Source organism: Diadema antillarum, unplaced genomic scaffold, assembly GCF_040938485.1.
Source record: "Diadema antillarum isolate AM-2024a unplaced genomic scaffold, OU_Dant_1.0 seq00000774_RagTag, whole genome shotgun sequence".
NCBI lineage: Eukaryota > Metazoa > Echinodermata > Echinoidea > Diadematoida > Diadematidae > Diadema > Diadema antillarum.
The window spans coordinates 8,147-260,440 of NW_027271663.1; the positions used below are offsets into that span (position 1 = coordinate 8,147).

The 252,294-nt window shown below is 38.5% G+C and overlaps 3 protein-coding genes across 3 annotated transcripts in view; 2 read left to right on the forward strand and 1 right to left on the reverse strand.

The window, feature by feature from the left end:
* The window catches only part of LOC139738922 (uncharacterized protein F21D5.5-like), a 6,254-nt gene extending 3,408 nt beyond the window's left edge, over positions 1-2,846 (forward strand). Inside the window, exons 3-5 of the mRNA XM_071649546.1 lie at positions 181-519; positions 975-1,209; positions 2,235-2,846. Coding sequence (XP_071505647.1) covers positions 181-519; positions 975-1,209; positions 2,235-2,485 — 825 coding nt within the window. The 3' untranslated portion in view covers positions 2,486-2,846. The remainder of the gene's footprint in view (positions 1-180; positions 520-974; positions 1,210-2,234) is intronic.
* Positions 2,847-6,575: 3,729 nt separating this feature from the next.
* Positions 6,576-74,394, forward strand: LOC139738917 (AP-3 complex subunit delta-1-like). The gene is made up of 32 exons (XM_071649542.1): positions 6,576-6,786; positions 9,561-9,656; positions 19,597-19,758; positions 26,085-26,192; positions 29,064-29,129; positions 29,717-29,780; positions 30,850-30,989; positions 31,646-31,719; positions 32,779-32,828; positions 34,680-34,729; positions 40,147-40,195; positions 41,219-41,364; positions 42,026-42,174; positions 42,835-42,961; positions 43,941-44,123; positions 44,545-44,700; positions 47,203-47,348; positions 47,749-47,841; positions 48,757-48,977; positions 51,755-51,802; positions 60,435-60,598; positions 61,729-61,808; positions 62,670-62,850; positions 63,739-63,951; positions 65,845-65,997; positions 67,000-67,155; positions 67,376-67,423; positions 68,409-68,546; positions 69,772-69,912; positions 70,204-70,289; positions 70,783-70,990; positions 71,851-74,394. Exons 1-32 carry the CDS (start codon positions 6,685-6,687, stop codon positions 71,944-71,946), a joined length of 3,894 nt encoding a protein of 1,297 aa, XP_071505643.1. The 5' UTR covers positions 6,576-6,684; the 3' UTR covers positions 71,947-74,394.
* An 8,786-nt stretch (positions 74,395-83,180) lies between these two features.
* LOC139738923 (alpha-N-acetylglucosaminidase-like) lies at positions 83,181-122,606 on the reverse strand. The gene is made up of 20 exons (XM_071649548.1): positions 122,578-122,606; positions 109,105-109,189; positions 108,570-108,727; positions 107,320-107,507; positions 105,227-105,445; positions 104,438-104,599; positions 103,630-103,695; positions 102,610-102,673; positions 100,769-100,842; positions 99,710-99,866; positions 98,880-99,029; positions 98,170-98,312; positions 97,054-97,225; positions 95,701-95,786; positions 95,071-95,175; positions 93,894-94,014; positions 92,813-92,875; positions 91,758-91,801; positions 90,774-90,925; positions 83,181-83,796 (listed from the first exon to the last, which is right to left on the reverse strand). The coding sequence occupies exons 2-20, from the start codon at positions 109,181-109,183 to the stop codon at positions 83,657-83,659; spliced, it is 2,343 nt and encodes a 780-aa protein (XP_071505649.1). The 5' UTR covers positions 109,184-109,189; positions 122,578-122,606; the 3' UTR covers positions 83,181-83,656.
* Positions 122,607-252,294: the final 129,688 nt, after the last annotated feature.

Sequence of the window (252,294 nt, forward strand, 5' to 3'; positions counted from 1 at the left end):
CTGGTATACTATAACAAGGTAATTGTGATTTTTAGCTCCTCATTGTAATGAGGTTCAATCCCTTGTTTAGTGAAATTTGCTGCTTCCATCATTTATTGGTATTAGGTTGACATTGCAAGTAACCTGTAACTTGGCTTAAGTGTGCATTTTTAAGGGTTAATCTGCTTGTTCATTGTACAGTGCTTTGCTGCAACTGGAGAAAACCACTATCGCAAGCCAGCCACTCTCACGTGGGACTACATAGTTGAGGAGGAGAACGACGGAGTGAAACTCGACATCTCAAAGTGCATGTACGTTGGAGATGCTGCGGGCCGGCCCAAGAACTGGGCCCCGGGCAAACCGCGGGATTTCTCTTGCTCTGACCGCATGTTTGCCATCAACATTGGAGTCCAGTTCTATACACCGGAAGAGTTGTTCCTCGGCGAGAAGGCAGTCCCATTTGATTGGCATTCCTGTGATCCCAAGAAGGCACTGGAAGAAGCCAAAAATAAAAAGCCTGCAAGTGACTACCACAAGAAGGTAAGGCTGCAGAGACAATAGTGGTCGAGGGATACTGAAAGGTCAATTGCAATAATCTTGAAAATCACTTTAAATACAGCTTTGTTGAAAAATGTGAAAATAGTGCAAATAAAAAGGCAACCTCATTTGCAGGTCTTCACAGAGCTGAGAAGAGTGAAAAAGAAGGAGTCATGAAATTAGCTGGGAAGTGCTACTTTTGTAGGGCTTATGTTTATGTTGAAGCATTTTAAAACTTAAATATGATAATTTTTGAAGGAACACTTGAGCCCGTGATAGTTTTAATAGCAAACATGAATGGATTCACATGGAACATATAGAATAGTGACGATGAATATAAAGCTAAACCATATTCATCATTCTCATTTCATCAAGAACTATTTATGAATTGTTTGCGTTGGAACTTCTGAGTGAAGACATTGTCATTTTTAATATCCCTTTACTGTATATTATTGCAGAGCAAAGACCTGGTCCTGATGGTGGGACCACCCGCATCAGGAAAGAGCTTCTTTGCCAAGCGGTTCCTGGTCCCTCATGGCTACACCTGGGTGAACCGGGACACCCTGAACACGCCTGCCAAGTGTCTGAAGGCCACGGCCGATGCAATCCAGGCGGGGAAGTGTGTGGTTGTGGATAACACCAACCCGTCTAAATCTACCCGTGGAGACTACATTGACCTGGCCAAGGAAGCAGGTCAGAAACCATCACACAAAATCATTTCCTTCTGTCCCCTTTTCTCCCGTCTCCACTAAGTGCAACTTCAACTTCCAGCTCTCTGCTGCCCCTTACTTGTCACTATTTGCCTTCCTCACATTCTCCCTACACTGTATGTCGCTTCCCTCCTCAACTCTCCTGTTTCTAGGCTTTTCTTTTGTCAAGCCTCAATCCCTACAGGCTACAAGGACTATGTATACATGGTGTTATGCGCAAACCTTTCTCCCTCATTTACTTCACCATCCAAACCTTCAAGCAACACATAAAATCATTTCATATTTTTGTGCTCTTCAACTAACAAAAAACTTCCAAAGCAACAGCAATAACCGAAAGACAGTGAAGGACAAAGATGAGCAGTGATTGGCCTAAGAACAACCTTGGTGATTTACTTTCTGAGATATCGTAGATAAGATTGAGCAGAGATGCTGTTCAGGTTCATTTAATTTTACTTTGATAATACACATCAGTGAAGGCATCAGTAAAAATCACCCACACAAAGTACTTGGAACAGTCCAACATGCCTGAGGTGATAGCTGAGAGTGTTTGGACTGTTTCAAAAGTACACTGTATATACCTAGTGTGGTTAGTCATACTACAGTGATGTTTATTATATGTTTTATAACATGATGAAGCAGATCCTTGTCATCAAAAAGAATTTCAAATGTAGGCATTTTAGATTCTGCAGCAGCCAGCCATTTTCACAAGTGTATAAAATGATGAAATCTCACTTGATCACCATAGCAATGTGAAAGTGCTAATGATGGCTCAATATACTTTACTTTAATAACATCCAGTCATAAGCGAAATTATGTTTAAGGCAAAATGAATATTGCATGTTATAGATTTAAGTAAGTATTGTATGTCATAAATTCAAATAAGTGAAACTACACTGTATTTGGAAAGCAGCAGAAGCCATTTGTGCAAGTATATAAAATGAATATAAACAGAACTTGGCAAATGCAAACTATGTTTCATTAACATGTATTGTCCATTCTCACCATCAGGCTACACTGTTCGCTGCTTCATGATGCAAACTCCACTGGAGCTGGCCTTCCACATGAACATGTACCGACAGTCGCTGACAGAGGGCGACACACGACGCATCCCAGCGGTGGCCTACAACATGTACAAGAAGAATTTTGAGATGCCGAAAACCAGCGAGGGTATCGCAGAGATTCGGGAGATCTCATTCATGCCTCATTTTGAAAGTGAAGCGGACAAATCAATGTTTTTGAAATGGACAGACATGAGTTGAACAGTTATGTGCCACTGACTTGTGATCTATTCCGTAGAATATTCTTCATAGTGATGAGTGTAGGTCTGTAAAACTCTGTCTTTCAAAGCTTTAAATTTGTGGAATTTTTTTATATGTCTTTCGTATTCCTCTTGCACTTTGCAAAACCTTGCAAAAAGCCTTTTAATGTTGTGTCAAGATGAAACTACTGGAAATTATTATGTGCCTCAAAGAGTAAAATTTGTCTTTTATAGTATAGAGTGTGATACAAAGTGGTCCTTTGAGTGTGAACAGTTCTTCTGTTCGTGAAATATATGTGCCAATGGATAGATTTTTGTACCAGTTATTGATTATGCTCATTGTTAGGGAGCAGGATGTTCATTCAAAATGTTGTTTAGTTTGCAAAAAAGAAAGTATATATATATATATATATACATGTATATATATATATATATATATATATATATATATATATATGTGATACTTGTATGTGTACTCTGTATGGTGAATTTGAATTTTGTTGCTTGTAGAAAGTAAAAAAAAAAGAGAAAATAATGTATTTGACTGTGATGACTTTTTTTTTTAAATCAATGACTTACTGATTTTCTTATTTCAATATGAAGAAACACCTTCTATTAGTAGGTCTTCTTTTTTGCCAGAATATGATGATCATCTGATAATCTGGTAATAATAATGTGTAATTTGCGGGCAAAGACCTATCATAATGTAAGAGGTCATGCAAGAAACTGAAGAGATGTGTTAAGGGTGATGGAAAACTGTCGTATGGGTTGTCAAGATAACATCCAGTATGAAGGCTAGTATGTCAGCATACAGGTAATATTATACTCTCATGGTCAAAGGATTGAGCATGAAATCTCTCCAATGTCCAAATACTTGTGACTCTGCTATACATGTAGTTGTAAGAGCACTATGTTTTGAGCAAACCTTCATGTGTAAGATTAAGTCAACTTCTTCACATATAATCTAACCTCATTTTTTTTTTGTTTCTGCAGCTGTCAGGTATATACAACCTACTGTATATTTTAGTAACTTGTACTTACTGGATACAACAAATTTTGCAGGTGTGTGCAACAGGCTGCTCCTGTTTTCTGTTGTTCCAACAGATATGGCATTGCTGTCATATAATGTGTCATTTCAGTTTATCTATTCAATTGCTTGTTTTCTGGGTTTTAAAAAAAATTTTTCTTCTGGAACATGATGTATATCTTGTAATCATACATACATGTACATGTATATATATATATATATATATTATATATATACACACACACACACACACACACATATATATATATATATATATATATATATATATATATGTATGTATGTATGTGTGTGTGTGTGTGTGTGTGTGTGTGTGTGTGTGTGTTAGAAATCCAGAAAAGGATTTATTTTGATATAGCAGGGCTTCTGTGTCAGATCTATCTCAGATATGAAAGTGTAATTCTACATTTCTTTATGAAACTTAATACAACTCAGTGACAGTACTACACGGTATCATTATTGCATTTGTTTAACCTTTTTAACAAGGTCCAAGCTTGGTGCTGTGATGTGGACAAGATACCAGATAAACAATTTCAAATTGAACCACTTTTTAAAATAATACTTGAAATATCATCAAGAGTAATGTCAATAATTTCAACAATAATAATGATTGTGATAACAACAGCATGACCATCATCTATCCTCCACTAAAGATTCCAGCTGGCTTGTACGATGACATTAATCAAAATAACCACTGGGGCCGATACTTGTGAGTTACCTACACAGATTTGAGACACCATGCTTTGACGAATAGCTTGCCTGTATCTTATGATATGAAATGCACCTGTAATACTATAATATTTGGAAATGTATGTATTGTCCTGATATTTTTGTCCTTTCTTGGTGGAAGGGGATTTTAATTATCACTGAAATATGAAGATTTCTAGTTTTGTAAATGAATGTTTGGATGAAATACCTTTGTACTTTCAATATACATGTAGCGTGAATGATTATGGCAATTCGCGAGTACATCCATCCAATGTAGTTCATCAGACCACATGATTCTGATGTTTGAAATACCGTAATTTGTATGTGTAAATGAACATGATGCACATTATCCATCCATATTTTGATGCAATTGTAAAAAAATTCAGCAATAATTCACATGCATTTGTACTATGCTGAAAACTGTGTTGTAAGGGAGTGATATATGACACAAAGATTTTTTCCCACAAAATAGACATTTTTAGTTGCAGAAAGTACAGAGGAATCACGTTATGACGAGATCGTCGGTTACGGGTGATTTTTCTCGTTATATTCGGATTCTCGTTGTATCCGATCTCGTTATAACGGGATTGCCCCGTACATCCAATTGTCTATCTCTCTATCTATCTATCTGTCTATCTATCTATCTATCTATCTATCTATCTGTTAGAATGCATTGATTTTGAATGTCATAAGTTATAATGTGTCAGCAGCAATGTACTCACAAAAAAAAAATTGTGCAGTTGATTAAACTCTCAGACACTGAATTCTGATACAATATCATGTTGTTGATGTTTCTTAGTATTGAGTTGCTTATGTTGAAGATAAATGGTAGATAAAAGGGGAATGATACCCAAACATTTATGTGAATTGAATGCAGTAATATTACTATACATGTAGTAGAATGCATTAAGTTTGAGGAAAATCAGACCATCCATTCAAAAGTGCTGAGGCCATCGTTGGATGAGAAGACTACATGTACAATAGTTCATTTTTCTAGCATAATACAGCTGTATTGGAGCATTTAACTTACCTCTTTTCGGAAGCAGCCCTGGGAAATAATACTATACTACCCATAACATCATGTCAGTACTGTAACAACCCAAGCAAATTTGTATCATCATGATTATATGAATTTTTAAAGGAATTATATATTTGTGTGTTTTTTTTTACAGTGATGGCACTAAATTTTTTTAATTCATGACTGTTGAATGTATTATCAGATTTTCGCGCAAACTTCAGTGATGTATTCTACCTGTATTACTGCAATTTGCTGCATTCACACAATTGACACACCATTCCCCTTTATGCTTAGGTGTGGTATATGAACCAGCTATCATACGCCCTATTGTGGAACTTGTGTTAACAGTACAGGAAACTCTGCCCTGTGTTCTTAAGTTGAATCTCAATGAAGAGATCAAATTACTGGCAAACAAATGAGTAGCACCTAAATTAAAAGTTGAAAAGACATGAAAGTTACAGAATTTTTAACTTAAATCTGAATTGTACATCTTACTACGTATTTGAGATATGGTTAAAAATGTAATATTCATGGTATAGTCGTAACCAGTTGAGGACGAGTGTATTTTGCTATACAAGTATATAACACACATTTTTCATAGACACCTACTGGAGTATGAATATGGGGGTAGTGTTAATTAATACTCTGAATAACTTAATGAAACTCTCACTCAGTATTCTCCATGTTTATTTTTGTTTTTTGCTCCAACTATTTTTTTAAAGTTAAAGATAATGATTTTAAAGTTTTTTCTATTCTTTCTTTGCCTACAGATGGAACAACTATGAGAATACATATGTGTAGCACTCTTTACCCCACTATTCACATCTGTACATACAGTAAACTTTCATGTATACACCTGTGTTATACACATAATCATGTTTGTATACAAATATACAAACTTGAATCTAATAGTGACTTTACATGTATCACTGTCATTGAATAGAACATTAAATCATTTTGCTACATTTAAATTAATCTAAAGAATGCAAACGTTCTTCCCTTTACTTTGAGGTACCGTATATATGTATATAATGTATTCCATCATCTTATAGTAAAATCAGGGAGGTTGGACCTCTTTCTATCTCCCTGTTAAAATCTTAGATGTTTGTAGTGAATACTAACAGTACAAGTAAACTTTCTATCTCAAAAGAGCGCTGTCTAGTTGAGATTTACGGTCCATCGTGTGACGTGTCCACTGGACTTGTCACGTGACAATTAGCTATGCAAATCTAGGCGATCGATGTACAGTACATATACATACAACGTACAGCCAGCTATGCATACGCTAGCTAGCGCAGCTGGCAGCCGAGATAGCGAACCGTACATAAAAATTGCGGCAGACTGTGACAGACTTCGGGGGTGGAAACGTGTCTTTGACCCCTTACGGTAAACATTTTATCGTCACAAGGCATCTGCAAGACAAAGCAAGATGTCGGTGGCTCTAAAAAAGGTGAAGGGAAGCCTTGAGAGGGTTTTCGAGAAGAATTTGCAGGATCTTGTTCGAGGAATCCGCAGTAACAAGGATAACGAAGTGAGTATTTTCTACTCTTTTCTCTCGTTTAAATCAGTCTAATTTTATGCTAAAAATCAGTACCGATGTTCCTGTGGCTGGGTTGCATTTTCATCACTGTGTTAATATTTTGCAAGTACCGCACTTATTTTTCATCACTGAGAATGAGGGGTCGAAATATTAACTTTTGAAGGTTATTGAAATCACTGTAAAGCTAAAGGCATCGCATCTCATCGCAATCGGTACGCCTGCGCCTGCTGCTACCATCATCATGCACAGCCGTCCATGGCTATGGCTGAACCCATTTTGTACAGAGAGGCTGAGCCCTGTGAGACTGGAGGAGGGCTCTTTCATGCCTGCTGCACGAGCCTGTGCTTCGTGCACTTGCACAGCACCGGCCCGGTACTTTGGCCATCTGTCTGTAGTTGCACTATGCCATAGCCATCGGCTGGGGTGTGCTGCCAACCAGTTCTTAAGTGTCCAGGTAGCTGTCTGCCGCAAATAAGTTACGCTGCACTGACCATGGCCACTGTATATTTGGTGACTATTGCCCACAAAGAGTATCATTAAAACTGAAAAGGAAATTTCTCTGCCTGAAGAAGGTTACCCCAATTGCTCAACGCGAGAGGGGTACAGCAGAGCTACCAAGTCTCACGCATACAGGGGGTCCTCATGAGGCGGGGCAGTCCTCGTACGGGGGAGCAGTCCTCATGAGCGGGTTTCCCGGACTGTTAGGAAATGACACCTGATTGGGCCTTTTCATCAATGAATGGTTTTCAGCCCCTGCCACAAATAGGCACCCTGTACAAGGCCTGTCGCAAACCGGATTGTTACTCTAGGCCGTATGTATGATGATGTCACGCAGCCTCAGTAAACCAACGGCGCCCTCCGTCAGAGGACAAGTGATGCTAGTGCTGTGAAGTACACATCTACATCATTGTATTTATACAGGGTCAGCATTTATGTGACATCATTACCTCCGCCAAGGGAGGAGGTTATGTTTTTGTTACCGTTGGTTTGTTAGTGAGTTTAGTTTGTCCGTGTGCAAAATAACTCAAAAAGTAGTTAACGGATTTGGATGACACTTGCAGGAAAGGTTTAGAATGATACAAGTAACAGATGATTAAATTTTGGTAGTGATCCGAGAATTTTGGGGGAATTTATGAAGGATTTTTGATATTTTGGCAGGTAGGGTCATTGAACTTGGAGTTCAGGCTGCGCATATTTGAGGTTTGCATGCGTGCACTAAAGTGCGTGCTCTAGTTTCTGCTAGGGCGCGGCGCGCCGTGCAGCTGAGGGTTTATGACATAACAAATGCTTCTATATCATATTGGGAAATCGGGCGACTTTCAGCACACTCTTTGAAGTACTGTACACTGGGTGGAAAACACTGATACATGTATCTATATGGAAGAACAAGATCAGTGGTGGAAAAGAGCCGCATGCTTGGCGGAGCCTGCGCTCTCAGAGTGCTTCTGTAGTTAACTCTAATTTCAAGATCTTCCTGTTATCTGCTGAGTGTAAATGGTAAATTTGTTTACATACATGTATTGTTTACTGTTACAATTCACAGCAACAGACACAAGGATATTTTACATATCTACACACCTCTGTTGTTGAAAATGAAGATGAAAGTATGCAGAAGTTGTCCGATTGACGACGTGAAATATTGCAGGCCACTCACAAATTTAACCTCTGAATGAGATGCACTGTATTTGGGGTCACAGAATTTATGCATGCACCCACACAAGTTATCTGCAATGATCTTCAAGACTGAATATTAAAGGAGGCAGAATAAACAAGAAGATACTGAAATATTTCTCCTGTGCTGTACGTGAACAAGCATTCATATTTAAGTCTCCAGTGTACAAAATTATTAGCCCATCATGCACAAGGCTGCAGATATAATTTCCATTAAGATATTTTCAGGTATTCTATTGTGATCTGAGAAGTTATACAAAAATTGATTCTATTTCTGTGCACTTTTGATACAACAATGATGAAGTAAATGTTTGCGCTGTAATTTCAGCTTTAATATATTATACTCATAAACCAGTGCAGTGGTTATTGATATCTTCTCGACTGTGTCAGTGGCTCATGGTTAATGATGCATCCATTGAATCATTTTCTTATCAGTCCTCCTATCATAAAAGAAAAATGTGTTTTTCCTTGTTGATTCTTAAAATGTAAATTTCCATACACATACTGTAAAAGAGCCGTAATTTACATACATGTACAGATACTTTCACAAATGAGAAGGACACAGACATTTTCGCAAGATGTTTTCATTATTTGACTCCAAGGCTATTGTAAGGGCATGGCACTTTGCTGTAAATGGCAATATTAATGCGCATTGTTAAATTCGCAGCCCGATAGTGATTCGCAAGATTCCCAAAAATTGAACCCTTGCGAAAATAATAGCCTTTAGTATTGCCTGAACATTTTCTCTCGTGCAAGATGAATAAAAACAAAGTGTAAAAATCTTGCACTACATGTAAGCATTAAAAAATGCAGTCAGTTCTAGTGTGAAATAGATTAATTGGGATGTTTCTATTAAAGCCCAGTTACATTTTATATGAACATGACTGCCAATGACTTAAAATTTGTGGCTATGCATAATGCATGTGTGTTATTTTGATGTAGATTTTTTTTTTTACATGAGAGTATTTATTAACTCTTTTCTATAAGGTAGTGAAAGATTATAAGCAAATCTCTTCATTTTTTCTGTTTTTTCCAAGATGAATTCACAGGCTGTAATGTGCTTTGTTTGTTTGTTTGTTTTGTTTTTTTCACAGGCCAAATACATCTCATCATGCATGGAAGAAATCAAACAGGAACTGAGGCAGGACAACATTGCAGTCAAGGCCAATGCAGTAGCCAAGCTAATTTATGTGAGTATCACTAGCAGTAATGAAACTGAAAGAAGTCAGACAGGTCCTAAATATTACGCACATGCCAGTGGTTGTGCTCCAGAAATTTCTAAAGCATCTTATTACAGACAAACACTGCCCTACTGTAAAAGAGAAAGTGTTATTGTCGTGACATACTGTGTGCGTATACTAGTCTATCAGCATATCTCGCTGTATTTTGGAACTAGGGGTGAAATGTGGCAATTGATGGATAGGAAATTACAAAATCATCTTGGCAGCAAAGTATTCAAAACCATCAGTGTGTGAAAGCTAAAAGCAGCTATGAAATGTTGCAGGTGGAATTGCAATTGACTGAGTAAAGCAAACAATTATAGAAAAGACAGGTTGTACCAAGAAAATTGAGAGTATTGTCCACAGGTATTCGTAAAAATAATGTCATGCCATGGTCATTTTAGATGACTTCAACTAATGTATTTAAGGTTTCAAAGACAGCTCATTGTGTGGCTGCATTATTTGAAGGTTTTATAAATTCCTTTACATTTGTAAGATTTTGGGATCTGGATAATTTGTCCTATGCATTTTCTAAGTATGCTTTACTGTGCATTGTTTGCAGATTAGCACCCCAGCAGGAGTGGTTTTTTTTTTTGTTGTTGTTGCTTTGTTTGTTTGTTTGTTTGTTTGGAGTTTTTTTTTTTTTTTTTGGGGGGGGGCAAATTAGCACTGATGTCTGGAAACTAATTGTCAGTTAAAACAAATTACTGTACCTGCATTGTTGTATAAACCCCATAATCCCTATTGTGTCACCATGATCCTTCTGTTGGTCTGAGGCACATTGCTACAGTGTGTATGTATTCACCTGAGTGGGCTCACTAAGTGTACATGTACAACCATGTAGGTCAAGTTCAGGTGAATTATTGAATGCTGGTGAAAAAGTTTGGCAAGTGAAGGTAAACTGCTTTGCACGTAAAGAGTTGAATTGCAATTCAGAAGTTTCTGATGTGAAACAGTTTAGAGGATCTATCCACACATTTGGTTCTCACTGGTTGAAATTACTGAAATTTGCTTGTATTCTGGATAGTTCATTCACCGGGCAAATTTCATACAAACTTACATGAATTTGCAATGGGCTTAATAGCTCAGCTCATTCGAAGGCAGTGTAAACACACATTTATGCAGATGTACAAATAAATCATACATGTAGTTCTGATATGTATCATAACCCATTATTTGCAGAAATGTGGTTGTCCATATTAATATACTGTCTCTATGGGAAATAACATCCAAGAGACAGCGGGGTAACACAGTGGTTTGCTGTATCTGCACAGGCGCCCTGTATAAAGGCAACATCAATTTAGTGTCCGCCAGCATAGCGTGCAGTACATGCTTTGTGGCATATTTGTAAAATTAGGAAATTGATTTCGGGGCTCAGACAGAAACTGGGTTCTTCCACCATCCACTGTGTGTAATTTTTGTACATTGTAATCATGTTAATGGGCAAACCGAAAACATCTGCCTCTCAAGAACGAACCACAGAGATTTATAGCTAATGAAACCAGACAGAGAAAAGGAGAAGACATCATACATATTACTCCTACTGTAGATTATAACCTCTTGCTGGTTGGCTCTGCTACCTATGATGAAGACTCTACCCTACATTTGGGTACAGTACATGGTACGTGTACCTAAAGGTCATGACCTCTATGTTCTCCTTTCAGTAGAAGACACTTGAATACAATCATGTAATCTGTCATACCCTGATATGCAGAATACAAGTGAAGTTATACACTTCTTCTTCTTCTTTTTTTCGTAGACAAGAAGAGGGCAGACCTTTATATAGCAGAGACATTGTTCAGTGGTCAGTGTTCAAAGTTCCATGTTCCTGTTCACTAATTTCAATGTTCACCTTCAGTAGCAAAATCAATTTGTTGCCATTTCCTGTCAAATTTCCTTTCACTTTATCTGTGTTTAGAGGACAGCAATGTTGCATACAAATGGAAATGCATCCATGATGGACAAGTCAGATTGCAGGGTGCTACATAAGCACTTGCCCGATTGCCCGGGGCAAGTGAAAATCAAATTCGGGCAAGTGTTTTCGAACAGTAAGAACAAATGCTTGCCAGAATCGGGCAAGCAGAAAGTTTTGAAGCCACCTTTTTTCCCTGATTACCCCTTATAAACCCAGAAAGTCAACCATACAGAAGCCCCCCCCCCAAAAAAAAAAAATAAATAAATAAAAATGGCTGTTTAGTGATGCAACACACTTTATATTTCATTTCAGCAACTGTCCAACACATACACGAAGAAGCCCCAATACACAATGCAGCACTAGCAGCAACACTTGATAGGATAGAGTTTGTTACTAAAAGTACTCTCATGTGTTGAAGCGTGCGAATCAATGTATGGTGTTTATTCAAATGATTGTGTTTTTTTAAGCCCTTGACTTACACATGATTTTCTATATTATTTCCTTTTATTATGGACTCTCTTTTTGGGCAAGTAAAACTGATGTCCGGGCAAGTGTTTTGCAGCAAATTTGAAAATATGCTTGCCCAACCGGGCAAGTGGTAAAATAAAGTTATAGCACCCTGGATTGGTGTCTTGTTCTGCAATAAAGTGTTTCGTAATATTATTAATAGTGCTGAATTTGATGGCAAATAAAGGCTGCATCGCCGTACAAGCCACATCCAGACATTGGCACCAAAAAGAAGAAGAAAAAACAAACAAACGAAGAGGGATTTAATTCCAGTCAAGGAGTGTGTAATGTAACTTTGAAAATAATTCTATTCCTTCTTGCCATACGATGTAAAATTGTAGCTTGTTATGCAGTAGCCGAGTATTGGATTACAGCTACATGTATAGCACTATTGTGTGATGCCTGCAGGGCAGGTGTTACAATCACCACTATGGCTACACAAGCCTGCTACAACACGTTGTAATTACTATTCACAAATGAACTTGTTTGCATTGTGTTTGTTTGTAAGGCTTTCTTTAATCTGCCAAAAATTGGTATGGAAAAAACAGCGATTAGTATTAAAGTGATGAGAAAAACCAAGTTTTCACTTAATTGCAGAATGTATTTTAAACATTGTTTGTATAAAGATTGTCTAATTCATGGGATGATAGTGAGTTGCTCCTTGGCACATTGCATAGTCCCAAACATGATTATGTGTGTCAGTTATGCAGGTGATTCACTGGGTTGAAAAGACCGTGATTTGGTTTTACTGGCATAGGGGGTACACTTGTAGGCCGAACCCTGAGTTTACTTCGCATTAATTTGTGTTGAAAATAGTGTGACTTTTTGACATTGCCTGTGAATACAGTACATACATGTACTAATTGTCTTGCATGCATTTGTACCTTGTATGTCATCAGAATGCCCATATTTTTTCTTTTTCCCCGATGAAATCTAATATTTGGTGATGTTCATTTCATGGTATTGTGATGAGAAATAGCAGTTCCCTCAAACTTCTTGTTTACTTTTCTTGAACATGTGAGCCATCAGAAGAATGATTTTTTCTACCAGGGTAAACTCTACATAGTGTATGTCAGTGAATGTCCTATTTTAAGAAGGCCCTACCCCTTGCCATTATCACATGCTTTGCAAATGAAATGTACTTCTTCATGTACCACCTGAGGGTTTATAATGTAGGCCTACATGTACAAGTATTCCACCACGTGGCTGTGTGTGTGTGTGGGGGGGGGGGGGGTGTTCTGAAGTGAAATATACTTGCATGTACCAGCAACAGCAACTACTGCCTGTCTACTGAAAAAAAAAGAGAGAAAAGAGTTCAATGTTTGTAAAGCAGGAATTATAAATCCTCAACTGAATTTTGAATAAAGTAACATTTTGTTTTTGTTTTTGTTTGTTTGTTTGTTTTTCTTACCTGTACGCAGAAACGATACTGAACATTCACACTCCTTGTGAGGACGAAGAAAATGAGAGGGGGAAAAAAATGTTGCTTTGATATCAAATGAGCAAAACAAAAGCAAGAGATAAGGGAGCTGTCTCCTGATTCGCAAAATTCGTGAAAATAAAAATTTCCGAAGACATTATTGGATTTGTCAGTGCAGAATGTGACCTAGTAGGCTTACAAGTTTGATTGATGACTCATGAGGTGAACATGCCATGACGTTTGTACAACACACAGTATGCAGGGTCAGAGTGCAGCATTAGAATACGAAAGGCCAGCTTCTTTTCAACCTGTCCCAGGTATAATTCTTTGGTTTGATGTACACAGGACTTATATTCATGATGCTTATAACTTTCTTACTTTTCATAAGTTCAGATAGAATGAAGGTAATTTCCTATACATTCTTAAATATGAGCTGGAAAATTTTATTTGTATATTTGTGGCTGTCTTGAAAACCTCATCTTTCTCAAGATGAGTCAAATGATGCATCATATCATATATCAAATCATATATCATATCATATCATATCATATCATATCATATCATATCATATCATGTCATGTCATGTCATGTCATGTCATGTCATGTCATATCATATCATATCATATCATATCATATCATATCATATCATATCATATCATATCATATCATATCATATCATATCATATCATAAGTATCATACCATGTACCGTAGTCCATCTGGAGGCAGACAAAAAAGGAAAGTGAACATCAACAACAAAAATTGTTGACCGAAAGAATGCCAGACTGTGATGGAATCTGAGCTTGCGTCAGCATCAGTCCCCATTTTGTCTCAATTTTCATGCACCACAAGGTAATAACTCTGACCTTTCAGGGCTGAAATTGATATTGCTGGTGCTGAAATCTATGATGCTTGGTTTGTGCAAGTAAATTGGCTGTCCAAAAGACACCTGCTCTGTCACCATATGGTTACATGCGGTATGAGGACATGTGTTGAGGAATATGCTTTTCTCAGGGTTTGAGTTTTACAATGTACACACACTGTTGGTGTTCTTTTTTTAGGTGATCTGTGAAAGCTCCTTTTTTGTCAGTGTTAGCAGTGCATACAATATTGTATAATGTACAATACTCTATTTTGAGTGGTTAACAATGTTTAGCTGAACATTAATTTGCTGTGGGTTTCCACCCGTGTGTTTAATTCAGTATTTGTGGTGTATCTCAAATGCAATTTGAAGAAATTGTGTGTGTGTGTGTTTTTCTGTTCTTTCTGTGAACACAAACTCGAGTTGCAGAAACATATTAAACTGTATCAAAAGCTCATTTAAAGGCATTGTTGGAAATTGTATTTCAAGTTTCATGGTCATGTGTAGCATTGCTATATATTGCATTAAATTTGTAAATGTCACACATGTATAGGGACCTTTAGCAATCCATAGACCCTGAGAGTGAAATGAAATGGCAAGTGAATTCATGGCTACATGTAGTTCGTATACTACATAATGTACAATCCAGTCAAATGATTACCATTCGTTACCCAAGGGAATGGCAGTGTTAGTCTAATTTGTAAGTTTTAATCTCAAAGTTTATTGATTAACAATGTGCCAGTCTTGAAGTTTTGAGCCGAACATCGTGAGTGTGAAGAAAAAATTGGGATTCTTTTTGGGATTATTATTATTATTATCATTTTTATTTCATTTATTTTGTTTTAGTGTAGATTGAATTTACTTTTAAAAAAATAGAATTTTAGTACCATCGGCCAGGTTGCTATTATCTGTAGTAGCCTCCGATTTGAAAAATTGTTTATGAATGTTTAGCCCAGGTATTAATGTACATTATTTCCCATTGTCACACCAGAGATTATAGGCTAAAGAAAAAAAAAAGTGTGAAAAGAGAGTGCAAATAGTACCATGTGATTTAGAGTAAACAATGCTGGTCTTGCCTCCCCTGAGTAGCTGATAAGAGACCTTCTTTGTTGACACTCGTGTGTCAGGTCCTCATGATAATACAATACTATTACCAATACCACACTGTACATGTAGGCATGTGCAATCCCATACATGGCGGCCTTTATTCGGGCATGACTGCGATCAAGGAGCTTCTGCTCCTTTGCTGCGATACACATATTAGAATTTAATACGCGGGAGGAGGGGGTAGTTTGTAATAACATTTCATGCATATACAAATGTGTAGATGTATCAATATTTGGTCTTAATCCACACCAACTTGTGTCAGCCATAACTGGGGGGGGGGGGGGGCGGCTTCAAAAATGAGCAGAAAAGATGATTCGATGGGTAATGTCATGAGTCGTAGTACATGTAAGTTCAGGGCAATTCCGTATGGGAAGGGCAAAAACAGCAAAATTCAAAGTTAAGTAAATGCTCAGAAATTTCAGTTTCCCGTACAGACGGATTGTTGTATTTACGGAAACAAAAAACCCTTTACCAATAACTTTCCTCGTTTTTGTTGTACACACTTTTAAAGTTGGAAGACTATTTATTGTATTTATCTAAAATCTTACAATATTAAATGAAAATTTAAAATGAAACAACTTAAATATCTCTCTGCTTTATCCATACTTCCACATCTTTCTTCCTATGCTTCAACAATCACATTTAATGAAGCATTCAGTCACTCTCATTATGATATTTTTTGGAGAAATTTTCAAAATCTACTGACAAATTGACGTAATTCCGTTACCATAAAATTGAAAAAAGTTTTCTCCTGAACAAACTAATCACTGATTTTTTCTCCCCTTGTAAATTTTTTCTCTACATGTGACTCCCTGAAAAGTCACAAAACATTTTGTGAAATATCTCCTTCAGTTCTTCTGTAATTGTGGTAACGGAATTACATGGTAACGGAATTACATGCACATCTAATATGGAAGAGAATGACATATCCTACTTTCGTGCCAATATGTATGTGAACTGTTCATGAAATAGCTTCAGGGCATTATTATTGAGCTTAACAGTGTTAGTGATTGGCAGTAAAGGAGTGAAAGTTGAAATATATGCATGGTACAAGTTGTATGATACACTGACATGACTCAGCATACAGTGTAGCTGGATGCCTCTGACAGTGAGTCCTGACATCAGGGTACACGCTTGACAAGACTTCTTGTGCTGAAAGTCTCCTCCCTTCCTTCACCTTTTCTCATGTACAAGAACTACATGTGTACATGGAGACTGTGCTAACTGATAACTTTATAAGGTTTGCTACAGATACTCATTCTCAAATGTGAAAAACCATACTGAATTCTGAGATACCAATATATATTTTCTTGCTAAAAAGTCTCATGGTTTCATACAAAATCTAAGTATAGTGATGAGGGACTATCGAATGGGTGTGATGCAACATAAATTGAACAAAGGTTACAAAGAAGAGGAAGGACATCAAATTTCTTTAAAAGGAAAAGAGAGCACTGCTACTGACAGAGAGAAATGAACAGGATAATTTTTGTGAGGAAAGATCAAGAATTTAAGAGAAGGATCATACACAATGTGGTAGAAGTCATTACTTGACACGGGATGCCCACTGAATGTGACACCTTTGATCTTTCTGTATGCTAAAGGCTTTATTATCACCAAGTCAATAGTCTGACCTTTTATTGAACATGTCCTGTTTTCATCCTCAAGTCCTTTATCTTTAATGGTAAGTGTACGACTATGACCTTCTTTCATTTGTTTCTTAGATCTTTCCTCCACAGAGACATGTATTTTGATTTTCATGCCCATTTGATACAGAGCATCTGCTACCCTTTGAAATTTGTTCTTTAATCCTTTATTTTTAAAAGGAATATTAAAGACAAAAACACTATTTGTGATGAACATTTCCCAGTCAGTAATTGTGATACAGCTCTAAAATGTAACATTTAGGCTTATACTTTCCCATCCTAAGAAGACTTTAAATATTAAAGTCAATGGGCTTCTGCTTCTACCTTCACTCTTCATGTTACCATTTGCTGTACAATCCAGTTTCCTTTCATACAAGTGCCATTACAGTGTATTTTATAATTTGCTTTCAGGCAGTCAAAATACAACTTACTGCAAAAGAGAAGATACACACTTCTTGTGAGTAAATATATGGCAACACTCAGGATGAGAAAATAGACAAAGTCAAAGAAGAAAGACAGAGACAGGAAACTTGTAGGAAAATTATAGGCCAAGTCATGATTGTGTTTCTGAAGACGTCATTTGGAAATTTTGTGTGGTCAGAAGTAAATACTAACATTATTCACAGGTTGATTAATCTAACTCTAACACAGTGAGCTGCAGATGGATAAAAGAGGCCCTCTTACCTTTCTATGAATTAACAGAATTTGGTGGACTCACTCTAATGGTTCAAAAAAGTTGTAGTTTGTTAAAGTTATTTTGCTGTTTTCTATTTCCTTCTAGTTTAGTTCATTTTATTTTGGTGGGCTTAAGTAGGACTTACACTGTAAGGGAATTATCAAATTATGCACTACATTATATACCAGGGGGCAACTTCAGCTATTAGTAAAATAAGGTCACAAGTTTTTAGTGAGTGTATGCCACAACATATAGATAATAATGATTAAGCACTGGTGCAGTACCATAATCATGTAAGAAAATTTTCTTTTCTATTTATGATTGAATTGTAATTTGTTATATTTGTCAACAAACCACAACTGCATCTTTTCACTTAACAAATGAAAAGTTTCAAGCATCTTTAGTGTTCATCCTTAATATTAAACATTGTGTTCAATGATGGGGCTGCACACTGTGCTCTTGCACTGTAAATTGGCACTGTATGTTTTAGATTTAAATTCAGTGTCAATCCGGACAGTTTTTTATTATTTTCTTATGCATGTGCACATAATATTTATGTACAATACTTGTAAGTAATCACACATATTGTCAATTATTGGCATATTTAGGAAGAAGAAAACAGAGAAATCTGTCTTGCATGATATCAACAAAAGAAATACAAGAAAATTTGAGTATTGTTGACTGGATTTATAGAATTGTACTTGTGTAGGGCTATTCTAGCGTAATTCCGTTACCATGTGTCTTAGATGTCATTTACCTGCAGAGTGTGAAATTCTTAACTTGAAAGTAGACAAATTTTGATGGATGTGGTACTTACAAGTTACAAGATCTTGATTGACATAGTTACGACTTCAAATCACAGTCGTTAACATGAACATTTTATGTTTTTTGACAATAAAAACCTCAGTTGGCACCTATACACTTGTAGAAGTTCAAGGTCAAGGGCTAGAGAGTACTTATTTAGTGGTTATATTATAGCTAAAGGCATAAACAATCTTTATCAAGACATTTCAGAATACATGAGTACCAAGAATGTGTATTTTTTCCAGTGTATTTCAGAAGGCGTAATTCCGTTACCATTTGTGTAATTCCGTTACCACTGACTTTACAGGGAAAAAGCGTGCTGCTTGGAAAATGTGATGAAATATTTGAAAAACAATAAAATTGAATTGAAGTCGACACAATCAAAGATGAAATCAGACAACAACCTACAGTGTATGTGTTATAGATTTCAGAGAAACAACTCCCAAAGTCAGAGTTGAAGTTGTGACTAAATTCTCTGGTAATTCCGTTACCATCGCACATAGACCTCCTTTGTAACCAACCAAGTGAGAACATTTAACAAATTTGTATTTGGGGTGACAGTGTGAGTACCTCTGCATCTTTTAAATGTATCAAGAGAAGGCAAAGTAATCATTCCTGTATACAGGGTGAAAGAATATGAGCCAAAATTCTCTGATTTGTAATTCCGTTACCGCGGAATTGCCCTTCATCCAAAATTTAAAGGCTGAGATACCACAAGAGAGCATCTACTTTGTATATAACCCAGGAGCTCCCACGACCCTGATGTGGGCCCTAAGACCCCAGCCGCAAGCGGATGTTGTGGGTCCATGCACATAATGCTGTGTGTGTGTTCGTGCGATCAGAGCCTTCAGCAGACTAATTTTCCATTTGAGAGATACTTTGGGTTGGAGTCCCTGCATTTGCTTCAAAATAGAGTACTTTGTTCTTTCTCTCATTTCATGTAATCTACATCATGGGTCTTTTCATTCCATGCCACAGCTAAATATGTTGGGCTACGACATCAGCTGGGCGGCGTTCAACATCATCGAAGTGATGAGCTCGCCAAAGTTTACCTTCAAGCGGATTGGCTACCTGGCCGCTGCCCAGAGCTTCCATGAGGGGACGGACGTCCTCATGCTGACCACCAATATGATCAGAAAGGTATGTTCTCTCTCGGTCCATTGTACAAGTCAGTTTTCACACCATCATCCGGCTAATAGCTCAGAGATATCATTTCCAGAACCTTCTTTGTATGAATATTGAAAGTTTAAATTAAGGAGTACATCAAGTCTGAAATACATGTACTAGTGAGTTGTAGATAAATTTAAAATCTGTATCATGTCCTACATGATCAATCAGTATACTTTGACAATATATACTTCCCATAGTAGTAAGGAATCCATGTCATAATTGTGTTAAAATGAGTTCACCTGTTCAACAATATTTCTTGTGACCTTTGCAATTGAAGCTGCAAGAACTTTATTTTTTCTACATGTAAAGTACTATGAAATGCATAGATCATTTGCAGTCAATTTTAGATGTCAACAACTAAACGTTATTTCCATTCTATAAATATGTTTGTATTCTTACACATCTATTAAAATGTCAGGTGTATTCATGTACTTTAAAATTTACCCATGAGCACACACACACATACAATCACGCACAAAAACACTGAAGATACAAGGTTGTACACCTGTACATGAAGAAGACTTTCCTGTGTACTGTGAAAGCTGTTCACAAACAAAACACACCAAAGCAGATACCTACTGTAAAAAATGGTACTTTGTGTTTTCATTCAGATGGCAGAAGTATTTATGAATTATGGAAGACTGGCAAGTTTGGCAGCTGGACTTAATCAATTTCCACAAATTACATTTCTGGGGTTTGGTACCATATATTCTTATATATATATTTTTTTTTGTGTGCTATTTTATAGCTGATGTTTCCTGAGTTTATATACCAGTGTAAAATATTAGGCCTAATTCTAATTTGAGATTTTGGTTGTTAACGTGATATTGATTTGGTTAGAGAATTTCCAGAAACTCTGTACCCGGTAATTTCTATTCAAAAATTTGTTTGAAAAATTATTATTATAAAATTTCTGCTTACCTCCAAACTTGGCAAATTTTCATGAATCTGTTTCTGATTTTGTGCAGACTTAATGAATTCAATCAGATCTATTTAATCATTCTTTATATTAAAGATGAGCAGTGAAATTCTGAGTTGCCAGATTAATGATGCAAGGTGATGATTTCAGCAGCCAGATTGCCTCTGGAAATCCGATCCCTTCTGTTGACGTCGTTCAAACCATTACTAATTGAAGAGTACGGGCTAGATAGAATCCCAGAAGTGGACGCCGGAAAATCCACTCAAAGCAATCTGCAAGCATTTGTATGCTGTCAAAAAGAGCCCTGGTGACCAATATTACAAATACAGCAAACTGCAAGTACATTGTAGAGGAATATTGCATGAATAATGCAACTTCTTACCATTTAGACTTCCAGCACATACTACTCGGCCCAGCAAGAGAATTGTGTGGACCTCACCTCAAGTAATCATTTTTTTTTTTTTTTTTCATCCCGCCTCGGTTGGTTTGATCCAGGCCTTCTAAAGAGCAAGGTCATTATAATTGCATCTGCTTCCCTTGCTTGGCCCGTGGAGATTGGAATACAGACTGGTTATTTTGTTTTTTTTCTGGTTATTATTCTTGTGTGTTTTCATGACAGGAGAGGGGGGAAAAATGTGGCAGACATCATTTACTGTATGCTGTCTTCAGATGCACTGTATGCTTGCAGCACAATGTTCAGCTCGTTTACATCCTGTGTGTGCGCGCAGATCTATGTCAAGTAGAGTGAGAGGTGTAGATATGCCCTTCAGATATTTATGGGTAGGATACTTGAGGGAGAGATGTGCAGATGTTTTCTCCAGACTCGCTGTCTCTCTATCTTCTCTCTCTCCCTCTTTTCTCCCTGTCCTCCCTTGTTATTTTTGTGTTTTGCCCTTCTGTCTCTCCTTTCTTCTCTCTTCTCCCCTCCTCTAGCCTCCTTCCTCATGGCTACGCAGTTGAATGCTGCAATATGGAGAGGTCTAGTTCGGTTTATTCATAAATGTATTCCAATTTACATGCACATACTGTATAGTGCAACACATGTATGCATTGCTCTTTGGTCAAACCAAATGTGCTGAATTATCATAGTGCATTCCCAGTCAAAATTGAATTTACATGATTTATGAATGTTTGATCTACTCATAGTTACAGTGTAGGCTCTATACAAAATAGAAATGATATCAAACATAGTGATCACAAGAGCTTTTTCTTCAGTAGTAGGCCTACAATTTTATGTGCTTCTAGTAAAGAGGAGTACATTAAGTGCGACTTCTTTCTGTCATATCCTTTCTGATAAACCCTGTCTCTTTCCTACCCAAATACATCTATTAGAATACTGTAATCTTGAACGAAACAATTTATGCACAGTGCTGTAACTAGTAGGTGATTTCACATCATTAATACAGTCTACATAACTCTGTACATATGTATGTACAATACATTTGTATTGTGGACAAGCTGTCAGGCATGAGTAAAGTGCATCATACCAGCAAGAACAGACCAACCTGATCTCCCAGGAAGTATCGCAGAAGAGTTCCTATCCACTGTAGTTTTGATCTGTCTCATTATCCTCAGCAATTCCTGTTGCCAGAAAGGATTCTTGTTGTCATGAATGATATCAAGCCACCGTTGTCACATGTACATTATTGTATATATTTTGCCTTAAGCTGTGTGTGAGTTGATAGAGGCAATGATATTATGCATGTAACGGTAACGGTGGGCTTGTAGTATAGAGTTACTATCTACAATGTATCACCACTAATAATGAATTTCACATTTTCTTACCAATCTTTGCACTATTATTGCATTGACCTGTTCTATACATTTTGTGTAATTTTGGTTAATTTTATTGTAATATTGGATGGATTGGGTTTGAAGGATTGTACTGTTAGATGTTCATGGGTACACAGCATGTGTTGAATCATACAGGCTCTCATGCGCCGAGAGCATCAATAATGATAGATACGGCACATACTTTATTATAATTATTATACATGTAACTGGGTGTGTGCTTTTTTGCACTCATGTACAATGTACAAACCTGTATTGATATGAGGGTCATTTTTTGCCCTGTCATACATTATAAGTATTCCGCCCTTAAAGGGGAAGGCTACATGTAGTAACAGTCTTACTGATCAGTGGGAATCAGTGGAAATGCTGGGAGATGATTGTTCCAATCCTTATGGGATTCATTCAAGAGTTCATTGTATATCTATTGTTGTGTGAAAATGATTTGCTTCAGAATGGTCTCATATTCAAGTAATGTGCAGTTTAATGCTTCCAGGTTAGCGTCCCTGGTCAGTGACGGAGCATTAATCTGCACATTACTTGAATATGAGACCATTCTGAAACAAATCATTTTCACACAACAATAGATATACAATGAACTCTTGAATGAATCCCATAAGGATTGGAACAATCATCTCCCAGCATTTCCACTGATTCCCACTGATCAGTTACTAGCCTTCCCCTTTAAAGACATTATTTACCATTTGCAGATGAAAGAAAAACCCAACTTTAGTGTATCAAAATAATTATAAAATGTGAGTTAGAGATAGAAACAACCAGTGTAAAAAGGATAATCAGTGTAATCAATGTTGAGTAAATTGTTAAATATACAAGATGTGAACAATAATTATAATAAAATTATTTCTAGAATAGACCGTTCACAGTAATGGTTTATTGAGAAAAATAGTGATATCTCGCTACATTTTAGGCTTTATTGCAAAATCCTTATAGTTTGATGTTCTGTGATACAACTGACCTGCACATGTACATCGAATGTGATGACTCAAACATTTTTTAAATCACTGCTCCCAATGGTAAATAGTACCTTTAAGTGAGACGCAGTGATTAATGTCTAGTTGCCTGTATTACCACTATACACTTGTAATGCTGCGCAATGGAGAAGTGCAGTGTCATACATGTGGGTCTGTCAATATTGCGCATTGTACATGACAACATATTAACTAACACATGTAATCTGTTGTGATAATGTAAAACTGAACAGGACTTGCATAGCCAGAACCAATATGAGACGGGGGTGGCCATGACAGGATTGTCATGTATCTTGACCTCTGACCTGTCACATGATCTGGCCAATGACATCATGGCACTGGTAAGTACCCGCACAGTGATGGGGCAGGGCGGATTGCCGCTACCCCCACAGAGTTGGCCACCTCCTCTTCCTCTTCCATGGCGTAACCCCTCGTGTGGACAGTGACACTACCACCCCCCTTTCGTACAGTATTGTACATACCCCATCTGTCACTTGTGCTGGCCGTTCCATGGTACATTGTATCTCTCTGGTTCAAGTAGTACACAGGTGCTGTTGGTCGAGTAGTGGTACGCGATGTGGATCATAAATGGAATAACCAATTATGTGCTCTCACCCCCTTCGATATACTCTTTTAGAAGTGGAGTTAAACCTGACTTGGGTGTAGATGCTAAACAGCCTGCACACAGATTATGCCCACTTTGATGTTTTATTTGGGAGGCATTTGGAGTTGGCAGAGTGAGGTATGACTGCAATGTATTCTGACCAGTCGTGATCTTTTGACAGTGCTCTCAAACCTGTGTCTATGAACACAATCTTCTCATGATTTTCCACCCCCCCCCCCCCACACATACAAATTTAAGAAGTCCGTACAATTTATTAGCCTAAATCTGAGATGTGCTCTTATGAGCCGATGTCAAAGGCACAAAGTGAGTGATATTTTACATTGAATTTTGGATCATGCTAGCCACATGATCACTGGTATTAAGTTGCATTGCCAATATACACTGTAACCTCATTTGCTGGTCTGCCAAGTGTCCAATTGACCTCCTCTCATTCCTTCTGTGTACTTATTATCAATATCATGGTTGTTATTTGGTGAAAAGTGTAATTGTGTTATTTCTGTTCTTTGTTTCCCTTCTCTCCTTTCTTTACCTCCTTGCCATGGTCCCACTAATTTCTCCCCCCAAAATTGCCTGCCATCATTTGCTGTATAATTCACACAATACTAAAAATCACACCAACACCACTAAATACTTTCAAATATTTATTTGTTCATGATGCATATTACGGCCCAATATTTCATACATCCCTTTAAACTATGTAACAAACTTATACATAATTTTTTTTTTTTCAACCACCATTTGCCTGCTTGGAATTTCGCATCGTCTTGTACAACATTGCTTTTGCAATCATCACCATCACCATCATACCAATGCACTGAAATCATTTTGAATCATCATTGAAAATACATTTCCCCTGTACCATGATTACATTCTTCATTTGCTCCCATCCCACCATGTGCTGTATGATATAATTTCATACCTATCCATGCTCGTATCATGTTGAAAACATCCCATCATGCTTTGTGTTTTATTTTGATTTATTTTGTTTTTACCCTTTGTGTTTGTTTCCTTTGTGTAACCACTCACCGATCTCATCCCACATGAACAACTCCCTCAAATTCCACTTCCATGAATATATCATTTTCTACAACTCATTCTGCAAATCCCCACAAAATTGTTTTACTGGCCAAACCAATTTTTTTTTTTCTTTCACTTGCCTATTATTTTCTAATACGAAATTCAAATTTTGTCCCTTCTCAATATTTCATTTTTCTGCATTTTCCCACTTTCCTTTTTCTGGAAAATGAATTTGTCATCATAATTTATTTTTGGACTTTTTTTTTTAACCCTGGCATGATATACTGTTAAATTTACCCTTTAATGAAATCACCTCTTTTTTATTCCACTGATTGATACCATATTTCACATTCATTAAACAAATAACAATATCATCCACGCTTTCATACCCACTCCTCCACACCTTACGTTTCATACAACTGAACCATCTTACTTCACATGGCATGCTAATACTCCCTTAACCATATTATACTACATTTGACAAACCTTTTTCAACATGCCACACACCACGTATCAAATGCCTAAACCATTTTAACCCATCTTTATCTCCCTCCCCCCCCCCCCAAAAAAAAAAAAAAAAACCAAACAAACCATGTTTATCTTTGGTTCCATGCCATCCCACATCAAATTAAAATAATTTGATTCTCATGTTCACCTGTCATGATAACACTGTGCCCCATCTGCCCTGGTCTGTTGTGGATCCATTTTTACCCGCCACCTGTCCCATTTTCATTTTGTCAAATTGATATATTTGCCTTCATCTCATCCCTCACCCTTCTACGGTTCACACTGTGTGACACCCGATCATTTAACATTCCATCCATCAATTTTTCCCCCATCAATAATTTGCCACATTGCCCCACCCTGTTCCTTCATCGGATATTCACTGCCTTGCCCCTTCCCCCATCCTACCCCGCCCCACCCCCATCCCACCTCCCCCCAACTTGCACCCATGTAGGACATTAACAGTATCGGCCAGTATGATGCGGGCGTCGCCATGGCGGGACTTGCATGTTTCACCTCCCCTGACCTTGCCAGAGACCTGGCCAATGACCTCATGAGTCTGGTGAGTGGTGTGACCCCATTTGACCTTTTGACCTCTGTTCCAGGTGACCTTTCACACCCTTAATATGATGCAAACAGTCTTATGTACTTGTTATTCCCTGTAACTTCCATTTTAGTATTGTTGTTACTTGATGTTGTTGATCTACCAGTGCAGTCTATCTTTTGTCAATTAGTGGTCAATTTGTCATCAATTGTTGAAATTCAACTACAGCAGGCTACTGTTCATAGGAACCTCTAATCTTCCACCCAAATATTACCAGAAATGTGACATCCTCCTTGCCTTGCCAAATTTTTGTATTCTGAATGTTTGTCCTGTGGTGTGTTGTTGTTGTTGGGAAAATTAATTCCATGAGCAGAAAATAGTGTGAAAACTTGTCACACATTTGGACACCATTACATCCCCAACCAATTCATCAAAAGTCAGGGAGTCTAGTATTTGTTTTTTCCATTTTTTGTTGCATTGCATCAGCCATGTCAGTACTCCATAGTAATCACACCAATACCTATCATGATTGGTATTATGGTTATTTGAAAAGTATCACAAAACAAAAAGGTCTGTGTTCTTTAAATGCTTCATGAAGGTAACACAAATATCACATCAAATGCCCAACTTTAGGTACATGTAAGCCTTATTTTAAAAGTAATGATCAAATGTCACAAAGGGTACCCCAACTTTGTGAACAGTCCCAGATACCAGTCTAGCACAAATGAAAGAGGAAATTACAGAAGCCATTGCTAAGATGTGCTCTACAGATGCCATCAATTCAGAAGTCTGCATCCAAATTTTGTTTTTAACCATTTCCAACAAGTGTCTGAAGTCCCCATAGACCTAGCATGTAGCCAAACAGGTTCCTGTTGGCAATGGCTTAAAGGAAATATCCATTTTCACAGCCTCCATCCCTCCCAACACTTGATTGATACAGGCTTGTATGGTTAGAGTTTACGCTACCGTGAAAACATTATTAGTTTTATGTATGATCTGATTATTATTTTAGTAGTGTCTGCTGTTCTTTGCCTTTATTTAGAAGGCACACAGCAGATTTGGTGTTTGGTTCGAAATTGTGAATTGCAGGAAAATTGAAATTTAATGCTATAGACTGCACTTCTTGAAGAAGACTTGAGAGAGTTGCCAATGATTATGATTTAAAAAAAAAATACTATAATTTAACACACTGGTGTGTACTTACTTGTACAATGTGGTTTAAATGAACTGAAAAAGGATCTAAGTCAAACTTAAAATCAAACAAAAGTGTGGCAAACAATGTAGTACCTTTTTTCTGGTTCTCAAAGTTTTATGGGACCTAGAATTAATTTTTTATGAAATCAAAATATAGACACCCAACTGCAAAGTGTGCTTTAAAGGCATTATATACCATTTGCAGATAACAAAAACCTGGCTTTAATGCAATGTGAGTTAGGAATAGAACAACCGATGTAAAAATGTTAATCCGTACAATCAATGTTTAGTATTATTAGATATACAAAATGTGAGCAATAGTTTCATGTATGATAAAATTGTTTCTAGAATAAACCACCCACAGTTATGGTCCTTTGAGAAAAATAGTGAGATCTCCTTATATTTTAGGCTTTATGGCAACATTTTTATATGGTAGGATGTTTTGAGATATACTGACCTACACATACAGCTGTACGTATCAAATATGATAACTCAAACATCTTTTAAATCTTTGTTCCCAATAGTAAAAAGTATCTTTAGGAGTAGATGTAAGAATACTTTGATATGTAAATCCTCAGTGCATGTCATCCCCTTTCCTGTCCAAGTTTATCCCAGTGTGACAATTTTATATTGTGTATAAAAGTGATGTATTCTGTCTTGTCTGTGATCACATGTACTTTTGATTTGATGTTTCAAAGGAGAGATTGTATTTCATTCCTTATATGTGCCAACAAATGATTTTTGTCTCAAGGTGCCCTGTAAACCCTTTTATTTCCATCCCTTCCCAACTTTTCATGTTAGCGTAGATAAGAATTTTATAAGTTGATAGTATCATTAGTGTTTATGTGTGTGTTTGTCTATTGCTCTGCTGTGTACAAGTATATGTATTGTCTGCGGCACTTCTGTTTCATGGTAGATTCAGTTCCTCATATTCTTGTGCTTTATGCCTATGTGGAGATTAGATTTTAATGTTAATGTCCACACATTGGCTATTGCATTCATTGACTTGAATAGTGGAGATCCTAGCTTAAGCAAAATTATTTGCACGTTTGCGGGATCATTGTTGTATCAAACATTTTAAAAGTTGCTGCACAAATTATAGAAGTGGCTCAAGATATTCAGTGTTAGATTATTGTGTTATTGAAATATTTTTGTTGTACGAGTAACTTCAATGCATGATTCTTTTCTAAAATGGGTACAGCAAAGGTGTTGTGGCTCGGAACAATTAATACTTTACAAGAGATGTGCATTTTAAATTATCAAGTATAGAACAGCAACATGTCTTCTACTTGAATTTTTGTTTTGTTTTTGTTTTGATGTAGACAGTGTTATGCAGTGAGTCACCATGTCTACATTGTAGGTGTGTGATTTATGACTGACATGCAAAATCATCTCTCATCACTCTTCCTGCACAAAGGGATAATGTACAGCATGAATGTGCATTGATATAGAGTTCTACAAATCGGGGATCTGAAACCAGTGGCAACAAATTCAAACTTAATCATACATACACGTTGTAGAGGGGCAATGCATGAGTGACGCGCATGTGAACTTACAATGTACATTCAAGAGTAAGAGATTGACATTTTCTGCCATGTACAATTTTTATGTAAATTAATTGATGTACAATGTTAAAGTGAGAGATCACTATGCATGAAATCATATTGGTTTTTTTCTGTCTGCTGGGACTTGAAGATGGCGTCCACCAAACCGTACATCAGGAAAAAGGCTGTGCTCCTCATGTACAAGATATTCCTCAAGGTACTGTAGTTCTTAATATAATAATGTTTCTTTGTCCACTCATCAAGGTAGTCCTTATGGTACCTTCTCTTTCTGCCAGCACTGTCATTAGTGTCAATCAAATATAATCAAAATATTAATACCAGTATACAATGCATCAGAGATGCATGTCTTATGAATTTATCTTATCATTGTTTTAGCAGAATGATCCTTTTCAGAGCATGTGGTATAAAAGTGCCCAATAAACCTAATTTTTATTAACATACTTGCTCAACTCTAGATTGTACTGAAGATATTATCCACATGAGTGATATGTGACAATCAACAGGTTAACTCAACCTTCAGGCATTTAAATCAGATTTGCAGCTACTGTGTTTTGTTTTGTTTTTCTCCTCACTATCACTATGAATATGATATGTACCTCATCAGCAGTTTTGATTACACTAGCACTATACACTTTATGAAAAGAAGGACACAGACCATGTGATGAATGCTGCCATTATGAGGCCTGGCATTATATGTGGTATGATACTGTTGTATGTACATGTATACCTAGGTACATGTATGTCACAAGTTTCATTTGTGATGTTTGATGAACTCTCTTGCAGTTTCCAGATGCATTGAGGCCAGCTTTCCCTCGACTGAAAGAGAAACTGGAAGATCCAGACCCAGGTACAGTTTTATGATCTATTGATACCATGTGATAAGCACTGCAACTGATGCTGTAAGTAAGTGGTTTCTTTCGCGTACAGATACTTTTGCGGTTTCCATCAGTGCTGACTTTTTCACGTGTGTTTAAATTCGTGGTTGGCAAAATCTGTGAATTCACAGTCGGCAAAAACTGTTTTATTTTGCACATGAAAACCAAAATTATAATCAAATTATTCTTTTATTTATTAAATAGAAATTAAATCCAGTGCAGACTTACCTGAAACCCCGTCTCTCGAGTACTTTATAACATGCTTGTACCATCATTGCTTGGTATCGCTGTGTGTGTGTTGACCATCAATACACTCAATGCACGGAATCTTCGCGTGTGCATGTGCGCAATAGCGTTGTAACAAGTGGCGAGTTCAAAACATTTTCGCATGATGTTAAATTCGCGGTTCAACCTCAAAGCGCGAAAAGCGCGAAAATAAAACTACCATGAAAGAAACCACTTTTACAGTAGCTTCTCAGTAACATCAGTACACCTGAAATCAATGGACATCATACATATCACTTTCCGATATTCCATACAGTGCGAGTAAAGTTGCAATCACAATGCACTGTCGCCTACGAACGCCAACTCATTACTGAGATATTGATGTTTCAATCGGACATATCTCCTGGTGTGTACAAGGCATCAAATTTCAAGCTCATGCACGCAATGAATTTTAGATGTTTCAAGCTGTCCATGATTTTTGCTCTTTTGCATTAAAGGCATCATTTACCATTTGCAGATGATTCAAAAACCCAGCTTTAGTGCTTCAAACTAGTTCTGAAATATGAGTTTGGGATAGAAACAACCAATGTAAAAATTGTAATTGGTATTTTTTAATCACTGTTAAGTATTGTCAAATACACAAAATGTGATGAAAAGTTATGCTGAAATTGTTTCTATAATAAACCGTTTATAGTTGTAGTTTATTGAGAAATCTCAAACATTTTTTTAAATCACTGCTCACGATGGTAAACAATACCTTTAAAGTCGTACTGAATTGTCTCCCCGTGCATGCTCTTTCCTGGATTGTTACAATAGGAGTGCAGTCGGCGGCTGTGAATGTGATTTGCGAGCTGGCGAGAAAGAACCCCAAGAACTATCTCTCCCTGGCGCCCCTCTTCTTCAAACTCATGACGTCGTCCACCAACAACTGGATGCTGATTAAGATAATCAAACTGGTGAGGAGTCCCCCCTCATGGATTTTTAGTCTACCGATCTCAGAAAGTATTGGTCATGGCTCTCAGGGCTGTACACAGAAGGGGCTGTGTTGGAGAGAAAGTCGTACTATATTTTTATCAAGATATTGAATGTGTAGGTAAAAGCATTTCCTGCTTTCCTGGCCAAAATGTGAAATTGTCCCTCAAGTATGCACTCCATTATAGTTCAAAGCATGAAGAAGGTCCATGATAGGTGATGACAGTAAATACTGATTAAAGTTTACCTCATGCAGATGTGAATGTACATGTATGATTGGTATTTGATAGTGTGTATTGATTACATACAATGGATACTGATATGTCGTACAGTTTATCTGTATGTTCAATATTTAGCAGATACTGTTTGATGATTGTTTTGCGAAATCAGTGAGCAAATTTCTTGTTTTTCGAGTTGCTTGTTGTGCTAACAGGGGAAAATTCTGTCTGATTTTCTAGTTGGAAGATGATGTGACCAATTGTTGATTCTTCTTTGATTTCAAGGAAGCTGACTGCTTTCCATCTCTCCAGTACCACCAAATTTTACTATGCAACAAGAATGAAGATGCTGCCTTATCAATTTCTGTTTTTGTTTTGTTTTGTTTGTTTATGTTTTGTAATTTTTTTCCTCCTTTCCCCAGTTTGGCGCCCTGACACCGCTGGAACCAAGACTAGGGAAGAAGCTGCTGGAACCACTCACCAATCTCATCCACAGGTAGCGCCATACTAGTCTCACGACAATGCTGCTGGATTTATTGCTGTATATAGTCTCAGAAATACCTTTTGGGGGAGGGGGGGTGGGCATTTCATGAAGTGTTTTGTCCGACAAACTTGTCAGACAAATTTGCTCTCAGCCAATCAGATGCAAGGATTTTAGTAGCTTATAACAGTTTGTCAGAAAAAATATCTGACAAAATGCTTCATGAAGTGCCCCCCCCCCCCTCCCTTGCTTTCAAGACAGTTTTAGTCTGAAAGGAGAATACTCAAGTGTAGAAAAAAAATGCACTGTGAATGATTATACTGCAATTACATATTGTATGTGTTGAGGATACATACTCGGCAAAGTGCCCTGTGTTACCTGTCTTTTTTTTTTGTATGACAGCCTCTTTAAAATTGTGTAGTGACCTCTTATGTCATAGTGCTGTTGTATCACTTGGTTCAAGAGGCGGATACACAAACCTAAAGAATGCATGCACTTGTATGTATGGATCATGTGAACCTGAATCAAGAGCCATTTAGAATCCTGCTCTAGTCTAACTCAAGACTTTCAAATGTAATAATTCCGCTTCATGTTCCAGGTTGTCTTGTAGGAATACAGTAACATCAGATGAATAGGATGGTAGAGGAATTGTAAAGTCTCCCATGTTGTCACAAATCAATCAGTAATATTTGTCACAGCCACATAAAATCACTTTTTAGGGAAAAAAATGTGTCCTTTTCATCAAATAAAGCTGCAAAGCTGGCAGTTACGACTGAAAAGGGGAGAGGGGAGAGGGGTCAAAGTTGCTATTTGCACTGACCAAAAAGACATGGTTTAAATAATATTTTGATGTACAACTTAGTGGGAGAATGATGAGATGATGACATTATGGCCTTTTCCAATCCATGCATCTCTCATTAAAAAACAAACAGAAAACAAAACAAAACAGGATGCTCCCCATACATATGTCCTAGCATCAACAGCATCAACTCTGCCTACAAGCGACATCTGTAACTTAGTAAAATTGCCTTCAAGCGAAATGAAATTTATGTTTTTGCTTTCATTAATCGACAGCACTTCTGCTATGTCACTGCTTTATGAGTGTATCAACACAGTCATTTCAGGTGAGTAGGAGATATAATGTCACCTTTTCTTCCTCATTCTATGAAATGCATAATAAATGTAGAGATTTACTTCAGATTGTATATGTACAGCTGTATGAACATCTGCTCATTAAAGAATTCCTTTTAATGAAACTTATGCAAATTTTACATTTAGGAATCATGCAAGGCCATTGGTTTCATAAAGTAAAATCTTGTAGTAAAGGACTCTGTGTGAAAGATCTATTTAAATTTGAATGATTGTTGAATGTATATACTTGGCTAAGAAATCAGAACATGTGATAATTCCACATTGCTTAGTCCCATACATTTGAAATAATGCATGGCTAACAGATTGACCAACATAGTGTGATACTGCAGATTAGGCTAGGTTCAGTTGAGTTATGCATATTGGTATAATATGATCTATGAAATTTCTTTATCTTCATGAACAAAGAAGACCTAAACCATGCAATATCAGAGAATATTTCTACCTAAACCTGACAACTAGTAAAAGTGTCATTTAAAGTGTCAATGCATTATAAAAGTTTCTCTGAAATATGTTTAGCAAATTTACCTTTCAAGGCTCACAGTGTTAGCATGTAATGAATGAAGAATATGTGTGTATGAATGCTCTGGTTAAGCTATAAAGTACATCACTGATTGCATGAAAACATAATCAAGCAATAAACTATGCTCTTAACCATGCAAAGGAGGTTTAAAATCTCCCCAGATGACCATACGTTTAATATTCTACAACTGTGTTGACTCCTGATGATGTTTCTTGTTGGTTGAGGTCTTGGTGCCATTATATTATTTGTTTAGCCATTATCAGTTTCAATAGCCTTTGGTGTACTGTGTTCTACATGGGATATTCATCAGGATGCAAGTCTATGGTTGCATGCCATGCAGTGGGACTTTGGTGATCTTTCTTGATGTGTAGTCATTCATGGCTTCAGTTCTATGTTATGTGAGCAGCCTAACCTGAAAAACACTAGTCCCAAATATACTCGGGTAGGCGTCCATGGAAAATGCATGTTATAGCAAAATCAGCCCGTCCTCAATGTCAGGATTAGTATTTACACTGTAGCAGAGACATGACCAATGCCTGTGTCTGCATTAACTAGGAGTCACTGTGTGAAAATCTCTTTTTACGTTGGCTATTATAAATAAAGTGATAAAAGTTTTTTAGGTACATGACCTCAGGTAGGTACCTGCCAGTAGATGCTCACAGTGCAACAGACACATACACTACATATGTAGTAAAGTTCAGCTGATTGAGTCATTCAGTGCACAGTGTAGGATAATATTTTGACCTGCAGCTCTAAAGGAATGGTAAAACTTTTTTTTTCTTCCCCCACCACTTGCATAAATCAAAACACTGCCCTTTGTGGCAAAGGAGCTCTGTTACTTTCTTGCAAATAAAGATTAGGATGCTAGGGCTGTGTTGATTATGTATTCTGAGCTAATGGGAAATTTCATGCCTCTTTCTAAATATCACTTGAGATTAATTTTCGAAACCTATCGCACTCTTTCATTCTGTAGAGTGCAGGTGATATATGTTCTCAGATCTAATAGGAAGAGTTATTTTTTAGCTGTTTTATCAAACGAAAAAAATGTGGATGAGGGTACATCCTTCTTTATCTTCTTTGTTCTGTATCTTGGAGGAGGATGTATTGTGTGAGTGGGCCTTTAGTGTGGGGGCTTTTAAAGTGTTATTGAAGCTTCGACATTTTGTTTCATTCCCCCACTTCCATCCTTCTTTTTCTTTTCCTTCTCTGTTTCTCCACCCGTCCCTCCCTTTCTCTTCCCACTGCCCTCTCTCCTTCTCTCTCTCTTTCTCTTTTTATTGGACTATCCCTTGATAACCTGCAGTTTTGATTTCGTTGTCTTCAGGAATACCCGACCACTCTGCGTCCATTCAGGTATACCATCTCACATTATTCAGAATGAATTTGCATTTTACACATTTGTTTTCTCTCAAGGTAGTTTGAAGGCCTTTCATATTTTATAGTGTTTGTGGGTGTGTGGATGTGTGTGTGTGTGCAGTTTTCATTTGTAAATGCCTTCGAAAAGTGTGGACCACTGTCAACTTCCCACGTGTGCAACTGCAGTCCCACACCTCATATAGGTGTGTTTGGTAGCTGGATGGGTGCTAGAATTATCTATGAGTCAAGACAAATGGGTGCATGTTCATAAAGTCTGAGACGGTTTGTGCATAGAATGCACGACATCACATATAATTGTATGAGGTCCGCTTTCCCAACAGACCCTGTTCTGTGATGAGGAAAAATAAAAATGTGTGTTCCAGTTGACAGATCCATGTGAAAGGCATTTACAAGTATGCACCCACATGTGCATGTAAGCAGGTGTGTGAGTTCCTGAGGTGCCGCATGGTGTTGGTTTCTTGGAAAACAGAGATTTGTTGCTATTGGGAATCGAGGGAAGTCACTATATTCAAATGGGGATCGAATCATGGCTGTCGTATATCTCCAAGAAGGGGTAAATATCATTACCTGTCCATCATCAGAAATAAAAGAAAACAATTAAGGCTATTCATGACAAATAAGCGTTAGCCCCTGTCCAGCCCCATCTGAAAATTATGCCAAAGTCAAACTGTAGTAGATTGCTTTGTAGCAAGTATCTACTGTGGCATTAAAAACCCACATTGTCAGGACTTTTTGTCTGAATTAAATCAATTTTAGTTAGAATCTTTCTGATTTTTGTCAAATTTCCAGTGCATCCACGTATATGTGGGGCTATTGATTAGCATTTCCCTTTACACTGTAAACTGTTCTATGGCAGAAACTAGTTCAAAAACTTGGGAGATTTTTTGAACAAAATCCCACCAGAAAAGTAAAACATGAAATAATTGAATCCAGGAGACAGGCCTCAGTGGCTTACAATGTGTGTAGTCTCCAATTTCTCTTAAATGTGTGGTGCCTTAAACAAAGTTTCTTGGTTTGAGAGGTGAAATGTCCATCAACTTCATTTTCTAAAACATATACCTCTCTGGCCTGCAATCTTGAGTCTTGATATCATCCAAAAACATTCGTAAATCTTTATCAAGCAGAGTTTTAATTATTATTTGAAAGGGCTGCCAGTACACTTGATGCTTACATTTCAAAATTTCTTGTGATCGATCTCTGTTTCCAATGTAAACCTTCACCGGATGCTTGCACTTTGAAATGCGAATGCAAAATATTTTGTTGTCTTTCCCTTCAGAGAGCTCACTTCCTTTAACTCTCATGCCACCATATTTTTTTATTATTATTTTTTTTAAACATCCATGATTTGAGCATGCTACTAATCTTTTAACATGCATTTGTTCCAACTCTCACCCATAATGTGAGTTAGAGTTCAGCGAGCCCATTTTGCTAAACTTTCGCCGAGGGGCTGGGGTGTCATCTGACCCAGTGGTAAGCAGTTAAAGAATTAAAACAGGTCTTCCCAAATGAGGTTTTCCAGATTGAATGCTGCAACTTTTGCAACATGATGCCAGGGCACTTGGCATGCAGGGAGTGGCTGTGGGTAAATGCTCCTAAACAACTGTAAAACGTGTTACCTGGCGTGGGGTGGGGGAATGATCAGCTCAGAGGAAAGTTCTCTCACACTTTCATTGAATAGTAGGATTATTTATTTATTCATTTCTATTTTTTTTTTTAAAGTAGATGAACTTTGTGCAGTACCAAATTGGTAAAAATTAGTTTTGTTGCATTCACTCTGCTCACAAGAAATTGTTTTATTTTCCAACATGATGTACATCAAATTTTGCTTCTAATCAAAACCAGCATCAGTTGCTGAATAATTCTTTCATTTTGATATATTTTGATGCTTGCTAATCAAAACCAAGAGTTTGCATAGTAGAATACTACTATTTATGAGCATACATCATTCGCTTGTGCACCTGTACAGAGTCTTGCACATTTTAGTAAAATGTGGAATGTATCCATAAAAGAAAATCCCCTCCCCCAAAAAGAACTAAAAAAAGTAACAGCCTGTGGTATGCAGATTCATTACTGCAAAAGCAAAGAAAAGAATCCAAACTTTATAATACTACTAACAAACAAGCCATGTATATGCAGCTGCACGAGTCAAATTTTCTGTATGAGGTTGTTGTACACTTGACATGCCTTCAAATAATACTACACTTGTTTCAAAGATTGTACATGCTGTACCTTAAAGCACAAGCATAGCAAGCTCCTGCTTAATAGCAAGATCATTAAAGCTTATTAACAGTGCCAAAAGTTTTGATACTGTATTTGAGCTACTTTTGTACTTACAAGTTGTTTTAGCAGTTTGATAACTTGTTGGTTGAACCACCTGCTAATTCCAGTAGTTTAGGAGCTGATCTTGAAATGCATTCTGATGTGGAAATACGCATCACAAATGTATAATGAAGGTATAATATTAAATCAATTAATCTGGACTTACTGTTTTTAATTGAATCAGAACTTACACCAATTGATCACAAATGTATGTAAATTAAACCTCTGTTTGATATAATATGATCTCCAAAGAACCTGAAAAATACCAAGATCAGGATAACATTGAAAAAAAAAAAATGCTCATGCATGCAGCATCAAACAGTTTGATTATTATATGATTTTATGTCATGTGGGCAGCCTGAATCTCAAATAGGGTACCTGTAGTGGGTAAAGCACATTTTGCAAGACTGACCTGTGGTGGGCCCCAAATCTCAATCTTTCCTTGGTGGATCTACATCTGCAATACCAGACACCAAGCAAGGTCAGAGAAGGGATGTGGTCAGGGGTTAAGGTCAATGGTATCCCCACCTCCCAATTAATTTTTATTAATCTAGTGGAGTGATATATTCAATATCTGCTCTGATTAAGTGTGGAGTGAAAATTTTGAAACCAAACAGTAACCAATTACTAGAAGCCATTAAGCTGAATAGTATAAACATGACTCGTTTGTGTTCACAATTCAAGCTGACAAATCATAGCAATGTTGTAGTGAGCCAGAGTGTGTTAACACATTCACCATTACTAACTGAGGTGTGAGACATTTACCTGTCTTTTGCAGACAGTAACCTAGTGCAATATTTTTGATTTTTAATTGTTATCCATTGTTTTGTGCTCTTTTATCCATTAGAAGTATTATATTCATTGGGGGAAAGTTGCTCATTAGATCATGGCATATGTTTGCTGTTTCATAGAGATTAACTATGTAGTTACATAAGAAATCTGTTTATGTACTCAGCTGTTGACATACAATTCCTAAGAGGAGCAAAAAAGTGTGTGCAACATGAATGTTGTATATATTACAGTCACTCCTGCTTTATTTACCAACTGGCTTTATATGTCGAGGCATCTGTCCATAAAATGATACATGTATTTTACAAGATATCTTAAAGGAAAAGAGAATAATACAAAGCACTGAAAGGAGAAGATGTACACGTGCACATGTTATCTTTAACTATTAAAAAGGCAAAATAACTCATGGATGTACTCCAGAAAAAGGTAAATTGCTCAACCTGTTGATTTAGACTGGACTGAGAGAGGAAGTTGGTGAACTTTGCCTCATTTGGCAGTCCGGAACTTTGTGCATTAAAAGAATTCAGGGTATCTAGATATTACCACAAAGACAACAACTAGAAATCTTTTTAAAGCATAAGCCAATCAGCTTTTGCTGTGGTAGTGATAATAACTGCAAATCACCATGAACAGTGTATCTTTGATATGAGGAAAGATTTTTGAAACATGCATAAGCTGCGACGACTGCAGCACCAATACTACAGTCATACATCTTGGATGCATGTGACTGCATTGTTATTGCTGAAAATATTCTAGAGGGGAGTTGTAGTTACTGCAATTTTGAATCCTTTTTTTGAGGTGCTTTATGAATCAGATACCCCTGGACTCCAGTGGCATTTGCCCCCTCCCCCCCCCCCCCCCCCCAAAAAAAAAAAGAAGTAAAGAAAGGAACGTTCCATGCATGATTGACATGCACCATGGAAGAGTGGGCGGAGTCATAGTCTTGTTTCATGCCATGCATGCTGCATGACCGATACAAATGGGTCTCCATGCATGTTTAGTAAAACCTTGGGCCATGGCACAGTCACTCACTCACTCACTCTTGTTTTTTCTTTCTTTCTTTTTATCCTCAATTGGTATAGTATTTGCCAAGGTGTAGTGATCATCCATTTCAAGTATGCTGCCATTTTGTCCAATTCCACATGGTCTTCTCTACATGATGTCTAATACTTGTGCCTGGAGTATATGAGTGCATACATACCACCAGACCCAGATTTGAATCCGTATAATCCTAAACCATACTTTTAATCTGCACTCTGAATCCTAATGCTTGATCCAGATCCAGATCCTAACAAGTCATAGTCCTCAATACCCTAGACTCATACTAAACCCAGGTGTGCAAGGGATGGACAAAGTGGGAAATGGACCAAATGAGATAGACCAGGCGGGAAAGACCAAATGGGATCTAGACCTAATGGCACTATCCTAGGTTCCATCAGTTGGTCTCATTGTAATTTCCTCTCTAACTCAACCATAAGGTTTCCAGGAATGTTATGAGCTCTCCCCCAATTCTTTCTCTCCCTCCTTATATGTATGGTGTTGGTACAGATTTATACCTTATGAGCATATTGGTGATGACATGTGGACAGTAGCATGCATTCTGGGATTTTATATTCATGTACCATTATCAATTATCTACTCCAGTGGAAAAAAATAAGGAAAGTTCAAGGAAATATTAAATCTGTCTTCCCTTGTATGTGGTTGCCATCAATAAAGGCGCATGTGTAGTAGATAACTTGAAATTTTTTCAGTCAATATGTGAGCTGTAACGTCATTGCATATGGAAAATGCTGATAGCAATTAAATTCCATGTGCTTGTGAGATAAATAATAGTCATGAATATAGATGAAATTCCTGAAAAACACACACACACAAGAAGAGGGAGAGTTTTCTATTGTATATAGACAGCATCCAAGACAAAATTTAAGTATATTATCGTACAAACACTGTATGAAGATGTTTCTCATTGAGCAACCTATGTCAATAAAAAGAAGAGAAAAGAAGAGGGATCAATTTTGTTATAAACAGAAGTGATTCTTCTAAGACAATTTTACTTTTAAGTATGAAAGTATTGAATGAAGAATCATGTTCTCTGTGAGCACACTGACTATAAGTGATTTTTTGTTGTTGTGTATTTTATTTCTTTTATTACGAATGTTGAATTTGTTTGAAGAAATTTGTTAATTCTAACTCATTTGGGGAAGTGTTTGTACATTTTGACCGAGTGAGTATCGGCAGTGATATTGATGACATACGTGTTTGGTTTTTGACTGCTACTCTTGCAGCTGTGTGTCCAGAAGCTGAGGATTTTAATAGAGGACTCTGACCAGAACCGTAAGTTACCACAACTTTGTCTTTAAAAGCCTCTGGCACTATGCATGAAAGGGAAGAAGAAGAAAAGAAGAAGAAGAAAAAAAAAATTGGTCTTTTAAAATACTATTAAAAAGGCAGAAAGCATGCACACACTTCATGTGTGCACGAACAGAACCCCAACAGAGAATGATTTTAAATTGCCCTAGTGGAGCTGCCAAGTCAGGCCTGAGTCTGCAGGAGGCTTCCAGAAAACTTCAATATCTCTTCATGTCCAGATATTACGATAATAGAAAACTCTCAATTTTGGAGGGAATTATTTTTTGCCCATTGGGATTCATACATGTATATCATGCAATATCTTCTTGATTGCTCATAGGAATTTTCTTTGATTTTGATTGGTGAAATTGCCAGCCCTGCTGTAGTAACTATATTTGTATGTAAATAGCATTTGTTTTCTTACAGTGGCATACAGTCAACATCGAGAAAGCCATGTGATATATCACAGATCATGCCCAGTAAGATGGCCATGCTGTCATTACCAGTGGTGACCTTGTTTGCAATCAAAATCAATGTTAATTGTATTATAAATCAAATATAGCCAAAAGGACGCTTCTGGCGATTAGAAGCAAGCAGTAAGTTCCCATTTCAATAATGACTATGATAATAAAAGATAAAGAAAACACTGGTAGAATTTTTAGTTTTATGTTCTCTGATCAATGGATAGACATTGTATAGCACCGGGATAATGGAACCTCTCCTTTTGTTGGGAGTGTAAGTGCATGTGTGTGATGCTTGATGTGTGTGATGTTATGCGACAGTTCTCCAGTGTCTCTAAGCAAGCATGTTTGTGTATTTGCTTTTTACACCTGCTTTTAAATTGTTACATGAGCGATTATTCATGCAATGGTTACAGAGAAAATCAGACTGGCTTCCATTGAGGAAATTATAAGAAGACCCTACCCCCCCCCCCCCCCCCATGTAATGAATTTATATTAAAAAAACAAAAGCGAAAGCTTGAATGACAAACTTTCCATGTTCCTGTAGTGAAGTACCTGGGCCTGCTAGCAATGAGCAAGATCCTCAAGACCCACCCCAAGTCAGTCCAGAGCCACAAGGACCTGATCCTGGACTGCCTGGATGATAAGGATGAGTCCATCAGACTGCGGGCCCTGGACCTCCTCTATGGCATGGTAAGCGTCGTGACCCTTCAGATCGGAAATTATCATCCTGTCCACATTCATTTATTATCACTCTGAATTTTAGTGCATCTATTATATTGGGGAAAGATTGGATGAAACTGTTCACATCATTTAAACAGATAGAAATTTGCAGAATATGCTTATTTGAAGACGTCTTGCATGTGATAGATTTGAATGGTTGATGTACTAATTGTGCTGTTGTCATCTCCACTATTGTCTTGATGTCTGTACAAATAGTTTATGAGGTGTTTTTACCCAGTTCACCTTTTGATTATTACCAAGGAAAATGGACTTTAACATTTATCAGTGTGTGTGCCATTCACTCCTTTTCCTTTCCAAAGTGCATTTATGTTATGCAGATAATTTAGAGTGTACACATGCTCTATAATTACTTACGATAGGAGATCCATGCTTGCATGTACAATTGTGACAATATATTTTGATATGTCTCATTCTTCAATATGTACATTTCATTTAATCCCAAATCAAATTGTTCTGTGGACTACCGTCATCGTCATCTGTACCTGTAGAGCAAGTGTGTTTGGAAATTGGGTTTCTTGGTATCAATTGTGGAAGCAGCCTAGTAGTGATGATGGGAGTCTTGAGAGTCATGGCTGACCTGTAGACCGATTGTTTAACCCTAACCATCCAGGTTTCCAAGAAGAACCTGATGGAGATTGTGAAGAAGCTAATGATTCACGTGGACAAGGCAGAGGGGTCGGTGTACCGGGATGAGCTTCTAGCCAAGATCCTTGAGATCTGTAGCCAGAATAACTACCAGTACATCATCAACTTTGAGTGGTGAGTTGCCTTTAGTGAAAACAAAAGATAGTATCAGTTGTCTGCCTCCAGTTGGTATTTAGTGTTTGCTTATGTACTGTAGAATGTATGTATACTGAAATTTGGCATACTGATACTTTCACAAATTTCTAATTATCATAGCATTTTCACATGTTGTTCATTTTCACGGTTACAAGGGTAGTAATCATTATTTCACCTTTCACAAAATACTAATGAATACAGGTGTAAGAATGAGTAACAAGAGACAATTCTAGTATTGGATGTTTTTTTACTCCGTGATTCCCTGAACATAAACAAGTAGTTTGTTTTGCATTCAAAGTGCTGTACTAGTGTGTTATGCCTCTGACATTGCTACATCATTGCCCATGCAGCGTGCTTACTAGACCCACAGCAGTTACTAGTTGCACGTGATCCAGCACTGGCATGGCTTGACCTTTTTTAAGAAATGATATTTTTGCATGTTGTTGTTTTCGCACATTTTTAATTTTTATTTGCGAAATTTTGCAAAATGAAATCGCAGTGACAATTTCAGTTCGTATAGTATGCTGTACTTAAGTATTCTTTATATGAAAACTTAATCCCAAGCCAAGTGAATTGTTGGGGGATGATGCTTTTTGTACTCTATTCAACGTGACTTGATTAGTGCTTGTTATTTGGCAGGTACGTGAGTATCCTGGTGGAGCTGACGAGAATTGAGGGCACCAAACACGGGAACCTGATTGCAGCCCAGATGCTGGATGTGGCTATCCGTGTGAAGGCCATCAGGCCCTTTGCTGCTAGACAGATGGTAGGTTGTGGGGTTCAGGAAAAGGAGGGAGCGGAGGTCCTGCCTGATTCTCAGTGATATTTTAGGTGACGGGGAGAGATAAACTTGTGAAAGGATGGGCACTGATGGGCTCACCATTGACCTAAGTTGCAGATGTGGGCAGGTACTAGGTGTGTGCAAATGGGTTTATACCAGTTCAAAGAAATCCTGTTCTTGTTCTAGAGGATCCAGATGTAAAGTGTACTGTATCTTGCACCTTTTTCACCTGTTGGTAATTGAATTTGCAAAATGTATGTTTTGTGAAGTGAATTGTTTTCTCAGTGCAAGTTACATACATTGCTGGTCATACCCCTCCCCCATCACTTCCGAGTAATGTGTGTCCTATACTCCTTTGCGTTTTTTTTTTTTTTAATGTCACAACCTTTGACACTGGGTTATAAAAATCAGTTTGGAAATAGGATTGAAATGGGATTTCACAAAGTTTTAAAGCTGTAGGATGCCATATAAACTTGTGGAGTCCTTACTTACTGAGTGATGCATGTTAAACCCAGAATATATATTAAAGAGTGAAAGTGTAAATCAGTTGTCAAAGATTGTATAAACTGGATTTTGTATAAAATAGCATCTACTAGATCATCATTTGCATAGCTTTTTTGAGATGGCATTTGTCCAAATGAAATTATTCAATACTAAATGTGTACAGTCATACTGTACCTGCCTTACCGAACACCTACCGTGTACAGCCACTAGAAAAATTCGCCCGGAGAGAAAAGCCATGTTAAAGACACTGCCTATAGTAGCCACCTGTCTAGAGTGACCACTTTTTTCATCTCCCTTGGGTGGCTCCTTTAGACAGGTTCTGACTGTTAGTTGATGGAAGCTCATTGATGCTTGCTGTGCAATTTTATGTGAAGCATCTGTGGCAGTTATCACCAGGGATTTGAATCTCCAACCTATAATGATCCCTTCCCCTCTCCCCTGCCTTGCTGGCTTATCACAGGCCATGCTGCTGGAGAACACCCACCTATTGGTCGGCAACGCCACCCAAAGGAACGGCATCTGTGAAGTGCTCTACGCGGCTGCCTGGATCGTCGGGGAGTTCCCCGGCTACCTATCCCAACCGAATGTCACGCTGGAGTCGATGCTGAAGCACCGTGTCACCAACCTGCCCGGACACATCCAGGTGCGTGCACGATCCCCTTTTCACATGCAATTTTATGTACCCCAACAAAAAAAATTGAGTCTTTGTAGTAATGTTCTCCCTAGTACAGATGAAGCTATTTGATAATCTGAAGAGTCAGTCTATTGGGATTTACAGTTATGGCAATGATTTTAAAAATTGTGATGTTATTTTTGATGATGCTGATGATGAGAGAGATGAGGATGATGGTAGATTGATGAGGATGAAGATGCTCCTCTGCAGTGAAAGTGATTTTGCTATTAATGCAATAATAGTGGCAGACTTCCACTTATTACATTCATAGTGTTGTGCTAGTGAAACCAGGTGTTGCTGTGATTAGTACTGATGGAGATGATAAATCAAATGAAGGGCGAACTTGCCAATGGGCTTCAGGTATTCTGTCCTCACGTTGCCATGGCTACAGGGCATCTATGTGCAGAACATCTTGAAGCTATACAGCAGCATCCTGACCAAGCTGGAGGAGGACGAAGACAAGGAGGACATCCAGCGGGTCACTCAGCTCCTCATCGACAAACTGCCATCCTTTGCTGAGAGTGCTGACCTGGAGGTCCAAGAAAGGGTATGGCGGCTTGCTATATGTGTCATATATTTTGCAGGGTGTTTTGGGTGTTTTTTTGCAAATTTGTACTGTATTTCCAAATAATGTTATTACTGTGTTTTCAAACGATTTTATTACTGAATAAATGTACAATTGTATGAATTTAACAGCATGTGAAAATATTAACTCTGATCTGAACATGAATGCAACATTCACACCTATTTTCTCTATTCATTACTTTACTCCATGATTGTGAATGTAACCACTTACGAAATTGTTGGGAAGTCCTGATTTGCAAAAACTTTGACTCCCTAAATATATGGCATATGCACCAATGTAGTGTTGACTTTTTGTCCATTGATATGAAACAATGATTCATCTTCTGGTAGTAGCCTTTATCTGTATATCCACCCCTTGATATTCATTACTTTGTTGTAGTGCATGGCAATGCAATATCACTGTCAAGTCTTGCATGGGGGATTCAATGTTATGAACACACTTTATATACTGTAACAAACGGCGAATACTCTGTCATGGACTATACATGTTCTCAAAGCACTCGATTAGCCCTCGTGCAATTGTATGGCACCTCTGTCTTTGACCTTGGTGTAATAGCACAGTGCCAGTGCCGATTATGCAATCGATGTGTGTATTGATTTGAATTGCATTTTAAAGCATGAAATATTTTATGACATACCCCTTGGCTAGTGTGTTTGGTGATCATCTCAACATAAAAGAATATGACCCCAAAACATAGTATGTATTTCACACATGTTACTTAAAGGCAGCCGATCGCCATCCCTAATGGTACGTAAACTCCGAACGACCGAAGTTTGTGCGTGCAATTGCGCAATGGCAGACTCGGTGCTATATCCATAAACGTGTGGGACAATGCTACCACTGAGACAAGTGTGTGTGTGTGCGTGTGTGTGTACGCATCATACACAAACATTGTCACCGCGAGCTGCGGTGATTGGAGGAGAGAGGCCAGAAGACGCTGCGGCGTGTGTGTGTGTGTGTGTGTGTGTGTGCGTGTGTGTGTACGCATCATACACAAATATTGTCACCGCGAGCTGCGGTGATTGGAGGAGAGAGGCCAGAAGACGCGTGGCTCTTTTGGCCTCTCTTCATGCGCATGCGCACTGAGAGTGTGCGTCCATTCGGAAGCTCTCGGGACAGCCATTTTGGGTTAGGAGATAAGCACAGGGAGCTCTCTTGTAGCCTACCGTATTTTCGCTGACCCATTGATCCAGCGCTATTCTCATTCGGGGGTCACTACATTTGATACAGAATGGGGGAGGCAGCGTGTTGCGTTCGTCTCCGTGCCGCACAAACCACTCGCCACGACTGAGTGTCTTTAAGGTTGTTTGAAATGTGATAGAGATTTGTACTATAGAGGTATTGTATAATCATAACATGCACCACCTTGGAATTAGTCTGAAGTATATGGAAGGGTTTATGTTTCTGCAGACAAGTTTTGCTCCCTAAGGGTTTCCCCCGTGAGCAGTTTTCAATGGTGAGCACAGAAATCTTGACAACCTGATTTCATGTGCGGTTTCTAAAAAAAAAAAAAAAATCAACAGCATGTCCTGTTTTATGAAGATATATTTCCCTGTCTCTGAGACAGCCATGAAGTCACAGCTAAAAATAGATTATGGTAACATGATATAGCTCTTTTCAAATCACATACATCTAAGAGTATCTTTCACCATTCAGGCATTGCACAAATTAGAATTTAAGCTCCCTCTTTCCTCTTACAAATTGATTTTACAATACTCTTACAATATACAGAGTCATCAGCAGCATTTTGTAATGTTAGTTTTCATTTTGCTTGCCCAAATGATTGCATATGTCACCAGTGTGTTAGCAGCACAGTTTGAAAGGAGATGGGGTCATGATGTCTACCAAGATACAACCTCATGACAAAAGGTCTGAGCTCAAGGTACAACTTATAAGGCTCCTAAGTTTGCGGCCTTTAATACTCAGACTGCCCCTGAATCTCATTTGACTAGTGAGGAACGGAGTGAAGAGTCTTCTTGTTTATTTCCACATTGAGTTTATTTCCACATGTCACATCAAGCATTAAAACAACATCAACGTTGGTAATACACACACACACACACACACACACACACACACACACACACACACACACACAAAATGCGAAACATACAAATGATTGTGGATGATTCACACAAAAAAACACACAAAAAAGGCTTGTTCATAGTGATCCCCTAGATAAAGTAATACAGTTTTGATTTACAAACAAACATAGTCAGTAATATTCAAGTTAAAAAAAATACAAAATATGAGGGCATAGAAAAATGAAAAGAAGGAAGTATCTCATAAACTACACTGCGCTTCAAGTTTATCAAACAATTGCTTTTTATACAGTCTCTTGAATTGATTTAAAGACTTGCTATACTTGACTGAATTTGACAAATTATTCTATAGGATTGAATCATTATAAAATATAGAAAATTGTGACATTTTAATACAATTAAACTTTGTCCCATGCTCCAGGCCTGCTGTACACTCCAGCTGCTCAAGTATGTCAACAAGCTCCTTGAGAAGGACGAGACAGTGGCCGCAGAGCTGGCTGACCTCTTTGCTGGCGAGCTGAATCCCGTGGCGCCAAAGGCCCAGAAGAAGGTCCCAGTCCCCGAGGGGTGCGTAGTATAGATTTACATTTGTCATGAGTTTGGCGTTTTACTGTCCTTTGGTAAAGATAGGTATAAAGCACCAGTATCTGTCTGTGATACATATATTCTTAACATTCTCTGTTTATGTTGGTGCTCTATACTTCTCATGGCATCTCATCTATTGTAGTAGGTGATCACTGTTTGTAGGGTGAATGTGATTTTATCGACAGATGACTTGCACTGTGAATGAGAAATAAGGATATGACTGTTTTATGAAAATTGCACGTAAATTTTGTGATTGATATATGATATTGTGAACAGATGGTTAAGAATCATTGCAACGAACTATAAGTTTTTTGTTCATCGCTTTTCGCTTCCAAGTTGCATATTGGTTTTATAAGCGCGACTGCTTCTTATGTTGTTCCAGACTTGATCTAGACAAGTGGATTAACGCTCCTCCATCAGACAGCTCGGATGAGGAAGTGACCATAGACACCATGTTCATCCATGATGCTCACAGGTAAGATGCTGTCTTCTATCAACGCTTCCTTCAATTTCTTTCATATCAAAATTTAAAATTATGATTACGCATTTATTAGCTTGATCAGCATCATTTTCCTCGAATCAAAGTTATATCTATTTAATTTCTGTCTGATATTTATATCCATTACCTGATATTTGAAAGGTTGTCACATTTTGTGTTATGCTTTTGGCCTCCAGAACATTGTATTTCATGAAGTGCCCTCTAAACTGCATCTGTACTATTCCATTCAGCATGATTAGTAATAGTGTCGTAACTTAAAAATTTGAGTTTACCCTTGGCTGCCCATAGAGAAAACCACCAAGTGTGTTGTGATATCATGGCTGATATATTATTATACTTCTTCTTTTTTGTTTTTCTGCAAAATCATCCCAGTATCTAATTACCTCCGCCAAGGAAGGAGGCTATGTTTTTGTTGGCGTTGGTTTGTCTGTTTGCATAATAACTCAGAAAGTTGTGAACAGTTTTGGATGAAACTTGCAGGAAAAGTTGATATAACACACAGAATGGGTGAATGAATTTTGGTAGTGATCCAGGAATTTTTATGAATTTTTGGTCTTTTGGCACATAGGGTTAATGAACTTTGGAGTTCAAGCTGCGCTATTTTAGGATTACATTTGCGCACTCAAGCGCATGCTTTGCTCCCTCAAGCGCATGCTTTGCTCCGCTGAGGCACCACGCAGGTGGAAGCTGATGATGCAAACCAAAAGGCTTCTATATTGGGAACTTGGGCAATTTTCAGCATGCATGTATGGGTGGAAATGAGCTGCAAGGTGGAGGTCTGCGTTCTCTGAGTGCTTTTCTAGTTCATAATTGTGGCGTATTCTTTTTATGCCTCTGCCATGAAGTGGTGCCGGAGGCATTATTTAATTTTGTGGTGATTCCTCATTGTAGAGTGAACCACCAGAAGGTTGTGTACGAGGAGTTGGACGAGGACGAGCTGGAGAGGAGGCGGGAGGCGCGCCGGGTGGAGCAGGCCAACAACCCCCACTACCTCAAGGACAACCGAACCCCGCGCAAGAAGAAGCTGAAGGATCTGGCCGCGGAGAACGAGCCGCCTGTCAACAGCATCCCCGTGGCCCAGATCGACCTCAACGTGCCCCTCCATGTACCAGGTAGGCATGGGAAGAGCGTGTGGGGTACACACACTCTCTCTCTTCACTTTTTCTGCTTCCGTTCCTCTCTTGCCATCCCCCTCCCCCACTCCCAAAAAAAAGGAGAAAATGCAATGAAGTACTGTAAAAGTGGAGATTTTCATATGGTTTGTGTGACATCAAACTAGTATGAAAGTAAAAGCACACACATATTTTTGCTTCTTTTGCTTAATTTTACGTTATTTGTAGCTTTCTTCAAGTTCGCTAGTCCTGTAGTAGGAGTGAATTTGTTGTAATGCAGACCAGATACCTTATACTGCCGTAGGTGCTGCAAAATCCCTTAACCTCTGTGGCAGTTGTGAGCTGTTTTGAGTGCTCTCTCAAAATTAAAAGCACACAGCATTTGTCTTACCTGGTTGAGTGTGAAAAATCTATTGCACAAAAAGTTCAGCTTTTAGGGTAAAGCAAGTGCAATACAGTCAATTCAAGGGACACATTCTCTTGCTTCCAACCCAGTTGCCTCCCTTATCTTGGTTTTGTATGTGCAGTTCAACCTTTGCTTATGAAATAAAACATTGGAACATTGTGTGCAATTGTAAGTTTGTTTACTAGATTATCCATTGATTAGTATGATGAATCTTCCTTTTTAGACTCCCATTCAAATTCCGTACCAGTACAAAGAACTGTGTCTTATTGAATCATGGGTATGCTACATTGCTCACTCTGTTATGACTTGTCATGATTCAAATGAGGCAACAACCTTTAAAAAATGCACAATTGCTCTTTTCTCAGGTAAGTTCATAGAAGGGTAAATGATACATGCATGTCTTATTTGACTGAATGAAAGCAGAAGATGGTTATGAGGCAAAATTTTGCTTCTGCAAAAAGAATAGGGATACAGAGAAAAGGTGCCCAGCATGTATCACAGTGATTCATATGTGATTGCAAGGTGCAAAGACATAAGAAATCGTTGGGAGATGACATTGGTAGGTGATACATTGTGCTCATTCAGAAATATGTAGCCATTGAAAGGTGTGTTGATGTCTCTACCAACACTGGGCTATATGCAGTTCTTCTTTGCTGATGCTGATGCTGATGCTGATGCATGCATGCTTTATCATGAGAGCTGTTCGTTTGTTTCTGTCCCCCTTTTGTTTATTAGGGTGCCATAACACTGTTCCAAAATTGGCACAAGATGGCCATAGGGAATATGGGATTCTCAATTTTGCACGAAGTTGACCCCAAACTTGGTTGAGAGCTATAGAAGTGAAGCATATGCAATGCCTATGGAGGGTCACACAATGACACCCATCTATAGGAGGCTTCATGAAGATGTGAATCTTCAATATGAAATGCACCTTTGCAAGATCTTTGGGCTATTTTTATGCTTGCCAAAGATTTTGCCACCACTCACGAAGTTGCTGCCAAAAAACTCAATTGACAGTCATACAATTGCTTGAGATGTTCTCACAATGACAGGAACTTTATACAATCAGAGCCAAAATTTGAAAAATTCCTTTATTGGGTGTCCATCTTTGCTTACTTTGGTACAGTATGACACCTGCATTAGTATTCAAAAGTGAAGGGAAAGGTTTGAGGTAAAGTGTCCAATCTGCTCTGTATGCCTATCTGGTGAATGATTGCTCATGACATCTTATTTTAGCCTTCTACAGTATACTGCCTGAGTTTTATTTGTGGTTGTAGTGTTAGCATGGTGACCTTACCTTCAGTTTCCCACTGTCCTTTTACCATGCTTGCTCCTTTCAAATTTCTCTTTGGCAGATATCTGTACAGAGTTACTTTTCACTGACCTTGTATTCATTAGTTCACAGAACTTCTCTCCTTTTGTGCGAAGCAAGGGAATAGGTACAGGTGTAGTGTGCTAAAAATCAATTTAACCAGAAATCATGATTCCGTAGCAATATATGGCACAATTTTGGCATATCTTCAAAGTTATGTCCGCTATCTTTGCAGCATTATTTTACCAAACTGCCATCAGACTGGTGAAGGGCCCCTTTTATATGTTTGTTTCCAGTGGAATATCTTGAATAGATCTACATGTGTGGTAGTGAAAGAGAAGGCATGAGTGCCAGATACAATAAGATTCTTTTGTTGTTTTTTGTTTTTGTATACCGTAAATGCAAGATGCATAATTGATGTGCTTTATCGTGGAAGTGGCACAATTTTCACACAGCTGCGTTACAAATTTACTGCCAGTGCCAACTAAATGTGTCACCCATAGTGTATGTTGCCATGGTAAGTGAGGTTTACTGGACAATGCTGGCAGCACACCAAGCACTAATACTGTATACGCCAAATATTTCGGGAGGATTTTAATTTTTGCGAATTTTGTGAGTCTGGTACTATTCGCAAATTTAAAAAACATGCAAAAATGTTAACTCTGATATTGACATGAATATGACATGCTCGCGTACATTTATCTGTTCATTTCTGTACTCCACAATTGCAAATTTATTCATTCATGACATTGTTGGGAAGTCCATATTCACGAAAAATTAGACTCGCTAGATATATGGCGTATACAGTATGTTATCTCGTTCTCGGTGTATATTAGTATTAGTTATGTCACCTGTGCTCCATTGGATACTGTATTTTGTCCTTGTATGACTCATGGCAAAAGTGCATACGAACAGTTGTTCTTTTCAAGTTCTTTGTCTTGATTATTTGCTTTTTTTGAAAGTATCTCCTCTCACAATCCTCTGTACTTGCATCATTTCTTTGATGATTATTTTTTCCTCGAAACCCTGCCCTCACTCGGCCGGCTAACAAACATGTAGGCATGACCAAGGGTCGGCCAAGGCCCCCGGCATACGACGATATTCCAGGTGAATCAGAGACTCCACTAGCTGCACGCCGCTAGCCAAGCTTTTCCTCCATGCCTTCTTTTACGTGTCCAAGCATGCTCTGTCTCTAGGCCTTGAGTCCCCCAAACAAAAATTGACCTCTTGGAGTTAATGGGTCAAGGGTCACGAGTCAAAGGCAGACAAATTCTTTTTTGAGATGCAGTCTCGTTCAGCACATTTATCTTTTCGACACAGGTTTTATTGCAGAAATATTTAGCCTTCCAACACTGAGTTTAGTTAGTAATGATTATTCCTTTGGTGCCCAATGTTCTTTCCAAGCCACTTTACTTTGAATATTTCAAAACTTTCAACTGTGTTGTAGCCATGCTTCTGACGATATACCAAAAATATGTTATGATTTTTTACTACATTGAAAGAGGCACATATTAAGCAGCTGCATTTTCAATTATTTTTTTTGATCTGTTGAGTGATGGATTACATTAATACCTGCTCACTCTTAGCCAAAACGTATGATTAATGCAAATTCTATTTTTCCTTCTATCCTGCCTCCACATCAGAGTAATTCCCTTGAAATTCATGTGCAATGTATATCTAATGCCCATAGATAAAAAGTGCTCAATGATATAAAGAATCTTGCAAGCACACTCCCCTTGAATACAGATCTTTTACCCTTCGAGTTCTTCTTCTTATCATTTTGTTTTAGTTCCTTTTCCTCCAAATGTCTAGCCGCATAGCTGGGTACACTTGCCTGTCATGTGCGCTTTGTGTAGTTACAGTTATAAAGAAAATGCATACAATAGACCAGTTCGCAGTTAGTGATGTTTCAAATGGCCCCCAATTGTAAACCATCGAAACAAAACAATTGTTGGTGTCACTCGCTCTACAAAATCCAACCTGCTTTTCTTCTGAAAAAGCTCCCCTAGATATTAAGAGATGTTCTTTCACTGCAACATAAAGAAACCGTCCCCTCAGGAATTGTCCATGTTATTACAACTTTGTATCTCAATATGTCGTTTTTCTCAGATGATCTTTATCTGCTCATGTGCAGAATGTAACTCCGAACTGGCTTATTGCAACCGCAGAGAATAGGAGGGAAAAGGAAAAACCCAAACCCAAAACATCAAGGCCTAGATTCTTTATGTTTGATGCATTTTGCATGCACCTTCGTGTGTGTTACATATTCCAATGTAGTAGCCCTCAGTTCAGAATAGTGTTGGGCCATCAATGGTCATATTGTTGAAATAAAAGCCCAAATTCTAAAAGAAACCAAAAAACAAACAAAGCATTATCTAGGATACTGAATAACAGTGTAGAATGAAACATTCTTTTCCATGCACAAACCTCCCATGTCATGGCGTCACTAATGCCATAAAACTAGGAACAAATCCTTCAAAAAAATCCAGAACTTGGATCATTGTCTGGAGCCTCACCAAATACTAATTGTCTGCTCTCTTTACCGCAGAGGACATACCCTGAAAATTTTATAATCCAAATCTGTTCTCAGTCTTGGAGTAATAATGCTAAAGAGATGAACAAGCAACTAAATGCTGAACGCTAGCAAAGACATCATTGGCGGTGGAGGTAATGAAAGGAAAATCATGGATATCTGTCATGACATAAAAATTTTACATCCGTCTTGGAATTGACATGTGCTGTTTCCACACCAACTTGTTTGATTCGTAACTTGGACACACTCGTGCAATAAAGCTGAAAGGGCCTATTATCTGCAGACAGCAGACACAGTCACACAACTATGCATATTGTCTGTATTGACACAATCCTAAATTGTTCCAATCCAGTGTGATCTGGGCACCATTTCACAAAGCTGCTTGATTAATACTCTTTTAGTCATCCCATTGTGAATAGGGTATTATTTGATTAAGCTCTTTGATTGATACAGTCTTCACATAACTGTTCCAGTGTGATCTATGCACCATTTCATAGAGCTGATTACAACTACTGCAGTATCGTAAGGTGTAATAATTGCAGTTCAGTGGCAGCTGTTCAGCAACCAATCATATGGGAGTATTGGAGTCATTACCATGGTAACTGCAATTACGGCAACTTTCAAACATTGCAAACCCCTGTACGAAATGGCACCTGTGGGGCTACCAGCTAGTGGCAGCGATTTGTACCGTGCTGCAAGAATGAGAAGGAACCGTTTCTCAGATTGTCTGGAAGGGGTTGCATGAGGGGATGAGTGATGACATTCCAACTGCATTACACAATTATTCCAAATGTAGCTCTGTCTGAGAAAGCATGTCTGCTCTCTGATTTTCAGCTTCAAGAAAAAAAAAAAAATGCGATGTTGCCAGAATATTTGATAAAAATTAACCATACTGTTGATTGGTCAGGTCAAAAACTGTAGACGATGTTCCCAGACCCCCTCAGAAACTGAATGTGTGTGGTTATATTTTGTTTTTGTGGTCCTCGTTAATACAGAACACATCAATCTGCACTCTGCTTTTAGTTTGCTCTCGATAGCTTCCGACTACTATTGCTGCAAGCTCTGAATCGTGCATTAGTGTCACAAATTGGCAAAGACTGTTAAGAGTGAGTACATATAGATGTAGAAACAAAGGAATTATGAATAAAGGAATAGATGATAGAATACACACATATGAATAATGGCAGTAAAATAGATGAGTGAATCAGTGAGTAGATGAATACATAAGTCAGGACATATAGAGATAATAAGTAGATAAATGAATAGACAAAATGGATGGATAACTAACTAAATAGATGATTTATATTTTCTTTAACCCTGCAAAAAAGAAAAAAAAAGAAATGCAGTGAGGGCTGCTATCCATGTAATCACTCCACCTATCATTGCGCATGTGTGCAAACATTTGTTCCTGTGAACTTTGTGTCTTTGGCTATACTTTCAAGCTGTGGAAAGGAGAAGATTGATAATGCGGCTGTGGTTACATGTGTCTCGTTAAATCATCACATTTTACATTACTTTTCGCTTTCGATGTCCAGTCCACTGTAGGCTGCTGGCTGAGATACATTTGTATGTTCATGTACTATGCAGGGGAATTCCCCACAATACTGTACATCATTACCGCCTTAAACACACTTTTATCTGCTCTCCAAATGCCAGAATCTTTTCCTAGCTCATTACAGTTCTCAAGCTGCATCCATTTGTTATTGTCGTATCTTTGCTGGTATAAGAAACGTATCAGATTTCTGGAAAGCCTTGGTCATGGGCAAGATTATCTCCTTGTCTTTTTACTGGTCATTAGAAAAGCTGATTGAAAGCTGCTGCTTAGTAGTGTCCTGTTTTTAGTATGTTTAAACTTTGGCAGATTCTCTCAAAGCTATTAAATGATATATAATTTACCCCACTTTCCTTCCAAAAAGCAACCTCAAAGCAAAATCAAATACTAGTCTTCAGATAAACAGTTTCTTTATGAGAATTAGCCGTACAGTTGAGATGCATCCAAGCTTGCTATAGATTTAACATACGAATGCAATAGGTCAATACAAAACCATGATAACCCGCTTAATGAAAGAAAAAAAAATTCAAAGCACGCATAAACAAGTAAGAAATACTGATTTGAGATAGTAAACATACAAAATACATGTTTCTAAACTGATGACAGCTTTATGTTTGTTTGTTTTTTCAATATCACTACAATATATGAGTTCTCTTTGATTTTTATGTCTGCAACTTTATCGCAGTAACATGATGGTGGGTCACACTTAAGCAGACCATTTTGATACTTGCGTTGCTTTGGCTGTACTAAGCATCAAGTACAGGTGCCCATTGATTGGAAAACGAAGCAAATATATGGATAGAAATATACAGAAACCAAAAGGACAAAATGTAATAATGATAGTAGTGTGTATACATGTAGTTCCATTGGTAGGCACTTCCAGCACCTAGCAACCAGGGTTCAAGAAATTCTTCGTTCTGAAATAATTAAGATATGATATTTTCTTCTTTGTTGTGTAAGTTCTATAGACAATTTGTACATGATTAATCATGAAACAAACATTAGACTGTTTTAGAGAGTGCTTCGGTGTCATTGTTCAGACGGTGGAAACACCAGCTGCGGGAAATATTTTGACACTTTGTACTGCCCTGCGGTGTGTGAAGACAATCAGGCAACAATGTCTCTGTCATTAAGTTTCACAACATGGCCAATCCATCATTAGAAGCCTGTTGCGTTTGTACTCATGTGTAAGCCCACCATATACAGTATATTTGCCAATTAGTAGTAATGTAAAATTTGGCTGTCATCCAGTGTACAGCATTCTAATGAGACTTCTCTGATTATTCTCCGTTCAAGACTCAGAAGATGATCTAGACCACAGGAGCCCCCTCATGGATGTTGTGCCACAAAAGCGTAAACCAGCCTCAGTTTTTCCTCAATGTATGCAGCTGGAAATTATTCATTTGGAAAAGAAAAATATATATGTTTATGGGGTTGACTGGTGCAATTCAATCTGCTTTGAAAGGAAGTATGGGTCTTGAGGGCATGCATGGAAAAAGAAAGAAAGAAGAAAAGGCAGTATGTTCTTTATACCATACACATTCATTCCATTTTTTTCTTCTCGTCCTTACTTAATTGGAACAGGAGTACAACTTTTGACGTCTCTAAAATATTATCAAACCCCTTCTTTCTGTTATTCTGTTGATATCATTCTTGTACAGCCGATATTTAGTTCCACTTTCATATTGCCTAAAAAGGAAGTCTTTGCCTTTTGTATCGGATTTTGTGTCACTCTCTTGGTGTATTGGGCTCCTTCTTTATCAATCTCAAGTTGTTAGTTTGCTCTTTGCTCACCTTGAAAAAAAAGAGAAGATTTCTCTGCAACAAAACTCTGTCAGGACTCAATCTGTGAGGCATGTACATTGTGGAAAAGTCTTCAAGAGGAATAAGATTAAGCAACAAAGAAAGAAAGAAAACAAAACAAAGAATAGATTTTAGGGTGATGGTCAAAAGTCACTTGACTTCCTGTTTTAACTTCACTCGAAATATCCAAAGCTGATATATTATAGTAGAAAGGGAATGTGAATACACAGAATAATATCAAATCAAATGGTGAGGGTGAAGAATCAGAGGTTCCTCAGAGACTCCAACTCTCCCACTTTCGACAGGAGATCTCCCGCCGAAAGCCCATTTTTGCAAAATCTCCCGTTCTCCCGCTTGAGATTAAAATTTTCTCCCCCCCCCCCCCCCCCCCCCCCTCCACTGGCTCTGTGTCTCCAGCTTGAAATGATTTCTTACTAAGTGTCATCGTATGTTGAAAAATAAGCCTTAGATAGCACGAGAGAGCACCTAGAACCCTAGAGCTTCCAGGACCCTTAAGAGGGTCCTGGACCCCGGCCGTAAGGAACTTCGAGCTTCCCGCTCGTGATGTGCGCTTTGCGCATTAAGTTGGAGTCTCCCGTTTGCTAGGGGTTTTAGATGGGAGAATCTCCAGATCAGAAGGTGCTTGGGGTTGGAGTCTCTGGTTCCTAGCTTTAGCTAAGATGTCATTGTGCAGCCATAATTTCATCTACAGAAAATCCAATGAGAATGTCATTCAGTGAGAGGTACAGAAAGGAAGCTGTATAGAGGAATGAAAGGTCATATCTCAAGGTCAAAGGTCATGATCAATAGACTTCACTACATTTACAGTACTGTAGTAATGGGCCAGACTCTATAGTGTAATATGGCAATCACAGAAAGAAGATGGAGACGTCGCATTCAAGTGCATGTGGCAGTCCGGTTGCTCTCATTCTTAAAAAAAAAAAAAAAAAAAAACACCATAGGCTTTGTTATACAATGTTTTTGTTACATATTAGAGTTTACCATTTAAATCATTACATGGTACAGTTTGATGCCTCATGGCATATTTAAAGCTATTAAAGGGAAACATCTCTCATTTTGTTGTTTACACTCATTTCTTCTGTCATTTATAATGTCCCAGATTGTATCCAGTCATGTCAACACCATTCTTTAAAAAGTTATAATGTGGGCTTTTGTTTTGATCAGATGAAAGTATGTTGAAAAAAAAAACCAACCCCACAAAATGAATGTTTGGTAGTGCTCCCTCTCAAAGATTAGGTGCAATGTCTTTTGTTCTGCTGTACGATCTGCCACTTGTAAAGTGTTGTTGCACACCTTGTGCCACGTTGCCATTCAAAAGCATGCATGCCAAATATTTCAACGTTGTGAGAAAAAGCTAAGTGTGTGTCTTGTGTTACTGTAGAACTCCTGTGTCTCCATGTCATGCAGTAGAGTATGTGATGTTGTCATTCAACTGTATCAAAGTGTAATAATATACTGTAAAACGAGGAATGTTCGCGTGCATTTTAATTTCGCGAACGTCAAGATTTGCGAAATTAAAATGCATGCGAAAGTTCTTGTCTACACTATATGCATTGAATGCCAGTGGCAATTCGTGAAAATTTCATGCGGCAAAAAAGGCTGCGGGCTCCAAATCGTGAAAATTTCATGCGCTGATATATTATGTTTTACAGTACTCCGCTTTATGGACTTTTTTTTTTCTCCCCCCACCGCTATTATACATGTGTTAATGTGTATGCACATATATTTGTCAGTGTAAATTTTGCAGTTTGGGGAATGCAAAACCAGCGATAATACTAGATATAGATCTACAATAAAACTGTTTTTATCTATGTATGTTATGAATATTTCTCTCTGTGATAGTGACCATTCTCTTTAATATTGCTGGTGGAGGGTTCAGTGCTTAGCTTCCCCAGCCCATGAGTATGCTCTTCTTGCTGGCAGCATAACATACACTCACTTTGCATTGTTACTGTGAGCTTCATGTCAAAGCTAATTTTTATTTCACCTAAACTCGCCAGTACAGTATCATGATATGGATTTGGAAGAAGCAAGTAAATCTGATTCATACAGATCTTTCCAGTTGCCATAATATCAACAGTGATGTGGTCACAGTACCTTATCACACATGATATTTGTAGACAAGATGCTACAATGTAGTTTTTATACAGTTGTCTGTGGATAGCATACTTTACTGAATTTATTTTGTTTTTGTTTTGTTTTATTTTGTATGACAATGGTTCTCAAAAAGTGGCTGACTCTTGATATGAGTGCTTGAGTCATAGGATTCCTCAATTTTCATTTGACCTAAAAAAAAGGTTGTTGAAATGCACTTGGAATTTATAATAGATTTCTTCAAATGTTTGTGAGAATTTGGGATGTAAGTCTTCATTTCTTTCATGTAAGTCCAGATTAGTTTCTCTTTGGGGAAAGTATGCCCTCTATCTGCTCCCCTACAGTATCTCTCTGCTTTGTGGAAAAATTAGCAGAAAATGAAATGAAATGGAAATAGATGAAGAAAAGAAAAGATTTCCTTGAAATCCCCCGAGTTTCAATTCTCTGAGCTACCACCCTTGATAATCCAGCTATGACTGCATACCACATATTCCCTGTGTAGCTTGAATGTAAACTCCCAAGTACATACACCGAGTGGGATTCGGATGATGTCAGTCCATTCTTGGTGAAAAACAATAACAAAAACAAAATGAAGCTTGGGTGATTTTTGGTACCGTTTTGGGTGCCAGTGGCCAGTGCTGAGCTTCCATTGGGCATCATGAGCTGTTGAATATGGTGTATTTTGGTTGTGCATTATTCGTATAGGAACTGTTTTGGGCCTACTAAGTCTGTTCTGGATGTAGTGGGCCAAAATGAGCCTACATGTATATTTGGCGTTTACAGGCGTGATATTCTGTAGATTTAAATCTGATTTCAGATTTTTTTTTTCTCTCAAGTCTATACACATTTTGCTTTTTCCATGTATCAAAATCACCTGAAAACTTTGATTTCCGATTTTTTCAACAAACCTCAATATCATCCCTGCCTTTAGAAGCAGTGTCATATTAACCAAGTTTTTTGTGTCTACTATAAATAGATTTAAAGAAGGTAAATGAGAGCCCTATTTCACATTCTTGTTTCATGAAGAGTTTGGAATTGTAGCAAACTACAGTGATTGTTGTCACCGTAGCAAAACAACAATCTCCTGCTCTAACCATTGCAAGTATTTCAGATTGTATAGGGAAGCAGTGTCTTATAAATGATTACAGATAGATGTTACACAAAGGAAAGAAAAAGTCAGAAATGATGTCCATTCTGTTGCATCAGCAAAGTGGCGTGGAGTTTCTCCCTTTGCTGTTGTATATCATTTGGTGCCTGCTACGTATCAGCTGGCGATTTGAGTTTGAAATGCTTTGCCATTTATGTACAATGCACAATATGTTGTGTTGTGCTATCATCCCATGGAGATATTTGCCTCTCAGAAGATATGCCTCCTACTAGAGCGTATTTTGAAGTCTGCCATGGCAACATAGGGGACAGAGTTTGCATTCTGTTGATTTGTTTTTAGAATGGTTGTCTTAGATTAAGTGGGTGTCTGTAGGTTCTTTTTTAACCTGTTGAAGACGAGTCCCGACTATACTCGGGCAAGCGTCTATGGGAAATGCGTTTTGTAGCAAAATCAGCCCATCCTCAATGGGTTAAAATCCATCAGGATGCCAGGTGTAATTCAGACAATGGTCTGTTTGATGGTTCTCAGAAAGAAGAAGGCCAGTGAGGGTGGTGACTGAACTTTCTGCTCTATTTTTAATTCTCTTGTCCGTTTTCCCTTCCTCTTCTGTGTTCACATTTTGCCCCAGGGGTCAACGTGACCGATCAGTACATGCAGCATACCAAGGGCTCCTCTGGCAAGAAGAAGCACAGAAAGCACAAGAAGGGCAAGCGAGGGCGCCACACCTCCGTTTCCAGCGACGACATTCCCGTGGCGCACCGCGTCGACATTGTGGGAGAAGAGATGCCAGAGGTTTGGGCCAAAAGTTTCAATCTGATTATCCCAGCTCCACTTTTTCATGGATGGGTTCTATGAATAATATGCCATGTTTATTCTGTATTCCACTGTGTTAAATAAGGCATATACTGTATACGCCATTTCGCGAGTCTTAATTTTCGCGACTCGGGAATTCCCGACAATTTCGCGAGTGGTAAAATTCGCGATCGTGGAGTCCTGTACTGAACGGAGAAGTGTACACGCGTATGTCACATTCACATCGGGATCAGAGTCAATATTTTCGCATGTCTTTAATTTCGCGAATAGCACCTGACTCGCGAAATTCACGAAAATAAAAACCTCACGAAATATTCGGCGTATACAGTATGTCTTGACTAAATGTAGTATACAACAACAACAACAACAACAACGAAGCAACATTACAGATTCTACCATGAGTTTTCTCAGTTTTAAGGTTTGGCAGGCTGAGCTGAGCTGCAGCATTGAAAATTTAGCTTCTCTTCATGCAATGACACTAATATGAAATTTTCTCAAAGTAAATCATTGGTACTATGTTACCACACAACTTTTATAATAGGCATTACATTGTCCTGACAGTTACATGATATCATTCAGATTAACCATAGAGATTAACAAAAAGTATTTTAGAAAAAAATTTGGACCAAAGATGATAGGTATTGTTTTATTGCACATGCATTTTCATATTCAAAAGGGACTTTTTGCAAAAGGAGGGTTTTTCTATTAAGATTTTTCGATACAGATGCTCACAATTCATTTAATCTGTTGATCCCGTTTTGAAAAGAAATTAACGAGAAACAAATCTATAATCACTTCATTCCCCTCAAAAAACAGATAAGCTGGGAGAAAAGAATATCTAGTGTACGATTTCTGCCTACCACATGTCTGTCGCCCAAGTTACAAGTCCAAAAATAAGCTTATTGGTAAATGTTAGCATGTCCAAAAGTCAGATGGCTTGCATTATTACCAGACTTGTCTGAGATAGGGTAATGATGCTGAATGTATGCTTCTACTAGCAATACTCTGTTTGTGTGGTAAGATATAAAATTCAGATTTAAAATTAAAATAAGTTTTGAAATTTGCATGTTGCTGAGGAAAGTGTCCACCATCTTCTTGTTTGGTTACAGGGGGCCGTACTCTCAGACCACGAGGAGGACAATCGTCCAATGGACGATCCCCACCGAGCACTGGACATTGACTTAGAAAGGTAAAGTTAGGCCTCTTTGTTTGCTCTTTGCTCCTTGCAGGATGTCCAACGTGGCTGAAGCCAGTTGGTGAAACTATGGTAATGGTTTTGTATCTACAGTGAGGCTTATCATCATATCAATGCTGATAGGACACTTATTATTTGTGACATATATGATGGCTTTTTTTTTGTAGAGGTTGTGGCAGTGGTGGTAGTGTTGAATGTAATTGTCGTTATCATCATCATCTCCGTCGTTATCATCATCATTATTGTCATCTGTGGCATTATTGCCATTTATAGTAATTATCAGTACTATTGTAGTTGAATTCATAAAAATTCTAATTTTATTTCCACCCTTGCCTTCTGTGGGGTACGTCATTGCCATACTGTGAAAGTGGATATTTTCGCATGACTAATTTGTCGCGCTCGGCTGGGTAAGAATAGTTTCGCATGTTTTTAATTCAACGGAATCAAGACATAACGCACGGGAACATATGGCATGCAAAAATATTTGCGTGCTTTTATTTTCGCGGTAGTTTCTGGTTGTGAGAAATGCGCGAAAATTACAACACCGTGAAGATTTCCACTTTTACAGTAGTTGATGAAGAATCGTTGATTTGAGATATTTGCAGCTAAAGCTGCTGTAAAGAAAACAATGAAAATAATCAAGAATATGGAATATCTTCAATCATAGTTACAAGAATATTCCTTGTTATATTCCAAGTGAGGTATCACATCTGTCAAGGTTATATTTTGCTCCACTAGTATTTGATGATGGACTGACTTAAAGATATTTAGATATAATAGCATTTAACCCGTTATAGTACTCTTGTGATTGTACTCTTCATTATGTTGACTGTATTGACGTTGATGCCTTGTTAGGCCGCTGGACGACTCGGACCGCCTGCCTGTGAGGAGGCATCGCAACGTGGGCGGGGAGCTGAAGACCACCCATGAGGAGGCGGAGGTAGGCAAGGCAGAGGAGCGGCCGAAGAAGAAGAGGAGCAAGGACAAGGGGGCGGAGAAGGAGCGGGGCAGAAAGTCGGAGAAGGATAAGAAGAAGGTGGGTCCATGCCACGCAAAATGGACAATCACTTCCCCAGGAATGACGCCCTTTAGACAATTGCTGCAAAAGGGGAAATTTTCGTACTTTATGTCAAGATGAAGCTATTTTGCTTGTGAAAGATAATAATCTATTTCTTCTTTTTTTTTTTACCTGGAATGATTGTCTGGTTACCAGTTTGTTGTGATTGTAATCATAAATGCCATGTTATAATAAAAAAAGAGTAGAGGTGGGGGATATAGGTGCAGGCTAGGTATAAGAGTGAGAAATGCACTTTGATTTATACTGATTTTGAGTCAAAACAGGTCAGTTGTCATTATTCTTCCTAAACCACAGATTCATAATCCTCTTACAAAGAAGGCCATGCCATGGTCTTTGCATTTTGGAAATATGGACAAGAGACTCTTATGTGTATGCGTCTGACTCTTGACTGTAAATGTAATAGAGTTTGTGTATATCCATACACAAGAGAATTAGTGCGAATTCAGTTCGTAAAGTTCAAGGGAAAGGCATTAATTGGAAAAATAAGTGCTCCATACACCAGGGCGTCATCAATCCTTCAATTTATAAATGTAAACAATTTGAATGAATTGCCATCTAGAGATTACATACTTGTAATTAGAATATGTTGTATTCTTCAAAGATGCAGTATAGCAATCAGAATTGAGTTCTTCTCTTACAGCCTACCCAGTCCCCTCCCTTCTTATTCCCCAAGATTCCAGTTGCTGGTGTTCTGTTGTTGTTTTTTTCCCATACGAGTATTCCAGTCATTCCTCTCTACAGTACCTACAATAGTGTGATGCCTCGTTAATGTGGATTCAGAAACTTTCAAAACAAAGCAGAAATTTTCTCAAACTGACAAAGTGGAATAAAAATGTCTTCTTGCAGAAGAAAAAGTCCAAGGCAGCCAAGGAAGAGGTAGAAGAGGCGGCCGAACCAGACCTCATGGGAGCAGAAGAAGAAGAGAGCAAGGACACCCCCGCTGAACCCGTTGCCAATGGCAACGATGCTGCGGCCGCTGCAGAAGCCGAGGTCGAGGCAGCAGCCGTCCCCGAAGAGGAGGCCACACCAGCACCTGCTGGTCCTGCGGAGGTACCGGCGGTAAGTTAGCGACATTTTGTGTGCATTGTCCAAAGCTGGAAGAGTCAAAAAGTGCATGGTTTTAATGTTGCGAATGAATTTGTGATTTTTTCTTTCTTTTTTTGTTACCTTTCTCCTTCGCATTCCATAAACTGATGTTGATATCAAGGCAATAACCTTCATTTAGTAAAAAAACAAAAAAAAACCCCAAAACAAAACAAAACAAAATAAAAGAAAGAAGCACATACAACTGTATGGCAAATCATCTTATGGATTTTCATTGGAATTATTCATGGGTCCATGTTTATGGTTGTAGCTCAATGTAAATTGAAATTATACCATGGATTGAAGATACAATTGTAACTCTGACAAATTATCCGGAAAATTTTAGAAAGTTTTCAGTTTCATGTGCCATGCCAGATGGCTGTTTGATACAAACATTTGATGCTTATGACTTGCAGGACTAAATCCTGTTGATATATCGGGAGTAATTGCAAAAGGGGACTTCTACCTCTCAAGTTTTCCCAAACAATAGATTCCTTTCACTTCCAGCACTCCACCCTTACCCTTTCCTTTGTCATTGCACTGCCCAGATCAAAGCTGAAAGCCATGCATAGAATATTTACCCTTGTACCTGGTTTTGTGATTACGGTTTACGCAGTTTTGCATAGTAATGTATTTTTGTGGTAGTAAATACTAGTATTAGAAGTATATTCATAATACTTGTAGTGTAGATTAGCAAAGGTGTCAGTGTTATCACTCTTTGTATTTTTTTTTCCAGTGAATATTTGAAATGACTGAACTGTGGCACCATTGAACAATAAGATGTTTTAGTTTATTTATTCATTTTGTTTATTCATTTTGTTTATTTTTATTTTTTTACAAAAGTAGTAGTATGATATCAAAATGTTTAGATTTTATACGGGCACAACATGAATGATGTGAAATTTGGTGAAATGTTAGTGCGCTGGCAACAAGTCTGGGCATGGTTTTTCCTCTCCCCTCTTGCCCAAGCGTTGAAACAGTTGCTCCTTCGATAAGATCCTAAAGAAACACTTCTGAATTCAGGTGATATACAATGCAGGCATCACTCATTAAGTTCCTTGTTTGAGGATGGACTTTACCGCCAGCATGATTTAGTGTTGCAGCCGCAGATGTAAACTAGTTTGGTGTATAGAGTTGCCACCCATTACTTTTTTTTGCACTAAATTGCAGTATTTTATAGTGCTTTTTGTTCTGCCAAAAAAACACCGTAGGAATACTGTTACTGTAAAATGTAGAGAAAAGTGTGCTGTAAATGTGGAATATTTTATGGTGTGGCAGTTTTCACGACTATAATGCTGTGCTAAAGTAATGCCAAAATAAGAATATGGAAATGCTCTTTGAGAGATATAAATATATTGATATGAAAAAAATGCTTTCATATAAAAAATTACAAGCAAGTAAATCTTACTGAAATTGACCTTATGGAAGAAGTTCATGTTATCAAAGTTTCTGCTCTGACAGAAATTTTCCACTTTTCCACTGCCACAGATCATGTCTTTGAATAAATAGTTCATCAGGTGTAAATTCCCTTCCCCACTTCCCCTCCCCCGGCAGTCATCATTGCTACATTATCACAACTCTGCAACAGTTTATTAATGTACTAGATTCGACTCATCATTTCAATTTTGCTTAGAGCAGGCAGAAACTTCAGCAAAAATTTTGATGAAACTGGTAGCATTCTATTAGTGTAATTTCACACCTTATATTTGAGTCATTATGTGAATGTGAACGATGGCTTTTGACATGAATCTGGTGAGAGTTTTGTGAGATCCTGGTTGTATAGCATGTTGATAGCACGTTGCGCATGTCTGGCATGTCCTCTCCCACTGTCTGTACGTATCCCTTCCCCTGTGATCCCATGACCTACAGGTGGATGATTTGAGCTTCTGGCTGTCCCAAGACACAACCACCACTACTACCACCACCACCACCACCACCTCCAAACCCTCCCCCGCCCAAACCCCCACTCCCGCCCCGGCCACAAACGGGCAGAGGGCCCAGGAGGAGTCCTCGCCGGAAGAGGTACGTCTCACAGCGGCAACAAATCCTATCGCCATCCAGATTCAAAAGATTATTGGCTTGCATTTTTTACCACTGTAACATACCATAGCTTTCCAACAAGCTGTGAGCGTTGACTGCAAACGTACACTTCACAAAATACAAATGTAGCCGCTCTCATCTGAGTTACTTTCAACTCTCTCATCAAATCATTTACTGCATTTGCAAAATTTACATGCATAGTGCGTGAAAGTTTTCAAGAACAAACTGTTAAATGCTGTCTGACAAAATGCAACATACTGTGACCCTGAGTGCTTCAAATGAAATTTGTCAGTGGTAAGTATTTAATTGTACATCAGGGAGACTGTGATGCTTTCATGTAGTGTTCACTGCTTGCATCCAAGAACACCTGCTTTGTGTAGTTTCTGGTACGATGCTTGCTTCTGTCGCATTCCAAGTGATGTGAGTTTCTTTAAATGTGACTTTTTGTTCTTGTGACAGTGAGTCATTTGTAATATCATTATCTCAAGATTTCAAAGAATACTTAGCTGCAAATTTGTCTTTGTTATCAAAAAAAAAAAAATATGCATGGTTATATATCTAGTCAGACATGTAGCTTAGCAATCTTTTGTCCATATTTTGTACTTCTCTTTGTCCTCATTGAATTTTGCATCCTAATAGTAATTTTCCTTGTGAATGAAAAATGTTCTACATTTCATAAATACCAGGGTATTCAAACAAACAAGAAAGCCAGACATGGATATGGTTGTGTAGTATCAACAAATGTTATCAGGTGTGGTTCAAAGCAAAGCAAAAGGTATCTCAAAATTACAAAATATGTCTTTGTACATTATGTGTAAGATTAACCCTGCCAGTACAAATCTGCATTGAAGTCTGATGAAGAAGACCCACACCAAAAATTGACATTCATAGGTATGACAACACGGTGAAGGTCTGGGAACTCAAGACTAATGTTGAGTTGTACACAAGTCAATAAATCCCACATTATATGACTACAATTCACAGAAATCCAAGAAGCATCGGAAGGAGAAAAAGACGAAGAAAGAGAAGGAGAAGGAAAAGAAGGAGAAAAGGAAAAAGAAGTCGGCGAGCAAGGAGAACTATGAAGCAGTGGAGGAGGTGGAGGCATCACCCGAACCTACTCCAGAAGTTGTCATTCCAGTAAGTCACCTGAACGATGCAGTGATGAAAAGTTGTCCATGTGGAGTAACAAAAAATGACTGAGGAGCTTTGAGGTCAAAAGTCTTGAAAGATTAGGGTGATGGGAGATATACTTTTGAAGCACAACATCTTGTGAAATTTGTTAATTGTGAATTATGACGAGTGCCAATTGTGTTATGCTATGATGAAAATGATACTGATTTTGATTTTGTTACTACAGGCGATGTCCAGCTACAGACTGTTGGCAGAAAATGAGTCCATCAAGATGGTGAGTAGGGTCCTAGGCCCTGTTTGCCAGTGCATTGAACTATTTGACTTTGCATTTCATTTTTCATGTTCTCACTTGATGTGTAAAGAGGATGTTAAGATAGCCCTTTGCACAGAGGGGATTAACAAAAAGGAATGAAAAGAAGGGAAGAGAATTTCCACCCTGTGAGGCATTTCAGTTCCTAGTTCTAGATTTTGAAGTTTTAGGTACATAACTACTGAATGGAATGCAAAGTGTTAAGTTTGTTGTATACCAAGGCACAAGGTGGTGTTAGTACCCTTACCATTATTTTTCAGTGTTATTCTCTCCTGGTTTCAACAAGTTATGGTGTGCAAAAGAGTTGTGTTTGGAGAGATTTTTTTTTTTTTTTTTTTTTGCCAGATTACAAATGGATTTTGCATAGAATTAGCATAGAATATTGCTGATGAGGATTGCATTTAGGAAGATGTTATGTAAACAGTTTTCCAACCATTAGCCCCCCCCCCCCCCCCCCCCCCCCATCTGCAGATTGACGTTTTGCAGGTTGCAAAGAATGTCAACGTGCACTTTAAGAATTCCGGACAGGAGATTTTCTGGGTGGCTTACACATTCGGCTGCCACCATAAGGAGCACCTGGACAAGTAGTTTCGCTACAAGTTGCATTATGCAATGAAGCATATTTGAATATTATACTGTAAAAGTGGTTTCTTTCGCAGTGGCTTTATTTTCGCGCTTTTCGTGCTTTGAGGTTGAACCGCGAATTTAACACCACGCGAAAATGTTTTGAACTCGTCGCTTGTACAACGCTATCATTACTGACCGCGAATTTAAACACATGCGAAAAAGTCCGCGCCGATGGAAACCGCGAAAGTTTCTGTACGCGAAAGAAACCACTTTTACAGTACACTGTTGCAATGAGAACATGACTCATTGCAACACAGTCAAGTTATCCTCTTCTATGGGTGTGTCACTGCCCCCTTTCTGTCTTCTGTCCCTTCTCTCCCAGACGTACGAGACGAGAGTGGACCCCAAGCAGAACTCTCAAGTGGTCATCTCGGTCATTTTCACCAACCTCACCTCGTCCCACCTCAAGGCTCTGGAGTTCAACGTCCTCGACTCCCTCAACACCAAGCTTATACGCGAGGTCAGTCGGTCATACATTTTGTAGTCACCTTTATTGTGATGTAATGTGAATTTAAACTTCTAGTTGTTTGTTTCTTTGTTTTGCACTGTTACTGCCTATCATGCCTTTTATCAGTATTCTGAAATGTTGCTATTATGACAATTTACATATTTTCACCTTGTGTAAATGTTCAGTGTATAATTCCTGAATCAGTGATGAGAAACTGGGGAGATATTTGTCTGCAGACATTTGTGTTAGAGGAGGCAGTATTTTCACGAGTTGTTACTCTGGCAATTATCAGTTGACTCACGAATTAATGAACATAAACTCAATTCAGAATATGCAACATATGCAGTACTTCTATTTTGGGGTATGTGAAGTTCATACAAAATCAATATTGTACTAGGTTTGGATATTTACTCTCGGTGTATCAAAATATCCATTGAGAGATGTTACTGTTCAGCTCTAGACGGCCAACCTCATCTCAAATGATGTGTGATATTGCTGTAGCTGTTGCATCAGTTTATTTGCCATAGACCAAGAAGCCGTCTTCAGATTTTGAATAACATTCCCCATGTGCTTGAACTTGAACTTTATTCTGTTTCATTTAAAAAACATATTATTTGTACAATGACAAACTGAGGACAGGAAACGAGTACATGAACATGCATACGTAACATATAATAACTATAAATGAAACATGGAAACTACAAAAGACCGGAGTCTTGTCAGGGTAGTTCCCAACAGAAAGAATAATAGGAAACAATATTGCTTTACGATCAAGACATAGGACAGGTGAAAATATTACAAAAAACAGACAAACATACACAAAAAATACATTTTCATTATAAAATTAAGTAATAGTGTTTAGTCATGTCAACCCCTAGAAAACAAAAACCATAAAATTATCTATAATCATAGTGTATTTCATAATGACAACTCTAACTTTCTAACAAATGTCTCTTCAGATTTTTCTTTAAAATATTTGTAGTTGGAGAATTCGTAACTGTATCTGATAAAGAATTCCAGAATGAGGGTCCAGTGTGTCTGAGTGTGTGCATTACATACATCTTATCTACCTTAAATAAATGATATTTATTACTAATTTGAGTATTATAACTATGAATTTGATCATTAGATTTAAACATACCAGAAATCATCTCAGGTAACAAGTTCATTTTATGCTTGAACATATACATAGGAATATTAAACTTATTCAATTGATATGTGGTCACTTTTCTTCCAGGCGGGAGCGTCACAGCACGACGGAGTGAAGGTCCCATTCCAGCTGCCACCTGAGGCCTCCAACGAGGGCCAGTTTGCCTTCAGCATCCACGCCATCACCATGCCACAGAAGCTGAAGGGAACACTCACATACATGGTCAAGGTGAGGTGCTTGTTGGGTATTTATTAACCCCCACCCCCCCCCCCCCCCAAAAAAAAAAAATGTGATGGTTTTGTCTGTCCATGTTGTGTGTGTTGCATACTACGTCTAGAAATGGTGTAAGTCACAGTGTTCAACAGAATTTTAGAGCTGTTATTATCTTTTCTAATCAATATTAGATGGTGATTATGTGTACAGTTTTTCTCTTTCTCATTCTTTTTTTTTTTTTTTTGGTGGCACTTGATAAGAAATCTATTCTGTGTAAAACCTTTAAACACGTTCTTCCTTCCATAGGATGATACAGGAGCAACGAGTGAAAAGATTGACTTCAAAGTGCTTCTACCGGTCTCTTCCTATATGCTGGCCACGCCCTGCAGCCGGTAAGATGTATTCCTCGTAGGAAGCTCATTCTTTAAAGATATTTGATATGGCGATGGAACAGTTTTATTTCAAGTGTTTTATATGTCAGTATAGTCCTGCAGATTCATGCTGCATTGAATGTTGAGAAGTACAGACACATGTGTGCATTGCAATGATGACAATCTGATGTTTTCCGCTCTTGAAAATGCTGCGTTCTGGTGAAATCAAGTTTTCTGTGCTGAGAATGTTGTGGGGGCCATTTTTCTGTTCTATATGATGTTATCCAGAAAGGATTTGCAAATAGAGCATCTTTCATGTTCTGTGAGTTCTTTGTTCAGTCCTGATATGTATCCATCAGTGGTACCAGTATATCCATGGTGAAAACTGCATTAATCCTCCTTTCCTCTTTTTGATGCACAAATCTGACTATTAAAGTCGTCATTCATTTTGTACAAGATACACAATTAATGATTATACATGTACACTGTGAGTATGACCCTCTCCCAATTGCAGAGACCAGTACGCCGAGCTGCTGAGTCAGGGGGACCTGTCGGCCAAGAACTCCTTCACCACGCCCCCGGGCGGGGCCGACTTTGGCCTGGTGCTCGCCCGCGTCTGCTTCTTCTGCCACATGGTGGTGGTGGAGCGGGTGGAGCGCACCGCCTCCCTCTTCAGCCGCTCCATGAAGGGCCACCAGGCCTGTGTTCTACTCAAGGCCACGGTGAGATTTCCTGATGGGGGAAAGACAGGACCTTCCCTTTCTCTCTCTATTTATTTTGTTCTTTCTCATCAAGTGCACAGTGTAATGCAGAAATGAAATGTCATATTAAAGGAAACAGTCTACTGTAGTTATGGGTGAACTTGGCCCCTAGCGCCCTCATTACAAGTGGCCGAGTTTACCTGTGAGGCCGAGTTAACCCAAAACTATGATACATTTGATCGTGTGAATTGTCATTAAGTTTTCAAGGTTTATTTTTGAGTTTATTCAATTGTTAGATTTTATCTTTCTTTCTTTTCTTTTTTTGCCCGAGATAAAATTGTTGTCTTATTTTTCACCTGGACTGATTGGAATTTTCTGATTTGATGAGTAATTCTATTGCGACATGGAAATCAAAACAGTGTTCCATTGTATGTTGTCCATGTATAGATTAAATGTAAAATACTATGTTTCAAAAGTCAGGGATCAGATATGGCTCAGTATTATTTAGTTTCTGATTACAATAACCTGTCTAGTAAACCTAGAAGGGGGTAACAACAGCTGCAGCATTTAAAACTCTTGACAGTTTTTGGTGATGCAACAGTTTTCTAATAGCCATTGTCACCAGATTTTGATCTGAAACATTAGTGATGAATATTCCTTGTGAAGTTGGACATTGTGTTCTTTATTAACTAATTTGTGTACCCACATCCTCCTTGTGCCAATCCCTCTATTCCCCTGCTACTCAGCAAAGCAGGCAAGAATTTTTGCATTTGACATAGAAGTAAAAACTAAACACTCTTCTTGGATTATACATTGTATGTCAGACAATATAGAGTCAAGGTCCTCATGTATGCTTCTGTTTTTCATGCACATTCTAACAGCCTGGCGGAGGCCTGTCCGTGGACGGTAAATCCAACGATTCCAGCCTCCTGTCAAACTACATGGATGAGATCAAAGCCATCATCCTGGAATCATAGATGACCCCAGTGCACCCTGCTTGACCCCCGAGTCACCAACAGACGTAACAAGCAGCATCCATACAGTCTCCTACAATGGTTATCCCTTCAGACAGTTTTCTCATCGCAGCTCCAGTTCCTTATGAATGTTTCTATTTTTGTTTGTTATGCTTGTCTATACAATGCTTTTTTTCTAGCCGGCACAAAAAAGAAAAAATAAAGAAAAGAAGAATGATGTGAGTCTCTTGCTATATACAGAAGCTGTAGGTGCAATCAAATGATGCGACCATGTGCGTTTGTAACCATGGTTACCAGTTCCAAAATATTTGTCGCAGGCACGAAAAGTTTGTGTGGCAGATGTGGAGATATCAGGTGTGTATTAAGACCACACTTTCAGCGTGACGTGTCATCATCACATTCATATAACATGAATGAGGTTGTGTTCTAATAGTGTCACAACCATTTCTGGAATAAGGGCAGAAACTCCTGTTAAACTCACTGACCCTCTGCAGCCGATGTTGTCGTTTGCAGGCTCCCATTTTGCGAAACAGAATGCTGCAGTTAGGTTCCTTGTTGCAGAGACGTGAAGCAGCGCACAACATGTCATGCTCTGTGTGCACTTGGGTTGATGCTGTCAAGATGTAAGCCAGTGCTTTGTTGGATTTAATCCCTGGCCACAGAAACAGTATTTTACCCTGCAAGATTAGCATTTAAGTTGTAGTTTAATCATGCGTTAAGTACTGTAAGAGTATTAACAAAATGGACTTTGGTTTTATAGAGTGTGACTTGAAGCACCAGCATGGCAAATTACAGTAAGAAGGATTTAATGTGTAATCCTTTCAGCGTTGTACCCATTTCCAACGGGAACCCTGTAGCCTGTGCAAAATGTATGAGGATTTCAAATTGGTGGGGGAAAGATTTAAAGAAGAAAAATCTTGTGTCTTATATCTGTAAAAATTCCCAAATTATGGCATTCTGTAGTTGCTCTGTTTTATACTAGAGATCTCTGTCGCGCCATAGCCGTACTTATGAAATGCCTGCTTAAAGCGTCTGTCTTTGATGATCATCGCTTTACTAAAAGCTATAAAGATATGCAGCAATCAGATTATTCTTTTTCATTTATTACCTCTCAATGCTCAATGCCCACTGCCATGTACTTTATTTGAAGTGGTGAAAAGTATTCAGACGGGTCAGCTCAAGTCCTGCTCAAGTTTTGAAATTGGTTCTCTTGAGTTTCTCTATAACTCGTGGGTTGACATCAGTATAAAGTACATATGCGTAAGTGGAAATAATGCCTTCCTATATCTGATCTGCACTTCTCATTGGACTTTTAACATACAGAATTAATCATATATGGTTGGAGATAATTAGTCTTTAATAACCAATTTTGCAGCTGCTATTGCATGTAATGATGGACAAAGAATAGTTTTCAGGTATCTATTGTACCTGTGTGGTATTGATGTGATCAGTATTTGTAAGCATCTCAGACACATTGTTGTATTTGAGCACTGTTCAGTAAAAAGGCCAATGGAGGCATTTCAGTATGGTTGTTATTGTGCAAGTTCCCTGCAAGCCCTTGAGCTACAGATGTAAGAGCCAACACTTGCTTGCTGTAGTGGGATTTTGCCATTATTCTGTAATTAGCCCATTTCTTGTAGACATTAATCCCCTCCATTGGTGGCATTGTGCATACATTTTGGAAGAGTATGTTTTCTTACCAAGGCAGTCAAGAAGTCATACAGTCTAATTTTATGATTTTTAGGCATTGTTTTATACCACGGCTATATCCCAGTACTAGTAGGTAGTGATTCTCAGTGTTAAAAGCTCATACAAGTTCCGCCACTCTCATTTTCTGTTGTTTTTTATCCTGAAGATGCCATGTGGTATTGAAATGATATGCCTAATTATGGTGTTGATATTCTTCTCATACTAATAGTGGCCTCATTGTGAGAAGCGAAAGCATTTTACTGATTCCTTCATAATTTCAGATAGTCCTGAAGGTGTCTTCCAATGATTCCTCAAAAACCACAACTAGTTTGTTTCCGTATGAGACCGACCACTAATCACATCCAGTCATATTTACCATTCCTTCGTTGGTGTTTGTCATTTGAACAGTCTGTACCTGGAGAAATTTTTCCATGATGATACAGTTTATGTGTGCATTAACAAGGACAGAAAGATCAGGCAGATGACGCAAGTATGAATGTGATTTGAAAAGTTCTCATAGGAACTGTTATAGTAATCCTGCCACTTTTCTCCCACACCACAATTTATTAATGTGAAAACCCACGGCAGACCCACTGGGCCACGATCATCTCAGTTGTGTGCATATTTGAGCTGGTTGAGACCTGTTGAAACTGAATGCTAATCTTATTTTGCCAGTCAGCCATCAGCTTGAGTTTGCTGCTCATAAATTTCTCCGTGCAATGCAATGAGGCAAGCGGCTGCTCCCACACAGATTATATAACTGCTTCATTGATGCTTGCAGTGCAACGTTAGTGTTGCCATATCTGCCGGACTCAAGGCAATCAACATGTCTTATCAGGGGAACTCTTGTTTGAGGGAATCAGAAAAGTAACGTGGTGATATTACCCTTTATACACTGGCATTAAGGTGTTTGTAGGTTGTGTTTGTAAGAGTAACACATTCAATCGTAAGATGTTCTGAATATTTTGAGTGAAGATCGGGCCACCTGTGCATGTGTGTTATGCATATGATGTAATCAGCTTGATGTTTTAAAGTGCAATAAATGATGAGTTGCACGTAAGATCTGATAGGTACAATCTTTTATGTGTATGTGTGTCACACAAAAATTGAGTTGTGTTTTTCATTTTGTATGGACTTTGCATTCTACTTTGTGTAGAAATTGGTTTTCTGTGTACATGAGAGAACAGCACCAGGAGAAATTGTCATTACAGGTGTACAGTTTAGGTTCATTGGTACACAAACTGCTGCTGCATGCCAGCTGTGGGTACAGTAGTTTCTGTATTAAACTTTGTTTATGTTTGTGCATGTATATTTACTATATTAACTTTATGGTGTATGCGTATGCATTCTCTATACTCCTGGACTCTTCAAAATGGATGGGCATAATCTCGGGGTTGGTTTGTGGAAACTCACTGGGTGTTGGAACATTCATGACAGCAAGAAGGTAGCATGTGACATCAAAGTTCTTTCATGCGCAGTTGTCTGTGATGGGATCAAATGTCGGTTGGGAGAGCATTATGTAGAATATGTGGTATACATTGTATGATAATTTTTGCACCATAACAAAGTTGGAACATACTTAACAGCATAAGGTCTAAACTGGAAGCAACTGTTGATTTTTATTATGATAGGTTTCTAATGTCATGGCTCAATTTTAACACAATTTTATTTCTTTGTATCGTCAGTTCAAATATGTTTTCAGAAACTGGGTGGTGAACCTCGAAACAGCATATATTCATAGAACAAGGCGGCTGCATTGACCTGTCATGCGATTTTGTCCGTTGACATACATTCTCAACAAGGCCTCCATGAGTCAAACCATTTTTATACTCAATGTGAGTTGGAGAATATGCAGTAAAACACCGAAGTACAACTGTAGAACACTGCATATGGTCATTCTCAGAACGAGGTGGGATATTTGGAATATATGAATTGTGACAATGACTTATGTTTTTCTTCTTAATTCTGTAAAATAGCCGTGATGCACTGAAATTGTGTGTTTATTGGCGTAAAGGTTATAAATACTAACTGTAGTTTTGATTGATGCGAGGCAGAACTTACAATTACAGATGACTTTCGCACCTGGGACCAAATTACACTATTAAGAATATTAATGTAAATTCATGAATTTCCACCATTGCTTCCATAAAAACGTCTATATACCCATACTAGGAATAAATTGTTTTATCTCAAGACCTCATTTGAGCATAGAAATAACTTTTTTTGGCAAGAATTGTTGATTCCACTGGGGAAAAAAAAAGAAAAAGATGATTTTTTAACAGTACGGTGGACTGGGGAAGTTTTCCTATGACGAGGTAATGCCACTTTGTGCTTGGTCAGTTGGTCAGTCAGGTCAGGGGTCAGTGATAGCGATTAAGGTTGGTTTAGACAGAAACTAGGTGGGAAAAACAGAAAATATGGAAATAAGCATTGGAATTTCTGCTTCTTCAGAAAGTCAATTTATCTAGAGCAGTTTTGTAATTTCTGTGAGACCTAACAAGGAAACTTTTGTGCCCGGGAGTTGAACTAGCTTGGAACGCCATGTACTTGTGCTTGATCGTTAGGATCTGATGTCAAAACAAAGCCGGCTTATTACAATATGAGGTTTTTATGATACATTGTATGTCCAGCCTTGTTTAATTTCTGATAGAGTCTGTAATGGCACTTAGTAGCTATCTGCAGCTATCTGCCTGTGTCGTCATGAAGAAAAAAGAGAAATATTCTACATTCCTTTGTTGATCTAATCTATCATTTACTTACATTATAAGATTTGCTATTGACAGGACGTTGTCAACACCGTAGACCATAAACTGAGAAAAGATATAGTACTGCTACTGAGTATAGAATATATAAGAATATATTATGTATGTATACAAATAAACATTGAAGATGTTATTTTGTTGTTCTTGTTCTTTGCATTGATCCAAAGGTTTTATCAGAGCAATATTGTGCTAAAGAGTGGTATGTGTATGTTACTATTAAGTGTTATCGTGATAAAGTACTAAAATTGAGGAGGAATTAAAAATTCAGCATTATGTGCCATGACAAAATCGCGCTGTAGCATTTTCTTTTCCCCTGCCGCTGTACACTGTCTCTTGCCCAGGTGATCACAATGCTTCTGGTCTACTGTATACGCCATATATTTCGTGAGTCTAAATTTTCGCGAATTGTGAATTCCCGACGATTTCGTGAGTGGTTAAATTCGTGATCGTGGAGTCCTCTACTGAACGGAGAAATGTACATGCGTATGTCACATCCACATCAGGATCAGAGTCAATATTTTCGCATGTCATGAATTTCCCTAATAGCATCTGACTCGCGAAATTTGCGAAAATAAAAACCTCACGAAATATTCGGCATAAACAGTCTATGACTCGGCCTCATTAAAGCTTGAAATGATATCCAAAGAATTCTGCAAGTAGTTTTATTATGATATAACCTATCCTCCAACTCTACTGTTGAAATTCCAGTGCCCAATATGAATGTTTGGTACAAGGGGTGCTTCACTTGGCATGTATTTAATACCTTGTATCCCACTTCGCTCTCCTTTTTCTTTTTTCTTCTTCTTCTTCTTTTTTTAGGTGAATAAATTGTCATTTTAGGTCATTTTTTCTTTTCACTTCTCTTTCCAGCCATACTGATTTTTTTGCGAATGAAATACAACGTAGTGGCATGAAAAAGTGTAGAACGCAGTACAAGGGTACTGTATACCTGAACAAAGCCTACTGTGTATGCAGCAAAGATTATGTAATAGTCGCAATGGGTTGGAGAAACTCACTGTGCATGTTTTGGCAGCAGAATGATGAAAGCCTATTAAAAAGTACTATTAGCAGTGCTAGATGTTCCATCATATTGAGCTGGAAGAAAAAAGAAGACAAATTTGAAAAAATATATATAAACATGTATATTGTGCCGTCCCTAGCATGCATACAGTAGCCACCTGTATATGGCAGGGAAAAAAAAAGAGAAAACAGACAAACAAACCAACCTCCCCTGTTTATTTAAAGCAGTGGGAGTTTTGTACAAATGTCTTGACACATACGAGGTCCTGATGATCTACCTAAAGTTGCAATGGCCAAGGGTTGTAGCTCTGTAGACGAATGCTTAGAATGCACTTAATATTTTGAGTACAGGCTCTAAAGGTATGCGTAATAGAGCCAGCTTTTTGATGTGTCGGGCCAACAACTGGAAAAAAAAATGGCCACAAATTATGATGTAGCCGAGAATGACTTTACTGCACTATACTGTGTACTATAGGCCTACTGCTTCTCTGCAGACCTCTGTAAATGTGCAGTATGCATCAATGTCGTATATCTGCACATGTACAATTTGTAGCTCCAAGGAGTTACAATAGATTGATCACTCCATGATGATACAAATGTGATGATGTTGCTGGTATGAGCACCAAATATTCCAAACCAATTCCATCTCCTGTGTTATGTGTTCTAGCGATGTGCTTGTACTTCATGCATTGAATTGTATTAACTTGAATCTAGACTTGGTCATGATGTGTTTACCAGTCAGTCTTGTGTCTGAATGATTCTGATGCAGGAAATGCTGTCCAGTCGTCATGGAAACTTTGATATATCCATCATGCAGAGATTGAAATGAGAACATGAAATAATTGTGAAATAAAAGTTACATGTTAAACAAATGCTGTTACAAAATCGTGTCTTGCATCTGGGGATAAGAGCGTATGTCTAGCGGTGTTGTGTGTGAGTGTTTAATGCTAGTAATTAGGGAGTTTTATAGTGTATGTAAATTCATCAGGTCATTGTCTTTTTCAGGTAATGGACATTGTACACAATTCGAAATTCCTTGACCCTGTTGTAGCTTTTGATGAAGACTGCATCTGATCCAGTTTGCATCCATAAGTTGTACAACTCTAGTTGCTACTGTATGTAGGAAGAGGTGGGACCAACTTTGTAGAATGGAGCAGAATCTAGGACAGAAAGATTTACCGACAACCTGTTAATCACACTGGCTCCAGTACCCCTTGGAATCTGTTCCATTGCCACCTTTTCAGGCTTGTGACCACAAGGGAGTTCTGAATTGTCCAACTGGTATCTAATTCAACAGAAATCTCCTTGTTCGCATCAGTGGCTAGGTGTAAAAATGCCAAAAAATTAGTGCTGTGTAGTACGTGTATACATGTATTACATATATTTGTGTGTCTGTGTCTGTGTCTGCTTGTGGAGCCTTCAATTCCTTTTCTGTTCTAATCACTGACTCTACAGTGATAGCAAGAGTACAGAACCGACACATATTCTCCACATCCAGTATAAAAACATTTCAAATTTATTGCCATTCATACATTACAGCAGGTTAAAACACAAGAATATGCATATACCATACCCAACAAGGATTTAAGCACACATTACTTCAAAAGAAAGCCAAATTAAAATGGAAGGATATGTAGCATAATACTGACAATACATAATTGTGTTTTTCAAACACGAAAAATAAATTAGCGTACAATTGTAAGTCCATTTTTCTTTTCGTTCTCTCTTTCATCACTAACATGAAAGCATAATTAAAGGGGACAACTAGTAACTGATCAGTGGGAATCAGTTAACGATTGCCCCGTCACTGTACAGGCATGCTAACCTGGAAACATTAAAATTGCACATTACTTGAATATGCGACCATTCTGAAGCAGATAATTTTCACACAGCAATAGATATATAATGTACTCTTAAATGAATCCCACAAGGATTGGAACAATCATCTTCCAGCATTCCCACTGATTCCCACTGATCAGTTACTAGCCATCCCCTTTAAGTCTTTATGTGCCACGTTCGCACATTCCACTCGGTCGACGGCGTGCCAACTTCGCATATTCTGCTCAACAAACAAAGCCACTTAAACTGATCGATAAATCGCTACTCCTGTGGTACAATGAAAGCGTTTCTCGCGCTTTTTTTCTTCTCTCATACTGCTTACATTCTATGTGGTGATTGACTATCAAGTGGTGTTCCCAACTAGAATTGCGTGTACATTCTAAGTTTCTGTCACGGTTTTATGTGCAAAAGTCATGCCTTTACAGTAATGTAGCAACTGGTCATTCAAAAGAAAAATTGAAAATAAATTTGTCATACAATTTATATCAAAGCAATGTTTGGCATTACTCTTTAACTTTGCTCACTATTATGTCCACCTGAACAGGAATTTGTAGAAGTTATACAAACGGGAAACACCGAATTCTTTCTCGAAGCACGACTACCTTCTTGTCTCAGAATAACGTGGCACACAGGGGGTTTCCACCATGGCACATAAAGAGTTAAAGGACAAGTTCACCTTTATAAACATAAGGATTGAGAGAATGTAGCAATATTAGTAGAACACATCATTGAAAGTTTGAGGAAAATCAGACAATCCGTTCAAAAGTTATGAATTTTTAAAATTTTTGTGCAGCAACCGCTGGATGAGAAGACTACTGCAGTGTATGAATAACTTGCGTACAACAATATAAGGAAAATATAAAGAGAATTTCACAAAATTCCATCTTTTGAAAAAAGTACACATTCCCCTGACTCGTTACCGACAAATGTTATGGGCAATATTATTCCCCCTGCCTTTAGAAAGAGGCAAGTCAAGAGCTCTTTTATTATGCGAAAAAAGTGAAAATATGTTGAATTTTCTTTTACATTTTCTTTATACTGTTGTACGCATATGACTCACAAGCTGTAGTAGTCTCCTCATCCAGCGGTTCCAACACAAAAATTTTAAAAATTCATAACTTTTGCATCGATTGTCCAATTTTCCTCAAACTTTCACTGATGTGTTCTATTAATATTGTTGCATTCTCTCAATCCTTATGTTTATGAAGGTGAACTTGTCCTTTAAGTAGTTAAATTACACCAGACTGAATTTGATGAAAATCAGACTTTACAGCAATCATAACAAATCATAATTTTTTTCATGTTTGCAGCAAATAGCAATATTGTTTGCAAATGAATATACATGCAATATCTACGAGGTTCTGTCATTCACTCACAATGCTTCAGTCAATTTATGCACAAAGATATCATCCAAAAATTAATGTATATGTTTTTGGTCCATAATTCAGCTCCTGTAACCATCCCCTAGTAATAGTGACACATGAATAGTCATAACTGCGGATTTTTGCACTGCAACACTAATTTGAAGGAAATACAAATTGCATACAAGTAGTTATAATAATCATTTCATTGATTAAAGGTCATGACAGAAAATTTTGAGAGAATCAGTATTTAGACCAATGGGGAACTGAGGAGGCCATGACATCACCGCATCTAATTTGCATACATAATTACGACTAATGCCATCTGGAAAGTTTAAAATTCAACTTCTTTCTGGCAACTTGTATTTAAGGTCCAATTTTGATGGAATGGAGCACACTGGAATTACATTTGAAATACAGACCGTGAATCTCTGATTAACGATAAACCCTCCTAAAATATGAATGGCTGCCATATGATGATCCTTTAAACTTTTAACACATTTCACATCACAAATGTTTCCATTACCTGGAAGAAGTGAGCTTTTCTCCATAAATTCCTGACTTCCCGATAACTCTCCTACACCAATATCTTTAAAAAAAGTTATTACAAGGCCAGTGAAAATCTTGCTTAACTAGAGGGCAGCACTTCATACAAGTGGAAAGCAGTTTGAAATAATGGACCAAAGCCTGATCTTGAGTGACTCTTATACATGTGACCCAACAGCACAATAGTCATTAGTCATTACACATTAGTCCTTAGGCATTACACATTTATAGTCATTAGTCATTACACATTGACTATGGAGAAAACTGCATGACAAGGTAACTTGGCTGAAAAAAAAAAACAACAAACCTAAAATGATGTGTATCTACAGATCAGACATCACGATAAATTAATAAAGTTACGTCTGCACGGCAGAGTCTAAGGATTTCTTGGAATTAGAAGCTTTGAAGGGTTTTACAATGCAGATCACAATCACCCAGATGTTTTGAGCTGGTCTATAATATCTGGATGCACAATATCATGTCTGCCTGACTGCATACATTGTATATGTACTTCACAGCTAATTTCCCATAAACTGCTCATGTCTGGTGACTGGCTTTCTCAATGTTTCTCTAGCACTTTTCAAGCAAGTACAATCATATATTAAGAGTGGACCAAATCATGTACCACTGGAAAGACTATGTACATGTACATGGCATCCAAAGAATTTTTTGAAATATGTCTCAATCAAGGCAATCAATGTTCAGTGACCTCATCAGACCGTCATGACGTCCGGTAACCAATCATTCGGGCTGGGTGCCTTTTATCACTGGTGCACCCGTAAACCAGTCTTGAAATGCAGAAAACTAAAGGAAAATATCTTAAGTGTCAAACCACTAACTACATCCAGACATATTGTTTTTTTGCAGTCTATTTCAGAAAAAAACAAAACAAAACAAAAAATAAACAAACAAAATAAAATCATATGTTGACTAGATTTTAATGATGTTGATTAGAATTATTCATAAACTGAGAGTTGACTATATTCATTGATAATCTGACACTTTAGAAACTGCTCTACAAACTGCTTGACTACATGAAGACAAATGCACATGAAATTCCACATCTTTGCAGATTCCATCAATATTCATAGCATGCCTAAACATTGATGATAAGCAAAAAAAAAAAAAATGCCTTGAGATACAATTATAACCATCAAATATTGCATTAAAATGTATAAACAATTTTCTGACCTTCGTACAAGACTATATATAAATGTGTCATAAGCCAAAGAAAAGGCTGTCCAATAGGGCACTGGCATTTTCATGTGTTATTGAAGCAACATAATATGTACATTGTACATGTGCAACATGTACCTTAGCTCTCTATCTTTCCATACAAAATATCACTCAATAGTGGTAATAAAGCTACAGACTGCATGATCTCAATTGCTTCAAATAGGATTTAATCGATAGATTGCACAAATGTGACTAATTCTGGATAGGCAATGCATGTTGAAATCATCAGAACATTTTTAAAGACATTAAGAGACATGATTCCGTGTTAAAAGCAGGATGGATTGAGGATGGCATAATTGGAGGTATAGGACTGCCTATCAAGACAGCAACAACAACGACAAATATATGAAAGTCTTGTCATGCTCTTGATTATGTTTGGAGTTGAAGAGTATAATGAAGGCTAACACATTGTGGTGGTATAGAAATACAGTATGGGAAAATGAATGGCATGGATATAGAAAACTTTCGTCGGTTGGGAATGATATAACACAAGGCTATGGCTTCTACCAACCTTCAGCAAATTGTGGGTGAGCTCTGAATCACTCCTGCAGACTAGAAGCTATGATCTCCAGTAATACACGTGTATAATGAATGGTATAGTCTGCAGATGGCTGCAAACTTTTAAAGTGGCTTGTTCAAGACCAAGGGACAGACTCCACAAGATCTTCAAAAAGCCACTTACATTCGCATGGAAGAAGTACTGTATGCGCCATAATTTTCGCGTACAGATATTTTTGCGAATGACGAGGTCATAGACATTTTTGCGAGGTGTTGTTTTCGCGAATTGGTGCCAACGCTTACGTTAATGCTCTATCAACAAAGCGCATGGAGACAATTTCACATGTTGTTAAATTCATGATCCAACTGCAATTTGCGAAATTTGCGAAAATTAAACCCTCGCGAAAATAACGGTGTATACAGTACATTGGGCCTCTCCCAGGGTGACACCACAGACTGGGCAGCTCGGAGAAAGGATGGACAGGATGGACGTGTACTGCATGATGACGATGATCATGGTGGCGATATTTAAATGCTGATGTTGATGTTGCTGAGGATAATGGTGATAATGATAATGATGTACATGTAGATGATGGTGATGATGATGTCAACAGTGACGATGATGACGATGATGATGATGTAATAATTGGTGATGATGACGACAACACTGATGGTAATGGCATAGATATAGGCAATGTTGAGAATCAAGATTTATTTCATAGTGTGGCATTCAGAACACATGTCGCACTGCCACATCTGCATTCATTCATGAGAGTAAGCAATACTTTCTTTATGTGGCCTCCTCACTGCCATTCGCCTGGCTGCTGCCCCTGACTCCCTGGCCTCTCTGATGTACGGCTGGTATTTGGTGTAGAGCACCTGAGATATTTCATAGGTGTTCCCTGTATTAAAGGAAACAGGTGATTGTATTAACCTCTAAACAAAAAACTCCACTCTGATATGTTCGGTCAACTCTACTGAATAGGACACAGGCAAACACACAAAACAGTGAAAGTCTGATCATGATTAGACATCCTAGAAGAAAATTATGATATTTACATATCTAATGAACATTTATGAAACTACAGCATACATCAATATGACACATGCAAATCACAAGGCAAGTGCCAAATTGTGTCTTGCCCATTCGCGTACAAGGAATTAATTTTTTTTTTTAACTCCCAGAAGTTAATTGACCTGCTTATGACCTTTGACCTTGTTGTGACCTTCAACACCCCAAGGAACATTTACCATCCAAGTTTGGTCACAAACGGACAGAGGGATCAAAAGTAATGAGCCATAATTGAAACGCACCATACAAACTTAACATTGGGCCCTAAAAATTTGTTGACCCCTTTCTGAGACCTTTTACCTTGTGATGACCATTAACTCCCCAAAGGACATCTGCCGTCCAAGTTTGGTCACAAATGGACATAGGGATCAAAAGTTACGAGCCACAATCAAAACGCGCCCTAAAAACATAACGCCAGTGTGTTATACTGCCCTCTTACGGGCAGTGTTTGAGATTTATGTTATATTGTCGTTGTACAACCTTCGCCCCTTTCGGCCGGCAGTTTGTGTTGCGTGAGCATAATAAAGTTTGCTTAAACCTTAACTATTGTGACTGGTTATCCATCCCCGAACAATGTTCTCTTAATGGCGTGGTGGCAGCTACATGGGATAAAGTACCCTGCTCTTCCCTCATTACCGATGGATTTTATGCATGATATGGCAGCCAGTTGGTCGGCAAAAACGTGTCGTGATAGGTAGTTATGGTTTGCTCGCATCTGCTGTAGTCCCATACGTAGCCCTTGAATGGCTGTTCCCTGTCCCCTTTTGAGGCAACGACCTCGCACCCAGGCTCGAGAGAGAGGCCGCCCCTACCAGTATTGTAACCAGAAGTACAATGTACCAGGTACCTTACCGTGTTTATGATTCTGAGCCAATTCAAATCAAAAGAAATGAAAGCAGAAATGAATGGATGACTGAAGATGATTATGTCGGTCTTGATTATGATGATTTCTGTGACGATTATGATGGTGAAAGTTATGACAGTTGTGATGAGCCCTTCGGGGACCCAAACCAACCTCGTCCCCATGATGATAGAGTATTGCATGCTACTCGGTATGATGCAGTCAGTCCCAGTACATGTAGCAGTACTGGTCATCCTGTCCCTATGTGTATGAGTAGTCTTAGTGTTAGTGAGTCCAGTCGTTCTAATGTTAGACATAAAGTTCACAGTTGCCCAATATGTCTCGTGGCCAATCGCCCGAACCAGCATCACATCAGTGATTGCTCATTCCTACCAGAGCATGAAAGAGGTATCGTTACATGTGCTCGCCAAGCGGCGTCCATCCTCGGCTACTCTGATTCCTTGTGTCCATATGACAATTACATGTATGTGGATGATTATGATGAGCTAGAGTCAGAATGTGATTTTTCAGAAGTTGATGAATGTTTTGATGATCTTCATGACAGTGCTTTGGCTACAGATATTGTCTGCTTGTCTGCTAGGGTATGTGTTGCTGATTCAGACAGTACCAGTCGTGGAGATGCAAAGGATATGTCAGATTCAGACAGGTCAATAGGGTTTCAAGACAATTCTTACTGCTATGATCGTGGCTCATCACATTTGGATGATTTCCACTTTCAAGTTGATCAGTCACCACAGTCTCCTGTAGCTAGTCCCTCGGTGTTGCCTGAAAAGGCCTGTATGTCTCCCTACATTGATCTTGACCATGGTCAAAAGAGTGTCCGGGTTACTCTTGTCAGCGGTTCTCCACAGAACTTCATTGGCTATTCAGTGTTTAAGAGTCTTGATGGTGTTTTAACGGACTCTTCCGAGGCTTATCCAGTTGACCGTTCTTCACCGTATGCAATCATTGGAGGGACGTGCCTTACACTCACAAGAGATGGAAAGGCATTTCTCTTTGAAGGGTTAGTTGTTGACTGTCCGGATGTTATGGTTGAGGCAGGCATTCCGTTCATAGTGTTACACGACATTACCATCCGTCCCGCGAAGCGCCGCATCACAATTGGTGATGGACCTTCGTACACCTATGGTCCTGCTCCTACACCAGAGGCAGATATTCGGCTGTCCCATACGCCTCCATTGTCTCTCAGCCTTCCCCGTTACAACCCACCTTCATCCATCCCTGATGATGTGACCGAACCTCCACCAGCCAGCAACGGTCACCACCAAGGCATAGGCCTACGCCCCCATTCCAAGGATGCTGAGGCTGCACGTCAGTGTCTAGCTCAGTCGGAGCTAGCCATCATTCGCACCCCTGCGATGAATGGCACCATCCCTGATGTCACTGATGATGATTCCTGTGATGCCCTAGCCGCACCTCATCATCTCTGTGGCTGGCCAGCATGTCAGCCATCTTCGGATGTCAACCAGTGTTCCTTGGACACCTCACCCCCTGATGACCTCCCTGTGGATGTTCTAAACATCAGTGTTGGTAGTACTACCACTCCTCATCGACACGGTGGCCCCCCAGACCATCCTCGCATTATCGAGATCAACGACCCTCCTGGGCGTCCCCCAGATGCCTCCAGTGGACCCCGTGCCTTCACCAATGCTTCCACTCCTAGAGGTACTTCTCGCTTTCCACGGTGCGAGAAGATTCCTGCACGTCGGCTTCATCTTAGCACACCTGTGATGTCTCCAATTTCAGACATTGCTCCCACTTCTCAACCAGGTCACTACACATGCTTGCATGTAGGACCCCCTCCTGGCCGTCCTCCGGACATTGACTGTTTATCCAGAAGCTAATAACCTCCATTTATGACCTCGGCTACCGGATGTTTCTTTACTCTGATTTGTGACTTGCATTGTGTGCTACTTACTACTTCACTTTTATAAGTTTTGTTAAATTCATATTTGTGTATGTAATAGGATAAACGGACTGTTTTAATTGAAACAACAAAGGATAAGTTTATGGGATTTTTTTATCACAATGTACGATGTACGTGTAATTAGTGCTTGGAAGTGAGAAACGAACTTGCGATGTAAAAGTTTGTGATTTATTATGTTTCATGCCCAAGGTGATATTGTAAAGTTTAGTTGATAATTATGTTAGGTACATTGGATTTTTTCTGACAACGAGTGAAGTTTGTGTGAATTGTGTAGTTCTGCAACTCTTGATATTTTCGGCACTCTCAGATTTAAAACTCGTGTTCATTTTTTGTTTGTTTGTTTTTGTGATTGTATGGAATGAATCTGTGCGTGTATTTTTTTTTTTACTTTGTAAGGATATTATAAACCTGATAATATTCTTGTTATGATTTCAAGTGTTTTGCATTGATTATGATTCAATGTAATGTACAGAAACAGTACATGTACATGTATATTGTTATTGGATGCAAGTACATGTAGTATACATCATGTAAGCAGCCAGTTGACTTGCACATAGCAAGTTGTGCAAATCTGAATAACATGTTTACCATTTTATGTGTGTAGCATACACATGATGGTTTTGACAGCAACTCAAGTATAAGTCAGCATTTTTATGTTTGTGTTTTTGCCTTTCAGTTTGCCCAGTGTGTATGATTCTTTGAGTCATTTCCTATGTCTTATGTCAAATACATATTGCACACATCTACAGGTGTAGGAGAGGTGAGATTTTTCCATACGTATGTATGATGCTCGTTTGATTTTTTTGTTGTTGTTGCACATGCAAGGGTAGAATATCAGTACCAGGTTTATTGCTAAAGAAAAGATAAATGTACGTATGATGATAATTTGTCATTATATGAAGTTTATATGATATGTATGGTAACACATTGTACATGGCATATACAATGTAGTTTTGATGGACCTCATGTAGCTCATTCTTCCCCTTTTTGATATGTAAGAATTATGTGTCAGGTCATATTGTATGGAGTGACGTCAATGTCGGAGTTCGTTTTTGATACACTTGAAGGACAAAATATGTTTCGGAAGTTTGAGTACGTTTTTAAAAGTATAATACACCGTACAGGTGTATTTGATCTCTGCGTTTTTCTGATAAAAATGTATATTGTAATTTGTTTTTATATACAGTACATCTTTTACTGGATGTATCGTTGTCAGTTGTTTCGTTTGGTATATGCCAAAGGGTTGTAGTAATAACTCACATGATAAGTTAATGATGACATTAAGGTTTTAATATTGCTACATCAGATGGGTGGCTATTCTCAGCGGCTTTCATTCACATGCGTGTCTTACTCATACCGATTTGAATACATGTATCAGGCGTTATTATGAACACACCACATTGTTGTTTTCAATGCCATGTTGGTTTCATTTGATTTATCTAGGGATTTTTGTCTCTGCGCTTTTAGAGCCTATGTTGATGTCTATTTGGTTCTAATGTGACAACATTGTGTGTGGTGTGTATGTACGTTAAGACTGTAGAGGAAAGACAACTATAGTGTAGTGTTTATGTACACTCGTCCCAAATCCCAGCATATGTAGAAGAAAAGAGATTACAGCTGTATGTGCTGAGTTTAACAGTGTTGTAACAAAAGAGTGAATGCGAGTGGGGAGACCATGGTACTTACGTAGGCCTACAGTAGTAGTGTTTCATATTGTGAGAAAAGGTAGAAAGTGAGGTAGCTACATGTGTTTGTATGATACAGTTTGTATTTGATAGTTGACATTGTGAAATATTTTCTGTCTCATTTACATCATAAAGTAGTTTGTTTTATTAAGTGTTGTTTTATGATTGGTAGAAGACGTTGTACAGGGTATGTATGAGGTTATACATGTATAGCATAGGTTAGTGGTATTTTTGATGAGCATGATTCTGATTGTTGATCCAGTGAGTAAGTACTGTATATGTATAGCAGTGCTTATCATAGTGTAATGTTGGTGTTTCATATTAGTCGGTTGTCAGTCAGTCCATACAAGTTTCTAGAGACTGTGTCTATATGGGGATAATGTTTGTATTAATGTTATCAAATCATTGAGTGTTCGTAATGTGGTCTAGCTATCCACATCATTAGTCAGAAGTTTGATTGGTTTAATTCCACACACATTCTTGGCATATTGAATGTGCATGATTATTCCATAGCCAAGGGTTTTCCATTGTGTCGTGTAGAAGAAGACAGAAAGAAGAAAGTGATCACGCCAGTGTGTTATACTGCCCTCTTACGGGCAGTGTTTGAGATTTATGTTATATTGTCGTTGTACAACCTTCGCCCCTTTCGGCCGGCAGTTTGTGTTGCGTGAGCATAATAAAGTTTGCTTAAACCTTAACTATTGTGACTGGTTATCCATCCCCGAACAATGTTCTCTTAATGGCGTAACATTGGGCCCTAAAAGTTTGTTAACCCCTGTCTGTGACCTTTGACCTTGTGACGACCTTCACCTCCCCAAGGGACATCTTCCATCCAAGTCTGGTCACAAACGGACAAAGGGATCAAAAGTTATGAGCCATAAACGAAATGCGCCCTAAAAACTGAACATTGGGACCTTCAACTTCCCAAGAGACATCTACCATTACCCGAGTTTGATTGCCATTGTAGCAACATGTGCTGAGTTACGTGTGATAAGAGAGTCTTGCAAGTAAACTTTAACGTATGACCTCAAATGACCTTTGACCTTAACATGTGACCTCTTACGGCACCATAACATGAAGGTACCCCCAGTGCATCCATCACCCAAGTTTGATTGCCATTGTAGCAACATGTGTCGAGTTACGTGTGATAAGAGAGTCTTGCAAGTAAACTTTAACGTATGACCTCAAATGACCTTTGACCTTATCCTGTGACCTCCAATGGCACCATAACATGAAGGTACCCCCATTGCATCTATGACCCAAGTTAGGTTGTAATCCAAGCAACTTATGTGAAGTTATTTGTCAAAAGAGAGTCTTGCAGGTAAACTTTAACATAGAAAAGAGAGTCTTGCACATACTCTTTAATATATGACCTCAAATGACCTTTGACATCATCACATGACCTCCGACAACACCATAACATGAAGATACCCCTAGTGCTTCTATCACCCAAGTGTGGCTGCCATTGCTGTAACAGTTGCCAAGTTATGCATCATAAGAGAGTCTTGCAGGTAAACTTTAACATTTATGACGGACGACGGACGGACGACGGGCGGACGCCATTTGGATCCTTTAGTCTCGCCTTCACCTCCGGTGGGCGAGACAAAAAGAAATATATATCAACCCATATTTGTCTCATTTTAATGAAACTTAATAATTCTATTTGTCCCATATTACTTTGTCTAACAAGTGCAAAAAGAACACCAGTTTTACAGATTTTCTCTTTGATAAACCAAAAGCAAGATGAAGAGTATCTAGGACCTGATTACATAGGAATTTCCTGCACGTAGATGGGTGTAAGCATTAATCAAGACAAGCTGGAAGTAGGCTAATTCCAAAATGCTATTTTCTGGTGCTATGTCAACTTTCAAGCAAGATATGGCATGTGACTGACTGATAATCACTGGTGTTGAGATTTTTTAAAGTGTTCATTTTTGCCATGGTGAACATGTACGTCTACTAAATAATATCACTCATATTGATGTGTTCCTTCAAATTTTCTACATTCTTGCCAGTTATTGTATGTGTGTATGTGTGGGTGGGGGGGGGGGGGGGAGGGGGATATCCCCAAAGACTTCAATGTACATGTATAATACATTAAATGATGAATCAACATGAAATTAATAGCTTTCTAATTCCAAGACATCCAAATTTGTCAGTAAATTTGCAGTAAGTGGTGATTGTGGCACATGAATATAAGCTTCTCAAAACATTCAGAAGAAAATTCTCAGACCTCTAGTTTGAATAGACAGGTAAAAAAGTCAATACTAATTGGAAGCCTGTAGTAGCCACAAAAAGCAGACCATCATCTATTTCTGGCCAATTTGACATACCCACTGCATCGACAGGGAATTCTGCCTGGCTGACAGTCCAAGCGCTCTCAAAGTTGAACGATCGCACATCAAACACGTTCTGGTTGTAAGGCGAGCCTGCGAGGCACTCCAGCAAATAAGCGACGTACAGCTCCCACCGGCCGTGATAATACCTGGGTTTTTGAATAGCGAAACAAGCATTCAAATATCTATTTTGTGATCCTCTGACCTCGATCAAGTAATTTTCAATAATGTATGTAGTTCTCAGTAATGAACAATTTTCCACTCTTGTCAGTAAAATGCCTTCCTTATTTTAATTGATAATGATATCAATCTTCCTCTTCGTATTTTTTTTCTTTTTTGAGTTACTCTGTTGTGTAAAAAATTCTTTCTATGCAGATTATGGTAGTACATGAGACAAAACATAGAGCAAGAAAAAGAAATGGTCTGAAGAGAGTAGAATTAACAATGCCAACCGATGTATGTTACAATCAAGTAAACTGTACACTGACACCTCTGAATCAATTGACAGTAACTTGTTACTACCATTGTCAGATTTTGTCTTTTATGTCATTTCACTGAAATACAGTGCAATAACTTAGACTGTTTATCATGTGTAGCTCATCCTTTGTGCCAACAACAACAAAAAAAAAAACCTAAAACGAAACAAACACCTTAGATAAAGAAATACAACTACATATTACCAACAAATCCTGTTCTGTCCATTGTGAGAGTTTTTCAAATGTTCTTACATTGCCTGCAATGTATGGATAGAGAGAAATCATACTCTTATGTGTGTATTATGGAGACATCCAAACTATCTAATCAAATCATGCACATCAGTTCTTTAAAATCATTTCTTGACATTTGCTTTGGCCACATTAAAATGTCTTTTGATATGCCACTTGAAACTACATTTAATTGAAATCTAAATAAACTGTTTGCAAAGAACATGAAGGCTACCTTGAGAAGAAATGTTTGAACATCAAAAACTGTTTTACTTACGTCCTGAGTAGGCCTCCCCACTGTTTATTTGCATAGTCCAAAACCTACAGAGAGGAGATCATTTAAGATAAATGATTGGTTTTGAATGCTGACAAATCTTAAATGGCTCAATACACCACATTCTTGGATATCTGAATAAATATTAAAAAAGAGAACCTCCACAAGAGAAACAGATCCTTTAAATATAGGAATCAATAGGCTTGTTGTCATTTTCTAATATCTAAAATGCCTTTTTCAAGGTCAGGTTAATTTCAGCATGGGTTCCAATTCAAGTGAATGTGTGTACCTTGTATACATACAATCCCTGCAGGCAACACTTTAATACAACACTTGAGGGAAATTACAAAGCAGATCTCTTATTTTCTCTTTTTTCCTGTGGGATACACATACACAAATGGATATTCAGACAGGGAGAAGGGAAAAAGACCTGGAAAATGTTGCTATGATAAATAATGCCTGTCATTGATCACACTGAACTCAACTTGTAAGAGGGTCTGAAACATTATTATGAGCACTGTTGCGATGCCAATTCATTGTGTAATCCCACATATTGCACCCATGTACCACACAGCAAATGTCTGGACTGTGCCATTTGTGATATTTCAAGCCGGGATACCTCCGATGATGGCCATAACAGCCTGAAAGATGAAATCTCTGTGATCATCTGCTTCGATTTAGTAATTATCTGGAGACATTGATGAGCGGCAGTGGGAGTATTTCAGCCCAACTATGTCCTGATTACGCGACCGATGTGACACACACAACGACTTGTTGAATAGAACTTTAGTCCACTTGAGCAGGGTTTCTGCTTGAGTGTTTCGTAATCATTGATTGGATACTGCATTTCATGAATTTATCAACTTGGAACACAAAAGCTGCACTGCACTTTAAATATGTGCGAGATGAACACAGAATTTTCACCAGCATTACCCTGAATAAAAAAAGAAATAACAATTTTTCCTCCATTGGTATCACTACATGTTCCTCTGACATAGAGATAACATTCCTATGTTCAGTGGCATGGCAAAGTATATCAAGCTTTTCTTGCACCCTACCTCTCCGTTAGGTCCCCATAACGTCAGCTGGTTCTTGGCATTGTACTCATAGAGCTGTCTTTCCTGCACAGGGGTGAGATAAATATTGTTAGGCAGATTAGATAATGACTTAAGAATTGCTGGATTGATGGATGGATTAATGAATTAATAGATTTTAAAAAAATATGGAAAAATAGGTGAAAATAGGCAAAAAATCAAAAACAAATCGATATGAAATACATACAGACTACCCACACATACACTCATTCATATACGTGTACAAAGTATACTGTAAAGCAAGATATTTTCGCAGCATTGATTTTTTTGTGAATTGAAGCTGACGGCCTTTTTCATGGTATGACAATTTTTGCAAATTGTCACTGGCATTCAATGCACATAGTGCAGACAAGAACTTTCACAAGTCATGCATTTCATTTTTGCAAATCTTGGCTCTCGCAAAATTTGTGAAATTAAAATGCCACAAACATTCCTGGTTTTACAGCAGACAGACAATTAGAATAAGAGGCACACAAATATAAGACAGACAGGTAGATAACCTATAAATAAGACCCCAAAAAAAATATCACAAAGCTTGACAACTAAATTGAGATTATTTACAGAAGCAATTTTATCATGAAGAACCACGCATCTTGTACATTGACCATCGACACATTATAAATATCCGTAAATTGGTCCGGCGCACCATACACCTCAGATAACAGGCAAATGCAGAGACTCCAACTCTCCCGTTTTCGACGGGAGATCTCCCGCCAAAAACCCGTTTTTGCAAAATCTCCCGTTCTCCCGTTTGAGATTTAATTTCTCTTGCCCTGGATCAATGTCTCCCGTTTGAAAGGATTTCTTACTTATTGCTATCGTATGTTGCAAAAATAAGCCTTTAGATAGCACCAGAGAGCATCTATAACCCTAGGAACTTCGCGCTTCGCACACATAAACTTGGGTCTCCCATTTGCTAGGGGTTTCAGGCGGGAGAATCTCCAGATCAGAAGGTGCTTGGGGTTGGAGTCTCTGCAAATGCCATTCACAATTTGCATTGGTCTTGACCGTCACGGAGCCAGACAAAAATGAATGATAATCTCACCTCTTCATTCGTTGCTAGGGACTTTGCATCTTCCAGCCAAGTCCCTAGCAACCAACCTTGGTGAGATGATGTGATGTTGTCCATGTCCAGAATCAGATCACACAGAAGCTTTCCATTAGCCCTGCTCAGATGACACAAGACAAACATTGTAAAGTAAAAAAGTTAAACTTTCACTGAATATCATGGGTGGCTGTCTGCTCCATTCATCATTTTTTGCTTGTACATATTCCATGCCGTAAATCTTTTCTCTTTTTTTTTGCAGAAAATAAAAAACACACAAGTAATTAAAACACTTTCCTGTGCCCCAAGATACCAAAGATTAGTCATGGATGACATTGTACCTCTTTTTATGGGAACACTACAGTAAGTATACTTTAAGCAGTCCCAGGGCAAACACTGTGAAGAAATAGCAGTGTGATTTACAAATTGAAAGAGGCAACTCTTTGTCTTCTTTGCATAAAACACATTTCTATGAAATTATCAAAACACTTACAAACAAGCATACCAATTATGTTAATGAATCAATGACCCTTCATATAACTCAACAAGCCAAAGAAACTACATTTCTGTTATCGAGTGTTCTATTTTTTAATCATACTTTTGTAATTGCTCATGACATGTATGTTTCATACAGTACAATAAAAACTTCCAGCAGAATTCTGTACCTTTCACTCAAGCCCTTTCTTGATCATATACCAGTGCTTTAACAGTTCTGTACAGTTGCAGATTTATCAAAAGCCTCTAAATCACTGAATTCATAGCAGATACCTAACTTGGCAACACATAACAGGAGAATAGAGTTTTCTGACTGTGTGCAAATTTACTGAATGTAACCAATTCCATCTAAATCTCTTTCCAATGTAGGATAGGTGCCTGTGAAGTAAAATTCAGAGTTGCCAATGTAATGAGAGAAAAAAAAATGATCATTTCTGCACCAATTAATTTCCCCATGATTTGATATGGGTCTTCAGTGATAACACTAAAAGACTTCCACGGGCATGAGAAGACTGCAAGAGTTTGAATACTTGCACTATAAGCAACTTTGTTGATTCACAGCACTACAAACACATACAGTACATGTGCGATATATGTCAGCTGTCATCATAGGCAACATTTCCTCCCCATGCTAAACAGCAACAAAACGTCATCAGAGGAGGACATCCTCAGTCAAACTCACTTGACACCCTTCTCATCTTCTTGGTGGAACGCTGCCATCATCTTTGTGTAAAAGTCAAATGCCAAATCCTGCAGAACATTACGTGTGACATCCACCAGGTCATATCTGAAAGGGCGAGTTACAAATGTAAATGCAACAGTAATGTTGGAGTCATCCATTGCTATGGTGACAATGATAATTACAGGTGGGCCTACTACTGTAATGATGTATTAAAATCCAATGCAACCACGCATGCCATCAAGTCCAGTACAGAGGTACAGCCTGGCCCAATGACTATACAAGCAAGGATTTCGAAGGACTTACTTTTTGATTTCATGTTTAGAAGAGGTAACTTATTAATTGAAAAATTTTGTGTAAGTTAGGTAGATTTGTGAGGCCATGAAATAATTATGTCATCTTTTTAGCATATGTTATCACAATTCCATAAAAATATGCAAAACTTTGAAATTCTATATAACATTGCAATTCTATGTTTGATTTTGATTGACAACAACTTCAATTACTTCTATTCACATGTTGATTATCTAATACAGCCAGCTTAATCATGGAGGGGATTTGCATGTTATATTAAAGTGAACTAGAAGAGAGGTATTGCACTTTTTATGACCGCAGGCCTGGCGCCCACTTTACCTGAAGAGGGTGTGGTTGCCATAGTCACTGACCGCTCCGAGGAGGAGATTCCAGGCAAGAGCCACTCTGGTGTAATCATACCACAGCTACAGGGGTGTGGAAAGCAGCATCACAATAATCTTTACCCTCCACTTGCACACGTTTCTTGCTCTGAATATTTCAGTTTCCTTATGACAATGGATATATTCCAGGAGGGAAAAATCTTCCTGTGAGGTATCCATCTGCAACAAAGAGTGTGACTGTGCACATGGGTACGTACTTCTTTGTAGGCATACATCTTGTTGTTCAGTTTAGCACATGTCGACTTTATCCCCTAATGACACGGGATCGAATAATATATCTCTTCCTGAGACTTAAATGCAATAAAAGAACAGCTCGATGCACGAATTTCATTAATTTGAACAAATCGGCTTACTACAGGAGTATGGTAACTCTGCAATACCTAAGTGCATGTTTCTACTAGACACCTTGTACCTAGTATTTCCTTGCATCACCATGAATTTTTGCCAACTGCAACACTTCGGATTTAACTGCTACCCAAACTGTTTCTACTGACCACTGAAATATGTGGCATCATTGCAAGGGACCTTGCAAAATGCCATGAACCAGAAAGTCACATATTATGAGGTCATAGGGTGCATTCAAGCACTCTCCTATAGCGGACTGCACCGTACCGTACCCACGCCAGAGGAGCTACCGTACCGTACCTACGGCAGAGGAGCGCTCGTATGCTCCTAAAGTGTACCGTACCGTACTGTACCGAGCCCAAAGTGGACCACTTCCCAATGTGCTCCAAAAGGGTGCCAAAAGCCTACCAAAAGTTCGCATGTGAGAATGCGTGTATCATGTGCCTACGTCATAATGCAAAGACATCATTCTCTTTGTTCGGGACATCATCTGTAAGTAGTTCAAGAGCGCCAGGTGAACGACCCTTTTGCTACAAAATGTGTGACCTCTTCTGAAAATAACTCATGAGGTATGCTTTCTCAGCAGAGCACTCAAATGCTCCAGAACTGGCACAGTACGGTACAGTATGCTTTAGTTCAGTTCGCTTTGGTTCACTTTAGAGCCCTCGAATGCACCCATAACCAAGTTGCGCAAACACTGCCTTACGATCAACTGAATGGTGCAAGGAATGTCTCAATGAGAATTCAAGACTTCTGGAACACTGCAAATTTCATAACCCGCTCTGTTTCTAGTGAAAACTGTACCTTGCATCACCTCATATCGACAACCTAGAAAAAAGAACCCATGTGTTTCTACTGAGGAAAAAATTAATGTGTTACCCACATCACCTCAAATTGTTACCAATCGGTAGAAAAATGCTCTTTACACGAGAAGAGAGTGCAGTACCTGAGATGTCATCTTGTTGCTGGGTCTCCTAACCGGTATGGCGTGTTGGTGGTCCTTCTCCCCGTCCCTGTTGTCGTAAACCGTCTCCCCGAGGATGCTCCATGCCTGGACGGCAGGAAGACTCCATTGGCCATCATAGGAGGAGTAGCGTCTGGTGTTGTAATACACAATCCTGACCATGGACAAAGTGAGGCAAAATCCATAGCTTTTAAAGGGGCATTCCAGACGATTTTCATAATTTCACATCATTTAGTACATAAATCGACAGTTCCATGTATAGATTTGTGGAATTCATTGTGGTCCTTGAGCAGAGAAACCCATAAAATGAAAATCTTAAACAAATTACACTGAACAGTGTTGATGACATCAGAGCCTCACATATTTCAGAAATGTAGCAGTGTGATTCCATTACAATACCGCTTGCTCAACAAGTTCACCTGTGAATAATCTATGCATGCCTTCTTCTTTTGTTCTGCTTCCTTGAGCCCTAACTCATGCATTCTTATGGTGAGGCTGCCATGTCATCATCCTTGTTCATTGCAATTTGTTATAAATTTTGAAAACATTCTTATTCCTCATCCCAATCACTATAGATTCTAAAACTCTGTACTCAGTTTAACTGATTTATAGTTTTTCAAATGTAAAAGTCTGAAAATCATCCGGAGGTCCCCTTTAACAGACTGCAATAAGCTCCATTACACATTCACCTACTGCACATATGTACACACATAGTGTCCACTCATTGATATACTTGAATATTCATCACTGGTTTCTTGAATCACACCAAACAATGAGTATCACATTCTTTGTGTTTGTAATGTTTCTCTTCAAGCTCAGGTTGCAAAATACAACACAAGTACACTCTTGTGAAGTTTGAAATATAACGACATCTCGCGAAAATGTCTGTGACCGCCTCATCTGCCAAAATATCTGCACATGAAAATAACAGTTTATACAGTGACTGAAAGCACACCTTATATATATCCACACAGTCATTTTGAGATGAATTCACAGAAGTCATTGCTTAGTGGAGAAAAAAGTACAGAATTTAAGTCCTATTGCTATCAAGGATTCACCCCATTCAGTGCCACATGGACAGTGTTCCCTGATGCTCACCACTCTTCAACATCAGTGCCCTCTGACCTCCAGGTCAGGTCATTCAGGAAGTAGTACATGACGTAGTTCTGCTCGATGCCCTCTGGAGTCAGTCCCATGCCAATCATGGTGGAGTTAGGAAATGTCCTGGCATCAAAAGGAGCCTACCAGAGGATGGTTGTGAAAATAATTAAGGAATGAGGACCACAGAATTACTTTACTTTCACAGCATTAATATATAAAATTTATTCAGAAGTTTTTGGTTCCATGATGATAGGCTTTGTGAACAGTGGCAAGAATCAAAATACAGTTTACAGTCACACCTGTCCACAAGAAATGCTCAAGGGAAACATGAAATGTGGATAATAGATAGGGTTCTATGCAGTAGCCATCGTGGTAGATATCTTCAGTGCCCCATGTGATTACTTATACACCACAACACTACTACGGTTTTGTATATAATACGACATAATCATGTGTTTATATGTATGTATACTTTTAGCGATACACATTCATATTCATAGAATGTTAAATAGTGGTACTAAATACAATAATTTTTGTTTGGTAACTGCTCTCCCCCTTAATACAACTACTGATTGTCTTTATTAGCATAGAGAAGTTTCATGGGCATTTGTCCGATGCAACGGCCAACAGGGCAGGTAGTTGTTATAGACAGGTAGTCACTACAGCAGGTTCGACTGTAGTATCAAGGCCTACGTCTTGCTAAATACCTGATTTACTACTTCCAGCTTGCCATAGAGACCAGTGTTGCCACCAAAGTTGTGCAGCATACACCAGATAAAGGGCTGGCCGTAGAAGGACGAGGTGCTATTGTAGAAAGGTCGTGCCTCTGCGAATAGATCCAGCACTATCATACGACCCTTGACGAAAGAATTAAAACACACACACACACAAAGAAAACAACCTTAGTGGTTTTACTCTGCAAATGCAAATTCAGTGTCTCATCACTTAGATAAAGAAAATTTTCATCATCTGTTAGCCATGATCTAAAGTAGGGAAACTGAGTAATTTACAGCATGTCAATGTAGGCCTACAGCTTTCACAAATTTGACCAATAAACAGTACATTGTAGTTCTAATTTTGCTTCTGCAAACCTCGCTTCTGCAAAATGAGAAAATTGGAACATGAGATCAACAGATGGCTTCATCAGCAGCACTTGCAAAGTTGTGGAACAATGCAATTCCGCCCTGTCAAAGACAAACTTTACTGTGTATTTTATATTTCTATCTCGAGAAGTTTTATAAAAGCATAAGCCAAAAGAAATTTCTAGTGCAAAAACTGCCTAAGAGACCTACCTATTGTAATAATCAAAACTTGTCAAAACTAGTGAGTCTCAAAATGAAACAGAGAAACCAAACAAACATACAAAAAATAACAAACAGCACAGCCAAATCCACCAGGAAAAATAAAAAGAAATACATTCACACAATCAAAAGAAATTACAAAAAAAGAACAATAAAAGATAAAAAACAAGGAAAAGAACAAAATAAATCATGGGACCAGATGCAAGCAAAGGAAAATGCCACAAACTCGAACTTACAATAGGAACTGCTTGAAGTAGGGCCTTAATCTGGGCGGGACCCCAGAATTCAGTATTCTGGAACAGCCACCCCTGCATGAGCCACACCCCTTTTGGATCCCCATTAATGATACCCTCGTACACTCCACGGCTGGCATCCGCGAGGTAGGCTGGGTCACTGCAGGATAAAAGACATGTTGCAAACATGTTCTTTAAAACAGAGTGGGTCAGTGGATATCAATTCTGAACAATCTCTCCTCAGACTTCATATTTACTGAGGAAAATGTTTATTTCCCTATCCCTCTCTTCCACAAGCATCATATTGGATCTCCTTGTTTTATTATATTGATGATTATGCATCATCAGTAATAACAAACAGGCAAGCTTTTTGCTTATTCTTTGCAAGCATTCCACATTTAGGCCTATACGAAAGTTCATATGTGATGCATGTACACATACTTAAGATGTATGTCTAATGATAACTGTTGCTATTGTTGTTGAAAAGGGCAAGCATTAAAACTAGACAATGTAGACATCCATTTCAGTGGTTACCTGTCTTTAATGGCCACATACTCAATAATGGCCAAAGAACACCTCCCCCCGCCCCCCCCCCCAAAAAAAAATGTGACCCGCTACAACAATAGGATCCTAAAGTCGCTGACAGGTAAGCCGAGCATGGCCCAGAAAAATGCTATTTTCAGGCCTTTCCTTTGATCTTTTAGCTTTGAAATTTGGACAGATGATAGAAGATAAATTAGACTACAAAATTGTGTTAAAACAGAAATCTGAACGTTTTGACAGATTCTGACGATCTGACTTCAAAGTCGATTTTCTCGGCTCACCCGTCAGCAACTTTAGGATCCTTTTGTTGTAGCCGGTCACAAATAAACAACAAACAAACAAACAAATAAAGAGAACTTTACAACATTCATGTAAATGGAGGGAAATACAAAACCAATCAGAGTAAATATTACTGAGCTTCATGCCGATGAATCACTGTCTTCTGCAGACAATCACACGAAATAAACTTCTCATCAAAATTATCTGGACACATTCTACTCTTCAACCTGGCTACTGTACCTGGACTTGGGTTGGTTCTCGTTGAAACTGTCTGCACTGTACACATGATCGGTGCCATTATATTCCTCAGTCATCTGAAAAAAAACCCCAACAAATTGAGGGAAACATGTCAATAACAACGATCTTTGCACTACAGAAACAAATATCGTGACAATCTTAAGAGATTTTTACAAAATATTTTACAAACACAAAGAGGGCTGACAACATTTGCAGATAAAAGCATAACAACCTACTAAGCACTTTAACTCTTTATGTGCCACGTTCGCACGCCCAACTCAGTCAACAGCATGCCAACTTCGCATATTCCGCTCTAACGCACAAACCCACCCACACCGATCGATAAATCGCCAAGTGCCACAGTATGAGGAAAGCGTTTCTGCGATTCCATTCCTCTCACAAATAGCTTGCATTTCATGTGGTGATTGACTAGCAACCAGTGCTTCCTACTGGATTTGCATGTAAATACTAAGTTTCTGTCACTGTTTTGTGTACAAAAGTCATACTATTACAGTAATGTAGCTACTGGGCATTAGAAAGAAAAGGAATGATAGATTTCTCATACAATTTACATGAATGCAAAGCTTACATTTTCTCTACAACTTTGCTCACTTCGTCTACAATTCAACAGAAATCTATAAAAGTTACATAGATTTGAATTACAGAATGTTTTCTCAAAGCATGACTATGTTCGTGTCTCAGAATAATGTGGCACACAGGGGGTTTTCACCATGGCACATAAAGAGTTAAGAAACATATTTTTAAGGTTGAAATCAGAATTTGATTGCAAAAAAAAAAAAGAAAATCGAAATTTGCACATATCAAACATGCCGGACTGAATCTCAGACGAAGTATATTTTCAGATTTTCAAAATCAAACATTGTTTTGATGAAATAGATATACCAGTACTGGTACTCAATATCAAAGAATGATACAGAAACAAACTAGCGGGCATCTCTGCATACACTGTACACAGATTTGTTGGTTGCAGGTAACAAAACTTTGCCCGACTAAAATGCAGCTTTGAGTTGCTATGCATTGTGGAAGTCCAAGTAGACATGCGTTTAAGAGAATGAGATGACAATTGTCATATTAGTGACTGCTTAATATCCAACACATAAACTGTGCCAAAAATTCTTACACCAATTTTTTGTGAGACAAAGTACAATGTAACATCAACAATGATAGATACAATAACGAAGAGATGTGCCTTTAATCCATGCACACAAACTTAAAGCTGTTGGTGTACTTAAGAGACAAACATCGAGAGGAACGCCAATAAGGTTCAATGTTTTCTGTGTACAGTGACCACTTGGGGTAAACAAAACGTGGCCTTTGCAGACATTATGGCCACTATGAATAGGTTGATGTTTGATTTCATTACAAGGCATAATATCTATAATAGACTATACACACATTTTCTTATCACGTCAAATGCAAAAGGTTACTGTAAAATCTGAAATATTCGCTGCATGAATTTTTCGCAAATTGGAGCCGACGGCCTTTTTTGCAGCATGAAATTTTCGCGAACTGCCACTGGCATTCAATGCATATAGTGTAGAAAAGAACTTTCGCGTGCATTTTAATTTCACGAATCTTCACGCTCGCAAAATTCGCGAAATTAAAATGCACGTGAACATTCCTGTTTTACAGCAAATGTTGTTACTTCTTGCCTTGCCTAAGAAGCAAATGAGTGCAAAAGTGTTTTGTTTTAAGTTTCTTTTACACGTGAACAAAACTTACATTAAAATTCTATGGAAATCTTTGCATAACAACATCAGCAGCAAAATTACAAAGGAGAAAGTGTGTCATATGCCATCATGTAAAGAACAAAGTGAACCTACTGCTTCAATGAAGGCTTTTCCAACTTGCTTGAAGAGAGGGTCTTGGGGATCCAAGAAGGCAGTGCTGCAAATTTTCCAACAAGAGTTAAAAAAACAACCACTAGAAAACAGCATTCCATGAAATGTGAGCAAGAGTTATGCAAACATTTCAGTTTTGTCTCTACCATGGGCTCATTTGTAATATAATTTCATTTTTTAAAAATTGATTTTTTTTTTCACAACAATTAATCATATCTTCTAAAGGAGTCACTGTCATATTAGTCTACAACAATCCACTTATTTTGTACTCTGTCTATCATCAGGGACTGTAAAAATGATGTGCAGAACTTGAGACCCGAAGTAGATATAATTCAACATGGACATCCCTCTATGAAGAATGCCAACATCATTATATTTTTTCAGAACCAAGTACCAAAGTATTGAGCAGAATGCACTTTACAGGTTAATGGAACCCCATGTTTGAGTCGACTTCATTACAAAGAGAGAAACAAAAATGAAACAGACAGATCTATAATTGTAGTAGAATTTAACTTGATGTAACTTTTAATCAGACATAAATGTATATGACAAGAAAAAAAAATGAATTGGAATTTTCAAGTTTCCCATGTTTTCACAAGGCAGGGATACTTTAAGAAACATATCATGCCAATTAGAACAAATGATAATGGCATGCCTTAATAATTTCCTATTTAATGGTACCCCTGCACCAAACTGCAATAAAATCCTTTTTGTCATTTCTCTCAGACTGCATTCAATCCTTACAGGAATACATTCACCAGTGATAACAAACCTAGCTTCAAAAACACAAACTAACCAAAACCCACAAATCCTCTGAAAACGTTATTCTTGTCCAATTGATGATACAATCACATAATTTCTGTATGACTTGAGGGAAATATGCATCTGGTATATATACCTTTGAACTCTTTAACTAACTTACCAAACAAAACAATTAAAAGCCACTCACCCAATCTATCAAAGAATTGGTGAAATGAAAGTCTTATATCAGTGATAACGTACCAGCAATACTGTGGTCTAAAATGTCCCCAGTCCCCGAGGTTAGATATGGACGCATTGGGAAAGACTCTGTGGGGTAAACAACAACAAACATGCAATATAATTAGGTATAAGGAACCATGTTGAGATATCTTGATTTTTTATTAATCAATTCATTAATTAATTATCTAATTATCTATCTATCTATCTTAATTAATTAATTGATTAATTAATCGATGAATTATTCAATTATATATCTATCTATTCATTTATTCATTCATTCATTCATTCATTCATTCATTCATTCATTCATTCATTCATTCATTCATTCATTCATTCATTCATTCATTTATTTATCTATCTATTTATTTTTGCAGATCGGTGTTCAATGACTTCCAGGTATTGGGTGTCTACAAAAATATTTTGAGCACCTACTTTCCGTAAGAATTTATTTTCTTGGATTCTTGGAAAGGCACGGCAAAGGTACTTATCCTAAAAAGAATGCTTCACATTTCGAAACACTGATTTTCAGCAATATCTGCATAGCAAAAACATAGAGATGAAAGAAGGAACTCTTCCTGTTTAGTACAACATACAACCAAACTTAAGTCTTGGAAGTACCTGTATTTGTTCATAAAGTATCAAAAGTATCAATTGAAGCATGGCCAATGAAAATGTCAAAAATAAGATAATGAAAATTTGGAATAACATGCCCTTACTTTCAGTAATTTGGATTCATTATACCAAGTCCCTCAGTGAAAAAAACAAGAAAAATACTCCAACATACTTTCTACAACACACAGAATATCACAGAGAAAACATGACAACTCACTTTGCAAAGTTTTTCGGCACATGTCCTGCGAAACCCGGCAGGACCGGTATCATTCCAAGACTCCGCATCCTGGTTAGAATCTTGTGCTGGAGGGCAAGCTGGTTCTGGTGCCAAGACTGGGGTAGGGGACCACCCCACCCATCCAGGTTACCCATGCGAGCCCTGTCATGCACACACAGACACACAAAACACATCACAGATGATGACATGGTAGAATTCTCCAAGACGATGTTTGGGTAGATAAGTAGATGTATGCTATCACCAAGTTCATCCAACTTTCCCCTTTTTGCACTATACAGCCCATGTTGGGGAAAAGGAGCTTGGATACAACACCTATAAAATCACGCACACATCACAGGTGACCACATGCTAGGTTTAAATTTTCCAATGGGAGTTTGGACTGGTTCACATTTACATGGTAAACTCACCATGCAAAAATGTACTTGTAACATGAAAACTCAGTGCTAATGATGCATGGTGTAACTGGTACATTTGTACATTGTAGCTTGTGTAATCAATCCCATTATACAAAATATGACTTGTTACAAGAATACACAGAGCCGAGGAAGCATGGTGTAACTTGTACATTTGCTACTGGTGTACAAGCGCTATGCACAGAAATATCTGCAACGTAAAGAATAGGGCTTGATTAAGCATAATGTATTCAACTTGAGCACACTTCGTATCAAAATAATTTATTATATACATTAGGGAAAGTCAGAATTAACACATGCAGCCGAGGGAACATTGTGTTTGTGCTGCACTTTATCAACCCAGTTGTAAACTCACCATGCCAAAAAGGCTGGCCCACCAAAATGCTGGTCTAGGTCCTCCTGCTTTAGGCCCATCTTGAGGTAGACCTTCTGCCAGATGGCCTCCTGTCCATTGAAAGCCAAGGGGAAGTTGATTCCGCTGAGGGCCATCCAATCAATGTGACGCTCCCAGCGAGTCCAGTTCCACCAGGCAAAGGAATAGCTTGCCGTGCATACATTCTGGTAGTAGCGGAACCTGCAGTGACATTTATGATGATGATGATGATGATGATGAACAGTATTTATATAGCACCATTCATCTGTGGAACATTCAAAGGCACTAGCCAGTTCCCACAAAATGTCACATATTATTCATAAAGTTGCTGCAAAAAGATACCGGTAGGTCTTCAGTTCAGATTTGAAGGTATCAAGGTTGTTAATATTCCAACATTGGATTGGTGGAGAATTCCCAAGATGCGGATCATTAAACCAAAATGAAAGCTCTTTTAAGTTTTTAGGCAGGTATCGGGCAGGTGAAGAGTCAGTCCTGCACAATGTACAATGTAGTCCTGGCCACTGCTGACATACACTGGTTTGTGCAGATATGTAGCTAGGGAACAAGTTATGGAGAGCTTTACAAGTAAGCAGCAAGATCTTATACTGCACTCTGCATTGCACAGGCAGCCAATGAAGCTCAGAGTGTGCAGGTGTCATTGCCTACTGCTTTGTACACTTCACTTTTGGTAGGTAAGCTGGTCATAGGTTCAAACCCATTCATGATCTGCAGCTACACTTCTTCACTCTCTCCAGCTGCACAAATAAATACCTTTAAACAAAGTAGACACCCTTAATCCGTACGTCTCCTTGAGTGGAGTAACATTTTCCGCTAGCACAAGTTACTGTGCACAGCTGCAATGTACATTACGGGAGACTAATACTTGTTAAGTACGGTACTCTCCGCGTAATCGGGTATCGCTTAAACGGGTACTCCGTTTAATTGGGTAGTAATGTCAAAATCAGTTCCAATGCACATTAAAATTACCTGATAATCGGGTTGCCTCTCCGCATAAATGGGTAAATAATTTTCTTCTAATCTAATTTCTACCCACATTTTATCACAGATATAACACTTTAAGAACTCATGAATGTCAAAAATTTCCACTGCTAATGTATTCTCTGCTTAATTTGCAATGAAGACCGATCATTTGGCGAGTGATTAAACATGAAAGCACATGTACCAGTATGTATTCATTTCGGAAAATGTCTGCGTGTTAGCGAGGAGTCCATAGTCAAATGACAAAGTTTTCTGAAGACATATTTGTCCATAAAAAGAGTGTAAATTATTGCTCGTGACTGAGCAAGTATAGGTATGTATATAATGTATGGAGCAAGCTCGCGTGTTAAGCATACAGTGTAGGTGTTTGGTGCAGTGTACAATATACAAACACATTGTATGTGTCAATTGTGAATGAGACATGTTCTTCTGTTAATCGGGTGCTCCGCTTAATCGGGTAAGAAACGCTCTGCGCGAGCCTACCCAATTATGCGGAGAGTAATGTACTAGGAGAATCTCACAGCAAAATACAATATTGTTTAACTATCATCAAATTTGTGCCTTTCTCAGTTTCACTGCACATCTCATATCGACTGAAACTAGGCGGAACCGTACATATTCATACAATGTGCACAAAATACAGAAAGAAATTATACCCTAACATTTTACCACATTGAAAGACAAAATGGAACTTCAATTCCACTTAAATTTAAGAATTAATTAAATCAATCAAAATTAAATGTTTTTAAGATTCTGCAAATACCAGAAAAAAAAATAAATGAAGAAAAGGGGTTCATACTTTATCTTTGGAAACACAACGATTCATTTCTCTCTACCTTTCTCTCTCTCCTTCTCTCTCTCTCTCTCTCTCAAACATACACACACACACACACACTCCCTCCCTCTCTCCTTCTATTTATCTATCTATCTATCTATCTATCAATCTATCATCCATCTTTATATTTATCTATCATCTATCATCAATCAATCAATGTACCTATCTATCTATCTCTCTATCTATCTATCTATCTATCTATCTATCTATCTATCTATCTATCTATCTATCTCTCACTCACCTGTTTGGGCTGGTAATCTTGAGGGGAGGGTCTACCATGGGAAGCTTTCCCACTGGGGGCAGGCTAAGCTGGTTCCCATCCCATGAGATATGGCAGCTGCAGTAATGGACCAGGTAGTGCTGCAGGCCCCACACGACCGCCACACCTGTAGTCCCATTGATAGAGACTGTGGTACCATCTGAACTGATCTGAATTTTGAAAAACAAAATGAGGAAAAAACACCCTCTAAATTGTTTGAAAGGATCTGGGCATGATTTCAGTCCTTGCACCTTGCCACATAAAGACCTATAAGGTTTCGATATAGACCCAACAACAGTCAGAAATGGTTCCATGTACTACAACTGTTTCGATTATGCATAGGCCATGATTAGATATTTCTTTTCTTCCACATAATTTGAATATCTGTTTATCTTATACATTGAGTTACTTTGCAAAGTCACATAAAACCCTTTGAAAAAAGAATTAGCCCTTTTTTCTTTTGGAAAATATAAAACTGTGAATTTTGACTTGAAAATTGAAAGTTGATTTTGAATGACTTAGAAAAGCATAATTTCTATAAGTATACTTCTGGATTGGATATCACTTGAATGAGTACAACATATGTTTGTATAGGACTTAACATCTTCAAAATGAAAGCATGGCTCATCCATAGAGCCCTATCAATATTGTTTATCCCATCGTTATCACATACCAACACATGATGTAAATCAAGAGGGTCAATATACATATAACATCTTTTTGATGAATGAGGTAAGCCCTAATCCAGGCTTTTTTGCTTTACAACTATTGATTCTTACTCACTATACCACAAAGCTCCCATATTACAACAAGTATAGCAAATCTCAGACTGACACTTGGTGGGATCAGCATGCCTCACTTCAATTACCAATACAGAAGGTCAAAAACTTGTGGACGCAGGTGGACCTTCTGAATATTACTGTAAAACGAGGAATGTTCGCGTGCATTTTAATTTCGCGAATTTCGCGAGCGCCAAGATTCGCGAAATTAAAATGCACGCAAAAATTCTTGTCTACACTATATGCATTGAATGCCAGTGGCATTTCGCGAAAATTTCATGCTGCAAAAAAAGCTGTTGGTTCCAATTCGCGAAAAATTCATGCCGCGAATATATCATGTTTTACAGTAACCCATTGAGGACGGGCTGATTTTGCTACAACACGCATTTCCCACAGATACTTGCCCGAGCATACTCGGGACTCGTCCTCAACGGGTTAAATCACTGTGGTCACCTGGAATGAGTCCAGATGCTCTTGATCAGAGGGCAAGTTGACCAGGAGCTGGAATTCTTTGAATCTGGTCGGCAAGAGTCTCCTGACCAGGGCTTGGGCAGCAGCAGTTTGAGTCTCTGGACTGGTCTTGGGGGTGAGGTGTCGTAGCTCCTCAAAGACTGGTACAATAGAGATAAAATTGAACACAACAATGTCACAGTGAAAATAGTTCTTTTGTACACGATGTAATACTGCCTCAGTTTGACCTCTACATCATTATAAGTAGGAAACTTGTGCATAAAGATTAGCAGCAAGAGCCATAAAAGCTGCATCTTGCAGTGCCATCCAGGAATCGTGTATCAGATAATATGAAAAAAAATAATGCAAATTCAGTGGCAGAATTTGCCTCTTTCGCTTGGAGAAGAGTGAAGCTCAGTATGGGGAAGGAGCCCCACAAGGTTACACCCCACCAAACTCTGTGCACAAAACTCAAGATTTATGTCAGTGAAGGGCAATTTGTCAAGTTGCAAGGAAATACATAAAAGACAAAACTTACCCTTTGCTGAGCAGGTGGACAAGTTGGAAGTTGCAATGACCAATGAAATGACCAGCAGTTTGAGATTCACCAGCTTCATTATGGCCTATACAGGGATGCCAAGTTCAAAAAAAAATTGTGAGTGAGATTTTCATGACTCGGCATCTCGACGAGCACATGTGCGCTTGAGCGAGGGTGTGGGAGGGGTTTTTCCCCCCTGTGGCCTCCCACGGTAGGGAGCTTTTTCTATTTTTAGCTCTTAATGGTGCGATCACGTGCATACTTAAGCGACTATTTTTTACTTATTTTGAAAGACAAAATGAAAATATACCTTCAATTGCAACTATCACTTTAATCTTTTGAGCTTTGCCCATTATTATAGGCCCAAGTTACAGACTTTGCCCGATGCGTGAGAAAAATGGGTGCCATGCGTGAGATCGTGAGACGGCCCCTGTAAATGCTTGAGTCTCATGCAGAATGCGTGAGACTTGGTAGTTCTGCCTATACTGGCTGGGGTGGGGTGTATTCTCTTGTCAGTGGTCCGACCTGTGGAGATCTGTAAAGTATATCATGCGCGTTTCAGTTTTATGACTGAAGTATGGTGTTGTAGTAACGGTAGTACTTACCGGCACTACTGGTGAGTTGCAACTGTAACTTGTCTTGTAGCTCAGTCAGTATGTCTTTCAATCAGGTTCCAGGTCACAACTGAGGGATGTACGTACAGACAATCCCTTTTATACCTCCCCTGTAGACAGGGGGATTAGAATAAGACCGCTAGGGGGCGCTACTACTACATTCCCCCCCGTTTTAAAAAACAAAGGGCATAATAAAAAAAACCAACCCTGGCCAAAACAAAAACCTAACTATAACCCCCAAATCCCGCACAACCGGGGATCTCACAGAGCCCCACCCATGGGAATGTGCAATCTGACCAGCCCTCGGGGGTCTGCCGAGGACGATTCAGCGAGCCACCGCCTAGGTCACTCATGCACTGAATGGAGGTGTGAAGGACCGGAGCTATTGGGAGGGAGATAAACCCAGCCCCCCACGGCAAAAAAAAAAATTCACTAAAAATTCCTTTAACCTGAGGAGATCACCAAAAATTACTGTTATAGCCCATGAAAGAACCCTGACCCTACACAATCACGACCATAATCACACAAAATCACAACTGGCGGCCACAATTTCTACTGGCCAATTCTCATAACATACTACAAAATAAAAACCTTAACACTGAATACAATTGCATAACCATAACAAAAATGAATCCATGGCAGCCATACAAACATCAAATGGCAAGCCTTGGCAACTCTAAAAATATAACACTACTTGTCTTTGGTGACAAAACTTTTGGTCAATTTAACCAACTTGAAGAATACTGTTAACAAACTTTGGCAACATTTTTTGGCAACGCTTTGGCAGTAACAACAAAGATAAGGCAAATCCCTGGCCTTAATAACTCACACACATAAAAACTCTTTGGTCCTGAGTACAATGAGGTAAGAGCACAATAAATATACCTCACAAAATGGAATCTCCTCAGTAGTAAACATTATATAAAAAATACTATTACAAATGTGGGGGAAAAATCCTCCCACTGGCCATGATTGTGGGTGGATGTGGGGCTGTGTAAGCTCCCACTGAGGATCCTATCCCCCTTACGCCCCGTAGAGGGTGAGGGCATTCACCCTCGTTGTCTCCAGCAGGGGAGCGACAGCTTCCCCTCGCGCTCGAGCAACGAGCGAGGCTACCTCTCCAATATAAATTGGAGTGGTGACCTTAAGGTCCTTGGACGGGGGTAAATGTGGAGAATCTGTCTCCACTAGAAGACGGTGAATTGACACCATCTTCAGGGCTTCCAGCTGGTTGGGGCTGAAAAATCGCACCCTGGCTGTGAACCCAAAATACACATTGGGGAACATCTTCCTCCAAGCAACTAACTCGGAGGTCCCCAATGCGCAACAGTGGATGTGAATCCTCTGATAGCGATTGACGGATGCATGTACTACTTCCCGGCAAATCCGGGAGGGTTCATCCGCATTTGGGGCGTCCTTGCGACCCCGGATGTGCAATACTAGGACTTTCCCTGTTGCCCCGATCTTTAAACAGGCTTTCAAAAGGGAAAGCTGTTTGCCCCAGTTTTGGGGAGGGGAGGAGTAGTCCAACCCTATTTCACCGAAAGCACGGATGTTAGGGTTACAGATGAGCTTACTAAGCTCATCTACCTCCTTTTCCCCCACGGAGCAAGCATGTTTTGGGTGGATCCCAACCGATACCGGCCAGCATCTCTCCCTGGGGATGTCCACTGCGGAAAACTTTGCGGGGTCACAGTAGTTGATAACCCCCCCAGTGAGCCGCACGGGGACCCGCGGAGGTCTTTCACCTTCCGCTGTGATTGCAGCATGCCCCTTCTTCCGCAAGTTGCTCTCCAACCTGTCAAGATGAAAATGACTGTCGAAGGCAGCAGGGATAGGTGGCCGGCGGGTTACACCTGCAAAGGTAAGGGTTGGTGCTGCTCCCGAAGACAGGGCAGTGGACACCCTAGCTTCCGCCGGGCGAGGGGACGTATTACCCGCACCCCTCTGGGAAGCAGGCAGAGATACAGCATCCCTTGCCTGGGCATTCGCATCCTCCCGCTTAGCGGGAGCACCCTTCCCCTGGGCCGTGGTGTTTGTGGGGTCTGAACTCCCACTAGCTGGCACGGAGGAGGGGGGCGCAGCCTGGGTATGCACTGGGCCAGGGCGATTGTCCACCCTGCCCAGGAGGAGAAACCTCTCCCACTCCCGCTGCGACAGTTTGTCAGTCAGCCAGGCTAATGCCCGCCAATGCAGCAGGGCTGCGGGAGTATTGCTGGGTCTGATTGTTAAGGTGGGTGGTCGATTCCACCCCATCCCAGCAATGAGTGCATCCATTTCTTTCCGTAGGTGCTCAGGGATCTCCCACATGAAATGAGATGGTGCCTCTGTATCCAGCAGTTGGAGGAGACCCTCCAAGTCAGCAGATCCCGTAAGGGTCTGCGCTAGGAAGCGTAGGCACCCTACCTGCTGGAGAATTACTCCCCGTGAGAAGGTGGCTTCCTTCTCTCGGAACTGGAAACAAGCTGGCATGTGACTATATATATGCCACTTCAATTTGGAGGTGACCTTGATGGTACACCCTACCACCGGGCAACGTTTCTTAGCCTTTGTGGGAAGGTGTCCTCCCACTGAGTCTGCGGGCCGCTTGGGTGGGGAAGATCGACCTCCCACCCTAGATGACTCCACAGTAGCCAGCCCGGGTGGCCGTTGAGAGCGTGCGAATGTGACCCGCACCCTCTGTGTGAATGGTTTAGAACCATTTCCTGCCTGTATATTACTTACTGGGGGTGGCACCATGCCCTCCCCCTGTACCTTACTGTCATGAGATAATGCAGGAACATCCTCCGCCGGTTGGTGCTGTAGTAGGGGTGTGTCTTGACTCCCCTCATGGGCACCCTGACCTGGGAGTGAGGATGGTCCGGAACCTCCCATGGCGGAATAGCCTTGTTGGGATGGTAACACCTCTCCCTCAAGTGCTGATTCCTGTCGTGAGGGCAGTGACGCACCTCCCTCGAGTGGTTGCCGAGGTGAGGATGATGGAACCTCTACCTCGAGTAACAGTTGTTGAGGGGGTAATTTGACATCCTCCTCAGGTGGTGGTTCCTGGTCAGATTCAATATCCATCTGCTCCTCTGAACCAGGCGTCTCTGCCACCCTGGTGTCTACCGCATCCTTGGAGGAGATGACTCAGAGCCGACATGGCCTGCGCGGGATGTCAAAACATCCCCGGGTTCGTCAATCCCTGCCGGGGGATTTACTTCTCCCTGCTGCCGTGGCAAAACTCTTGAAGCTCTGCTCCAAAAAGAGGGGTGGAAAGCCAACCCCACAGGAAACCGTTGAGTTTCCGCCATGGAAGCACTCCACCAGGGTGTGAGGGGATCAAAATAGATCTCCCTTGGGAATGAGCTCCCTGGGAGGAAATATCCTCCCGTCCCTCAGGCATGGGAAAACGGAGAATTAGTTCCTGGTATGGCATACGGTCCAGGAGGTACTCCTGCAGGCATGCCACCCACTGGAACTCCTCCATTTCCAGAGCTCTTAGGTACTCTTGATCGAGGAGGTCCAGTATCCTCCTCAATGGGGTGACTGTTGGTGCAAACCGCACCAACACCCCTGGAAACAGGAGAAGATCCTTCTCCCTTGCTGCCCTCAACAAAGCCTCTGGTGGTGCCTCGTTGAGGATGGGTTCCTCTCCAGGTGGGGGTGGATCTCCCTCCATAACTCTGCAGAGGGGATACAAAAAGGAAATGGGGGAGGCATGGTTAATGCACAATACTTGGTACCTACTCGAGAAGCCACAAAAGCCTACTTACCTTGATTTGTCTGGCAAGGGGGACATTTGTACTTCTTCATGGCCTCCCCTTCGTGTGGTGTTACTCCTACACATGCCCCATGATACCATTCATCGCACCAGTCGCACTGGATCATGAACGTGCCTTCATCGGGTCTCCGGCACACACAATAGAGCATGTCCTTTTCCAAAGGGCGTTTCCCTCGGCACCAGGCCGGTATGTCCCTGTCTCGACAGGGCTTCAGACGGTCCTGGTGTTGGGTTGAGATTGTGTTACGTAACTCCACTCTATACAAATCTGCAGAAAGCCGCTCCACAATGCGTGCAGGTCCCTTCCAGGGAGAGCTCAATTTCTTGCAAACCCCCTTGACCTTAGCACTGTCAAGGATGTACACTAAGTCACCCTCTGTGAATTGTCTACGATGTGAATGTACATCGTAATCACGTTTCATCCGCTTCTGTGTGGATTTCAACGTCTTGCGGGCGGCCTGATGGGCTTGGCTAATAGCATTTCTCAACCCTGTTGAATACTCGCCCAATTCAGGAGGATGCTTACTGGGTATTGGATAAATTACATCAGATGGGAGGTTAACCTCCCTTCCCAGCATCAGCCTATTTGCTGTGAACCCCGTACTCCGGTTCACCGTGGCTCGAAGTGCCCCAGCAATCTGGGATAGAAATTCATCCCACTTATTCTGGGTTTGGCCTATGTAGCACCTCACCGCATCCATTAAGGTGCGGTTATACCTCTCCACTTGGCCATTCCCAGAAGGGCGGTAAGGCGTGGTTTTTGCCTTGTGGATGGTCAGCACCTTACACAATTCCCTGAAGAGGTGACTCTCAAAATTCCTCCCTTGATCAGTGAAAATCTCAAGGGGGTAGCCAAACCTACTGAAAAACTCAACTGCCGCGCGAGCCGTTTGCTCCGCTGTCTGGGAGGGAAGGGGGATACACTCCACCCACTTGGTAAACTGGTCCACCATCATGAGGATGTACTCGTTCCCCCTCGATGATTTAGGTAATGGACCCAAAAAATCGAGGTGTACCCTCTCCATTGGAGAGCCTGCATGATACATCCTCATGGGGCTATGGCCATACCTGCTAGATTTCTTGTTCAGATTACAGGCTTTACAGGAAGACACGTGATCTGCCACGTCCTGTCCCAGGCCGTACCAAAAATAGCGCTCCTTTATTAGGGCCTTGGTGCGGTCCCTCCCAGCGTGTCCCACTGATGGGAGGTCATGATTAGATTCTAATACACCCTGCACTAAGGAGCGTGGCACTACGAGGAGATCCCTCCCATCTTTATGGAAGTACAACACTCCCTCAATCTTGTGGAAAACCTCCCTGTTAATCCACAAATACTTCTCCTCGGGGCTCCACAGCATAGTGGTAGCTTCATCAGGGACAGTTCCACTTTCCATCCATCGCAATAGATGGGTTAAGTGGGGGTCGGCTTCCTGCTCTTTCCGTACCCGCTCATGTGGGAGTTTCCTTGCTTCGTTCTCACCCCCGCTAGGGGGGGATTCCCCTTCAGCACCACCCTGGGGGGTAGTGTGACTCCCACCAGCTACATCTATTGAGGCATGTACTACACATACCTTGTCATTGAACACTCTCCCTGCCACCTGTACACGTGGCCTCGCAGAGAGGGGTACCGCATAGTCAACCTCCTCTTCGAAGTGTGACCAATTATCGTGTGCTTTGGCACAATAGCCACACCCCTCGCATGGTAGGTCTTCAAGGTTAACCCCCGGCCTATACCCCTCACAATAGGGAGAATCTGCTACTATCCGCGATAGCGCGTCTGCGTTTCCGTGACGCCTACCTGGACGGTGCTCAATGTTCATATCGTATTGGCTCAACTCTTCGAGCCAACGGGCCAACTGGCCTTGCGGGTAACGGAAATTAAGCAGCCATCTAAGGCTGCTGTGGTCCGTTCGGACCGTGAATTCCCTACCAAGTAGGTAATGGCGGTACTGTCGCGTGAATTTCACAACTGCTAGCAATTCTCGCCTCGTTACACAGTACCGCCGCTGTTCTGGGGAGAGTGCGCTACTTCCATACGCAATCACCTTTTCCTCCCCATCTTGTAACTGTAGGAGCTCTGCTCCCACTGCATCATTTGAGGCATCCGTGTCCAAAATGAACCGGTCATGTGCATTGGGCATGGATAATACAGGTGGTTCTGTCAGTCGTTGCTTCAGGAGCTCGAAAGCTTCCTGCTGTTCAGCCTTCCACTGAAATGCCCTCTTTCCAGTGATGCGGTACAATGGCACCGCAATTGCTGCCAAGTCCTTAATGAAGGAGCGGTGATAATTCACCAGTCCCAAGAACTGTTCCACCTGTTTTGTGTTACATGGTACTGGCCATGCCCTAACTGCCTCGATATGTTCTTCACGAAGCGCGATTTGGTTTGCACTTACATCCCTACCCAGGAATTCTACTTTCTCCTGGAAAAGGATGCATTTCTTGGGTTTCAACTTCAACCCATAGCTCGCGAACCGGTTCAGGACCTGTTTCACATTCTGTAGGTGCTCCTCCACAGAACGTCCCAGGACTACAATATCATCCAAGAAGGCTAATACTGTCTCCCAGGTCAGACCGTGCAAGACCAAGTTCATGGCCCTGGAGAAGGTAGCAGGTGCATTACACAACCCGAATCCCATTCTCACAAATTCATACAGGCCATATTTAGTTGGGAAGGCAGTTTTCTTCCTGTCACTCTCACACAGCTTCACCTGGTAATAAGCGGAATTCGCATCCAGCTTAGCGAACCACCTATTCCCTTCGAGGGTGTCGAGACACTCCTCAATATTGGGCAAAGGATAGACATCCTTCCGGGTGACTGCATTTAAAGCACGATAGTCTACGCACCATCGTACTCCACCATCTCTTTTCCTGATCAACACCGGAGGGGATGCCCACTCCGATTGTGAAGGTTGGATGATGCCTGCTTCCATCATGCGGTCAAGATGCGCCTTCTCCTCCCCTGCAAAATTCAAGGGAGTACGCCGCATCTTTTGCTTAACTGGGTTTGCTGTACCCGTATCAATAGAATGCTCCAGGGCCTGAAAATTCCCTAGATCGAATTCATCCTTAGCAAAGACATGGGCGTACTGTATTAACAGCTGTTTTAGCTGGGCTTGCTCCTCGCTTGATAGCAAGGATGAGGAGCGCTCATACAGGCTTTCCAAATGCGCAGGGAGGTCTGCCTCCCCTGTATGGAGTTGGCACACTTGTGGGTCGCCACAAGATTTCTGTATGATGGTCCCAGCATCATTCAACTCCTGGGCTTCCCCCAGGACCACCATGTTTGTCAATCCCACTGACCTATCAGTGGGGTTAATGACATACATCTTCACCCTTTGTCCGGCTGGGTGGATAGCATGTGGTATCATCACACACACGTCTGGGGCAGGTTCAAACAAAAAATCCCCTAAACGTTGATCTAATATTCCTGTTATCCTCTTGACCATGTTGGGAGGAACGATCGTACGTTTTGAAACATACACTCGCGATACTCTCCCATATGGTGAGGGCTCACTGTGCCCCATGGGGATGAATTCATCCCCTATCTGTAATCGGGCTTGTTGAAGGTGTAGGGTCACCTTTTGCTGACGAAGGAGATCTAGTCCTAGCAACATTTCATCTTCAATGGCAGCCACATACAGTTGTACTAGGCATTCACAAGTCCCTAACTTGATTGGAATAGGACCTACAATCATTCCTGGCATTCGCATATCGCGACCCGCCGCATGTAGAAATACCTCCCTGATCTTTTCAGGGCGAGGGTCTAATTTCTCGTACACTTTATCCGAAATGATTGATACTTCTGCAGCAGTGTCCACTACTGCCTTTACCGATTCGCTGCCTATCTGTACCGGTACCATGAACATAGAGGTAGATCTCAATTTACACACAATAACTTCGTCATTGTCTTTAGGGGTGTCCTCCCCTAATGGACTGATATCCACGGCTACATGGTCACCCCTTGGAATATTATATCCCTTGAGGGGCACGGTGTCTCCCTTAGAAGGGGGCGCATCTCCCTCTTGGGTCCGTTCCTCGATGTACTGGGACAACAGGGAGATTACCGGATCAAATTCAGGATGGTTACTACCCTCCTTACTTCCATGACTATCAGAGTTTCCTACCAGAAATGGGCCCGCAGTTATGTGGGTCGGGGTAGGGCCTAATCCTCCGACCCCGAGGAGTTTGACTCCTCATCCGTTTCCAGGAAGGACACCCTCTTTTCAGTTCTTAGGAGGGGACAGTCTTTCTTGAAATGTCCTTCCTGTCTACAATGAAAGCAAATAAGTTGCCTTCCTGGGGAGCTCGGTGCTCCCCCAGGATTACGGGGAGGTCTCCTCTCCCCCTGGCCTAGAGAGGGTGACACCCCACCCGAGTTGCGGGGGTTCTGTCCCTCTACTAACTCATCTACCTTTTTCCCAAGAGCTGCCAGGGTGTCTAGCTTCTTCCCCATGGATTCCAATACGTTCTCCATGGATGCCAAGCGATCAAGTTTCTTCCCTAGTTTTTCCACCACCCTTTCTAGGTCAGCTACACGGTGCTCTATACTGGGCGAGGGCGTCCCTCTTGGGGTGCCCCCTCGGCCCGAATGGAAGGGGGTATTATCCACCCTGCAGACTTGAGGTTCTCCCTCATCATCTGAATCAAGCTTCATGGATTTGGCTTGACGTGCCTTGCCATACACTGCCTTACGGGAGTGTTGATACCACCGTAACGCTTCCACAGCATCGTCTACATTCAGGGGTTGTCGGTCAAGGGCATACCACCCCGCCTCTTTATCAGTACACCCCTGACATAGACGGAGGACCAGTTGTCGCTGCACTGCTCTCTCTGGGAGTTCTGGAAACGCACGGCTTCCCAGTTCGTTCAAACGATCTGCCCATTCGCACAGAGTTTCCTCCGCGCTTTGACGAGCAGTGCTGAACTCTAATTGCGCTGCCTCCACTGGCTCCTGACGATCAAACCGTTTTGCAAAGCGGTACATGACTTCGCAATATTTCAACTCCGGTTCGCGACTCATCAGAAGCTCAAAGAAATTGCTCGCCTTCCCCAACAGGCACCAGCATAATTGATCTAAACGCTGATCCGGGCTCCAATTTCTCGCATTCGCGAAGGCCTCAAATTTGCGGTAAAACGCCCTCCAATTTCCTGTTCCATCGTAGGAAACAGTCTTTGGGAGGGGTTGGTAGCTCCAGTGGTCAGACGAGTCCGTTCCCTGCCTACCCTCGGAGAAGTCAGAAAACTCACTCCTCCTGACAGGGCTAGGATGGCGCGTCTCTTGCCTACCCCACTGGGCCTCGCTATGATCCCACCTCGCTGTACGCGAGTGTGCACGTTCCCTTGGTAGGGAGTGGGCATTCTCCCTGTCCCCGGAATACTCTCTATCATTCCCACTTCTCCCCTTAGGGGTACCGCGTCGCTGAAGCCCTCGTCCCCCTCCGTCACCCTCGCATTCTTGGGAGTCGGAGGCCGAGGTGTCGTAGCTACCACCACCTCCGCGTGACTTCCCATAACGGATATCTTGTGGGACTCGACGCTGCACGGAATGGTGACTATTCACTGCGGCGCGCGCCTGACCGACCTGGGAAGAAGTGGTCTTCCCTGGCTGTCCCTCCCTGAGGGGAGGATATACATCATATGGGTATGGGGAAGTCCCCCGAGACTGGACTCCTCCCCCCGATGTCGCAGCAGGGTCAGCTGTAGGGGCGCTTGAAGGTAATGATAACCCCTCGGGCTCTAACCGTGGGCAAAACACAAATTTCGGGATGAGCTCCTCAGCCCCTGGAATGTCAGAGGACTCCAACAAGTCCTGAGTGACATTCCCATGCTCATCCCGGAGCTTCGTAATGCCATCGACTTGGGTTGCCGACAATCCAAGACGTATGAAATCACCACGGGATATATAATTAATGGGCATCGCCATGACTAGCGCCCCAGCACGTAACCTATTCACTTCACAAATGTGCCTAAATGGCTGTCCTAAATCAACACGTAATAATTAACAAAATCTTATGCATATACCCACTGCTACACAAATAAAATACGATTAATACACTCTGGGATTATTTTTAGAAGCAACAATATACCCAGCAACTGTTGAGTACCACTGTAACACACACACACTGTAATAATACACTACGTCTACCACTTAATCACCAGAATTACGAGTCAATAAATCAAACTTAATAATAAATATGCTTGGTATCTGCTGTCACAAAGGAGTAACAATTGTTCACTACCCCCTCCTCCCCTTATCACAAAAAAGAAAGGGAGCAGCAGGGAAACCAAGGCACAATAAAAAAAACGAAATCAAAACTGAAGACAAAAAACTGTACTGCACTTGCAAGACGACTGGTGAGCAGTGAGCACTAGTAAACACCAAAAAAAAATATGCAGGCGGGGTGCGACAGCCGAAGCCACGAACCCCAAACGAGAAATGTAGATACCCCACTACACAGAGACAATTTAAAAAAAATAATTGAGCAACCACTCACACCCGGTTACCTACACAGGGACACCGGGAGCTGGTCCAAAAAGAATCACTGTACTCCCCTACACTCACACAAAAAAAAACGCAGGCCAATTGACCAATAGCCAGCACTAATACGAGCGACAAACAGAATACGCACACAGAGGGACCAGTCTGACACGGACACTTGTCAGTACAGCCAGGCCACCCAACTCACAAATAATAAAATCCAGTCACAGAGTACAAAATGATCGAGAACGGCACTCAACAAGGAGAAATGAAAATCTTCGTTAACCAAAAACGAAAACTAAAAACCACTAGCCGAAACACTAGTTCGAATAAAAGAAGGTATAATTCAACTTACCCCACTGTCCGTCAGCAACACAACGATGCCAAAGGAGCGAAGGCGTGGAGCAACGCAATCTCCGGACGATCACGCTTCACAGCAAAATTAAAAACGATGCAGTAGTGGTGGACAATACCGCCCAGCAAAATAGTACAAACAGAGAAGCGAACGCCTCCCAAAACTATGAGCCACTAGCACACCTTCCTCCCGAAGAGAATGGAAAATTCCCCCTTCGAGAAGAAAGAAAAATGAGACATCCGCTGCCACTAAATAATCGCGGGGTGAAAGACTCCTGCGACCAGAAGAAAACACGAACGTTCCACAGATAACACAGTGAGAAAAGAGTACGGTGCGAACAGCTCGGAAAACACGTGTAGAAATGACAGCGAGAATAGAGGACCACGCAGACCAAGAGAAGTAAAAGAACGACAGCGTGACAGGGAGAGAACGCAGAAAACCGCGATGCGGAGCACTACGTGCGAAGAGAAGAGAGAGCGCGACAGAGAGAACACGAATAAGAAACACGAAGAGTCGCGCTATACGAAAACGCACAAATAAGAAAGCACGATACCAAGGTATCCAGTACAACAGGCGTGCAGCTCACCGCAGGGAAATACCCTCCCTCCTTACACACGATGGACGTGGAGAACTGTGCACGCCAGAGCCTGTATATACACTGGAAGCCTTGACAGAACGGCTAGCGAGTGCAGTGAATACACGCCGTACACACGAGCGATCAGGCAAGGCTATCGCGCGAGATGGCCGGCAAGTCTCAACTCGCCCCAGCCGGGATACACAAATATACACACGTGAATACAACACGCAACGAATACAGTGATAACACGCAACGAATGGGGCAAGGGAGGTCTACCTACCCAAGCCACCGAACACGTGTGGAACGAAACACGTGAAACAAATTAAAACGAGAAACAGATCACGCAGACGACTACCACGCAATTACAGTACAGGGCAGACCGAAATCTGGACCTGGACCACGGTGATTAAGAAAACGCACCACGCAAACAATGACAATCGCACTCACAACCCGAAATCACACCAAGGTATAATTTCAGCAAACACCACAGGCAAACAAACTAACAAAACAAAGCAAACTTGCAACTAGAACAACCAGAAAAGATGATATTTCAATGAATTTAGGGCTCCCTGAAAACAGGTGGGCCTGGTCTAGTGCAAGATGTTACAAATCACGCACTGTCATTCAAACAATCAGCACACTCCTCCTCCCCAACAACAAAATTACCAATGAAAACGATTTCACCAAGACAATTAGACAAAACAAGCACAAAACAAATTACACCACAGGAACAATCGACAAACGTGGACACCGCCAAGCTCCCTCGCGCTGCCAAGAGCTCTCGCCTCGGCTCCGTCGCATGTGCTCCACCCGTCGCGTATCGGTGCGGTATAGGAGTGCAACGCCTGTTGGCGAAAATAATAGCGGCAGCGGAGTCAGCTTAAAGTGCGGCTCTATGTCCACGAAAACAATGGCACAGGAAGTAGGACAATTGTCCGTGACGCCACTGTTGTAGTAACGGTAGTACTTACCGGCACTACTGGTGAGTTGCAACTGTAACTTGTCTTGTAGCTCAGTCAGTATGTCTTTCAATCAGGTTCCAGGTCACAACTGAGGGATGTACGTACAGACAATCCCTTTTATACCTCCCCTGTAGACAGGGGGATTAGAATAAGACCGCTAGGGGGCGCTACTACTACAATGGCTTTGTAAGAGTCAGAGGAGGTAATGAAGAGGTACACTGTAGAATTAAAAATCATCTAGTCTATACCTGTGCAAATGTGTAGTACTGGCATAGAGAATTCTATGCCTTTCTAATACTCCTCAAGTTTTTTTACACAACTTTTTAAGTGATACAAAGACACTAGTCACTACAGTAGTCTTTCAATGTGATGACTGAAGGTATCAATCCATGAATAAAACCCTTCGATCAATTTATTGCATAATACTGGGGGTTCCACATTGTTGCACACAACACCATTGCACCAGTATCATCATGTTCATGCATGTGAGAGCTAAAATTTGGTTTCTTAAACTGTAGACCACCTACTCATCACGTACAGATCAGTCCAGCTCCAGTATCCAGCTGAGTTGATACAGAAAAAAAAACAAAACAACAACTTGATGACAGTGTCAGTGATGATATTCAAGTCCGAGTTTCGAAACCAGCATTATCTCTCGATACGAAGTAAGTTTAAATCATAAAGTAATCACTAGTTAAAGGAGTATCAGTACAAGACTTACCAATTATCTCTGCCGGGGTTGTATTGTAGTTTCCCTGCGGTTTCACTTGGCGGAGTAATCAGCTACACAGCTTGGCTTTTTGCAGATTTGGTCACAGTGACACAGTGTCAATTAGGCATGAACGGGCAACCAGTCCAGGGCAGGCTAAAGAAAACCTCTGCCTGCCGAAGAATCCCACTGCAACTGAACGGTTCCCGGTATTTCATCGAATATTCCACCGGAATTAGCTATCAACAATTCCAGAATTTTGACTTGGACGCAATCTGAAGTGACATCATGATTCGATGAACATGATTCAGCGCAGAAACTATGTGGCTTTAATCAAAGCGACTTACACTCACAGCTGTAGGAGTCGGACTGCAGCATAACACATGCTGTGCGTATGTGAAGTGTGACATCGCCGTACAACACACCAGTGAGTCTCAGCCCCAAGCGCACCGCGTATCTTCTTGTTTTCCTCGGGAAGAAAGTCATGTGACTCCCTAATACTCATCAGGTGACTAGGCGATGTGGGCGTGGCCAATGCTATTCCATTTTATTCGTTTTCCCCCATCTCCAGAAGAAACTTACAAATAGGAAATTTTACAGAAAACAAGGGCACAAGGTGTACAATAAACGTAATTTTCCAGTGTGCAATAAATGAGGATGGTATTTATTTATTTTCATGAGTATGTGAAAATCCTCAGCTTGAATCAGGATAAGAGTATGCAGAGCTAAATGAGTGATGACTGATGGTGATGGCAAACCCAAAGAGCAACGTGGATTGAGTGAAAGCAGCAACATTAGTAGAACACATCAGTGAAAGTTTGAGGAAAATCGGGCAATCGATGCAAAAGTTATGAATTTTTAAAGTTTTGGTGTTGGAACTGCTTGGTAAGGAGACTACTAGAGGCTATGACGTATGAGTGGACTACAATATAAAGAAAATATAAAGGTAATTCAATAAATATTCATTTTTCGTGAAAATTACACATTCCATCAACTTGATACTGACATATGTGAGGGGTAGCAATTATTCCCCCTGCTTTCTGAAAACGGTTAGTCACGTGCTCTTTCATTATGCTAGAAAAGTGATTTTTTTGTGGAATTCTCTTTATATTTTCTTTATATTGTTGTACGTCATAACCAAAACTTTAAAGATTCATATCTTTTGCATCGATTGTCCGATTTTCCTAAACTTTCACTGATGTGTTCTACTAATGTTATTGCTTTCACTCAATCCACATTGCTATTTGGGTTTGCTTTGATGTAGTTTGAATGGAGAGAAAAATGAATTATGGAAATAGCCATTGTCACTTTTCTCCACGTTGCAAACACGCAAATAAAATCATAAATTAATATGTGCTGTACAAAATATAGGATACTAGTACGTGATGTATGCACAGATTATGTTCGCAAATTACGATGTATTCATAATGGTTTGTGGTGGATTGTATCATTATTCTGGGGTGAAGAAGTATAGACAGGGCAGGAAAACTCAAAAATATTTTGAAGTCCGATTTCCAAATTCAGGTAGACGGAACTAAAGGCAAACTACTATGAAACCCTCGGCCCTCCTGCCCCCATGAAAAAATACAAACAAACCGTAGACTTAATCCAAGCGCAATTTGATCTTGCAGGCCTTTAAAAAAAGCAATGATAAGAACAGTATTCTCATTCACTCAGTGTACACGCATCATGCATATCATCACACAGAGCGCTCTCCACAAAAACACTCATATAAATTATCATAAGTTTTATTGTCATCACAATCCCTCATTTTTTCAACCACCCCCCCCCCCCAAAAATAGAAGAAGAAAAGGCTGATTTCATTTCTTCTTATGTACTGTGAAGGAATAATGGTGCAAGCTGTTTCCTTTAAAGAGCAAGGACGCATACTTTAAATGTATGCGTTGTGGCAGACACAGGAGCATGAATGTGAAGAAAACGAAGAAGTAGTCGTCTCCTGGTTTGCGTCTCTCCTTGAAATGAGTGTAACTGTACACTTGTTGTATGATATTAGTATACTATACATACACACAAACGCACAAGCACACATATAGAGTATAATAACATACAATATATATTATATATTACTTAAATATATATATGTATATATATATTACTTAAATATATAAAGTCACAACAGAGGAATGCAGGGAATGCATTAATAGCCAATCTTGATTTAATGAATCCGAATTTTCGAGGATCCTTCCTCTTCATCAGGGATGACAGTGCGAATTTTCACAATGATTATTAAGAGTGAGGTAATGAATATATACATATATATATATATATATATATATGTATATATGTATATATATATGACTCATAGGCCCATATATATATTACTTAAATCTCTCTCTCTCTCTCTCTATATATATATATATATATATGTGTGTGTGTGTGTGTGTGTGTGTGTGTGCATGTGTTTGTGTATGTGTGTGTGTGTGTGTTAATGGGGACTGAGTGGTTGAGTGATGTGTTTCTACAAGAAGCGCTACCTTCTGTGGTCCTCCTACAAAGGGTTGCTATGTAATAGTTATACAAAATAGTGCATGTAGGCCTATGCACCGATATGTATAAATACATTAGTGAATAGACGCATACACGTATACATCGGTGTGCTAGAATTTGTTTAATAGATCATTATTGTGTCGGATTCGACAGTATATATTCAAGAGTTTAAATGACGAATACATATGTTAACTAAGCATTTCGACTAAATTCAGTTAGTCTGCAACCACTATCTTGATTCTAAACATCATTATTTTCTATTGGCTATATTGCAACATAAACACAAATTTGATATCCGAATCATTGCTCGTTTGAAATGTCCATACTCTGGCGCAAATCTGTTGTATTTAACCGCTATGCAAATTAGTTCTTCCACATACGAGTTTATCAAACTTTACATCAGTATAACAAAACACGTGAGGCAGTTATGTGTATAAACATATTGTACATCAGAACAATAGAATAAATAACAATTCTTGGTAAAAGATATTTTACGCACAAGTAAAAAGACGGTGAAACATTTTACTATCATTACGATAAAAGTACAATATTGATGATTTTCAAAGGAGGTTTTCCTGAAAAGTGTGACTTTAACAGAGTACATATTTTTCAACAATTTCAAAAACTCCTGTTTAAATGAAGTAATGATGGTAATCGTAGCCACTTGATTCAGGAGATGACGAGTGGCCTCAGGTCTTCCATAAAACTGCAAACGGATTTTCAATAAATCTTTCTTTTATAAGAAATTGCAAAGGGAGAAATATCATCTCCATCAAATAACGTTTTAATTTCTAATAACTTTGTCTTGATGTTTTTTAGAAATACTTGAACTTCAGTTGCAAATTGATGGGCTAAAATACTGCATATTTACAGTGGCTTTGTGTAAAACCAATGAAGGTGGAGTAGTGACGTGATAACATACTATACTCATCTCATCTAGGCACAACCAATGTCAATATTCGTTACAAACGAGTGTCATTTATACGATTCCCATGCATTATACGTTCAAATTTTAACTATTTTAATGACACTATTTTTTTGTACTCTATACTTTATCTGCTGCACTCAAAGTAATCATTAGGTGACATTGCACTCTAGCTTACCCTCAGTTATTCTGCCGATATTTTCATTTATTGATAGAATTCATCTCCGTATCAAAATGATACAGAATTTTTACGAAGTAACGATATTCATTTGCACAAACAGACATGACAGATGAAAAGGCGTCTTAAGATCATACAATATGTATTACGGGTATATCCATAGAATAAATGTCAAAAACATACACTAAGAAAAAAAGAAAAGAAAAAGAAAAAGTGTTTACTTTCTCTCTCTCTCTTTTTCAAAGTTCAGATTTTTCGTACAGGACAGCAAAAGAATGGAATGAAATACATATCAAATTAAAGGACACTATTTTTATCTTTTACTATATTGGTTGGAAAACATATTTTACGCTTGAATGGTCACGCATTTTTTTCTTCTTCGAAGGTGCAAAATCAAAAATTGCAACAACAAAAAAGGACAATAATGCACTGATGAGTACATGCCCTGCCTCAAACAATGAAACAAAAGATCAATTGCACACAATGGCTTTGTCTTTGAATGAGTGACAGAATAGGTGAATTAAACTGTACGATTGAGTGTGCAATCTGTCTCTATTTCCCAGAAATGGGGGAATGCAACTTTGTTTTAAAAACGGATCTGAGCAGCCACAAAGATGATTAAGTGTCCAAACTAAAAAAATTGTTCTGAAATTGTAGGTTGAATAAAATGTAATAGCAGTAACTGCACAGTGGTGGTCTGGCCTGTGCAGTTAAAGGACACTGATTGCCAAGGAATACTATTGTGGAGATCAATTGGTTACTCCGCTTGTGCCGTTCCTGGAGAGGCATCCGGACACCATCTTCGAAAACCATTTTCATATACGATAACGCAGGCACCCGAGTCGTCAATATTATCCGTATTGTTTAACCCTTTCTGTGCAAGGGATTTTGGACAATGTGCACAATGCTATGGGGTTTTTGTGCCAGCTGGCACTTGAAGCACACAATTGTTTAATTAATTGATCCCAGGCCAGCCACTCGCCAGAACCCCATTGAGGGTGCGCATCCGGCCCGGTTACATCTTTCAAGACATGAATGGGTATCTGACTGCATGAATGAGGAGAATTAAAACCTTCCACATTTCAGGAGTAGCCTACACAGAGTGACATCCAGCATGTTTCGTTGATATACTTCTCTGATTGGAAATTATATGGAGGCTCAAATAAGATATCGATCTTAAAGAAAAATTCTAAGATTGAAGACGGAAAGATCATTCTTCTTTATAATCATATTCTTCTCACACTGTCTCATGTGCAGTGAACCATGTAAACTGTGTGTGTGTGTGTGTGTGTGTCTGTGTCTGTGTCTGTGTGAATTATTGTTTTGTGCAATATGGCAAAATTCCAGTAAGTTAGACTTTCAGGGAGCAAAATTTCAATTTTTGTCTTTTGCACATTGGAATAGTTATAATATTGAAGACTCTGTTCGCTCATGCGTGTATTTTGACCCTGAATTCACCTAACCAGTTGAAAGACAAATAAATTACCTTAAATATGATTAATTATTAAAGTCTTATATTAAAGATTATATGAATTAAAAAATGTGCTTACTTTCTTTTTCCCCATGTATCATTGCAACATTGTTTGTTTGTTTTTTGCAATTTTTTCTTTTTGTACCTTCGAAGAGAAAAATGTGTGTGATCATTTAGGGGTAAAATTCCTCATTATGTTTCCCTACCAATATGAAAGAGAATGAAATTTCATGTAATCTTATTACATGTTATATAATTATTCTATTCAATTCTATTACAGTATCGTATGAGATCTCTTAACTTGAAAAAGTGTTTACTTTCTTCTTCTTTTTTACCGAGTGTATATAAAGCACATTGACATACATATTTACATACCACATACATACATACATACACATACACATGGCATATTCATAGGCCGATCTCTGCCTATACGTTGATATAGACGAACATACTAGCTGCTGTTTGGATCGCTTTAGTATATTAAAGACAAAGTGTCCGACAAAGCTATCGAATCAAATTTGATTGTACTATAAACTCACTAATTCGTGAAGATTTTGACAAACACGTGATATTTGAACGTCATCATGGTACTTGATTTAGGGTACGCTACAAATGTTCGAATTATTTAAACGAGCCCCTTTCTCATTTTCGGATTAACGAACCTCTAGGTATAGGGAGTTTGTGTGTTTCGGATTAACGAACCTTCGGGATAACGAACCTTCACAAAAAAGAACCTTCGGAATAATGAACAGCACCCCTTGCTTTAATACGCATGATGACAAAATACAACTGCTATAAAGCAAATCAAAACATGACTGTCTCGGAGGAAACAGGTTTACGATGACTATGTTGGAATTATACTGTTTGTCAAGATTAATATGACCGTTATCATTTTGGGGTCACATATTGATTAATGATCGTTCTTGCAACAATACCTACTTATCCTTCCCCTAACAGAGATTTCACCCCCATTATTTTGTTCATTGGATTTAATAACACATTATGATCAGTTTGCGATCTTATTGTATTAAAGGCAGTTTCATGCGCATGCCAGGTGTCAAATTACTGAAATGCAAACTATATCATGGGAAGGGGGGGGGGGAGATGAGATCATTCCTATCGTTATGACCGTGTCTACATTTTTGAAAATGCAGTGTCCTATTTCTGCTGCTGGACTGAAACAGTGATATGGGCGGTTCTAATGCACATGCGCCGAACATCACCATCTAGCGGAACGAAGCGGTCTTGGCGCGTCTCTTTCTCCGCGTAGTCCACAATCAGCCCGATTCCCGTCTGTTCGTTCTCTCGTAATTTACCGGCCCAGTACACGACGCCATCGTAGACCTGCACGTCATGGACGAAGTGGATCCCTTCAGGCGTAATGTCGATGATGCTGTCCACGTAGGAGTTAACGTCCTTGAAATAGATTTTCTTATTTCTCTTATCGGAGAAGAAGAGTCGAATTGTGTCTCCTTAAAGAAGAAAAGTTTTTCGCACATTATGGTGTTGCATTTACAGTTAACCATTTGCCATTTCTTTACTTGATAACTTATGAGGATTCGTTTAATTGATTACAATTTGCGCCCTCTTTTCACGAGGCATGACCGTAGCCACAACATTCCGATTAGTGATGATTGACATGCGCTGACAAGCCTACTGTTACTCAAAGTGTTTTAGAGTTCATGCAGCATTCATATACCACGAATTATACGCCTAAATGTGACTCTTCATATCATATTCAATGTATATGAAATTATATCCGAGCGTATTGTTTAAGGTATAGTAAAGTAAAAGGGAAAGCAGCTAGAGCAGTTCTTCATTTACGCGATCACATAAAACTTTAATTTATATACATAACATGAAATATATAAACAATTCATAAACTATACATTGTATACATTGTGTTTGTATATGTGTATGACGTTGATGTAGATACACAGAATCACTATATCAGATCAATATATCGGATTTAGAGATACTAACCTCTCGCTTTGGTATACAAACAACATCTTTTACAATGAATTATAAGGATAAAGAAAAGGCATTCCTGGGGATTTCATTATTTGTGGTACAGTAAAATTGGAGGAGATTTAAGAAGTGACCACGTAAGGTGAAAACATGGAAAACGTCTGATTTTATTAGTTCAGATCCGATTACCATGAAAACTTTATCATTCTATTGTATTCTGTTCATGAGAGACAGCTGAAACATGGTGTATGTGGAATTCCACTTTTTTATCATAATGTGAGTCGAGCGACTCGCCGACAGGAACTTGCACACTGCGCCTTGTTCAGATTGAGAATGTAAGACAGTGAGGTGCACTTAACCCCTTCTTTGCCAATGAAGCAAATGAGCAAAAGTTTCACACACAAACCTACATGGACAGAAAATCAATATGACGCTCAGATGGTTAATATCTTATCAATGTGAGCTACGCTCAGACCGGTCACTGGTGTGATGTGTATGTAGAATTCCACTTATTATCATGTGGCGGGGAGAGTGACTTTCTGGCAGGAATTGGTATAATAGCGCCTTGTTTATACTGAAAAATGAGACGTTGAGGTGGACTTTACCACTTCCGTGCCGATAAGCCAAATGCGTATTAATGTCACACACAAACATCATGGACAGCAAAATGATTTGGCGTATACAGAGGATTAATATCTTACCTATGTGAGCTATGCTCAGTCCGGTCACTACTGTGAGCTGAGAGCTTTCGACAATCTGCTCAATCTTGCTAGGACCCTGCCCCAGGGACATGCGATCGATGCCGTGATCCCTAGCCCAGTAGAGGAACCTGTCATAGTACGATATTGTGAGAGAAAGTCAATTTGACTCTCTCCGAAACAGATAATTCACGTGTAATTGGAAAAGAAATCACATTCTTGGATATCGTTAGTTGGTGTTTTTTCTTTGGTATAGTTCTCTTATTTCCAGTCTTATGGAATTTGCCCCCTGATGTTAAATCCTTATCTTGCAATGATATTATTTCTCAACCCTACTAAGTCGACAAACGTGATTATTTAATCATTGTTATTCATTTATTTTATTTTAGAATGATAACCATATCTGAATGTATCTGTTTCGAGGTTTCAGATGCCACTGCTACTCACAATGCTGCATTCCCACTCAACCATGCTACACTCAGTCAGTCCGCAGCACGTATGCTAATGAGCCGATCCGGCAAGATTTATTCAGCACTCTCGTTGACGATCTTTGCGTTCCGAAGGTGTCTCTTGAGTGCGAGATTTTGCGAGAGTTTGAAAGGGCTTTGGTTTTCACAGTGTGTGCTGGCACAGCGACTTTTACATGCATTCATTATGGTTACAAGTCACGATAAGTTGTTCCCCAGACTTTGATGTTTATTTTCATACCAAATTTGCGTTTAATATCGGTTCTTGTCATGACGTTATAATCAGTTGAATTTGCGTAAATTTCACCTGTTTTTCACGGAAGATTTTGTTATCTAAAGTTCGTTTTTTATTCCTGACCGGATTAAGAAACCGTTGTTTCTGATTTTGGCTTTTTCGTAGAGAGGAAACTTAGATGCTCATCATAATATTGGAGTCAAGGAGACGCAACCATGATTTATACTAGTTTTTCCGTTTTGAAATGTCTGTAAAATTCACTCCTAGGCGGGAAGTATGCTCCACACAAAGTGTACAGTGGCGCGAAAGAGCTCTCTCATTGGACAGTGCTTGCATTCGCGCGCGCTATACCAAGCTTCTAGCTTCTAGCTTCTGTCCGAAGCACAGAAAATCTACACGCGCGCCTATGCAAGCATGCGCTCTGCACGCACGTGACGTGAAACCGTAGCAGCGTAATGACGTAATGCAAGCGCTGAAAATACGTATTGATAAAATTAAGAAATTATTAAATAGGGCATTAAGAGTTTCTATGAATGTAAAATGGAGATTTTCGAGTGAAGCATTATTTGATTTGATACAAACAAATTCAAAGTTAAAGATAGATACATTTATTGAAAGAAGTGATAAACAGTTATTGTATGTGATGTATAAAATTGTAATTAGGATTATGCCACAAATTGTATGTAATTTATTTCCATTTAAGCAGTCTACTTACATACTGAGAAAAGGAATAATGAAATTAGATGTACCACACCCAAGAACCAATTTTAAGAAACGTATAGTGTAACATATCGAGGCGCTAAATTATGGAATAATTTATCAGACGATGTAAAGCAAAGTGTATCCTTTTTTATATTTAAACATAAGGTGGATAAATTATATACGTAGTAATCGTTTGCATTGAACTGTAACACTGTGTATTAATAATTTTGCTTTGTTTTTTTCAGTACCTTAATTCCCAGTTTCTTTACGTAATATGCATGATTTTCTATGATTTGTTTTTGTGTGTCTATTTGTTTGATTTTTGTATTTGATTTTTGTTGTTTTTTGTTATTTTTTTTAGGTTTCCTATACTATGCATAAAATGTTGTATTTTGTAATTGTATGATTTTTTTTTACTTCACGGACTCACAGAAGAACAGCCATTGGCTGAAGTGAGTGACCCGTGGTGAAATAAAATAAACTCAACTCAAAAATAAACTCAACTGAATGCAAGCGCTGTCCAATGAGAGAGCTTACTCTTGAGATTGCACGGTTTCAAGCTGACCAGCCCTGACATCGACGTATATTTTACTGGTTCCTGACCGGATTAAGCAACAAATTTTCAAGATACATGGATATAAAGATTAAGAGATGGGCTACCAAATAAGGCATTTTCATTGAGACGCAAGGTGAATTAGGTATTCTTTTGCCGTCTTGAACGTGTACTACACGAATTACTTTTTTCATCATTTTTCATTTACAATAATTTGAGTAACATGTGACGATAGCTTACATATTTTCCTTGGATTTGATACCAAATTTGTGAATATAAGGTGTATTTTTGTTGCCGAAAGCCCAGGGACAAAATCCCCTTCCGCAGCTCATTACGTATGCAAGCCTATAGAGCGGGCTTGCATACGAGTTGAATAAATACGAGCGAATTATCGGGTGCTGCGGTCTGACCGTACTGTTCATTTTATTTTCCCCTCCCTCTTTCAGTGCATACAAATTGATGTTCCTTCGAAAGTGTTCTATCAATACTACAGTACATGTCGACATTAAAACATTTTGTGTTACGGTCGTTCTTTTATAATGAAAATCAAAGAAGCTTGGATTCCTTGAATTGATATGACTTATTTGTATCTTCTTCATTTCACTTCGGCACAAAATGGAAAAGGAATGTTGCAAACAAAATAGTATAATCCTGCATTCACGTAACTCTAAGAGCATGGATCAATCCATTCGTGAAGCAAAGACTGATGATTTCCTGTTCAGAAAAAAAAAGAGGGCTGCTTTAGCTCGACGTTTACCCCATACATCGCCCCTTCTCCGAAGAAAAAAGCACCAGGAGCACGCCATCTCCACCAATCGTGTGAACTTGATGAAACCTCATAAACATAGAATACACCCCATAAAGATGTCTACACAAACTAAACAGCTGGTGATTGCTATATGTCGTTAATATCTTTATTCGCGATTGCATTAACAATTCAAAGCCATATGACAAATTCGAACAGATATGCACGGGCCCTAGCTGTCACTAGGTCTTGCTTCTCGCTGCTGGACTCGACTAAGTCTCATGCAACGACCAACTGCTTACAGTTTCTCTTGTAATAACTGCAAGAAGTAATTGCCACACGGCCTTCGTCATAGGCTACCAAATAGCTCCGTCGATCCAGTTCAATTAGGAAGCGCTTTCCGTTTGAATACCAATATTAAAGAATATAATTTGAATTAGGTTTTGACTCGGTGCAAATTGTTCACACAGTATCACAATAAAGAGCAAAAAAATAATGTGCCATCCAATGTGAAAAATTGTCTCTTTTATTTAGTAGTCTTTAAAGCAAGGAGTTTGTTCATGAATGACACGAACGTTAAGTTTTTGTTGTTCTTTATTTAATCAGTGTGTGCATGGCTGAGCATACCAAGGGCTTTGCCTGATCAAAAGATAATCTTTTACACTGTCCTCATTGGTCAAACTTAGGTTATTTCGTTCATACTCTCCTGCCACTTATTGGGTTTTTTTCACATTGCTGAAGGCCATATTAAAAGTAGCTGTTTTTTATATATTTCTATCATATCTGCAGCCAATACCAGTGGGCTGCTGCATAAGTCGCCCATGGCAAAAGTTGATGCCATGTTTCAACAGGTAGACCATAGGCCTAATCGTATGATCGACATTCCTTCGGAATTAAGACGCCCTCGGTATTTTCATCGTAATCGCGACGAATTGGATACAACGAGACATCATGAGTAAACAAAATAGATGCATACCTAAATAAAGACAAGAAAAAAATCAAAGCTTTAGGATGGAGCACTTCCGTTTCTTTCTCTCGCTCTCTCTCTCTCTCTCTCTTAAAGGGATGGTACATAGTATTGGTTGAGGTAAGGATTCAGCTTTCAACATTTTACTTGGAAACCACTTAAAGATATGTTAAAGAGCATACAATTCTTAGAGGAATTCGAAGTTTATCTGATAGAAATCGGTTTTGAAATGGCTGAAATATCAACAACAAAAAAACCAAGCAAAATTATTAAGACAAAATGATCCCGATAAAATGGGTCCACATTTTGTTACGATCGCCTTGTCTTGGATATTCCTACCATTTCAAAACCAATTTTCATCAAATAAACTTCATCAAATGAACAATAAGTGGTTTCTCATTATCTCACAAAATTACCAGCAAGAAAAGTTAGAAACCTGAAGCTCCACCCCAACCCAAACTGTACCATTCCTTTGAAGGAAAAGAAATGAATACCGAACATCAACAAGTGCTAGAAGCCATGGACATATCCGTATGCTGATGGATCTGACTTGATTTTGAAGGACTGACCGAGAAAGAATAACTATTTGCTTATGCATAAGAACACAAGCTCAATTCTAACTTCACCGCATAGCCTGTGTGATGGTATAATCTTCTTCGGGAAAGAAAAAGGACTTCTCCCAAATGCACGAGAAATACATCAAGAATAGCACCAAGGAAGGCGGATGAGTAAGTTAGGCATATACAGAATAATGGACCTCGGATAAACCTTTTGGTTTAAAAAATGCATGCCACTGACCTATTTTGTTGGTCAACTCGCAATGCTCTTGGAACGTTGGCCTCAAGAGTAAATCTCGTCTCAGGTTTACCGAGTTGTTCTGACGTTATGACGGACTTCGTACGGGTGGATATGTAGACAGTCCGAGAGAACTCGTCCAGTGCAATCTGCCCACCCTCTACCTCGACGCAGTCTATATCAAACACCAGCGTAACATAACTTTAGCTGACGCGCAGGATAACATAGGTCTATACAATACGGGTCTTTCCATAGGGTTGGGGCACATAGGCAAAATCTCATCACCTGCACATACAAATGCAACTTCTGTAAATACACACTACCCAAAGCTCAATGTTTTTTGTTTGTTTTGTTTTTTTTAATTATGGTATGTGTGTATGTATGTTATAATGTGCGGTACAGAAATGGAATTTTCCGTTTTTGTTGTTTTTCTTGTGTTCATTTAATGTTTGGTGTCCTACCCCTTTTTACGGTACCAAGTGTAACACATTTAATGTATGTTGGGTTCAAAACACTGATACACAGAAGCGCCTTGTGATATATCATATCAGATCATTGCAAATACACTATTATGATATGTCTCGCTCACAATGAAAATTTTGTTTGGCCATCTGAAAGTTAATATTAGAAAATTGCACGTGAAGATTAATGTACCTATGTAATGTTTCACATTGATCCTTTGAATGTAGCATCACATAGGTATGCTGGCTATCCCATCAGAAACGTTGCATTGTTCAGAGCTGCAAAACCTATCAATGAAATCAACCCTGGGCCATAAACATAATAACTGTGCCAAAGATGAAGTGACTACAAGCGTAATGGTTTCTTAATTGCAAGAAGTAACAGCCATTTTCATTGGGCTTTCGTGTCCTCATCACATAAGTACAAGGAAATGTCAAAAGTCTTTTTTTTTTTTACATTGAAGTCTTCAAAACTGACTAACTTATACCCCTCAAGTATTGTGGAGTTAAATACAGGCTTGTATACATTTTTTTTTTTTTTTTACTGTACAGTTACGGCACATTTGAAGAATGCTTTATTTGGGACAAGGGCAAGTTTGAGGGTTTGGTGTCCGCATCATATAGGTATTCTGGTCATATATTATTGTTTGCTGGTTGCCAAATTTCACTATTAGATTCAAAACTATTGCCTTTTAACAATGTTTTATGGAAGGATGGACAGATTTAATACAGAATTCTGTGCATAAAAATATTGTTCTCAGAGTTTGAGTACCTATGTGATGAGGACACCGTGTCCTAGATTTTTGCATCAGATAGGTAAATCCTGTTTATGTTCGTTATCAATCACTATAAACAAATTATAAAACAATAATAATTAATTTCTAGTCCATTCCTAATTCTTTTCAGTAAAATAGTCAAAGAATAATGTTTCAGCTCAAGAAAACACACACAAACCTCTTTTTATCCAGAAATTATGTACCTATGATGCGGACACCAAAATTTGGTGTCCACATCACATAGGTACATTCGCTTGTCAGCCAAGGCATGGTTACTGCAGATATTGCATTCAGTGTTTCTCAACTTATTCTTTCTAGCAGTTTCTTCCAACATAATTCATTTTATGGTGAAATAAGCATATTTAGGCCTCCTTAGACCTCATTTTAGGTCAAAATAGTACCTATGTGATGCAGACAACATTGTGTCATTGGTTACCCCATCATCCTGACAGCCTTGTCAGGGGTCGCACTTAACTTTTTTTTTAACTAGCCAGGCGGACTACTTAGAATCAATTTTGACACTGAAGCAATATTTTGGCTAGCCAGACGGACTAGTAACTTCAGCATTTTATGATTTTTAGCTAGTCCGACGTGATTTCGGGTGGCCAATGGCCAGCGGACCATTGCTAATTTCGAACCCTGCTTGTATTTCACTTCTATTCATGACTCTTTGCACTTTGTGACTTCTATTCTTAGTCTTCAAGAATCAATTGCTACTGGAGCAGTAGGACATTGTTAGTCATGAATTTCTTCAAAAATATCAAACTATGTACCTATGTGATGTGGACACGTACCGTGTCCGCATCACATAGGTAACCGTCATTTCATATCCGTTACACAAAAAGGACTAAATGAGACAAAATTCACCTTTCTCAAAAACTTGCATGATTGCATTATGTTCATTCTGGTCCATTCAAAATGTTTCTAGAGCAAATTTATGACAGTTTTTTTTTCATGGTCAAGTTTGACCCTTAATGAAAGTAAAGAGCACTAGTACTACTATACTATGTAATTATGACAGGTTAACTTCAGTATTTTGTGAAAAATAATGATGTTACTAGGGGAAAAGTGCATCTATTGAGGATGCTACATTTATGAACGTGTATCGCTGAAATAGTTTGATGTTCTAAACTGTTTTGATTGGAATTCTCATGAAAAAATCCCTCAAGAGCTCAAATTTGGTGTCCCCATCACATAGGTATTCATGATTTTAACATTTGGCCATAAAAGTCTTTAAAAAATGACCTTTGTTGTCTAAGATTTTTGTTGACTTAATTGTTATAATGACAAATAGTTTCAAAGAACTTCATTAAACTTGATTAAAGTGATGATGAAATTTTGACCACTATGTTCCATTTCGTGCCCCAACCCTATGGAAAGATCCATATGTATACTCAACCAAAAATTAAGTTCCCCGAGCATTTTTGGATATATCTCAAAAAGTATTTTACCAATTTTCACACTTCAAACGGGAATGGATAGGGAATTTTATTATTCATAACATGAAAGGCATATTATTGCCACCAGATACCATTATTGGTGTGAAAAAAAATGCATTTTATGTCAAAATGCATGGAAACAAGTTGCATTTTAGTGATTTGCATGGACTTTTTCACAAATAGGCCTCATCAAACAATAAGATCTTTGACCTCTCCAGTTTCCTGAAACTTTGCTTTAGGATTCCTTATGGCATTGGGCGAAACCAATTGTCTACTAGCCACCTCCTTAACTGGAACCCCAGCTTCAAGGAAAGCTGTAGATCTCCCTCTTTCAAAAATTTGCAGACGCGGCATGATGCAAAATGGCCATAAGCACATTAATGTGATGAACCCAAATTGGAATTAAAAAGCACAGGGCTTCGACCGACATTTTCATACTGAAAAGGCCTATTGTTTAAAAAGTATGTATAATATCTGCTAAATAGGAAAGCCCATTGAAGCTGAAGAAATTCATGAGAATTACATAACAAATTGTGTAAAAAGATCATTTGCTAACTTGAATAGGAATTGTACACAATATGCTTTATATAACCTTAAGTGCAACCTTTTTTCCCATGCATTTTGACATAAAATGCATTTTTTCACAACAATAATGATATCTGGGTCAATGATATGTCATTCATGTTAATATGAGTGATAAAATTACCTATCAATTACTGTTTTAAGTATGAAAATCGGTAAAATACTTTTTGAGATATATCCAAAAATGCTAGGGGAAACTTACTTTTTTTACTTATAATATACAAACATGCATTCATTAATTCGTTTTTGTCTAAGACAAGTTATTTTTACTTCAAAATTCTCACCACCCCCTTCTTCAATGACATTTACACTGCAAAATAAATATTGACTGCTTCGTAGGACATATATAGTGAAAATGCCCCCCCCCCCCCCAAAAAAAAAGGTCGATATCTTTTTACGTACCGCATATCACTTAATTTCAAGAATTTTATGGCCCATGTGTCACTCCCTTATAAAATTTGAATGTTCTCTTGTGTTCGTGCCATGTTGCAATAGCATGGAAAAATAAATAGATAAATAAGGATAACAAAAACAATAGTATCAATGAAAGACACATGTAAAATATGATATGTCATTACTGGTACTTTCATTGTTACATCTTTCCTAAGATTATGCAGTAAGCCGTACTGTTCTTAATACTTTTATTTTCCTTTGCTATACCTGGATACAGGGCTTACCTTTAACAATTTCCACCATCGATCCGTTGATTTGCGATCTATAAACATGTGTCGCGGTGGACCAGTAGACCATGTCTTCCCCAGAGTTGTACGTGACGTCCCTGCCTAACTTAGCGATCCGAATCCGAGAAATCACGCGTCCGTGGAGATCGACCACGAAACGCAACATGGTGCCATTGACGAATCTCGTGAACAAATCTATAGTGCCATCTAGGAGTACGACTGAGTTTGAACAGATATGTTTAATATGGCTCACCGCTTGTTTCCTTCAGTCTGAACCGTAATATTCCGTTCGAAATCAAAATGCTATGCTGGCTCAAAATCTGTATGCATACATTCAACATTGCGGTGTTTAATATCACGTTGCATCTACATACGAGGTGGTTGCATCGTTTAGGAAATCACTTTGATATCATCATATTTATCAATAAGGCCCTATTAGGAAAGAATATTATCATTATCTTCATTTTCACAGTTGCTACAACATTTCTCTGACACTATATAGGAACCTAATTCGCGGACGAGATGCCGGGTAAAAGCTATTCTATTCTTTAAAAAAAATGATAATTGTTGTTCGAAAATTAGCAGTTTCATATCCTAGTTATGCGCTCTGTCTATATTTTGACATTTATTTGGGGTTGGAATGGGAATGTTGTCATGGTAGGGTTAAATGAATTCTGTTGATGTTGTTGTTCGATCTAATAGTATTTAAGACCTGGTTTCGTGCAGGATCGACTAAGAATGTTGAAATATATCACAAAAGGCATTGACTCTAGGGAATGTGAGGAAGTTCTCCTGGCCATCCTTCCTCCATCCTTCGATAGAAAACTTGATTTACTTATATCATTTCAACGCAATTACACAGCTTGTGAAGACTGTGTTAGAAGTCTGTTGTCGTATCATGCGTTGTCATCTAGATTCGACAAAATGTTTGATCCATTAAATGTTATTGTACATGCCTTGAAATTGGTCTTCATATTTTTCTCCTTGTATTATCATAGGGTAAAAAGAAAAATCAAAGACCGTTTAAAGTCATCTCTATTCTGCAGTACTCTGGCAAGTTGCAATGACCAAAAAAAGAACTTAATTCAAAGAGTCGCTCTGTATTATGCTTTATAACATTATCTTCGAATCTTCACATTTTTCTCTTGATATTTCATTTGTTGGTGTGGTGTCTCACGTTCACACAAGGCCAACGTAAGCGCCCATGCACACACATAATATACAGACAGAACAAAGCGCATCACCAAATACAGGGCTAAAGAAGCATACCTTCACTAGGATGGCATCTGTACGTTGTCATGGTTTCCTCACACCAGCCGTTACTGCAGGGGTTGCTATGGCAATCTGAGAGGAAAGGGTTTTAACATCACTGCACCATGCCTGAAAGCTGCGTGGGGATGCTGATTACTTTGCAAGATACTCTACGTAAACTGTCTTTTGATTAGGCCTACTTTCACCTTCTGAACGTGACAAAATAAAATGTCTGGATGTGCTTGTGTGAGTGTGTATGGGAGTGTTGAATTGTGTTGCTTGAAGGTTGTTCGCACGCTTTGATGGTAGGTTGCTGTGCATGTCCTCACCAAACATCAGAGTTTGTTATCATCCCCTTGGGACTTTATCTTGCCTGATTCGGTCTGCCAAGATAGGTTAAGGCTTATCTCCATAATCAAACTGTTTAAGGGAAATTTAATATGCAAACAGAACATAAAAATATTCATGAAAAAAGTTAATCTTTTATGTTTGTTTCTTTATTCTAATTGAAATCTTCAACGCTTAAACTTGTCACTACCCAAACCCTCTCGATCTATCTCTCTTAGACGAACCCGGGATGTTGTGTAAAAAGTTGTGTAACTTTGGAAGGGGGGGGGGGGGAGAGCTGGGGAGGGGAAGATCAATAAGCAGACAGAACATTGAAAATTTTTCCCCAAAAAATTGTTAACCTTTTAACAGTTTGTTTCCTGATTTTAATTGAATTTCAATGCCTAAACTTGTCACTACCCCCACCCCCTCTCGATCTATCTCTCTTAGACTAACCCGGGATGCGGCAAATTTTCCTTCCATGCGGGATTCCGATTCTACTTTGTCGTTGAACATGATGAGGGCAGACGCTCTGTCTCGCTGGTGGCAGCAAAACCAGTTTGGGGATGGTCTGAACCAAGCTCCCGTTCGAATCGAGCTCCTGATTACATGGCCGCGGCATGGGCAAGGTGTAATTCAGCTCGTAGACATGATGACAGCGCGAGACGAGATCACAGGCGATCGGAGGCGCTGTTCATGGGAAATTATTGAACATTAAATTTTGATTTGGGAATAAACGAAGGGGATTTGAATTGAGAACATGGTTTATGCAGTAAGTACGTAAGTAAGTAAGTTATGAGTAATTGCGATTGGCCGATTGTATACCCAATCAGACAACCAGTAACAAATGCGTGTCGATACGCGAATGTCATAGGTACGCCTATTTCACGCTTATGCCCCAGTCACGCAGACATCCCGGATCACCCCGGACCACCCCGGATCTGATCCGGGGAGAGATCCGTGTTGACGCCGGATGCCAACACGGCATCTTTTGGAGGTCAAAAACATCCGGCGTTATCCGGGGATTGCCGTGTTGGCAGAGCAATCCGGGGTGGTCCGTGTGGCTGCCGTGTAGCTGCCGTGTTGATCCGTGGAGATGCCGTGTTTGTCCGTGTGGACGCCGCGCTCTTCCGGCCTTATCAGGGTAGCTGCCGTGTTGATACCGTGTGTACAATCATACCAAAATCCCGGATCTCCCCGGATCTCCCCGGATCACCGTGTAGATCCTTGAGCATCCGTGTTTATATGTGACCGTGGCATTATCCAAAATATAAATTTAAACAAACAAGTGAGCCACAGACCTGTATAGACGAGGTTCCCTGACAACTCACAGGCGCATAGCCCTAGCGCGCAGTACGCGAGCCGCTTGACCATCATGGCATATACAGTGGGATGTAACGCTTACGCACTTCCCCTGGATTGTATGGGGTAAGTTTTGCCCCTCATCACGGTCATGACTTGATGGCGTCATTGTAACCTCGTCTATATTAATCCAGGATAGGCTTCATAGAAGGTGCACGTAACTGATATCTCATTGGCCAATCGCTTCGAATTTATCGCTCAGCAATCTTACCACGCACATCGCCAATACCCTTCTAAGGTGTACGAAGCCACTGAAACGGGCCCTAGACAGAATCTTCTCCGGAGAACATTTCGCCAGAGGTTACCCCGAGGCTACCCTGAGTTTTGTGTAGGGTGACCGGGCTTGAGGAGGGAAGGGTTAGCGGATGTTAACTTCTGTAATGATTCTTACATTGTTATGTTATTGTGGTATTTTGAATAAAAAAAAAAAAACCAACTCGCTGAATATCGAAAGCCCCAATGGCAATGAAAACAAACTCAACTTAGAATAGTAACTGGTGAGGTATCCAGTGGTATATTTCTTTCGTGATTGCATAAAACTAAAAACATGTAGGGCCTACAGTTTTACAGGAATATCACTTTTTTTCATGAATTTTAATGCTGATGTGCGAGAATTAAGTGGTGGAATTAATGATGCAAAGTACAGAAAATTTATGAACATACGGAGAGTTTGAATGCATGCAACAACCAATGAAGACCGTTTTCGAAGTTTCTGAATTATTTTTTTTTTTTTATCACGAATATAAGAAAAGGCTTTACATTGATACTGCACTCGTTGCATAACAAAAAGTATTTTGAAAAATATTTTTTAACAAAAACGTTATAACGTATATTTTGACGGTCTTCATCCTAAATTCCTGAAAGAAGTTAGGAGGGAAATTGCTATTCCACTGCAGATTATTTTTTGCGCAGTCGCTGATAGTGCTTACTGACTGGAAGAATGCTAATGTCATACCAATCCATAAGAAAGGGAGTACATCTGATCCTGGTAACTACAGACCAGTCAGTCTGACATCATAAGAGTATGGAATCCATTGTTCGTGATCATATTATGAAGCATCTTGAAAATAATGATCTATTGAGTAGTGTACAGTATGGTATTCGATCCAGACGCTCATGTTCTCTTCAACTCTTGGATTGTCAAGAGTCCTTGACAATGGTGACAGTTTTGATGTACTTTATCTAGACTTCTCTGATTTGATCGTGTACCCCATAGGAGGCTCCTCCTCAAGCTTATACACCTAGGCATCGATAGGAATGTGTTGAGCTGGATTGAGGGTTTTCTCTGCGATAGGATGCAAAGGGTCATTGTCCGTGGTGAGGCTTCTTCATGGAGGGCAGTCCGTAGTGGTGTTCCACAGGGAAGTGTTCTAAGCCCGGTACTATTCCTAATTTTTGTGAATGATATTTCTGGAGATGTCGACTGTAATATGAGATTTTTTAGATGATGCCAAATGCCGGCAGTCAATTAGTGACCCTGGTGATAAACAGTTACTGCAGGATACCATCCACAAACTTGAGGTCTGGTCCCGGATATGGCAGCTCAAATTCAATCACGGAAAAATGTCATGTTATATATGCACCATGGTCGTAGAAATCCTCGGTGTCAATATCAGATGCATTCATAAAAACTACGATAATGTTGAAGTTATTGAGACAGTCAAAGAGGAAAAGGATCTCGGGGTGTACTTTTCTCCTGACCTCAATTTTAGTCTTCATGTACACAAAGTAGCTGCAAAGGCGAATAAAGTTCTTGGTCTGATCAAAAGGACTTTTACTCATCTGACTGGGGAAGTGTTTGTCCTACTGTATAAGACCCTTGTTAGACCACTCTTGGAATATTGCTCTTGTGTGTGGAATGAACTTTCAAAGAGTGATGCAAAGAAGCTTGAATCAGTTCAGAGGAGAGCAACAAAGTTGGTATCAGAGGTTAAGTTGTTGTCATATCCTGAGAGACTCAAGCATTTGGGGATTCCATCCCTAGAGTATCGACGTGAACGTTCAGATATGATTCAAGTGTTCAAAATTTTGCGTGGTATGGAAGACTTTGATCCACCTGTTCTCTTTGTCATCAATGATTATGTTACACGCGGTCAAGTTGAAGTTGTATAAAGAAAGGTGTCGAACAAGTAAGAGGTTGAAGTCTTTCAGTCAGAGAGTAGTAAATACTTGGAATAGCCTTTGTGCAGATGCTGTTGAGGCAACATCAGTGAATAGCTTCAAGTCCAAGCTCAATGATCACTGGAAGCAGATGCATAACAAATTTCATCCAGATTGCATTCCTGATAATTCCATGAATACAGTACAACACATGGATCTCCTCAGGCTCAGGATTAAATCCTTTGAATGGCCCTTTACAAGATTTCAACTTACTGGGCGTCATCGTAGGTAATTAGGATTGTTTCCTATGTTTTTTAACATCTTCAATCTGAAAAATTTCATTAATATTAATAGAAATGAATCGGGTTTGGCATCAAAAGATATTCAAATCAAACTATGCCCTTGAGGGTTAACGTATGAAACGTACAATCCAGGAGTTACAACATGAAGTGAGAGAAAATTCCGCTCCAAGGATTGTAATAATTCAACCAACAAATATAGGCAGAGAGTCCCACTTACCAAAGCAAAGGAGACACAACAGGCCAGCTGTATACTTTCCTTGCAGAACAATCTGGATGCGGATACATATGAAGACGGAATGTTAATATTTATAGTGGTGCCAATTCCGGCTTTCTTCAGCCGACAAGCAAAAAAAAACCAAAACAAAACAAAACAAACAAACAAACAAACAAATTTGCCCGCACTTCTTCTACCATATCAAAAATACATCAAAACAATTCATTAACGACATTTTTTTTCTGGTCCCTCTACTGGAGAGAAAAAAGAAAAACACCAACGAAAATAGATAGCGCTTTCAAGTGCTGATATAACTTTAATTCTGCATATAGGAAGGTTAAGATATTGCGACGGAAAAGAGAACTGGAATATCTGAAGGGATGCGGGTTATTTACACAAGTTTCACAAGCAGGTTTGGTGCATCATTATACGAATAAATTTAACTTGATAATCAATTTCTGATGCTTTCAAATGTATTTATGATATGTCAACAGTTTCTTTTCCAGTTACCATGTCTTCTGTATTTTGTTTCGAAACATTTCAGTTCAACTGAACTTAATTCAATTCAACGCGATTCATTTCAACTCAATTCAATTCAATTCAGTTCAATCAATGGCCACTGAGAAATTTGAGGCGAAAATGTGAGAACAATAAATATAAAAATCTATAGAATGTCTTCATTTGGCCTCTAGTGTCTGCTGAAAAAAAAAAAGACCAGTAATATGACAGATATCTTTGTGTTTTCTCCACCTAAGTCGTGTAGGCCTATGTCGGAGTAGGCCAATAGTCCGGAGCTTATCTTGGTTGGTATAGCTCTACCTCTAAGTATCGAGCCACAACAAGAGGAACAGTCGTTCTGTACAGGTATAGGGTCTACAGGTGGTCGCTATGACAGGTCTGGCATCACCTGATTGTATGTGACTCTTTTCGATAGGTCTGTTGAATACAGTCGAGATTAAATTAAGACGGAAGCGGTTCTTTTGCGCAAGCGATCACAATCTAAAATTTCGAAGGAGTCATATCACACTAAACTTCTTGCGAGCATAAACATAGCAACTTCGGCGATATGTTGATATTTACATGTTTTCCGTTACCTTAAACCCGATTTAGTCAGTATGTTTCCCCGTGCATTCTCAGGCAGGTTTGGATTAGATGGATATTTTGATTGTGAACTTACCATGTCTTTAATGGCTGATATATTCCGACAAAATTACGAATGAATTTCTGCAGATACCAAAACTGAATGTATTTCCTCTGAAGTACAACCGGTGTATATCTCATCTCAGCAAATGTTTGATCATCTTGATGCCTCTAAATGGCTTCTCTGCGGAATCCTAAAGAAGAAAAGTGGATGTATTATACCTCGACTTCCTCACAATCCACCGTTTTAATTAGTTTTTACGCGAACCGCACGAACAGGCTATGACTTTTGCATGGCCCTGTCACCCTCTTAAGCTCGTCTCTTGGCATTGGATATAATGATAACTTATTTACACAGACGGCAGAAACAAAATGGATTCCCAAATGCAAACGTCCGCCTGACTATTTGAAGGTCTGTACGACCAAACTACTTTTAACATCATAGGTGTGTTTTGGCGGTTTTGTGTGTCTTAAATGCAATAATAATGATAATAATGAAAATAATGATAATAATAATGATAATGATAATAATAGTAATAGTAATGATAGTAATTACGACTATAATGATAATTACAATAATAATAACAATAAATAATAATAATAATAATAATAACAGTAATAATAATAATAATAAACAGTACATTTATTTGGCGCTTAATACGGATGTTTCTGAGCGCACAGTAGTGTTCGTTGGAAAGTTGAGTTGTCTTTCTGACACATATTATTATGTCATTTTTTTTCTGTGGCCAAAATGTTCTCCTCTTATGTTGCGTATAAGCCTACATATATGTACTCTTAGCAAAAAGGGAAAGAAAAATAAATTAAACAATTTTACATTTTTCATTTTTCATAGAAGATTTTGATTAAAATCATTGTGTCATATACTATTAGCTGCCTATACCATATCAAAGGTTGTTTAATTGGCTATTATAACCTGGTACAATTGTAGGTGTATGATAATGATACATACATACAATTTCTATAGCGCCATTCTCCACTCTGATTAGATGCTCAAGGGGCTTTACATCAAAGCAAAAAGACTAATAATACAAGTACAGACACCGTAACAGAAGAAGATGAAAAAGAAGACATAAAATATATAATACGCAAATGCCCTTCAAGATATCGGCAAGACGTCGGCATATGTATAAATTTTCCACCAAGAAGGTCATCCAGATGTTTTTACTTGTATATTCAGAAAAAAATAACCTGATTCACAGTTACCCTAAGCGCCAAAATGACGCTTCCCACCTTCCACGTAGGCCTATATCCGAACAATTTTTTTTTGTGCTAAAACACACACACACGCACGCACACACACACACACATACACACACACACACACACACACACACACACACACACACACACACACACAAAACCACGATAATGTATACACAGGCCCCAAGATACTGGAATGACCTCTCACCCGAAATAGCCAGCTTCTCGTCTTTATATTCCTTCAAACGCTTACTAAACGTGTCTTTAGTGAATACATACCTTTCAGAAACCGAATAAGACTGTAATGCCTTGAATATGTAATAACACTACAGTATGTTATTGTCCTATCAAACACACTTGTCAACACCCTGCAGATTTCAATGTAGGACGTTGCCGTCACGCTCTCTGAATCTGTCATTAGCAACTCCGAACTATTTTCGTCTTCTTCTCTCCCTCCTTCTCTCTTCCTCTTTCTCATTTTCTACCCAGAGCTTTCTCACTTTCTACCCAGAGCTTGACGGCAGGCAACAAATGACTTAAAGTATGGTGAAGGAGACATTTGAATCAAGAAAATCATATAAAAGAAGATGCCAAAGCAGAGGGAAATGTCTCCTAAAACAGATTTTAACGTGACTTATTAAAAGATATTCGAGCCACTGAGAAATCGCGACTTAAAAGTGACTAATTTGCTTCACCGATATTCGCTCCGGAACAGCCGTCTTTTTCGAGCTCTAAAATATGACGTCACGAAATTAACAAAACCCTTTACCGCGAGTGCAGCGGGGCATCGAGGCCGCCATTCATAAAGCACGTATTTCTTGGTGATCGGATGCAGTATCTGGCCTGTCTTTAGTCGCATCTGCTTTCTCGGCTGAGATATTAAAACGTCAAATTTTTACCTTATATTGTACGGAAAGACTAAGTCTTTGAGTTTGACATCGAGAGTGAATTGAGTGATGACAATGACAATGACACTGATGGTGACAGTGGCAAAGTCGGGGTGGTAGAAGAAGCGAGGGAGAGGCGACGGATATGATATGGAAGGCCGTTGCGGACATGATTCGTTTGGGGCATACGTATGGAAACGTGCATACGCATGCAACTGCCTTTAGGAATGACCAATCAGCGAGTGTTGTAGGGCAAACGTTTGAAGGGTGTTAAGCAAACGTTTGCATGTTATCTATAATACGTATGGCCCATTCCATACGTATATTAGTTGGGGGCCTAAGGGCTCAAAATGGGTTGTTTGGTTCAGATTCTTCCAAAAGCACCAAATTTGGCTCATAGGTCCCTTGTACCATACTCTTTCGATTTTTGATGGGCGCCAAGACTAAAAACCCTTGGGGCCGCCATATTGGTAAAATCCAATATGGCCGCCATCCGGGTTAAAGGTCAACTGCAGTTACAAATTGAAAAGGTGGATTAATGTTATGAATCCCATGTGGAAGATTTTACGGGGTTGGAGAATGTGATTCTAAATATCATTTCTACAATTCAAGGTCACTATCACCTCTCAAGGTCACTTTCAAGGTCAAATAAGGGTCAAATCAGGCATTTTGTGCATTTTTCGAAATGGCGTCTGTGAGCATTCAACTGCAATTCACTGGTATCCCTTTTTTGTCCCATTTGTCATCTCTTCCATACTCCTTCAATGGTCAGTTAGGGCCAAGAGCGGTTCTACCCCTATCAATAATGATTATGACAAATAAATGAAAAAATATATTCAATATATATATATATATATATATATATATATATAATATATATATATATATATATATATATATATATATATACATTGAAATCTTAGAGCACAGAAAACGGGCTTCCATCGGTTTCGTTTTCTTTTCTCATTTTCTTTCCTCAAATTTATCCCAATTTATCAGTTGTTTCGGGTCAGTTTTTCCTTTCTTTGTTTCATATATATATATATATATATACATGCTTAAATACGGCCGCCATCCTATTCCAAGGTGCCGAATCAGGGTGCAATGGCAAAGAGGGTAATAAACACGCCTAATCTTATTTTGTCTTCGTTTTTTCTTCTGACGAGATAGCTGGATAGCCCGTATGCAACTATCTGCTGGTCAGTTGTATGTACTTGGGGTGGACCACTTTACCGGTTTATGCACTTTGAGTTTTCCGATAACGGAATGCCGATTCGGGATCTTTTCATGTGTCTGGGTTTGTGACTCTTTCACACAAGGGACTTCCACTTTTTATATCCAAGTGATGAGGTGCAAAGTGTTGTGCCTCTACTAGAGGGGACGGTAAGACAACACACACCATTGCTCAGTTAGACTTGAGATAAGCATAGGATTCGAACCCGCGCCGGAACACAAGTCTTTAGACCGCAAGCCATACGCTACCGACTGAGCCACCTCGTCACCTTTCATGATCAATTATATAACTTTCCAGCTGGCAAGCGATATGATCCTCCTCCTGCTGAAATTGGTGTATGTCTGCTCTCCCTCGACAAGACAGCGTCTGCTTCTTCAGTGAAGGAAGCAATGGCCGAAGCTTCCAGGGAATCGAGCTCCTCAATCCAGGTCAGACCAGTATTCTAGGGGCAGTTTACTAAATTCGATCATTAAAGTCCTTTAATGGCAATATCTTATCAGAGTAGATGAAGACAATTCAGCTGAAGGATTTTTAAAATCTTTTTTTTATTCTCTTTTTATCAAACGAAACCGTTTCTTTACAAATGACTATAAAAAGGGAAACTGAACACCTATTGATGTTCTACGGGATACTGATCCTGAAGAAAATAATCTTAACATTTTTGCGCAGCATTACTGTGCAGTCCTCTGACAAGAGATGGTGATGGCACCACTCAGATCTCAAATTATGATTGGAAGAGCGGAGCGGCTTCTTGAAAATTAAGATTGAAAAATAACGAACTCTCCTCATCTATCAGCACACGGATATCCAAGAATGAATGGGACGGACAACCCATCCTGAGCACCTGATTCGAGACAGAAATATCCAACAGGAATTGTGATCTCACAACCCTTCAGCTTTCCAACAACTTAGATGCGATCTAATACGCAAAGATATATATCTTTACAAAGGATGACATAATGTTTTCTGAAAGCATTTTCTGAAAACAGTATACAATCGCACGGATGAGCATAGCATCACATTTTCGGTAGCGTGCTTTTTTTTAATCCCTTTGATCTGAGGGAGTTACGGGTGGGTCGTGGTATTGAAAAGATAAAGGATTTTTCAGCTTTTTCTTGTACAGCATACCTCTCTTCCACTACCTGAGCCCAACATCAGGCACTGACAGGGTGCGACATTTCTTCAGACTTGCTTTGATGTGGCAGGCAAAATGCCTAAGTAGTATGGGTCAGCAAACCAGAGCTCACTGACACATTAATTACTTTGATAATCGTGCTCATGTCCAACAAGGACCGATGAGCAACAAGGTTTATGGGGCAGCCAGCGTCAACGAGGGTAGGGTAGCAGATCATCAGAAACCACCTTATCTGCTCAAGCGGCGCTGTATCAACATTTCGAAGATGAGTGCTGCTGCAAGTTAGTTTCTACTGGAATCATGACAGCATGGGTCGTGATGTGATCCCTGACTTCAGGGAGTAGAGTTTGAGGAAAGATGGCACAGGCACATGACAATTACTAGTACTATCAGCCACTCTCCGCAATGCTTCAGTACCAAATTTCATTCTTCTGCACCACAGCTGTTTCAAGGCATGCATTGGGAGGTGGAAAACATGGAAATGAAAAAAAAAATAATGAAATGAATGAATGAATTAATTAATGAAAGTGAAAATGCACAATGTAGAGCAGGTGTCAGACGAGCCATGGTCAGTAGTTTGATATTGCTGCAAACTAAAAGTGGGGGGGGGGGGGGATTGACGGTCTATCTGACGGGAGGAGACATTGTCGCAATGCCAGCGTCTCGAAGAAATTATTTTCGCTGTCACAACTAACGCGATTTCCAGGGCGACTTCCAAGACGTCTTCAAACAAAGGGACAACTTATTTGCTTGGAAGTCACGGGAATGTTGGCACGGCTTTTGCAGTCGCAGGGACTTATCAGAGACGTCCTTTCTCAGCGACTTCTCCCTTTCGTCGCCATTATGTTATTACGGTCTCCACAAGATGTGGGGACATCTCGAAGATGTTGCAGACAAATTTAGTCCCCACGACATGGCCACAGTGATGGAGACCTCGCAGAGACGTCTCGGAGACAAGCTGGAAGACGGAAATAGTCTCTGCAAAAATTGAAAATGTTCGATTCTCCTGCGAATCCTACAGATTGGGCTCGTCTCCAGGAGACGTGCGTCATAGAGATGTTGCGAAGAGTAGAGTTGCAACCTATAGTCTTCAGCCCAACGAGATACCAACTTATAAAGTCTTGTGATATCATACCAATTTGCGTCCAATCACTGTGGATAGAATCTTAATAGACCCTAGAAGGTGTCATGAAAGTTGTACTATAGCATATCTAACCTGAACCCTGTTAATGGTGTCACTGTGGCACCTGTGAAATATGCTTGTTCCCTACATGGCGTCACCAGGACCGTCATGTTCTCTGAACGGCATATTTAGCTGTGGAGGCACATAAAATTTCCTATACGGACTTTAGAATCGAACTTTCTTACACAAATTCGAAAATAGCAAATTGATGCCAAGCTGATGTACTAAAAACTCTCTTAAACACGGCAGATTTGTTTTTCTTTTTCCATCCAGATTAGGAGTGATCTTTATAATTATTATTCCATTGAATTTAAATCTGAATTATGAATATCTATTTTGATTGAGGATCCCTGAACTGCAACATAGAAATAAAAACACTTCTCTTTTTAGTGGCAACGTCAAGGACGCCGGTAATATTCCTTGCAGATGAAGATGAAAATAATAATCCAATAATCAAATTTTGAAAACTCTTTGAAAGGGCATTACCCATAATTCTAACTAGCTCTTTTGGCTGTCATTAAAGCAAATGCAAATATATTGAATTCCGCAAATATGACCTGTCGGTGAGGACATTTCCTCTTAGCGCCTGTAATATGAAAATAATTAATGGAATGATTGTGACATGAACTATGATATTCCATAGCTTTGGACAGAATCTCACTTAAAAGCTTGTGTAGCCATATTATAACAGGCCATAATTGAAATGATGCAGAAAAAAAAATTACCGTAAGTAATCATTAAAAATGAAATTGAAGGGTTGCCAAGTCTTCAAATTTAATTGTGAAATAAGGATCTGAGTAAGATCCCTTAAACCTAATTACTCTCAGAAAGGGGTTCTTATTATAATTCATAAGTGTATACCTAGTGTTTGAAATCTTAACACGAAAGCAGATACATTGATGTTACTCGTGAGAAAGCCCACCTCTCCGTCTCCCACAGCCCTCAACAACTGCAATTCTATTGGCAGGGCTGGCATTCCTCCTATATTGACTATAGGCAAGCCATTTTATAAATTACCTATTGTGAATATAATGGTTTGACCCCAAATGACCTTTAGGGAGACCTTATAAGGAAAAGTTGACATTAGACCATAAAACAACTTAAGAATCGAATTCCTTGACCCATAAAACCTCTAAAGCTGACTTTTCAAATTACTGTATACACTTTAAAGGTTTTTAATTGTTAAACTGGCCTTTAAATGTAGGTGGCAGCCAAATTGGATTTTGCAAATATGCCGCCCCGGAGGGCGCCCTTCACAAGAAATACACTTTTTTTCAGCCGTCGACAACTGCAATTCTATTACTAAGGCTGGCATTCCTGGAATATTGACCATGGGCAAGCCATTTTTTCAATAAACTGTTATGAATACAATGGCTTGACCCCTAAATGACCTTAAGGTGACCTTATAAGGAAAAATTGACTTCAGACCATGAAAACAACTTCAGATTCGAATTCCTTGACCCAGAAAACCTCTTAAACTGACTTTTTAAATGATTGTAACCCTTAGATGTTTTCAAATGCAAGTGACCTTTAAACCTATATGACGGCCATATTGGATTTTGGCAATATGGCCGCCCCAGAGGGCGCCCTTCTTGGCGCCCATCAAAAATCGAAATAGAATGGTTTGGACTACATGTGTGCCAAATTTTGATGCTTTTGGAAAATTTTGAACCAAAAATCCCTTGCGCCCCCCACTATATTAATTTACTGCGCATAATTATGCATGCAATCGAACAACCAATCTTCGTTGAATATGCATTTGTATATGTGTGTATGTTGCGTGTCTGTGTGTAGCGTGTGCACGGTAGGTACTCACGCCGGATCTGAGCAAGGAGGTACTAAGTGTACGTGTATGTGTACGTGGCAATCTCACACCGTACCTTGTTAGTTCCTACACTTTTTAACATTGTTAAAGCTGCCTTCTTCAATGAGCTGAAGGTGTGTTTTGTTTTTTTTTTAACTTTTGCACTTACCGCAATTCTTTTCCACTTGAGTTTCATTGGCCGCAATGAGCTGGTCTGAGGAGTACTGAGCCGTACTGAGCTGATCAGCGGGTTCTAACAGCTAACTTCATTCGTTGCCTTGAAAATCAATTTACTGGCATTCTGCGCATACGTATAAAAACGGCATACGTTTGCTAAAAAAAAAAGAAAAACCCAACAACTTGAAAACGTATGCTATCGCACCGTGCAATCGTTTGCCGGACAACATTCGCTGATTGGCCAATTAGCAAACGTTTGCTAGCAGTTGCCTACGTATGCCCATTTAAATACGTATGCCCAAACGAATTATGTCCGCAACGGCCTTCCATAAACAGAGCCCACTGTGTGGGTGGAGTGCGTAGCACGTCATAATCTTGGCCACCAAAATTTTACCATCAGATCGGGTTCAGGTGGTCTAAGAAGGGTCTCAAAACACTATCTCTCCATCATTCTGGAGACGTTTTTACCTTCTGAAAGTTGATTATTCATATTCCAAGAGACTTAAACTTTCCAGAAATGTATGAACCTCACCTTGTTTATGAATATCGTCCTTTTCTTTTCTCGTTCACCATACTTTAATAGGTGTATATGTCACTTTTGTAACACAACCATGTGATAGTTTTAATGCAATATCAAGTGATATATTCAAGTAGGCCCTATTATGTGTAAATCATGTCCTGTTTCGGAAACAAATGATAGCTTGGTCACAATTATGAATTGCGTCTTAGTATAGTTTTCTTTTTCTTTTATTTCTTAATCATACAGGCATACCCTGTTTTCCTTATTGGGACCATTTAATCAGCTCGTCTGTACTTCAACCGTTCTCCGTTTCTATATCACAAACACTGATTATCAGAGGCTTACAGACGAACAAGCCTGCTTTCGCGTAGGTCCCATCATATTTCTCTTTACTTGTACAACCCCATTTCGATTTTTGACCAGTTATCATTATAATTACTGTTATTTTAATTTATGTATTTTTTGTGATTGTTGATAAGGTTAAAGAACTTGTGCTGTTATTTTTTAATGTAATATTGATATACGAGAAGTATGAAGAAAATGAAATCGAAATTGAAATTGAGATAAGCAACAGTAACAAAAGAGCAATTAAAGTTATGGAGATATGAATGAAAAAATAGCAGAAATAAGATTTCGATCTCTTGTTTCTCTTTATATTAAAAAAAAAGCAGAGTGGGGAAATTGAAGGGGAACATGAAAATCAATTTTATATCTGATGTGTACACGCAATATTGTAGTCATTCTATATATTATTGATGTTTTTAAGTTTCAATGATGATGTGGGCTTGAATAATATATCTTGACATTTTGCATGTTCTACGTGTATATCATGTCTGTTGGATGCACGTCACGAGACCGACACCCACGAGTCAGACAGCCCATGATTCATAGAGCTCACGAGTCATACAGCCCCCGAGTTAGACACTATTTTAAGCCAACAAGGCCCACGAGACCAACACATTAAGCCCCGTGTTGTTTCTGTCGAAATCAAAAGGTATATTACGCTCTAAAAAAATCCCGGGTCAGAACTGACCCGTAACTGGGTCCATTGGGGTCACACACCGTTCCGGGTCAGAAATGACAAGGAATGGGGTCAGATATGACCCCATCCAGAGTCATGTATTGGGTTAGGGTGACCCCATTCCGGGTCTTCATGACCAAATTCCAAGTCATTTTTGACCGGAACGGTGTGTGACCCCAACGGGCCCAGTTCCGGGTCAGTTCTGACCCGGGATTTTTTAGAGTGTACACAGGAGATGAATTAGCCTGGGTGGGGCGATGAAATACATTGTATATAGTTTCGTTTGTGTGCGTGTGTGTGTGTGTCGTGTGTGTATGACCGTATGCATGTTAATGGGGATTGACTGATGTTTTTCTACTATAGAAGCGTTATACAAAATTGGGCATGCATGTAGATAACAAAATATGTATGAATACGTTGATGTATAGACACATACATAATATCGGTGTGTTTGTGCTTGTTTAATAGATCCTTATACGTTGGATTCGACAGCATGGTCAAGAGTTTAAAGAACGAAAACGTTAACTGAATATTTGGAGGCAAGTCGGTTAGACTGCAACCAATATCTTAATTCTGACTATCATCATTCTCCAACTGTTCTGTGCTGACTATATTACACGATAAGCATAAATTATTTTCTGGCGCATATCAGATCTTTCACATACGAGTTTCTCAAATATTACATCTGTAATATACAAAAACAAGTGACGCAGTAATGTGCATATTTTGCTCTAGTATACACCCAACAATTAACAAATATAAGATTGTTGGCAAAAGACGACGATGATAAATGAATATACAGCACATGGGAAAGTCAAAAGAGAGTGAAATTTGCACGTTCATTTGAGAAAAGTACAATATTGATCATTGTTAAAGGAGGCTTTCATGAAAAGTGCACATTTCACTAATTTCAGAAGTTCCTGTTATTATGAAATACTGTAGTTCCTACTAATAGCAATCGTAACAACATGAATATCCAAATCAAATAACGAGATGATGAGTGGCCTCACCAGTCTTCCATGAACCTGCAAACGGATTTTTTTGTGTGTTTTTTTTTAAAGAAATCTTAAAAGGGGAAAATAACCTTTTAATCAAATAACGTTTTACGTTGAAATAACTTTTTTGTCTTAATGATCTTTCATCGGAAGGACTGAAGTTGATGAAACTTAAAATGACGGAGTAAAATACTTAAGTTGATGAAACTTGTATTTACAATGGCTCGTGCATAAACCAGTGAAGGTGGAGAAGGGGGTGATAACATACTAAACTAGTCTCACTTGGGCACAACTACTGCCAATATTTGGGACAAATGAGTATAATTTCAAAGATTTCCATTCCTTTCCACTCATGCTTTTTGTAATTATTTCCTATTTTAATGAAGATGACGTTTTTGTATTCTCCTCTATTTACTGCAGTCAAAGTAAACATTCGGTGTCATTGCACTCCAGCAAATCCTGTTATTCTGATGTCATTTTCTGATAAAATCTATTGTCGTGTCCACACGATACACGATCATCAAAAAGTAACAATATTTATATGCACAAATAGATGAAATGACGTATTACGATCATACAATGTATCACCTGAATAACACTCAGCAAAAAAAGAAAGTAAATATTTTTTCGAAGTTATATTTTTCATAGAATTTTATGAAAATCAATGCATTATATACCATTTTAAAGGTAATTAAATTGGCTATTAAGCTAATAGGTTAATTAAAAAGAAGATTTTGCGCATGAGTGAGCACATTCGTTCTTGTCCTCCAAAGCACAAAATCAAAAATTGCAAAAAATGGCATGTTCTCTTTTATTTGCAAATGCCCTTCACGATAACTTTGACAGCAAAAGAACAATTTTACACTATGAGAGACATGAATGAAATAGGAAATATAAGTTTTTGTTCTCTTTATTACTTTATAACATCTAAGAAAAACAAAGTGGGAAACTAAAGGGAAAAACAAGAATTTTCTGTCAAGTCAAACTTCAGATGACATAGGGAATGATAAGCATAAAGGATGATTAAATAAGCTGAATTTCTTTCTTTATTTCTTTTATTCTAGTGATTTAAAAGGCCATGTGACAGTTTCAAGAACCTAACATTATTTACAATTTCTAAATTTGAAAAAAATAGCTCAAATTTCTACCATTTTTGTTGACTTTTACTTCTTCTCTTATTTCATTTGAATTTAGATTTGGCATAAGATGCTTTATTTTCCTCCAGTATTTTTAGCCTTCATTGATCTTTTGGGCTTTAGAGATATCACAGAGATCAAAGGTTTATTTTGCAACTTAATACATGTTTCGTTTTGTGTGAAATGTGTTGTTTGTTCTTATTGTTCCATGGAATACGCATGAATGACAACTTGTTCAATTTTGCAATTTTTACTTTTGTGCCTTGGAAGAGAAAAACAATGTTGTTCACTCATGCGTACAATTTCTTTTTTTGTTGTTGACCTACCAGGTTGATAGCCATTTAAATTACCTTCAATATGATATATAATATGTTAGCTTTCAGCCAAATATTCTATGAGAAATCTAAACTTGAAAAAGCGTTGACTTTCTTTTTTTTTGGCTGAGTGTACATAGCAAGAATTTCAAAAACCTATAAAAAGGCATATATATACACGTGTCATGCATTTACATCATACATACACGTTGACATAATTAAAACAAGCACATACGCATTCTCTTCTGATTGGATTGTTTTAGTGTATTATTAATACAAAGTGTCTGAGAAAGCCATTGAATCAAATTTGATTGTATGAATTCACTCATTCGTGAAGATTTTGACAAAATATATAATTCAGTATAACACCAAATCACGAGGCAAGTGACTGCATCAGAGCGGCATGCTGTTTGCTTGCCCATGATGGCAAACCACAGTTAGAGCAAATCGAAACCGGTGTAAGTTACGTTCGAATCTATTTCTACTTAATGGTTTGCATCTTTTTTTTTCAATACTTAATAATCACTATTTACAATGATGCTGTTTAGTGACATAATTACGTTTTGATTATGCCACGTTTACTACAGGCAATGACAGGTCTGTTTTTCTTTTCTGTTCTGTTCTTTTTTTAGCGGACAACTCTTTTTCAACACTTACTCTTCTGTCATATTGCTTCCAAGTATTCGTTAATGTTCTTCATTATTCTATTTAATGGTACACATTATGTCCTAAACCTTTCACATTTTGCTATTTTTTAAATTCTTTATAAACTATTCAAACAATGTGCTGGTGTAATGTGTGCTTTGTATTTGGTAAAACTTTGGAAAATAGATAAAACCAAATTGAATTATATTTCAACAGGTTTGTATTGCAGCATATAGACTTGGGTTTCTGTAGGTCAAAGCAAATGTGACCATTATCATATTGGAGTCCTGTTGACTAATGATCGTTCATACAGCATTACCTCCTTATCCTTTGCGTTAGAACTGAGATTTCACCTTCATTTGTTGATTGGACATGACAAATGTGATCAGTTCGAAAGATGGCCTTATGTAAGGCAGCTTAATTGATGCGTATGCCATCTCAGATATAAAATTATGATAAATACAAACCATATCACGGGATGGGAATAGGGAAATAAAATGGAATGAAATGAAATCAAAAAAGATAAGATCGTTCCTTTGTTCCTAAAATGAAATGAAATGAAATGAAATGAACTGAAAAAGATAAGATCGTTCCTATCGTTCCTAAAATGAAATGAAATGAAAAAAAAAATGAAATGAAAAAGATAAGATCATTCCTTTGTTCCTAAAATGAAATGAAATGAAATGAAATGAAAAAGATAAGATCGTTTCTATCGTTCCTATTAAAATGAAATGAAATGAAATGAAAAAGATAAGAACGTTCCTATCGTCGTGACCGTTGGTGCGTGTCTCAAAATACAGTGTACTATTTCTGCTGATGGACTGACACAGAAATATGGGCGGTTCTAATGCTCATGCGCCGAACCTCACCATCTAGCGGAATGAAGCGGTCTTGGCGCGTCTCTTTCTCCGCGTAGTCCACAATCAGGCCCATACCCTTCTCTCTGTTCTCTCGTACACCTATCCAGTACACAACGCCATCGTGGAACTGCACGTCAAAAACGTAGATAATTCCTTCTGGCGTAATGTCGATGATGCTGTCCAGTGAGGCGTCAACGTCCTTGAAAAATATCTTCCTCTTTCCGTAGTCGGAGAAAAACAGTCGAATTGTGTCTCCTGAGAAATGGAAATTTTTTGCGCACATTATGTTTTGCCTTTATAGTTCCCCCCATTCTATGCATTTAGACTTTGACCGTTCTTTTCATGAGGCATGTCAAAGACAACAAACAAATCCGGTCATTGATATCCTAAGACTGATATGCGTTGACAAGCCAACTGTTAAAGCCAAACTATTCTACAGTGCAGCATTATCGTGATTATAACACGCATATTGCTTTTACCTGACACTTCATAATCATATTCAATGTAGAAGCTTATTATTTTCGTTAATAAAGTAAAGAGGAATAAATACTTTAATTTATATATATATATATATATATATATATATATATATATATATATGTCGTATTTGCTCCGCGTATTGACAGTACTAGAAATAGCATTAATAAAGTCATGATAGAGGAATGCATTAAATGCCAATTGCCTTGATTTTAATTCAAAATCCTAATTTTCGGGGGCCTCCCCCTTTGTCAGGGATAAAAGTGCGAATGAATTTTCACAGTGATATTAAATGACAGCAACCTCTTCTCCACCCCAAAATGTCAGTCTCTAGCTATGGGATATCTACATCATGGGCGTAAATCCCGGGGGATGGGGGGGGGGGGTATCCCCCCCCCCCCTCGAAATGGAGGAGGGGGGATGGCCTGTACAATCATCCCCCCCCCCCCCGAATTTTGAAAAAAAAAATCGAGGAAGCAGAAATGTGATTGTATCAATTTTGGCATATTGCATGACGTTTGTACGCCGGCCTTCAGACAGGTAACAGAGCTGAACAGTATTCTATCTTGTAGGAAAATGTATACATAATTGAACAATCGCCATAATTGAACCCCCTCCATTTCCTGAATCATTCCTGAGAAACGACAGTGACTGATGACTCAGTCAGGATACATCTATGGGCATACCCAGGGAAGATCAGGGGCGTCGAATCCATCGGGGGGGGGGGGGGGGGGGGGGGCAAAGGGGCATTTGCCCCGCCCCTACGGAAGTGTCTAGGCAGACAAATCATTTATCCCCCAAGCAATTCCCGAGATGAGGAAAAATCTCGAGCTTTCTTAATGGAAAATTGTCCAAATATCGCCAGAACCATGCACCAAATCGTTGTATTGCAATCATAAACATGCAAAAAGCTCCGCTATACAGGATCCCTTTCGATAGACTTTGTACACTTTTGAGATTGACGTATGTTTCCCTAATTTATCAAAGAGTGTGCAGCAGATCTTTCACTTAACAAAAGCACGCTCATATGCAGAGGCGTCGATGGGGGGGGGGGGTGGTTCCCCCATAAAAGTGGGACAAACAAAAGCGAAAAATATAGCTACAAACGGCAGTTTTTGGAGTGTAAAATGTCAAAATTTTAAAGCTCGCTCGCTCCGCTCGTTCGCATTTAATCGCCATGCCATTCTCCTGATGTTGCTGCCAGTGACTGACAGCAGTTGCGCCCGGTGCGCCCCTCCCCCTTAATTTCCAAAGCGAAAAATATAGCTACAAACGGCAGTTTTTGGACTGTAAAATGTCAAAATTTTGAAGCTCGCTCGCTTCGCTCGCTCGCATTTAATCATTATGCCATTCTCCTGATGTTGCAGCCAGTAATTGCCAGCAGTTTTCGCCGATGCGCCCCCTTAATTTCCAAAGCGAAAATAAAGCTACAAACGGCATTTTGGGAACTGTAAAATGTCAAAATTTTGAAGCTCGCTCGCTTCGCTCGGTTGCATTTAATCATCATGCCATTATCCTGATGTTGCTGCCAGTAACTGCCAGCAGTTTTCGTCCGGTGCGCCCCCCGAATTTCCAAAGCGAAAAAATACTCTCTATAAGAATCGAGTGAAAATTTTCACTCTTAAAGGACTGAATACAAAAAAGAGTGAATTTTGAGTGAAATTGGAGTGAATTTCGAGTGAAAATATTCGTTTTCACTCGTTTTATAGTGACGTCAGGGATCACTCGAAGATTTTGGAGTGATCCCTGACGTCACTCTAAAACGAGTGAACACGAACATTTTCACTCGAAATTCACTCCAATTTCACTCTAAATTCACTCTTTTTTGTATTCACTCCTTCAAGAGTGAAAATTTTCACTCGTTTTTTTTAGAGAGTACAGCCACAAAGGACAGTTTGGGGGACTGTAAAATATCAAAATTTTCAAGCTCACTCGCTTCGCTCGCTCGCATTTAATTGTTATGCCATTCTCCTGATGTTGCTGCCAGTAATTGCCGGCAGTTGCGCCCGGTGTGCCCCCCCCCCCCTTAATTTCCTAAGCGAAAAATATAGCTACAAACGAGTTTTGGGACTGTAAAATATCAAAATTTTCGAGCTCGCTCGCTTCGCTTGCTCGCATTTAATCGTTATGATATTCCCCTGATGTTGCTGCCAGTAACTGCCAGCAGTTGCGCCCGGTGCGCCCCTCTTAATTTCCAAAGCGAAAAACTACAGCCAAAAACAGCAGTTTTTAGACTGTAAAATGTCAACATTTTCAAACTCGCCCGCTTCACTCGCTCGCATTTAATTGTTATGCCATTCTCCTGATGTTGCTGCCAGTAATTGCCAGCAGTTGCACCCGGTGCGCCCCCCTAAATTTCCAAAGCAAAAAAATACAGCCACAAACGGCAGTTTTTGGACTGTAAAATGTCAAAATGTTCAAGCTCGCTCGCTCCGCTCGCTCGCATTTAATCGTTATGCCATTCTCCTGATGTTGCTGCCAGTGATTGACAGCAATTGCGCCCGGTGCGGCCCCCCTTAATTTCCAAAGCGAAGAAGTATAGCTACACACGGCAGTTTTTAGACTGTAAAAGTATTATGTCAAAATTTACAAGCTCGCTCGCATTTAATCGCTATGCCATTCTCCTGATGTTGCTGCCAAAGGTTGACAACAGTTGCGCCCGGTGCGCCCCCCCCCCTTAATTTCCAAAGCGAAGAATATAACTACAAACGGCAGTTTTTGGACTGTGAAATGTCAAAATTGTCAATGTAAAAATATTTCACCGTGGGAGGGGGAAACCCCCTACCATACACCCCCCCCCCCTCGCTTGCTTCGCTCCCTCACAATCTCATAACCGCTCCCCCTAAGATCAAATCCTGTCTACGCCGGTGATAGGCCCCACTATTTAGTAGGCCTTCACAGTGATGTTGAACAGGCGGAGCAAGAGCTGAAATACCACGATTTAGTCATTCAATGATATATTGTGAATATTTCAATTTCTATTGGGTTTTTTAAAGAAAAACAAAACAAAAATTTCACCAAAAGTGTGCACCAGATCGCTGAATTTCAGGTCTGAAAATGCAAAATCTTCCTCGTGTGGGAGAGGGAGGGATACACCCCCCCCCCCATACACACCCTCCCCCCGTTCCGTCGCTCCGCTCCATCTCACAGATATTTCAAAAACAAAAAATGTCTTCATACTTTTAAGGTCTGATTTTCCGCCGAAAGTCATCTGACAAGCAAAAAAAAAAAGCAACAACAAGAACAAAAAGTCTTCATATTTTTCTGCCACTTTCCTCCCACTTTATATTTCATGCAAAAGAGTGGGACATCCGATCCCTGTAAAGTGTGCGTGTGTGTGGGGGGGGGGGGCACCAAGCTTCTCTCCCCCCCCCCCCCCCCCCCCCAAGGCTGCGCCGGTCCGGTTATGGGCTTGTAATCGTGGTGATGGTGACCACCCCCCCCCCCCCTCCTCAGTACGGATTTACGCCGTTGATCTACATACGCCACTTTTTAAAAACTAATTGATAATTTACTTTTAAGCTGGTAATTCATAATTTCATGTACACTAATATGGTTGGAGACTTATGAACTGACGACGTATGGTGAAAACATGGAAAACGTCTGATTTTATTGGTTCAGATCCGATAACTATGAAAGTTCTAGGAAACTATTGCTCATGAGAGACAACTGAAACACGGTGTACCGGTATGTTGAGTTCCACTTCTTATCATGCGGCAAGAAGAGTGACTTTCTGGCAGGAACTGGTAACATAGCGCTGTGTTTATACTGAATAAAAAAAGGTGAGACGGTGGGGTGGACTTAACCACTTCCTTGCCAATAAGCCAAATGGACAGAAAAAGAATATGGTGTGCTAAGGGTTAATCTTACCTATATGAGCTATGCTCAGTCCCTTCACTACTGCGAGCTGAAAGCTTTCGACAATCTGTTCAACCTCGCTAGGACCCTGCCCCAGGGACATGCGATCGATGCCGTAATCCCTGGCCCAGTAGAGGAACCTGTCACATCACATTGTGAGGGAAAGTCAATTTTACTCTCTCTCTCAAAAAAAAAAAATGTCTTTGTTATTATAACTATTATAATCATTATTATTATTATCATCATTGTATTAACTTGAAAGGAAATCTTATTTTTGAACAGTTAGCTGTTGTTTTTCCTTTGTAGTGCTTTTATTTCTAGACTTAGGGAATTTACCGCTTGTCTTTCAATTTTCATCTTGTAATGATATATTTCTCAACCCCACGAACAGACGAAGTCCAAAAAGCCACATCTCTGTGTTTTTTTTTGTTTATTTGTTTTTTCGTGTGCGTGCGTATGTGTGTGTGTGTGTGTATTGTTCATATGACGTTATTATTGTTAGTATTTTATAGAGTGGAGAAAAATGTCTCTTTATAGGGGAATAAAACCTAAATAAAATTTATAACGATGTCGTGAGGATTGATGCAGTAATATATATATTAGTAGAACACATCAGTGAAAGCAAGTTGGAAAGTTTATAGGAAAATCGGATGATCCGTTCAAAGGTTATACATTTTTAAAGTTTTGGGTGCAGCGACACGTCGTTAGATGAGAAGATTACTACAGTTCTGACCTCACCTATACAAATGATGTAAAGAAAATTCTATAAATTTTCTGTTTTATGAAAGGTACACATTCCTGGATTTGTTTAGAGTTATATCAATCCTCCTGCTTTCTGAAAGAGCTAGTTCAAGCATGTCAAGTGCTCTTCCATTATGCTAGAAAAGAGAAAAGGCTTTTGCAGTACAACGCTTCAAAATGAATGATTTTACCTCTGCCTAAATCTTTGTGATCTAATTTTCAAAATATACCACAGTGATTTGTAAGTGTGCTCTCTCTTCAATTCAATTCAATTCAATTCAATTCAATTCAATTTTATTTCCATTTCCATTGAATAAACAGAAAAAAATATACAATACATTTACAGAACAAATTTATAACAATTTCAAAGAAAACGTACAAGTGGTCACGAGTAACAACAGAATTTCGTTTCTAAGGTATATACCTAATACAAAGATTAGAATGGAAATGGAGGGTCCCACTTAAAAAGCAAAGCTTGTAGGGTATGGGACCCTCAAAAATGGACGAAAGTGATTATGAATCACTGAAGGGACGAAAGTGATTATTTATTATCTTTAAATAATAACTATAGCAGAATGTATCTGTGTCAAGGTTTCGGATGCCACATGGCTACTATGTTGAGGCCTCACTCAACCATGCTATACTGTGATTTTATTTTGCCACCGGATGTATGCCCTCTTCAGTGCCATGTTGTATTGGATCATCTCATAAGAAACGCTCTTCCTTCTGTGTATACTACAATACATGCCGACATTAAAACATTAATCTTATGTTTGGGTGGTTCTTTCCCACTAAACCTCAACTTGCACTCCCTGAATTTATTTGGCTTATTTCGTATTTTCGTCACACAAGCAAAAATAACATGTTATACATGCTTTTCTGCGGCACAAAATGGAAAACGAATGATGCATATTAACCTTAGTCTCATATTGTACGAAGACCCCTTCTCCCCTGTTCCCCTTGTCATTACTGCAGTCAGACATTCACATTGCCAGAAGGCTTTTAACACAGGCTACCAAGTATATTATCCCAGGTTGATCTGGTTCAAGTACGAAGTGCTTTCCTTTTACAAAATAAAGAATTGACTGGGGCCCACACAGAAATAAAATAAAGAGCATAAAATGAGACATTCAATGTTACAATTATCTGTTCTTACAGATTAGCAGTTCTGCCTTGAAGTAGGGCAAAGTTCTTTGACGATTACACAGAACTGAATTTTGTAGTTATAGTATACGCATGGCTGAACATATCAAGGACTTTGCCTTGCCTAAGCAAGCAATATCCTATATTCGTTTCCGTTGTCTTTGTTGGTACCTCCAGCAACTAATTGATTTTTCACATTTCTGAAAGCCGTATAAAACCTGTATTTGTCGTATATTTCCTGCACAATTATATCCAAACCTACATGGCTGTTGCATAAGCTGATACAATGCTCAAGAGGGCGACTCAATGTTTGATCGAAATTCATTAATCATCATAATCGCGACGAATTGAATGCAAAGAGGCATCAACAAAAAAAGAAAAAAAAAGAAGACAAACCTGCAGCCACCACGCCTGTTTTATTTTTTGTCTTTGTTTATAAAGGGAGCTGTGTGTCTGAAACTAAACCTCAGTTAGTGCTAGAAGTATTCGAACATTTCCGTATGCTGATGGGTCCATCTTGATTTTGAAGAAGTGGCCGGAAAAAAAAATGAGTCACTATGTTCTTTAGTGATTTATAGCACATGCTCAATCATGACCTCTTCGCATGTGTGATGGCGCATTAATCTTCTTCAGCAAAGAAAGAGGTTTTCTCCTTAAGAGAAGGGAAATATGGATTGAGAATAGCATTAGTGAAGACTTTTTGGTAAAACAAAAATGTATGCCACTGACCTGTCTCGTTGGTCAACCTCCAAAGCTCTGGGAACGTTGACCTTTAAAACCCATTTCGTCTCAGGATTACCGAGTTTTTCTGACGTTATATCGGAAATTGGAGACGAAATGAAGACGGTCCGAGATAATTCGTCCATTGCAATCTGCCAACCCACTCCATCGACGATGTCTACATCAAACACAAACATACCATGTGCATATCAAGCTGATACGCAAGATCCATATTATATAACATATATATATATATATATATATATATATATATATATAATGTGTAATACAATACTTATAATGCTCCAATTCAACATGATTAATGTGCTCAAGAGTGTTTAAGGCACAGTGACAAAGAATTAAATATGAAATACAAAAAAAAAAAAATCTTTACACGCACACATGACAGTGAGCAAATCAATGGAACAATAATAATGAAAAACAAAACTAAATCTTGAGGGCAGCTTTAAGACAGTTAACATTCGAAATGTCGTGAATGTAGCGAATAGCATGAGGCAGATGATTCCACAGGTTAGGTCCAGCAGGTGCAAATGACCGACCCCCCCCCCCCCCCCCCCATGATATCCTTATTTTTTTTTGTGGTTGATTTTTTTTTAACAAGAAATCCCCAAAACCTATGGGAGGACTAAATATGTCAACAAATTACCATTGTACCCTGGCGCAAATCCGAGTCGGACGATCGTCATCCCTTGTTGAACCCACAAATGTAAAAATGCCCACAAATGTTGAAAACGGCCACAAATGTAAAAATACATCGCCCACAAATGTAAAAATCGCCCACAAATGTAAAAAATTTCAACCACAAATGTAAAAAACGCCCACTAATGTAGTAAAAAATTCAAACATCAACCACAAATGTATTTTTTTTTACATTTGTGGTTGACGTATTTCTACTAAGTGGGCGTTTATAATTATGTAGACCCTTATTTCGTGCATCTTACCTGCTGCTATGACGCGAGCTACTTAATTGCATGTACTAGTATTCCGTGTACTGAGACCTGTCGAAGCCGATCCGTTTTCAGTTACGAGCGACATACGGGGACTGGAGCTCTAAAACTAAGGCCTTGTCACATCGTGTCTGGGGAAGCCTGTGGGTTGACTTGCGGGGAGTTTTTGTTTTTGTTTTGTGTTTTGTGTTTTGTGTTTTGTGTTTGTTTGTTTGTTTGTTTGTTTGTTTGTTTGTTTGTTTGTTTGTTTTTTGCTCCGGAGCTCCCCGCAGTGGTGTTAGCCCGCACTAGTACCCGGAGATGCGCACGCAAGTCTGATTTGCCAGTGTCTCTGGTCATCTGCGTGCACGATGAGGGTCAGTTACTGCCTCTCTGCTGGTTAGTTGAGAGTATAGACATTCTGTGGATGACTAATTTCTGCCATTTAAATTACTTCAGAGGGATTCCTTCGCAGATAAGTCAGTCCTCACCCGCCGCCCAGAAACAGAAACTTGCAGGGTTAATTGTACACACGCACTCACACACACACACACACACACACACACACACACACACAAACAGACATAACTGACATATGTTACTGTAATCACAGTAGTACATGCAACGATACTCCATGGCAGGTCGGCATGCAAGTAGCAGGGAGGCCTAAGTGGCACGCGTCTAGCATGTATTACAAAACGCAAGTATAATACGGAACTCTTCAACAGATACGGATCTCTGTCCACCCGCAGAAATTGTACTGCTCGTACTCGCAACAAGCCCGCGTAACTTGCCCGGAGGCGCAGCTGCCCGCCGGAAAGGTGTGACACGCAGCACACCGTAACGCACGGACAGACAGACAGACACACACACACATCTCCCCCGTCGAACTCTCCACTACCATACCCACACACGCGCACTCGTCTCCGTACTACAAGAAGTGCACTGCTATCCCAGAGAAATGAGTCTGTTTATATCAACGTACAGTACTACAGTACTTGTCGTTTTTACACTTGTGGGCGACGTTTGAAATCATTTCTACATTAGTGGGCGTTTTCTACATTTGTGGGCGATGTTAAAATTTTACATTTGTGGTCGATTTTCTACATTTGTGGGCGTTTTTACATTTGTGGGCGTTTTTTACATTTGTGGGTTTAACATCTCTAATGGTCCGTAAACTCCCGAACGACCGAAGCTTGTGCATGCAATTGCGCAATGCCAGACTCGGTGCTATCCATAAACGTGTGGGACAATGCTGCCACTGAGACGCGCGTGTGTGTGTGTGTGTGTGCGTGCGTGTGTGTGTGTGTGTGCGTGTGTGTGTAAGCATCATACACAAACATTGTGACCGCGAGCTGCGGTAATTGGAGGAGAGAGGCCAGAAGACGCGTGGCTCTTTTGGCCTCTCTTCATGCGCATGCGCACTGAGAGAGTGCGTCCATTCGGAAGCTTTCGTGGCTCGGACAGCCATTTTGGGTCAGAATATTTGTAGTCTAGAGTGTTGTTCGCTGACCCATTGAGCCAGCGCTATTCTCATTCGGTGTCACTACATTTGATACAGAATGGGTGAGGCAGCGTGTTGCGTTCGTCTCCGTGCCGCACAAACCACTCGCCACGATTGTAAGGCTTTAATGCAATGAAAAAACATACAGTGCGAGATTCAACAGGTAGCAATGTAGGTAGGATAGAACAGGGGTTGTATTGTTATATCTTCTGGTAATGGTACAATATGGGTTGCCGAATTTTGCAATTTTTTTAACCGTGAAAGTTGAGATTGTCGTAGAAGTGCATTACCAAAGCAAGATTGCAACAAAGTATTAAGGGCATGAAATATTATTACTATGTTTTCATTGTTATGATAATGATAATAAATAGTAATAATTATAATAATGATGATGATGATGATTATTATTATTATTATCATCATTTTGTGACAGGACGATTAAATCCTGTCTAGATTCTATACTGTCTAAGTGATAATACCTCGGGAATTTACAAACAGCAGAGAACTGAGCAGACATGGTTATTTTAGAATCATTCATTCTCTAAGATTTCTACATAAGTTAGATAGAATAATAACCACATCATTGTCAACCTTATTAAGAGAAGGAAGACGACCTTGTCTTGGAGATCTCTAGAGCCAATAGATAATAATCCTGACTTTTCTTGATAATAACTTCAACGAATGAGAACTTTTACACTTTTCGACATCATGGATACATACAAGCCTTAAGCTTCTGAATATTGTCAATGACATTGGTTTGGGTAGATAGGAATGACGTGTATGCCTGGATATCATCAGCATATCAATAATGGCTAAAAGAGTGACAGTCTCTTCAAACCACTAAGAAAAATCATGGAAAGGAAAGTGACTTCAGAATTCAACAGAATTGAATAATTCTGCTAAGGATAAATCAAGGAGTACCAGAACAACAACCCTCTCATATATACAAGTAAAGAGGAGGGCACGGATGGAATAGTATGCATATCAGAATGAGGACTGAACCATCGATACAATTTAGGGGAGATTAGCAGGAATGCAAAAAAAAAAAAAAATGGGTGTATATATTGGATGTAAATAGAAAACGGGTCAATGGGGGAATTCAGATATATCTGTGTTTTTTTTTTCTAAAACAGAGTTGTAAGTTCTTATTAACATACAAAATCAAATTTATTGATAAGTAAAATTAATTAAGTAGTATAAGATTCATCTTGTGCTCTTGTCAGTTCAATTCTGCATTGAGCCCATATTAATGCATACTTTTTCAAAAAGGGCAATATTTGCATTTTCTGAATATTTTCATGCTCTTTAACAAAATTCCCCGAAACTATCCTTTATTTCGCATTTCCCCTTAATCCTTTAAATTTCCTTAGCGTCATATATATATATATATATATTACATAATATATGCATATATATATTACATATATATATATATATATATATATATATATGCTTTACTGTGCACTCCCGTAGTATAACCGAAGACTGTTCGTTATATCGAAATTTCGTCATAACAGAACAATAACGTGCATAAATCCGTGATGAATGTTGATTTTGTTGTTAACGGGAATTTCTTTAGAACAGGAGTGCACTGTAAGCAAAATATTATTGCCTACTTCGAGGGACTCGGAAAAACAGTCGAGTTGTTTTTACCGTATCCCACTTACTTTCATGATATTTATACTAAATTAAGGCATTTGAATGAAGTAATCGTGCGGCTACCAGTCTCTACCAGTCAGAGATAAATGAATTACATGAAGAATCCTTTCACAATGGGAAAATACAGATATACGAGCACAAGGTACTCTTAGGCGCATCTTGAAATAAACAACTAAATGACTACTGGACAATAAAGCGATTGACTGCACCTCTGACCAATCGGAATTAGTAATTCATCAATTAGGAATATATAAATGTATCATAATACGTATACACTATTTGATATATAAACATACCAGGCCTGAAAGGTTTTCGTTTAAATGTGCATGAAGTGACCTCAATATTAGTATTTCCTGAGAAGCGCAGCCCTTTAGAAAATATTGCTTTTGAAGACAGTCACCGAAGGCACGTAGTTTAACCAGAACCTCGAACGGTGGCCTACAGTTGTTGATTGTTTTATCCCTCACAATTAATTTTAAGAGTACGGCAAAGGAAAGTGGGTTGTGGACCAATCTAATGTTTTGGTGTTTGATTGTTTGTTTGTTTGTTTGTTTGTTTTTTCACGCACAAAATTATACGTAATTAAAGTGTATGAAACGGCTGCACGATATCCTTCACTGTCTTCTTGCGAAGCGTGGACGTCGTGCGCATTGCCGACAACACGTACTGTGACCGTCTTTTTAGTTCAGTGACTGTGACATGATGTTTCAACACTCAAATAGGCGCTTATGACAAGATTAGTAAGAAGTGATATTCAGTTCTTCTATTTTCCTTTGCTACCCCATTTTTAGGATGAACACAGGGCTTACCTTTAACAATTTCCACCATCGATCCGTTGACGTGCGCCCGATAAACATGTTCCCTGGTGTTCCAGTAGACCATGTCTTCTGCGCGGTTGTACGCAATGTCCCTGCCGATCGTGCGCTGGCCGATCGAAATCCGTGAAATCACGCGTCCGGCGAGATTCATCACGAGACGCAAGATGGTGCCATTGCGGAATCTCGAGAACCAATCTATTGTGCCCTCTAGAAGAACGACTGAGTTTGGACAGTTATTTCTTACATACTTTACCGCTTGTTTACTTCCCTCTGAACCATTTTTTTGTTCGAAATCAAGAGGCTATGATAGATCAAAATATGTACACATACATTCAACAGTCTAATAACACGTTGCATCTGCATACGAGGTGGCTTCATCGTGTAGGATATCACTTTTAGATATTATCACAATATGTATCTATTACTATTAGCATGGAATTGAAAATTTTTATCTTTCTCTCCTTTTATTATCACGTAGAAAAAAGAAAAAGAAACATCACCACCGTTTCAAGTCATCTCTATTCTGCATCATACCGGCAAGGTGCAATGACTAAAAAAGATGTTAATTTAAAGAGTTTATTTATGTTATGCTTTGAAACATTATTTTCGTATCTTCTCTTGACTTTCTTTCTGCTAGTGTCGTGAACTACGTTCACACAAGGCCAACGCAAGCTCCCATGCACTCACATAATATACATACAGAATTTAGCGCATTATAAAATACAGGGCTAAAGAAGAAGATAAGATACCTTCACTGGGATGACATCTGTACGTTGTCATGGTTTCCTCACACCAGCCGATACTGCAGGGGTTGCTATGGCAATCTGAGAGGAAAGGGGTTTACTCCATTTTAGAATACATGTATCATGCCTAAACGTAGCGTGGGGATGCTGATTACTTTACAGGATACTACACATAAACTGTATTTTGATTACTTTCACCTTCTGAACGTCACGAGACAAAATGTCTGGATGTGTTTGTGTGGGTGTGGGTAATGTTGTAAGTGTTGAATTGTGTTGTGTCTTCCCTGGGTAAAGGTTGCCGTGCATAATCCTCACCAAACATCAGAGTTTATTATCTTCCTCTTGGGAATTTGTCTTGCCTGATTCTGTCTTCCCAGATACGTAAAGAGTACACTTCTCTCTATGATCAAGTTGTGTAACTTTGAAAGGGGGAGGAGAGCTGGGGAGGGAGGGGGAAAGAAATATGCAAGCAGAACATTGAAAATTTCATCAAAAAATTGTTAACCTTTTAACCGTTTGTTTCCTGATTTTAATTGAAATTTCAATGCTTAAACTTGTCACTACCCCCACCGACCCCCACCCCCTCTCGATCTATATCTCTTAGACTCACCCGGGATGCGGCAAATTCTCCTTCCATGCGGGATTCCGATGCTACTCTGGCGTTGAGCATGATGAGGGCACACGCTACGTCTCGCTGGTGATAGCAAGACCAGTTTGGGGATAGTCTGAACCAAGCTCCCGTTCGAATCGAGCTCCTGATTACATTGCCGCAGCATGGGCAAGGTGTAATTCAGTTCGTAGCCATTATGACAGCGCGAAGCGAGATCACAGGTGATCGGAGGCACTGTTCATGAGAAATTATGAACATAATTTTGATTTGGAATATTCACGAAAGACGACCAGTAACAATTGCATGTTGGTACGCGAATGTCAAGGATACATATTTCACGCTAGTCCATAATTCAAATTTAAAGAATTAATGGCAGTAGTCTAGATTTAAACCAACTTCATTCTTTTTTTCGGGCCACAGCTAGATCTGTATAGACGAGGTTCCTTGACAACGAGTAAGCGCATAGCTCTAGCCCGCAGTAAGCGAACTGCGTATACCCGCTTGCCTATGAAGGGATGAGGGATGTAATACTTGTAACGCGCTTGCCCACGCACATGGGGTAAGGATTGCCCCTCAGCACGGCCATGGCTTGATGACGCCATTGCAACCTCGTCTATAGTAGTCCGGGCTAGGCTCCATAGAATGTACATGTAACTATCTTGATAGGACCCTATCTCATCGGCCTATCGCTTCGAATTTACCCCTTCGCCATCTTACCACGCACTTCGCACATACGCTTACGTACAAGCCACTGAAAGGGGCTTTAGACGGAATCTTCTCCGGAGAACATTTTTGCCGGAGGTTACCTCGAGGCTACCCTGAGTTTTGTTAAGACAGATGACGGGGCTTGAGGAGGGGAGGATTAGAAGATGATATACCTCTGTAATAATTCTTACATTAAAAAAAAAAACCTTTAGAGAAGAAAGTGTGGTATTTTGAGTAAAAACTGTAAAGCAAACTCGCTGAAAATCGAAAGGCCAAAATGACGATGAAAGGAATCTCAAACTCAAAATAGTAACTGGCGAGGTATCCAATGTATAATGAGGGAAAATCGGTACATTTCTTTCATAAATGCGTAAATCTAGAAACATGTAGGGACTACATTTTTACAGAAATGTTACTTTTGACAGAAATGTTACTGTTATTATCCGAGAATAAAGTGGCGGAATAAATGATGCAAAGTAAAGAAAATCTATGAACATACGGAGAGTTTTAATGCACGCAACAACCAATAAACGCCAATTTCGAAGTTTCTGAATTAATTTCTTCATCACGCATGAAAAAAACCAAGTCTTTATATTTATTCTGCACTCGTTTCATAACAAAAAGTATTTTGAAAAAAATGGATGTATGATGAAAATATCATAACGTATATTTTGATTGTTTCCTATGTTTTTTAACATCTTCAATCTGAAACATTTCATTAGTATTGATAGAAATGAATTGGTTTTGGCATTAAAAAAAGTTCTTCAAATCAAGTGCCCTTGAGGGTTAATGAATGAAACTTACAATCGTGAAGTTAGAACAGGAAGTCAGACGGAATTCCGCAAGGACTATAATTCAACCAACAATTATCCTGTATAGGCAGAGAGTCCCACTTACCAATGCAAAGGACACACAACAGGCCAGCTGCTACAAAGCTCGTGTACTTTCCTTGCAGAACAGTCTGGAAGCGGATACATGTGAAGACGGAGTGTGGATGTTTCAGTACAGTGGTATGGAAGTAATGATATCAAGTTTGTTTGTTTTTTTCAGGTTTTTATAGCTTTTCCCTAATGAGATTCCTTAAGTTGGTTGGAAATGCCTAAGAACTATAAGGACCATAATGATTTTGCCTGCTTGTTTTTTCCAGCCCGGAAAATTAGGGGAGCACAATCATCATACCACGGCTGGCTCCAAAATGTGTGGAGGGCAAGTTTATAATTTTGGTGCAACTTCGTGGTTTCATCAGCTAACAGTTGCCAATTCCGTGTTTCAAGCAAAAAACACCCGCGCTTCTTCTACCACATCAAAAATGTATCAAAACAATTCATTATCGCCATTTGTTTTTTCTGGTCCCACTACTGGAGACACACACACACACACAAAAACCGAAAATAAATAAGGCTTTCATGTGCTGATATATCTGTAAAGCTGCATATAGAAAGGTTAAGATATTGCGACGGAAAAGAAAACTGGAATATCTGGAGGAATGCGGGTTATTTACACAAGTTTCGCAGGCTGATTCGGTGCATTGTTACATTAATGAACTTAATTGGGTAATCAATTTCTGAGGCTTCCAATTGTATTTGGGAGATGTCAACAGTTTCTTTTCCAGTATTGATGTATTCTGTATTTTGTTTTGAAAACATTTCAATTTAATTAAACTTAATTCAATTCAATTTATTTCAATTCAATTCAATTTAGTTCAATCAATGGCCACTGAGAAATTTGAGACGAAAAATGTGAAAACAATAAATAGAATGTCTTCATTTGCTCTCTTGCGTAAAGTATAATGTATTTGTATTATGCAGTCACAGAGTAGACTGGAAAATAGAACTTAGTGGCGGAATCAAGTCTTACAATAGTGCATATCATAATGAATTATGTTGGTCACATTTTTGCCGTACATTATAAGTCCACGCTTCAGATATCATGTGTTATAAATCATCCCCTATTGTCTGCTGAAAAAAAGTTCAGTGATACGACAGATACTATGTGGTTTCACCACCTAAGTCAGAGTAGGCCAATAGCCGGAGCTTATCTGGTTGGTAGCTCTACCTGTAAGTACCGAGTCACAACACCTAGGAACAGTCGTTCTGTACAGGTAGGCCTACAGGTGGTCGCTACGGCAAGTCTGGCTCTGTCTGTGACTCTTTTCGATAGGTGCATTAAATACAGTCGAGTTCAAATCAAGACGGAAACGGTTCCTTTACGCAAGCGATCACAACCTAAGATTTCGAAGAAGGAGTCATTATCGTACTATAATTTGAAATCAACCAAACTTCTTGCGACTGGATGTGAACATAATTTCGACGGTATGTTGATGTTTACATATTTTCCGTTTCCTTAAATCCAATTCAGTCAGTATATTTCACCATGTATTCTCAGGCAGGTTTGAGGTCTCATGAATATTTTGATTGTGAACTTACCATGTCTTTAATTGCTGATATATTCCGACAAAATCACGAATGAATTTCTGCGGTGACGAAAACTGAGTGTATTTCCTCTCAAGTACAATCGGTGTACATCTCATTTCAGCAAATAATTTATCATGTTGATGCCTCTGAGTGGCTTCTCTGCAGAATCCGAAAGAAGAAAGTGGATGTCTTTCCCTCACAATCCACTGTACTAGCTGGTTTAGGGCAAACGTCACGAGCAGGCAATTAATTTTGCATGGCCCTTTCACCCTATCAGCCCGTCTCTTGGCATTGGATATAATTATAACTTGTTTACACAGACGCCAGAAACAAAATGGATTGCTGAATGCAAGCATACTTCAGGCAGTGTGAAGATCTGAGATCAAACCACTTTTAACATTATTGGCGTGGTTTGGCGGATTCTGTGTGGTTGCGGTACATGGGAAATTGTGGGTTTTTAGTATACATCCTACTAGTAGTAGTAGTAGTAGTAGTAGTAGTAGTAGTAGTAGTAGTAGAATAGTAGTAGTAGTAGTAGTAGTAGTAGTAGTAGTAGAGTAGTAATAGTAGAGTAGTAGAGTAGTAGTAGTAATGATGATAATAATATACAATAAATTATCTGGCGCTTCATGTGGATGTCTCTAAGCGCACAGTAGTGTTAATCATTTGGAAAGTTCAGTTGTATTTCTTACACATACATGCCATTTTTTCAATTTTTTCTTTGGCCAAGATGTTGTTTCCCCTCTTGTGTTGCGTATACATGTATACACCCAGCAAAAACAAAAAACAAAAACAAAACAAAACAAAGCAACAACAAAAAACAACAACAGCAATTTTTTAATTTTGATGAAAATCATTGTGTCATAGTATTATTAATGGTTATTTATCTGGTTATTAATCTGGTAGGTTTATACAAATGGAGATTCTAGGCATGATTGAAAACATTCGTTTTTGCCAAACAAAGGTCAAGTCAAAATGGCAGAAATTAACATATTAAAATTATAGGCAATACCCTTCAAGACCAATTAATGCAATAAATGCAAGGCATAAACATGAAGTAAGAAATAGCAGAAATAAGTTTTCGACCCCTTGCTTCTCTTTATATTCTCAAACAAGAACATAGTGCGGAAATTGAAGGGGGGACATGAGAATTTTCTGTCAACTCAAAGTTTAAGTGACACAGGGAGTAAGCCACAAAGGTAATAAATTGGAAGGAATTTCTTTATTTTCTCATTAAATTGAGGAATTTAAGAATTTATTAGACAAAATCAAGGACCTATGATAATATTATTTCAAATTTTCTTAATTTGGAAAAACATTTCAAATTTCCACAATCTTTGTAACCATTGCGTCTTCTTGTTTGTCTTTTGGATGTGGATTTGATAGAAGATTCTTCATTTTCCTCCATATCTTTTTGCTTTTCTTTATCTTTGGAGAGTTGGAGAGGCATTATAGAGATCTTTAGTTGGTTGTTTCAAATCAATTTGCATTTCTTATTGTGTTGAATCTGTCTTTTGTTTCATTGTTATATGGAAGAACACATACACTTGAATAACAACTTGTCCACTTTTGCAATTTTTACGTTTGTGCCTAGGAAGAAAAAACGAATGTGTTCACTCATGCGTAAAGTTCCAATTTTTATTGACCTACTACGTTGATATTCAATGAAATTGCCTTTAACCCAATGAGGACGGGCTGATTTTGCTACAACACGCATTTCCCATAGACACCTGCCCAAGTATACTCGGGACTCATCCTTAATGGGTTAACATGGTATATAAAACATTAATATCAACCAAATAATGTATGAGAAAAATGAGCTCGTAAAAGTGTTTACTTTCTATCGTCCTTTTTTTTTTTTTTTTTTTTTGCTGAGTGCATATAATATATATGTTTATATCAAGTAGCCAAGCGTGTGACATTGAATGCAATGTATACTTACAGACCGTGCGAATAACAAACCTGCGAATTGACTGTCAACCATATCTGTCAATGGTTACACCAAGAAGGTTACGTTTTTGCCGGCGTTTGTTTGTTTGTTTGTTTATTTGTTTGTCTGTGTTCAAAATATTTCAAAAAGTTGTGAACGGATTTGGATGGAACTGGAAGAAGAGGTTGATTATGATACACAGAACAGATTATTAAATTGTGGTAGTTATCCGGGAAACTGAATGCAGTTTTAAAGGAGTTTGATGTTGTGGCAGGCAGGACCAATGAACTTGAGAGTTCAATCTGCACGTCTTTGTTCGTTTGCATACGCGCACTAAAGTGCGTGCTCTCCTCGGGCGAGGAACAGCGCAGTTGGAAACTGATGACGTATACAATGTATCACCCCTAAATGTAATAAAAACGCTAAATGTAATATCTACCCTAAATTTAATGCACCTTAACCCTAAATATAATAACAACCCTTAATGTAACGTTAAATGTAGAATCAAGTCAACCGTAATGTAATACATTTTGACCCTAAATGTAATAACCGGAGACAACCCTAAATGTAATACATGTCAACCCTAAATGTAATAAGAACCCTAAATGTAATATTGACCCCAAATGCAATGATTTTTAACCCTAAGTGTAATAGGCTATCCACCCTAAAGGTAATACATCTTAGCCCTAAATATAATAACAGCCCTATTAAATGTAACGCTAAATATAACAATCAAGTCAACCCTATTAATGTAATATATTCTAACCCTTAATGTAATACATTTTAACGCTAAATGAATGTAATAACCGTAAACATTATAATAACAAAGCCGTAAACAATCATGAACTTAGAATGACGGTTGGAATGCAAAATGTTTGTGTGACTTGTACAATAAAGGTAATAGAATTAAAACTATGTCACATGGACCAAATCAACTTTGAGTAAACAGAGGAAAAATAAGACATTTTGTGTGATTTTTACCTGGGTAAACAACAAAAGCAAATCCAAGCAACTATTGCTGCTCTTAAAAGATGCACACTGGATGTGCCACATACATGAAATCAAGGGGGGGGGGGGGCAAAGAAGAAGGAAACTTAGCACCCAGTATTACAATGGAAAACAATATATTACACAAGTCTGAAACAGAAATAGTAGGACATGAGTCGCCGAAAATGCTAGGGGCCAGTCACGAAGAGGCAATTAATCTGCGTATATGAGTGGATCAACTAGTGATATGATGAAAGTCAGATGATATTTGGTAATGACTTATTAATGGGATGTTTCTATTGTCTGTCATTTTTATGTTAATATCCGGGAAATTACACTGCCACTATAGAAAGGAGAATTGGTTTTGTGTACAAACTGCATGTATTCAAGGTAGTTCACATATTTTGGTGGATAGACGGTTTATAGTGATTTTATAGATGATTTGAATTTAATATCACAAAGCTTTGGCAAAACCTGTTAATGTTCTATTCATGTGGGCCTAACACTGACACAGTTCTAGTTATAACCCATTTTCAGTGAGTCTTTTTCTTTTCTTTTTTCACAAAATAATACATCATTGCAATATGATCTCGAAGAAACATTAGAGATACTTTGTTTGTACTTTTTTTTACTTTGTAAAAGTAGAATTTGATCGAAATACGATGAATGCCTGTTTCCCACGGACATATCCCACTCCGTACTCACGTAGAAGTAAAGTCTAATTTAGCAATAATGGTGCGTGTAGGTAAACAAGTTTTAATTTTATTAGTAATATTCGAACAAAAAGTGCAAGATACTATCTTGAATGCGGTTTGCAGGAGAGTTAATTGTCCATTCAGATTAAACTGAGAGGTTTACCTTTTGTATAATTGTGTTGTCAAGGAAAATGTTGCCAGACCATTCATGTATTATAATTAAGAAACATTTAGGGTTAAGATGTATTACATTCACGGTCGTTATTACATTTAGCGTTTAAAATGTATTACATTTAGGGTCGATGTTACATGTAGGGTTGACATGTATTACATTTAGGGTCATTATTACATTTACCGTTAAAATGTACTACATTTAGGGTCGATATTACATTGAGGGTTTACTCGATAATTCCATTTAGCGTCAAAATGTATTACATTTAGGGTCGATATTACATTTACCGTTGTTATTACATGTAGGGGTGATACAAACAACAAATAAAATAAATAAAAATAAAAAACATCTATAAACTGTATTTGGTAGATTGGGCGATTGTCAGCATGCACGTTCAGTGGAAATTACTGATGTAAGATCAATGGTGAAAATGAGCTGCTAAGCGAAGGTTTGCACTCTCAGAGTGCTTTTCTAGTTCTTCACTCTTGAAGGAATGTGAATAACAGTAAAGAGTGAATTTCGAGTGAAACTGGAGTGAAGTTTGAATGAAAATGTTAATTTTCACTAATTTTGGAGTGACCTCAGTGATCACTCCCAAATCTTCGAGTGATCCCTGAGGTCACTCCAAAATTAGCGAGGTACACGTCAGATACAGTGTACAATAGCAGAAATACAAAATAAGCAAAAAGGAGGTCCAGGAGATAATAAGAAATCGCGAGCGAGGCACATTTGTTACATAATCGATAATGACAAAAATACGAAGTATGAACAGAGAATGTCGAGGAGGACTGAAGAATAGCTATAAATACTCGGTATTCCAAAAAACATTTCCAACTTTTGATCCTTAATAGTTCAAAAACACTGACAAGCAAAATGACAATTTTGTTGGGGGTAATTTGAAATTGATAGCAGTAATCATTTTCATTAAATTCGAGATTTATTTCTAAGTTAGGTTTCAGATTTTGCTCTGGTTTCAAACCCTCTGTACACAATTCTAATTTTGCACAAGGGTCAATTGGTGTGTATGGTTAATACCCTGTCAATGGTCCTGAACAATGGCCAGGATTAGAATGCTCTATTGCATATTCATGAGAAATTCCAATATGACAGCTAGTCTTTATTCATCCTGAAATGTATTGTATGCAAGCACATGAAAACAAGTGCTTATTTTATCATGTGCATACATTTTGCCCTTTACCATGAATTCAGACTAGCAGTGCCCAGGGCAATCCATCACAAAATTAGTAATAAAGCATTTATGTGCCTTGGAGCAAGATTTCAGAAGCCTTGTCAGCAGAGCTCTGAAAGGTGATATTCACGGTATTCATGGCTATTGTTCAGGGTCATTGTAAGCACACACTCACATATACATCATTGGTTCTTGTGTAAAGTTCAATTTTGTACAGAGGGTTCAAATTTGACTAAAATCTGGAACTTAACTTTAAGATTAATCATGGATTTAACGAAACTGATTCATGCTGTCATATTCAAATTACCTCCAACTAAATTGTACACTGTTCAGCTGTTATACACATCAATGACAGTGCTATCTGATGTATAGTTTTCGAACTACATAGGATCAAAAGTGGGAATTTTTTTTTTCGTAACACATAGTATATAAAATATGTATTTAATAGGTTGGTGAATACTAAAGACAAACACATACATCGGTGTGTTTTTTTAATTTGTTTAATAGGTCATTATGCGTTGGATTCGACAGCATATCCAAGAGTTTAAAAGACGGATTCATCACATTAACTAAACATTTTGACGCAATATGGTTAGACTGCAACCACTATTCCTAACATCATTCTCTGCTGACTATAATGCACGATAAACATCAATTGTATTCAGGCGAAAATCAGTTCTTTCACATACGTGTTTTTCAAATTTTTCATCTATCCTACAGTACCAAATTAAGTGACGCAGTAATGTGTATAGTCTAAGATAGTGTACATCCGAACAATTAAACAAATAAAAGATTCTTGGCAGAACAGAAAGATGACAAATAAATGTGTAGCCCAAAAGTCAAAAAAGAGTGAAACTTTACACGATCATTTGAGAAAAGTACAATATTGATTGTTGTTTATAGGCTTTCATGAAAAGTACATATATCATCAATCTCAAAAGTTCCTGTTAAGATGAAATAATTCCTAGTAATATTAATTGTTACAAAATCATTATCCAAATCAAATAAGGAGATGATGAGTGGCCTCACAGGTCTTCTATAGAACCTGCAAACAGATTTTCAGTAGATCTCATTTTCGTGTGTGTGTGTGTGTGTGGTTTTTTTTAAAGAAATTTAAAAAGGGAAAAATAACCTTCGAATCTGATAACGTTTTACGTTGTAACAACTTTGAAGTTGATGAAACTTGAAATGATAGACTAAACTACTGAAGTTGATGAAATTTGAAACTAAAATACATCATGATATTTGCAATGGCTCGTGTATAATCTAAATGAAGGTGAAGTAGTGAGGTGATAACACAATGAACCAGTCTCATCTGGGCGCAACTAATGTCAGTGTTCGGTATAAACGGGTGTCACTTCAAATATTCCGTTCTTCCATGCTAATTGTAATTGTCTCCCATTTCAATTAAACTAACGTGTTTGTACTGTATTCTATTTACTGCAGTCAAAGTAAACATTGAGCGTCATTGCACTCCGTAGGTAACCCTGTTATACTGATTTCATTTTCTGATAAAATTCATTTCCGTGTCCAAATGATACAAGATTATTAATAGTAGCAATATTCATACATGTACGCACAAATAGATTAAATGACGTATTACGATCATGCAATGTATTACCCAAATATATACATAAAATGAATGTAAAAACGGCATATACATGCGTCTTGCACTTATATATACATAATACATAATAATAATAATAATAATAATAATAATAATAATAATAATAAAAAGCGGTATCAGATACGTTCGAATATATTTCTACTTAACGATTTGCATTTTTTCGGTACATAATGATTATTATTTACAATGATGCTGTTTATTGACATTATAATTTTGCTTGGTTAACCCACGTACTAATACAGGTCTGTTTTTCTTTTTTTTTCTTTTTTTAGTGGCTCATTCTTTTTCCACACTTATTCTTCTGTCATTTTTTCCAAGTATTCATTAATGTTTTTAGTTATTCTACTTTATGGTACACATTATGTCCTAAACGTTTCACATTTTTCCATTTCTTTATAAACTATTCAAACAATGTGCTTGTGTAATGTATGCTTTGTATTTGGTAAAACTTAGGAAAATTAATAAAACTGAACTGAATTACATTTGAAGAGGTTTGTATTGCAGCATAGACTTGGGTTCCTGTATAGGTCAAGATTAATATGACCATTATCATGTTGGAGTCCTGTTGATTAAAATGATCGTTCATACAGCAATACCTCTTTATCCTTTGCGTTAGAACCGATATTTCACCTTCATTTGTTGATTGGACATGACAAATGTGATCAGTTCGAAGGATGGCCTTATGTAAGGCAGCTTGATGCGTATGCCGTCTCAGATAAAAAATTATAATAAATGTAAACCATATCAGGGATGGGAGAGGGAAACAAGTTAAGGTCGTTGCTATCGTTACGACCGTTGCTGCGTGTCTCAAAAATACAGTGTACTATTTCTGCTGATGGACTGACACAGAAATATGGGCGGTTCTAACGTTTATGCGCCGAGCATCACCACCCAGAGGAATGAAGCGGTCTTGGCGCGTCTCTTTCTCCGCGTAGTCCACAATCAGCCCGATTCCATTCCGTTTGTTCTCTCGTATACCTACCCAGTAGACAATGCCATCGTAGAACTGCACGTCAAATACGTAGATAATTCCTTCTGGGGTAATGTCGATGATGCTGTCCAGTGAGGCGTCGACGTCCTTGAAAAAGATCTTCCTCTTTCTATTGTCGGAGAAAAACAGTCGAATTGTGTCCCCTGAAAGATATAGAAAGTTTTTTGCACAGTATGATCTTGCCTTTATAGTTAATCATTTCTAAGTTCTTTATTCATTCAGTTTCCTCTATCATAATACACTCACTTGTTAAAGGACAAGTTTACCTTTATTAACATAAGGATTGAGAGAATGTAGCAATATTAGTAGAACACATCAGTGAAAGTTTGAGGAAAATTGGACAATCCGTTCAAAAGTTATGAATTTTTGAAGTTTTTGTGCAGTCACCACTGGATGAGAAGACTACTGCAGTGTATGATGTCATATGCGTACAGCAATATAAGGAAAATATAAAGAGAATTTCATAAAATTTCATCTTTTGAAAAAAGTACACATTCCCTTGACTCGTTACCGACATATGTTATGGGTAATATTATTCCCATTGCCTTTAGAAAGAGGCAAGTCAAGTGCTCTTTTATTATGCGAAAAAAGTGAAAATATGTTGAATTTTCTTTACATTTTCTTTATACTGTTGTACTCATATGACATCACGAGCGTTAGTAGTCTCCTCATCCAGCGGTTCCAACACAAAAGTTTTAAAAATTCATAACTTTTGCATCGATTGTCCAATTTTCCTCAAACTTTCACTGATATGTTCTACTAATATTGCTGCATTCTCTCAATCCTTATGTTAATGAAGGTGAACTTGTCCTTTAAGACTTTGCCCGCTCATTAAAAACGAGGCACGTCCACAACCACAGACAATGTATTGTTTTGTATCATGTGGCGGGGAAAGTACTCGACTTGCTGGCAGGAAATTGCACGTAGCGCCTTGTTCAGATAAAGCTCTTAACCCGTTTTTTGCCAATGAGGCAAATGCGCAAAAAGTTTACACAAAAACCTACATGGATAGAAAGTCAATGTGACGCTCAGAGGCTCAGAGGGTTAAAGGGGCCCTGAAATCCAAATGTAAACTCAGCATAACTTACATGTTTCTGTGATATTGATTAATGTGACTAACAAAAGACATGGCGAGGGAACATGCAAGTTATGCTGAGTCGAGGGGTTGGTGCATTCCAATGTCTTTTGCTAAACATTTCAGTACTTTAGCAATGATTGACAGATGATGTCATCTCAAGAATATTGGTTTTTAAGGATTTTTTGTGGGCGTTCCCAAGTAAACTGAAGAAAAATAGAAGAAAAAAAATCGTTAAAAATATATGGAATGTTTCTAGATATTCGTTTTACCTCAAAAGTGATGTTGAGGGTATCATAAATCAACACAAATCAACATGCATTTGGATTTCACGGCCCCTTTAATGTCTTACCTATGTGAGCTACGCTCAGTCCTATCACTAATGTGAGCTGAGAGCTTTCGACAATCTGTTCAACCTCGCGAGAACCATACGCCAGTGACATGCGATCGATACCGTGAATCCTGGCCCAGTAGAGGAACCTGTCATGTGAGGGGAAAGTCAATTTTACTCTCTCCGAAAAAAAAAAACACACAAAAGAAGATATATTTATTACGTAACTCTTAGTTGAAAAGAAATCTCATTTTTGAACATCGTTAGCTGTTGCTGCTTTTTTTTTAATGTTCTTATTTCCATCCTTGGGGACGTCAAATTTTTATCTTGTAATAATTCATTTATCAACCCCAGTAATTATAAGTAACCGCATCTCTGTGTTTTTTTCTCTTTAAGAGGGAACTAAACCCAAATATAATGGTGTCATGTGGATTGAGCCAATGAAGAATTATTAGTAGAACACATTAGTGGAAGTTTACAGGAAAATGGACAAGTTGCCCACACAATATCAAATGGAGAGCATAAAGTGAGACTTTCAATGTTATATAATTTGTTTTTATAGCAGTCCTTGAACTATGACAATGTTCATTAATGATTAGGACAGAAGTGAAGTTTTTTGTTAATATTAAACGCATGACTGAGTTTATTATCAAGGGCTTTGTTTATCATAAATAAAACAAAAAACAATATCATGTCATATTTAGCCACTAATTGATTTTTCAAGTTTCTGCAGGCCTTATAAAAAAGTATCTTTTTTGTCCCATATTTCTTTCACAATTACATCCAACATCGAAGAGCAGTTGTATAAGCTGATACAATTTTCAATAAGCCAACTTAATGTTTGATCGAAATTTGACATTAGCGTTAGTCATCCTAATTGCTGCGAATTGAATGCAAGAAAAGCCTCAACATGAACAAATAGATGTATGCATATAGGTAAACACAAGAGAAGATTACAAACCTAACCATCGCCATTGATTTTTTTTTCTTTTATGTGTTTTCTCTTTATGTGTCATTGACTTTAGACAATGTGTACAATGCTATGGGGTTTCCTGTGCCAATCGGCACGCAAGCGCACAAAGGGTTAACGACAAAAGGATGCGAAAGTCGAGGGAGGTCGATTGTCTGCAAATGACATGACATCATTTCCGTACTCTTCCGCTGTAATTTCGTCTATAACAAAAAGTACTCGGCTGCGGAGATATTCATGATTTTATGAGAGCATGTCGAGTCGTCTACATAGGAAATCATCGTTTTGGGAAAACCGCCTTCAAAGTTTTCCTTCCCATGCTATCATGATCAAGGGGAGGTGAGACAGTTTTCACCTCTTGACACTAGAATTTACGCTCCCTAGCAACTTCCGCGATGTTCATCCAAGCTTACAGCAAGCGGTCTACAAATGACCAATCAGTAACAAGGACGCCCGGCACTGACCAATAAGATCACTCCCTCGTTGCAAGGGGAGGAGTCTATCTACGGAGCTAAATCCAAATCTTCGGACACGTTTCTATTCCGTTGAAAGTCGGACAATTATTACGGCCAAGAAAAATGTTAATTCTTGCAATTAGCTTCGAAATTTCGGCAGATGATACCCGGGACATGAGACTACGATTTTATGTGAAAAACAGAAATTGGGTGGTTTGACCGATTTTGCTGATCTGACTTCAAACTCGATTTTCTCGGCTCAGCCGTCAGCGACTTTCGGATCCTTTTGTTGTGGCGGGTTACCTATGTTCCATTGCTTTCTATCACAACCTATGTTCTATTGCTTTCTATCACATGCTTGGTTATTACATCGTTGCATATTATGCGATGGCACAATCTTCTTAGCAGAGAAAGAGGTTTCTTCCCAAATGCAACAAAATAGTTTAAGAATAACATTAATGAAGGCGAATGCGTACATTGTACAACGATGGAATTCTTTTTTTTTAATAAAAAATGCACGCCACTGACCTGTTTCGTTGGTCAACCGCCAAAGCTCTGGGACGGTTGGCCGCGAAAGCCCATTTCGTATCAGGATTACCGAGTTTTTCTGACGTTATGAAGACATTTGTGGCGGACATGAACACGGTCCGAGAGAACTCGTCCATTGCAATGTGCCAACCCACTTCATCGACGCAGTCTATATCAAGCACAAACATACTATCATGTGCATATCAAGGTAATACGCAGAATTATATACATGTATGTATGTATATAATATTGCCTATATAAATTATATAATTTTTTTTTATATACATGACTATATAGTGCGAGAGATAATTCCCTTCCCAAACGGTGCCTCATTGTGGGTAGCATATACACTTCGACCTCGATTATCTGGCCATGTCGGGACCGGCACTCATCCGGATAAGCGAATTGGCCGGATATGGGAGACACAATGTTAATGTATATAGCTGCCGTCCAAGCTGCCGTCCATGTGCACTGGCAGCTAGGCAGGTAGCGTACCCCGCAACGGTGGTGTAATCTATGCTAGCCTGCGCAAAATTGTAGACCCTTCTTCACAAAAATAAAGTATATCTTTATGTGAAAATCATACATGTTTTACTTCATTAGATATTGAGAAACCTATCATGCACATGTTATGAAATTAGTGAAATAGATCCATGAAAGTCACTGTTTTTTCTCAATTTTTGGATGAAAATAAAAGTCCTTCACTGCGTGAACGCGTCCGGATAATAGAGATTTTCGGATAAAAGGAGGCCGGATAATCGAGGTCGAACTGTACTGAAAGAAATTGGACTGAGGCGGACGTTGCTCTCGATCTCGAGTCTCCCTTTTAATCAGTCGAGCTTTCGGCCTGTCATTAGGCCTTCATCAGGATCTACCAGCAGAATACTTATTATCTAAGTAATCTGATGTGTCATAATATAATGCAATAACATATAATGCCAATCTTCTGAAATATTACCTTTATATACACAAATCGATATGTATTGCATGATGACACGATACATGAATAATGTTGAGCGTCATGAATTGATTTGATTGGATATGAATGATATGTACCATAGTGTATGATGGATTTGGGAATATGATTTTGCGATGTTTTGATATGACTATGTTTGATTGTATATGTAAAATAATAGGTATTATGATTGAGTGTGAATTATTGTATATTTTTTGACAGAAGATGAGCACACGGTGCTGTGATGCAGGACATCACGTCATAGTATACACGTGCCAGGTAATTTATAGAATGTTATTGCTGTTTATATATTTGATTTAAAAGTCGATATATTTTGGCATTTGTTAAGGTTATTATATTTTGGTAATATAAAAAAAAAATGATATGTTGATTTAGATAGTGTAACATTAACTGTAGCTATGTGTGTGTGTGTGTGTGTGTGGATATGTGTATGTAAGTATATGTGGGTGTGTGAATGTATATGTGTATATGTATACATACATATACAATGCAAGTAGACATATGAACATATTATATTACATATAAATGTATAATGTCTATATCTATAATGCTACTTTGTTTGCAATCATTATGCTTTAAATGATGAAAAAATATGGTTATCGTATTTCAGCAGTTTGATACAAGAATTTATCTATATATGTTTTTGTGTATATGTGTATATATCTACTGTATATACACACACACATATACATATATATATATGTATATATACATATATGTAGAGTGTCAAATAATGAATTATGAAATACAAAAATCATTACACGCATTAATGGTTCCCAACAATTTATTTTTACATGTGAATTTTGGGAGGGGAAGGGGGCTTCCACCCACTGTCCTATTTTAATGGTAAAGTGGGTAGTCCAATTATATGTACACTGAAGTACCGGGACGGTGATTTGCTTTCGTTGTATCGAAATTTCGTCAAAACCGTACACAGTGTATAAACATATAGATCATATACCGTATTTATTTTAGGACCTGTGATGAATATTGATTTCGTTACTTACGGGAATATTGTAACGGAAGTGCACTGTACGCAAATGTTATTGAATGCTTTGAAGGACATGGTTAAAGGACTCTAACAATTTGTTTCATGTACTTAATCCCATTGGAATTTATGATAAATAAACTAAATAAAGACATTTGAATGAAGTCGTATAACTACCAGTCAGGGAAACCAATTCACATGAAAAATCAGTTCCAAATATACAAATATAGATACGCGCACAAGATATACTTACGCGCAACTTAAAAAAAAAAGACACTACTGCTGTGCAATATTGCGAAAACTATATACTGACTACATCTTTGACCATCTATTCAAATAGAATCGAGGATTCATTAAATGAGGAATACAATGTATATATATATATATATATATATATATATGTGTGTGTGTGTGTGTATCTGTAATTTTAAACCAGGCCTAGTAGTGGGGCAGATATGTGAAAAAGATGCTCACATCCGGCGGAAAGTATGAAATTTTGCATATAGGGGTATTTTGAGGCACTGATTTCAAAAATTGCCGGATTCAAGAGGTCCGACAACGGGGTCGGCTGCCATTTTGAATTCCAATATGGCCGCCGTCAAAGATCCCTATCTTCAGTTCTGACTGACAGCCATTGGAATTTGATATATTAAAGCATGGTGATATGATGACTTCAATAACAGACTTATTTGATTTGTCTGACAAGCTGCACGGCAGCCAATTTGAATTTTTATACATATTTGCCATTTTGGAGTGTTGAAAATCTCTATCTCGGGTTTGTAAATTAGGCTACCTGATTGAGCGCGCTTTTGTAACTGATAGAGTGCGCGCTGCTGTATTTACATTGTGACGTCAGTGAAAGGTGCATTATGCTTCCTTTTTGCTGCACTTTTTGACATGCCCGTGAATGTTAGTCATGATGTTTGTCTTCGTAGTCACACTGGAATTCAAAATAGCAGGCATTGCGTTTGTCTGACACATCACATCAGTTAATATTTTAACTCAGTATGTTAAAATACTTGTTTACCCCTAATTTCAGGGTCACTCACCACTGAGAAATCGAGATAGGGATTTTAAATATTTCGTCGAGGTGGCCATATTGGAATTCAAAATGACGGCCATTCGATGTTTGTCAGACCCTCCATATCAATCTGTCATCAAATTCAATGTGTCAAAACGCTCATGTGTACCAAATTTCGGTGCCACAGGTCATTCAGAACTGAAGATAGGGATCTTTGAATTTGTTTTGTAATGGCGGCCATATTGGAATTCAAAATGGCGGCCGACCCCGTGATCAGATCTCTTGGATCCGGCAATATTTGAAATCAGCGCCCCCAAATACCCCTATATGCAAAATTTCATACTTTCCGCCGGATGTGAGCATTTCGACCAATTTTTGTTACATATCTGCCCTACTATAGAGGTTTTGGTTTAAACTATGTGCTTGAGGTGACTTTAATATTACTATTTTCTGAGGGGGGCAGCCCCTCAGAAAATAGTGTTTTGAAGTCACAGAAGGCACGTAGTTTAACCAGAACCTCGAACGATGGATTGTTTCATTTGCGCTAAAATACGCGCTTGTGACAAGACTGGTAAGCATTAATATTCAGTACTTTTCTTTTTTTTTTCTTTGCTACTTCATTGGAGGATGAATATATAGAGCCTACCTTTAACAATTTTCACCATCGATCCGTTGACGTGCGCCCGATAAACATGTTCCCTGGTGGACCAGTAGACCATATCTTCTGCCCGGTTGTACGCAACGTCCCTGCCGCTCGTGCCCGTGCCGATCGGAATCCGAGAAATCACGCGTCCGGCGAGATCCACCACGAGACGCAAGACAGTGCCATTGAAGAATCTCGCGAACAAATCTATCGTGCCCTCTAGGAGAACGACTGAGTTTGAACAGATATGTTTAATATGCCTTAACGCTCGTTTACTTCCGTCTACACGGAAACATTCTGTTCGAAATCAATAGGCTATGATGAATTAAAATAATGTACCCGTGTACAATAATTTGGTGTTTAATGATAATTTGCATCTGCAGTTCTGCACGCGAGGTGGCTGCGTCGTGTAGGATATCATTACTTAGATATTATTATATCTATATCTGGTACTATGCATAATTATTATCATTTTAAACACAACCAGTTAAATGTTTATCTGATAAGTCGCAGACAAGATACCAGGTAAGTCTGTTTTTAACTAACTAAACATGATAATAAATGATTTATTATTGTACTAAAGTCAGCAGTTTGAAGCTACACTAATTCCGGACTTCAACATTTCAGAAAAAAATGCAGTTCGAGAAAGATATGTTGCCATACTTGGGTGTTCTTGTTGTTGTTGTTGTTCTTCTTCTTCTTCTTCTTCTTTCTTCTTCTTGGGGTTGTTGTTTGATCCATCATGTAGGCCTACATGGCGTCCAAAGTTACTGGTATTCTTATTAATGCATTGAATAGTCCTTTAATGTCTGCGATACAAGTCTGTTGCCCTACGTTGTTATCTGCATTTGACAAAATGTTTAGTCCACAAACTTAAACATGCCTTGGAATTTGCCGTCAATATTCGTTCCTAATTATCACATCGTTACCTTCATTATGATATCAGAAAAAAAATCAAGGATAGTTTAAGGTCATCTCTATCATGTCTATTCTGTGTCATTCTGACAAAGTGCAGCAAAGAAACGCCAATGCAAGCACGTGTACATTATATATACCACGGCTATAGAAAAGAAAATAAATACCTTCACTTGGATGACATCTGTACGTTGTCATGGTTTCCTCACACCAGCCGAAACTGCAGGGGTTGCTATGGCAATCTGAGAAGAAACGGGTTTACTCTGTTGGAGCATCAATACATCATGTCTGAAAGTTGCGTGTGAATGTGGATTGTTGGTACAGATTTGGATGAGGCATTGTGTTTGAGATTATACACTTGAAAACATGGACCATGTCTATCTTTTATTATTCTATATCTTTGACTACTTTCAAAGAGATATAATCAATATAGGCCTACTATATAATCTTTGATTACTTCACACTCTGAGCGACAGGAAGCATAAAGTCTTGGTGTATGTGTGTATGTGTGTGTGTGTGTGTGTGTGTGTGTGTGTGTGCGTGCGTGTGTGTGTGTGTGTGTGTAGAATTCTGTTGTGTCTTCAGCAGGTTGTTCGTACGCTTTGATGGTATTTTGCCGTTGATGTCCTTACCTATAGCCTTTTGTCATTTACCTAGCCTTTTGTTGTATGAAGGCTATAACAGGCGAGCGAAGTGAGCCCAGTCAATCGTGACAGCGCAAGCAGTCCAATCAAGGAGGTTCGAGAGATGGAGTTACAACTGACTATAATTATTCAATCAGCTGTCAGTTTTCTATGGATGGACAAAAGAATTCCACAGGTGCATTTGTGCCTTGATGTTCCATGCTTGAAGCCGCAATCTTTCTGAGCAATCTGACGATTCATTTTTAACGCTAACATAATATTGGGTATATGATGCTCGTTTATATATCAAATGCAACGACATTTCACCTAATGATAAAGCATATAAAACAAAAGTCAATTCCGTTCGAAGATATGTGCAAAAGTGTAAATCTGAGCTGTATTTCGTGAAAGTGTTGGAAATTTTACCCTCATGGAAAGCCGGTTTTATCACTTTTCTCCTTATTTCCGCCAAATGAAACCAATATGGCATCATCTTCAAGTATAGTTCTTTATAAATCATTATGTCAGATTAGCGTACAGACACGTACAGTTGAGGAATTTTGATATCTATTTCAGTAATATTTGAGCAATTTCTATTCGCGCACCCCCGTGCCTTTACCATTGTCTACCGCCCATCGTTTGTAAGTAGGGATAGCGAAAAGTAATTACCATCACAAAGACATAATCTTCCTTGGAAAGTGGATGGTGATTATGCAATGAGACGCGAGTCAATTGTCTTCGCATCTGAGCAGCAGATCCAGTTTGACACATACTTCAAATATTTTTGAGTGGCGGCTTCGAGCATGGGATCAAAGCGAATAAGACTGTTGCGACTCCATTTCTCGAACCTCCTTGGTCCAACTCAGCTGAGCTCATTCCGTTCGCCCCAATGGTCACTACCATACAGGGAGAGGGCCTTATAATTGGCAAAAGGCTTGTCCTCACCCATTATGGCCCTAACTCACACAGGTAATGGTACAATAATGAAACCATGGTTTAAACAATGGACAAAGACCGCAGTTTTTATGGGTCGCCATGTGTCGTATATGGCCTATTTCGTTATAAAATCGGTAATTTCGTCGATGTAATGTTCATTTCGTCGACGAAATAAGTGGTTTCGTAACGAAATAGGTCATGCGACATTTGGCGCCCCCACCAAAAAACAAAACAAAACAAAACAAAACAAAACAAACAAACTACGGTCTTTGTCCATGATTTAAACCATGGTTTTGATATTGTACCACCTTCGTGAATTCGGGCCATAGAGAGTCTATATCTGCCCGTGGGATTTTGTCTTGCCGTATTCTATGTCTGTCCCGAAACGTAAAGAGAGAGAAGAGGGGGGGGGGGGGGGGGGAGGGCAATACACAAACAAAACATGACAATTTCATCCAAAGTCGAAAGCATTTAATGTCTATTACCCAATATCTAATTGAAATCTTCAATGTTCTGAATGCTCAAACTTTCCGTGATCTCACCCCCGCTCTCTCTCTCTTTCTCTCTCTCTCCCTCTCTGAAACTAACCCGGGATGCGGCAAATTCTCCTTCCATTCGGGATTCCGATTCTACTTTGGCGTTGAGCCTGTTGAGGGCAGACGCTACGTCTCGCTGGTGGCAGCAAAGCCAGTTTGGGGATGGTCTGAACCAAGCTCCCGTTCGCATCAAGCTCCTGATTACATGGCCGCGGCATGGGCAAGGTGTAATTCAGCTCGTAGCCATGACGACAGCGCGAGACGAAATCACAGGCGATCGGAGGCACTGTTCATGCACAATAATGGAACATAGATCTCCACAGATCTCCATTAGAAAGTATCTGAACAGGACCGGCGCAACAAGGAGAACCCCTGCCTTTTTTCCCCGTCATCTCTTTTAAATCAATTTTTTTTTTCATTTTTTTGACAAAAACATGTACACGTCATTTTCTTTGGTAACAGAGAATAGGGTGAGTAAAACTATGTGTGGTGGAAAAAGTATGTAACCTTACGATAAGTATAGATTTTAGTTGCTCCCCCTCCCCCCCCCCCCCCCCCCCCGCTCCCCACACACACACCTTTTTTGCGGGAAATAAATATGGATGACTTTTCTATTATTTCAGCAGTGTTTGGTAGAAAAGTGGCAGGTAAAGCTGGAAAGACCTCTTTTTGTTTCTTTGTTTATTTTGTTTTGTTTTGTTTGTTTGTTTGTTTGTTTTTTATGCTTCTCAGCCGATTTTGATAGAGAAGTGACCGCAAAAATGTCTCCCCTCCCCCTTCTAACAAATCGACATCCATGCTCCCTAAAAGTCTAGCGCCGGCCCTGCCTATGATTATGTCATGATATCAAGCCACCGCGCCGCCATCTTACCACATCAAATCGCCCATAAACTTGAGCACGGATCATGAGCTTGGATCTTAGTAACAGTCAGTAACTGATGGAAAATGCGTGCAAGTGCCCATAGAGTGTGCATGGTAACACGGCGTTGAGGGTCTTCACTGTTTGTACAGCGTGAATGGGCCAACGACTTAATATCCAGATAATACGTGCGATGCTGTATGTAATATAAACATTAATGAGTATAAAGGGCTGATTTCACGGAGCACGCGAACGATTTGCGAAGGACGTGAATGGTAAAATCCAACATTCGTATTTTTCAGGCTGCAAAACATCACCAAATGAACGTGAGGGTTTTGGAAACGGCAATATTGTTCGCGGACGTCGTTTTCACGCGAAAATTTCAATGACCTTTGCAAGATGTGCGCAATATTCGCAAAATCCTCGTGAAACACCAAACAGACTCCTAAAGTTTGGAGAAAGTTTTCGCATCATTTTGCGACCTAACCGCAAAAGGGTTTGCGTACCTTCCTTTTTGCGCATATTAAGGGAGAAACCTCTTCGTTTTCTACAAATCAAACTCGTAGAGTACATCCACACATCAAACGAGTATCCCTATACAGAATGGCTCAGAAAGAACAGAACACCTAAGATCTTTAATTTCAGCAATGTTGTTGCTAATTTATTTATGTCATTATTTTGCACAATGTTGGGAAGGCGATTCATTTTCCAATAGAAGGACACCAAGTTCTTTAATGTTGGTTGATGTGTTATGATTTTATTACCATTTTTGTCAACCCTTGCAATTTTCAGAATGTGATCATTTTACACTCTCAGATGCCGAAACCAGCAAGAATTCGACTTGCCATAGAACCAGTAGCATTAACAATGGTATTCACAATGACATTCACATTATTCACAATGATAACCGACAAAACAATCACCTACCACCCTACATTCCTCACATTGTGAACGCTACTGGTTCTATGGCAAGCCGAATTCTCGCTGGTTTAGGTATCTCTGAGGGTGCAAAATGATCACATTTTGAAAATTGCAAGGGTTGACAAAAATGGTCCTGAAATCATAACGCATCAATCAAAATTAAAGATTTTGGTGTCATCCTATTGGAAAAAGGATGGCCTTCCTAATAGTACGCAAAATAATGGCATATTTGCAACGATATTGCCGAGATTGAAGATCTTAAGTGTTCCGTTCTTTCTGGGCCACCCTGTATAGTAACTAAGAGAGAATCGAAAAGAGAATCAAAAGTTTGTTATAAAACACAGAGTACACGTAAAATAAATCGAACGTTCAACGTAATTATAATTATTTGAAACTGTGTGGGGGAACCTGCAAAATATCAAATGCTTGTGGGAATAGGTCCTCGAAAAAAAGAAGAAAATGTCGGTATACACACTAAACAGAGAATTGAAAGGGAAATAAGGGAGAAATGCAGGAAAGAGAAAATCTCTAATTAAGGCGGCTATCAATTCTCCTTAGAAACATTTCTCCCATGATTACTGAAAAAAATTGCAATGTTCGCATTTCCGTCGCGTTTTCTTCATGTACGTTCTTCGCACGTACGTCTTGAGAACTTCGCATAAACTGCGCAAGAATGGATTTTGGCCCTATTGTCAGAACACATTCGTTCGGAGAAAGATTTTTCCGATTGCTGGATTTTGCCATTCGCGTCCTCCTTGAAATCAGCCCTTAATTCTTCATTCGATGATGGACATGAGAACAGGATTATGATAACATTTGATTCTGTAATAATTCTTACATTACTTACGGATAAAGAGAATTAATTATGACATTTTGAATACAAACAATGTAACAAAATCGCTGCAAAACGAAAGCCCGAATGGCAATCAAAGCAGACTCATAATGATAACTAACAAGGTATTATCCATTGAATTTAGAGGACTTCGGTATATTTCTTTTACGAATATACGCAAATCTGGAAGCATATTTTTTCTAGGAATGTTTCTATCTTAGTGCTAAGTGACGGGATGTGTTATGCAAAAGAAAACAAGTTTATTAACATATCCAAGAGTTTGAATGCAACAACCACAGTTTTCTAATTAATTTCATCATCACGCAGAGAAAACTCAAATCTTTTTGATAATACTGCACTTGTCACATATTTATTATCAAAAAGTATTTTGAAAAATACATGTTTAAAAGAATCACGTATATTTTTAATATTTTCCGTGATTTTTATCTGCTTCAATCTGACATAATGCATTTTATTTCAAATTGATATAAATGTATTGGTATTTACATTTTGAACAAGTTAGCCTACTCTTGAGGGTTCATGAATGAAACTTGCAAGCCTGAAGTTTCAACAGGAAGTCGGGGGTGGGGGGAATTTCTCAAGGATTATTATTTGAACAACAATAGGCAGAGAGTCCTACTTACCAAAGCATATGAAACACAGACCAGCGGCTACAAAGATCGTAAGCTTTCCTTGCAAAACAGTCTGGATGCGGATAAAAGTGGAGATGGAGTGTGATTGTGTAATACAGTAGTATGAACTTTATATTTGCTGTATTAATTGATTATATCATTTTTTTATATATCTTATAGCTTTTTACTCATGAGAGCAGCTTTATTGGTTGGTTGGAGAGGCCTAAGGGCCATAGTGAGTTTGATTGATTTTTCAGCCCTGCAGCACTAAAAGTACATCAGGGAAAGCTTGACTTCTTGAGCTCTTGCATTGCACTTGTTTTGTTTGTTTGTTCGCTGTTTAATCATTCACGTCCCTTTTAAATGCCAATGTAATTGTAATAATAAAGATGAGAAACAATTCAAGTGCATTTGATTTTGACGACAAAAAAAATAATGCGTTAATGGGTTGATATATCTTTAAAACTGCAAAGAAAAGTTGTTACATTGTGACGAAAAAGTGAACTGGAGTATTTAAAGATTATTTACACAAGTCTCATAGGTTAAGTGCACTATTACATCTATACTTAATTTCTAACCAGTTCTTATACGTTGAATTGTATTCTGCAGATGTCAAACCTTTTCAGGTTTTATCCAAAGTAAAAGTGTATTCATATCTGTTGTATTTGGCTATGAAATATAAAAAGTAAATTCACAAATCAATTCAATCCCATTCAATTTCATTCACTTGATAATCCCTGAGAATTTGAAGCGAAATGTGAAACAATAAGAACAAAAAAGTAGAATGTTTTCATTTGCCATCTTGTGCACAAGTATAATGTATTCTATTACGTAGTCACCGAGTATTTTAAGACTGGAGAATAAAATTTAATGACGGAGTCAAGGCTTATATGATACTATGAGAGTCACATTTTGCCGTATATTATAGGCCAATATTTCAGGTATTATGTGCTCTAAATCACAACTTATTTTCCCTTAAAAAAATTCAGTTTTATGATAGATACTTGTGGTTTCTCCCCCTATGTCATGTAAGTTATGGAGTGACCAATAGTCCAGAGTTTATCTTGGTTGGTAGCTCTTCCTGTATAAAGTACCTAGTAATAACACGAGGAATAGTCGTTCTGTACAGGTACAGGTGGTCGCTATGGCATGTCTGACTTATCTGAGTGTCTGCGACTCTCTTTAGATCAAATCAAGACGGTAACTTTTCTTTAAGCGATTACAACCTCAAATTTTACATTTCGAAGAAGGATTCATACCACGGCTAAGTTTTAATCCAACAAACTTCTTGCAATCTGACAAGATCATATCAATTTCGCTGGTACATACCAGATTTTCCGTTTCCTTAAATTGTTTTACTCAGTATATTTCACCGTGTATTCTCAGGCAGGTATGAGGTCAGATGGATATTTCGATTGTGAACTTACCATGTCTTAATATGGCTGATAATCCCGACAAAATCACGAATGAATTTCTGCAAAAGACCAAAATTTCTCTCCAGAATCCGAGAGAAGAAAAATGGATGCATCACATACGTCTTCTTCCTAAGCCACCGTATTATAGCTGGTTGAGGGCGAACCTCACGAACAGGCAATTATTTTTGCATGGCCACTCATCGCATGTCACCTTATACAAAGCCGTCTCTTTGCATTAACTGATGATTCCTTCTTTGCACATAGAAGCCAGAAACAAAATTGATTGCCGGATGCAAACATACGTCAGGCGGTTTGAAGGTTTGTGATCAAGCTGTTGTTAACACAGTTGACATGTTTTGGCGGACTGTGTGGGTTTGTGTTTCAAGCAAAAACTGTGGGCTTTAGATACTGTTGGTTGGAAAGTTGAGTGCTTAAAATATGTATCTCAACTGTCATTTTTTCCAACTTTTTCTAAGCCCAAAAATGTATCTTTTTCCTGTTATGTTATGTTGCGAATAATTTATATACATACCAAGTGTGTGACATTGAATTTTCTGTACAATAGCAGACCGTAGGAATAAACAACCTGCGGATTAACTATCACCCATATCAATTGGCAAGGACAATTTAATTTCCCATATTGGCCAATTTTACTTTAAAGACGTTCATCTGGTGATTCATTGTGTATCTTTATATTTTTTTATTTACTTTTCAGAATAATGCTGACAGTACAGCGAGCCCATCGTACTGCCAAAATTGTGAACACGTTTGTAGAAAATGCACAGAATTCAAGCGAATAAGTAGCGCAAAAAAGATATACTGCACAGTAGACATATAACGAGTTTAAAAAATGGATTTTAAAGTACATTGCTGAATAGAATACAGTGGTAAACCTCTATTTCCCCCACAATTTCGTTAATTTCATTCTCAACTTTTGTGACAGACAGCCCTAACCAGACATAGATTTCAACAAAACTCTCATTAATTTCTAGATTTAGCCTTCCTTCAATGTGTACTTCGGCAAAGCTCCGGTGTATTATTCATTCTACACTGCATAGAGCCGTTTGTTTAATATTAGTTATTAAAAATTTCATTCGAACAACCAACGCATTGATAAAGATTGGTCGGTCAGGAAAGAATAACAAATGTAGGTGAATAGTTGGCTGTGATAATCTGGACAGTTTCTTTATTGATTGAGGAGGGGGTTGCTGCATGCATAGTTTACTAACGAGATACACAATGTGATTTAAAAAAATTAAACCTGCATTGCAACTATATTGCAAATGAGTTTCCTTGCACGTCGGGTGTGTTTGGTTTGTGAAGGACTGCTGAACACAAGGATAATTAGCAACTGAGGTGCATTATACTGATTGATTACTGAAGGCAGGCGCAAATGCAATGATTAATTAATTTTTTATGATAAAAAAAAACCACACACACATGCAGACACACACACACAGGCTGTGTTTGTGCATGACAGGTTTATTGTGTGCGCTTTATAAAGAGAGCCATAAGCAATATCTCCAACATATATTGAAGGACAGATATTATTCAGACGGGTGAAGGTTCAGGTGTGAGTTTCTTCAACTTGTCTCCCTCTACAAATTAAATTTGTTAAGATCGCAACTGCCAACCTGTAAATCATCAAACATGTAGGGAAAAAAGGAACCAGTGGGACTCGAACCTGTTATCTACTTCTTTCTGGGCAGCTACACTGACAACCAGGCTGTCCCTGATTGCCGGGAGTGGCACGATGAACATGGAACAAATACCAAAGCTCCGAAACTCGTAGCTCACTGCTATTCTACTTTTTTTTTTCTCAAGCAGATAGAAGATATTGAATTTTGCCCTGGAGTAGTGTTAATCGGAAGTGGTAAAGGGTGACGTATAAAGAGCAGTGAAATAATGGAAAACATGAACAAAATAGCCCAAGGTAATTTTCATTTGCAATCAGTATATTGAAACTGCAGTATCAAAACACGCAAGGACAAGAACAAACACCCACACACGCACAAACACACAAGCACGTGCATAGGTATTCATACCAATGATTACATGTATATTTATGCATATTTTATGTGTGTGAGTGTGTGCACAGAATGAATGCAACTAGGACCTCTATGTTTTTAGGCATACATAATACATATATATACACAAACATCATTGATATTGTATACAATATATATATATATATATATATATATATATACCTGATTGTGTGTGTGTGTGTGTGTGTGTGTGTATGTGTTTATATGGACTGAGTGGTGTTTTTCTATAAAGCTCCACCTTCTGCTCCGGTTTGCTATAAGTCTGCTGTGGATGTTATACTAAATATGGCATATGTGTGTGTGTGTGTGTGTGTGTGTGTGTGTATGTGTTTATATGGACTGAGTGGTGTTTTTCTATAAAGCTCCACCTTCTGCTCCGGTTTGCTATAAGTCTGCTGTGGATGTTATACTAAATATGGCATATAAAATATGTATAAATAATTATGTTAGTGAATACTATATACACACACACACGTGCATCGGTGTAATCTTTATTTGGTTTATAGATCATCATGCGCTGGATCTGACACCATATTCAGAAGTTTAAAGGACGAGTTTATCAGATTAAATAAACAAATTGACGCAATTCGGTTAGACTGCAACCACTATCTTAATTCTGAATACAGTTATGTATCAGCATTCTCTGCTGACTATAATGTACGATGAACATCAATTGTATTCAGGCGCAAGTCAGTTCTTTCACATACGTATTTGTCAAATCTTACATCTAAATATCAAAAACAAGTGACGCAGTAATGCGTATATTTTACGATAGTGCACGTCCGAACAATACGGAACAAGTAAAACATTCTTGGCAAAAGAAATAGATAATGAATAAATATTTAGCGAACAAGTTAAAAGACAGTGAAACATTGCACAATCATAATACAATATTAATTATTGTTTGAGGAGGCTTTCACGAAAAGGGTGACCTCTTATAAGAGTGCATATTTTTCAACAATTTCACAATTTCCTGCTGAGATGAAATAGGGCCTAATAATACTAATCATATCTACATGACTATCCAATTGAAATAAGGAGATTGAAGAGTGGCCTCACAGGTCTTCCATGAACCTGCAAACGGATTTTCAGCAGATCTAATTTTTGATGTTTTTTTAAAGAAAACTGGGGAAAATAACTTTCAAATAACGTTTTACGTTGTAACAGTTTTTTGTCTTGATGGTCATACATCGAAAGGCTTGGTGATGAGGATACTTGAAATGATGGACTAAAATATTGCAGAATATTTACAATGATTCGCGTATAAACAAATGAAGGTGGAATAATGAGGTGACAGCATACTATATTCGTCTCATCTGGTCACAACCAATGTCAATACTCGTTGCAAGCGAGTATCATTGATAAGATTCCCATGCCTGATATACGTTCCAATATTGTAAGTACCTCCTATATCAATGAAATTGTAGCAATATCTATATTCACAAAAAGATGAAAAGGCGTACTGAGATTATACAATTTATTTACTCCAATTACACATAGAATAAATGTCCAAAACAAGCAAAGGTATGTTCATTCATGTCATGCATGTTATACATATACCTCATACATATACATACGTACAAGTAAATATAAAGAAAAATATACATGTGCATGCGCATTCGCTTCTGTTTCATAGACAAAGTGTCTATGTCTATCATTTTTGTCATTTTGTATCTTTGTTACCTATACGTGCATTTTCTGCTTGACCATTTGTGCGTATAATTATGTAAGCATTGTTTCTTGTTACAATATTATTTACTTTATGCACATTGCTAAACGCATATTGTTTGCACATTGCTGTAATTCAAATCTTGATATATTATGTTATTTACATATTATTTTCGTACTTTTTAATCAATTAGCATTGTTGACAATGATAAGCATCATCATAAAAACAAGTTATAGATACATTTTGGACAGATATGCATATTGTTTACTAAGGGATCCACGTCTAAAAGCTGTTTTCTTTAGAGAATCACTCTTTTCCATATCACTTTCTTTACTTCTATTCCTAGTGTCATTTCTGCAAAGTATACATATGTGATTTATACCATAAATACGTGAAGTACTATTCTTTTATAGTGTGTATAGCGTATACTTTACCTCTTGCTTATATACCATGTATACTTTGTACTCTGGTTTTTTTTAATGATGACGATGGAAATAAAGACAGAATTGATTTGAATTGACCCTAATTGCATTGAAGTCAAATTTGATTACATTCGATTCCCTCATCCGTGCGGATTTTTACAAATGTAACACGAAATCACGGGGCACGTGGTTGTACTAGGTGTTTCGAAAAACATTTCCCACTTTTAATTCTTAATAATTCAAAAACTATATATCAGATAACACTGTCATTGATGCTATATGAGTGATAGCTGAATAGTGTACAATTTTGTTGGAGGTGGTTTAAATACGAAAGTGTAAATCATTTTCATGAAATCCATGATTGATTTCACAGTTAGGTTCCAGATTTTGCTCTATTTTCAACCCTCTGTACAAAACTTTCACTTTGCACAAGGGTCAATGGGTGTGTATGGGAGTGTGTGGTTAACATCCTGACAATGGTCATGAACAATGGCCAGGGTTTGAATGCCTCATTATTTATTCATGAGAAATTCCACCATCACATCTAGTCTTTATTCAGCCTCTGGCAGTATCTGTGTAAAGTCAAACGCTTGCGATACTGTCGTTGAGTGGCGACAGTGCTCTCCCTATTTCTGAAAAACGAAATTGCAATGAATACCTTCTGTTCAGTCGTAAACATGGTGACAGGAAGAAAATCATTTAGAGTATACACTTGTGTATATGGAGCCTTAAATAAATCTACTGTGAAACAAATCGCCCCAATGAAAAATGCTGCTGAACTCTTTACCAAAAATGATCTCTTTTTATCGAAAAAGCGACAAATTTGTCAGACTATTAGTAGGCAGTTGTATTAAAATGAAGAACTTTAGATTATTTATGCTTATTTATATCCCAGATTTAGTGATATGTAAAGCAAAATTTGAAAACGATTGCCAGCTGGAATGAAATGTGGTATTTGCAAGCAATATGCTTTATACTTTTTCCATGTGCATGCATTTCACCCCGGCTTTACCGTGCATGAATCCAGACTAGCAGTGCCAAGGGCAATCAACATGAATTATTGATTAAGCATTCATGTGCCTAGGAGCAAGACTGACGCCTAGTCAACGGGTGGTTCAGGCATGTCCATTGTTCAGGGCCATTGTCAGCACACACTCACATATACATCATTGGTTCCTGTGCAAAGTTCATTTTTGTACAGAGGGTTGAAATTTGACCAAAATCTGAAACCTTACTTCAAAATCAACCTTAGATTTAATGAAACTAATTTTATGCTTTTACATCCAAATTACCTTCAACAAAATTGTACACTATTCAGCTATTACTCAGATCAATGACACTTTTATCGGATGAATAGTTTTTGAACTATAAATGATCAAAAGTGGGAAATGTTTTTTGAAACACCTAGTACTTGACCGGTATGGTACTTTCTTGCCCATGATGACGAAACAAAATTACGACAAAATACAGACTAGAAATGTGTCTATGGCGAATGGTATGCCTCCGTCATAAAGCATGACTCTCCTAATAGGCCTACAGTATGTCTTGACAATGTGTAATGACAGTTTTGTATACCATAATTGGCAAAATATCAAAATGATATATTTCTCACAAATGTGTTGAATGGTTCTTTTCCTTGATCTGAGTATAAGTGGATTAATGGCTATGTCTTTTGACCATTTTATAAGTTTATGCATTGAGTAATTGTCAAGGTATGGATAAAAAGTGTAATTTCAGTATTAAATAGTCAATTGTCGGCATTTTAACCTGACCTTTTACCTTTGACCCTATGACCCTAAAATTCCCAAGAGATTCACTGTCAGGCAGAACATGCATAAATATGTGCAAAGTTTCATGATACCTTACGCCACTTCCGATACATCAAGTCTCAAAAAAAAATTCTGTAGTCATTGCAAAAGTATGAGGGAAAAGGCGAAATTTTGAAGGGCTGACCCTGACCTTTGACCCCATGACCCCAAATTTCCCTAGATAACCACTGCCAGTCATTACATGCATATTTTGTGCCATGAAGATACCTTGAACGATTTCCAAGATATCGAGAAAAAATGAAATTTTACCCTATTCACTTAACCTTTGACCCTTTGAACTATGACCCCATGACCCAAAAATTCTCACCAGAGAATCTTTATTGGATAGTCCATGTATACACTAACTTTCAAGAAAATACCTTCCGTCATTGCATAGATATGGGGAAAATTTTTAGCATGTGACCTTGACCTTTCACTTCAGCGTCTACACCCAAAAGTTGAAAGGCACAACTTCGCGCCCTCATACATGCCAAGTTTTATTAGGATACCTCAAAGGGTTTTTTTAGTTACGCTGTCCACAAAATTGATAACGGACGGACGGATGGAAGGTACGGACAATCCGAAAACATAATGACTCCGGTACAACTTCGTGGCGGAGGCATAAAAATCAGAACAGTTATGTCTTGGATGAAACGTGTTTAAGATATGTTTGAAATATATATGAACAGGCTTATATTACATTACAGACTTGTGTTCCTATTTGTCAAGATTTATATGCCTAATCTGATCAGTTCGCAAGATGGCCTAATAGGTAAGGTAGCTTTATGCGTAGGACCCTATGCCAGATGTAAAATTTCAAGAAAACATACAACCAATATCATGGGATGGGATGGGAGGGGGAGATACGATCGTTCCTATCGTCACGACCGTTGCTGCGTGTCTCATAGTGCAGTGTCCTATTTCTGCTGATGAACTGACACAGAAATATGGGCGGTTCTAATGCGCATGCGCCGAGCATCACCATCCAGAGGAATAAAGCGGTCTTGGCGCGTCCCTTTCTCCGCGTAGTCCACAATCAGCCCGATTCCCTTCTCTTTGTTCTCTCGTTTACCTATAAAGTACACAACGCCATCGTGGAACTGCACGTCAAAAACGTAGATGATTCCTTCTGGCGTAATGTCGATGATGCTGTCCAGTGAGGCGTCATCGTCCTTGAAAAAGATCTTCCTCTGAATACTGTCGCAGAAAAACAGTCGAATCGTGTCTCCTGAGTGATGGAAAGTTTTTCGCACATTACGGTCTTGCCTTTACAATCAATCATTTTTGACATCTTTATTCATTCACTTCCATATATTTACTCACTTGCTAAGAAATGGACCGCTCATTTCACTAGGCATGTCACATCAATCACAAATAATTCCAGTTATTGACATCCTATGACTGATATTCCCGGACAACTGTTATTATATATATGTATGTATATATATTATACAAATAATGAATGTTTATGAGTGCAATGGACAGAATATTTCATGAGGTGAAAGATGAAATGATCCATTCAACGAGGCGCAGCCGAGTTGAATGGATCAAACATTTCATCTTTCACCGAATGAAATATTCTGTCAATTGCACGAATGAAAAACATTTATTATTTGTTTTATATAACGCCTGAAAGAGATCCTTGTCCTTTCATGTTTTATTTATTTAGAAACAATAGAGAATCTGAGATCGCGAGAGTGCTCACTTAGCGTTTTACGCTAGGTAGCGCGCTGTCGCATACACACACACTGCAAAACACAAGCGTATACGCGTAGTGTGCCGGGCTCTCAGTGAGCGCGCAATGGAGCGAATCGTATGGATCAAAAATGGCACGGTAAATGGAACCACAATTGCACGGTTGATGACGTCATAGTGAAATGGGCCGAATAATCAATGTCAAACAACCAATCAAATGACAAGGATCTCTTCTGGCCTTATATAAATATACATATATGCACGTATATGTACTATTTTTTTTTGTGTGTGTGTCTTTGTGTGTGTATACACGTTGATGTAGATTATTCATAAACTGATTATCGGTTGGTCGAAGATTTAGTTACATCAACCTCTTCTCCACCTTCTTCCCCCTCCTCCAAACTAAGTCATTATTGTTATTAGTTATCCCTGTCTGGATATATATATTATCAGTGACTCGAATGTCAATTTATCATATTGTTTCTTTTACATTCTGTTGAAAAAAGAAGTGAACATAAAGTTTGAATTTGAATTTGAATTTGAATTTGAATATAAACAACAATTTGACAAGAAATTCATAATAAAGAGAACACGTTATTCTTTGCAATTTTCATAACTTTGTATACAGAAGAAAAAAATGGGAGGAGACGAACGTACCAGGGAGGACCACCTCCCAGAACGAACTGACGACGTATGGTGAAAACAAGGAAAACGTCTGATTTTTTTCTTTAGTTCAGATCCGCTGTTCACGAGAGACAAATGTACTGAAACATGGTGCATTCAGAATTCCGCTTTTAATCATGCTTCGAGGAGAGCGACTTGCTGATAGGAAGTTACATTGCGCGTTGTTTGGACTGAAATATGAGAAGGTGCGGCCGGGAAAACTAAAAGTGGATTGGGCAAATATTGGGTGAAAGCAGCAATATAAGTAGAACACGTCAGTGAAAGCGTGATGAAATCAGGCAATCCTTTCAAAGTTACGAATTTTGATAGAGTTTCCGTGTCTTCCTCTCTATGGATAAGGAAACTATTGCAGTAATGACGTCATTATGAACAACAATTTAAAGAAAACTTAAAGAATTCACCATATTTTCAAGTTTTCTAGGATAATATAAGTGAAAGACCACTTGACTCATATACCTCTCTCAGAGAGCAAGGGGAAATAAAATATTATGTCAGTAACAAGTTGATTGAATGTTTACTTTTCATGATTTATGAAATTCTGTTTATGTCTTCCTTCAAATTGATGTTTCTCCAGCAATGACTTCTCCTGCAATGACGGCACTGAAACTTTAAAGATCAATAACTTTTAAGCGACTTTCCTCAAACTTTCGCTGATTCTGTTTAACTACTGGTGCTGTTTTCACCCAATTTACATTTATATCTGGGTTTGATTACTTTTAATATCTTACCTATGTGAGCTACGCTCAGTCCGGTCACTACTGTAAGCTGAGAGTTTTCGACAATCTGTTCAACCTCGCTAGGACCCTGCGCCAGCGACATGCGATCGATGCCGTGATGTCTGGCCCAGTAGAGGAACCTGTCACATCACATTGTTAAAGGGAAAGTCAATTGTACTCTCTCTGGAAAAAAAAAGAAGATATGTCTTTATGACTTACAAGTAATTTCATTTTTCATTTTTACCATCAATAGCTGTTGTATTTCTATTGTATGTAGTGCTTTTATTTTCAACCTTACGAAATTCGCCATCTGATGTAAAATCTTAATCTTGTGATGGTTTATTTCTCAACTCCATGAAGTCCAAGAAGCCACATCTCTGTTTTTTCCTGTATTTTGTTTATATGAAGAAGTGTTTCGTAAAGTGGAGAATACAGTTGCATGCAACCCTCTACAGATACCATGTGAATTGAGCGAAGGCAGCAATATTAGTACAGGACACATTAGGAAAAGTTTACAGGAAAATCAGACAAACCGTTGAACAGATTTTTTCGCTTTTTGTCGCTGGATTAGAAGACAACTACAGTTGCGACGTCACATATGTAGGACGATGTTAAGAACATGACTATGGATTCTTGAAGGTTCAGTGCCGCCATCACTGGATGAGAAGACTACTTCAGCTCGTGTTGCCGAGTGTGTAGAACGATATAAGGAAAGTATAAAGAAAAAATCAATATATTTTAATTTTTTTCGCATAATAGAACACTTAATTTACCTCTCTCAGAAGGCAAGAGGGAATAATATCATCATTCGCACATGTCTGCATAGCGAGTCGAGGGAATATACACTAAAAAAAGGAAATTTTGTGGAATTCTCTTTATATTTTTCTTATATCGTTCTACGCATGTGATATCCACTTGGCGGCGCCAGCCAGTGTATGACGTATCTAGTAGATTCCGCATAAATTTTTCTGAAATTTGGGTGAAATTTTCTGGTTTTGGATTGACGTCATCATCATCATCATCATCATCAATATGTAAAGAAATTACTGTTTTTACCCAGTGACGCCATGGGATCAAAATCATACCTCAAACACCAATATGTGTCTGGAAAAGCCATTCTCTCTCCCGATACCTGACGAGATCACATAGTTGGCAAAAACTTCAACGAGCACCTCTTGGAGCATACCCCGAGGTTTTCCCGTACTCGCGTCTTTTCCTGAGAGGTATACGTTTGCCATGGTAGCATAAGTGGACATGAGAACAACCTGTTCTACTGCACGGATACCCAAGGGTAAAGCCCCCTTCCCATTTACAGGTATAGTACGGCGTATCGACGGCTGATGCCCATCCCTGCTCATCCGGGATCATCCCTGAGGATCCCCAGTACACCCCTGGGCATCCCTAGTAGCCGTGACGGATACGGCGAACCCGTGGCCACGCCGCGAAAATTTCAAACATGTTTGAAATACCCGGGAGTCTGCTCCTGCCCGGTAAGACACACCCGTAGCACAGCCGGCGGACATCCGACGGACATACGCCTACACCCGGCGGCTAATCCGGCGCATACGTGAACAGCCGTGGCAGACACGTGGCGTGTGAAGTCGTCGGATCCACCACAGCTCCATGCCGGGTGTGCAGGGATGCGTCACGGATGGGTTCACGGCCGCCGCTGTGACGGGTGAACCAGGAATGAGGTACGTGTGCGACGGATAGCGCCGGCTGATTGGCGGATACCGCGTATGATAAGACGAGTGCACTACGGATTGAGGACAGGTCCACTACGGTTTGGAGGTAGTGTGAATAGGAGTGCGCTGGCCCACGCGAAGTCATTCGTATATCTGTTGTATCCTGGGACATGATGCCTCTCTGAAGTCTTGTGAACGAATGACCAGAGGCTGTGCGGCAGGTCCTTAATATATGCGACTGGCTACAGTCGTGTTGAATCCTTCGGACCAGCCGTCATAGTCGGCGGACAGTCGGCGGACAGTCGCCGTATTAGTTGCCCTTGCCGACGAGTCCCTAGAGGCATCCCTACTGTACTATACTCCTTGTATCCGCCGACTGATCCGTACAACCCGACTGATCGTTCGTCACAGCCGGGCCTAACCCCTGCTCGTCTGCATCGAATTCGGCGTATCACCCGCCTGACAGCCGCCGGGCAGTCGGCGGATCGACATCCTGCACACCCGGGGACTCACCCGTGCACTGCATTTTCCCGTCGCATCCGCCAGCAATCCACCAAATTACGTTCCGCCCCGCATCCGCTGTATTATACCTGCCTGTGGGAAAACCGCTAGCGGATTACTGGTCTTGAACTACTTTACAGAACAATATTGTGTCTCCCCTACTCTCCTCAAGATTCATTATCTTGTACAAAAGCTCGTCTCGAAACTTGCTATTCACAAGAATCTAGCGGCCTACGTGTATCTCCATAGGAATCAAAATGTCGAAACCTTTTCAAATGTGTACTAGACAGACAAGGCAGTCACAAAGTCAAAACCAAGTGTCAAACGACAAGCCGACGAATGCCGTCATGACTGATTTCTCTCAATATGATGAATTTCTCACTGCCGTAAAAGACGCAGTCAAACAAGCAGCGCGCGAAGAAATGAAGGAAATCAGGCAGGAACTCTCCATGATGACGACACAGACTGAGCTCAACGAATCCAGAATATTTTCTCTAGAAGTTTGTAATGACCAAAAATCAAAGAAAATAGATGAATTGGAACGAAAAGTACTTGAAAAAAGAGAGGAAATACAATCACTGGAAAACAAAGCGAAAGAATCGGAGCAATATTCGAGAAGAAACTTTTTAAGGATATTTGGAATCCCGAAAGTCAGGGGTGAGAATACTGGCGATATTGCAACTGATTGACAAATTGCCCTACGTCGACGCATATAAGCACTGAATTGATCTGTGTTTTAGTAGTAGCCATGATAAAAAAATCATGGGCGTACATACTCGAGCAGGATTCGAACTTACGACCTCCTGATCACTGGACAGGTGTCATCTCCACAAGACCGCCGAACTTTCGCCCGACAGCAAGTGTTGTTTCTAATCCTTTTAGCATGCAGCGGGTACTGCGTAATTATTCAAAGTCACGACATTCTTCCGTCGAGATGTTTTCATTGCAACTGATTGACAAATTGCGTCGACGTAGGGCAATTTGTCAATCAGTTGCAATGAAAACATCTCGACGGAAAAATTTCATGAATTTGACTGACGATATTGTTTTCAAGCTCGCCAAAGAAAAGCTCGGTATCGAAATCGACATCAATGACATCGACAGAAGTCATTTCAGTGACGAAATGTGATTCAGATATGCATAAACATTAACTGTGGCGAGGTGCGGGTCACCCAAGTATACTACATGTATATGGGAGCGGCCTGTAGCGCTTCGCGGCCAGTGGCTAGTCACAGTCATGGTCCGAGTTGATACCAAAGACGCTTAACTGAAAAGACAGGAAAGTGCGCGCTAATCATGTACAAAACAAATGAAGAGTTTGTTCGCAAAAACCGACAAGTCCATATTTGCCAAATGGAGATATTTGCGATTAAAGGTCAAGAAAAATAAAAAGAATAATAAGAAAATGTTTGCTTCCTTTGACCATAACTTCAAAAATGTACCTTTATATGTAGTGACCAACATATCATTTAAAAGGTATTATTTTGTCCTTTACGACAGAGAATGTACTTCAAAATCTTCAAAAATGGACTTATCGGTTTTTGCGAACAAACTCTTCAAATGGACAGCGCGCGGTCCTCAAGCATATTACCAATGAAAATATGCACATCACCTGAGACGCGCTGTCTTTGTATTGAAGTTGTTGCTGTTCTTCATCATGCGTCTTTGATTGTCTTTTCAGTATGGCGATCACGAACTACGTGTAAATTGTCTGAACTAGGGTCGAGTTTTCCCTGAGACCGAGTTAGTCTGGATCCTTTTGGATTAAAAGTCGCTATACCGACTCTTACTTTTTGATCTCGAAATATATACTCCAAAACAACGCCACATCCCGGCAAATCGCGTCAACCACGTAAGTTTCTTGGTAGACTCTTTCGATATATTGCAGGCAAATATGAAATGGTGCCAGACGGGTTTTCAAACCCTTACCAGAACAATGTTTTCCCTTTAAGGGTAAATCTTCAGAATGGTTTCATTTTGCTATCTAAAAGGTAGGCATACAAGAACTTCAGTTAACGGTACTTTATCATCAGAATTACCGGTGACTCATGGGGTACCACAAGGATCTACACTTGGTCCGATATTGTTTTTGTTATTCGTAAACGATTTGCCAAACTGCTTTGATAAATGTTCGAAACATTTCTATGCATACGACACTGTCATGCACTTTTCAAAAAGAGATCCCAAAATAATAGAAAATGTACTTGATGAAGAATTACAGAAATTAAGCGTGTGGATGAATCATGATAAGATGAAATCAAACTGTTCAAAGACTGTTTCTATGTTAATTGGTAAAAAAAAAAAATTATGCTTCATAAACATAGTATATTCAACCGAAGAATAAAGAAGAAATCTAAATCTCAAGTTGGAAATTTCAAGTATCTAGGCATTATCATTGATTCGCAGATAAAATAGGACTTACATATTGGGCAATTGTGTAAAAAGATTAGTAAGATGATAGCTTTTTTGGGCAGAGTGAGAGGATTCGTCAACGAATCAACTATGAAAATACTGTATAATTCTGTAATTTTACCACACTTTGATTATGGTGATATGATCTGGCACTCAGCAGCCAAAGCCCAGGGAGAAACGTTACAGAAACTACAAAACAGAGCAGGCAGGATAATACTCAAAGTAAAGTCGTCTGAACATAAATCAATATTTAATTAAGTGAAATTCATGATAATCTAAAGTGGGAAACTTTAAAAAGTCGCAGCACAAGGCATGTTTATTAGATGATGTACAAAATTGTCCACAAAATGGCACCTATTTATTTACGTGATAAATTTATCATCAAAGCAATCGGTTACTCTTTATGACAATGTGAGAAATTGATTTTATCGAAACCTAATTCTCAAAATTGCAAACGTACATTCTTATTTCGTGGCAGAAAATTATACAATGATCTGCCTTTGTCTATTAGACAGTCCAGCAGCCTTAGTGATTTCGATAGAGAAATCAACAAATTGTATATATGTAGATTTTGAACCGTAAAATAGCAGAATTATTCACAATGAATTAATGAATGTATGTTTTATGTATATGCATTTACGTGTATATTACCCTATATCATCAGATATTTTTAGATGAGTACGGGGGGGGGGGGAGGGGTTGTGTTTAGAGATTGTTTGTGATATGGTTTCAGATATTAAATGTTTGGTATGAATAAAGATATGTTAGTTATTATATAGGTTTATAAATCTTGGACCCCATGGAATATCATGCTGATAGATCTGAAATGGGCTATCCACCGTTACATGTCATCATCATTGTCACATGTCAATTTGTTTTCATTGTGTTTTGATACTCTAATCTTGATTCATGTTTCAGTTATGTCATGTTCAACACTGCTTATCTTGTATATGATTTTATTTTTTCGGAAATAAAAACAAACAAACAAACAAACAAACATCCATTGCCGGCGCCACGTTTTCAAGAGTGGGGGTCCATTTTAAACTTCAAAGTGTTGACACCTTATGTATTCCTTTGTAGATCCCCCGGCCCCCGGTTCCGCTGGCCCTGACATCATACACTGTATAAGTAGTCTTCTCATCCAGCAGTGAATCTGCAGAAACTTTAAAATTCATAACTTTTGAATGGATTTTCCAATTTTCCTCGAACATTCACTGATGTGTTTTACTAATATTGCTGCATTCACTCAATCCTTATATTATATGAATGTTGACTTGTTCTTTGAAGTCTAAGAAGTTGTATTACTTAAAGTGATCTGACTTATTTTTGTATTTCTTCATACAAACAAAAATAGCATGTCATGCATGCTTAACATCAGCACAAAAAAGAAGCAATAGAAAGATTCAAATCGATACTAGGGCCTATAATCCTACATACACGTATTTAGCCCTTGCAATGTAGATTAATACATTCGTGAATAAAAGATAATATCCTGTACATTGAAAGGGGACTGCTATAGATCAACGTTAACGCCCATTCATTGCCCCTCCCCGAACAGAAAAGTATACATATAGGAGACCGCTATATATGCAGACGTTGATCTTGACGAAGATCTCGTAAAAAAGAAGATATCCCATAAAGATGTCTATCCAAACTAAACAATTGGTGATTGCTCTGTCGTTAATAATACTTCCGATTTCATTAACAATTCAGAGGCAGAAACAAATAAAAACTCCAACAGAAATCCACAGGCTCCGTTCAGTATTACAGGACTGGTCTTCTTTCTTGTTGGTGGCTTCCACTTTAGTCTCATGCTAAGACCCCATGCTTGCCCCTCTTGTGATTACTGCAGCCATACATTGCCAGAAGGCTTTTGAGAAAGGCTATTACCAAGTATATTTAGGTCGGTCTGGTTCAAGTACGAAATTTACTTCCTTTTACCAATAAAGGAATTGACTGTTGCTCGCCACAAGTTGACACAAAAGTAATGAATTAAAAAGCATAAAAAGTGTCGTTCAATGTGATGTATTTTCTGTTTTATTAGTTGTCCTATATTGAGCCAAGGCTAAGTTCGGTCACGATTTACACAGGAAGTGATTTTTTTTTTCATATACGCATGATTGAGTATATCAAGGGGTTTGCTTCATCAAATAATGTCTTCTCGACTTGTCTTTGTTTTCATTCTTATCCTCCTGCCACCAATTGATTTTTCACATTTCTCCAGGCCAAGTACAAAGAGTGTTTTGTTTTTGTTTTGTTTTGTTTTTTAATTTCAGTAACATTTATAGCAATCATTTATGTTCTGCTGCAGACGCTGATGCCATGTTCAAGAGGCGGGCCATGATTGATCGAAATTCGTTCGGGTGACACGCCTTAATCCTCATAATCGCGACGAATTGAATACAACCAGGCATAAGATAAAAACAAACAAAGAGCTGCAAACATAAATTAACACGAGAAAAATTTACAAACCTGGGGTGGAGCATACACCTCTTGCTCACCCCCCCCCCCTTCCCTCTATATCTCTTTAAAGGGAGAAGTGATGATCAGAAACCAAACCTCCACAAGTGATATTATTAGAAGCCTATGAATGTTTATGTGTGCTAAATGGTCCAACTTGATTTTGAAGTTTTGGACAGGGAAGAGCCACTGAAAGTATAATACCACATGCTTAATATTAATGACTTGGCACAATCTTCTTTAGGAAAAACAAGGAGAGGTTTTTTTCAAAATACACGAGAGATAAGTTAAGAATACGATTACTGAAGGCAAATGGCTTACGTTATATAGAATGAATGGATATCAATTATGGAGATTTTAGTTTAAAAGAAGAACAAATGTACGACCCTGACCTGTTTTGTTGGTCAACCTCCAGTGCTCTGGGAGTGCCAGGGACCTCAAAAGACACTTTCGTCTCAGGATTACCGAGTCTTTCTGACGCTATGACGAGCTTTGCTGTGGAGGACGTGTAGACAGTCCGAGAGAAGTCGTCCATTGCAATCTGCCCACCCGGTACCAGGACGTAGTCTATATCAAATACGAAGATACTATGCGCATTCTAAGGTCATACCCAGGATATCATGTTGTAACATACGAGCACCAACACACACACACACACACACACACACACACACACATTCATATATATATATATATATATATATATATATATATATATTTATATAAACATATGTTTATCTTGGAATTTTCCACGTGTTAGACCTCGAATATTAAATTATAAGAAGAATGAGTCTCAAATACACCATCTGTAGATCCAAGAAGAAGGTTTTTATTCACAAAATTTTCAACCCGCCTCAGGTCTTTTGTCAGTGTAGTGTATACTAGTACAATGATAAATCTTTGCAAAACCAAAACCAAAAGGGTTTTTAATACTTCACAAATTTAGCTTTCTCCTTTTTTCTGAATATCTTTTTTTTTTCAGATGGATTATCCCGCGAAAAATGTTACTTTTCCTAATAATCATAAATCATCTGCATCTTTTTTTTTTGTTTTGTTAAGAATTGACCAGAAAAAAAAAACATACTTCTGTTTAAACTTGGGACATTACGATCGATTTTCTATAGGTCTATATAACATACTATAGTTGACTATTATTCGAGTGTAATCCTGTGAGGACTCTTTGACATTATCGGCATTTGGCCTCGATTTAAAAGAGTGCTCTGACTGCTTTCGAGGTAAATTCGTACAGCATTCGCGGTGCCTACCTACCAGCATTCGGGCCCCATTCGGGTAACCTCGTGCAACATTCGAAGTACACTGTAACACCATTCTTTTATTCTTGTGATCAAGTGACATTCGAGATGCGTTCAAAAGCTTAACACAATCGCAATGTCAAAGAAACGGGTGCACGTCACGAGACCGACACCCACAAGTCATACAGCCCACAAGTCATACAGCCCACGAGTCATACGGCTCACAGGTCATAAGGCCCACAAGTTATACAGCCCACGAGTTCGACACTGAGTAAATAAATCCCATGAGTTCGACATCAAATAGAATAAGCCAATGAGTTATACGGCCCATGAGTTCGATACTACACACAAAAGGCTCATGAGACCAACACTATGCCAACTAAGCCCACGAGACCGACACTACGCTTAAAAGGCTCACGAGACTAATTAATTGTATAATGTGTCCAGATAATGGCATAAAGACGATATGAGAGATGGAAATGGAGAGTTGCTAGGGCATTACCCCGTCAATTGCCCTCCCTTACTCCCTGAACCGTTCAAGATCTTTCATTGAGTTTGCGTGTGTTATAGTGTTTTTGAAAAAACGAACAAAATTCAGTAAAAGTGCTTGAGATGTTTCAACATTGATTTCGAAAATGCCAAAAAACCCTCGTTTACTTTTTCTTCAAAAACACATACCGGTATACACCTACTTAGAAAAAAAAATGAATAAAAGAAAATAATGTGGAATTTCAGATCAACCAACTCGAAAAGTACCCAGGTACGAAATTAAATTTAAGAGAAAATGTTTCACAAAATGGTCAGTGTTGCAGTGCACACCTGCTTTACATGATATGGAGGGGAAGAAGTCATCTGCAAAGGTGTTAGTTTAGTATAAATTCACATAAAATAATGTAATTGTCTATTAATGTAGCGTTGAGGATTCGGAAAAAGAAGATGCATCCATGAAAACAGCTATTTCATTTCATGAAAATTGTACCGTTTTGAGGAGAGTAATCTTGCAACACAAGCCACAAATGGAGGTGAATCGCTGCGATATAAAACGTTTTCGTCCGTTGAATGTCATACATTATACACGTAGTTGCAGAGAAAATTACAAATTGAATTCTAAGCAGGCGGGAATAAGCAGGCTGATAGGATATGTAATGAGGCATACTTATCAGTGAAGCGAGAAAGGAAAGGGCGAAAAATTTACATCCTGTCCACCGTCTAGATAATAGAAAAGGGGAAAGCCTATTAAAAAAAAAAGCACGATGGCATCTAAAATGAAACCATACATCGGTCTTGTCCTCTTTTATTTTTTCATACATTTTTTTCGGGGGGGGGGGGACTCCATGAAGAGGACAATTCTATTTTAAAAATAGAAAAAGTGGTAACAATGTTCCTTGTAGCGTGACAGAACTGCCCCCTAAAGTAGACGAAAGACGAAAGACATACTTGATGTCGTTGATTGTAGATGATGTTCTTCAATCAATCACAATCTCTCGCTCGATAGCGTGACCAAATTGCACCCGCCAGTATTATTGTCCCTTCATGGAACACCCTGTAGGCCTACAGGTACATGTTTGTAATTGACATGTAGATGGCGCTGTTTATCCTGTCGGTCTCGTGAGACCTCTTTGCCGAGTGTCGGTCTCGTGGGCTTTCTTTGCCTAGTGTCGGTCTCGTGAGCCTCTTCTGCGTACTGTCGGTCCCGTGAGCCTTTATTGTGCAGTGTCCGGTGTCATGGGCTTTTAGCTTAATGTCGGTCTCGTGAGCCTTTTGTGCGTAGTGTCGAACTCAAAGGTTGTGTTACTCGTGAGCCGTATAACTCATGGGCTGTATGACTCATTGACCAATTCTTTATGTCGGTGTCATGGACCGTATGACTCGTGGGTGTCGGTCTCTTAGGATGACCCCACAGAAACACCCAATCAGGTGCGTCTTTTCGCGCAACATGTTAACTTCCTTATAATCTCCTGATTAACCCGTAAGACATATAGGCCTAATACAAGATGCGACTACTGACACTTACATTGTTACAAAATTACCTAATGATATTTATATTTTTTATTGGCAGTAATATTCAGTTCCTTCATTTTCTTTGCTACCTCATTTGAGGGTGAACACATGGCCTACCTTTAACAATTTCCACCATCGATCCGTTGACGTGCGCTCTAAAAGCATGTTCCTTGGTGGACCAGTAAACCATGTCTTCTGCGCGGTTGTACGTAACGTCCCGGCCGATCGTGCCCTCATCAATCGGAATCCGAGAAATCACGTGTCCGGCGAGATCCACCACTAGACGGAGAATCGTACCATTGGCGAATTTCGGGAACCAATCTATTGTGCCCTCCAGGAGAATGACTGAATTGAACAGATATGTTTAATGTGCCTTACCGCCTGTTTTCGTATTCGAAATAGTCTGCGCGAATTCAAGACGGTATATGCCGAATTAAATAATGATGTATACCTGTACACATAATCAAATTCAAGAATCATGGTGTTTGATAATACGTAGCATCTGCGATTAATTAGATTTTTTTCCCCACAATATACAAACATAAATCTCACTTTCTTGAGTGACAGAAATAATGCATACAAATGTACAGAGAAAACAACAGAAATAGAAAAAAACAGTAGCGAACAGGTAACGGTAGTGAAATAGTTGTCAATATATGCAATGTGTGAAAAAAAAAACCCGGAGGGACCCACCAAAAAGACAAAGCTTGTAGAGTGTGGGCCCCTCTTGTATTAAAAGCCCGATGCAAAAATTGGATTAAAAGACAACAACAAATCGGTACAAAAATTTTGTCACAAAAAAGTTTCTGGCAGCCCACTTAGAGACAGACAGAAAAACAGTTATACAAGAAACAACTACAAACAGAGTAATGAGCATAAAACAGGACTGAGACTGCAACAAGACTACTTGTAGGAAAAAAATGACTACACGCCACAAGAGGAAACAAGAGGAAACAAAGAGGTAATAGAATAGACAGGAATATGCAACAAATACAAAGACAACGATCCTCGGAGTTTGAGGAAGAAAGAGAAGAAGAAAAAGAAGAGGAAAAAAGAATATAGAACAAACCCTTCAACTGCGAAGTAGAGGTTAAAGAAGATCTTATAGTCAAGGCTTAAGGAATAGTAACAATAATAAAAAGAAAGGTTATTACAGCGATAAGATTATCGTCATATCTATCTATTATGTCTAGTTATTGTAATCACCATCATTATGTACAACCGTCACACTGTTTTCTGATGTGTCGCAGACGAGATACCGGGTAAGGTAAGGTAATTTTCTGTAAAAATGTAATAATATGTTCGAAAATCAGCAGTTTTTTATCGTAATTACTGATTCAGCATCTGATGATAAAATTTTTTGAGTCTAGTTTGGTTCTTTTGTTGCTTTGTTGTTGTTATTTTTGCTGTTGTTGCCAGTGTTGTTATTTCCTCTAACATTTCAAAAGCTTGGTCTCGTGTAAGATCGACCAATGTTGAATGGTGTCACAAAACACCAATTCTTAGGAGATTGAAGGAGTTGTACATCGTTCTATAACAAACATGATGTATTTGTATTCTGATAAATTGCCAATAATGCAAAATTATGTGTGTTTTATAAGTCTGTTGCAATATATGTTGTCATTTTGATCCAGCAAAGTGTTTCATCATTAAATCTTACATGCCTGTGAACTGGGCATCTTCATATATTGTTTCATTTCATTATTATCGTATCCCATACAAAAAAGACCAGTGACTAGATAATGGACCACATAAGGTCATCTCTATTCTGGATTACTCCTAAACGGTGCAGAATCTATTTGTGCTATCGTATGCAATGTCATTTTCGTATTTTTTATTCTTTTCACTTTATATATATATATATTTTTTTTTTTGGGGGGGGGGGGGGGGTAGCACCATCTTATGTTCGAACAAAGTCTACATAAGCGCGTAAGCACGTATAACAGTAATAATTTAGACATAGAAAGGTATGGTGCATCATAAAACACAGAAGATAGATACCTTCACTGGGATGACATCTGTACGTTGTCATGGTTTCCTCACACCAGCCGATACTGCAGGGGTTGCTATGGCAATCTGAGTGGAAAGGAGTTTATTCCGTTTTACCATCAATGCATCATGCATGAAAGCTACCTCTATAATGTTATTTGTTGGTATTGATTATGATGAAACATTGCATTTGAGGTAATATTTTTTTAATGCTTCATCTGATCTATAGACAAATAATGTATCTCTGACTATACTTTCAAACATGTACAGACAACATTCATCTTTGATTACTTTCAATTCAATTCAATTCAATGTTTTATTTTATTTTTCGACAAAAAAGATATGAACATCACTTTTTTGATAACAGAGATTAAGGTGCGTAAAGTATAACATGAAAGAATGTATATACAATGATTGTACCACCTTATAATAATTATACACTATCATATAACTCAAGTGACTAAAAGTAATTATACAGTATGCAAAATTCGAAAAATGGAGGGACCCACTAAAAAGACAAAGCTTGTAGATTGTGGGCCCCTCAGCAGAGGAAAAACATCAGTTGAGAAAAAAAGTAATAGTCTGGAAGCCCACTAGAAAGATAGATCAACAAAAGCAGACAGATATACAAACAAATAAACATGAAATGAGACTGGAGTAGGCGTAACAATACAATGGAGAGTTGACTATGAGACGAGACAAAATGAGGCAAAGCTAACATAATAGAAAAGAACAGAACAGACAAAAACGTTCTACAGACAGCGATATCGTAAGAAGTATGTCGAGAAGGTGAGAAAAAGTGACGCAAGAAAGAACAGGGCAATAGACATGCCTATGATCGGAGAAATATCGTAGCATTATATGAATGTAGTATACAAGAGCTAAAGTATACTTGGCAATCAATATGTGAAAACGTAGGTTCTTAGAAAAGAAGTTATAACAGCTGGTTAATTCTATTCAGTAGAATAAGATTGCAACAATGAAACTTTCAATTTCCTCTTAAATGAATATATTGAGGGGGCATTTTTAATATCAGGATGCATGGAATTCCAATAGCTCGGGCCAGTGTAAACAAATGTGTTCTTTGCTAAAATCGTACGGAAAAGAGGTAAATGATATCCGTTAGAGCGTCGAGTTGGATATTCATGAAATGACTGATTTTTTAGGAACATGGAATGGAAAACATCAGGAAGAAGGTTATTGTACATATACATAAATTGACCTAAACTGAATAAAAACAAATCTCTAAATTTTAACAACTTATTAGAGGCAAACAGTGCATCTGTATGAGAACGTATGGGAGAATAACAAATGACACGAAGAGCTTTCTTTTGCAAAAGGAACACTCTATCCAACAGATTTTGGTGCGTGTTACCCCAGACTAAAAGTCCATAATTAAGGTAAGGCAATATCAATGAGGAGTATAACATAAGTAATGATTTTTTAGGTAAACACAATTTTAGTCTATTAATAACTCCTATATTACGTGAAATTATATTACAAATATAATCGATATGCAATTTCCAAGAAAGTTTCTCATCTAAAATAACCCCAAGGAATTTAAAATGTGAAATTCTTTCCAAAGAAGTGTCATCCAAAACTATGTCAGTACTTAAAGTGCCAACAGTATTACTAAAAAGCATAGATTTCGTTTTCTGAACATTCAAAGAGAGCTTATTAGCTCTGACCCAATGTGTTACTTTCTTCAAATCGCTATTAACTTTTCGTACAAGAACATCAATATCGCTATGAACTAGAAATACATTAGTATCGTCAGCAAAATGAATGAAAGAAAGAGCTTCAGATACTTGACAAAAATCATTGATATAAATAATGAATAACAATGGCCCTAACAGACTTCCCTGAGGAACCCCACATTTAACTTCTCTGATCACCGAGTTATCATTTTTGATTGTAACAAACTGTCTTCTATTGGATAAATAACTCTTGAACCACTCCAAGGCCTTCCCACGTATTCCATAATGTGATAACTTGTAAAGCAATATATCATGATTAATTGTATCGAAGGCCTTGGAGAAGTCCAAGAAAATGCTACTCAAATGAGAGTGGTCATCAATTGCACCAGCCACTCGTTCAACAAAACTTAAGAGAGCATGACTGGTACTGTGCTTCTCACGAAAACCAAACTGAGAATTTGAAAATATTTTATATTGTTTCAGAAAATTAGTCATTCTCTTATAAATACGTTTTTCCAGAACTTTAGACGAAGAAGACAATTATGAAATTGGACGATAATTACTGGTATCAAGTTTATCGCCTTTTTTGAATATTGGAATTACTTTTGCCAGTTTCATTTTTTCAGGGAATACGCCCTGGGATATTGACAAATTAAATATATGAGCAAGAGGATCAGCGATCGAAGATATAACACCTTTTAAAATAACATTATCAATCTCATCATAACCAGAACTTCGTTCATTCTTTAAAGAAAATGCCATGTCAATTATTTCATATCTATTAGTAGGAGTAAAAAATATAGAGTTGGGATTAAACTGTCCTAAGAATTCAGTGAAATGGTTCTGAGTAGCAGGAATATTTTGAGCAATTGTTTCACCAATTTCTGAAAAGAAGGAATTAAAAGCATTTGCAATGTGAACAGAATCATGAATTATTTCATCATTCATCTTAATGTTATCAATATCTGAATTTTTACTTGCAACATTCATGGCCTGTTTTAAAACCTTCCAGGTACTTTTTATATCAAACTTATATTTCAATAATAACTTTGAATAATATCTTTTCTTTTCAGATCGTAGAATCATTGTTAAAGTATTTTTATAAAATGTATATTTATTCTTAACCTTCTTCACCTTCTGAGAAACCATGCAGAAAATAAATAAAAATAAATGTGAGTGTCACTGTGCTTGTATGTGTGTGTGACACAGAGAGAGAGAGAGAGAGAGAGTGAGAGAGACCGAGTATGTGTTTGTATGAAAGATAGAGAGTGTGTGTCTGTGTTATAAATTATTGTGTCGTGTCTTCGGCAGGTTGTTCGTACGCTTGGATGGTAGGTTGCCATTTATGTCCCCATCCAATGTCAGATTCCATTACCCTCCTCCGGGAATTTGACTCTTTCTGTGATCAAGACATCTTTTGCATATGCCTACATTGAGATAGATAGATAGATAACATGGAGAGAGAGGGGGGAGGAGATGGGAGAGAGTGATTGCTAAAGTTTACACAAATCGAATAGTTTCAGCTAAAATCGATAATCTTTGTTTGTTACCGGATTTTAAGTTAAACTTCAATGTCGTGCATGTATGCTTTTCCGACCGCTCCCCCTCCCCCCTTTCTCTCTTTGATACTAACCCGGGATGCGGCAAATTCTCCATCCATGCGGGATTCCGATCATACTTTGTCGTTGAGCTTGTTGAGGGCAGATGCTACGTCTCGCTGGTGGCAACAAAACCAGTTTGGGAATGGTCTGAACCAAGCTCCCATTCGCATCAAGCTCCCGATTACATGGCCTCAGCATTGGCAAGGTGTAATTCAGCTCGTAGCCAAGACGACAGTGCGAGACGAGATCACAGGCGATCGGAGGCGCTGTTCATAGACATTAAGTAAGTCCACAGATCTCTACGGGATCGGAAGTCTCTGCATATCTCATTGGCCAATCGCTTCGAAGCTACCGTGCCGCCATCTTACCACACATTATCTCCTGTACACTTGGGCACGGAGCGCATGACATCACGTGATCTTGGTGAAAGTCTCTTAGAATGCATTCATGTCCCAATGGAGTGTGCACGGTAATATGGCGGCGAGGCGGCTTCAGCGTGAGTGGGTCAATGACGTACCCAGATAGGTCCGACAGAGATCACCAAGTAAGTCTTTATTTGATGATGCACTTGAGGGGAGGGTTTGATAGGAGGTGGCAACGTCTGTAATAATTCTTACACTGCAAAACGTTATTGATAAAATGATAATAATGATAATGACGGCATTAAAAAAGAAAAGAAAAAATGAAACAAATCAATAGCCCAAATGGCAATCAGAGCTAACTCATGGATCTGGCTCATAAGAATAGTAATTAACAAAAAAAAAAATATGCAGAATGTGTACATGACTAGGTAAATCTGGAAACATGATTCTTACAGGAATATCATTACAATTCGAAGTGGCTCATTTAATGATGCAAAGTACATGATACGACAGCATTGATAAAAACTGAACTGATGAAGGTGTGTGATTAGGTTTCCATATAGTTGATAAACTTACAATGAATAATTATAAAAAAGTGTATATGGTATTCAGACAAAAAAAATGTTACAATAGATACTATAGTTCATTGAATATAATGTTATATACAAATAGAATCACAGAGGTTAACGATGTTAAAGTGTATGTGTACACACACACACACACAAAAAAAAGTTTTCTGACATTGTAGGTTATTGCACTGGTAATATCCATATGAAATATAAGAGTGCAACGTTACTCACATACAGAGATATAGCAATATATAAAGAGACAGAGAGCAATCTCTAAAATGTCAAAAATTACATGCGCTTGCCCTTATCGACTGCATTCGATTGCGTAGTTCGATAATTTTCTGTACGATCAGTGTACTACGATACTCTCAAAACACGCAAACGCACGCAAATGTCCACGCCAGGTACGCAGCTAGGTTGGTGCTACCGCGCTGCGCCGGGCCAATGACCAGGCAGCCGTGGCAGCCTCTACTCAAAGCGGATGCATATTATGGCTCGATGAGGCGATACCGATATAGCTGTGTGCAGACGGAGGCGAACGAAGGAAACGTGCACACACCGATGGTCTACGCGCGGCTATTTTTTTTTCAGATTTGGCTACTTTTGGAGTGCCTGCTGATTAAATTAATATTTCACAGTTTTTGGACTTGTGTGTGTGTGTGTGTGTGTGTGATGGGATGAAATTTTTTTTAGAGTTCTTAGGACATGCTCTCACACCTCTCAGATTTAATTTTTAGGGGAGAGATTCCCTTTGAATTTGTCGGTGTTGTAGCAGTTTTTAAATCACGACTTAAAACACATCTTTTCATTTAACTGTTTATTATCATCAAGCACATCAGAAGCTTTTGCAGCGCTGAAGAACATATGTCTATAGGTTTTGCGCTTTATAAATCTATCATTGAATTATCATTATTATTATCATTATTATGATCATCATTATAAGAAGTTAATTATGCTCAAAGAAAATTATGTTGTTGTTGTTGTTGTTGTTGTTGTTGCTGTTTTGTTTTTGTTTTTTGTTTCAAGTAGCCAGTCTTATGTATGAGTACTCTGATTTGCCTCAAATTTGTAGCGGTTACTTTGCTTTTAATAGATCTATAAATCTATTTGAAACTCTAAATTCGTGAAATATATATTTCCAGTTCATCGATGAATATAAGATGTGAAGAAGAAGCATAAGATTTTGGGGTCCAGAATTGTGGAACAGGTTAAGCATTGATTTAAAGTAAAGTCCATCACTTGCATCATTCAGAAGAAAATATGTGTTGCATCTTATTTCAAACTATCGTATAAATGTGTCGTCCTAGATGGCTATGTGCTACATAATGTCCCGTTTTGTAAGCTGTTTCATTTAGTAAGTGTTTTATTTTGTCCCCTGAAAGTGCACTTAGTCCTTGTTATAATTGTTCTCTGTGCTTGTTGTTAATTATTCTGTAATGCTTTGTTCGATAAGTGATATTTATGATATCATTTTAAATGAGTCACTATTCTTATTTATCCTGAATCACAAACTTTGATTTTTATGTGCACTATTTTGTCGATGATTGTTTTTCTGTTTGTACATTTTGTTTGCTTTTGCATGAAATCACATTAGTTTCATTTTCAATCTTTTTTATGCGATGTGGAAAATAAATTTGAAACTTGAGGTAAAGACATTTTATGAACATAGTTCATGGAGACTTTCAATGCACAAACCGGCAAAATCCACGTTCAAAGTTTTAAAGTCAGATCTTCATTAAGATATACAGAAAAAATCAAAACTTTTATCATACTGTACTCGATACATATAATAAGCAGTGTTCTTGAAGTTATCCAAATTATCATGTATAGTGTAATCATTTGGGGTTTTTTCAGCATCTTTAAGTTTGACTATTTCGAATTGATAAAATGGATCGTTTTTTTAATCCATAAATGATACCCTTAAGGACTCATGAATGAAACTCGCAATTCTGAAGATACAAGAACTCGAGGAATCACACAAGAATTTGACAAACAATAACAGGCAGAAAGGAGAGTCCTTTACTTACCAAAGTATATGAGACAAAGGCTGGCGGCTACAAAGCTTGTATACTTTCCTTGGAGAACAGTCTATGTCCGTATTCATGTGGAGACGGAAATGTGAATACTTTATTAAAATGGTAGTATGGCCCATATTGATATCGGCGAAAATAAACAACGTTTCTTGTTGTTGCTTTTTCTTTTTGTTAATCTTGATACATCGTAAAATCTGTAGAGAAAGGTTTATATTATAAAAGAAAAGACAACTTGAATATTTGAAGCTATTTACACAAGTTATCAATCATGCTCTGAATTAGTGAATCCGAATATCTTCTCGGATCACCTTCTGTATCTGTACGATTTCTTTATTTATTTATTTCCCCCAAATGTTGTGAAGAGGTTAACTCAAAAAGGTTCTTTGACTATCAATTTCAAACTTATACCATTATGTATCATGTCCTAAGGAAGACAGATTTGGTTACATTTTGATGATGTCAATGTTGTTTAATCATGACTTTATTCGAGTTCAAGGCAGTGTTAGAATGACATAGACACACCCACATACACAAAAAAAGCCAAGTCCACCGTTTTATTCAAAACGAATTGGCAGGTTAAAACACGTGCATGGGATACAAAAAAAATTATTAAAGTTTATAATTACCGCAACACAAAAAACATATCATACCATGTCGTACACAAACTGTCAAATATCAACGATATTACTGCGTTTCAATAACAACAGTGGTATAATTAACTTCCACAATATTAATACAATAGTTGTTGCTTAAAAAATAGTAATACGAACATTTTGTGATATATAAGCCTTTATCACCATCGTCACCATCTCATTCATCTTAACCATTTTAAATTCCTATTTGATTCTGTGCCCATTATATCTATTTTCGATTACTCATGTATATTGCATATTGTGAAATATGAAAAATTGATTAAATTTAATTCAATTCAAGCTCATTGAGAATTTTGGACCAAAATTTGAAAAACAAAACAAAAAAGAAATGTCTTCGTTTTCCTTCATGCAGTCACAGAGAAGACCGGTAAATCAAATCGAATTTTCTTATATCATATTTATTATGCAGGGCACATTTTATGTGTTAAAGAGCTTGTATTATATACAGTGGGCCCACACTTCAGGTACAATGTGTCATGACCATGACCTAGTGTCTGTTGGGGGAAAAATAAAACGATGTTTGAAGTAAATTGGATTTAATTATAATGATAGATACTAAACGTGGTTTCGCTACCAAAGTTCGGCGTTTGTCTTGGTTGGTAACTCTACCTGTTTAATTACCGAGTCACAACACAATGAATATTCGTTCTGTACAGGTATATGTGGCCGCTATAGCAGGTTCGACTTTATCTGATTAACCGTGACATACGGTCAAGATCAAATTCAGGCGATAATCAGAAAATGTTTCTCTTACGCAAGCGATTAAAGCCTAAAATTTCGAAGAAAGTGTCACATCACAACTGCTTTAAATTTCAACAAACTTCTTGTATTTTAAGTGGACATGCAAAATAACAATTTCGATAGCGTGTTTATGTTTAAAGGTCAGTGGGGACATTTTCACATTGTATTCCTAGGTACTAAAGTTTGGGATCAAATTTATACCAAATCTAACTTATCTCTTACTTACCATGTCTTTGATGTCTGATATATTTTAGAGAAGCACAAATTAATTTCTGCAGAGACGAAAACTGAGTGCTTTCCGTCTAAAGTACTGTCGGCGCCTACCTCATTTCGGCAAATGGTTGATGTATAAGAATGGTAGCTGCAGAATCCGAAAGAGGAAATGTGGATGTATTATACCTCTTTTTTTCCACACCCACCGTACTAGTTGTTTCAGCGCGAACCTCACGGAGAGGCCATTAATTTTTCATGGCGTCTGTCCCACTATAAGGCCTTCTCTTTGCATTAGATATGATATCCCTCCTTCGCACAGACACCGACAGACGCCAAAAACAAAATGGATTGCTCAATGCAGACTTACGCCTTGACGGATCGAAGGTCCGTGATCAAACTACTTTTTCACACCGCTTGCGTGTTTTGGGGGATTCTATGAGCCTGTGTTCGGAGGAAAATTATCGATTTTAATCATTAAAGTTGGTTTGCAAGTTGAGTATTTTGAAAGTATTATGCAGTGTGATTGCATTGTATGCATATTCTATGGTCTCTCTATTTTTCTTCTTTTATTTTGCCAATATTTTTATATAAAGTGTTGGACATTGAACACACTGGGCAATAATAGACAGCAGAAATTCAGTTTGACTGTTATCCATCTTTTAAACTTAATATTTGTGACCGTGCACCACAAAACGAACAAAAAAATGATTTTGTGTGAGGACTAAAAATAGGTGAAAAGGATCAATTTGGTCAGTCTTGACTTTTATATATTTTCTGAAAGAGCAAGTCTTCTTCTACATTATACTTAAGTTTGGGATCATAAAATGAACAGGAAAGTTTGTTTTTAGCAGTTAATCTTGAACACTTTTTTAAAAGAATAGTGTGATTAGGTGTGTCTTCAGAGTCCCCCTTTCATTTCTTTAAAAAACCCTGTACATACTCTTCACTTTCAACTCTAATAACTGTATAAACGATACTACTACTGCTTTGAAAGTTGGCATTTATTATGGACAGAATGTGGACATGCCCAATTTCAGCTTAATCTGATAATCCCTTCATTGTGGTTAAATCGGTGGTTTTCAACCTGTTTTTCTGTATCATTCATTGCACAGGTAGCACGTCTTGGTGAAGATTAAACGCTTGAATAGACCCTGTGCTTCAGAGCCTCTTTTCTCAGTTCACACTTTTCTGGAGTGTGTGCTTTCTTTGCAATATTTAGATTGGTTAGGAGAGTCCATTTGATTTGAGTTATACATCATTTTAAAGCTTGAAGTCTGTTCTTTCACAATATGCTCTTACCTAAATATCCATGTCTGGCGACTTTTTGTTTGTTTTGTGGTGCACGGTCACATTTTATGATATACTAACTAAATATTTTTATATCCAATGTACCCCGAGGAGGGTGGGGAGAGTAAGATCAGTGCTACTTGATTATTTGATTTTCTTGATTTTCCCCCAATATTATGTATACATCATACGCTTTGTTCCTATTCAGTTTCATGGTAATAATGCTTCCAAAGTTCAGTCATAATACGATGGGTCTGGATACAGTATCATGACATTATATCGTACCCATATACTTGTGTCTTTATTTATGTTGACAAAACTGTACAGAGGTATACAATGGTCCTACTAGTGGTGTCTATTAGGGAGCTTTCGATTTAGACGCGGGCGTGAAGAGAGAAAGAATGATAAAAGCAAACTGTTCTGCGCATGCGCAAACTCCCATACCAGAATTCATCTCACGCTGTCTGATTTTTTTTTCACGACGTGTTCTTGGTCATTTTTTTTTTTTTTTTTGGCGTCTTCGCTTAATTCACGACACAGAGTACTGATAATCCTATTGGGATTCCAGTCGTAGCGCAATCTAAAACTAACTTGCAACACGACGGTGGGAGAGAGCAGAACGGCCAATGCAATTGTCGTCTTAAACGTCCGCGTTTCAAATCCAAATCTCCGTATTTTCCTGCTTTCAGTTTCAGTTTCAGTAAGTTTTATTTCATTAGTACATAACAGAAAATAAGTATGACAATATCGAACATGCTATTCACAAGTCATGAAAATATAAACAAAATTTCGCATTACAAATATACAATCATGTGAAATGATACATAAATGTCATTAAAGATCTTTAGGTGTACAGGTGGAGGAGACCGTTATCAATAAGCCCGAAGTAGAAATAAATTCTAACAAAACTCACATTAATTTCTAGACATGGTATATGCGTCCTTGACTGTACTTTGGCAAAGCTGCGGGGCATAATGATAAATAGATGGCTGTGGTAATCTGGAGCAGCGTAACAATGGGGATTATCTCGTCATAATATTCATTTCTCACATAATTTTACGAATGTGATATAGCATACAAAATCCCCTTTGCGTGACTTTGATTAAGGAGGGGTAGCTGCCTAGTCAATGAGATGCCCACTGTGATCAGAAAGAACCTGCATTTGTTAATTGCAAATGGGTTTCCTTGCACGTTAGGTATGTTAGGTTTGTGAGGACTCTTGAACACAAGGGTAATAGAAAAAATATGAGATGCATTATATTGATTGATTATTGACGGTGGGTGCATGTGCAATCAATAATCACCTTTTATTTTTATAACTCGCACACACATACACACACAAGCTGTGTTTACGTTATCCGCGACGTAGCTCACTACCATTCTACATTTTTTTTTTTTCACCAGGAGATGAAAGTTGTTGAATTTTAATTGCCTTGGGGTGACGTAAAAACATACTGGACGTCCTAAAGGGTGATAGAGGTAAAGACGCAAATTCTCAATAATAAATGAATGCACACAAAGTGTTTTGTAAGTGTTTGTACAGTGTATGCTTGTCTGTCTGTTTGTTTGTTTGTTTGTTTGTTTTCTAGTCGTTCAGTTTTGATAAACTAATTCGTTTTGGGCTAAGATGGTCGTCACGTGTTTTGCAGAAGCTCTTTCAAGAATGATGGTGCCTTGTTAAGTCGTTGGCTTAAAAGAAGAAGAAGAGGAAGATGAACAAAGAAGAGAGTAAAACTGGAATGTGGGTCCAATTTTACAACAACCAACTCAATGTAATCCCTGATCCTGCCGAAATCTTTAGCCGTAACACTCAATTTTGTTAACACTTGTATAAAACTAATATACGACATGCTCGCACGCACACATACACACACACGCAATCATCTACCTGTGTATATACTATTGACATGAAAAACACCATTTGGGAAGGGAGAGGGAGGCAGAGAGAGGGAGGGAGAGAGGGAGAGGGACGGAGAGAGAGAAATTGTAATGGAGAAGAGGGAGGAAAGTACACTGCGTGAACAAAGAGAAAATGCCTAAACAGTTGAATTGTGTTGCCTATGTATCTATATATCATCTTTTCCCATCGGACTGTTATGCTGTACTAATTCTCACAATTACTATTTCTCTACCTCTCTTCCCTCAATTCCCTCTCTCCCTCACTATTCCTTTGATCTTTCCTTTCTATTCATTTCTCTTTGCATGAACAATCAACTTCAACTGAAAACATCTATAATGATATCAAACATTATTTCGCTGCAGTCTCTGCATCGTTATCATGTATGTATAATTGTTCCTCTGATCATACGCTGTTCATATAAACTGTCCTTTATTACACACATTCTGTATATAAACTGCCTTCATGCTTATATGAAACATCATTCGTATATAACTTTGTCAGTGTTTGTAAATAAATGATTATACATGTATATGTATAATATGTGTCTTTACGTGTGTGTGTGAGTGTGTGTGTGTGTGTGTGTACGAACATGTATGAATATCAATGACTTTGTCTGCACAAGTGACAAGTAATTATGTTGTAATATTTATCTTATTCCATAACACATAATAATGATAATTGTTGTAATGACTGTTGGTGATATTTAGTGGTAGTTGATCTCCCATGAGACAAAACTTTCACAGGCCTACGCCAACAGAGTTACATCAGAAGAGAGAACTGAGATATCTTTAATTCGTTTCTGAAATATAGCCATAGTCAGCAGTTGGGCCAGTGTACTAAAATATTCACATTCCTCGCACTCACAAAGAAGTAAATGATGTCGACGCATGAAAAAACAACAACAAAGACTGATACAGTTTAATTTTATTTACTCATTCTCTATTTCTTTATTATCAGGGCGCTATATTATGAACTAATCGTTTACCCGCCTATATGCAGTCGTAATGCCGTTCTAACGAAGGAGATGTAGCGAGCATTAATGAACATTGTTTCCTAAACTGAAATGATAAACTTATGTGAATCTGAATGAACAAGGCAAAGTCATCATGCTACTAATGCATATGCAGTAGCTGCCAACGCCAGTGCTCATTGTGCGTGCACTTTTAATTTCCAAGAATAAAAATCTATCATTACTGTATTACTTCTGTAACTTAACTCACATGGAGTCGATTTGCATATAACACTTTTCGACGAAGTAACTTGATCGTGGAAGTTTGTTATTGAAACATTTCATCCACATGCAGATTCATTCAGACAGATTGCAAAATCAAAAGAAAGTTGGGACGAGGTTGAGTTAAAGACGAAGGAATGAGATAAAAAAGAAAAGATAACCATGGCCAATGAGTACAAGTGATCTGTTGAAGAAGAAACAATTCATTTTGACGACCCGGTAATATTGAAAAAGCCACGTACTTGTATTTTTTATACGTCACCAGGTAGTGGATTTCCTCATGAAGAGGCTTTATCAAGATTAAATGGGAAAATCTTATAGCGAAAAAAACAAAGAAAAAAATGATTTATTTATTAATGCTCCAAATATAACTATAAGCAAAGGAAAAGTGAAATGGTAGAATTATTTGCTTTAAAGCATGTGACAAATGAATTTGAATTCCGCAATCGACAGCAACGAATAAGTCTAACAACGCTCTTAGTTAGGTAATGATGTATTTTATAGAAGCCAATGGACATAAGTGATTTATCTAGTATGATGATTGCTTGTCACAAGCACTACTCCACATTCGATGCTTATTTCTAGCATCCATAAAAGAAAAAAAATGCACATAAGAATTCAAGATGAAAAATGAAAAAGAGAAGACAAAGTTTCATAAGAAAAAAGAACATCCTCTTTCATGGATGACATTATTATGAACAAAGGACTGAAATCTTGGCTGAAGTTGTACAGCGTAGCAGTGGAATCCTCAAACAAGTTAATAAAATCAAGTTGAGTGTACTTCCGGTATGATAAAAGAACTTGCAAGCTCGATCAACACGCATGTTAAATGAATATAATCATGGTAAAACTATGTTTAATCGTTTGGGATTTTTTGAATTCATGGAAGCTGTGGATCACTAGAATAGATCATGGAAAAGTGATCTGTATAGTCGTGGCTGGATGCACAAGACTAACAAGGACTGTCTTGCGCATAGAATGGGGTAGATTCATCGGGCGGAATACCGTCATCTTCTCCGCACATGTAGGTTCTGTGCGACAACGGAACGATAGGTGATGAGCGACCAGTCATTAGAGAAAAAAGATTAAACAATGATGTGACGTGGGAGGAGGAAAAAATCATGCAACAGAAGAGGAAAGACATTGAAAATATCATTTGTTGCGTTTTGACAATGGTGTGGTTTCCGAAACACACCCCCATCCCCGCGTTAGAAAAGATAACGATGGATTGCATGGAAAATGTTTTAAGTGTTCCATGATTTTTCGATGGAAGAAATAATGTGGGAGAGAAATTGACAGTACACAGACGAGTCCATCGACGATCCAAATGTGCGATGAAAGACAAAAGAAAATGCAGTGCAGTGGGTCATTACACAAGATTGAGAAAGACTACATCCCTCATACTACCGAACCTTCAGGAATTTTACTTTCAATCTACTCTTGACAAGTGTGTATCAGCAAAATGGCCTCTTTTCTTTTCTTTTTGTTTTGGTCTGTGTGTATGTGTGTGTGTGTGTGTGTGTGCGTGTGTGTGTGCCAAATATAAAATGATCAATCTTAATGTCATCAAATTGATCACGTGATAGGCGGAAGGTTATAATGTGCTGGATATTGCAGCACTAGCACAAGGGCACCAATACTAGGGGAAGAAACGTAAGGATTTTCAAAGATTGGCGTCATCGGCCATCATCGAGCTTGCGTCAGACGCAGATAACACCCTCGAAAATTTCAGTAGCGAAGCCATGCGATACAGTGCTTCATTGAGGAAACTGACGTTGGTTTGAACTTGAGAAGAAAAGTAAACCCAAATCAATGTTACTTTTGGCTGTAAAATCGACCAAATTTAGTAATTTGTTGTTACGGTATTCATTAAACACATGTTTGTGCTATCAGTCTTTTTATGTGATCTGTAAAACACACACACACACACACACACACACACACACACTTAGTTTCCACGATGTTACCTCCCATCAAAATTGAAAATTGCACTCCTTTAATATCCTTTCTTTGAGTTTTGTCATGTGATTAAGAATGATTATACGCCCCCCCCCCAAAAAAAAAAAAAAAGAAGAGAGAGAGAGAGAGAGAAAGAAAGAAAGAAACTCAGACATGACCTTGAATACAGACTCACGTAATATTTAGAAGTCACTCAAGTAACCTGTCATCAAAAATACTCACGTGGTACCGTAGAAGTCAGTAACCTGAATCTGAGTGATGTAGAGCCTGGGTCGTTCCCATAACTCCCAATCCCAGAACTTGTACCAAGCAACATCATAGTCCCAGTCCAAGTACAGACCAGACAGCAGACCTACATTAACATCCGACGCGCCAACATGCATGTATATGGTGTCTGGAGAGTACTCCTCAGTCTCGCTAGGATAGCAGAAGAATAATCAAAAGATGCATTGATACAGAACCAGGAACATTCGCTCTTCAGTTTCCCCAAGTGAACAAAATATAAGTGACAAACCACTCTTTAAACTGTAAACATGGAAAAAATCAATCTTGTCTTTTTATAATAAGATCACAAGTGAAAGATAAGTCACAGAAGCATAGCGACTTCTTCCCAGCTGGAAACCTATTCCACAAGAATTCGACATTGAGGCGAAAGATCATCAAAAGATAATTTTAACGCTGGTTGAAAGTACTTCTTAGTTTTCATTTGATGTCTGGAAATTACACAGAAGAGGCTGTTATTTTACAAGGAAATACGCTCTTTATTTTGGGTTGGCCAAACGAGCAATGAATTTTTTATGTAGAATATGGAGCGTGACAACACCTGATTTTCACAAAGCTATAATGGTAAAAGACCATTGCAGTGAAACGTTTGAAGGGAAAGTATATTCTAAAAGCCTCCCTGGTGAGTGGTGATGTACACTGACGTGTTTTAAGAAGAGAGCAAAAGAGCGCGGGTATTCATGAGTCTTCTAAATAGTATTTTGAAGGTACCCTGAGTTACCTAAGCCAGTAAAACATTATAAAAAAGGCATGTAATTGGGATCAAGAAAGGGAAGACCCCCGGGTTATTAGAAAATTGTTCATGAGCATTGTGCAAATGCGCAATGACATCGTAAATTAACATTCCTGAATCTACTGCAAAAGCGAGCAAAAGAGTAATAAAAAAACCCTTGTAAATGTTATATGGAAAGAATTTCTGTGTAGGAGAGCGAAAGATGAAGTATCCAAATAATTTACGTAAGAATAGGAAAAAAAAAATCCCTCCCCTCCTCTTTTATTCTTTAGATTCCTGTGTTGTGCTCTCGTTTGTTCCTTATTCTTGATGTTAATACTGTATTTTTTTCTTCAACTATTGCTCTTTTGTCTGCCTGTGTACAATAAATACATATTGTTTGTATGTACAGATTTGCAAATGTAAGGTTATTCTTTATGAAATTACGTTGTCTGCGTATTATTACAGTTAATCAATCAGAAACATAAATTTGAACTTTAATATACATATTTCCCGCCTCAACTAAGATGGAAGAACCACTGTTTCACTTACGAAGTTAGAGCGAATCTGGAAGACTGAGCGGAGTAGCCGAAGAGTTGGACGTAGATCTGACCGCAGGCCTCTTCCGCCCTCCGTGGATCATCCGTTTTGATCGTGAAACGATACTGCTGACCTTATGAAAGGATGGGAAGGTGGAGGATGGAATGTATTTTTAGAAACTCCACACAAAAGATGTACACTACATGACATAAATTGCATGTTCAAACTTTTTCTGTGTTTGTATCAAGTACGTGTATGTATTTTGTGAATAAATCACATCAAACAAACACAAAATAAACGATCAAAAGATTTGTTAGGATCTGGAGTTGAAAAGCGGAAAATATGATGGGACAAAATCGAATTAGCACACATTGGATGAAAAACAAGTTACTGTTTAACTTTTTAAAGTCTTTAGGACAGATTATATTGATCGAGGAAAACGTACTTGTCAAATTTTGTATTAAGGTTACAAACTCTTGAATTACTCTCTTTAGAATTTTGGACAAACAGGAGAATGTCGATTTTAGTGCAAAGGATTCTACAGTTTTGGAGGGATATTTTTTGTAAGACCTAGCACTGCTACATTCAGCAGAAAACTCAGAGATTTCCAATACAAGTTATTACTTTGGAGGAACTTACACAAAGAAGCATTTCCTTCTGTTCGAGTTTTTTGGGAACAAGCTGTGTTATTCATTATATTCGATTCACAGAGACACATCTAAATCACCTACATAATTCTTTGGAATTGTTCAAAGGCCAAAGCCCCGTGGCAGGTGGATACTGAGAAATTGATAATGAGAAACTCGTATAAACGCAGATTGGTATACCACTCATTTGTGTATAAAGGGCTTCTGTGTAAGAATAAAGTTATGTAATATATGTATCTTTATAATCAAATACATTAATAATCCACACAGTTCCTTCATTGCGTGAGATCAGGACAAGTAAAATAGTATAGAAAAAAAAAAGAAAAAAATGTAGCTACCTTTTAAGATAGAAATTTAGAAGTTAAAAAAGAGATTTACAAGGAAAAGTAGAAATTACGCGGTGCGTAATATATGTCCCCGCCGGAAGTAGCATTTAGTAGCAAAATGTACAATATAGGTAAAAAGATGAAGGTCAAAGGTCAAAGGTCAAAATTCAATGTAGAAGTTTTAAAGCCCTCACCTAGTGCCATCACATAAAGCAAACGGAATCGAAATCGGGTTAGAAATGGCGAAGGAGTAGCATTTTGTAGCCAATGTACAATATAGGTAAAAAAATCAAGGTCAAAGGTCAAAGAAGACAAAGGTCAAAATTCTGTGTAGAAGTTTTGAAGCCCTCACCTAGTGCCATCACATAAAGCAAACGGAATCGAGATCGGGTTAGAAATGGCGAAGGAGTAGCATTTGGTAGCAAAATGTACAATACAGGTCAAAAATCAAGGTCAAAGGTCAAAGAAGTCAAAGGTCAAAATTCTGTGTAGAAGTTTTGAAGCCCTCACCTAGTGCCATCACATAAAGCAAACGGAATTGAAATCGGGTTACAAATGGCGAAGGAGTAGCATTTTGTAGCAAAATGTACAATATAGGTCAAAAATCAAGGTCAAAGGTCAAAGAAGTCAAAGGTCAAAATTCTGTGTAGAAGTTTTGAAGCCCTCACCTAGTGCCATCACATAAAGCAAACGGAATCAAAATCGGGTTAGAAATGGCGAAGGATTAGCATTTTGTAGGCAATGTACAATATAGGTCAAAAATCAAGGTCAAAGGTCAAAGAAGTCAAAGGTCAAAATTCTGTGTAGAAGTTTTGAAGCCCCCACCTAGTGCCATCATATAAAGCAAACGGAATCAAAATCGGGTTAGAAATGGCGAAGGAGTAGCATTTTGAAGCAAAATGTACAATATAGGTCAAAGGTCAAGGTCAAAGGTCACAACTGAAATTCTGTATAGAAGTTTCAAAGCTCTCATGTAGTGCTATCATATAAAGCAAACAGAATCAAAATCGGGTAAGAAATGGCGAAGGAGTGGCATTTTGAACATTTTGATCACACACGGACGCACACACGGACGGACACACGGACGGACGGACACACGGACGGACACACACACGTACGGAGCCCGTTTCATAGTCCCCTGCTCGAACTCGTTCGGCGGGGACAATAAAATCTATGAATGTGTTTATCCTGGGTATTTCATCCAAACCTTAAAGACTACTTATTATGCTATTATATAGATATACATATAATACAACGAGGCAATGAGGCAATACACCAAGCCACGCACAGATAGTCTACAGTCTAAGCTCGGAACTATACCTCAGCAAATATGTCACTAAATGATCTCCCCTTCATTCGTACACTTACACCTGTATAGACATCCTGCCTTCGGATACGAGGGTCATCCTAACTATTAACTCTAAGATTATACATAGATATATAAATAGGTGAATGTATAGTTTTGTCTGTTAGGGTGGGTGTGTGTTCTTATTTTTTTCTACTTTCTTTCTATTATAGTTGTTACGTTTTTTTTTCTATTGTCCACACATATTATTTGTGTTGAATTTATATCGTTAAAAATGCATGTGTAATAATGGGCTTTATAACTGATTTGTGGATCAATAAATTTGTAGGAAAAATGATTTAGATACAAATTTAGATACAAACAATACTCTCCACAAATTAAAATTGTTCTTTTCTTCTCTGTCATGTCTAAGGCATATCATCGGGTGTGTCTCGTTTAATTTGCTTCTTTTTCTTTAATGATGTTTAGCTCCTTGTATAGGCCCACGTTTGCTGTATTTAATAGTAAAGTCAAACATGATCTGGCACGATGGCGTTTTGAGATCCTACGCGAAAACAAACAGTCAACTAAAATCTTTTAATAATTTATGAACAGTTAATTGTCAAAACAAGTTAAGTCCATTCTCTCTAAGCAGCTTAGATATTTGAGATAAAGAACAGGATTCAGTTTAGATCTCAGATCTCAGTTTTATTACAATCTCTGCAACGATAACATCACTGTTGTTCTTCCAAAACCACGAACCAATTTTTAAAGAAAAACGCATTATATTCAGCTTCTAAGCTCTATAACGATCTCCCTATAAGTCTTAAGACAATGAATGATATTAAATTATTTATAACATAAATAAAGAAAAGATTTGTATGATTGAAACAGTTTATATTCAACTTATATCCAAGTGTTAATTTTGTAAAATCAAATATTTTCTCATAGAACAGGTCTCTCAATTCACTTGACTCCCCCCAACCCCGTTTCGTTAAAAGCTCGTCTGTCATTTTCAAACGTCTAAATCTGTTTGCACTGTGATATTATGATTGTTAATTTTTCAAACCTTTGTGTATTTCTGTATAATTCTTTTCCTCAATTCTCAATTTGATTTCTTGTGTTCATTGTATGTATATACTTTTTATGTTACACTTGCATACTTTGTGACTTTTTTCACCTTTTTTCAATGTTTATTACGTTTGTAATGATTATGGCCTTTACTTGTATTCTCTTCATTGTATGATTTTTATGTTTTGTTATCATTTTACGGCCTTGCTGAAAAACAGCTTTTAGCTGATGGCAAGCTTTTTATCGTGGTTAAATAAATAAACTCAAACTCAAACTAACAAAAAAAAACTAAGTACATAAGAAAATGTGGAAACTTTTAATCACAATTTCAAGAATATTGCTTGTTATGTAACGAGTGAGCCATTACTGGAAATTTTTTGTTGTTGAATGGACTGACGTTAAAATGTTTGAAAATGCAATTAAACTCTTAATATACTGTACAAACTTTAGGACGAATCACGACACAAGATGTCCAACCAATCCAACTAGTCAATCAAATCACGTCTCACCACAGAAATCGGACGAACTCCGGGTGGTTATCTGGTATGTGTTTCCGTCCGCCCGATCCTGGTCGGCATAGAAACCCATCCTGGCCGTATTGCTGTCCCCGAAGCAGAGTCCATATTCGTTGCTGTCGCCATAACCGCACTGTGTAGCAACGAACTCGCAGGTCGCACTCTCGTAAATCGACTCGATGAAGTACTCAATGGCACGCAGATGATTACATGCTACGAACTGAGTCGTTCCTGCAAATAGTATGCGAACGCGCGTATTTATGAAAGTAAGGATAACTGTCATAATAACTTTTAAAAAAATCTTATGAGGGTTGTATGGCAATGCTTCATCTCAGCATTTTCAGTGCATTCAATTGATACAAAACTACAACATTTTATTCACATTTTTAAAATCTTATTCAGTGACACTGAGACACAAAAGGGATAGGGTATTACTACAGGAAACACCCACAAAAGTTTTAAGGATAAATGGAAAGACGATCTGCCGATGAACATCGAAATAATTGGGGACGGCAAAAAAAAAATGGACAACAACAACACAGAAGACATCCAGTTTCGTGCCAAAATGCTGTGAAAAATGGAGTCAGTGTCATGCATATGATGTCCCCGTCTCAGGTGAACGAAGTGATCTGTGAATCATCTCAGTGGGAACGGTATGGCCTGTATAGGCCTGAGGTATTTGACCGTTATACTTACCATCCCACAGCCCACCTTCGCTGCCAACGTGTTCGAAAAAGCTCTGGTCACAACCGGGCTGCGCCCTGCCTTCGTTCGGGTAGAAATCCATGTGGCCGCACGCCGCGTACATGCCATATCCTTTTTGAACGAAAGAGGGAATAATAACTACAATGGATGGAGAGCAAAAGGGGAACTTTAAATTGGAAGAAGGATGCAGGAAGGGTTGAGGGAGAGCTGAATAGAAACAGAAGTTGCGATCAGTGAATTGTATGTGGACCTATGTACTTTAAGATTAGGAAGAAGTAGGTGAAAATGAAGCAAAATGAGTTAGTTCAGCTCAGTTCAATTTCTTTCTTCTTCTTTCTTTCTTTTTTTTTTGGGGGGGGGGGGGGGTGGGGCATCCAACTCCAACCTAATCAACATACACATGTAGTATCAAAATAATAGGGTACATTGTACCTTTGGTGAGAACTAACAGAGTGAAACATATCGCAGTATTGAGTATTGAGTATTTGGATGATGGAGATACGGGACCCTATCAAATGCGCAGCTAGCTAACGGCCCCAGCACCAGTTACCGGTTACTTAAAAAAAAAAAAGAAGAAGAAGAAGAAGAAGATAAACGCGTAGACATCAAATGCAGTAACAAGATATTACAGGGTCTTTTGACCAAGTTGAACATGAATACATTATAATTATTTAGGGTTGATAAAACAAGATCGAGAGTATAAATTCAGCAGAGAAAAGACTATAAACAAACAGTATACAACGGGGGAAAAAAGTTGCAAGGCGGGACATATGTGGACGAGGGGAAACTTACTACATCTTCGTAGAATGGATTTTAAGGGTCTGCCTCAATAATTTGTTTCGACATTAGTCACGTAAAGATTAGACACAACAATGTCGCTATGTAGCCTGGACCACCAGTACACGACCTTAAAAAAGTGTTGTTCTTTTACTCCTCTTTTGCTTTAAAGTGGTACTAGCTATCAAAAAAAAAAAGAACGATTGAAGAAGACCAAGGCTCTTTGCTTAGATATCACACTTGGATCACATCGAATCTTCAATGCGATTTATTGAAGTTGTTTTTATTTCTGTACTTTGAAAACACGCCTCCATAATATTATTAGATACTAATTTCTGCAGGTGTGCATGAGGACTAAAAGGACAAGTTCATTCAAATATTATATGTGGATTGAGTGAATGCAGCAATACTAGTAGAGAACATTAGCGAAAGTTTTAGAAGAAATCTGACAATCCGTTAAAAGGTTATAAATTTTCAAAGTTTTTGTGTTCAGTGGATCGCGAAGACTACTACAGTTTGTGATGTCTCGTAGACCCCTTTGTCCAACGACATAAAGAAAATACATTTAAAAGGAATTCTACAACATTTCATTTTTCTATATGAAAAAACACACATTCCCTCCACTTGTTACATTTTAAAGGTAAAATTGTTCACCTCGCTTTTTGGGAAAGATAAGTCAAGCGCTCTCTTATTTTGCCAGAAACATGAAAACATTGCAAAATCTGTTTGTATTTTCTTTTAATTGTTATCCTGCAAAAACAGCTGTAGTCTTCTAATCCAGCGATGGCGGCGCTAAAACTCTAAAAGTGTGTCACTCTTGAACGCGAATTTTGTTTGATTTTCTTCAAATTTTCACCGACAGACCGATCGTGTTCTTTGATATTGCTGTATTCACGTAATCCATGCATAATAATTATTTAGATGAACATTGTCTTTGATGTATTCACTAGCTGACATTGCAGCTGATACACCTACCTAGTGTGTAGACCGGATCAGTGTCAGAGTGAATGATATCAACGAACGCGGCGTCTGTCGGGTCAAGTCGAACCATCGTGTCCGTGCCCTCGAAGTACGGCCCGGCCGGATCGAGACCTATACGTTTGCGAAGGCAGTCATTTCAAGGTTTCAGCTAAAAATCTTTAATCTAAGCCATTTCATTGCAGCAGTTCTCTGAGAAAGAACACGATTCAAAGGAACTTTTAAAACGTGAAACTTTCTTCAGAAGAGTGTCGCGAAACACAAGTGTCTGAAAATATTTCAAATAATGTTGTAAGTTTCTTCACCTGATGAGATCTTCTCAGCTAGCTTGTTTGGCTGTAAGCTCCGAACAACCAGTGTTTGTAAAAGAAAGAGCAGATAAGAAAGTTTAGACAAGATCAAAATTGTACCAAATTAAGGAAAGTTTTGGACAAGTTTTTCGCCTGTTTCTTTCTCAGCTTACATTGAGTGTCTCTTGCATTTCTATTATCTATAATAATAATTATGATAATGATGATGATAATAATTATAATAATAATAACGATGATGATAATAATGATAATACGTTGTCTCAAACGTTTTATTCCTGAAAGTTACAAACAAATATGCCATTCAAAATCTACCTTTATCATTTCTATGTTCATTATTCCGAAGGTTTGTTAATCCGAAAATTAAAGGGGATGGCTAGTACCTGATCCAGTGGCGTACCGTGGGTCAATACATGGGGGGGGGGGCACCTCGTGGAAAAGTAATTTTGAGGATGTGTATGCTCGTGCGTGCGTACGTGTCATGTGTGTGTGTGCGCGCTGTCAGTCTGCAGACTTAATGGGGACTACATTACAATGGAATGTGATATATTCCACAGCGCAGTCATTGAGTAATATTGTAAGTTTTCGTTACATGGATTAGGAAATGACGGTGTGTAACGACAAATTACTGGCAGCAACATCAGGAGAATTGCATAACAATCGAATGCGAGCGAGCTTCAAAATTTTGACATTTTACAGTCCCAAAACTGCCGTTTGTAGCTATATTTTTTCGATGTGGAAATTAAGGGGGGGGGGGGCGCACCGGGCGAAACTGCTGGCAATTACTGGCAGTAACATCAGGAGAATGGCATAGCGATTAAATTGAAAATTTTGATATTTTACAGTCCCCAAACTGCCGTTTGTAGCTATATTATTTTCGCTTTGGAAATTAAGGGGGGCGCACCGGGCGCAACTGCTGGCAATTACTGGTAGCAAAATCTGGAGGATTGCATAAAGATTAAATGCGAGCGAGCTGAGCGAGCAAGCTTCAAAAATTTGAAATTTACAGTCCAAAAACTGCCGTTTGTAGCTATATCTTTCGCTTTGGAAATTAAGGGGAGGGGCGCACTGGGCGCAACTGCTGGCAATTACTGGCAGTAACATCAGGAGAATGACATAACGATTTAATGCGAGCGAGCGGAGCGAGCGAGCTTGAAATTTCGAAATTTACAGTCCAAAAGCTATAATAAGCTATAATAGCTATATTTTTTCGCTTTGGAAATTAAGGGGAGGGGGGCGCCCGGTGCGCCAACCCCCCCCCCCCCCCCCGGATCCGCCACTGGTAGTCAAGGGTGTCGGTTTATGTTCATGATTGGGGGAGGAATGACCAGCGAGGGGGCGTCGAAGTGATCAAGCGGGGGAAGGATGTCCAAAATCTGCACTTTAGAGCATCCCCTGTGTTTGTGTGTTTGTGTTTTTTATACATGGAAGAGTTAGGGAATAGCCCAGATCAAGTCTTAAATGTTATTGGCAATGCAAGGAATTGTAAAATAGACTAGTATGTAAAGCAACACTACAAAATCAATGATCTAGCTTTGATATATTTGTATAACGAAGCGTAAGGTACAAAGGTGTACATTCTACATCACATTGCGCAACATTGCAGCGACTCTTTTTGCCGTTTGGATGTTCTGAGTACTGTTACACTGCTTAAATCCTGCTTATATTCAGAATGCCAACCAGGAATCACGCTGAATCACAGTCTTTTGTTGGCTCCGGGCTTTTTGAAAAATGTTTAACACTATATACCTCTTAAATTGTGGTTAAAAGAAATCTTTAAAAAAAATATCTTTTTCTTGATCACACTTTGGTGTCGATTTCAAAAGCAGTTTACTACCCTTTGAATTACCATATATTTTGGTGAGGGTTTTTTTCTTTTTTTTCCTTTTTTTTAACCACCGGATTTTTTTTTTTTTGGGGGGGGGCACGTGCGCCCCCCCCCCCCCCCCCCGTAGTTACGCCACTGTCCTGATCAGTGGGAATCAGTGGGAATGCTGGGAGATGATTGTTCCCATTCGTGTGGGATTCATTTAAGAGTACATTATATATCTATTGTTGTGTGAAAACTATTTACTTGAGAATGGTGTCATATTCAAGTAATGTGCAGTTTAAGGCCCCGTCACTGTACAGGCATGCTGACCTGGAAACATTGAACTACACATTACCTGAATATGAGACCATTCTGAAGCAAATAATTTTCACACAACAATAGATATATAATGTAATCTTAAATGAATCCACAATGATTGAAACAATCATCCCCCAGTATTCCCTCCGATTCCTACTGATCAGGTACTAGCCATCCCCTTTAAAGCAGGTCCGTGTATCAGAAAAAGACAAAAGGTACGGCTCAACAAACCATCGGAATTGGGAACCCCATTTCGTTTCCTCTTAACGAACCATTGTAATACGAACCTTGATTTTATTTTGGGATTAGCGAACCTTGATATTACAGTTTCGGATAAGCGAACCTTCGAAATAATGAACATTCGGAATAACAAACTTTATCCTCATTTTCGGAAATTGCGATTCTTCGGAATAACTTTAGCCTATCATTACGCATGATACTCTGAAGCATATTCGTTTTGTAGGCCCTTCTCTCTTTGACTTTAATGCAATTGCTGACTGTTATTTTGTATTATGCATCTTTCTTATGCACAACTAAAAAAGAAAGTCTTTACATCTTATAGCCTTGTACACTTATGATTCGAAAATATACTGAATGAAATCAAAACCACTCGAGAAAACGGCAAACGGGGCAGCTAAATTTTCCATCTGAAGAGTTCATTAAATATTAATCAAAATCAATTAAAATGTGTGTTCATAGCATTTATTTCAATGCTATTTTTATAGAAATATACAACCAATGGGAGCTCAGAGACTGTAGTCTATCAGCGAAACAAATTTCTCGTATAGTGCAGTGCAAAAGGATTTTGCTAGTCAAACATACACGCCAGCAAAGAGGAGACGGTTGAGCTATTGCGCTAATCAGACGGTTGTTTGAATGCCTCAATGCCTTTCAGTTAAAGCTGACCCATTTTTCTTACCCGTGATTCTCGCAACCTGCGGGTCGGTTTGCCGTTCTCCTGCATACCCAGAGGCGTGGGCTCCAAGACTGTGACCGATGATGTGAAACGAGCTGGCATCGACGCCAAATTCAACCTGAGACGGGTTATGATGGAAATTGTTGACAATATCATATTTACATCTATTTTCCTATTTTTTAAGCATATTTCAACCATTCAAATGTTACTTCATGTAGAAATAAAATGAATAATTGAAAGTTACTGCTCCTCCTACCTTCAGGAGATCGATGAGGAGTGAGATTTCGGCACCCACAATACGAGTGTTTGCGGTGGAGATCCCGTAAAGATCCAGCGCACCGTCCCGCCAGTCCACACGGATGACGTTGTAGTCGCCCACGGTCAGGAAAGCCGTGGCCATCTCCTCCATCCAGTCGACGATGGACCCCTGGGAGAATCCGTGGAGGATTATCTTGGTATCCCTGTATCCCTTGAAGGTCGAACCCGACAGGGTACTGACGTCGTAGGTGCTCAGCTCCTCCCAGTTTTTCATGTTAGAGTTTTCGCGGGTGTTCAAGCGGAATTGGGTGCCGACCTCGTCGCGGCTCTCGGGTAGCCAGCTAACGGGGCGGTTGGGGGGATCGAAGAACGGGGAGCCGTTGTCGAAACACCCGATATCTTCGTAGCACTTCTGTAATGCAAAAGCTTCCCGATCATATCACAGGGGAGACAATTTCGAGACTGTCCATCAACAAGCATCCAACGACAGTTCATTTTTAATAATTAAACCTTACTTGATAAAAAAAAATGTATACAATTCCAATAAAAAAAGTTTTGTCATGCATGTGTTACATAGGGAATTATCTTGTGATCATACCCATATAGATATTAAACGTATACTTCCAAAATAACAAATAATCTGTTCATAATATTGTCGACTGAAAAAGTCGCTAAAGCTGAGTCCATCACATTATCGTATCATTCGAGTCCTTTTGACATTGCCAGGGGAAGATAATTACTTCGGCAAACAAAGTTATCCCTTTGATTGATGATGCAATGATTACAACAGTAACGCTTATTCACTCTCAATCAAAATAAACGAGAACATTTCAATTGAATAATCTGGGAAATAAACGCTTTTCTCTTAAAACCTACGCCGACAAAAGGAGGGATATAGAGACGTGCCGTGCTCACAAGTCTTACCTAGGCCCAGCCAGGCTGCAAGTATTGTAGCGGAACGTAGCCAAGACGACGCCATGGTTTCTGCAACCGTGCTCCAGAATAACTACGAAGAAAATGACTGCAAGTACCGACAAGACTTTTTCTTGTCGAGAGAACTGTCTGGTGCCAAACTCTGTTGTCAAGTCAAGTCAAGAGAGTCAAGTTTAATCTCCCCTTACAAACACTCGAGGATTCGATAAAGACTTGTAATCGTCGTAAGTACTGTTAATGTAAACACTGCCTTGCTAATGACTATGAACAGCTGGCCCGGTACGCATGTACTGTGTACGATCATCTCCGCCAGCGCCTGGCACCAGCGTCATCGTAATAAACCACCTGCGTCCAAAGATATGTGAACTATCGTACCTTCAATGCATGGAACAACCGCGTCTGGCAAGCGATTGGTTAAGTTATTCTGCTGTTAAAAAGTGAGGTAAGATGCAAAAAGTACGTAGTTGTTCAGAGATCTTGGAAGGGTCCTGAAGGTTATGTATCTGTAAACGACTACTCACACTACAATTTGTCACAAAATAGAAAACGATGAAGATAACATTAGTAGCAGTAATAATGATGATGATGTTGTTGATACAAGTAGTGATTTATTGATAATGATGGTTATGATAAAGATAATGATAATGATACTAGTAATAATGATAAGATGATAATACTGCTGCTGCTACATTATGCATGCCTAATGTTATTACAACTAATAACAAGACTAAACTACTCGTATAGTCGCATTAGCACTGATGCTGATGATGTAACCGGTGATGACGATGATTAGAATTATGATACCCTGAAACTGTGAATCACCTGAAGAATACTTTCTTGATCTGTTGATAGTCAACGGTCTTTCCCGTAAAAAGTGAATTTGACTTTTCCTGATAGTCAATCAGACTTTCCTGGTAGTCACTGATCAAAAACGAACAGAAGTGAATGTGATAAAAACCTAGTATGGCACATAGAAAACGCTTTATCTTGGCGAGGAAAGCGCATGTTTTAGAAACAAGGCACCAAACAGGTTAGTCATCGCATTCTTCATCAGCGACCAGGATGCGATGTGATGTTTGATTTAAATCCGTTTCTGAAGCAGGCATACACACAAGGGTATACGTCTGCTCCTGGTCGGACGGATTTCAAAACTAACCTGCTTGTGATGGAATATGCGTCTAACGTTAGTCTGGCAGTTGCATATATTATGTTCGAACAAGGTCGACATAAGCGCCAATAAGCATGCACATTATAGACATAATTGTGCAACATAAAACTCAGGGCTAAAAAATAAAAAAGAAGATAGATACCTTTAATGGGATGACATCTGTACGTTGTCATGGTTTCCTCGCACCAGCCGATACTGCATGAGTTGCCTTGGCAATCTGAGTGGAAAGGAGTTTACTCCGATTTACCATTAATGCATCATGCCTGAAAGTTGCCTCCATGTAACATGTGTTGTTGGTGTTAATTAGGATGAAACAATGCGTTTGAGATAATACTTTTTCATTTTATTTTTATTTGATTTGATTATCTTAAAGAAAATGCATCATGTGTGGCAATCTCTTTGTATTTGTTTCATTTTCCCAGTGTTATGTAAGCATCAGACGCTTTGTTCCTGTTCAGTGTCGTTGTAATAATGCTTCCGAAGTTCAATCATAATACGATGGGTCTGGATACATTATCATGACATTGTATCGTGCCCATACTTGTGTCTTTGTTTATTACTGTAAATTTTATTGTTGACAAAATGTCATACAAAGGTATATAATGGTCCTACTAGTTGTGTCTATTAGGGAGCTGTAGATTTAGACGCGGGCGTGAAGAGAGAAAGACTAATAAAAACAAACTGCTGTCCGCATGCGCAAAATCCCATACCAGAGTTCATCTCACGCTGTCTGAGTACTTGAGGTAATAATCCTATTGGGATATCCGTCCTAGCGTAATCTAAGTCTTGCCTTGCCTTTTCTTTTGTAAGTTTGTTCTCCTCCTCTTTTTATTTTCCTTGCTCTGCTTTTCTCTACCTATCTCTGATTATTGTTGACTTTCACTGTACCAGTTCGGTATATGATTTTCATCATTTTTTTCTTATGTTTTGTATATACAGTGTATTATTCTTGTATTGTATTGTAAATTCGGGACCCTGTGGAAGAACAGACATATTTTGAAAACATGACTGAACAGGCAATCCCCCCGTTTCTTCTGTATACGTATGCAATGTATATGCAACTTGTAATGTGTGTATTTTCATGTGAAGACGGAAATAAAAACAAACAAACAACAAACAAAACTAATTTGCAACATGACGCGGGGAGAGAGCACAACGGCCAATGCAATTGTCTCAAATCCAAATCTCCCTATTTTCAGTTTCAGTTTCAGTAAGTTTTATTTCTCCACTTGTATAACAGAAAATAAGTATGACAATACCAGACATATTATTCACAAGTCATGAAAATCTTAACAAAATTTCGCGTTACAAATATAAAATCATGTGAAATGATACATACATGTCATTAAAGATCTTTAAGTGTACAGGTGGAGGAGACCGTTATTAATAAGCAAAACACTTGACTTGGACAACGGCTTCTGAACATAAATATGAATTGTAACAATTTTCTATTTAACCAAAGGAAGGAACGGAACAATTATACACACATAGAACAAAAAGTTTAAATCTTTAAGGCATTTTAAATGTCATTTGACCAAAATTGGCAACAAAAGGTGGAATGCATAAAGAAGAAAGAACAACAAAACAAAACAAAACAAATCAAAACAAATAAGGTACCCGAATAGGAAGAGTGGAAAGAAGAGAGGAAAAGCGATAAGATACAGTGTTCAGGAGTAGGGAACTATAACAAAAGCGTAATTTCTAATTCGAGTGGTTAATTGCGAGAAGAACGTTTTTATATATGGGATGATTTAAAACATTGTAGAGAATTCAGGACTGTGTTTAAGGTCATCATTCAATGAGTTCCATACATCTGGACCATGATGTCTTACGGAATTTCGAGTTATAATGAGTTAAGGATTTTCCGAATGATAATCTGTTGCATGACAGGTAGGATAAGAATGAATACTATAATTTGAAATTATCTTTAAACGATTCATGGAGCTGATTGTTAGTATATTTATGCATAAATGTTGCTGTTTGCCACGCATGTATATCAGAAATTCTTGGTGTCTTTAAATCATAAAACAGAGATTCAGTGTGTGCTAAGGAGTGTGAACCGGTAATAAGTCTTACAGCACATATCAGTCACATGCTCAAAACAACCTCCACGATGGAAGATGTCTTGCTCTACGTTTTCTTTCTATACACACTTTCTTCAGCCTTTGGCCGAGTTTACTTACCTGCATTTGCTGATTCATTCTGTATCGTTATATTTTTCGGGGTTTTTTTCACTTACAAGACTTACTTTTCCACCTAAGCCGAATAATCCTTCTTCCTATAGAATTACAGTGACATTATAACAAGCCCAATCAATCACCAAAATTGTGAACACGGTTACAAGGTATGTGCAGAAATTAGGCAAATAGGTATAGCTCTTGGATTTAGAAAGGTATTATTATACAAGAGACATTAGACGGGGTGAGACGATGGGTTTAAAGATACATAGCTCAAATTAGTCCATCTGTCCATCAAATTAGTCCATGGTAAAACAATAGATTTCCCCAAAACTCAGTTCGTCTAATTCGTATTCTATTGGCTTTTATCATAATAATAACAATAATAATGGGTAGTTTTTATAATATATATGTATATATATATATATGAAACGAAGAATAAACCGGTAATGCAATATTTCGCCAATATAGAAATATTGCATTACCGGTTTATTCTTCGTTACATTGGAGCCAATACGTGAATTCGCAACATGTTATTCGCAACATATATATATATATATATATATATATATATGCATAATAATAATTCTGTTCCTATTAGTAGCCAATCAGCCAGAAGTAGAAATAGATTCTAGCAAAACTCACATTAATTTCTAGACATGGTATATGCGTCCTTGACTGTACTTTGGCAAGCTGCGGGGCATAATGATAAATAGACGACTGTGGTAACCTGGAATAGCGTAACAGTGGGAATTGTCTCGTCATTCAATTCTCACATAATTTTACGAATGTGATATAGCCTAGTACAACACCCTTTGCGTGACTTTGATTAGAGGGACATTCCAGACGATTTTCATAATTTGACATCATATAGTACATAAATCGACAACTCCATGTATACATTTGTGGAATTTATTGTGTTACTTCAGAAGAAAAACAATACTTTGAAAAACCTTAAACAAATCACACTGAACAAGGATGATAACATAGGAGGCTCACATATTTCAGAAATGTAGCAGTGTAATTCCATTACCATACCGCTTGTTTGCGAGTTCACCTGTGTATTATCTATGCATGCCTTCTTTTTTTTTGTTCTGCTTCTTTGAGCCCGAACTCATGCATTCTTATGGTGACTTTGCCATGTCATTATCCTTGTTCATTACAATTTGTTCTAAATTTTGAAAATATTCTTATTGTTCACCCCAATTATCACAAATTGTGAAACTCTGTCGTCAGTATAACTAATCTATAATTGTTCAAATGTAAAAATCTGAAAATCATCCGGAGGTCTCCTTTGTAGCTGCGTAGTCCACAAAGGAGATGCTCATTGTGATTAGAAAGAACCTGCATTTTTTTAATATTGCAAATGGGTGTCCTTGCACGTTGGGTATGTTAGGTTTGCAAAGGACCCTTGAATACAAGGGTAAGGGTAGTAGAAAATATGATATGCATTATATTGATTGATTATTGACGGTGATGGGTGCAAATGCAATGATTAATCACCGTTTATTTTCATAACGCAACACGCACATACATACACACAAGCTGTGTTTACGTTTGTGTGTGTTTGAGTTTGTTGGGTTTATTAAAAAGAGCCATGGCAAACAAAATCCGCGACGTATCTCACGACCATTCAACATTTTCTTCTTTTCTTTCTCCAGGAGATGAAAGTTGTTGAATTTTGCCTTGAGGTGACGTAAAAACATACTGGACGTGGTAAAGGTGATAGAGGTAAAGACGTAAACTCTCAATAATAAATGAATGTACACAAAGTGTTTTGATAGTGTTTGTACAGTGTATGCTTGTCTGTCTGTCTGTTTATTTGTTTGTTTTCTAGTCGTTCAGTTTTGATAAACTAATTCGTTTTGGCCTAAGATGGTCGTCACATGATATGCAGAAGCTCTTTCAGGAACAATAGTGACTGGTTAAGTCGTCAGCTTAAAAGAAGGAGAAGAGGAAGATGAAAAAAAAAAAGAGAGCAAATCTGGGATGTGGGTCTAATTTTTACAACAACCAACTCAGGGGACAAGGTACTAGCAATGTAATCCCTGATCCTGCGGAAACCTTTAGCCGTATAAAACGCTCAATTTTGTTAACACAAATATACGACATGCTCGCAAACACACACACACACGCACGCGCGCACACACACACACACACACACACAATCATCTACCTGTGTATATGCTATTGACATGAAACACAATTTTTGAAGGGAGAGGGAGAGAGGGAGGGAGAGAGGGAGGGAGAGAGGGAGGGGAAGAGAGAAATTGTACTGAGAGAGAGGGAGGAAAAGATGTTGCATGAACAAAGAGAAAACGCCTGAACAGGTGAATTGTGTTGCCTATGTATCAATATGTCATCTTTTCTCATCGGATTGTTATGCTGTACTAATTCTCATCTTTACTATTTCTCTACCTCTCTTCCCTCTATTCTCTCTCTCTCCCTCTTTATTCCTTTGATCTTTCTTTTCTTTTCATTCCTCTTGACATGAACGATCAACTTTAACAGAAAACATCTATAATGATATCAAACATCATTTCGCTGCATTCTCTGCATTGTTATCATGTATGTATAATTTGTTAATCTGTTCATATCTGTTCATATAACATTGTCCTTTATTATACACATTGTGTATTTAAACTGCCTTCGTGTTTATATGAAACATCATTCTATATAACTTTGAAAATACATTAAATGTACATGTATATGTGCGTTTGCGTGTGTGTGTACGAATATCAATGACTCTGTATCTGTATCAGTGACAAGTGATTCTATTGTAGAATTTATTATCTTATTCCATAACACATAATAATTGTTGTAATGACTGTTGATGACATTTAGTGGTAGTTGATCTCCCATGAGACAAAACTTTCACAGGCCTTCGCAAATAGAGTTACACCAGAACAGAGAACAGAGATGTCTTTAATTTGTTTCTGAAATATAGCCATAGTGAGCAGTTGGGCCAGTGTACTAAAATATTCACATTCCTCGCACTCACAAAGAAGTGAATGATGTCGACACATAAAAAAACTACAACAACAAAGACTTATACACTTCGATTTTATTTACTCACTCTATATTTCTTTATTATCAGTACATGCGCTGTATTATGAACTCATCGTTTACCAAAGGCAACCCGCCTATATGCAGTCGAGAAGCCGTTCTAACGAAGGAGATGCAGCGAGCATTAATGAACATTGTTTCGTAAACTGAAATGATAAACTTATGTGAATCTGAATGAACAACGCAAAGTCATCATGCAATTAATGCACATGCAGTAGCTGCCAACGCCAGTGCGCATTGTGCGTGCACTTTTAGTTGCCAAGAATAAAAGCCTGTTATTACTCTATTACTTCTGTAATTTCACTCACATGGAGTCGATTTGCATATAACAACTTTCGACGAAGTGACTTGATCGTCGAATTTTGTTATTGAAACATTTCATCCACATGCAGATTCATGCAGACAGATTGCAAAATTAGAAGAAAGGACGAGGTGTAGTTAAAGACGAAGGAATGAGATAAAAAACAAAAGATAACCGTGGTCAATGAGTACAAGTGATCTGTTGAAGAAGAAACAATTTATTTTGACGACCCGATAATATTGGAAAAAAGCCACGTACTTGTATCTTTTTTTTATCTGTCACCAGGTAGTGGATTTCCTACAGAAGAGGCTTTATCAAGATGAAATGGGAAAAATCTTACAGTGAAAAAAAAGATGAATTTATTAATGCTCCAAATATAACTATAAGCAAAGGAAAAGTGCAATGGTAAAATTATTTGCTTTAAAGCATGTGACAAATGAATTTGAATTCAAGAATCGACAGCAACGAATAAGTGTAACA

Coding starts and splice junctions, on each gene's coding strand:
- LOC139738917 (XM_071649542.1), top strand. CDS start 6,685: ATGTCGGTGGCTCTAAAAAAGGTGAAGGGAAGCCTTGAGAGGGTTTTC. Junction 47,842..48,756: donor TTCATCCATGATGCTCACAG/GTAAGATGCTGT, acceptor TCCTCATTGTAG/AGTGAACCACCAGAAGGTTG. Junction 67,156..67,375: donor CTCCAGAAGTTGTCATTCCA/GTAAGTCACCTG, acceptor TTGTTACTACAG/GCGATGTCCAGCTACAGACT.
- LOC139738923 (XM_071649548.1), bottom strand. CDS start 109,183: ATGAAGCTGGTGAATCTCAAACTGCTGGTCATTTCATTGGTCATTGCA. Junction 95,787..97,053: donor GCAACAAGATGACATCTCAG/GTACTGCACTCT, acceptor ACACCCCTGTAG/CTGTGGTATGATTACACCAG. Junction 92,876..93,893: donor CCCTAGCAACGAATGAAGAG/GTGAGATTATCA, acceptor ACCCCTGTGCAG/GAAAGACAGCTCTATGAGTA.